Source organism: Copadichromis virginalis, linkage group LG7, assembly GCF_057382275.1.
Source record: "Copadichromis virginalis isolate Kocher_CV1m ecotype Utaka linkage group LG7, C_Virginalis_male_GT1.1, whole genome shotgun sequence".
Lineage (NCBI taxonomy): Eukaryota > Metazoa > Chordata > Actinopteri > Cichliformes > Cichlidae > Copadichromis > Copadichromis virginalis.
Window position 1 is genome coordinate 45037695 of NC_140624.1, and position 246979 is coordinate 45284673.

Consider the following 246979-nt stretch of genomic DNA (forward strand, 5'->3'; position numbering starts at 1 on the left):
AGTATGTGAGCAGCGGGAATAAAATACTGCTTTCGTGTCAGTCCAGGAATCATTTATCACCAAGTTTTAAAATGGAGCTTTTGAATGTACGCCACTGGCATGTGCTGTAGCCCCCTGCTGAATATGATGTACATGTGATAAGGCAACGTGAGAACATAGCTGCAGTTTTATCATCTCAAAGTGTTTGCACATATTTTGGGATAGATTGCACTCCAGGGTTTTCTGAACCAACAGTCCAGTTCATTACTCATTGTTCTGGGTCTTCTCAGGCATGAAATGCATATTAGCAGGTTAGCAAACACACTGCATTACAGCCATGTTTCATGTTGGCAGCAAAGGGAGTTTATTCATTCACTCAACTTTCAAAACAGGGAGTGCTGGATTTTCTCTGGAGCTGAAAGTAACAATAAAACATTTTAAAAGACGTCATAGCTACAGTGTAAAAATCTGTTCGTTTGTGATAAATTATTATTGAGTACAAATAAAAAGTGAAATAAAGTAAAATAAAAAATGATTTTCTTCTATTAATTGCATGAGCTAGAGTATAAGTATAGCACAATTGTATTTCAGTAGATTTGCTCCATTCAAAATATTGTGACTAAAACTGCTTTTTCTGTGTAATAAAAATACAGTACACCAAATACTTGAACATTTGTTTAACTTCTCCTGAGATGTGCATGAACCCAAGCCTTTAGTGAGCAGTGGATTGCTCTTTTCTTGGAAAGCATACATGCTCCATCTAGTGGCGTTTGTTGGCTGCACAGAGCCAGCTCCGGATGTCAGCTGAAAGAAGAGCTTGTTAGTGCAAGCGGTAGTTCAGAGTTTATTCCACTCATCCATGCATTTCTGATCTCACCAGGAGAACAGATGAGAAACTGCGGTAAATGTGTCATTAATAAAGCAAACACACATGGCTTATTTCTTCCCTACCTCAACAAAAAGCGATGGGGGGACCGATCAGTCATTCCCATAGTATGCTTTGTTTCACAATCCTGGAGACTGATAGCTTCTGGACTCTCTCCCAGAGTTTGTAGTCCTTGAGTTTGAACTTGTCATATGGTTCTCATCCAAAGTTAGTTTCTACAGACAAAAGAACACAAACCACCTCCAGAAATGCGGGGGTTCCAAAAGCACTGCTTCGAAAGTGGTCTTTGATTTGGTCTTCCTCATTTGTGGCAGTCAAAGAATACAATTTATTTCTCACGGGAAAGCACCTTGTCCACTAATGTTGATTTCCTATCAGCGACAAGGTCTTCTTTTATAATTTGCATAACTAGCAGCGTAAATCAGTTACTAAATTTGTTCAGATTTGAGTGCAGCTGTGAGAGTAAAAGGCAAATGAGGGGCATGCTAAGAGGAAAAGAAGACAGTGTCCAGTGTGTAAAGATGAAACATTAAGGTGAGAGCTTATTAATCAGTGACAGTCTTAAAAAGTCGGTTAAGGGAAAGCACCAAAGATAATTTGGCTACAGCCTGTGAAATCTGAAGATGTGCTGCTTCTCCTTATTTGGATCTGATAGACCTGAAGATTTATTTCCCTTTCACTCAGAGGTGAGCTTTGCTTTTTGTCACTTTGATATTTTTAAGCTAATTCACTTAAAAAGGATTTTTTAAAACCCGCCATGCAACACTAAACTACTGATATGCATCATCCATGTACCTGAATGACATACAGGAGTGGAAACATGCTAGTTTTTTACTCCTGTGTCCAGTGTGCCATTAAGTTACAAATGGAGTGTGTCCAGATCTGCTGATGTTTATCAAGTACTTAAGATGGGTTGAACAATACACGGCTCAAAAACAATCTCCAAACTTTTCCTCTTCAAGCAGTTTCCCAGACAATCTGAGCACAAAGAGAAGCAGGTAAGTTAAGGTATATGAGCCAGGCTTCACTAAGTGCGGTGATTACAACAATTCCAATCGCTTCCTTAAGAAGAGGAAGTCAACAGCCTCAGGTGCATGATAACCCACAGGTGCAGGGAAGCCAGAAGGCGGGAACACAAAACACCAAAACCAGCACACCCGATGGTTACTGTACTTTACAATGTATCACTTTAATCTAATAATGAATTTGTGTAAAGTTGGAGACTGTAAAGTAATGAAAAGTTATGCCTTGCACAGTCATTGTCCTGGGTCACTTTGACCCAGCGCCCTTGGTTTTCTGAATGCAACTGACACCCTCGTCTCGACGAGAAGCCTGGGTTCGGGAGAGCCCGCTGAAGACATCCACCTTTTTGGTAACAGGGTTCTTGCTGATCGGCGCTGGCTTGTCCCTGGCTTATCGAAGAATAAAGAAAGCGGAAACGGCTGTTCAAATCCCCACAAGGCTGCCCACTATGTTGATTGGAACGATGGAGCGAGCCGTGGCTTCTCAGAATGGGCGCATTAGACGCAGCACGGATGACATCTTGGAGAAGCTTGCAGCTGCGTTGAGTGCTGAGACTCTGACAACGTCTTGGAGAGGCTCACGGCTGTCGTGAACACTCGTGCTCTATGAGCAAACTGGATAACATCTTGGTGTAGCTGGATAACATCGTGGAGAGGCTCACGGCTCTCCAACGGGAATGGTGAGGAACCAGTGATGGACGTTAGATCGACTGTAAAATTGACATGCAGTTTTTCGCATATGCGGCTACCATATCGGCACCAGCTGCGGTCTCAAGGCTGGAGCTGAGCATAACAAACAACTTCTCCCCTGATAACAAACTGTGTTTGGACTCTTCGTTCCAAACGCCCTTGTATGCTTATCTCCAAGGCCGAGTCGGACGGCGGGTCTGGCCCAGCGCTGGATGAATAGTTGCAGGGCAGGATGGCTGTGTCTGGATCGGCTTACTTCTCACCCTTTACCTACCCCTGTTGCTTGTCACGTGCTTCATGATGTTGTGATGTGGACATTTATGTGCTCTTTGTGCAGAGGAGGTTTCTTTTGTTTTCTGTTCTCATGCTGTCCCCCCATTGGAGCCCAGCATGAGTAGAGGTCTCTTTTTTCCCCTCCTGAACTTGCCCATTGTATTGTACATTTCAGTGTTTTTCCATGGTACTACCGGTCTCCTCCCTATGTGATGTCTGTGTTGTGTATGTAAGGTCGGGGGGGGGGGGGGGGGGGGGGGGGTCCCATTTCGCTGCAGGGCAACTTGCATGTGACAAAGGCTTTCTTGACTTGACTTTCTTGTGTTTTTGTATTTTGTTCTTTATTTATCCCATGGTTCCCAGGTTGTTCGGTTAAGTTTATTAGATTTCCCCCATGTCTTTACCCCATGTGCCCCCCCCCCCAATGTATATCTGTGAGTTCCCGTGCCTCGTTTCTCCTCCTTGTGTTTTATTCCATGTTTTCCCCAGCCCGTTATGTCTGTGCTCTTCCCGTGTTCTCTCTCCCTCCAGTCTGCTTCTCTGTGTACTTCCTGTTTTACTTTGATAGTCTCCCGTCAGTATACGTCATGTTGTGTTTGCTCCTGCCCTGTCTCGTTATGATTTGAGCCCTCACACTAGCAGATTTTAGTGCATTACTGTTTTGCATAAAAACATTTAATTTGATGATGTTATCAGGATATCTAGAGAAAACAAGCTGATGCTATGATTTTCAAAGTCATCCTTTATTTCATTTTTAGGTTGTTATAGCAGATAAATCTCACTTAAAGCACAAATTTAGAGAGGTGTCAAAGAGAGAGTCTGTAACTCTAATTGCAGAAGAGCGTAACAGTTGAACAATTACTTTTAACTAATAAAAAAGCAACCACATGAACTGATTTCCACACATCTTCTGTCAGTTACAAGCTAACTGTAACAATGTAAGCCAGGCTCCATCTGTGGTCACCACATCAAAGACTTTATATAAAATCTGTCCTGTTGCACAAGAGTATGCTCTTCCTGTAAAACTCTAGAGTGTACCTCTAGAGTTTTACAGAATAATTTAACAAAAGATTTGTTTAATAGCCAAAAATGAAAGCACACAAAAGGAAACGGGGTCACAAACAATAAAGCAGAACATCACAAAAGGGACCATAAAAAGCAAAGAATTTAACAGCCAGACAAAGATTCGGAAACACATAGGACTACAAATATATAAATATATATCTCAGGGCACTGAGACAGAATGAGGGAGGGGCAAAAAAATCACAAAAGGAAGGAACAGAAAATAAAACTGTGTGACACAACACAGAACAGACATTGGATGTAAAACAGGATATAACTCCCAGAAAAATAACACTGAGACGTGGGAACCGCACTACACTAGAGGACAGAGAGAGGTCAAAGCAATTTAGACATGACCAGATCAGAAGGAGGAAACACAGATGGAAATAAATTAAAACAAGCGATCGTACACAAAGAGAAGAATTCAAACGCTTTAACATCACTGGAACAAAAGAGCCTTTGTTCGTGGTGGCTCTATCAGATCAGAACTTGAACAACTAGAAGCAGCAACCACCAAAAAGTAGTTTAAAGATACGTCGAACATGCTGGATTATATGTCTACCTCTACTTGGTTGCATGTTTTTAAAATGAAAGAAAAAAGTAGAACTCTTCCATCCTGCAGTGCAGCCACACAGTGCAAAAAATATTCAGGTCGAATCTAAAACTCTAAAGTCTGTCACTGCTGGCCTGAAGGGATCCACAAATTTATTTTAACGTGGCTACGTGAAATAAAATCACCATAAGGTCACTGTTTGATGTACTACTGTGGATGACAGTGAATTTAAAGAGAGTCGGCACTGTACTCACTTCACACACAACAATGCGTCTTGTGTAGTTACCTCAGATGCACTTTTTCTCTCCTGCACCACTGCTGCAGCAGCTGCGCGTATTTCAAAGACGCATATTTTCTGTAGGATTTCGTAATATTACACACTAAGAACATCGGGAGCATCCTTCATGCCTGCGGCTTCCTCGTGTCTGAACGATAATAACTCACTGAAGGCTATCTGCTGCCCCCTGCGGGCTTTCAGCAGGTACTGTCTATGTGAAGAAAGAAAACCCCTCTAATCTTCTTACTGCAGACGATATCCTTGTGCGCACACAGACGCACACGCGCGCACACACAGAGAGGGGCTAAATGTGCCTGTAAATAAGACTGTAAACGCATTTAGTTTTGGTACAAACAGACAGAAATAACACAGCGTGTGCTGGTGCGGAAGATAAGCTTAGTTATCACCTCTTCCTGCAGATACGACCCCTTCAAGCTGATGTGTTATATTTTGCGATTTCAAGGAGTTTTCATTGTGAAAGGCACCAAATTTGTGTGAGAGCTGTTCAAGCTGACCACCTTATTATAATGCTTATTGCTGCTAAGTCACCAGAATAAACCAACGCTGAGGAGAGAAAAAATAGCGTGATTCGTCTGGCACGCTCAGATGCGTCCTTACGCACAGGCGTGAACGCCTACTCCGGTGATGTGTCGGGGCGGATTGGCTGCTAAAGATACCAGAGTCCGTGTGCTCTTTGTGATTGGCTGTGGCTGTCTTGGCCATTACGTTATGCTTACTCCATACACACTGGTAGCCGGAGAGAGGGAAGACGTAATGGTTTGATTCCGTGTGCACTTGCAATGGTCGTCGTTCTGACATTACTCGGCAAATTCCTCAGACGAGAGGTGCAATGAAGGTATGTGCCTGTTTCTGCAGCTCGTTTGTGATTTGGATTGTTAACGAGGCTCATGCGGTGCCGTGATGTGCAGGGGGTGCTGCATCGAGAAGCAGGGAATATCCCCATCCTAATGCCAGTTAATTTCATTTGTGTGCAGTTGTATCAACAGGCTTGAACGCTGCAGACACTCTTTAATTTTTTAACTTGCCATCACATTTCATTACTCGCCGCTGTCATTCCAGCGCCTGACAGTCTGGGGTTTGCATTATTTTCCTGTCGAGGGTGCAAGCCTGGAAACGCTTTCCCCACGTCTCCAGCCGTCCTGATAAACACTGGGTACAGTGTGTAGCCTTTTAATGAGCCTGCTTTGACCCCAGAGTGCTAGTTCAGTGGCCAGAGCGACATCCATTCATCGTCAGGCTTTAATCCGCTCTAACGAGATAGAGACACTGCGGCCGGTGAGTGAGAGAGCGTGGGGATGTTCGGGAGACGTCTCGGGATACCGAGAGGGTCACCTCTCAGGTCCAAGCTGTGTCAGGCTGTGCAGGAGTCTCCTTCCTCTCAGTGTGCGCTTGTGTATATGCGTGTGTTTGTTTGTGTGCGCCTGTGCTGTAGCAGCTACAGGCTGCAGCATAGGAAGGAAAGGTGATGAAGCTGTCTGGCAGCTTAGGACAGATAATGATGAAGACTACAACGATGATGTCATTGGTCCTCTGGTGGTGGCAGGTTTCTGGTGGCAGTCGGTGTGAAAGGTGAAGTGAAACAGCAGCAGCATCAAGGAACGTGAGTGTACACAGTACGAAAACTGTGCTGCTGTCGGTGGCAGTTGACACTTAGTCATCTGTTACAGTTAAAGCTGACTGGATGATTTTTTTAAAAGCTCATCGCATGCATCAGTGATTACCTTAAAAGGGAAATGTCCCCCTTTTTATAAATAAAGCCTCTCTTAATTCCAGAGGTGCAAAATAACCAAATACATAGCTTTTTAACTCCTCACTAAAGCACTGCTTTGGATTGGCGTGTCTCTTTTTTTCTGTGAAATCCTTTTCCTACAATTCATAGTGAAATGATATGTTCTTTGTGCCAGGTCAGACTGTTTCTTTAGTCACCCCGAAGTGGCCCAACACACAGCAAACTTATGGAAGCATCATCAGCACTGAAATGCTGCAGGGATTTCAGCAGATGGAACATTTTCTGAAACATGCCACTGAAACATTTAAACAGAAGGGCGTTTTAGCTTCTTGCGTGGTTTGTGTGTATGGTCACATTTTCTCACTTTGCAGCATTTCTTGTAAATGTTGAACATGTGTTGGCCCATCACCCCGTCGTCTGTTTTCCTGCACGTTTTAGGCTGCAGTGTGTTGAGGAGGGTTTTTTTTTTATTTTTAATATTATTTAGGTTTTGCCTGCCAAATTTTTACAGTCAAGTCTCTAAAGATTGCTGGATTGTTATAATATTTGATGTTTATTTGTGTTATGTAGGTTTTCTTTTACTAATCCCCCTTTTTTCTTGTTTTGGAGCTATGCTGCTCTTCTGTTTAGCTTTGGATTCATCAGTGTTATTGTAGCTTCTCATTTGGCTCTTAGTGGGTAAAAAGGGAAATATTTTTTCTATAGTTGCAATTAGTGGTGATGCACCCATCTTGAACTTGTGAGCCAATTCTGATGCTTAAAATAACCATTTGGCTGATTACCAAAGAAGTTGTTTGTTTTTGCAGTTTTCCTCCTGTGTGCTAAGAAAACAAGGGAATAAAACTCCCATCATATCACTATATTCAAACATTAAACAGGCGCAAAATTTATGTGGCACAGCAGAAAAGACATTTTGGCCAGAGTCATCAGTAAATGTCATCCCATTTGCTGGCAGGTTGATGGCAGCGAACAGGGACGATATTGATGTTTGGCTGATATATCGGTGCATTTGTAGCTCTTAATGGTTGCTTTTAACTAACTTGAATTTATGTGCAAGGCCCGTCCTCATAAAATAGAAGCTTTTTTGGAGAATAAGTGAGCTGGGGTTCAGGTTGAAATCACAGAGGACGTGATTTTTGACTGAAAGGCTGTTCTGATAAATTTTTTTTTTTTTTGCTTGCAGATTCAACTAAGACCTTTTTTTCTTTTTTAATGCCTCCCTTCCTCCCCCCCTCCTGTTTATCACAATATTGTGGCAGATAAGAAAACAGACGGCTTAACTCTGTGAAGTTAATTTTCCCGAGGCACATCATCACTCGCTGTGTCCCGGGAAAGCAAAATGGATGTGACGTTTTATTGACTAATCTGGTTTAAATTGAAAAGCAGCTTTTCTGCCCCTGTGGACGGGACGGCGCTGGGTTGTGTAAGCATGCATCTCAAAACGGGAAAGACTGCTGTACAGTCTGTGCTGCCAGTGCCATTTTATTCAGAGTTAAACCTCTGACTTAAGTGGTTGGCTTTTTCTTTTTTTTTCTTTATTTTGCATTTAAAAATTCTCGTTTTCACGGCCATCTTGAAGCCCATACTGGGCATGGTGGGAGTAAATAGTCACAAATCCCCGCTTCCAGTGTATCACACTTTGTTCCAAATGGGACTAAACTGACTGAAGCTATAAAGAATCAAAGGGGTGCACGAGATTCCTGGTGATATTTCATGACAGTTTTTATATTGCAGGACTGCAGGACTCGGCATCTGTTTCCAGGGCTAAATCCAGCCAAGTCGTCCTTTGCCTTCAGAGTAGACTTTGTCAATTTCACATTTTGCACGCACAAATCCAACTTTGCCTGTAGCAGTTTGATTTGCACATGCATATTTCTCCAGACTTTGACATCTGCATCCTCCAGCAGACATCACTGACTGTATTTGTGTCATAATTTAAATGGAAAAATATCACATTTAGCTCCATCATCTTCAGACAAATGTCTAAAGGCGTTAAATCAATTAGTTGTTGTTTTTTTCTGAAACCATTATCTCCGGTATAAACAGGCAGCCAGCTGAATTCACTTTTCACAGTGTGAGTGACATTTGCAGTTGATACAAGAGGGGGGGAAACTGAGAGAGATTCAGGAGAGAGAAAGGAAATGAAAAGGCGGGAGAGAGGTGGTGGATGGTGGAAGATTAGCGTTGAAGGCCCCTTCAATAAAATGTATGACAGTGCACAGTTTTCTCTCAAAAGTCCTCATAATAGACTCTGGTTGGTCCACATGTGCGTGCAGACTTGCAGAAGTCAGCCCCAGGTGTCATTTGTATCATTTAGACAGATGTAGCCAGAGAACTTTGGGTTTTGTTTTTTTTGTTTAGATTTCACTCCTTTAACAGAAGAATAATATCCACTTTTACAGATTTCCCTCTGTTTATCAAAGCCTTATGCTTACATTACCACAAACATCATTCAGAGGTTCACATTGAGTACTGCTACAAGAAGCCAAGACCCAGCCGATGACTTAATTCAACAATGCAACGTGCGTCAGTGCTTTCCGAGTCCTGCAAACACTTAAAATACATCTTAAGTTTTGCAGTTGTGTTTCTTGCAAGGGGGAAAAGGTAAAGGAAGAGGGATGGGGACGTGACATCAACAAAGGTCACCATCGATAATCAAATTATGCTATCGGGGCACTGCAATGCATCAGTAAAGCACTCCCATTTAAAGTATTTAAAGTTTATTTTCCTTCTACGCTGAATTCCATTCTTATTATTCAATTCCTACATTTCCCATAGTGCAACTTGAGTAATTTTATTAGAACCCCATCCTCGTGTTGTTTTTGTAGCTGGCTTGATACATGTTAGTCTATATTCAAAATGTCAGTTATAAGGACAGAAAATAAAAGTAAAAGCAGTGTCAGAGCTCCAAGTAAAACAAAGTCATTTATGTTAATTATATAGTCCAATTCATGTGCACTTATGTAATTTCAGCTCTGCGTGAGAGTCTCTGCTGCCGCTTTGCTGCTCTCCTGTCCTCTCTGTTTCACTGTGGGGTCAGCGTGTTTGCTTACTATTACATATCCACGTCCAGAGAAAGAGAAGATCTTTTGTTTGAGAGACTGTTTCTTCATTTGATGTTTAGTAGTTCAGAAAGTCATGCACAAACGCTATCAAAAGTCACCCAGTACAGTTTGAAGCAAGGTTAAAATCGTCTGTCTCAGTATGTGACTCATTTCTCCAGTTTGCGTCAGTCTGTCAGTGACCCATTTAAGCCTCATCTAGGTTCTCATCCCGGTTACACTTGTGGATGCTTGGGCAGTTTTTAAGTTTTTATCTTCTAGGCTCATTTTATGAGGTCGGCTAGCTGTTTGGCCACACAAGGCTCTCCCCTGTGGGTTTTTCTATTTAAATCCATGCCTCTGTTAGATTTTGCTACTTTCACACTTTAAGCTTGTGTGTAGGGGCTAGTCAGTGTGATGGCTGAACCCCAGCAGCAGTGTGTGAAATGTGACAGGTGACAGGAATGATAAAAATGCACAGTACAGTATCCCCAGAGGTATCATTCAAGTTAAGACTGTTGAGTGAAGATAAAACAAACAAAACAAAGCACAAAAAAATAAATAAATAAAACGCTGCCCTACATGTGATGTTTGCACTTGTCACTTGTTTATTCAGGACTCCCTGCCTACAGAGCTTGCAGTGTGCTAATTGAAGTGACACGGGGAACTCGTGCTGCTGGCTTAAAGCCAAATAAGACTGTTTTCATGGCCAGGCTGCAGTGGCTCCTCATCCTGGAGAATGCAGTAAAATTCCTTTTAGTGGCTTCATTCCCTTATGAGAGAGGTTTTATCTAACCGGAGACTTCTTAGCAGCTAACCACGGGGTCAAGTTTGTGCCACAGGCGAGTAATACAAGATTTAGTGTAACTCTACATAAATATATCTGGATAAAGTGAGCAGCTTGTGGAGGAATGTACCAAGGATAAGCAGCAATCTATAAAAAACAAATAAAACCTATATAATAAAATTAAAAATGTACTTTTATTATATAGCGTTTTTTTTTTTTAATATATATGTTTATAGATATTTATTTCATTAATATAACATAATATACTGGTGGATTGGTAGCCAGGTAGCTACCAATCCACCGATAATGCGTGGTTGTATGGTTTGTTTAAGTATTGAGAAGGAGACAGTGAGTGAGGCATCTGGGGTCATCCTCTACAACAAATTTGACAATCAGAAAAGTTCAAAATCTCTTGTTTATTTTTATTTTACTTTTTTACATTTTTCTACGATATGTAATTCATCCAGTCACCTGACAGCAACTCGGCAGGTTTTGACATGGTCAGGAGGACCTGCTGGAGTTCAAACTGAGCATCAGGATTAGGAAAAAACAGGATTAAAGTGACTGAACGTGGCGTGGTTGTTGGTTCCAGAGTATTGTAGAAACTGCTGATATACAGGGATTTTTCCACACAACTACCTCTCAGGTTTACAGATAAAACTGGTGTGATAAAAGAGAAAATATCCAGTGAGGAAAAAAAACCCAAATAACCTCTTGTTACAATCAAGGTCCACAGAAGACCATCTCTGGACGCACAACAAGTGAAGCGTTGAAGCAGATGGGGTACAGCAGCAGATGACCACGCCGGGTGCCACTGCTGTTAGCTAAGAAAAGGAAAATTGGAGATAATTCGGCATAAACAACTGCGAGCTATGCATTCAAGGATTCGGGCTGGTCCTGGTGTAATGATTAGGGGTGCAACGATACTCGTATCGATATTGAACCGTTCGATACAGTGCTTTCGGTTCGGTACGCATATGTATCGAACAATACAAAATTTGCAATTTATTTTATCAACTTTCCTTCCGACGATGCTGTCTGTGTGGAGCGCTCAGTGAATCTGCGTTCGACTACTCAGCCTAGGCTGCACTGTCAAGCGCAGATCCACTGAGCGCTCAACACAGACAGCATCATCAGAAGGACGAGCGCAGGGCAAGCTAGCGAGACAGAAGTTAAGCTCTCCTTGCAACATGGCAAATTGAACCTCCCCCACCCTCATTCAGATGTGGCGTTTGGAATTATTTTGGTTTTCATGTGACGTATGACTCTGAAGGTAAGCGCGTCATGGACTAAAGTAAAACAGTATGTTGGATGTGCCACGCAATGCTCAATTACATGGGTGGGAACTAGTGTGTTAGCGAGCAGTTAGCTCGTTAACGTGTTAGCCGTCTAGCCCCAAGCAGGGGTAGCTCGTTAACGGAGATTTGCCGCTGACAGCACTAGTGGGAACACAACGAATATGACTGCACATTTACGCCGACATCATCCTAGTGCAAAGACAAGTGGAAGCAGACAAAAACAACAAGCATGCATGCTACAAACTTTACCCGAGTCATTTAGACAGCCGTTAGCACATGATTCTCCTTATGGGGACCTGATATGTTTAATATTGTGGCGAGCTCAGACAAGGAGGAGATGGAGGTGTCGTTTGGTCTTGCTTACCGTGAGCTAGCCAGGGAGCACAGCCGTTTATTGACATCTGCAGAAGAACACTGCCGCTAGCTAACTCCTCAGCGCGGCAACCGCACAGCAACAACAACACACAGGGCGCCCTCTGACCCCGGAAGGACACACCGTCGCAGCGAGAAGGCGTCACCCGTCACTATGGCAACATAAACAAAACATAACTGTACAAACAGAACCCTGAACAGCCCTGACCCGCTACAATATGCTGCTGAGAATATAGCCCAGAAGAAGCGTATAGTATAGCTTTTATTTTGGAAAGAGCCATTTCTCTGTAATAAACTCTTTTCCAAAGATGAGTGATTCCTCAATCAGATATATTTATTTTTTTAATTACTTTTATTTCAGCAATATTAAATTTAAAAACTGTACTTTTGAGTTAAAATATATATTTATAATTTTAATAAATGACAAATTAAAAAGGCATGAACATTTTTTTTGTATCGAAAAAATATCGAACCGTGACACCAAAGTATCGAACCGAACCGTGAATTTTGTGTATCGTTGCACCCCTAGTAATGATGTACTCAAATGGCCTTCCACAGTCATAAGATCTCAATCCAATAGAGCACCTTGGGGATGTGGTGGAACCGAGATTCACATCATGGATGTGCAGCAGCTGCATGATGCTAACATATCATGTCAATAAGGACCATATGGAGCAGAATCTCTGAGGAGCACAGCTCCCTGGAATCTATACCCATGCGGCAATGGGAGGGGGGTGTTTGTATCACTGTAAAAGGAAAACTTCCAGCGTTTTGGAAAGACGAAACGATCTCTTCAAAATATCACCTCGGGCCGAGAGTAATGGAGGAAGACATTTTCCTCCATACTTCATTTTACAGGCTAAACAATTTATCGGTTAACTGAAAAATAATGAACCAGTTGATGCCATGTGAATTAAGTAGTAGCCTCAAAAAATATGAATTGAAATCGGGCAAAATTGTTATTCATTAATTTAATGACAGACAAACAGAAATGCAGGCAGGGAGACAGAAAGATTAATGGTGCCCACCGGAAACAGTCATTCATTCAATTAATGAGATTAGTTAATGATTTGAACTGTGGAGCCGGTGGAAGTGGACTTTTCCCCTCTGTGTCCCGAGTCCACATTTAGTGTGTCTTTTCTAAGATTACATAACGCCATCCTTAAGCAGATGGGTGAAGTCAGATCACAGGGTGTTTGTGACAAGTCGGAGCAGAGGGCCGTCTTAAGAAAAGATGTGGCAGGATCCCGTGAATTCCTTTGTTTTTCCTTTGGAGCCATGAACCAAAGAGGGCTTACATTATGCTCATGTCAGCTATTGATTCAGCAGGCTGGGGAACAACAGAAGACATATTCTCTCCTCGCTGTCCTCCCCCCTCCTTCCTCCCCGCATCAGTATGCTCCAAGGAGCCGTAGCTCCCATCGCACCATCTTTGCTCCCTGTCTCTGGGCCATTTTTGAGATCTGCAGACGCATCCGATTTATTCTTTCTGCGTGGGGCATTTTGCTTTAATTTTACATATACCAACTTAAGTCTGGAAGCTACCTCGGGACGTTTAGAGTATGTATTTACATCCACCTCTTCCCATTTGAGCTACACAAGAATAGCCGTTGGCTTGGACTCTTTTAACGTGGCTCAAAATAAATTAAATTTATAAATTTAAGCCACAGCGCTGTTGGTAAAAATGTCATTAATATATTTTTGAGACGTCTTCTTTCTAATTATCTCTGACCTGCAGGAGCACTCTCAATAATGTGCTTCTCTCTCTTTCCGGTCATTGATCTCCCCTGAGCACAGTATTACTCAAGTGTCGTACTGTAGTTTGATATTTTATATGGGTCTTTATGCAATATTGTACTTTATCTTTATTTGTTTCATAACTTTGTAGGTTCTAATTAACAGTACAGTAATTATAATTAGTAAAGAAATTATGGCGTTATGATGTATTAAGATAAGATCATACTTAATTAATCTTCACAAGCTACCCAGAGGTGTAGTTTTAAAGTAATTAAAGTTGGCTCTACCTTTATCTGCCCCAATGTTAATGATGTTTCTACAACATAGGTTCTATTTTTCAGTCATTTGAAAGTAAGTTAAAAGACCTAAGTGCTGTTCTGCTCTTCCCTAGCTCCATATTTCTGTTTCTATCGGGGGTTTGATTGATTTACAGTTCAAAACAATCCTTATTCACCCTACTGACCTAAGTGCAGCCCCTCATCCAATCCCCAAAACTAACCGTTTTAGCTCCTCTTGTCTTTCATGCGACTCTGCCAACAGAAGGGCACAAACAAAAATGTTTTTATTATTACATCTGCCTGAAAAAGAATTTAAAATGTCATCCTCAAATGTCATTAATTTCATCGATGATAATACTTAAGTACTGCATAAACTTCTGTACTAGATGTCTCTAAAAGTCATATCTAAGTCATGTGGGTGTATTTCTGTCTGTGTTGTTATAGGCAGGAGCATCGTCCATGTGGGCGTCATGCTGCGGGCTGTTGAACGAGGTGATGGGCACGGGCACGGTGCGGGCCCAGCAGCCGGGGTTTGGAGCAGGCGCGGGGCCCTTTCGCTTCGCCCCCAGTGCTGGGTACTCCACCTACCCCCCCACCAGCTCAGGGAGCGCCGGGCAGCTGTGCAAGGCCTGCGGACTGGCCTTCTCGGTCTTCAGACGCAAGGTAAACACGGATGTCAGCGAGTGACATGTGACAAAGCAGTAAGTGGAGCCTATCCCAGCTGTCGTAGGGCGAGAGAGTCACATCATGCCAGTGCTATATAAAAATGAACTCGCAGAGACTGCAAAGGTGCGAAGTAATCCCTCACACTCAACATTTTACACACCTTTTTTCAGCCTTGTAATCATTCTGTGCGGTTGTGAGCAGCGACTTTTCCTTCCTTGTGCATTCAGGAAAACGCACCCTAAAGTTCGGAGTCATCTTTTTTCTTTTCTTTTTTTTCTTTTAAATCTTGCAAAAAATTTAGAAGTTTCTCAACCTTAAAATCCTATTTATTATATTTTAATATAAACCTAATAACTTATAAGATTTATACATACAATATTATATTTAATCCATAATAAATGATGTAATTCTTTACTATTTTTAAAGGGCCTATGTTGCTCTTCTTAATCAGCACAATCATTAATTTGAGATACCTTTTAATTTAAGGAGCAAGGCCAAATTTTCACTCTTCTGTTCTCATTTTCATTTTCTCCTCAGTTCTCATGGCTCTCATTAGTACATGGAGATCTGCCCAGCTCTGAGGTGCCCCCACCAGTCCTCACCGAGGCCTTCCCCAAACCACAGTCGTAGGCATAGATCCATCTTTGTTACAGCAGCCGTTCTCTTACAAGAAACATTGTCAATCTAATTGGTCCCTGTTAGTGAAGAGTAATATTATTCAGACTGGTCTTTGATACTTGTATATATCTATCCCATTTTGGTGCAAGTCAAGAACATTGTTTTGCGCTATTGACAGAAATCCTTTAAAGAAAAGCTCAAGCTGTGCATGATGAGGCAGTTGTATTATTTTCCTACTTTTAAACTTTTCATAATGTGAATATTAGCCTCCACGTAAGCGTAGCCATTGAGAACTCACGGGCTTGTCTCTTTTTGACGTCTCGAAACTCTAAAACTTCAGATTTTTGAACATTTCATAGTATTTATTCCTCTAATGTATATTTATTCGCTGGTTTCTGCAGCAAACGCGCTGTTTTAGAGTAAAACTATTTTTAAGAGGACTCTGCTAAACATCTTACGTGGTTGTGTTAGAATGTGCGCCGTACCTTTCCAGGGTGTCTGCACAGCTCAACATGTTAGCATGGCAGAGTTTTATCTGCCTGGCAGTCAGACGGACTGATTAAAACTCTTCCTCTTTCCACGCAGCTTCACAGATGCCGGGTTGACTTCCATTTCACTGTCAGTGTGGTATTTTTATGGTATCTTTATAAAAAGAAGGGGGGAAAAAAACCTGCTGGGGGATTAACAACAACTGATTGAAGCAAAGTATCTGTTACGGTGCAAATGTGCTTCTTGTGAACCAAGAGCACATTTGTGCACAAGCGATAAGAAAATGTTTACAGCCGTGGCCGACCCGCTTTCCTGCCCATTTGAAGTGTCAATCTACTCAGAGGCTCTGTATCAGGAGACAGTGTTAAGCCTGTTAAATGTCAAACATCACCAGGAGCTACAGATGGTTTACGTCTCTTTTCTGGACTCTCTTTCCTAGAAATGACTGGGCACTGTTTCAGATGGGACTCTGTGTTCGTGGTTATTAAGGTTTCTCTTTGTCAGGGCGATTCAGGCAGAGCCAGGCGACTCCTGCATGCAGTATTTAAATAAGTGGCTATATGGGGACATGGCTGCACTCAGTACTGATTAAAAGGAATGTCTGTCAAAAGCTAAACTTTGCCCATTTTTCAGAGGTCTGATCTGATTAGATTTCTTTCAGAAGGTGTTTCCCTTATTTATTTATTTATTTTTAAAGTGGCATAAATGGTGAAGAGTTTATAAGTTAACAGGCCAAACATCATCACCCTTATGTTGCTGAAAAAGAACAACTTCAAGAACAAGTTTGTTTGCGTCAGTCAGAAGAGAAAGAATAACTGATCACATCACATCTGTCTTTCAATCTCTCCTCCCCCTGCAGCACATCTGCTGTGACTGTAAGAAGAGCTTCTGCGCTCTGTGCTCGGTGCTGCAGGAGAACCTGCGCTGCTGCACGACCTGCCACCTCCTGCGCGGCACGGCCTTCCAGCGGCCTCGGCTCATGCAGCTCAGGGTGAAGGACCTGCGCCAGTACCTGCTGCTGCGCAACATACCGACCGACACATGCAGGGAGAAGGAGGACCTGGTGGACCTGGTGCTCTGTCACCAGGGCGCGAGACAGGGCGCGAGGCAGACCCCGAGACCGGTGATGGAGGAGGATGAGGAGGATGAAGAGGAGGAGGAGGAGGATACACATGAGGAGGAGGAGGAGGAGGAGGAGGAGGAGGAGGAGGAAGATGAAGAGGAGGAAGATGAAGGGGGAGATGACACAGACAGCCTGCACTCGCTCCCGCACTCACGTGCCGCCTCGCCCCCTTCCGCAACGCGCTCCACCTCTGAACAGTCGGTCCTGTCCGCCTCTCAGGGAGACGTGCTCAGCCCAAGTGACAGCTCAGGGACCACCAGCCAGGTCTGTGCTCACAAACACACCGCTTTCATTCAGAGTGTGTCAGCATCCTAACAACGAGCATCCTGGCAGCCGCACGTGCACAAGCATCATTCCCTGATTTACATCCGCCATACTTCCTTCACATCTGTCCTCATTCTGTCCGAGATAATTAATTTCAGAGGTGAAATCAACATATTAAGTTTCAGAGTGGCTGTTTTAACTTCTTCTCTTTTTAACTCGCTAACAAACAAGCACTCTCGTGTGCATAGAGGGCTTAGATGTCTGTTTCATTTGATTTCATGCTTTACTCTTTCCTTTGTGCTGCTTTCTGTGTTTTGTTTTCTGGTCTTGTTGCTTTGTTATGAATGAAAAATCGACTCCATTGAAGGGAAAAAAGGTTAACTCTCCTCCGTGGTACTGGTGCAGTGTTCAGCAAAATATCCACTGTGTTAGCTATGTGGGCTAACTCTGTGTGTAAGTGCAAAACCCTCAGACCAGCCAGCGAGGCAGATTAAGCCCTTTGCCTTTTTTTAGTACTGTTACATGTACTGAGCCTGTTATGTAACAGGAGCACAGGTTGAGAACTCCCCACAGCGTCACAGCTGCAACCAAACAGCAGAAACACCACTGTACACTCCTCCTCTCATCTCTTCATGGGATGGGCACTGTGCAAATTTTAGTTTGTGGCACTTTAAATTTCTTACCACCAAATTTTGACACAAATACTACAAAGACAGTCAGACAAGAAAGCAAAAGTCATCTAAGACATTTGTGCTAACTTCATGAATTATTGAGAAAACAATCTGTCAAAAAATTTGGACGGTCCAACTAGATCACTCCAAACGGCACTCTTAGACTAGACATATGTAGGATATGGGGCTTTTTGGGGGGTGAGATCTGAACTAATCTAACGTATGTACCAGATATATTTGTGCCGTGGTCTTCCTAAAATATACCTCATCATTAAAATTAACTGAGAATTAACAGGCATCATTGCCAGTAAAAGTGTGGTGGCAGACGAAACTTCCACGTATAGTTACAAAAGCTCAGTGAATTAACATAAAGACACAGTCACGTTTTAGGTACATCTGATTTTTGCTGTTTGAATATCAGCAAATCGCATGACAGCAAATCAGTGCATTTAGGCCTTTAGACAAGGTCGGCAGCTCAAGTTCAAACAGAGCATCAGAATGGCGAGCTGAGCATGTCAGAAACTGCTCGGATTTTCCTGCACAATCATTTCTACGGTTTATGGAGAATTGTCTGAAATAAAGAAAATATCCAAGAATCTGCAAACCTCTGGGCAAGAAGATGCCAGAGGTCAGAGTAGAATAGCCTGATACGAAGGCAAATGCAAGTCAAGTAACCACTAGTTAAAACAAAGGTATGCAGAAGAGCATCTCTGAGCATGCAACACATCAAAACTTGAAGCAGATGGGCTACAGTGGAGTCTCTATTTCTGCTCCAGCAGAAGGACCGATGAGTGACAAAGATGCCCGGTGCTGGAGTTGGCACCATTTCAGCAGGACAAGCCACACAGATCCTGCATGTTGCAGATATATATGTTATATGTTGAGATCTGTGGGGTTGTGAAATAATTCCTGATAATGTCCCTAGTGTGGTGTCTGCTTTTGTTTGTTTTGTTTTCTTTTTTTAAATGACAGTGTCCACTTTGCTCAGGGCTCTGCTTTGTGATTGATTAGTGGTTAACATCACTTGTCGTCTATTAGCTTTAGCTTCTGAAACTACACATTGCAGTGAAATACCTTTTTGGGTGATGCAGTTTTTTGTGTGATAATGCAAAGCCACTGCATGAACTGAGTAAGATTTTCATGCTCACTTAGATATTCAAACTCTCGAGTTGATACCACTTCAACCATTTTCACAAAAAAAAGGACCGTACACATCGTTGCTTTTGATGAATAACCCATTTTCTCTGAGGCGATGTTTGGGGGATATTGGTGTCACTTTTCAGACTGGAGCTGGAAAATAGACTGAATATCAAAGAAAGGGGGGGAAATTGGATCAGTTGCTTTGAGATTTAACATTTCAGTGCACAGGATGATTGACAGGATTGTTTTATCACAATATAATGTCAAAACTAGAAGCCTCTTTGTTTGACAAGATGCCGTAATTTCTCTTTTAAATTACCTTGACATTTGTAGCTCTCTGGCATGAGATACGACGATATCGGCATCCGTCCAGGAGGTTATGGCCCTTGAAAATGTCTGGACATTTTTTGCTAACATTTGGTATCAAATCTATGAATCAGTAAGCATGTGATGGAACCTGACACATTTCAAGGAAATCCTTCTGTGCAGAGCCAAAATAAAAACTATCTAGCCCGTGTATGTTTTGTTGTACACAAAAGCCTTCTGAACGTTTTGTTTCTGCTTGTGCTTCTGCAGCCTTGCTGGTTAATTCAAGTGCTTTCTAGTACTTCTATGTCGTTTTGATGGTTGAATAAAATCTAACATCATTCATGTGTTCCACTGAGGTTCGGCTCTCTGTGAGAGTCGAGACTGCAGCTCATGTTTGTGTCTCTGAGGAGTGCTGTCTGAGCAAAAGCACGATGTCTGCACAAAGCGTTAGGCACCTAGCAGCGCTCCTGATGGATTCATTATTAACACGTCTTTATTCAAGAAAGACAATGGTCTGCGGGAATGTGCTGAAGCAGAGAGAGGGAGTTTAGTTTTTATGGTCTAGAAGGAGAGGCGCTGAACTCAGTGGTATCAATTAGAGCTTATTTCAGTGCCTCACGAGTTCGTTTTGTCACACAGATAAAAGAACAAAGAGGGCAATATCAGCAGTGATAGCACAGCTACACAAAACAGAGCCTAAACTCTTCTGTAGCTCCTTTCGTTCTCTTATTAAATACAGCAAATTCCTGACCTCCACCTTCAAAGAGATTAATTAACTGCTGAGCTAAGAGGAGCTGTGACAGTGTTTAAACATCTCTGTTCATTCGTTGGCTTTCTGAGCAGTTAAAGTCACAGATAGCGGTAAAGTAATTTCTTTTATCGTGGCAATGATGAAACCTTGTCACACAGAGCAGGAACAATTTATTTTATTATGCTTTCCATAAAGGTTCCACATTTGTTACTTTGACCAAAAGAGGTCTAAGCCATCAGGTAAAATGGCAAAGTATGTAATGTTTATCTCTGCAGTGTCTTTTTTTTAACTGCAATAACCGAGTGGTTCTTGTATAGAACTTTTTATTGTGATGTAACATTTTATGCATTCATTCAATAGTGTTGTAGCACATGTATTCTGAAAGAATAGGTTGTTCTAACAAAAAGTCGTGTAAATAACTTCAATTCAGGTTTATTTATGTAGCACCAACACAACAGTCGAACTCAAGGCGCTTTATATTGTAAGGTAAAGACCGTACAACAATACTGAGAGAACTCCAGTAATCAGATGGCCCCTTTGAACTAGCTTTTGGCAACAGTGGGAAGGAAAAACTCGCTTATAACAAGAAGAAACCTCCAGTAGAACCAGGCTCAGGGAGGAGCATGAATGTGCATTATATACCTGAGATTTTTAAAGTATTTTTACACAGGGAAAAGAACTAATATGGGATGTGCATTAGATCTTATGAGTTAAACTACGAACTACGAAAATCAGTCATTGTCACACCTGAGAAGTCTTTGGTATTTATCTTAACAAGTTCAAAATCATTGTGACAGTTGGATCTGACTTAAGTTAACCTGACTGTTTGTCTCCACTCACACAGGAGCATGATGATACTCCAACAGCATCCCTCTTGAACCTGGAGCCCACGGAAAGTCTCATAGAGGTGTGAGACCCGCTTTTGTGCACATCTACAGCGTCGAACTGTCCGTATCTTTAAAGTCAAAGGAAATGCTATCCTGTTGCTCTGTAAGTGATTACGGCTCTGCTGCTGTGTGTGGATTGCAGGTCAGTCCGGCGACACAAAGGAGGATCAGAGCCTCGCTGTCGGATCTCGACAACGAAGAGGCGATAGAAAACCTGTCCGTCCGCCAGCTGAAAGAGATTCTCGCCAGGAACTTTGTCAATTACTCTGGCTGCTGCGAGAAGTGGGAGCTGCTGGAGCGAGTGCATCGACTCTACAGAGAAAACGAGCAGAACAGGAAGTCAAGTGAGAGCTTTGAATTTTCATTGTTTCTTACAAATTTCACTATTTTTATTTTTTGCTTGATGAACACTTTTTTTTTCTCCTTGTGCTTTAGTGGAAAATGTCAACATAACTGCAGGTAACTTACATTTAATTATGTCTATTCATCTGTGATTACAACATTGCATTTATGCCGCTGATGTGCTGTAATTATGTGAGGAAGCATTTAATGCAAAACAACCTGCTTATTTGCTGCTTCACTTTTTATATTAATGAGCAAGTTCACGTCCCCCAAACTAATCTTCTTTGTTACTGCCCCTTCTTAACTATATAGTGGTTGCATATCCTCCACCTCTCTGCAACAGTGGAGTTGGAGGTAAGATGTGTTTCTAAAAAAAAAAAGCCACATCACACACTATTTCCATCTCCTCCATGATCGCCATTGTACTGATACTGCATTTGCAACTCATCTGCTAGACCAGTTAAGGCATGCTGCAGCTGCTTTTACTCACCCCGTCCTTTACCATCTTCCTCTTTGTTGTGATCTTGCAAGGGTGCTTTTTATCAAGTCATTATTTCCTGCCTGGTTCGGTGTGTCTGCATTCTGTCACTCGTGCTTCTTCTCCTGTGTACATCATCTCTGTTTATTCTGAAGGACAGCCTCTCATGCCGTCGTTAATGCCCTCTTTAAGGGCTTTTACCTCTTGATGAGCCGTCATGGTGCTTCAGTGGCAGCATGTCTTCAGGTGTAATTGCATTGTCAAGCGTCCTCGTTGACATGAAGGGCTTGCGGATCACATTAGCTCCTCTTATTAGTCAGCTGTGCACAGGCAGCAGACAGGCTGCAGCTGCATTGGTCTTTTCCTGTCACGCTAGATGTGAGCAGCAGGACCCAGATTTAGGCCAGTCAACTGATCAGTCAGAAATCATTTAAGTGTTAGTAAAACCAGAGCACTGATACAATTTGCCACTGTGATTTTAAATGGTTTTGATGGGAGAGGCTGTCTGCCTACCATCAGCATGTGTTGATCATTATGCATGGCTCTGTTCACAAGCTGTCACAGGACGGCTCAGCAGTTTCCTTTTGTTAGTATCGATATTTTATCTCCATCTCAAAAAAATAAAACCCCTTATTTTGCCCTGCACATGGAAACATTTAGCACAGACAGGTTTATGTTGCTCTATTTGGCACTAACACACACATTTCAAAATAGAGCCTAGACTAAAACCAGAGCACAGACCTCTTGACATGTCTGCTAGTTCAGTTAACCATACAGAAGGCCATATTGTTTGCAATATACAGGGCTCCAAAAGGAACCAACACCACAAAGACAGTCAAGCAAGCCTCGTTGGCATCGACATGTCAATCAAAGTTGCCGTACCCCTAATAATGCCTGTCTTTAATCCTTAATCAGATTTAAATGAGATGGCAGCATCTTGTGGCATTTTAGAGCTTCACCCGTTTTTAGTACCTCAGTACTGGCTTCACTGTTTCAGTCCAAGAGGAAGGACCACATGCTTTTAAGTTTTTTAGTTTAGTTTTTTGTTCTTTGTGTTTTTTTACTTTGGCATGGAAAGTGCAGGGATTTAGATTAGTCCGAGAACTAACTTGTCACCAAATAAAATGAATGGTAATATTTTTAATCGCTGGAGATGGAGAGCTTCCACCTCACAAGAAGTGTAGATATAAATATCTGCAATAAAGCTTCAAAGTACTTTATCATTTTAAATAACATCTCAAACCCACAGGGAGTGTAGGGCTGTAGTTTACTGGGCCGAACATTGGTGATGGTGTTTGTGCTTATTATTCTGTCTTGCATCTGCACCTCAACGCTGATCTCCATACACTCTTATGAGCCCACAGCAAAGAAGGATTTCTTATTGAAAATATTTATTTTACATATATATATATATATATTCCCATCCACAGATGGCGTCAAAGCTCAGCTGGCGGCTGATGAAAACCTGTGTCGCATCTGCATGGATGCCATCATTGACTGTGTGTTACTGGAATGTGGTCACATGGTAACTTGCACCAAATGCGGAAAGAGGATGAGCGAGTGCCCCATCTGCAGGCAGTATGTTGTGCGGGCCGTGCATGTCTTCAAGTCTTAAAACTCAGTGTGAGCGTGGGTGAGTGGGTGAATGTCGGCGCGGCTCTCAGGCGTGGCCCGAGCCCTGAATTTATCACTGAGAATGAACTGCTGTGCATGACGTCTCACAGGGCCTAATGCTGCAGCAGGCGTGAGCAACTTCTCGGTCTTGAAAACCAGACTGTTGTATCTGGCCTACCACGGTTTGCCCCCCTGCCCTCCTTACTAACTTATGTTCCAGTCCCCCTTTCTGTACCCTGGTGGACCGGCATCGGCTACATCGGGACTTTCATTTTCTCTGTCTTTGGTCGTAAAACACACAGCAGAAGCCCCTGCCATCACGTTGTACTCGCCAGTGTCTGTATAGATTCGACCCACAAGAGAGGAGTGGGCAGGAGGTGGTCCTGCGGGTACTTGAAGTGGACCGCCTTGTTATTTGTGGGGAAGAGAAGCAGTTAAAATATAAGATCCCAGGGTTTGAGTCAGTATGGTTTACACAGTCATGCCACATGGCATTGTGTCATTCTCCTTCAGTGTTGTTTTGTTTGTTTCTTTGTTTCTTTTTAGGATGTGCAATATCAGAAAAAAGTAAAAAATAAAAAAGAAGTGTTCTTAGAAAATATTTATTATGCACCAGGTCGTCTCACACAGGAGCATGTAGGGTGCCAAAAAAAATCATGCCTTGAGTTGATATTTGGTTAAGTTTCACAGTATATGCATCACATAACCAGCAAGCTTGGTGTGATACCTTATTCTTATTTTTCCATTTACTCAAATGAACTTTGGGGAAACAGAGTGTGTACACGTGAGCCTGTTAACACTTACTGTGTGAAGGATCGTTTCTCCGTTGTCTCATCCAAGACTCCTGCAGTTTGCCGGTTGGTTAAGTCACAGTGTACATTCCTGCTAGATCTACTGTGCGAATGTTTATTAAGACAACGACAACAAAATGAACTCAAGGCCCACTTTCAAGCTTGTTGTAGAGCTTTTTGCTGCATTTTACAGTCTCTGTAATGTGATCGTTCATTGATTTGCCATTGACATGTTCCTTGATGTCGCATGACTTAAGGTGGGAGATCATGTGAAAGGCCTCCTTCTTCTCCTGTGTACATTTTATTTCCCCACGTCCTTTCTCCTACTGGTCCATTTCTCCTCACAGTCATCGTTAAATGTACCTTAGGAGCTAAACTGATTTATAAATCTCACACGTCCACCAGTGATTATAGACAGGATGCACGTGAGACAGTTTTATTCCATCATCTCACAGTAACTCTAACACAGTGGAATATAATTTTACTGCAAAATTGTGTAGCAGTTGTTACCAACTACGTTTCCTGATACAAAAAAGCAGAAGAGATAACATATCACTTATCCATGAAGGACTTAGAAGATGATTAAATCAACAACTGTAACACAGCTATAAATGCACAACTAAGTTAATCAGTTTAAGTCTTCTTGCATTTTACCAGCTTCTAAGGGAATTTTTCTGTGGACAGTAGAACCAGTCGGGCTGACAAATGATCCTGCTGTGCAGCCTATCATAAATAAGTGATGTTGCCTAATAGGTCTGACACAATGGAAGCAAGAGTTTCTCATTTGGCAGCTTCTGTACTCAAATCTCTCTCCCATCTTTGCCGGGAGGAGCTGAGAGGTGAGGACGACACAGGAGCGAATGAAGTGAGCAGCTTCATTTAATGAAAACAAACCCATGACATGCTGCTGGACGTCCCAGTAGGAGGTACTAAGTGGACCTTGAGTTTAGCCCCTATATTTATCTACATTTTAAAGTTGGTTTAGTCTTCTATAGCTTTCACCAAGCAATACCGTTTCATTTCCAAATTGATCACGTGTTTGTGTCATCCTTTTTAATGTCAGATCGTAGGAAGGCAACAGGTGCTACTCTTTTTTTTTTGAGTGAAACTTCCTCACGCAGACGTTTTGCCACGTCGTTTCCAAATATCCATCACACAGTAAGAGGCAGCCTGATTTACTTTAACCTGTTATGCAAATAAAACATTTTGTTCTTGTCACGAGATCCAGTTAACGCGGATGTCACTGAAGTATCTGTGTGTACAGTATGCCTGTGGTAAATAAAATAACTGCAATTTAATCGCTGTTAAGTAAATTGCATAGATAGCTTTTATTGTTGTTTACTGATACTTTATTAAATGTATATTTTTCCATTTACCTTGGAGTTGACAGGATTAAAAATTCTAATCATTACAAAGGTTTAAAAAAAGGAGAATTTACTGTTTTTCAGAATGTATTTCTGCTAGTTATGGTCACATGAGTTTGATCATGTCTCTCACTATTAAAGTTGCATCATAGTCTTGCTTTCTACAACCTTTCTGTTGTCTTCTGCTTCCAATTCACTCGCACCGTGCGATGTAGCAGTCGCTGTTACTCTGTCAGTTTGTTGTTGCTGCTGTCTCTCAAAGATGTCACTCACGGGCAGCTAAGGTATTATCAGAGTGAGAGCACATCATAAGCACTCGTAATCCTGGATCTTTATATTTTTGACTGTTCAACCTTTTTATTTTGGTAATCAAGATATTAAAAAAAGAATTTATTAGATTCAATAAAATGCAGTACTACAAACCAGAATGTAAAACCCTGCTTTTCATTTTATAAAACTGTGATATTCTCACTGATTGATATACTGTTTAAAAGTCTTGAGCCAATCCATGACTGATAGTGTTTTTCTATCCAAGTATGCTTTTACTGCAATGGCGGTGTGTTTGGGATCATTACAATACAAAAAAATTAAGGTAATCAGACACTTTCCAGACAGCATTGCAGCTATAGTGTCAATGGTTTGGGAATCATCCTGTTGAAGTAAAAATACATTTGTATGCCTGTCAAACTGTGTTATATTGGATTTTTTTTTCCAAGAAATGGGAACAAATGATGGATAAAAGAAACTTTTCTGTGAAAATGGTTACAGAGTAGGACTGGACTCAAAATTACTGAAAAAGTAAAATTGTATTTTACAGCACCTTTTAAGAAAAAGATAAGTCCCTCACAAAAAAGGAAATCGTTACCTAAATGCAAATCTAGAAAGTTTTTAATTGCTGGTCCATGTCCATGAAGAGCTGTAAAAGTCAGAACCAGAATCTTGAAATGGACTCTCAATTTAATGGGGAGCCACTGCAGTTGGATCAGCAACATAAACTAGGCATAAATCTCTCAGGGGCTCAAAAAGGGGCTTAATGACGAAAAAATTAAGTTGGACAAGGCTAGGCACTTATTCAGGATATGCAGCTTAGAAACATCTTAGGGCTTAAAAGAGATATACAAGGGAATATATAGCAAATGCCCTCAAAGGTGCTCAAAATGTGCTGAAGAGGGAGCAGATATAATAGAAATATTAAAGGTCCTAGTACAGAACCTTGTGGCACACCATAGCTAAAGGAAGAAGACAAGGACCTGAAGCAGGAAAGCTTCGTTCAGACAGATGATGCGAACCACTCCAGAGCAGATCCAGATATACTCACCCAACATTTTAGCCTATAAAACAAAATGTGGTGGTGAGCAGTATCAAAAGTGGAGATCAGGTCCAATATTAGTAGACCAGAACAGTCTCCAGCCTCAGTCGGCATCAAAATCTCACTGGACACTAAGAAATGCAGTTTCAGTAGAATGAGCTCTAGAAAACCAGATTGAAATTTGCCATGTAAACTGTATTTGTCCAAGTAAGCTGCTTAGCCACAGCCTTTTCTAAAATCTTAGCAATAAATGACATTTTAAAATTGGTCTCTAATTGCTAAGAAGAGAAGGGTCAAGCTTGTTTTTTGTTTTGTAAATGGATGGATGATAGTGTACTTAAAATTAGCAGGGACTTGACCAGAGAACAGCGAGGTGCTGATTATAGTGAGCACAGAGGGGCCAATAGAGTTAAAGACTTTTTTGAAAAAGCAGACAATTTCCAAAATCAAACTTTGAAAGACCTCCAGAAACCCAGGAGAAATATTGTTCAAGACCACTTTTAAAATTCTCAATAAAGTCTGGCTCGTTACAAGTAAAATATAAAGAAATGAGGGGTGGCTCAAGAGTTTTGCACAGTACTGTATAGGAGCCAGCGTGTATTAAACACAGAGGTAAATCTAACATGACCAGCTTTCCAGTATAAGATACAAACCTGTTACTGATTAAACCCAAAGGATGAAACTCACACACTCATCAGTATTTAAAATGAATTTAATATCTCAAAGGTCGACTCTGAAGAGGCTTTGCGTGTACATTATGTACAGATAAATAGATCTGAAGTAATGTACTAAAATATTTCATGGAGACACGGCCTTTTAATAAAAACATAAAATTTTAAATGTAAACCCATCCACTGAACTGTATGGACTGGAGTGCTATTCAAAAATTACGCAAAAGACTTCATTTTAGAAAAATCTGGAGTTTTAAAGAGGAAAACGAAATTCTATTAATCACTAAACTCATGAGTCAGTCAAAACTTCCAACGACTTCTGAATGTCTTAATACAATTATAAAGAGTATAGGTGCACAGTAAGAACATTGCTTATGAATTTGAAACTTTATCACTGAATGACAGGTCACAATGTACTTACATCAGAAGATCAACTCAAAATATCATAAAAAAATAAAAAATAAACCAGTGTTAATGTGTTTTTTGTTTTCAGTGAACTTTCTGGCTAACAAAGAAAAAAAGCCTTTTTTAACTTTTATATTTTACAGAAATCTTTCATACAACCCTCTGCTGACCTTTTCACTTTTCTCCTACACTGGATACAGTGTATTTGGTCTCATGCTGAGTTTCTGGTGAAGGCCTCACATTTTGAGATTGGAATGGCTTCACTGTTATTGGTTTCACTTGTTTTCTCAATGTTGTTGTCAATTTCCTTGGAACATGACACTTTAGGCATATAAAGCCCAAAATAAGAGCGATTTACAAAGTAGAGACACTCAGCTGCATTTTTCATTTGTATGTCTGATCCTCTTTTCTAAATGTAAACCTTATGGGCTTTACAGATTCTTTACTCCTTGCATGATTCAGCACAGTCTCTTCTTTATGGTAACGTGGAGTTCAGCGGGAGTAAACATGGTTATATCGTTTAACTGTTACTAACTCTACTGACAGTGGTGTAAACATGTCTGCATGCAGAGCTAAAACGCTTCCTTCCACAAAGCACCGGGAATACTAAAGAGTAATGGAGATGTTTTTATCTTATAATAGCCCAGTTACCTACAAGCTGTTAGTAAAATTAGCAGAACGTTTTAGTGTTTAAAAAATATGCTTTATACACTGTACACTGTATAGTGTATGTAAGAATGCATTCATGTATTCGTATTGACCACATCAGTGCAAATAACTAGATATTTCATCCAAACGGACATGGAAAACAAAATATACAGTACCTTTATCTAAAAGGAAGCAGAACTCTGGCATATACAATAATAAAATATAAAAACACCCACACAAACAAAAACTACCATCCTACAAGTCTGGCAACAAATCGTTAGACCTTTGTCTCTCGACAATAAAAAGCTTAACAGTAATGCCAACTAATAATCGCTTTCAGTGCTGTGATACTGTACAGTGGTGCATTTAATAAAAGCTACTTTTAGCCACTCCCTTATTGGAAAGGGGTCACCACAGCGGGTAGCTCCGCGTGTTTTAATTTGGCTGTTGTTTTTCTTTTTTTATGTCCGAATGCCCTTCCTGACGCAGTCCTCAAAGGGATTCGTGTCTCCTCCCCGGATACTGGGGGTTCCTTCGCTTATTAGGCGAATTTGAAAACCACTACAGCATGGAGCCACTACAGTGGTCCATTTAATACTGCACATAAATGTATGAAACACTTTCTGATACAAAAATATTCTTCTATAATGCAATAAACTTTGCATTGAAACAAAAAATAGTCTATAAACACCAAAAAGATAACCAGGATACAATACATAAAACAATCAATATAAAGAATAAATAACGTATAAACAGGTGTGACAACAAAAACTTATATATATATATACATATATATATATATATATCTCCATTACAGGACCATTTTTACATTCTTGCTTAGCAGCGCAAACTCCCTTTATATCAGTTTTACAGGAGTCCTTCACGCTCTTTCACACACAAGTAAGCAGTCTTCTGCTGCCTCCATGTGGACGGCACTTTTACTACTTGTGAAAAAAAAAAAAAAAAATCACACCAGAGTTGTCCGTGTGCCTAACTGATCTTCTGCAGCAGTTTATCCTCAATGAGTTCAAACTGCACACTGACGGACATTTCGGCGATGAACTGGTCACATCCTTCCTTGGTCACCTGTTTGCAGTATCGCAGGTCGATATGGCAAATGCTTCCACAGCGCTTGAAATAGGTCAGCGACTGGTCTGTGACCCTGTTACAGACTGCAGGGAGAAATTGGGTTGGGAAAAAAATTAAATGGTGTATAACAGGTCACCTGCGCTGAAACAGACTCTGCACACGCATGGATTAATCAGCCTTTTGGGACAGGAGCTCAAACGGTCTCAGTATGGTGAGGTTTCTAAAATGGCCCTTTGATTTACCGCGTTTACCATTTGATAATATTCTTGGAGGAAAAGTATTGAGTTATTTTTATCAGTTCTGCACAGGCCACTGAACAAGATTTCCTCTCCAAAATTACAGTACTGTGCAAAAGTCTTGACTCACCCCTCATTTCTTTATGCTTTGGATCCAAGGAGCCAGATTTTCTAGGAATTTCTTCATGCGATCTTAAGCAATAGGCTTTGTGAAGGCAATTTTTCTTACACACTGGCTGCTTTTCACTATTTTTCAGTCCAGTCCTTGTACCTGACATTTTCAGAGTAATGTTTTTGTTTGTCTGTTTGTTTGTTAAGCCAAAGCCACTTAAGACTGACCTATGAATCATTTAAGAACCAAAAAGGTACCTAAATCTAGGGATAAACCAGTGTTGTATCAACACATAACAGAAAGCTTAGCAAAAAAGAAATTTAAAAAACATTACTAGTAGCCAGTCAGCTCTGCCTGGTGCGCAATGCAAAACTAAACAAGCACAGGACCAAAGAAGAAGTGGCAGGGCTACAAAAATCTATCTACAACAGATAAACAGTATCTGAAAGCTGGGTCCTGAAGAACTAGAAAAACATCCAAAGACTGAACACAGGACCTGAGACATGCACCTGGCCCCTCAGTTGATCCATCTACTGTTCACTGAAGCCTACTTTGCGGTCTACAAACATCAAGTCAGAATCAGTCTCAGTGGATGGCTGGCTGTCAAGACGCCACTCTTAAGGATTTGAAATCATCAATTATCATCATCGTTCGTTTGTATGGAGATACAACAGTGAGTGTCTACAGCCATCTGGTATTGTGGATCTTGTCAAAATTAATGGAATTATGAACGCAGGAAAGTACCGTCAGATTTTCATTCACCATGTAATACCATCTGGAAAGCATCTGATTGGCAGCGGCTTCATTTTTCAACATGATGCACTGCTAATACAGTAAAAGCATACCTGGATAGACAAACACATGACGAAAACACCATCAGTCATGGATCAGCCTCCTCAGAGCCCAGACCTCAGCATTACTGAAGTAGTGTGGGATCATCTTGACAGAGAGCAGAACAAAAGGCAGCCGACATCCAAAGTAGAGCTTTGAATGTCCTTCAAGAAGCCTAACCCTAAGAGAGTTCAGGCTATGTTAAAGAATAAAGACCGAATATTGACTTTTAATCTCATTAAAACTGCACAAACTGTTTTTGCCGTATATGCTGTACTTCAGTGTATATTTGCACAATTTTTAATAAACTTCTGCACCTAATTTCAATTTTCCCAGCAACATATAAAGGAATGAGGGGTGATGGGAGTTATTTGCACAGTACTATAACTGCATTATTTATTAATATTGGACCCAAGTTTTCTAAAGCACGGTGTTGCTAATGGGGCTAAATATCAAGCTGTTTTATACATTCAATACTCAATACTTGAAATGTGCAATTCACTTGTATTTTTATTTTTTATTCCTATTTATTCTATTTATCCCCTTTGTATATTTTATTTATATTTGTCTCTGTATTTATATATGTGTGTGTGTGTGTGTGTGTATATATATATATATATATATATATATATATATATATATATATATATATATATATATATATATATATATATATATATATATATAACAATTCTGTAACTGTAACTTCGGTCGTTGCTGTGCTTTTTGGAAGTCGAATTTCCCAGAGGAACCCACCCGAGGGATTAATAAAGTTCTATCTTATCTTATCTTATCTTATCTTATCATTCATTGGGATTATCTAAAGGGGACAGAGGTGATAATTCAGTATTCAGGTCTAATACATTTTGATTTCAGCCACAAGTCAGTGCAATGAGTCTAATCCAGGCAGATTTAGAGCCTACAAAGACAGACTCATACCTGACAGATTGATGTCAGTGAGTGAGTCTCTGGTGGTTGTCCCCGCAGCAGTCAGGATGTTAACCGACTGGTCAGTAACGTGGTTGCAGTAGCTGAGGTCCAGCTTAGATAAGAGGGGCATGTAACGAATGATGAGGCGCAGAGACGTGTCAGTGATGTCCAACCCTGCCAGACGCAGGTCCTCTACGTTACGCAGTTTACTCCTGTTGTCCAACTGACCTACAAAATGTGTAAAAACACAGGGGAGGAGATTACCAGAGGGATTAAGTAAAGAGAGATGATTCATGGTATATAGTTAATGAGCATGGAAAAGAAACAAATCCCCCAACAGTGAAGTAATCCTACTAACAACTGCTGTCTCTGGATCTAAAGCCTGACATAACTCATCTCTCTGCCACAAAGCTGCATTGTTGTCTACAAACAACATTAAAGGCACACATCGCACATCTGGGTGACATGTTCCTACAACATGGCTGCTTTAGCCAAGACTCCAATTTTGCATTCATTCATGGCTGATAATTCTGCATTCAACAGAAAATACACCAGTTACAGCAATTTGCTAAATTGGAGAGGCCAGACTTTTTAAATGTATGCAGGTCTTCAACAGGAACCAGTGGGTTGGCTCTCGGTCTGAGTTACAGACCAGGTAAGGAAGTGGCCAATTATTGATAGACTGATTAATTTGATGTTTTATTTTGGTCAGTTATCAGAATTTGTTGACACAGAGCTCTTTTCATTCATTTCTGATACTACTCAAAGGTCTCAATTTAGTTTAGGTCAGGATGCTGCCTGGACAGACCCTGCAGGACCACTTTAAAGTCAAACAATGAATTGCTCTGTCTTCACATGGGTTCAGTAAGAAATCAGACAAACTAAGAACTACTGAGCAGGGAGAGTAAAGTATGTTTAAAATCCTGCCCGAGGCAGTATTTATAGTCTACATATTATTTATGATAAATGCAATTTACACTACTCTTGCTCAATCTCAGTCTTAATTTTTACTCTTCTTTAACTTTGCCTCATTTTTATTTTTATTGGGGGGGGGGGGGGGTTTCAAAGTCACTGTTGTATGCAGATTTTGCACACATCCATCACACAGTAAAGGCCCTTCACTATGCACCTGAAACATTTTAACTTTGTTATTTATCTACAGTACACGGTACTATTGTTATTCTTAATGCTGTAACACAATAATTTCCCTTTTAGGATCAATCAGTTAATCTATGCACCAATCAATCTACTTTTCCTATCTATTATGGCCAAACACCTCCACTTTGGTCTCAAAGTCTTGTGGTTTGCGCAGATGCAAACCTAAGCCTCTTTTTTAGAGAGAAGATACGTTCCCCTGGCAACCCTTTCAAAGAAGTCATACTTGTTCAGTCTTTTTTCCAATTTTGCCGTCACGAGCTTTGACATGCAAAATGCTAACAGAGACTTGTAGTCTCTGAGATGTAGCTCTTGTGTTTTTCTGCACATTGCACAGTCTGACTTTGGGGAGAATTTGCTGGGACATCCATTTTGCCACTGAGGTGCTCACACTTGCTGATGATCACTTAATCAAGTGCTTTTTTTTAGCAGCACCTGGCTGCTACTGACCTTCTTAATCCCTATGAAAGCTGTAACAGTGTATTTGGCTTTCACAGGACTCTATGCATGTGATAGAACTGCCATTTGACTGTGGAGGCTTTTTAAAAACAGTTTTAACAGGTTGAGATAAATTCAGGGGAAGGGCATGTGTGAAAACAGCTCTCAAAGATATTTAGTTTAGTACATAAACTTCATCTGAGCTTGTCTTTAGATGAATTTGTATTCTACCATTGTGAAACGGAGTGACTTGAAGTATAGTGATTCAGAAAAGAAAACACAGACAGAGTCACTATACCAACAATCTCCTTTCCCCTCCTCTGTAATCAAGCTCTCTCACTCAGTCAATAATGTTGTCCTGGTGTTCTGTGACAGAAAAACGGTTGGTACCTGGCCTATTATCTGTGGGAGGCGACAGCAAGTCTCTCATCTGAGCGTCTTTCAGTCCCTCGACCCACTGAACATCCAGAGTTCGCAGGAGAGGACAGCTGGAGGTGCAGAGAGCAGAGACGGCTACCCATGAGCATCCAGAGAGAAGCAGCACACGTAGACCTGCAAGGACACAAAAAACCTTGTTATAGACAGTTCTTAAAGTTTGGTTTGCTGTTTGATTTCATGTGGACAAATGCAACAATGTGGCATCTGCTTCTTCGTTTTCTGTCTCAGATGCAGTATTCTTGGTGTAGCAAAGAAAAAAAAACATCCTCTACAAATGTCAGCACAGAAAAATTACATTTAATCAAATACTCCCCCCGAAAAAATAAATAAATAAATAAAATAAAACGCACATAATGAATGGATTTGAATTAGAAATTCTCTGGAAGATTGAACAGTGACATACCATCCACTCCGATACAGTATTATACATTATAACGTATACAGCTGCTGGCAATGACCACAGGGTGAATCAATGCACCCTCGTGGCTACACAGGTGTAAGTAAAACCTGTTCACACCACTCTTCCAGAAACCTTATGAGATGAGCTGCAGCGACGACTGTGGCTGCGATTTGGGCTGTGTCTGGAAAGGTTTAACACCAACTACATGCACTGGTTGCATTACATTTATGTTGCAGTATTTCTGAACTCTTGGAATGCTAACACATACTAACACGTGAGCTATATAAGGACCACAGATCTAAATAATTTTATTACCACAGAATCAGCCATAAACTCCAAACCATAACCACATTTACCTCCACAACCAGGCAGAGCAGCTGCAGCAGAGCTAACAGGCATTAGCTCCACACTGCGGCCACTCTGCCTGTTGAAACATCCTTTCAATAGACTGCAAATATCCTCTAACAGTACAGCATAAGCCTCAAGAGAAAAGGAAAAATGATTCTGAATGATTCCCAAAAGTAGTTTGAAAATATTTTTTCCCATATGTGACCATTAGGGGGCTCTGTAACATGATGAGCTCACTACATTTGGTTTTGCAGTGAGACAAACGTGCTGACCCCCCCCCAAAAAAAAAAAAAAAATTACATGATATTGCCTTATATCTGGTTTATTTGCCACAATTATGGCCAAAGGGTGGTAAAACTCTCTTGCAGCGAGTCTCTTTCTTTTCATGACTAAGCTGAGAGTGAAGACGTAAGACAATTACAAATTGTCCCAATCCATTTTGAGTCAGTCCTCAATGGACTGACACTACATAATGAGTTAGTCTCAATACATATTGATTGAGATTAACTAGTTTTAAAAATGTCTCTTTCTAAAGCCCGTCAGACCAACTCCCTAAATTGTGTCATGTTTCCGGTGTTAATAAACGGATAAATACACAAAACTGCCACATAAAATCCTTCATCATTACCTGTACATGTCACTAAGGCTGTTTCATACAGACACAAACACACCTGTGTAGATGGGTGGATTTACTTACCTGGAAGTCTGTTGATGAGCCAGCTGAGCTGCTTCTTGGAAATGTTGGTCCAACTGAGGTCTAGGGCTACCGGCTGTCTGCGGATGATCCCGCTCAGCATCAGGGGAGTGATGGACTTGCAGCGGTTCAGATTGATGTGCTTCCAAAGCCTTTTGTCACAGCACCTGATGAGAGAGACAGCGGACGTTTTCGCTGGACTGCTGTGTGATGAAGTGCAGAAGGCACGTTTTTCATCTTCACCATCTTTCTACTCACCATCTGTTCCAGGTCCGGCAGACACGCATGCAGACGCAGAGATCTCTGTGACTGAGGTGACCGAACACCATCATCCAGGTCTCTCGCTGCATCACATGCGCTTCGCCGTCGTTCAGGGGCAGTCTGTCGGGCGGGGGGCTGATGGGAGGGGGCCGGATCACGTGGCGCTCCATTTGGATACACTTCGGTGGCGACCGGCAGGGAAGCGGTCGAGGGCATATTGGTGCGATCGGTGTGTTTCTGTTCCAACTGAGCGGCGAGTAGCCACGCGGCATCCCGTTCATCTCCCGCCCCCGGTGTCGCAGCCAGTCGCCCAAGTCGCTGCTGCCATTATTAAGAGGCCACCTGGGCTTCTGTTCGTCCACTTCACTCTCGGGCTCAGATTTCACTGGCCTTTGATTCTGATTGGTCAAGCTGTCTTCTGTTTTCAGCGGCAGTCTGTTTTGATTGTTTACGCCTTCTTCCATTTTAAGGGCTTTACGACTCGGATTGGCAGGTGGGTCCTCAGTTTTTAGTGGTTTTCGGTTCTGATTGGTCAGGGAGTCTTCGGTCTTAAGTGGTCGACGATTGAGGTTGGCTGGGCTGTCCTCCTCCTTCTTCACTGAGCCCAGCTTCTGGCTGCTCAGACAGTCTTCTATCTTCGGAGTCTCCTGGCAGAACTCTTTGCTCGCCTCCTTGTTGGGGAGCCGCTTACGCTGATGTCGTGCTTTAAGCTGAGCGGAGCTTCTCTCTTGGGCTTCTCCCGACTCACCGCTTGGTCCCGCTCTGGGAGAGTTAGAGGATGTCTGGTCACTTTCTCTGGCTGCAGACGTTCTCAGCAGCGGGCTTAGAAGGACTTTAGCTTTGTCCTCTGCATTATTGTCCCTCTCTTTTTTCACCGTCACCTCTTCCTCAGCGTCCCCATCTTGGTCCTCGTCGTCATACTCATTTTTCTCCCTTAAATGCATCCTCTCCAAGGACAGCCCATCTTCTTCATGATCCTCCTGGTCGTCTTCTTCATCACCGTGATCATTCTCTCTCTTAATATGCTGAAGCAGCTTCGAAGTAAATGAGTCATCCGGTTTTGAAAGCTTCTTCTAAGAAAGAAAAGAGGGAGTGTAATTATGTTTTGAAAGCAGACAGAATTATCAGTTTTTCCACATAAAGATCAGGACTTTCAATTAAGTTCTTGTTTCTTTGACATATTTTAAATATATTCGAGTTTTTAATTAAACATCTGCAGACAAATATTTGAAAACTTTAGTGCCTGTCTGCATTTTATGCAACATCTTAAACCAAAGTTGACAAAAAAATATCGTACTCTGCAAAAGTCTTGAGCCTCATTTATTTAATTTTCACTGGAAAATTACCACCTTAATCTCAAACACAGCCTGAACTCTCTTAGGCAGCTTTCTTGTCATTTCTTCAGGTCTTTAGGAATAGTTCTCCAGGCTTCTTGAAGGACATTCAAAGCTCTTTTTTGGATGTCGGCTGGCCTTCGTTCTCTTCTGAGGAGGCCCATCCATGACTGATAGAGTTGCACTCCGTGTTTTCCATCCTGGTATGCTTTTACTGCGTGCTTTCTACATGAGATTGCATGGTGGATCAAAATCTGACTGTAATTTTCTGCTTTCATAATTCCAACACCACTGGCTGAAATGCAGCCTTAAACCATGACAGAGCCTCCACCATGCTTTACAAACTGCTGTAGACACTCACTGTTGTATCTCTCCTCACCTCCTCCATGTGTATAGTTGTATAGTGTAGTTGTATAGTTAGTAATTATTACCTTTGTATCCCTTAATTTTACCAAAATTTAGCATGTTATTTATTTGTAATTTCTAGTTTTATATCTCTTGGAGATATATCTTTTATATAGTTATAAATGAACCATGGGGGCTTGGGGTGAAACAGAATTTCGGTACACTGTATACTGTGTATACTGCTGTATTGACAATATGAATCTTGAAATATATTGATAACAATTAACTAAAACTAAAAACTTTATCACTGCATAAGGCCCGTTGTCACTGATTTTCAGTCCAGAACTTGTGTAGTTTGTCATACCTCAGTCTGTTTCCCTTCTATAAGAATGGCTTCTTGACAGCCAACCTTCAACTAAGACCCTTTCTGAGGCATCAGTGAAAAGTAGATGGATCAACTGATAGCTCAGATGCTATGCAATGTGTGAAATCTTTGCTAAATGTTTTCCAATTTCTCGAGGACATGACTTTTGTTTTAGGCATGTCACGCCTTCTTTTTGTCCAGCTTCCTCAAATGTTTTAAGGACATATTGCACAGTATGCACTATGCTGTGAATGCATAAGGCATATGGTTTTCAGCTAGTTGCTCTTTGGAAATCACCTTCTGGGTAACGACATAATTACTACTTTATTTTTATCAAACTGTGTTTTCTTTGGCATTTTTCATAGATTCACCAAAATAAATGGGAACAGATTACATGTTTTAGAAACAGCCCGCTAGTAACAAAGTGCCAAAATATAATGGTTTTCGTCTGTATTGTCTATTACATATAGACACGGCATTGGTAGGTGTCTTTTTTTTTAACCTTAAGGATTCATAGATCACCGTTAAGCAGCTTACCTGGCATTGAAAAAACACTGATTTGAAAATGGTCAGATACAAAGACTGCTCTGAAAATGAGTGAAAAAGCAGCCAATGTCCAAAGAAAAACTTTGGAGGGCTGTAACAAAGCCAGGTGAACTATTGCTCAAGATCACTTAAAAAAAAAAAAGACAGTCTGACTTCTTAGAAGCAAAGTATAAAGAAATGAAGGGTGGTTCAAGAATAGTTATATTCTTCCATTTTTGGTTTTCTGCATCTTCATCGTTTGTAACATTTCCGACAACATTAAAAAACTATTTTAAATATATTTTTAAAAAGCCTAAATAAAAAAACTTTACAAAGAGACATGAGTCTTACCTTCTTTTTAACAAAGCTAGGCTCATCATTTGTGTCAAAAAGTTTCCTCTTTTTCCTAAGAGGATTGTCCTCCAATCTCGGCCGGGGCATACCATCTAGAGAAAGCAAGGGGGGGCGTTTTTTAGGAGGCTCCTCGTCATTTTTCTTTGCGATTACATCCCGTTCCACCTTCCTCTTCACAGCAGAAGTGGTAGTCAAGGCAGCAATAGGTGTTGGCGCCACCATGGGTAGGTCTGGCTCTTCCTTTGAATCTCGGTTTAACCTCGGTTCTTTGAGCAGCGAGCCAGGAAGGTTGGATGCATACTTAAACCCTGGGCCTCTTTTTTGCTTTGAGGCCAAAAGGTTAGGAAAAAAGAGAGCACAACTTTATTTTTCTGGTTCTTAGATTCTTAACTAAAACTCGGCTGTTTAACAAATGCATCACACACACACACACACAGAATAAAGTCCATACTGATGCTTACTTTTCCAGTTTTCCCAGCATGGTTACATTTTGGGCACTCCCAGCAGTTTGGCAGCTCATCATTGACTACTCCATTTGAATCTTTAATCTGAATAACAAGAAACACACTGGCTATTAAACAGCGTTTGACATGAAACGAGCAATTATTCAACAGCTGACTGACACTCAGGTCTTCACCTTGAGACAGTTAGGGTGAACGATCTCGTTACAGATGGAACACTCCATGAGCATAAGGTTAAACTTCTCTTCCTCATCCTCCACGGTGTCCTCCTTGCCTGCCTCGCCACAGACGAGACACACTGCTGTGTGGGGTAGGACGGGCTGGAGGAGGGAGAAAAAAAAAACAAAGAAAAGACAGTGCAGAAGATAAAGGCTCTGCATCAGCTCACTCTCGTCTTTTTAAGCAATTCTTTGTCACAACAAAATTTAACCCACACTTTTTCAGAAGGGTGAAACAAAGCAGAGCTGGAACTATTTGCTGCCACGGCTTTCAACAGCCTACTCCTCATATGACTCAACTAAGGACCCAGAAAATTTTAAATCCAATCTGAGTGATGGAAAAATGTAAATTGACTGGCATTTATATAGCTCTTTTCTCGTCTTATCGACCACTCAAAGCACTTTACACTACAAGCAACAGTCGCCCATTTACACACACGTACAGACAGATCGTTTTATTCTATACATCCAATACTTTCTCCATCATAGACACACACAAATCACTCACTGGAGGCAATCTGGAGTTCAGTTCCCAAAGATCACATGGACCAAACGCACAACATCAAGCCATTTGCTTCAGCTCCCAGCTTCCTCTATCTCCTCTGAGCCACAGCAACCTCAAAGTAATAATAATGTAATATTGATGGAAGATTGACTTCACTAATTGCTAAGACAGTAGCTGGTTTATAGAGTTGTATAAGCTACCCTTAATTGTGATCTAAAAGCCTGACAGCTCAAGTTTGCCACCATAGCTTTAAAAAAAATGACCTGATTTATTCATTCATTTATATTCCATATGAATCCAGAGTGTTATAGCCCTAACAGCTAGTTCATCATTTACCGTGAGGTTCCAAACAGATTTACAACAACATTAGCCAACTAATAAATGGGCTAAAGCAACAGAGTGGCTCTTGATGAACTGTGTGTAATCGCTGGCTCTGATGACTGCTCTCTATCTGTGTTAGAGTAAGTTAATATGAAGGGCGAGTTAAGCATGTTTTGCATTATTTAAACACGAGTCACGGTGGCTAAAAAGCCGAAGACCCGACAGCTCTCGCTATCTTTTAACTAGCATGATTAAACATTAAAACACAGTCCTTCTCATCATATAAAAGGCAGAAATAATCAAACTCAGCCTCTCTACAAGTCTCTGTCCTTGGTACTGAAACATTTAGACCAGGCCATTATCACTTTCTCCGTGCGTCTATATAATTGCTACTGTAACAGGTAATATCTGATACTGCTACTTGCATTCTTTTTTATTACACAGCTACAACAAACAGCAACTAAAAAAAAACAAAAAACATTCAGGCAGCTACTCCAGAACCAAACATAATAAATTATAGTTATACTTATATAATAATATAATTACTATTTTCTTATAATAATTATAATAATTATAAGAAAGCCAGGCTTATGAGTTTCTCACTTTCTCAGTCATTGAGGTCATGAGCCATTCGGTCTAGCATTTGAGTCAAAGACAACTGGACTTCTTTCTATAGATTCATGAGGATGTTTCACCTCTTCATCAAGTGGTATCTAATCCTGGGATCTTTATGTTTAAGGTCACATGAATGTGTGAATGACAGCTGAAGCACCTGGAAAAGGACCTCAGGAATTGTCTTAAATGTGGTACCAACATCTGAAACTCTTCAATCAGTTCTGAGAACTCACCACACTCGAGAGGCTTCGTGAAACACCTTCACAAACCTAAAAGGAACTGCAGTTTCCTTCAATGCTTAAGACTACCATGACCTGGATGACTGAGAATCTACACAGAAAATATTGCCTAGGGAGGGAGGAACACCCTTCAATTGGTGCAGGAATATGAAACAGTATCAAGGAAGTTGACTAAAGGAACCACCTCTGCTTTAACCTAATGTGCAGACGCCTTGTGTCCACAGTCGAGGGACATAAAGCTAAGCAGAACCAGATGCTGAGTGAAAGGATAACACTGGTCTATGTCACTACAGATGCACTCAAGGACAATAAAGTGATTGTGACTGAGACTTTTAGTTTAGCTAACAATAGATACAACAAACAGCTATCCTAGCTCTGTAAGTACTTTAAAGCTCACTGAGGCATTAGAAGTTGTTTGTTTAATCTGTAGAGAAACCAAGCTGTCGTTTGATCAGAGGTTAAATACTTGAATTATTTCTTGTCGAGAAGGTTTGACTTCTTCACTGATAGTGACACCAATATGCAAGAGACTTACATTTAAATAACTTCATCATCAAACAAAGAAGATACAGTAAGTTTTAGATAGCTTATGTAGGCGTTTCCATTCATTTTCAGTATTCATCCAAAGTGAATCACCCACTGGGTGTACCTCCTTATTTCACCAAAGGCTTTGAATTTGCCACCAATCAGGGACTTCAGGAAGTTAAAACAGTGAGTACCGTTTATATAAAACAGAAATGGAAATGTGAAACTAACAATTTTGAATATAAGTATATGAAACTCGTGGAGAGTCCTAGTAGATATGTCACCACAGCTGTGCAGACGCCTGCTCAGGCTCTTCAAGGTGCTGGAGGCATGTGGCTCCCAGGAGGCCAATCATTATCACTTGTTGTCGAGCTTCGAGCAGCATCAGTGACTATATCTGATGAGAATTACTTTCAATTGGAAAGAGCTGCTTGTTGGACTCCTATATTTGAAGCAGTGAATACAGCTGCTCTACTGGTATGAGTTTGGTGAACTTTTGTGATGGAAAGGAATCAGCTCTCCCAATTTTATTCTATTTTTTTTACATTAATGTGTGTTATTTATGATGCTTGTTCCCCTGTAGCCAACAAGCATACCACGATTTGTTTGTGCGTTCTCCAATGAGCACAAGAACCAATGTTAATTCGTTAACCAATACTTTTCCTCAAAGATTCTTTTTTTCCTGATGAAATTAAGATAATAACGGAATAAATCAACAACAAATCAAAACAAGTTGAAAGTACTCAGGACAGATGAGATCCAATCAGAAATAATGAAGCTGTGATGAAAGGCAGGACAAGTCGGAAGTGATCCAATGAGAAGTAATCTCCTTGTAATTGTGTAAGGAAGGATTCAGCTAGCATCCATGCTTCCTGTTTCTAATGAAAACGCGACAACATGTCAACGCTTCGGAACAAGAAAAGAGCAGATATGTGGAAGCTCTTCACATTTGATCTCAAAGATGAGAAGCTTTGTAAACCGTGCTGAGCGAACCCTCACAGCCCAACATTTACACTTTATATTTTAATCAACTGAATCAGCTTCAGATTTAGCCTACTATAATGATATTTAGTCTAATAAAACTATAAGAATTTAGATGCCTAACTTATGACTAAAACTAAATGACCTTTTAGTCAACAGACTACAACTACATCGAAATTGCTGTCAAAATTAATGCCCGAACTATACTTCAGCAGGAAATCTACCCTCTTTTAACCCTGCGGCATAACCTTCCACGTACCCTGACATCTATCTTCCGAGAAATTTAACTACATGTCAGGTCACGGCGTAGGGCTAAGATAGGTCATAAGTAAATTTCCTGCAGAAGCCTAAATCAGGCACACTTAGGAGTACATCCATCCATCCTCTTCTGCTTATCCTTTTCAGGATCACAGGGGGCTTGGAGCCTATCCCAGCTACCATACGGCAAGGTACAGCCTGGACAGGTCACCAATCCTACACAGGGCTAAAACAGTAAGAAAGGCAACCATTCACACTCACATTCACACCTACGGGCAATTTAGAATCACCATTTAACCTAACCCCACTAACTGCATGTCTTTGTACTAGGGCTGGGCCATATTATACCGTTCACGGTAATACCGGTATAATGTTAGGCAACGATAGGAAAATGAAATATCGCGATAGAATGGGAGTAAAACGCGCATGCGCAGTGCCTTTGTTTTCATACGCACATGGCCAATTGTTGAGTGAAACAGATGAACCAGAATTGGTTTGTAAAAATGGTGCAACTTCCGTAATGTGGAACTGGTTTGGTGTTTGTCCGTCAGATACACAACAAAGCACATTTTTTTGCAGAACATGCAAGCGGCCGTTGTTATTGTCGTATTTGTCGGACTAAGATGCTCTTAAATCTGGGAGTAATCTGGGTCCTAAACTCCGTATACTTCAGGTCAAACAACACTGCAGCATCACTTAGAGTTAAAAACTGTCTAAATTCTTTCATCTTTAATAAAACGATCAGCATTGCTGCTTTACCAGGTGTAACTATGAAGTTTAACTTCCAGGCATCCATGAAAACAAAAGTTATTACATTTAACGGAGTTAGAAGTTAGCAGGAAGCTAGCGGAAGTTAGCTCGCTAGTTTCGCTAGTTACCTAAGCATGATATTGCATGTTCTGACTGAGAGATTTCTGAAAAAAAATCAAACGTACAGCTCTGCTATCACTTCCAACATAAATGAAGACAGGAAACTAAACAGCAGTAACGTTTGCAGGGTTACTGAAGTTGGGCTAGCTGGTATATAATGATGTGCTACGTGATCGCTAGCGACACAGCTATGTTAGCATAACATAAACAGTGAAGCTGGAGGACGAACACTAACACTTTTCCACTTATAAAAGTTAACGTGAAGGTTCTTCATGGTTAGAAACAAATGCAATCGCATGGCAGGGTGCTGTAAACGGACCAAACTTCAGTCAGGAGAACAACTGAGATAATCCATCCACAATACGAGGTTAGTCATTAATGCAACAACATGGGAATAGAGCAGCTGCCAGAGAATTCAACATTAATGAATCAATGGTACAGAAGTGGAGGAAGCAAGAAGAATGAGTTTAATAAAGTTTGATTTATCTGACTGCTTTGTTTCGCTTAATGTGCCTTATAATCCCGTGCACCTTATGGTCCGAAAAATGCGTACTGCACACTGCAGTTTAATGTTGCAAAGCACCTCTTTTTAACTTCAGTGGATATTATACATGGTTATGCTCAGGATATGTCAGCCCATTTCTACTGGAAATGCCTTTTGGTTAAACTTTCAGCAAGGAATTTGCATTTGCACTGTTACATTTTTATAAAGCTTTAATGTACATAAAAACCAGCTTCTTGTTTAAGTGAAAATAAATGGAAGGTTGTCTTTTTGCGCTAGTAATGTTGTGGAGTTGTATTTTGTCTCGCATCAATTATATCGTCGGTTATATCGTTATCGAAAATTTTCAAATATATATCGTGATAAATATTTGTGGCCATATCGCCCTGCTCTACTTTGTACTATAGGAGGAAGCCAGAGTACCCAGAGAAAACATGCAAACAGAAAGGCCCCGGCCAGATGGTGGAGTCGAACTGAGGACCTTCTTGCTGCGACCCAACACTGCTAACCACCGTGCTGCCCACACTGATGACTACACCACACAAAAGTTCACTCACACACATCATACTTACAGCAATGCACTGCCTCATGATGCAGGACTGCTTCATGCGTCCCGGCCCGCCGAACTTCTTCATGTCTTTGCAGAAGTGACACTCTCCGCACTCCGTCCGCAGACACGCCTCGCATTTCCGACAGCGTGTCCGTCTCCTCCTGGCTCCAGATGTACCCCGGCTGGCCGACAGCTTGACCGCTGATGCGGGAGATGCTGCCATCTTAGGTTTTGGCCGGTTGGGAGGCCGGGGCTAAGGAAAAAAAAAAAGAAAAAGGAAAAAAGAAATGGTAAATGGCCTGTATTTGTATAGCGCTTTACTTAGTCCTTAAGGACCCCAAAGCGCTTTACACTACATTCAGTCATTCACCCATTCACACACACATTCACACACTGGTGATGGTAAGCTACATTGTAGCCACAGCTGCCCTGGGACGCACTGACGGAGGCGAGGCTGCCGGACACTGGCGCCACCAGTAGGCAACGGGTGAAGTGTCTTGCCCAAGGACACAACAACCGAGACTGTCGGAGCCGGAGCTCAAACCGGCAACCTTCCGATTACAAGACGAACTGCCAACTCTTGGGCCACGATCGCCCCAAGAAAGACAAAACAGAGAGGAGGACAAAGTGCGGTGCATCAGTAACGATAAGCCAACAAGTATGCACTTAAAGGTCAGATAGAGTCATGTGTTGGCAAAGAGTGAATGTTCAAAATATTCACCAAGTACATGTTAAGCACGCCGCGGGATGCAGCGCAGCGCAGTTAATTAATATAACAATTAGGATGTCATTGGCAAAGTACTCGCATCATTAGCTTTCACTACCTTTGGTTTGCATTGTTAATAACAAACCGCTGTACATGTTTATCATCATTCTGATGACTGATTATCTCCATTCTAATAATGAAGCTCTGCAGTCGAGCGGCCCTTTTAGAGCACACTTACAATCATGTTACATAAAAAGAAAAAAAAACAAAAAAAACAAAAAAAGAGGCAATTAAATCCAGCTGCGGTTGGTGCTACAGCTGACGTCTAAAGTACTGCCTGGACCCTTCTTTGTTTCCCCCCCATCTCTGGGTCAAGATTTCCAGGCGCAGACGAAAGCAAAAAGGAAAAAAAACACCTGCATTTATATACGCAAAAACAGCACATAACACATATCCACAAACCTGATCGAAACATGCTGCGCATAAACACATTATTCACGCCTGGTATAGCTCAGAGTACGAGAGAAAACAAACACATCAAAAACGTCCCTGGAGGCGTCTTCCAAATTTAGCACCTCAATTGCTTGCGTGTTTCTACTTCAAAGAGGAGCTGCACTTATGGCTACATTTCACACATGGATCACTAGGATCTATTATTCCATGGTTTACAGCCGTGCGCGTTATTAAATGTGCTCTATTTAACAGAAGTGGCCAATTGAAATGAGGGAGTCTTTGATCAGCATCATTATTTTTCTTGTGTCATATATATATATATATTTTGCCCCCACCCCCTCGGGCTCACATCCCCACCACAACAATGTATTTTTAACATGAAAACCACAAGTCAAAACACTGCCAGCCATGCCACATGAAGAAAAAAATCAAAAATAAAAAGAGTGGAGTGTGTGAAATGAAATAAACATGAACGAGGAGTGCAAAACACTGCAGCTCCTGGAAATGAAGATCGGATTTCTTTAGTTACATCGGCAGTGCAGATTTTCCTAGTGTCAGCATAGCAACAGCCACGTCCCATTCCCTAACAGAACAGTCTATGACACACGGACTTGTAACCAATAAGAACTGTAATGAGACCATCTAACACAAAAAAAAAAAGAAAAAAAATTAAGTAGGCTCTGTCTTGCGCACATTGTAATAATTTATTCCAACAATAGCCACAGAATTGACTGACATAGGCAGTCAGATATGTGGTGACCAGACAGGATTAGCGGGAGATATTGGTGTGTGTGTGTGTGTGTGTGTGTGTGTGTGTGTGTGTGTGTGTGTGTGTGTGTGTGTAGGATGGGATGGTTGGGGAGGGGGTGGGATTAAGAAGAGAAGAAACAATGAAATGAGACCAGATTACCCAGCAAAACAACACACATGATGTTCTGCAACTCAGCTTTTGCCATTTTAAGTGTCAGCTGATGGGCTGAAGTTGCAATAGATTCACACAAAACAACAAGTAACCAGGCCGTGCAGGAACACTGCCTCCATTCATGTTTGTTTATGTCTGTGACATGAACCACAAGGAGGCAGGTTTTGGATTGTAGTCTATATTTTCCACCAATTCCCCCTCCAACTCTGCTCCCTCCCTGCAGACAGATAAGTGGGGTGATCTCTAAAGCAGATATCCTTCTGACACACAATTTTCAATCACAGGAAAGGCTGGCAACAGCAACATCACCAAAGGCAACCAACTTCCCTTAAATCTCAGTAAGTACTCCCTGTATCTGCTCATGTTTTTTTGCAATGATATCCAAGAACTCCTGACAAGAAAATATGTCACCGGTGGCAGCTAAGCCTTCATCAGCATGTTTCAGGAAAAGCAGCCAATGAAATCTGTATTATGTAGCGTGTGCCTTTTTACAGCAAGAAGGATGCACATTTGTCCCCTTTGTGCAGTAACAAGGACAGCATGGGTGACCCGCTAGTGATTTCTTAGCACTACAGAGCTCATTCAGCTGGTAAACATTATGAGGAGCAGACCCTTATGTTCAGTGACACAGCCCTGAGCTAGTAGGAAGATACCCATCATTGCAGTGAAGACAGCACACACACGAACACACACTGCACACAATATGGCAAACTTCACAATCAGATAGCTGACAGCAGTAATACATGGAACACTGTGATGATCTAAACTCTGCACTGACATAAACACACCACGTTCACGTTGCTCTGATGCAATAACGGTTCCTGGTATTCACAATTTCTCTTCAAGGGGATATAGATAAGTAAACTTTTCAATGGAGATCAATTACAATGTCAATCAGTTTTAAAATCTCCATATATACAGAGCATGCATCGGAGATATTGAGACCACACAGCACAAGCAGATAATCGGGCAGTGATATTTCACAAGTTGCTCAGGTTGAAGTTGAACTGCTATGCTTTGGAGCAACGCAGTGATTTAACAGTTATACAACCTGCTGTGGACGTAATACATCCCAAAGATGTTTGAATAGTTGAACTTTGGGATAAAACTTGGAGGGGGGAAAAAGCCTTTTTAATATCTGTCAGCAGAGCAGAATTGACTCATTCATCTGCAGTCAGCATTTTTTTAATCTAAATGCAGGCACAGGCTTAATGTAAGGGGGGTGTGGTTCAGAGTAAAGAGTGTAGGGGGGGAAATATTTGAATTAACAATTTCCGTGCAAGTCCCATCATCTAACGTTTTCACAAAAAATTATGTCTTTTCATTAACGCACACTGAAAGAAAAACCTTCCCCTTTTGTTTTGGTTTACCATGACATGTATTCTGATATCAATCGATAGGTTTACAATCAGACCGTTAGAGATTCAGCTCCTGCATCTTCACACAACCAATAGCAACCTCGAGCTACATAAACAGAAGCTCCTATTGCTGGATTTATCTGATAATAAAAATGCAAGCACGCACGCACGCACAAACAACAAATCTACCACAAAAAAAGAAGCAAAAAAAAATAAAAACAAAGGCAAAAAAATAAAATAGAAAATCAAAGCCCAAGCACAGAAGATAAACTGAATCAGTGCTTTTGTCTTCAGGTATCTCCATTACTTCACTGCCCTGTGATGCTGCACACTGCTCTGTCTCACACAAGCATTCCTCTGGCGGCCTGCTTACGCCTGCCTGCAGGGCTTTTAGGGTGCTAACCTGCTCGGAGTCTGAGTCGTAGTCCTCATCATCAGCGCTCAGCGACATGGCCATGGCTGGTTTTCAGATACCGTCCAGCTTACAGCAAACTGACATGGCTGCAGTCTCCTCCTCCTCCTCCTCCTGCTACTGCTGTCAGGCCTATAGCCCTCCCTCCTGCTCCAAAAGCTCCACAATACCACAAGCAGATGTAGGAAACACATACAAGCCTGCCTCATTAATATGGATCGACTCACTGAGGAAGAGGAGGGGGTGCTGGGCAGCGCAGAGCCAATGGGAGGCTGCTGTGAATCAGAATATGCACTCGGGGGGAGTCTGCCTCCATCCAATGTGGAGAGAAAATGCAGTAAAGGTATTATCATATTTATGATGAGTAGCAGAGGGAGAGGAGAGCAGGCTCTGCACAGCCAGAGCCAGATGGCATCTCATTACAAAAGGCAAACACAAAGAGGCCCCACGACCAGCAGCTGGCCTTTGGAGAGCCCGGTGGGGGAGATCCTGAGGGTTTGTAAGACCCATACAAACTTCACTTTCATGCATTCCTGTAAAGCACATCTCATTCTTAAACTTTCAGCTGAGGCTCCGATGTCTTGTGGGTTTGTTTGGATACATTTTTAATCACACATATTCAGCGACTAAAATAGAGCAGCACCGTGGCATATTTAAACACTTCTAATTAAAATTGCAACCATCACACAGATTAAAGCCATTTATTCACATTTTGATTTGTTTTGGGATATCTTATGTTACACCGTGAGTGAGATAAGAATTGTACTGATATTAAGGAGCATGTTTTTTTTGTTGTTGTTGTTATATTTGGATAATAAATGAAAAGCCTCAATTATGACCTCACAGTCTGCTGCTCAGCTCATGGCTAGAGAAACTCAGGTAACATGACATCAAATGCACTTCGAGCCTTCTGACATCAACAACCATTTTCGTCTTACGATATCACAATTTCAAATGAACCGTATCGCGGTGTTTCGAACAAATGCGAAACACCGCATTTGTGGAACTCGACACCACTCAAAACATATGACAGCAAAAAGGCTAGCGAGGGCAATATTTCTGGATCTCTGTAAATATTTAGTCCCCCCAAACGTAAAACGCGAAGGCTGTGACATGGTGAGACATGCCATATAATTTCTGCTCTTAGTAAACAATGTTTTTATGGACACTAAAGGCTTGTTTTGGATTCGGAAGGCACACCAAAAAGCATTAATGACAACAAAACACATGTCAAATTATGCAGAGGAGCAAAAATATCTAATCATTTACTTCATTAGGCAATACTGCAGCCCGTTATGACAAAATTATGCAAACTGTTAAATCTCCTGCTAAAGGGAAGGAGTGCAGTGAGTGGTGGGATGAGTGAGGGAAGACAGGACCTTAGCCATTAATAATTGTCCTGTACCAGATATGTACCTATATAACATAGGTAAAGAAATATATAAAATATGCACACCTGTATTGATAGGTAAATATCTATTTAAAATATACTCAGTGATGTTGCTTGCACCACAAATTTAAGCAAAAGGTGCATAAGCTTTGTACTACACAGGTATGTAGCACATAAAATGATTCTCAAGTGCCTGAAAATTAAGTAAAAACACTATATTTGCTGGAAAACAGATGTATTGCAGGTGACACTTTCTTACCTTTATGGTTTTCTTAGGCCAGTACACCACAGGATATCCAGTGATGGCTGATTTAGGGTCATCATCAGTATGTTCCTTTAACACAACCTAGACGGGCACAGAGAACAAAATCAAAATAGGGCCGAACTATGATTCCTGTCTGTTAAGTAATCTGAAGGCATGCCGCAAACATGTTTGGTTTTTTGGTTTTTTTACCTTTAAGTCATCCAACAGCGCTTGGGGGTTCTCTATTCCCATTGGAATACATTTCCTATTTTCCGGGAGTGACTCGAGCTTTTCAATCAGCGTCCTTAGCCCATTCAGTTCAAACTCTGTTAAATGAATCCATTTATTCTGAGGCTCTGAGTTTGGAGAGTCTGAAGGAGTTTTAAGGAAATCTAAAGAGGCCGAGCTGGGGTTACAGCTGTCCTCAGAGTCGATGGATAAAACAGCTTTGAGATGTTGGCCCTTCCCATTGTCGGGTGTGCAGGGTCCATCCTGAGGAACTCTCTCTAGTTTTTCACCCTGCTCATCTCTGACATGAGTCCCACACGAGTCCTCGTTCATGTCTTGACTCCTGGAGTCAGAGGAGGGGCTTTCTGTCTTTGACTTTGTCTCAAAATCTGCAGGGATGAAAGCAGATTTCCTATAATGGATGTTTTGATAACGGGCATACCAATGAGCAAATAATTTCTCTAGTTTGGGGAGCACCTGTTAGTAATCCTGAAATTATGGGTCAATTTGTAGGTTAGCACATATAACAAAGCAACAACAACACATCCAAACCCCTGAAACATTCAAGTTTGATCTAAAGTGACTTCCTGTGACATACCAGCTGGGTTAGGCTCCAGTCAGTGCCCCTTCCCCTCCCCGGCAACCACATGTCGCTAGGGAAAAATATGTATTACCCAACCAGCCGGCGAGCAGTTGCTGGTGGTTGTTGGTCACAAAGAGGTATAGAGTGCAATTACTTTGGTGCCGTAATTGAGGTTTTTCACTCACCCATAGATTCTTTACGGATCTCCTGAGAAAAGTAGGACCGTTTGGTAAGGCAATGCAGGTATCTCTCCAGGACATACCAGCATATCTCATAATAGAAGGGGAAACGAAACTTGGAATGAACCTGAAGGGATGACAAAACAAAAAAACTTAAAAATGACAGATTCAATTAAAGAACCATTAAAAAGTAAATGAAAATCTCAAATGGATGCTTTCAATGATTGGTCATTTAAGTAAGGTTAAAACAAAGTTGGCCTTCCATTACCACAAAAGCTTTAATGCATATAAAAAACAGCTTAAAGCGTAAGTCAAACTATAAAGGACTATAAGGAACGAGGCGGCTGCTATCTGTAGCAGTATCTTGTGCTCTGACAGTCAGAGGCTATGCAGAATTCTCAGTAATGCAACTGTAATCCCAGCAGACCAGCTCACATTTAACAGGAAGTGGAAAAAGATAGCCACAAAGATGTTAATGCACAACGCAAGTAAAATATAGAAAGAACCCAAGAAAGGGTTACTTTATCCAAAAATTAGTTTTGCAAATGCCCACACCTCTTATTCTCCTGTCTCTCTCAAGGGTAAACTTTTCACCTTCCCCTGGTTCTCAGAGAGATTAATTTCTCCCACGTGGAGTTTACTATATTGCAGTCCAGATCAGAGTTAAGCCACAAAGTGGAGAAAATAGACTCCTACCTTTGTCCTGTTCTCTATCTCATAGATGGTAAGCTGCATAGGAATGTTAAAGCTGTGCAGAATGTTGCCTCCAAACACCAGTGTGTCCACGGGAGTGTAGACAGCGTGGATCCACCCTTAATTACAGAGAGTTAAATGTGTTATAAAATGGTCAAATATTCAAAGCTGAGCATTAACGGAGCCTAATCTATTCCTGCTGGCTACTTTAAGACAACCATGCCAACACACCAGATGGGATGAAGAAGGTGTATCCTTGTTGAAGCTCCACTCTCTGGCATCCATCAGCTCGGTCTCCCAGGAAGACATCACTCTGCTTGCCTGACAGGACCCAGTCCTCATACAGGGCAAGGTTATAGGGAGTTGGAGGCACAAGCCAGAACACCTGAGGAGAAGCAGTCATTTCTACTTAGAGTCTGTAACTGTTAACAACATTCAAAGCTTTGAGGAATATTAGCAGACGTCTTCGTAGGTGTGATCAGTATATCCTAAAGAGGCAACCAAGCTTTACAAAGAAAGAATAAACTTACTTTCTGTCCCTTGAATACGTGATACCAAACTGAAGTTCCCCCAAAATCGATGTGGAAATCTGTGTAGCAGCCCTTCACGCTCATCAAACAATACCTACAAAGGAAATTAGAAAATCATCTAAGAGACAAGAAGTAAATAGGTAAACAGAAAAAAGTGGTAAACACAACATGGCTAATTACAAGGCAGCAATAATCTCAGGATGCTACCGACACAGGTAACTCTCGGGAGCGACACAGCGTAGAAAACACTTCACAATAAGGCAATTCTCCTCTAGGAATTAATTTAGGAATGATTAGAACCCCAAGACACAAATGATTTGCCAATTTAGCTAAAGAGTATAATCTCTAAGAGAATCCCCACTGACTTGGAGACATTTAAAGGAAAGCCCTTCTAAGGACATCTTGCACACGATGATACTGTGAATGCCACTGAGAGAGAATCTAACACCTTCACAAATAAAAAGAAGTTTGAATTTTGCCAGTTGAACCATCCGTCAAACAGCAAAGCCAAAATTAAAAAAAAAATAAAAATCCTGACATCATTATTGACTATTTCACAGCTTTTTAATTTAAAGACTTGTGTGTTATCACCGCATGAAAGAAGACTGAGTTCCTAGTGAATCATAAATGAGAGCATATCCAGGGTAGCTTTCACTGCAACAATAATAAAAAATTTAACGCTCCACAGCTATATCACGAGTTTCACCTCACTAGTTCTCGGCTGGACCCCGTTATGCCTTCAGAGCTGGTTTAATTCTTCATGGCATAGATTCAACAAGGTGCTGGGAACATACCTCAGATGTCGGTTCATATTGTTTTTGGTTTTTTTCCTGTTTTTTTTTTTTCTTTTTCTGAACTTTATTTGAAATTATAAAGCGAACAGTCAGTCATTCCAGTTCAGATGTTGGTTCATATTGATGTGAGGCCATTTGAGTACAGTGACATCAATGTCATGTTTAAAAGAAAATCAGTTTGAGCTATGTGATCTGGCACATTATCCTGCAGGAAGCAGCCATTAGAAGATGGCTGAACCACTGATACAATGCAGGAAGGAAGGAAGGAAGGAAGGAAGGAAGGAAGGAAGGAAGGAAGGATGGATGGATGGATGGATGGATGCTTTCATGTTGGTCTGCCCCCATCTTAAAAATGTCAGTGTGGTCTTCTGCTGCTGTAGTCCAAGATATGCATTCAGAGATGCTCTTCTGCATAACTTGGCTGTAACAAGAAGTTGTTTGAGCTTCTGTTGCCTTCGTATCAACTCAAAGCAACCTGGATGGGTTGGCTGTGCAGTAAATCAACATTTTCATATGACCAGCGAGTCTGGGACCAACAACCATGCCACGTTCAAAGTCACTTATGTCACCTTTCTTCCCCATTCCCCACTCAGTTTGAACATCAGCAGGCTGATTAGATATTTGTGTTAATGAGCAGTTGAACAGGTGTACCTAACAAAAAGCTGGTGTCCAATTAAATAGAACAGGAGGTGAGAAACAACATGGGATGTGTCTTCATGCAACAGTATACTAGATTAACAATTTTAAAGTGAAGCCTCTAGGCAAAGGGGACACCAGTGAGTATGCTGAAGGGAAAAATACAAGAGTACAGATGACTGAAATGTTTTAGTTTTGAAAATGGCTTTATTTTAAGTAATAGATTCTAAACTAGCTTCTGCACAGTGTGCTGAAATTGCAGCAGTAAAATAGTCTTGTTTGATATTCTACTCTGTTACACCCTAAACCACTGCCAGCATCTCCCTAACCTCTATGAACAATACAGGAGATTAGCAGGGTTTAAGTGTAACAGTAGAAAATATGGGCAGCTGACATTAAAAAGACAGGCAGCCCTGGTTTTGATTCATTTTGACTCTTCAACGGCTGATTGGCTGAGTGGTGTGTGTGTGCAGTCAGACCACAGTTGTTAGAAACCTTTCTCTTATGCGAGGAGGGGGAAAAAATCCTGCTGCCTAGCAACAACAAGGAGCACGTACAGGAGGTGACAGTATGCAGTACTCTACCGTGATGGAGCGATGGATGAGAGATGGGAGGAGAAACAGACATTTTCTACAAGTGTTTTCTTTTTATTAGTATTTATTTTCTTGCTCTACACACAATTTTTTTTCACCCCTCGTAGACTGACACACAGCTCCAAAGAGAACTTCATAAAAACAAAAGCACAACAGTGCAATGCATACCTTTGCACTTTGGGGTATTTCATCTCTGAGATGATATTGGTGGCTTCAGTTTGGCTTTGTTTCAAACCAGGAGGCCACATGTTGTCCACCCAGTCCACTTGATCCACCTATAAGAGCAATCAAAGCAGCACCATTCAGCAACCAATCACAGTGTTCTATCATCTTCTATTTTTGTCATTCTTCTTTGAATCTTTCACCAGATTTGTGACCTCTATCAAACCTCTTATAGTATGATACACAGCGAGGGTCGGGGGCAGATTACCACTGTGGGACGCTTGATGAGGTTCTCCAGCTTGGTGTGGCTGAACTCCAAGCTAATGACATTGAACAGTTTGTCCCGCTCTTCCTCTGGCGTCTCATAATAGCGGACAAACTGAGCCATGCTCATTTCAGAACCTTTCTGAGTGCTCACATCCATAACGTCCACAGACCGGCGACTGCCTGCGAAAAACAACCAGGATATGATGAATTTAGCCAATGAGATCATACGCATCAACATCAACACACAATCCAGTGCAGTCTGTCTGTGAGTCGGCGTATGCTTTGTCATATTTATACACAGAGAAGTTGTACTGTTGCAAAATATTCTACTATGAACAAGAGCAGTACTTCTTATTTGTAATTCCCAAATTTAACCACTAGATGGGGCAACTACACCCCAATCATACCCTGGCTCAATTTCTTCCAGGGCACACTTAACATAATTATATTTCACTGCATTAGAAAACAGTCGCAAACAGAAAACAGCATGATGAGACCTTTAACATAACCCCACAATATGAGCAAGAGGCCCTGGGTGAACCTATCGTGATGATCCTACACACATAACACAATAGTACAAGAGGTAGACACAGACAGAGATACAGGCATACAGCAGAGTGACTAACAGATGCATGCTCACTAAATAACTTATTTCCTAAGAAAAATACAAAAAACAACACTGATGTATTAACATGCATGATTAAAATGTGACTTTTTTTGACGTTCTCTTCTATTTTTTATGTCCATTTCTAGCATTTGGCATCGGCAACATCCACTAGATTTGGATGGTTGGTAGGCAGATCAGTAAATAAATCATTTCTACTATATCTTTCAAGTTAGCAATTTCTATAATATCAGATAAAATTAGCAAATTGTTGTGACAAAACTAAAACAGCTACTCATTATCCTGAAACTTCCCACATGCCTAGTCATAGTTAGTGCAGACTGAACATGTTTCATCATAAATTAAATTAAAAGGAAATTTGACCATGAAACATGACTTCATTACATTTTTTTAAGTCAGCATGGAGCCTCACCATATCACAGACTGTTTTGGGGTTTGTTTGTTTGTTTGTTTGTTTTTTTACTTTTTACAACAATGCAAAAGCCCTTATTCTCTGAAGAAGATGCAGATATACTTTGGTCGTGTTTGCACACAGGCTAAGAGTAATAAGTATATGCACGGGTAAAAATATGCATGTGTGTGCATCGGTGTCTACTTACCAACTAGTCCTTTAATTTCACTGACTGTGAATTCTGGATCTGGCATTCTGCATATTTATAGGAAAGGGATGCATGTTGTTTAGTTCCCAAAGACTTAAAACCATAAATATATATATAAATAAAATAGAAAGTAGGTTGAATCTACAGCATGTGCACAGGCATTGCACATTTAAAGGAAAGGTTTCTCACCTGATCCCTAATTGATCTTTCTCTTTAAAAATGAGAGGGATCCTTAGACCCTCCCTTTGCACATACTCATAAGTGAAGTCTGCAAGACAGTAGTTTTACATTTAGGTCCAAAGCAATTATTTGAAAACTACTGCAGTCACATGTAACCTATAAGAAAGCTAATATGCACCGTGCTGCTTTACCTTTACCCTCCATCACCCGGACAAAGTCTGCGCTGTAGCTGTCACTGAGGACCTTTTCCTCCACGCTGAACCCTCTGATGTTTACAATTTCCTCCACGTCAGACAGGTCCTCGTTTTCGTCGTACATCGTCCGGGAGATGGAGCGCTGCCATTGAAAACGAGATGTTTTACAAGACAAAAACAGAGCCACGCGGAAAGAGAGAACTCTTTCTACCCCAAAAGGCCACTTTCTGCCCCCCTTGAACGGTCATTGTGACTCGTGTGAGGGAACCGATCGTTAATTTTACGTGTGACTTTCAAACTGGAGCAGTGGGTTGTGCTAAAGTTTTGATAGTACTATAACAGCAGTCATTTCTTTGAATGTGTGAACTAGTGCAAAAACTACAAAGCCAGCTGTTTGTGATATTTTATGGAAGCGATTGTAAAATGTTTGCTCGACTCCGCTGCTCCAGATATTGATTTATCTCGTTTTAATTACGCTACGCTCGCTCAACTACTGCGATCAGAAAAGAAGTTATAGACTCTAAAATGCGACAGTTAGCCGTTTTTCCTCGTTTTGCTTAAACTTGGACATCTTAAGTGACTTGACAGATATCCCAACGCTCACAGTGGCGAGGGTTAGCTTAGCTAACTAATTAGCTCGCTGCCAGTCTCGCCTCATAAGCTAACATTTAACACGGCAGATGGTACACACCAGCCTGCGTCCGGATTCAGCACACGTCTCTGCGGCCTGAGCCATCGTCTTTTACGATTGTTTTCCGGCCACTCAGTTTCGCGAATGCATCTCCGTGCGTGGCGAAGTTGAGAGAAAACACTTAGCACGCTTTACGGGTTCAAAACAAGGAAACCATGTTTTTGTGTATTACGTCACCGCCAGGAACCAAAACATTGTTGGACAACGTCACGGCATGTCAGTACGCTTTTTAACCTCGCTCACCAACAATAAACATTCCCCACGTCACACGGTTTTATTGTAGTAGTGGGGGAAAAATGATACTAATACTGGTTAAACCCCCTGTTATCGAATAGCGCTGATATCTATTTTAAACATCAAGCAATAAAAAGGAGGTATATTTACTCACGTTTATTAAACTATAAAGAACGGTACATTTAACTTAAAAAGTTTATTTTTTATTTCTTTGTTTATAAGTTTTACACGTGCAATTCTAATAAGCTTGTTTCCACCGCTGAAAAATAAGATAAAATGTAAAAAAAATAGTTATTATCTTAAAATGTTAACTAAATAGCTTGAAATTTCAAGCTATTCAATCAGTTTTTTTCTCCTTTTTCCCTAGTGCGAGGAAAGTACAGAGTTAATTCAAAATTTGGGGTTATTGTTGCAAATTTTTTAATTTCATAACTCGAAACTGTTAAGTCATATTTTTATCTCTTTGAGTTACTCAATTTTTTTGAGATAACTCCAAATATCGACTCACCTCTCCCCGGCATCATTTTATTTTTATTTTCTACTTCTTTTTTTTCCACTGGGAGAAACAAGGGTCCGTAAAACGTAGCTCAGTCGAAATTATAGGTTAACTCAAAATCTTGACTTACCAACTTAAAGCGCTGAGAACATTTTGAGATAATAACTCCGAATTTGAACTTACCTCTGCCTGGCATCATTTTTATTTATTTATTTAAAAAAAAAAATCAATGGCGGAAACAAGCCTCCATTAAGCGTAGCTAAGCTGAATTTTCCGGTTATTTTCTCAAAATTTCAACTTAACATCTCGAATTTCCAAATACTTCCTCAATTTTCGAGTTATTTACTCATACGGTTGAGTAAGTACCGGCAAAATGTGACTTTAGCCATTTTTTCAAAAAATGTATGTATTTATTTATACTGGCAGAAACAAGCTAACATATATAACTCCGTAGTTACACTATTATCGCTGACTAATTAATAATGAGTAGCACCATGTTTTTAAAGCAAATGCTCAGCAGCGGATGTTTCCATGGGAGCGCGCAGACTTATGGGTAATGCAAGGTGCAGGCGGTACAGCGGCACGCTGAAGAACGACAAGAAATTGCTTCCGCAGTTCAGTTAGCGTGCGAGGTTAAATGCTGTGTAAGTGTACGCTGTCCTTTTTTAAGTAACAGAGTGTTTTTGCTAAGTGTCGCAGTATGAGTCTGAACGAGCATTCCCTGCAAGCGCTGTCCTGGAGAAAGCTGTACCTGAGTCGAGCTAAACTGAAGGCTTCCAGTCGGACCTCGGCTCTGCTGTCTGGATTTGCTATGGTAACACGGTCTCCTGGCAAGCACTGGCACTCTTCCGAATCTGTTAGAGGACATTACTGACCTGTGTTGTAACGTTGTGTTTCCCGTTTCCTTCCGTCTTCTCAGGTGGCTATGGTAGAAGTGCAGCTGGACAACAGCTACCCCTACCCACCTGCCCTCCTTATTGCCTTCAGTGCCTGCACCACTGTGCTCGTAGCCGTTCACCTGTTCGCTCTGATGGTCAGCACCTGCATTTTACCCAACATAGAGGCCGTGAGCAACGTCCACAATCTCAACTCGGTGAAGGAGTCCCCACATGAGCGAATGCACCGGCACATTGAGCTGGCGTGGGCGTTTTCCACAGTCATTGGTACTTTGCTCTTCCTGGCAGAGGTGGTTCTACTCTGCTGGGTTAAGTTTTTGCCCATCAAGCCCAACAAATCCAGCAACAGCACAGTTTCCTCCGGAGTGGCTGCTGCCATTACCTCCACCTCCATCATGGTGCCCTTTGGTTTGGTTTTCATAGTCTTCGCTGTGCATTTCTATCGCTCCTTGGTGAGCCACAAGACTGACAGACAGTTTGAGGAGCTGGAGGAGCTCTCCAACCTCACCAGGCTACAGAACGAGCTTGATAACAGAGGAGAATCTTCCATCTTGCAGTCGCCAAGCTCACATTTCCCATAGTCAGGTCCAGCTGATGCACATCTGTGTTGGAACTCGTGACCCCTTTGGGAATTCTCCAAGTCAGAAGCCTCGTTATTGGCTTCTATGGTTTTTACAGGAATGAAGATTAATCTCACTCTTTATTGTGAAACTTATTTTGTGAAGAACAGTTGTATTTTTTAGAAAACACACTTGATTGACTGTGAACTCGTATATCCGCCGTGCTGCATGTAGCTTGAAATCGGAAAGTCTTAACAGTGGTAGCTGCCTCACTGATCTCCAACGGTATGGGAGAGATGTCTGAACAGTAACCTGGAATCCTGTCTGTTGCTGCCTGCTGTATTTATTTAACCGTCTGTCAGTGAATACTTCATTTGTTTATGTATATTACCATGTGCACCACGTGTATTTAACCCTTTATTTACACGGTCTTATTGTTTTTGTTTTTTTAAATGTTCATCATTTGCATTCAGAATGCTCTCCATTTGTGTCGACTAATCAGCTGCACAACTTACAGTACAACTTCAGTATGTTTTGCTGTCTCGTTTTGCACAGGCTGTGGTGTTCAAATAAACACCTTTTCACAAAGTGATGTTAAAAGTTAACGATCATAGCAAAAATCAAAAAATGTGACTGCTTGTGGAGAGTCTGGTTTGGGCTTCGTGAGGATGCTGACTTGCCAATAGATAGATGTTCTGTCCTTATATTACACAGACTTTGCACTATGGAGCTGGCAGGATAAAGAGCCTCTAATGTCAGAGCAAGCCAGACATTTGTGTTATCACACACTAGATTATCTAGAAAATTATGCAGTATATGTATGAAAAAGAGCTTAGTCCTATCTGTTTGCCTTAGACTGCTGACATTTTTATACACACTAACACAGCTTTATAATCTCATTGGGATCTCTGCTGGAAACTTAATGTTAATATTAATTGTTAGTGCTGTATTTTGAAGAGTCTGAGCACTCACATATTCTGAACTGGCATTTTGCCTTTGTGATTCAGTCTTGAAGTACATACGGAGAGCTTTCCAATTGTGTTTTTAACATAAAAAGTTTTGAATTAAGAGTCTATGTGAGGCTGTAGTCCAAATGTGGTCAGAGATGTGTTTACTTAAGCAGCTGGAACATTGATAGATGGCCATAATCCAGTTGCTAGTGAATTCTAAAAAATTAAAATATAATGAAAAAGTTTTTTGTTTTTTTTTTTGTATTTCTAAAGGGGAAACCATATTACACTTAGAGTGACATTTTAAGCTTTTTTTTTGTTTGTTTTAATTTTGATGAGTATGGCTTGTAGCTCATGAAAATCTGAAATCCAGTCTCCTGAGTTGGCTGACCACTTGCACACAGTAACGGCAGAGTCAGCACACCTTGTAGTAGAATGCTTGGCTCTGTGGGAAGGGGCTGAGTCCTGCTGGAAAAGAAAATTGGCATCTCCTTAAAGCTTGTCAGCAGATGGAAGCATGCAGAGCACTGGAAAACCCTGGCAGACATCTGTGTTGATTTTGGAGTTGATGTAAAACACAGGACACACACCAAAACAGCGGCAGATAATACAGCACCTCAAATCACCACAGACTGCAGAAACTTCACACTGGACTTCAGACACTATGGAGTCTGCGCTTCTCAGTTCTTCTTCCAAACCTCTAAGACTGTAATTTGCAAACAAAATGCAACATTTGCTTTCGTCTTAAAAGAGAACTTTGGACCGCTGAGCAAATTCAGTTCTTCATCTTTAGCCGAGGTAAGACATTTGTGATGTCTCTGCTTCAGGAGTGCCTGAATATCACTTCCTGAGTCAGCTGTTTTTGACAATCCTCTCAAAGGTGTGATTATCTTTTTTGCACCCTTTCTTGCCACACTAGCAGTCAACTTTTTAAATCCTGTGATGCAGCACTCTCGAGAACAGCCAGCCTTTTCAGCAATGACTTCCTGTGTTCATTCGCAGTGATGATCATCATCATCTAGTCAACTGTCAAGTCAGCAGTCTTCCACATGATTGTGGTTGGTGGTATTGAACTAAACCGTGAGATACACTGTATTTATACTGTTTGAATAGTAATTTACTCAAACTCTAAATTAAATATTCTAATAATTTTAGATACAGGATTCTTGATTTTCATCTATATTCCATAATCACCAAAATTAAGAAAAAAGAAATGTAGTGAAATATATCACTGCGTGTGCGATGAATATAGAATAATATGAAATTTTATCTTTTTGTATTTCTTTGAGAAGCAGTAGTATTTTTCAAGGTTTAGATGTGGTAAACATAGCAAAATATCATCCTCTTACAGACTGGTTGTTAGGACTAGTGTTTTATTCTTAGGACAACTACACAAACTATAAACAGAACAAAGCGGCTTGTGTGTTAGTTACAAGTTCACAAGGATTTACACACTCAAGGCTAATGTGTGATCAGACACCATATGACAAACAGATGGATGTGTAATACTGAATTTATCATATGACAATCATACACATACATACACATACATACATATAAAAAATCTGATGAGGCATTTTTTTCCTTTATGATCTATTATCTAAACACTTTTAATTGGCATTGGCAACAGATAAATTTGTCACATTAATGGATGATTAAAGGATTTTGCCCCTCTGACAAGGACAAATAATCTGTGACAAAATGGATACATGCTGCGAACCCATTATGCTTTTTTTTTTTTTATTCTTTATCAGCAAGCATGCGGTGAAGTGGAAACTTGCTCTTGATCCTCTTGTTGTTTATCAGAACCGGCCAAGGTAAGCTGATTCGGCTTCCCTTAAAACCAGCTGAGTATTGATCAGGTGTACCTGAAAATAGAAGATAAGTGCATGCTTTCATGCACAGTAGTACAAATGGAACAGGGCTTTGTTGTCAGTGCTCATATGATTATGTCATGTAAGCAGTGTAATGTAATTAGTCGTGTAATTTAATTTTGATCCATGGCTGTAACAGTCAGAAGCAACGCTGTACCTTTGGAATCTGATATTTTGCAGGCATTGGTGCGCCATCTCTCCCAACATCAGACAGGGTCCCACATTTTGGCACTCCATCCACCCAAAGGCCTTCATAAAGCTGGCCTTTGTCACAGTAGTAGAACTTTCCATGACCATCCTTCTTCCCCTCTCGCCAGCTACCTTCATACCTGTTTCCATTTGCTTAAACAAAAATTTGAAAGTCGCATTATAACATCCAAATTATAATCTAGTTTTGATTCACATGCATGTATAGAAAATTTTCTCTTACAAAATATAAAGATTCCTTCTCCATGATTCTTATCCTTCAGCCACTTGCCCTCATAGATGTCTCCATTTGCATAGTATATCCTTCCCCAGCCACTCCGTTGGTCCTCGCTCCACTCCCCCTCGTACACTGATGAGTTTTTGTAAAAGTATGTGCCATACCCCTGAGAAGCCGGACAAGTACATCACTGTCCATACATACCGATATGTCTTGTAGCGTGCATGTGAAACATTATGGCAGATACATACATGCTTCTTTCCATCTGTCCATTCACCACAGTACTTCTTCACATACTTCTTTGATTCTGGGAGTAAAATGCTGTAGGTACCATACCCGTCACGTTTTCCGAATTTCCACTCTCCATTATAAATGGCACCAGACTTCTTCCAAACCTGATTTCCCTTGCCTTATAAAAATAAATAAACAAACAAGCAAACATGACAGCTGCACTATACTTCGAACCTCTCAGGAGTTGAGTGGAAGCTGACGACAAACTATATCTCACCATGCTTCTTATTGTTCTGCCACTCCCCGGTGTATTCGTTTCCACTGGCTGAGAAAACTGTGTGTCGTAGTCCACATTTCTGTGATTTAATGTCCAGCAGTGTTGACAATGGGGGACTAGTTGGAGGTCTTTTGAGAAATGGCATTGCTAGTTGTAGCTTGATGAAACCTGTAAGCATTAGAATGAAATTTAAAAAAACAAATACATGTTTGCTGTCTTTCTGCCACTGAAAATGAAAACAAATATTTTTATTTGTATTTTTTGCCACCCATAAGTCAAAATCTAAAGTTATTGTCTCAAAATATGACTTAATAACTCAAACTTTAAAATTATTTTGTCATGTTTGAGTTAGTAAATTGATATTTTATTTTTTGAGATACCTAACATACATTTTTGACTTGATAGATGTCAAAAAAAAAAAAAAAAAAGTTTTGTTGGTGGCACAAACAAGCTTCCATACCCATTAAGCAGTACGTATCACCAAATTCATACAACAACAACAAAAAACACTGCCCTTCTTTGAGGTTTTAATTAGGAATTGACAGTATTTTAAACACACTTTTCCATGATGTCTAATTGTATATCAAAACTGTATTTTCTAATTCAGAATATGAAAAGTAGCCACAAGGTAATCTAAGGAAACTAGTTAAGCTCTCCAGCTTAGTTAGCATTACAAGTAAAATAGAAACGTGGAAAAGCAAAATAGCAAAGTAGTTGTACCTTCGCGGAGTTTCCAAGCGGATAACTTACTGAAACTGAATCCGCTTGCAAACTTTGCCAAACAAAAGCCATTAATTTACCGAAGAAATCCAGAAAACATGTTACACGACTAGCCGTACACAGCTTCCCTGGTGACCAGCAGCAGCAGGCGAGCAAGTTTGTATGCTGTATCCTAGCAACAGCAATGTGTACAGTTATTGGTGACTTATAAATGTAATTGGGAGACCATTTAAAAATTCGAGTTTAACATGTTTGGGTGTCATTTTTAATCCACAAGTCATGTTTTATTTATCTGCCGTTAGTTTTTTTTATTTACTGTTTGATGGCTTCAACCGTGGTTAAACCACAGTGTTTGGTCATCACGGCGGTTTACGAAGTGCGCATGCTCCGCACAAGAGTTAAAACTCGCCTGAGTGGCCGGAGCAGGAGCAGCCCGTGGGTGAAAAGCCTTGTGAAAGAGTCTTCTTCGCCGAATAAGCTACAACACTGCAATGTCCAAGCCGAGGTTTCAGGCGGAGTGGGAGGAAATTGATGAGGAATATCAACAATTACAGGTGACTGAAAACTCTTAAACGAGTATAGTATAATTTGTGCTAGCGTGCCGTCGAGGACATGCAGGGTTCTGTAGCAGTTTGTCTAGCTCTTTCCTATTCGCCATTCATTCTCAGGTCATCCGTAAACCGAGCATCGAGCCAATAAGTGCGCTGTTGGCAGCAGTATCCGAGGGATGCAATATATTTGCCGTGCGTTTTATAATTTTTCTGACTTTACTGTAACATCGCTGTGTTGTAGTCGCTAACATTAGCAATAGTCTTCTTAGGGCTAATGTGCTTTGCTGCTAATAAGCAGATACAGTAACTTAGCTAACCGCACACTGCATTGTTGTGCTATTGACTAATGTTAAATCATTGCTACCGAAGTTGAGGTAGAGGTTAAAGTGGCTTCACAAATTAGTTTCTGGGTCTTTGGCTTGGGTGATTTATTTAGGAGTCCTTGGGGACATCAGCAGCCATCGTGAAGTTGACACGCTAGCTCACGTTAGCCATAGTTTGCTAACTTTGAACAACATGAAGATAAGAAACTGTATTGTTCGCCTAAAATCTCTGATTCTGAGACACCTCACAGTTTGTGCACACGTGGATCTGAAACTGAGCAGAAACCGCCTCCCGTTCATATTATAGCTTTTATATTTCAGCTTTATTTACATCTTTCAAACAGCTGCAGTTCTTTAGAGAATGTTAATACACATATTTTGACTAAACTTTTACAACTATAAACAAATGTGTAAACAAATTATGAAACGATAAAAGAAAAATGTCGTAAAGCTTTAACACGTACAGAAATATTGAGCCCACTTCAATTAAAAAAACAAAAGTCAAGGGTTTTTTAAATTGCCACTGAGGTGGAGTCATTCACCTTCAGACACTGGGGCCACGATGGCTAAAAGCTGATTCCTCCTGTGTGTATAGATCTTGGGACCAGGAGGCCAGCTGCATAGCATCTGACTTATGTTTATCTGTATATGATGATTATGTGACCTCTGAGAGAGAGAGACTGGTGCCAGACCCATAGAAGAATTTAAAACAGATTTTGCATCGTTTTCGTGTCAGTTTGAATGGACGTGTACTTAGATCGTGTGCTCAGTACTGGCTGACTGGTATAACCCATTCTTTTAACAGGCCATTTGCCTCATCATAACTGATGTCAGGAAATGATCATGTGATAAAACAAAGAATGCTGAAACACAACAAATGAGAGCTGCATGTAGATTGCTTTCTTTTACCTATTAATTGCTGGGGAGTTCTCCCTACTTTTTGTAGTGTCGCTAGCTTTGAATTATTTCATCATAAGGACACTCATAGGACAAGTATTAAACAATTACTGTTCTCTGCTGAAGAGATCAGTCCTGCTTTTGTGATGGTGTGCTGGATGGATGGAGGTACAACAAAGGGGGTTGAACTGGCTCTAAGGGGGATAGGAATCTGACCCCTGATTAGCAAACTTACATGTAGTTTACATGTATGACAATAGGATCCGCTTACGGGGACTGTTTCACTGAAGAACAGAGTATTAAAGGCTCAAAGATTCAGAGGATAGTGAGTCACTCTCAGCATGAATGGATGAATGAACTTTTATTGTCATTATACATAGGCAAACTTTCATTGTACTTTCTCTTAGGATTAAAATGACAATAAATGAACAGAATGAATAAATAAATAGGATTAATAAAAATGGGTATGTAATTAATGATAAAAGAACTTAAACTTAGAAGCATGACTATATATGGGTGTGTCATCAGTTTTCAGTGTTTAGCCAGGACATTTCTATTTACATTTTGAAGTCTACTAATTGTTTGAACTGCAGTTCATATTTCCAAATGATATAATTTACTTTTAATTAATTTATAATTCTTATTGAAGCTGTCAGGTAAAAGACAGGTGTGTGTGTGTGTGTGTGTGTGTGTGTGTGTGTGTCAGATGCTTCATGCTTTTTGATGGGGAGAAAGTGATGACAGTGTAGCTACGAGCGCAAATTTGTGGAATTTGCGGTTTGTCTTCATACAGAAAGGTTGGACAGTTTTTCCACTACTGCTGAAAGAGACTATGAGCCAAAAGTTTCATCTTTTGTTGTTTTGTTTGTTTTTTAAAGCTTGGCAAAGACTTGTGTGGGATAATAATGCATTTTTATTCTATCAAACAAGGTTTTCAAGGGAATATGACAAATTTCAGTTGAAGTTAATCTGTAAACACCCACTGGCTTTTCTTTGTATTTGTATTTTGATTCAGTTGTGGCTGTATTTATCTTTAAGTCCTAGCTGGTTGTGCTTAATCCTTATTTCTGCATTTCAGCAGATGTTTCTAACCAGACATGTATTTAATTTATTCACAGGAAACTCACAAAATATACAGACAAAAACTAGAAGAGCTCACCAGTCTTCAAGCAACTTGCAGCAACGCCATCAGTAAACAGAGGAAATGTCTGAAAGACTTGAGGCACAGTTTAACCAAGTAAGTACACCTGCTATAAAAGTAGTCAAGCAAGTAGTCGACGGTTTCCCACGACTAAAATAAGCACTTAAATGATCTGGTTTTGATTTCGGTGATATCATGGAGAGTGAAAAGTATCCTTCGTCTTTTCTCTTTTTGCCCTTCTGCTTTCCTTACAGGTGCGCACAGACGTGTGACGAGAAAGAGCTGAAACTAATAACTGACATCAAAACACAAATAAAAGATAAAGAAAATGTTTTCTTTGACATGGAAGCATATTTGCCAAAGAAAAATGGGTGAGTACTATTTGTTGTTAGTGAGAGATCTGCTGTAATCACTAAGCTTTATTTCATTAACTTGCATGCTTTTCATTTTCAGACTATACTTGAATTTGGTCCTGGGCAACGTGAATGTAACCCTTCTCAGCAACCAGGCAAAGTATGTGTCACCTTTTAGCCTCAGGAGCAGGTTCCCGCTGTGGGTTCAGATTGTTTTTTTTTTTTTTTATGTCAGTCTCTTATCATCTCTTTCTTCCGTTTATGTACAAAGATTTGCCTACAAAGACGAGTATGAGAAGTTCAAGCTTTACATGACAATAATCCTGATGTTCGGAGCAATAACCTGCCTCTTCTTTCTAAACTGTCGGTGAGATAACCTACCTCCCCCTCAAAGCATGACTGGTGGTGTTATTTTATTAAGGATTGACTTCTTATTTATTTGTTTTCTGCCTTGTTTAGGGTCACTGATGAAATCTTCAACTTTTTGTTGGTGTGGTACTACTGCACATTGACCATAAGGGAAAGCATCCTCATAAACAACGGCTCCAGGTGTGTTGCTACTATCGGAGCATTTATCCTTTAGTGGGTTATTTTTAAATTAAAGCCTTTGTCTATGGAAGATTTTTAGTTGGGAAAATTTTCAAGTTCCTCCTTTTTTCTTTTCAGGATCAAAGGGTGGTGGGTGTCTCACCATTATGTCTCCACCTTCTTGTCAGGTGTTATGCTGACATGGTGAGATATTGTCTTTGTTGATTCAGCATTGTGTTGTTTTTATTTTGGGAAATGTGAATGAGTTGGTCTTTTCTTTCCTCAGGCCAGAAGGAGCTATGTATCAGATGTTCAGGAGCCAGTTTCTTGCCTTCTCCATCTATCAAAGTAAGATGAATCCATGAGATTAATTCATTTACTTAGTGCTAAATTAGCTTATTTTTTTACACTCACTGGCCACTTTATTAGATACAGATGTTAGTACCAAGTTGGGAACCCTTTTGCGTTCAGATCAGAATTCTTCATGACATGTAAGATTCAATATGGTCCTCGAAACATTTGCTCCATATTGACAGTTGCTGCAGATTTGTCAGCTGCACATATGTGATGCAAAACTCCAGTTCCAATAAATCAAAGGTCCTCTATTAGACTGAGATCTGATGACTTTGGAGGTAATCTGAGTAGAGTGAACTCTTTGTGATTTTTAAGAAACCAGTTTGAGGTTATTTGAGCTTTCACATGGGGTGTTGTCTCGTTTTTGGACCATTTTCTGTAAACTCTAGAGATGGTTATGTGGGCAAAATCAGAGCAGCTGAGTAGTTTATGAAATATTCAGACAAGCTCGTCTGGCAGAAACAACCATCCCACAGTCAAAGTCTCTTAAATCTCTCACCTTTCCTCATTCTGCTGCTCAGAACTTCAGCAGGTATTCTTCTGTTTTTCCAACTCCCCTTCCTGCGCTTCTTTAAAAGCAACAGTTCAAGATTTAATAGTTCAAAGTCCAACATAAACAGCTCAGTTACATCATGACAGCAGAGCAATCTGGGCACACCACTGAAAAGTATAGATGAAGTACAGTACTAAAAGTACTTAGGGTTGACTTAAACCTCAGTTTAAAAAAAGGGGTTTTAAGCATGAAAGCCTTTCCTGTTTGTTATAAGGAACCTCATAACAAATAATGCATTTCACATGGTTTTCTGTTGTTTCGTCAAACATTGCCACACTGCATCACATTTGAGGCACCATGCTGTCGCAGTGCCAAATAAATGACTACCAATTGCATCAATAGTTGGCAATACGAGTGTCTTCCTGGAGACGGAGACAAATATATTTTGATTATTTGCGGAAGTAAACAAAAAGAAATATTAAAAAGCAAATTGTCAGATTGGAGGTGCTTCTATCACATTTTATTTGGCTTTTGTGATATTTAAGGGATGAAAATAATAATTTCTGCCCTTCAGCCAATTATTGCATAAAACTGTGCATGGAGAGAGAAGATGCACTTGAGCTTAAGGTCTAAAATCTGGGATTTCAATATTTAAAAAAAAAAAAAAAAAAAAAAAAAAGGGGAGAGACACACACACACACACACACACACACACACACACACACACACACTCTGTAAATCAAAGCTCTAGTTGAGGACCCAGAGGGGGTAAAACAAACTTCAGATGCTTTCATCACTATTTTCCCTTGAATGTTCCCATGTCAGACGCTCACATGCAGTCACACTGTGGTGTGATGCCACACTGTGCCAGAAGAGGGCAAGGTCAGGTCACTTGCAAAACCAAATTTGTTACATAACCCCCCAATAAAACAAAAACTTTGAATGACTTCAGGATGGGGCAGCACTTAAAGGTGATGACTTACAAGTAGGGATGGGTATCGTTTAGGTTTTATCCGATACCGGTGCCAAATCGGTACTTTTGAAACGGTGCCGGTGCTCAAACGGTGCTCAAAGACTGGAGAACACAAAATTGGTCCAAAAACCTCTCATGTTCAGCTGGTTTTTTGTAAAAAGATAACAATGTTAGCCTTTTCTGCAGCTATGAGGCATATATGGTATCACTCTTGGCTGGAAGCAGTGCTTAAACAATGGAAAAAACACAAACTTTGTCCAAAACCTCTCATGTTTAACTGTTTTCCACTTTTTCTTTGGTCATTTTAGCCTTTTTGGCCAGGGTGAAGGGAGTATCTGCCATCAAACAAGAAGACAGCCGCATGTAGCTATGATGATGTTTGCTAGTTCACCTTACATGCATTAATGTAATAACGTGGTTAGCCTACTAAACGTAAATTACACGCGAACAACATTAAGCTACTCACGCAGAGAAGAACGGCTGCTGCTGCCTTCATCATCCATCATCATTTCTGCTACACTGACAGGGCTAGGGGCCAGGACTCTCCTCTTCGTGTTTTTGGGGGATATTGCTAACTCCGGGTCCGATAACAGGCAACCCACGCACAGTAGATGTGCTCGGTGTGAGGTCTCGCAGCAAGCTATCATACGGCGCATTTCTGGGCTTTTAAAAAAACCCGCTATGCGTCGCCAGGTGTTTCATCGGATTTGAGGTGTTACCTCCTTTGACAGTATCACAGTATCGGCTTAAAGCACTTGTTGCAGGTTGCTGAGTTTGCATATTTTGCTATGAAGTACAGCCAGACTTATGACCGCTTCGCCTTGGACATTTTTAATCTGTAGCTCTGCTCTAAAAGAACGCACGTACCTGGACCCGCCTACTATCCTCGGAAACGTAAAATTATTGGCTAGAAGTGTATCACAGCTCAGGAAAAAAAGCACCGAAATGTGCGCTGCTTTTCGGTCTGGTTACTACCGTTTATGTCAGAACCGGTGCCATGATGGCACCGGACACCGGTACCCATCCCTACTTACAAGTTTGTACTACAAAGAAATACAGTAGTTAGAAAGTCATGTCACAGTATCTCATGTTCACAATGATGTTGGAAAAACTGGATTTGAATACTTTTCCTTTCCATTTGTAGGCAGCTAAGATTTATTAGTGTGTCTGCAACTGCTCTTGCAAACCGTGTCTCTTTGTATTATGTGTCTGTATATTTACTCTTAAACTGTACAAGTCATTGGATGGAGCCATACAACTGGATTGAGCTGAGGTACACAAATAAAAAGCTGTCAGTGAAGAGCTTCATTAAATCTTTGTTGTAGTCTGGGATTAGATTTGATCTGTATTTGCAGAACTTGCTGTAAATGTCTGTAAAAAGGTTCCTGGTGAGAACCTTTTTAAATAAGAGCTTTAATAATACAGATGATTTAAAGTTGATAGTTGGATTTAATAAGGTTGTAGAAAGGCCTAAAAACTAACCGGACTATAACAAAGAGCAGTTTATTTAACAGTGATGGAAAATGATGAGATTGTAGCTGCTTCATCAGCCGTTGTTAAGCAGTTTGTGGAAATATGTCTTCTCCTGAGTATAGAAGGGAAGTCATGTGACACACTGGCGGTTGTACTTGTTGCTATGTATATCATGAGGTGTCAACTCTGTGAGGGTGCTCTCTGGTCAGGGTTTTGGATGACAAGTCAAATGTTTGAAAGTGTAATAATTTAAAAAAAAAAAAAAAAAAAAAAGTCTGCCTGACAGATTCAACCGAATGTAGAACTTGTGGTTTTGAGCCAAACTTCACATGGAGAGCTGCAGTTTGTTGATTGTTATTGTTGCCATCAGTGCTCTACAATAAGAACATGGTTACAAAGTGCAGCGATGAATAATTATTTTTAATCTTTTTGTTCCTCCAGGCTTTGTTCAGTTCCTTCAGTACTACTACCAGAGCGGCTGCTTATACAGGCTGCGAGCTTTGGGAGAGAGAAATCAGCTGGACCTCACAGTGGGTAAGCTATTTTTGATGATAACCATTTCAGTTGTTTGAGTCATCTGCAACATCGTGTCTGGGTGGGGGAAATGGGGGATGGGTGAGAGATGGGGGCAGTTGTTAACATCAGCGTGCAGGGTCACAGATGTCCCAACACGCTGGAGCACCGATGACACAGATCTGCTTCCTCAAACATCTCAAACGTCAAGCTGTTGAGCAGTGAAATCGGAGTGAGAGCACTCCAAAAAAACAAAACCTGACAAGTGACTGTTTTTCTGTCTCTGCAGAGGGATTTCAATCTTGGATGTGGAGGGGACTCACGTTTCTTTTGCCTTTTCTATTTTTTGGCCATGTAAGTTTTCATGTTTTTCTACTTGTATCCAATATAAAACTTCTATTGCTCGATTGCACTTTTCAGGAGGACTGCACAAGATCCTCACTGGGCATTAAGAGCATAAAATGGCCTGGCGTTTTTTAAAAGAAACATGTGTCTGTGCAGCAACATCATGAAAGATGATGCCTCCTCTTCTTTCACAGTTTTGGCAGCTGTACAACTCTGTGACCTTGTTCCGCTTGGCAAGCCATGAGGATTGTAAGGAGTGGCAGGTAAGGATCGCATTTGCAGTTCAAGTGCTTAAATGTCAAACCGACATGTTGAAGCAGAGCTCAAAGATAATTTTATGTAAGAGGAAAATGTTTGAGACGCTTCTTTTGGATCTCATTTGTACATTCCTCATGTATATTTGGTAGCAGTATAAGCTAAGGCCACATTTGGGGTCGTATTCAGAGTTATATTTACAAATTCTGACCCTACCATCAGAGTCTCATCCTCCGTCTCATTTCCTCTAATCTCTGACATGAAGGCTTTTTAACCTAGAGAAGTGCCGCTCACTGAATATTCTCTGTTTTCGGACCATTCTCTGTAAACCCCAGAGGTGGTTGTGCGGGAAAGTCCCAGTCTGACACTAATAACTGTGCCATGTTCAGTGTCGCCTACAATCTGTTGAACTTTGCTCGCGCTGTGCCTGCACTTTCCTCATCACAGCAAGAACCGTCTGCGAACACAAGTGTTAGGAAATGATGCGTTTTAGAACAGTCGTCTTCATTTTCGTGTCCTGTTTGAAAGACGCACAGCTGCACATGCCATGACTTGTAACCCTTTTTTCTTCTTTTAGGTATTCATGCTGGCTCTAACATTTCTCGTCCTGTTCCTGGGAAACTTTCTCACCACGGTAAAAGTCGTCCACCAAAAAGTTCAGAAAAACCCGGAGAAGGTCCAAAAAACTGACTGAGAATAACCTCAGCGAGGCATCTTCAATGGCCAGTCATTTTGAAGTAACACGCACAATCGCTTGATGGACTGAACAGAGTGTGATCAGGTCGAGACGACGAGGCTGAAGCCACCGTTTTGTCTCGGGCAGCAGCATCCGGCCAAAGTTTCTGACAAACATGTTTTTACATATGTATGACTGTGTTGATGTTCATATGGGCACATCACAAAGTGACGTTCACCTGATAGGTGTGTGTGTGTGTGTGTGTGGAAAGAGTGTGTTTATTTGGGTGTTTGTGTCTGTGCATGAACCTTAGCGGAGAGCCTCTGTTCAAATCATATGCAAGTAATGAGGGAAGGTAGCATCGTTTAACAGAACAGAAAATAGTTTGCCTTTGAAGACCTAACGTCTGTCACACACATGCTTCATACTTCTGTGAAGTAATGATGATCAAAACGTCTCCCGAAAAAATTGATCACTTTCAGTTTGAGGCTGTACTTCACCACCACCTTTTTGTCTCATCTCCCTGTTGTGTGATATTATTTTTACTGCTAGTCTTTAGGTCCTGAAAATCTCAAATGTAGGTCCAAAGCTTAAAAAAAATATATATATATCAAGCTGATACTTGAGTATTGAGAATTATCTGAAAGGGTGGAAGAAAAAAAGAATCCCTCTGCTGTCTCGAGTGAGAGCAGCTGCTCTGTCTTTACTGTCACTGTTTTGTTTCCAGATGAGTTGGGACTACAAAGGGAGCACTACATTGTTTGTCTTTTTGAAAGCAGCGGTTTCAAAAGCCATAACTTTTTTTTTTTTTTTTTTTAATCCCAAGAAGACGCACATAACATTTAGCGACACAGTTTTTGGGGAAGATGGTTCAAATTACTGTTCTGAGTTCCCGTTTTGTTACATGTTGGAGAAATGTTTTGATTAAATGCTGCTATTGGCACCAGTACTGTGAGACTGATTATGAATTTTTTTTTTAATGTTTTCAATTATTTTTCTAATTCCACAGACCCATATACCCTATAATATTTGAATTAATTTATGGTGAGACCTTTCACTTTGCTTCACATAGTTTTCTCTGATGCCTTACTTTTTATTCATGGGATGGGGGAGGGGACAAAAAAAAACACTTGTTTTGTGAAAATGGTTTCGTTGATTGTGTCATGTCTTGTGCAATCATGCTCCTGGAGAGAATCTCAGTGTCTGTGTACTTTTTTTTTTTTTTTTTTTTAAATTGAGGGAAATTGATCACATCTGATGTGATTAAAACACTTTGTCTTTAACACAAAGAAAAATTGTACGTAGCCATTTTTCAAGAATGCAATTTGCTCCCTGAGTTTTTCATGTGTCCGTTATGGTTAAATCAGCACCTGATTAAGAACAGTAACTCGTTTTTTCTTGTTCTCACAGGTGTTCACTGTATTCATTACATTGTTTCAGTCCAACCTGTGATAAAAGCCTAAATAAACTGTGCAGCCGCTCTAACGCGTTATGGTTTTTCAACTCTAGTGGGCGCTATTGGTAAAGCTAAGAGTCGTGCTTCAGACTGACGGCCACAAAACAACCTAACAGTCATGAGTTGGGTTTTTTGTTTTTTTGTTTTCTTCTCCTTCACTCCTTTAGATTGTAAAAGCTACATCACAATACAAACAATAACTCGGTGCCTCCAATAAATATGTTTTTGGTAAAATAACAGTACAAAAGTAGAGAGAGTACAAAATTCCTCAGGAAGAAGAAAATACATAAAAATACCAGACATAACATATGAAAGTAAAACCCTCCAAAAGAGGGTGTTTCAAGCTCCACGTTGCAACTTGCAAAATTGTCTTTCCTGTTGTGTCATCACTCATTTCCTTGTAACACTGAAGGATCATGTGCAGGCCCCCAACTTTCAATCTCTGCAAGACACTGAGCACAATCTGTCTCACTGAAGAAGAGGGTTCTTGTGGCTTTTTGTCCTTTTTAAAAAAAAAAAAAAAACTTTCACAAAATGATACATTTCTTCTTCCTCTTGTTATTCCTCTGTTTTCGGTTGAAGGCCAAAGCCCTCTTCGTTGCCTCTCTGAAAACGTCTTCCACGTTCTCCTGATACTTCGCCGAGCACTCGAGGTAGAGCTCTGCGTTCATGTGCTGGCGAGTCTCCTCACCCTGGGTGAGGGGAAAAAAATGAACAAAAATCAAAGCAAGTTTTAGAAAAAAGCAAGAATTAGACTGTAAAGCTGCGAAGACAACGATCAGTAAAGGAAGAAGGAAAAAACATGTATCTGAAGGAACTCTGTAGCTTTTAGATGTGGTGATGGGTTCTGGTTAGCGTGCATGCTCTTGTATCCTGTAACATCAGTGAAAACATGTTTACAGAGATCGGTGAACGTCTGCATGGTTCGCTTCTTACTTGCATGTAAGTGACATGAGCCAGATTCATAGCCTTCAGCTTCCTGGCACACTCTTTGTCCTTCCTGAGGTCAGTCTTGCAGCCAATCAGGATGACTGGCGTGTCCCGACAGAAGTGCTTCACCTCTGGGTACCACTAGGCAAACAGAATAGGGAGTTTAACGGTGTGATACAGTACATGTCTGTTATTTCCCCTATTAGATTTTTGAATTATTTGGCATTACTCTGTTTGTTTGCAGCACTGATTGGTCCTGTATTGTAATCCTTGCTCACATGAAGGCTTGCACAACATAAGAGTTAATAATATACGAGACAATGCAAGGCAGCACCAACATACCAGGCGATTAATGATTAATCGTAAACTGGATCTTAAACAAAAAAACAAGAACGTTTGGCGACATTCCTGTGCCTGCATGAGTAACTTGGCTCATTGTTAACACTTATTGTAAAATAGAAAAGGATCACCTTTATCAGGACGTTCTCATAGCTGGTTGGGTTTGTGACATCAAAGCAGACTAGAACCAGATTAGCTTCTTGGTACGAAAGTGGCCTCAGTCGATCATAGTCGTCCTGTCCTGAAAGGAGAAGGGCAAGAAATATGGGTTAGCCGATAAATGTAGAAGTGTGAATACGCCCATACGCTACAAAACTCTGTGTGTGCGTCTAAAGAAACAAAAGAACAAATATTCTGCTTTAAATGCAACAGTCTAAACATAAAAATGCTACAAAGTTTATGGTGGCTATAAGAAACCACATCCTGGCTTCAGTTTCCTCTGCAGCTGATGTAAGGCACCCTACAGCAGATAAGCTGACAGACCAGACTGCCGTGGCTTTTCCTGACAATGAAATGTCTTCTTAAAAAAGCTCTTCAGATAACATGGAAATGTGTTAAAACTGTCACTTTTGAGTCACGCTGACCACTTTACGAATCTAATTTTGGTACTAGCAAGTCGACGCTGTACAGCTGGCCATACGTGCTCTGTTTCAAAACATATAAAATACTGTTATTAATATATATTTAAATGGTTTGACAAAGCAAAAATACATAAAATTAGTCCATAAAATGTTTTGAGGGTCTAATCTGAGACTCCAGTCAAGTTTTTGGATATTTACTTGATTGTAGGTGTTTCGTTTGGTTTATTTACCCTATAAAAAAACCCTCATATTAACAGCTGCTTAGTACACTTATATTTTAGACAGTTCCTGAAATATCATGATGATGATGCTCTGACATGAGCGTCAACCTTTACTACTTCCTTCTACAGTGTTTCTCAGAGCACGAAGATAACAACCGAATTCACAAGATGGGAGTGTGGTTGAACTTTAATATCTTAAAAAGCAAAAAAATAAAAGGGTGTTTCTCTTCCACTCGCTTGATAATCACATTAGATTAGATACAATACTTCTGTTTTATTCCACCCAGAGGACAAATAATGTGGCCTCTGAGCTAAAAAATAAACCCTGATGTCTTCTCATACAATGTGAAATTTAAGTGAAGAAAAGAACCCTGAATCACAGAGATGATCATTGATTTTTTTTTTTTTTTGTCTTACCGGCTGTGTCATACAGGTTGAGCTTTATCTCTTTTCCTCCGAGAGTGATAGTCGTGGTGTATTTTTCGAACACTGAAGGTGCATACTTCTGTTTTTGACACACAAAAAAGAAAGATTTCCAACTTTAAGAGACAGTGTCATGTTTATATATCCCTTCATTTATACCGATTTGAAGTGTTTCAGAGGTGTGCCTCGTTAATCTTTGGAAAGGCAGCTTACAGTGCTGGGTGTGACAGGTTACAGTCACACATCTGAACTGCGTTCATAAATTCAGAAAGCTGTGATGAGTGAAAAGTGACATGGGAGCTCTTCTTACCTCTGGAAAATCACCTTTGGCATAAACCATCAGAAGAGATGTTTTCCCGCAGCCTCCATCTCCCACAATTACAATTTTAAGTTCATCTCCCTTTTTCGTGGTGCCGCTCCCGGCACCGTTTTGTGTCATCTCGCCTCCAAAGTGTCACGCAGGTGCTCCCTCCAGATTTAACTTAAATACATGACACAGCCTAGCGAGTCTATTTTTTGAATGGTTGAGATGGTTTACAGGGAGTGTCAGGCAGAGCGAGGAACAGCCAAGCCTCATGTTTTACCAGGTAGCTCACTCTGCTCACCACTTCCTGTTCCTGTCACACTGTCTGCCTCCAATTGACCCCCCACTTCTCTCCTCTCCTATTATGAGCCTGTTCACTGAAAGCATGCCGCTCTCTCGCCGAATTACACATGTGAAGCGACTGAGTCTGGCTGCTCCTACTTCCTCTACCGCAATGTGTTTGCGTATTTCATTTTCTGGGTGGGTACTCAGTCTGAAGCACTGCCCCCACTGACCGTGTGGCGTGTGTGTGCGAGGGATAACACTGAGAAATGCTCACTTTTCACGCTGATCCTACTGATGCAGGATCAGCAGGTTTTTGTTGACGCTGACAGCTGTCACTACAGAGGTTTCTAGACTCCTGCCTGTGGAGGTGTGAAGCATTGTCTTGGTGAGACTGAGTGGGTCACTGGGTGCACCCATCTAAATGTGAGCTTTTTCCAGGTAAAAAGCCTGTTTTGGTTATCTTTTCCACTGTCAGGCTGGAAAGATATAACAGTTGGAACCTTAAGGAAGCATGCAAGCAGCTTGCAGGTAGAATATTTAATATATCTGAAACAGAAAACAGAGCATCTGAGCACCAGCGCTTCCAGATTATATCAAAATAACTGTATATTACTTTAAAATTAAAGTGTTTTCTGTACCATGTGATCATTTTGAGTCCTCAGCAGGATGTGAGTAATGCTTCTCTGCTGTGACATCACAGATGGTACCATCAGGACAAACTATTTTCTCTCTTCCCAGGGTGCAGTTTATGGATGTGGGGTTTTTTTGGTCTTTTTTTTTATAATGTGATGAATCTTTTCAAGGGCGTGAGGATTTTTTTTAAAGTTTATTTTTGTATTTTCCAGTGTTTTGGGTGTATTTTCTTGTCACAAGGGTGAGTGTTACAAACTAGAGCTAAACACTGACGTGGCTAGATATTAAAAGACAAACACAGCAGAAAGTGTGAGAAAGCAGGTTTGGGAACGTGTTTCATTCGGCAGTGTAGATGATTGGTTATCAGTGACTGTGGGTGTCGGGAGAGAGCAGATCACAGGGAACAACCATATATGATCACAAAACGCCAAACACTTAAACATGCTGACGTGGACTAAAAAGTCAAATTAAACCCAGGGATGTTTAATGATATGTTTAGCTGGATCATGGAAGTGCTGAAAATGTGAACAACCTGTCCCTTTAAGAGAAAAGGCTGACACCCTTCCTCCATTTCAAAAATTCTATTCTTAAAATGTGAATAAATTGGCACAAGATAAACGTGTTTCTACTCAAAATTCCTCCAGTAATCTCACCCCACAGCATGTGAAACATGCCATATATTGTGTCATCACAGCTAAGGCACAGTTTTAAGGATGGGCCCAAAAATTCAACAAAATCTCCTTTTAGTTTCCATAAAAAGAAAACAATAAAATTAATGCATAGTCTATTTATTTCATCATCTCACAAACACACACACACAGCCAAGAGGTAATAAAACTTGCAATGAGAGTATGTTACAGATCATTATGTGGAATAGTACAGCAATACACTACATATGCAAATATTTAAGAGCTAAGAAGAAGAAATCTGGCTTTTTCCCCCCTTTACAGTACCAATCAATCTCTGCACGGGGAAGAGGGGGAAAAAATCCTTGAAAAAGCCAACTGTGCCCATAAATAATGAAAAACACGACTCCGAGGAATGTTTGATTTGATTCAGTCCGTCGGGATTTAAAGCTGAAAGTACAAAAAGCCATAAAAAATAGACACAGCAGTGTACCTGTCAGTTTTGTACAGTATTTAGCGCAATAAATTTTAAAAGAAATATGTTGAATAAGTTACATTTTTTAAAGTGCTTGATTGACTTACAAGGTGTAACTGGCAGTATAACATATGGCTTAAAAGGATATTAAATTGTCCTTACATATCCACACGCATACAGCCCATTTTCATCAGTTAATAAAGAAAGAACAATTGTCAAAATATTATCACTCCGAAGAGAAAGAGACAGCTGTCCTGCAGGGGAAAAAGGCCAGTCTTCTCTGTGTGGAATATTCCAGACTGTCAGCGGCAGCGCTGAACGGGCACAACCCACTCGGGAAGCTTTTTTTTTTTTTAACAACAGAAAAAAGAAAAAGAAAAGGCCTATAAGTAACCAAATGGGTGTCGATTTAATCGCAAATCCATTTCTAAAGTAATGTCACATTTTCACTTTTATGTTGTTTGTTTTAAACATATCCATAAAACCCTCTACATGCCGTAACCGTGGGCTGGCTGTGAGCAAGGACAAGCTTAACATAGAGAGAGGGGGGGAGGGTATTGAAGCCCTGTGACCTGAATGCGCGCGCCCGGCAGCTTAGGGCCGGCAGTTGATAACAAGAAAAACAGGCCTCTGACACGCACACTGACACATAGAGAAAGACTGCACCATTTAACTAAAGAGGTGTATCTAGAGACCCCCCGCGGCCCTTTCCATTTTACGTACGTGAATAAAGACCCTCCCCTTCTGTATATTTAACTCCTTCACCGAAAAAAAGAGGTTCATGTCATGTTTGTCTAATCTGGTAAAGCAGCCGTTGATCCGCTGGACTTTGAAGCGAGAGATCACGCGCACGCTGCGTGCTATTTTCGCCTAGATACCAAACAACAGAGCTGTCGCTGCAGTGGATTCTTCGTGACCTTATATGGCAACGGTGTGTAGGAGGGGGAGGGGGTTCCAACGAATGCGCTCGAGCTCTCGGCGCGAGTCAGCCTAGCAACCGACCGCCTGACTACGCCGGTTTTATGAAAGTTTCCTTCCTCACACGCAGTTGTCGTCTTTTCTTCTCTTTTTATATTCGTGTAAAAGCAGCCACCATTTTGGATTAAATAAATAAAAAATAAATCACCCCCCAGTGGCGCTTATTGTGGTTACTTCCAGTTGAAATTACCCTCGGATTAAAAAAAAAAAAAAAAAAAAAAAAAAAAAAAAAAAAAAAAACGCTCTCCTGTGCCTCACCCAGTTATGGCGCAGCAGCTTTTTCACGGCACAGTGCTCTCCTTTGTCTGTAAAGAAGCCATTTTGAGACAGAGAACAGCAGAGAAAACCACAGAACAAGTGTTGCCTACATACCACTAAAAAGGTCTCTGTTTGGAGAGGGGGAAGAAGCAGTTTAAAAAACACAAGATTTCTTCCCATAAGATTCTTTTTTGGTGGCTCGTTTAAGACTTGGATTACATGTTTTGAATACTGCCTGTAAGTTTGCAATATCATTAAAAATGTGGGTTACAGTTACTCATTTTTCCCTTTTTTAAACAATTACGCTGACGTCGTTTTGTATCAACTGCTTCTTTGATGTCTGCTCTCTTATGAGACTATTTAATGTAGACACATAAAGCTGGCAAATTGAGTGAAATAGCTCAAAAATCCATTACCTGTCCAAAACATTATCCTTGCAGTTTTAAGTGAAGTGTAGATCAGCTAGAAATGTCGAAAAAAAGCAAGAGAGGCTATTATCGACTGCAATCCTGTCTTCAGGGAGAGAGAAGAGATGGTTTTGCATATTGCCCACACAGATGATGCTTGAAGATGCATATTCGCTGGCTGAGAGAGGCAAAGCTACCACTGATCAAAAAAAAAAGTTATCAAAAGAGCTCTATCTTTTCGTGCTAATGGATTCCTTCCTTTTCAGGAGACGCATTCCCACCCCTTATTAATGCCATTATTAGAGGATCCGAAGATGGAGCTGAAAACATTCCTCCTGCCCCTGCGTTTAGGCCTGTTAACTGCTGAGGTAAATATTTTCAGCCTGAAAGTTTTCCCTCCATCTCTTTAATCTGAGGTTGTGTTTTTAAAAGGAAAAAAAATCGCTGTAGAAGCTGGAAAAAAAATTAAATAATTAAAAATGGTGGTGGTGATGGGGGACTTCCTAAGTGGGCTTCTTTCTAAATTTAAATTATGCCCTTGAAGTAAGGTCAAGTCGACAATTGCACATTTGGCTTTCTTAGTTGGACAGCACAAACCTAGTCGATTCAAGCTGTCTCCACAGTTGCAGTACAGGACACAACAGGAGACACCAGGGTGTTTAAAGCGTTGCTGTTGTGAGAGGAAAAGTGGGAGACGTTGTTAATCAGAGCAAATGGATTATCAGTCAACAAACTATTTAACAAGCGGCCATTAGGTCTCCGTGGCCTGCTTTCAGTCATTTGAGGAGCACTGATTTTACAAACCCTGCACCTTTAGCCTTGTATGTTTTAATGTCAGCATGCCAGTGGACATATTTTTTTAAACAATAAAGCTGCAGCATTTTTATGTGATCACATAGCTCAAGTAGACAAAAGTGACAGACATACTTTTAATAACATTAACTGCATGCCTCACATTTTACATTAATTTGTTAAATTTAAAAATAAATTATGATAAAAGACTTGAACTTACTCATTGCAACTCATATCCTACAAGGCCATAAGTGCAATGCCAGCAAGCTGCCATTGCACATTTTGTCACTTTGTGTTTTTCCCCCACCCCAACCTCTATCATTTTAAACATCTCCAAAAGCATAAAGCTGTTTATTCACAACACTTTTGGTTTCTTTTCACTTAAGAAATATAAATACTGTTATATGGGTGTGCCATGACCTAGTTAAGACAAAGATGGATTCCAAGGCAGAGGAAAAAAGGCTCAAAATGTCACGGGGTAATTGCATCCAGCACATTCTCTTCCTTCTTCTCAATCCTTTAAAAGGAGCAATCATAGTTTTATCATAGTCCGTGAGAGATGAGGAAATCAAATGTAAGATCCCTTTGGAACAAAGGAAACCCATATAGGCCATTGAGTCCTGTTTAAGGAAAATGGCTGCCGAGAGCGCTCAGCCCCCTCTCTCTGCTCTCTGTTGAAGGACTCCTGAGCCGTGCCTCTAATAGCAGACGGCTCCTCTGCTGCTGCGCTCTGATTGGCTCGTTGAGCTACCGCTGTTAACCAGCCAATTGCCCGAGCACTGCAAACAGCACCAGGCAATGTCAAACAAAACCCAGTTAGTCCGATAGCAACGCACCTCCACTGAAATAATTTACAAACTAAGAGAAGCACAGTCAGGTTTAGTATTATATAAATAAAAGCGCCACCGTTTAAAAAAAAAATGCTAGCATAACATTAATAATTTTTAAAAAGAGGACAAATGGGGAACATAGGCGACGGATTGGCACTAGTCTGTTGCTGTAACCAAACAAACCGCCGCGTTCCAACGGTTATATAGCCGGGTAGCGAAATCGAGCTGCCAGACATGCGAGTGTTCGTATTAAAATTCCAATTCCCGTGTTTGACATTTTTATATTAGCCGCCATCACCTATTGCCGTGTCGCCGTAATGACTCTTTTACCCTAACATATCAACCGACATGTCCTGAATGTACAAACGCCCGCAAGACCGCACAGAAAAGCTCGCCACCAAAGCAGTTTTATTAGCCCTTTAGTGGCAGTTAAGAAGATATTACCCCCTGTGTCTGTCTTGTGTTTGCCAGTTAGGTAAATACAGCCGGTAGATTCAACACTATGTCGTTTAGAGGATTTGTGAGACACTAAACTATCGCCAGACCTCATTTAGTCGCGGATATAAATGGGAGCGTTTCTGCGTGGCCTGCCTAAAAACACGTTTATTTTATTGTTAGGCTAATGCAGCGTCAAATAAGCTGCGGCCATGGAGGCAAGTTTGTAACGAAAGTGCCGTTGGAGGTGGGCAAGCCTAGCGGTGTATTGTGGGAGAGACAAGCAGCTACAGACCAGAGGCACACAATATGTGTTGGCTCTCGCCGAAAAGGAGGCAGTATTCTTTAAGCTAAATCATGTAATGTAAGCGGCGAAAGGAAAGCGATTTCGTCTTTTCATCAATTACAAAGAGAACAACACCCGATCGGACGAACCATGTCCAAGCCAGGGGAGAGGAACAGATTGAACGAAGACCATGGCAGAAAGCAGAGTTCAAGTAAGCTTGTTCTTTTTTCCTCTTTCTCCAGCCCTCCTAATGCCTGTTTTCCGTAAGTGGGATATACACTAGATCCCATTTTTCGCTCTCGCTTGGGGTTACCCCCGCCACCGAAGTCATGCATCTGTAACGTTTGGCTGTTTTAAAGTGTTGGAAGGGGTGGAAAGGGGGGAGGTTTTGCTGGTAGGAGAACCGTGCTTAGCGCTTGGCTCCCGATAACGTTAGCTCTCCTCTCCTTGTCGCTGCCTGTCGTTTCAGGTTTGGCGAACGGCATGGACAGTCATCCCGTCTGCGGCTCAGCGGAGAAGCGGAGTCACCACTGGAGAAGTTACAAGTTGATAATCGACCCGGCGCTTAAGAAGGGATCTCACAAACTGTATCGCTACGATGGACAGACTTTCAGCATGCCCGTAAGTGCCGCATTTGACGCGGCGGAGCGGCTACAATAGTAACCGAGTAGCCGACCTCCATGATAGGTTACAATGTGGCTGTGCTGGCCGTGGGTTTGTCACGGGCACGTTCAGCATCTTGAACACGGTGCCCGGAGGTGTTCGTGTTGATTCACCGACGCAGGACAACTTTGCAACAAGTTAGTAGCGTGTGGAGCTGTGAATGGATAACGGCATTGTGTGTGTGTCTCCCCCCTCTTCTCCCACAGAACCCCGGGATACCACCGGTGGACATCGTCCGAGACCCCAGGATCGGTCGTCTGTGGACTAAGTACAAAGAGACGGACCTGCCGGTGCCAAAATTTAAGGTATCCACTCTGGCTTGAAGATCGATGCCACACTTTTCCTTGCGGATACGGGGTGCTGTCAAAAGTTGCAGACACACCCCCCTCTCACTCATCTCCGGGATGCGAAGTGAAAATGTGCCTGTCGGTGACCAAAATAATACGCTCTGCTCTGATGCATGTCTGCTTTTACGGACTCGACCGAGTGCATCAACGCGATCTTTGAAACTTCTCCTAGCAGTTGTTATCTCAGCTGTCAGAAATGACCCTCCACACACGCGGTGCAACATTAACTCCTGTCATTCTTCTTCCAGATCGATGAGTGTTACATCGGCCCCGTGCCTCCAAAGGAGGTGACTTTCGCCAGGCTCAACGACAATATCAGGGAAGGATTTCTTACCGACATGTGCAAAAAATTCGGAGAAATCGAGGAGGTCGAGATCCTGTACAATCCGAAGAACAAAAAGCACCTGGGGATAGCCAAAGTTGTTTTCGAGAGCGTGAAAGCCGCCAAAGTGGCCGTGCAGTCGCTTCACAACACGTCTGTTATGGGAAACATCATCCACGTGGAGCTGGACCCGAAAGGTAAACAAGAGCTTAAGTTTGCTTAAAAAAAATCAGAATCATATGTGTTATAAGAGTCGGGAGCACAGAAATATGACAAGCGGAGTGTTACCTTTAGAGTGACAGCGTTCACGTGTGCATATTTACGTGCGTTGCCTGGTTACGTGGATAATTGAATTCATTCATTGAATATAAGCCTGCTCCCACAAGCCCAGAGCTGACGGTGCTGTGCACTCCCACTGTGCATAATTTCAGACCTGCAAACAAACACAAGCCAATCTGTCCGAGTCCTCTGTACTTTAAATTGTTTGCATTTAACTTAAAACTAAGAAAAGAAGTTAGTTTTTCTGTTGTTAACACTGTTTGAATTCCAAGTCCATGCATGTTCTGTCTTGTTATTTTTTTTACTGATGCAAAACTGCAGCTTGAACGCATCGTAACATACCACTTTAGCAGTTTTGCTTATTATTTAATGTTATAAATACTGGCAAATATTTTGATTCACAGCTTGCACTGTTTTCATTGTCCGTAGTAATGTCTTTATGTTAAAGTATTACCCCAAATTGATGGATTTTTTTTCCCTAAGTGTGATTGATGTCTTTTTAAGAAGTGCAGTTAGGGTTTGCTTTTTTGATCAATATGCTAAAGGAATGCATGCTTTTTTAAATTAAAATATGCTGATCAGTGGTATTTATCCCAGAACATAATGATGCTTTTGCAGATACAAATAATAATGCATCATATTAGTTTGCAAACCCCCCTCCATAAGCACAAGTTGTTGCTTTAAAATGTTTAGCTTGGAGTTCAGCTACTGGAGAATAATCACTGTCACTTAAATGATGCCCGATGAAGTCTGTTGGCTTTGTAAACCTGGCATCAGACCCAGACATGTTTACTGTTCTGCAGGTGAGAATCGCCTGAGGTACTTCCAGCTCCTGATGAATGGCAGCTACACTCCACGCACGCTGCCTGTTGGTGGAGAGGAGGCCAGAGAAGTTTCCCCTCGAAGCCTGGCAGAAGCCTTACTGGTAAAAAAACAAAAAGAAATAAAGCTTAGGTTGTGCAGTTAAGAGTAAAATAGTAATTCAGTAGTAGTTTTGTGCTAGTTTGTTGAAGGTCAATTTGGAGGAACTGTTGCACACTCTTGTGTAGATGCTTTATTGTGCTTTGTAGAAATGGTTCAAGATACACCTGAGCAGGAACTTAACTGAAAGTCAGGCAAACCTGTGGCTTTGTATCTTGAGATGTCCTCACACTGCTGTGCCACCAGCTTGCTATTTTGATTTTAAAAAATCTTACTTGCTTTAGTTGTTTGAGAAACTGATTTAAAGAATCTTCTCGAACCTAAAGATGTTCTCAAGAAAATGCCCAAATTAGAATTCGCCTCTAACAATTTCATATTTGTGTCCTCTAAGGCTTGCGAGCCCATCCGCAGGTTATCAGAGAGCAGCGTGTCTGCTGGGGGAGGAACATTGCCGCCCAGCAGTTCCTCCACCCCCCTGACCCTGGAGACCGGCTACTCCAGCCTAAGACAGGATACGCCACAATCCCAGGGAACCCCTCATACCCCGCGTCAGGCTGGTACGCCTTTCTCTCAGGACTCTAGTTATTCCAGTCGGCAGTCCACGCCTGCCTACCAATCTAGCCGTCCTGAGAGCTCCGGAGGTTACAAATCTCGCCGACACGAGAGTAAATTTCAGGATGCGTACAACCGGAGACCGGAGAGGCCTCAGTATCGCAGCAACATGTATCGAAGTACGCCTGAGCAGCCTCCTTTCAAACAGCACCAGCTCACACCACCTGAACCTCCACCTTCCACCACTTCTTTCAACTACACAGCGCCTCCCCCCGCTACACCCAACTTCAAGTCCGCCTTCTCACCCTACCAGCCCCCTTTGCCCCCTGCGTTCCCTCCAACAGAGCCAGCTTTCCATCACCCAGCCCAAAGGGAGGGTGAATACCTCCGACCGCCAGAGCCGCCCCTGACGGCTGCTGTTGACTTTTTGCCCGCCAAGGAGCGACCAGAGACTCCTCCAATCCCGGAGCCTCCGCCACCAGAGCCCGCTCCTCATCCAACCACCCCTCCTCCTCAAACACCAGAGCACTGCCCTTCACCCGGTTCCCCCATTCTGGATCCAGAGAGGAACAGCCTGGATTCTCGCATTGAGATGCTGCTCAAGGAGAAAAGGACAAAACTGCTGCCGTTCCTGGACGAGCGGGACTCGGACAACGAGGTGCGAATGGAGGGAAGTCCGATTTCCTCCTCGTCCTCGCAGCTATCCCCGATCCCTCCTTACACAGGTGGCTCTCAAGGTGGTCAGCAAAATTCCCGTCCCTCCAGCACAGGTTTGGAGGACATCAGCCCCACGCCACTGCCGGACTCGGAAGATGAAGAGCCAATTCCCGGGACTGCCTCACTGATCAAGAGAATCAGCTCTCCTGTCCACGAGAAAGAGAAAGAAGGATCTTTTGGAGGCCACTCTCCCGCTGAGAAAATGGACACGGTAAAGCAAATATTTATTTTCTTAATTCCCTGATATTTGTGTCCAAATAGCGCCATATTTACCTCCATGCTTGTCACATTTGACAAGAAACAGCGCACAGGTGCTGCTTCAATTACCTCTCATTAATGGCACTGATTAAGTTGATGGAAGCGCGGTGCTGATGTTTACGCACAGCTGTGAATGACAGTTACACAGAGGACGCAGGAAGTCGGGTCTAGTTTCAGTGTGCGGCGGTAGTAGTAAACCTTCCCTTTTGTTTCATTCTTTTTCTTCTTCTGCTTTGTAAAGGAAATTCCGGTTTCACAGCAAACCGTGCTTTAAAAAAAAAATAGGGGCCATACCAAAAAGGTGTTTGCTCCTCCAGTTTACCACTGGCATTTTTCTTTCTTTATTTTTCTGCAAATGAAAAATGAAGAATAAAGCACCTGTAACCTTCTGAGGAAGCGTGTTTGTTTGCCTCATGTGCGCACACGCACTCCTTGTCAGGCGCAGATAAAAGAGTTGCAGCAAGTTATGAATGAAAAAGCTTTCGGTGCAGCCTTACAAATGCCTTCGCATTCATGGGAAGACAAACCACCTCTCTTTGTTTTAAAGTCGCAGTAGCACCGTCTGGCCTGTCAGGTTGCGTTTCAACACAGCGTGCTGCGAGGAAGAATAACAGCCTCTCTGCTGTTGGGGAATTGAACACTCTTGTTTCCTCTTTCTAACACACGCTCACATGGACGAAAAGCACGGTTTGGCTGTTGGCCCCTTTCAGCACGCCACATTTCCTGGTTTAGCTGAGCCTGACAGTCAGGATTGGCCGAGGCGTCTCTGTTCTCATATTTCAAGTTATCGCAAAGCAAACAGTACAAACAGGTCATTTGGGTAACAACGCCACTCCCATGCTGAGCTTTCCCTGCTCGGTTTCATTTCTGCAGCAGCTGAGACTTATGAAATAAAACAGAACAGATGAGAGTTCAGTGCTCAGATGTTTTTCAGAGTATTGCATTTGTGTTTTGCACTGCGGCGCTTTAGTTCGGTGCCTAAGCAAACATCTCGGTTTGGTAACACGCTGATCGAAGACTCGGGTCGGCTGTGTTTGACTGTGACTGAACTTTGAACTCAGACCAGGTGTAGAATCATTTAGTGCTCTTATTTTGAAGGTGCTGTGAGTCCAAGATAATATTTGGTACAGTCTGAAGTTTTCCTGTAGCACATCAGTGAGGGCAATAAAAGAGAGTTGGCACTGAATGCCTACTGAGATTTGTAGGGTTTCCTTTTTTAAATGTTGACAAATGTAACATTACAAAACCAGTGTTTTTGTTGTTGTTGTTTGTTCATTTGTTTTGTTTTTTAAAGTGGTGTATCCCAAGAAATCATCCCTTTACTATCATTATGTTTTATTCAAACATCTCAAACATTTCCACACAATGCCCAGCGCTGTTTATATTTAAGGGGCTGCCACATTTCTCAAGTCGAGGTATATTCATTTTGCTTTGGGTTTTTTTGTTTTGTTTTTTTTAGTCTGATAGTTTGACCTCATTTTAAGGTCTTCATAAGAAAATAACATTTACTCAGGTGTCAGGTGAAAAAGGGCAGGTGATTGCACAGATTTGTTCAGTCCTGACAGGCTGTCCTGTCTCCACACAGGGTCAACAGTCATCGGGAGAGGATATGGAAATCTCAGACGATGAGATGCCCGGGACTCCGATCACAAGCGGAGAGTGTGGCAAAGGCATCGTCGTGAACTCTGCCGTGTCCCCGATGCAGACCATGGCCATGCATCCTTCCAGCTACCACCCCCTGTCCCACCAAGCCGGCTTTGCCATCGCGCATCACCCCCTGGCCCCTCACCTGGCCGCCCATACCGGAGTGCCTCACCCCATGCTGCCGCCCATGGGTCCCTACCCTCCGATGCCGGTGGTGCCTATGGATCTGATGAGCTGCTTCCGGTGGGAGCAGTGGAGCACGATTCCGATGTCCTTCCAGATGCAGCAGCAGATGCTGAGTCGCATGGCTCAGACCAGAGGGCCCTATCCCTATCCACATTTTATGGACAATGGCGCTTCCGGACCTTTCGGGGGACCCTATGCACCTCTTTCCATGGGTGCTACACCTGCAGGCAGCACAGGGGCACCTGGACAACAATGGCAGCATCCCAGTTTACCAAAGTTCAACCCCACCGTTCCTCCTCCTGGATATGAGACTAAAAAAGAAGATCCCCACAAGGCCACTGTTGATGGCGTGCTCCTGGTCATTGTCAAAGAGCTGAAGGCCATCATGAAGCGCGACCTGAACCGCAAAATGGTGGAGGTTGTGGCTTTTAGGGCCTTCGATGACTGGTGGGATAAGAAGGAACGTTCTGCTAAGGTAAGCTATCAAGAGCTCCAGCGGGAAAATCTGCATGTACTGACTGCTTATTGTACTAGTTTTGAATTACGATCAGTTAAATAGTGAAATAAAATTAGATCCATAGGATATGAATTAATTCTACGTACCAGAGGCCACAGACTGCAGTGACATTAATGTTGGATCACGTGATGCGTTTCAAGATTATTAAGGAGAGTAATAAAAAGGCACGTTTGCAGCTGATTTTCCTGTTTGTGGTCCGGCGTGCTTACACAACGAGGAGATTTGCATTAATACGAGATATTATTTTGACAAGCGTCATAATGAATTCATCTGATGTGGTAATGAATTGTTATGAATGCAAGAACAGCTGAAGAGGTCACGCGTTTCATCTTGTAAATTAATTATTTTTTTGTTGTTTAAAATCACTTAATTCATTTGCATTTTTGTGCCTGATTGGATAAAACAAACAGAGGATGAAGAAGTAATTTAAAATCCCTTTTCTTTGATCACTGAGGAAATCTGACTGAGCTACTTTTTGCTGTTCGTGGTAATGAGAAACACAGGGTTTCATTTAGTTGACGTCTTTCTTTCCAAGGCATCTTTGACTCCAGTAAAGGGCGCAGAAGGGAAAGAAGAAGAGAGACCTAAACCCAAAGAGACGATTGGGTCAAGTCTCCTTGAGAACTGGAACAAGGGTGAGGGGCTGGGCTACGAGGGTATGGGCCTAGGAATCGGGTTGCGAGGGGCCATCCGCTTACCCTCCTTCAAGGTATCATGATTTCTAAATTTTATTTACTGAACTGTAGAAGGAAGCATCATATGCACCAGGTGTTTAAAATGGTGCATGTCGTGCTCAGGTCAAACGGAAGGACCCTCCTGAGGCCGCAGCTGCAGGCGACAACAAACGAGCCCGACCCTCCACGCCTGTGGACGACGAACTGGAGGACGAAGGTAACCCTCCACCGTTTACACTCTCACTCGGTCCTCCATGCGTGCAGTTCTCTTTCAAAACCCAATTTATCTTTTGGTAATTTTCTGTCAGACCGGGAACGAGACCCAGCTGAGCTCCCCTCAGATGATTCCAAACTGGATGGCGACGGCACGTCGGCAAAGAGACGCCACTCTCGACCGCTTGAGCTGGACAGTGAGGGAGAGGAGGAGGTGGACACCTCAGGGAAGGAAGAGTCGCTGTCTGACAGGGAGGAAGAACCTGTTAAAATGGAGGTTGCGGAGAGGCTGTCGCTTGGCAAAGTAAGTCGCCTCCAAAATGAAAGGGGGGGGAAAAAGCAGCAAGTGTACAGAAATTTTGTGTGTATCATAAACCTTTTCGTTCTGATTTCTTCCAGGAGAGTGGTGATGAGGAGGGCGAAGGTGAAGATGAGGGAGACTTATCCAGTGAAAGCTCCTCTTCAGATTCGTCTGATGATGGTACTTCAGATATTTGACAGAAACAGCTGGTTGGCTTTATTTATTTTAATGCGTTTCCAGTAGTTATTCATTTGTTTTTGCCTCTTTTCTTACAGAAGCTGAGAGTTCGTCTTCTTCCAAGGCCAGCTCAGACTCCTCGTCAGAAAGCTCTGACTCCTCTGGCTACGGGTTAAGCTCGGAAGAGGAAGACGACGATGAGGAAGAAAGGGAGGCAGCAGAAGATGCGGAGGTTGACGGCAAAGATGCCGCGACCTCCTCATCTACTTCATCCTCTACATCTTCATCTTCGGAGGACGAGGAGGAAGAAACAGAAGCTAAGCCTCCGAGCTCTCCTGCAGTACCGCTCCCAGAGGTCAAGGAGGAGCAGATACGCAGACCTCCTAGTCCTGAGGAGCCGTCAGCAGAGGACCTGAAGCCACCGTCACCTCAACACATCCCTGGTAAATGTTTGCTCCCATTTCTGTAGTCTAGCGTGCATCACTTCAACAAAAAGCATTTCTAATTTTTAAAATGATGCTGTCAGAGGTTAAATGAAAATTAGAGAAGGGGGAAAAAAAAACTGTTTCTTGTCTTTCAGTCCAAGAGCGAGACATCAGTGACAGCCACATTCCTGCAGTGAAGTCTGAACATCAGGAGATTGTAGCAAATCTTCGGCCACCCACTCCCACAGGCGTCCTGTTTGACAGTGACCAGGAGACAAAAGCAAAAGGTAAAGCAGAGCCTGAAGATGTAGCCAGCACCCCTGGTCGATTAGCTTCCTCCCAATTAGATTCAAGCATGGGTCTCCCCAAATCGGCCTCCGCATCTGTAATGCACCTCCCTCTCCCTCCTCACCCGGCAATAGAAGGCCGATCCCTTCTCCATCCGCCTCCAGGCCCCCTGCCCGACTTCCCTCAGCGGCCCCGGCTCCCAACAGATGAGGATATCCCCCGCACGCCTGGCAGGGACCTCATGGAGCGTGCCCGAAGTCTGGGTAAATCCCAGAGCACCGACACAGTGCCCAACACACCAGGCAGTGATGCTCCGCTCACGGGCAGCAGTCTGTTGCTTAGTTCCCCTCACATCCCTGGTAGTCCTTTCTCCTACCCTGCTCAGTCCCCTGTCCTTAGCGCTGGAGTGCCCCGTACTCCAGGAAGGGACTTAACATTCGCCCCTGTCTTCCCTGACCCTGCAGCAATTAATAGGAAAGTGTCCTTGGAGAGCTTGGATGATAGACCAGTTTTTAAGGAGCCGCACATCAGCGCTGTGCCAGGCCAGGTCCTGGCAGCCGGCACAGAGCACTCAGTCAGCATCCCTGAAGATCTACCTACTGGTCTCTCTCTAGATGTCCCTGTGCCGTCCGATGTCACGCCGTTGAAGAAGAAACCTGGACGACCCAGAAGCAAAAAGCTGCCAGCGGCTTCTGCGGCTGAGGAGTCTTTGGAGCTCTCATCCGAGTCCATCCATCTGCCTGATGAAGCACATCTCGAAGCTCTCTCTGTACAGACGATCTGTGCACAGTCCCCCAAGCACTCGAGCCTGGACTTCCGGGAAGGAGAAGTGGAGCCTCAGACGGTGTTACCTGATGAAGACAACTTCCTGACCTACAAAGACGAGGCACCCAGTGTGGTCTCAAAGCCGCCACGAAGGGCGCGGCGGCCCTGGGATGAGATCCTGCTGGGAAGCCTGTCTCCTGTCACCACGCCTCCACGGCCATACTTCACCCGACGCTCTGATTTTGAGGAGATGACCATCCTGTATGACATCTGGAACGAAGGCATAGACGAGGAGGACATACGGCTTCTGCAGATCACCTACGACAAGATGCTCCAGCAGGACAACGGTAACGACTGGCTCAACGACACGCTCTGGGTCAACCATCCTCATATCCTTTCATTCTCAAAAGTCGATGCTCAAGTCTCTAATTTATATCACAGAGAGAAACAACATAAAAGTTCTTATTAAAGGTTTTTTTCTTTCTTTTTTTGTAAATGAAATTGTATTGCACTGTATTTTGAACAGCAGCACCCTCTGGTGGTGAAAAAGAGGAAGTTGGCAAATTTTGAGTCAGGGTTCAAGGATTTTTCTGGCTTTCTGGAATAATTTTCAAGGTGTTTTTAGTCCCTTCCTTGACTTCCCTGCACCTACCAGCATCCCTGGAGTGAAGAAAAAGAGGCGAGATGACGGAATGAGGGATCATGCGACGGGCTGCGCGCGAAGCGAGGGATACTACAAGATCGACAAGAAGGACAAGATCAAGTACCTTCAGAGCACGCGGCTGCAGTCGGAGGAGCCGCCGGTTGACACACAGGTGGGCAGGACGTGTGGATTGTGATGGTGTGTGTAACAAAAACTTGCTGTGGGTGAACACGTTTAGCTTCTCTCTGTCTCTGCAGGGCATGAGTATTCCTGCGCAGGTCCACGCCTCAACCAGAGCTGGCTCGGAGCGGCGTTCGGAGCAGCGGCGCTTGCTGTCCTCTTTTGCGTGTGACAGCGACCTGCTCAAGTTCAACCAGCTGAAGGTAAATATTATGCAGGAGAACCTGTGCAGAGGTTGCCTTACTCTACAGTTTTTACCAGCAGACACTTTAAAATGTTATCAAACTTCCTGTGACACCCAAGTGTTTGTCTGTTTCAGTTCCGTAAGAAGAAGATCAGATTCTGCAAATCACACATCCACGATTGGGGTCTGTTCGCCATGGAGCCCATCGCTGCTGATGAAATGGTGATCGAATATGTGGGACAGAACATCAGACAGGTGAGAGGCAGACAGCTGGTTTGTGTAATGTGGGTTTTCTTTCTGCATGTATGTAAACAGTTTTTTGTTTTTAACCTACTTTTATGTGACTCACATGTGTCTGATTAACCTACAGTATAGAAATAGTGCATCATGAGGAATTTCAGTACCACTGAAAGTAACCTTTCCTCAGGTTAGTCCAGGTAACCAACAATTGTGACTTGACAGAAGCCAGAGGGTTAGGTTGTTAAGCTCTTCACCAGTGGTTCTAAGGAGTGAAGCTGTTAATATGTTCACGGGGTGTCAGCAGATATCTGCAGTATTAACATACCATCTAATGATTGACGTTCTTGTCTGGCAGGTGATCGCGGACATGAGGGAGAAACGCTATGAAGAAGAGGGCATCGGCAGCAGCTACATGTTCCGTGTCGACCACGACACCATCATAGACGCCACAAAGTGTGGCAACTTTGCTCGTTTCATCAATCACAGCTGCAATGTAAGGCAACATCTGCATGGGGAATAAGGTTTAGCAGCATGAATATAAAAAAGAAAATTTGTTCTTATGCCCTTCTTTTTTTCCCCCCCTCTCCTCCCTCTTGCAGCCTAACTGTTATGCGAAGGTCATCACTGTGGAGTCTCAAAAGAAGATCGTGATCTACTCCAGGCAGCCAATCAACGTTAACGAGGAGATCACGTACGACTACAAGTTCCCCATCGAGGACGAGAAGATCCCCTGTTTGTGTGGGGCAGAGAACTGTCGGGGAACGCTGAATTAACGTCAAGTCGAGGTCAGAAAGAAAGGTCTCCCCCAGCTTCTCTCTAAGCTCGCCCCAAACTCGGCGCAAACTCCGTGCTTGAAATCTCGGATCAGGAGGAACTGAAGAAGGAACGCTTGTTTGGGAGTGAGGAGAAGAAAACCGGCAAGTCACCCGGACAGAGTTCAGCTACCTGTCTGGCCCTCTTCACATATTTAACTCTAGATTGTTTACGAATTATGGTGCTCTTAACATACAAATTAAAAAAAAAAAAATGAAGAAGAAGAAAACTTCTAGTTTTTTATGTGCAAACACTTGACTTGCGGGTGCAGCGTTTCCTCCCCTCCTCTCAACATCGGACAGTATTTCAGCGTGGCTGCTTCTACGCCTGGCTCGTACAAGTTTTACACCTTTTGTTTTTTTCTTCTTCCTTTTTTCTCATTTGTCTCATAAGCTTTACCCACACCACACGTGGTACATAGAAACAACACAGACTCTCATGTTCAGCTGCTCACTAACACTGTTAAGACGCACAAGCCCACCAGGTAAACGCCACCCTCTTCCCCACTTGTGGGAAGAGAGGCGGATGGCAGACGGTGCCGTTTCCACGCGGGTGGTTTTCCTGGACGTGAATCAAACTAATGAAACAAAAGGAAAAAAAATCAAGCTTACCATTGCAAAATCTGGAATATCCAACCATCTCCTGCTCTCACCAGCCAGCGACGGATCATGCTGCTTCCTCTTAGTTTATGCAAAAAAATGCTAATTAAGATGTTCAAACTTTGTATTGATGATATTCCAGTGTTTTGCGGTTTCGTTTAGGTTCTCTTCTTACTTCAAAGACACTATATTCGTGTGTGAATGTGTTCGTTATCGTGTCCGGATAGAGCGCGAGACTGTGAGTGCACTGACACACACACACACTCCCCCCCCCCCCTTCCGTGGGTCGCAGCATGGAAAAAGCCAACCAATCATGCAGAGCAAGAAAGACTAAAGATTAATCAAGTCCTGTCTACTTCCAGAGCAAGTGAAGGTACAAGTTTTCAGCTGTGGAGAGAGTAGTTAGTTCTCATTTTAAGTGCCATATGAATGCGTTACTGTCTTTGTTTAACCCGAGGAATCCAGTGATGCGTTAACATGGATGTGCACAGAAATGCTTCCTGTTTTTGGCTGATGGAGGATTTTTCTTTTCCTTTTTCTATCTGGGTTCACCGTCTCGTGTTTGTGTGCTCACAGATTTCTGTCCTCGTTATACTACCAGTGTTTAATGTTCCCCGCAAGGCAGAAGAGAGCCGATTCTTTCTTTATAAACTCATCGCAATGAAAAAGACAAACTTGTGAATGCACTCGGGGCTCGCACTTATGCGTCCGCCCCCCCCCCCCCCCCCCCCCCGCCCCCTTTTTCACCCACTCAGTCCTCCCGCTAAGACCAAGTCTAACATTTTGCTTTTCATTCAGTTAAATTGAAAATGGAGATTTTTTTTTTCCACCAGTGATGTTCATATTGTAAATGATGACTTGTACAGAAGATCTAATGCTTTTTTTATATACATCTTCACAACTTTTAAAATGCATCTTTCTCTCTCTCTTTGTTTTTCACAAAAGACTGAGTATTTAAAAAGACAAACAAACGTATTTTCAGGGATCTGTAAAAGAAATCTGATGGTTTAAAAGGTTGTTTATTTAAAGAAAAAAAAAAAAGGTCCACTGTGTACAGGACGAGTCTCCACCTCCCTTTGGAAAGATTGTTTCTTGTAGAAACGTCTTCATTTTTCTGCCCATTTGCTTTGTAATCCTAATATGTGTAAATAGTGTAACTGTGAATACTATATAAATAAATATATATATATATATATAAATATATATATATTTTTGTTCCCTGGGATTTGCTACATAAACACAGCTCAGACATCTATCAGAATTAGATGAGCTGGTAGCAGGAAATTCAGCTTGTGTCAAGCTTTGGGGTTTGTTTTTTTTTTTTTAATTTTCTGTTGTAAATTCTATGAAAAGTTTGCGGTGTGGAGAAAAGAAAGGTGCAGAATCGGCATGAGAAGAGGACTGATGTGTCAGCCTGTTTCTCCTGTCTATTTATTATACAACAAATGTATGAAAAAGGAAGAAAAAATGGAAATAAAGCATTTTTGCATACATCCATAAACGCTGGTGGTTTGTTATTCCTGAGGCTGCACGATGTGAGATAGAAATACGACTGATGGAATGAAGATCGTCCTGCTGATGCAGGCGGCAGCTGATCAATCAGCTGCCGCATCAATCATGCGACTCAGTGCAGGTTTCATAATACTACAGGTGGGGGGATTCTGCTTACGCTCATCATGCGCTCCACTGCTACTGTCGAGCCACTTTCAACTCCCAAATTCTTGAATGCTCCTATGAATGTATTACTGATGATTTGAACAATATTCACATTTTCAAACTCCGATGGACTGATGACCTCCCAGGCTGTACCACATAACCCTGAATTTGCTGGATCATTGGATGGATGGATTGCAGAGAGGAGCCAAATTGTTTATGGGAGAGGTTTGTTAAATTTCACGTGACCATAGGTGATTCAACCTGACTCTAAAACAATTCAAATTAAAACTGTCAACATGCTGACTTTCTCTCTCGCTATATACACAAACATGAACGCAAAGAGACTTTTAGTCCAAACCAGGTCTTGCGTCAGTTCACTGAGGGGTCAGTCACAATTCTCCATGAGCAAATGGCAAGTCAACATACATGCATGGGACTTGTGGCCTGAGGGTTAGAGGTAGAGGGTGCCCTTTCATCCATGACTGCTCCAACAGATCTGACTGTGGCTGACAGCGAGTACAGCACCCTGGCAGAAGAAGCATTGTAGTGAAGCTCATCTAAATAAACCCCAGAAAAGGCATTAGATTTTTTTTCCAAGGCTTTTTTTTTTTTTTAATAAAACATTCACCAAACCAACGAGTTGTCAAAGCAAGACTCCAACTACTTTGATTCAGTGCTCCAACCCTCCTCTCTGTAGTTGGGATTAATAATGTGTTTGATCAGTGAATTTAGAAGCTTTTGTGTTTATCTGCAGTGAAAATCTGCAGAAGCCTGGATTCACATTCACACAGTCCCCAGGGAGACAGAAAAGGCTCACAGTGTGGTCTCCCTGTGTGCGCGCGCCGCCCTAAGGCCGTGACAGGAGGAGGATGGTGTGACCACAAGCAGGGAGGCTGGGCTCAGAGAGCGAGCTTAGACAGCATGGGAGCCCAAGTCGCACTCGTCGCCATCTGCTTAGCGAAATCAAACACAGGATCTGATTGGTTGGTCGTTGTCACTCCAACTGTGCTATCTTGCTTTGCCGGTCATCTTTGCAGCTCAGATCGTCTTAAAATGTTTTCTTTGATTCTTTTGCTAATCCTTATGAAAAGGGCAGTTAGAAAATAAAAGCTGAAAGAAAAACTGATATTTACATTTTACCATTATTGGGGATGATGTGCAGGTGTGCTCAGGAGTTTACACTCACTAATCATGGGCATGAAGCTCAGGGTTATTTTGTTGCTGTTAAAGATTTCGTGGAGTTGTTCTGTTTCCAGGGTGGAATGATTGTACAGCGTACGCCTTTAACAAGAACTGAGCACACAAGGTTTTCACAGTTTCACAGTTTTCATGTGAGACTGGTTCCCTGTATCAAAATTTCAACCATCTAGCTGTTGATTTGACAAGAAGTTGAAGATTTCGCAGGTAGTTTTTCACCACCAGTACCACTGGCAAAAACAGCCCCAGAGCATGATGCGGGCAGGTGCAGATGCAGCTGCAGATTGTAGTTGACTTTGAAGGCGTCAGCAGCCTCTCAGGCTGGTGACAGTAATGCTGTTTCAGCAGTTTCCCGGTCATGGCAGGGAAGAGACCTTTCCAACTTGTGTAAATCTACAATTCAGCTTCTTACACCTTCACTGAGGTTCTTGGACTGTCCTATTGCTCGGAGCATCGGCCTATCCAGTGAGTCAAAACAAATCCTTTCTATGCTGGCAAAGAGAAACTACTAGTTGTAGTCAATCATAATCCCTAATGAGAAGATAACAGGCCATGTACATGCCAAGTTAAAGGACACTGTAGAACCTTTAGCACCTCTTATTAAAAGATTTAAATGAATGTATGTATATAATTTGACTGTGTGGCCTCAAGAAGATCTAAAAAAAATAAAATACAGCCACGTGCACCTAATTCTTGCCATTAAAACCATTAATGACATATGCTGTACAATCATTCCACCCTGACGTCAAATAAATAAAGGTCCAAAATTATCATGACAATCATGTCCACGGTGACTGGATGCAAACGTCTGAGCCCAGCTGCAGGTAGCTGCTTGGTGGAGTATTTGCATTTATTTGCTTGTGTTATAAAAGGCCTGAAATGCTAAATTTAGAGAGATTTACATCCCAGACTTGGTAGATGATTAAGGTCACATGGATGTTGTCACAGTGGTGACCATGATCACCATATATTCTACACCTGTGTGAGTCGGCTGGCATGTTTCCCCATTTATTGCTGACCACAGTTCAGCCACATACTTTAACCTATACTGAAACCTTTTTGCATGAGGAATAACAAAAAAACAACAGCAGCAAATAGGATTTTAAAGAATGATTTTATTGTTAGGATACACAAGTGTTATAAGGGAGCGAGTCACACTTTAAAGAACAGTCACACAGAAAATATTAAGGCTTTTGTTTCCTTGCAGGTTTCTTTTTTTCCTGGCGTAACCCGCAGTCCTCCTTTACACGACGTACGGCCACACTTCAAAATTCAATGCAGACTTGAGCACTGAGTACAAACTAATGTTTGCATGTTTTTGCGTGACGCTGGTAAATCGGCTCATTAGGCAGCCATTACTGTGCTATATTCTAGCACCTTTCCTTAACGCCCTCTTCTTTTCAAAACAGACCTTTCCTCCTGCTACTGTAGGAAAAGCAGGTGAGGCACCATGCAAAGTAATGTAACTTTGGATTTCAAAATGTCTGCAGTGAAAACGTACTGTTGCAGGAATAACCGTAAAGCACTAATGTTCGTCCCAATCAAAGGCTAACAGTGCCCAGGGGGACATTTTGCTTTAGCCCAAGTCATTTGGAAAGGAATGTACAGGCCTGCATGATGTAATAGTATCATAAATCTTTTAAACAGCCAGCTTAAAGTATGGCTAAATCTATTAGAGTTGAAAGGGTTAGAGTTTATCGCTAACCAACACAAGCACACAGTTAAGCAATGAGTAGCTGGCTCGGTGGTTAAAACAGCTAAGCATCCTCTCCATGCTCTCTTGACTACTTTCTGAACTAAAAATTAAACCCTTAGAAAACACACACAGTTAACCTTAATCAGTAATGTTAATATCACAATTAAGGTGCTGAAAGTAGTTTGGAAAATTGTTAAAATAGCTATGAGTAAATTATAAAGAAGTTAAATCCTTAAAAGTATTGCATTACATAAAAAAGCTGAAACTACTGATGTTAATATATAACTTACACTAATGAGTAAATAGGAAATAGCTACAAACGCGGACAGTTTAATGGGTTATAATCTATCAATTTTCATATCATTAAGTGGTATTAAGTGTTAAATAACAATAATTTTGAATGGTGGTGATGCTGACGGAGCAGCGACATGTCTGTGCTTCAGAACAATGTTGCGATTGACTCTGCATCTATTGAGGTTACTGAACAGAGGAGTTACACTTAGAATTAATATTAACCTCCTAGGACCTGGCGTACACATATGTGGACATCACATTTTGGGTTGTCTAGACCAAAATACTTAATTTTTCTCTACAAGGACCTGATATCCACTTACGAGGACGTTATACTGCCACTGTTCTATCAAAGTTTAAAACGAATGTCCTCAACTGTGGATCTCATTTTTCTCAGAAACTAAAATTAGGTTTAAAAAAAAAAGAAAAAAAAAAAGAAATCTGCTAATTCTTTGTTTTTAAATTCATCAAGTCCCAATCAACCCAAATAGCAAAGAAAAATTAAAAATGCATGCCATGAAAGAGTTCAGGTCTTAGGAGGTTAATATTAATTAATATGAATATATTTTATAATTTTGCCTCATTATAACACAACAGTGGATACTTTATATTAAAACAAAATCAAGAAATGATTGAAGGGTAAGACCTTCAGCTTCATATAGTGGCTTTTCACTCTAATTTTAAATGTGAGGCCCATAAAGGTGGAAGTACAAGTAAGGGAGACCTCTGTTAGCCTGAAATACATAAATCTATCAGAGCGATAGCAAAAGCTTTAGCAGTTCAGTTCAACGTTAAAGGGAATAAATACTAGGCAGCTTGGCGACATCAAAAAGGTCTGAAAGACCACAGAAATGGTGAAGTGGATGACCACAGAATTATTTCGATGGTAAAGAAAAAACAGTTTCACATCTAGTCACACTCTTGAGGAAGTAAGAGTGTCAGTTTCAACAATCTTTATGTTTAAATTCATATGGTTTGTTCAATTAATTAAAAGACGGTATATAAATTTTATAAAACGTTTATAAATTAAAACTGAAATTCTCATTTAAATCACATCTCAACTGTTTGAAATCCACTGTAGTGACATACAAGGACATGGAAATTATGTTGTCTAATGAATTATAGATCTAATTGTATTTTTCTTTATATATTTCTTTACTTTTTTCATAAATCTGCATTACTGCGTTATTTGGGCATATTTTAAATCATTATCATCAGCTTAAAATGCCTGACCAATACTTTTAATTTTTCAAATGTTTTATAAACAATCAATCTTGTTAGCATGCTAACATGCTATGCTAACCAACCAAGTTTTGCTTTGACTTAACTTTGCTTTTATTTTTATTTTTTAATTGCTCACTACAGAAAAACAAAGGTATACGCATGTACATTAGGTTGTAGTTTTTAAAAGCACACTTTGAATGCAAAAGGCTTCACATTAAACGGTTAGCAACATGCTAATAAATTCAAATTTCCTGAAAACACACGAGACGTTAAATAACACTTACAGTTAGGGTTGCCAACCGTCCCTTAAAAAACGGAATCGTCCCGTATTTAGAAACAAAAGTACACGTCCCGTATTGAGCTAATAAGGGACGCACTTTGTCCCGTAATACAGTGAGAATCAAAAGTAGTCTATAAATGTTTATGGAATTAACGCTTTGTTTGAAAACATAATTCCCAGCCCCTCTCCTGCTTTGTGACCAATGAGCTGACAGCACACTTATGACAATTCGAGTATGACAATTCAGATTATCTCATTGGTCGAGGAAAGGTCGCTTGCGGAGAAAATACCGGAAGACAACAGATGACCACAACAACAAGCATGGCCAACAGGGAAACAAACGCCGACACTGCGGTGCACGTCTCGGATGACAGTACACCTAAAGCTGGGCAGACACTGCGATTTTTTTCAGTCACGTTATTCAGCTCTTGCTCAAACTGCACGATTGACTCGCAGGGATTAGAAGTTTGCAGGTCACGATGCAGGTCTCACACTATACGGCCCGATGCTCTGATGCGACCTGAGTGCTCACACTGTGCCAACATAACATGAAGGTTATAACAGAAAATCTGTCGCTCGCTCTCTCTGTCTTTCACTCACACAGACACACCACCACCATCAACTTTGCTAAATTGCTAATGAAAAACATGATCAGGCAGCTGTGATTGAGCAGCAGTGTAAATCCAACTATTTTCACGGTTGTTGTGGTCGTGATAATTTTGTGATGCCACATCGAAAAGGCTCGGATGAGCTTTCCAAAGTTCTACAAGTGCCTCCATCACTTGTGTCCAGATCACACGCTGCACAGCCGTGCTGCGCCGTCTTTTTCACCGATGTTTACGTGTTTGCGCATGAGCAGTGTGAGCGGCTGTGGTGACACCCTCACGGCCGATTGATGATCGGGAGCTGGTCGTGAGGTGTTAATCGCTTCTCGTTACCCCACGTATACTACACGATGCACGATGAAGGCCAAAATCGGGCCGATCACCAAATCGGTCGCACGACTCAAAAATCGGCTCAAAATGGGCCAAAAATCGCACAGTGTGAGCCCAGCATTAGAGCAGCAATGTTTGTTCGCTCAGAGAAAGAAAAAAAAGGCTGCAAAAGTACAGGGAGGACTGGGAAAAGGAAAACACCTGGCTGGGAAAGTGCACGATAACACCTATAAAGCGCACTGCACTGTGTGCCGGCGCACTTTTTCCATAGGCATGCTTCTAGTGGTGGGCACAAGAAGAACACGAGGGGCGTGAAAGCTCGGGGAACCCTTAACCAATTTTTTGTCCACCAGGCCACGGCAGAAGCAGATATGGTATGTAAACACTGGTTTGTTTTTTTTAAACCCTCTGGTTAAGGTTAATATGGGCATGTGCGGTGAATATCAGCGCTATGTGGCCAGAAGTGTGATAATATCATTTATTTTGTGTAATAAACAACTGCAAGGATGGATGATTACAACAAATAGATGACTAATACATAAAAGTAATACATAGATGAATAATGATGATGAGTTAAGGTGCGTAATCATGGGAACAAGTGGGTTTACAAACAGGAGCAGCTGATTAGCATTAGAAAAGCTGAAATAATACCTCAACTGAAGCCAATTATACTAAATGCACTATATGTGCACTGTTACAAGAATATTTTTCGTTCTATTGCTTTCTATTAATTTATATAATTTTAAGTTAAGCAGGACAGAGTTCTTTTAAAGAAAGATTTACTTATATTCTCAAAAGTTAAGCATGACAGGCTTCTGTTTAAGAAAGAGACCTGTTTTACTGTGTTAATGTTGTCATTTTGAGCTAAAAATAAATGGCTAAATGATCATTTGTTTCCCATATGGTCATATCACAAAGAATATGCATCTGCTTAAATCAAATTCAAGTCAAATGGTTAAAAAATAATTTCACACACACAAAAAAAGAGCTACCACACTGGGAAGGGTGAAGACAACTGGGTTGCCCGGCCCTGGCCACGAGGTGTCCCTTATTTATTTTTCAGGGAGTTGGCAACCCTACTTACAGTACTCTTCTTCACAGTTTGCTTGTTTTTCCTAGAGTATTTCTAAATGTCTGAAAACTTCTCCTTAAATGAAAAGTTCAACTAACCTGTTCTTTATTTAATTTTAATTTTGGTGTTGTACTATTTCACGCCTTGGATTTACCATGGTGCTAAAGTCCAGATAAGAAGCCTCCCAGTAAAAGGACTGGAAGCAGATGCACTGATGTAGCAGACAAGAGGCTTCGACCTGCCGCTCCTCTGAGGAGTTTGGCATCTATGGAGGCTGAGACAACGCGACTGAAGATGTGATGAATGTGTCTGAAATTGTTCTGGAGAGGGGTCACCTGCTCTGCGTCCTCCTCTGTGGAGAAGATCTGCGAGGTAAACTGAGCCAGCTGAGGAGACAACCAAACCCAAAAATAATATTTTAAAGCAACAAGTAAGTCTTTTAAAAAAATAAATAAAACCTGATCTGAACCTAGGCGACTTACTTGGGACCATGAAATGTAGATGGGGACCTCATACAAAGTCCACACAACCGCTTCAGAACATGGAGGGGTGGTAAGGCTGCCGTAATATCGGTAATACTGACTCATGTTGTGCTTCGGCAGGAGGCTCATTAGAGGAAATGGCTTTACTTTAGTTGCTTGCCCTGGGGGAAGGATGCACAGACATAATGAGAACATTGCTACGACTAACACAAGAAGGCAGGAGTGGATTTTTCTTAAGGCTCCACTCACCTTTGTAAGCAACAGAGGAGAGTTTCTGTGAGATGTGTCCAAAGTGCACATTATCTGCATACACAACCTGAGAAATATGATAATGTCTTAATAGTTTTGCTTTAAAAATCCTTTAAAATGTAGTTCAGGACTAGGCTGAGAAATAAACTGACATCAATGAAGAATCCAAGAACGGCAAGTCCCGTTGGATCGTCGAGGGCTGCAGACAGATTTGGATGGATGGACTTCATGTTGACTATGTGCATCTGGAAGTAAAGAAAGTCCACAGAGACATTAAGGGAAGGCTGCACTGCATCTGTGTGCTTACACAGGTGGCTTGTGACTGTGTAACTCCGTCTACTGACCATACTGTACCTCCATTGGGTATCTGCGTCTGTCCACAGTGTGCTCTGAGCCGTTGGACGCCGGACCTCCCCAGTGGAAGTGCAGCTGGATGGTGTGGTACACATCTGGAAGACCGCCACCACTCACCGCCATGCCGCTGCCGACCTGCAGTATGACTGAGAGCAACAGCGCACGCGTCACCCCCAGCGCCCACGCGACAAAAACGCGCTACAATATGCGGGGTATTCACCTGAGTGCCCGTCGTTTTTGAGCGTCCAGTGGCCTGTTTGCGTCTCCTCGAAGCCCTCTAGATACAGAGCGCCCAGAGAGGCGTTTCTGACCATGTGTTCGTCCAAGTTGATGGGAGAGTGATGGTGATTAAGTAAAGAGTAACAGGAAGGGACCATGTCTCCCCATGAGTAAGGATCTGAGGATGTGAAAGAAGACTCATGAGCTCCAGACAGACAACTAAAAAGTGTAAGAAGAACCTTGCTTGCTTAACCTTAAAATCAGCTCACAGCAATCAGTTTTGGACAACCCATGCTTTCCGAATATCTGATATTTTGGCTTTTATTTTGAAAGGATACTTTAGACCCAGGGTCCCCAATCCCAGTCCACGAGGGCCGGTGTCCCTGTAGGTTTTAGATCTCACCCTGGGTCAAAACACCTGAATCACATGATTAGTTCATTACCAGGCCTCTGGAGAACTGCAAGACATGTTGAGGAGGTCGTTTAACCATTTAAATCAGCTGTGATGGATCAAGGACACCTAAAACCTGCAGGGACACCGGCCCTCGTGGACTGGGATTGGAGATCCCTGCTTTAGACTTTCAACAGTGACTTCAGCTTCAGATCATCTAATATATAAGTCTTTTTGCCTTCAGCATTGCCTTAACTCTTCATGGCAGAGATTGAACAAAGTGCTGGAAAAATTCCCCAGAGTTTGGTCCACACTGACATGCGAGCATCACATCCATGATGTCAGTCAGCTGTTCCAGCACATCCCAAAGGTGCTCTGTTGGGTTGATGTGGTCAGCAACCATCCGGCTGATAGGCTGTTGAGTTTTAATGATGCTCAGTTGGTACTAAGGGCCCCAAAGTGTGCCAAGAAACCCACACCATTACACCACCACCAAGTTGATACAAGGCAGAATAGATCCATCCTTTCATGTTCATTTCTGATCCTCGCAGGCAAATGTTGCAGTAGAAATCGAGACTCATCAGACCAAGCGTCAACATTTCAACTCTCTATTTTCCAGCTTTGGTGGGCTCATGTGAATTGTAGCCTCGGCTTCCTGTTCTTAGCTGACAGGAGTGATACCTAATGTGGTCTCTTCTGCTACTGTAGCACATCTGCTTCAAGATTCACACACTTCTGCACACCTTGGTTGTAGCAACTGGTTATTTACTGTTGCCTTTCATTCAGCTTGAAGCAGTCTGCCGCTTTATTCTCTTCTCTGCTGCCCACTTGACATTTTGTCCTTCATTTATTTATTTTTAGACCCCGTACAGTAAACTCTAGACATGGTTGTGTGGAAAATCCCAGCAAATCAGCAGTTTCTGAAATACTCAGTCAGCTCATCTGGCATCAACAATCAAAGTCACTTAAATACCCGTTTTGAACTTCAATATGCCCCCTTGACCATGTCTACATGCCTAAAGGCATTCAGTTGCTGCCACGTGACTGACTGTTGTCACATTCAGATGGTCAGAATTTGGTGTGAACCATATGAAAGCATGAACTCATCCTGTGTGGTATCAATGGTTCAGGCTGCTGGTGGTGCAATGGCAACTGAGCATTAAAGCACTACCACCAGAGTATTGTTGCCGGTCACGTCCATCCCTTTATGACCACAGTGTGGCCATAATCTGATTCCAGTAGGATAACATGCCATGTCACAAAGCTCAAATCATCTCAATTTCTTGAACATGACAATGAGTTCACTGTACTCAAATGCCCTCCACAGTCATCAGAGCTCAGTCCAATAGAGCACATCTGTGATTTAGTGGAACAGAAGATTTGGATCATGGGCGTTCAGCTGACAAATCACTGAGTAGTATTTCCAGCACCTTGTTGAATCAAGAATCTGGCAGATCTGAAGGCAAAAGGGGTACGAGCAAGGTGTAACCAAAGAAGTGGGCATTTGGTCTGTATTGTGCACTGTAACTGTGTCATTGATGGAATTTGATAAAATCCTTTCTAAAGATTTCATACTATCATCGTGAATCCTTTTCACCGTTCTAATCATAAAGTGAAAATGTGACATCGTGACAGCGCTCGTTTTAAAATGAAAAAACAAATAAGTTACTCACCACAATGTGGCTCATCATAACAGTAGTCATCTGCGAAATGAAAACGGCACAGTGACGACAAACATCACCTTTCTTTCCCTTCCATCCAATTACACGAAATTGCGCGTAAGAGACGTTCGCAATATCTTTTCACTCCGCGAGACCAGAGTCGTGCCCTCACCTGAGTCAGCGTATGAGCCGACGATCACGAGGAGAGCTGCGGTCCAAATCATCCCAGGATCCTGGTGGAGCGCACAGCGAGGTAAGACTGAAACAATCGAGGGCGAACGTCCGGCTTAAATATAGGAAGGAAGGTGAAAGCTGAGATTTACTTTCTCCTGGGCTGATCAGTCAACCGTGTCATTACCAGTCTAGTGGTCTTTTCTGATAAACAGGCTCATTGATACAGGGAGAGCTTCACCCCCCCTACACCCACACACACCCCCACCTCCCCAGCTGCTGCTGCTGTAAGCATAGATGCCCAGTGACTAGTAACAAGACCCATTCATCTCATGGGAAAGTCAGAGGATGTGTTAGGAGGCTGGATTAGAAGTGAACAGAATATATATGACTCGGTATAAAGAGGCTGTAAAAATGACACCGTGTTTAAACTTCAGAGGTTCTCTTTATATTTGCTCATCACTGCCCCACGCTTTACAGTGGGAGGGACCACCCTCTAATCAGTGCCAAGCTCTGGGAATCCAGTTAAAAACCCTCAAATTAACACCTAATTTTACACTTAAACGCATGTTTTTAAGTGATGTTACACTTCCTCTCCTAACAGCTCAGTGTTAAGTGTTACGTGTTTCCCATCCAGGAATAGATTGTGCGACTCCGTCACTACTCAGCCTGCATGAACAAAGCCTCTTTTCTCCGACGGTGCTTCTCGGCTGGGTATCACTCTCTCCTCTCCGCCTGCCCCCTTGTGAGTCACCGCGAGGTGCACTATATCTGCTTTCTTTAAATTATGAGAATCTTTTCATTGCCGTGTATTGGACACTGGTGCGAGGAGGCGGGGGGATTTCCCTGCATCCCACCTTAATCTAAATTGACATTTGGTGACCGCAGACGAAGGAATTTCCTCCTCAAAGCCTCGCAGACCAGCTAAATGTCACGATGTAGCGAGGTTCAACGTAAAGTTCAGCATGTGTTCAGAGCCACTGACGCACAAGCTCGTCCTTCATGGTGCAATTTATTTGGCATTTGATTAGATGTACATCTACCTCAGAAAAAACACAAGCTCCCCTGCAAATTAAGCATTTCTTTTTTAAATGGTAAAGGCTATGAAATAAACATCAATGAAATGTAGCATCTGCTGTATTGTACATAAAACATTTCAAACCCCGCTCCCCCTCCAAATCCAAAAAACAAGCTCTCACGCCACCATCAACACCACCTTCTAGCACAGAAACTACAGTGTAAATGCAGCCGGATGGGTTGTGGTGGGCACGTTTTGGATGCATACGGGGATATTAAACTATATGCAGGAGTCTTTTGAGCCTACTGTACAGGACACATGGTTGAGCATAAAACATTTTTGTCCAAATCAAAAAGAACAAAAACTAAAACTAAAAATCTCTCAGCATGCCAAAAGATTAAAAACATGCACCACAGGTCGAAAACGCAAAAAAAGCAAAAGAAACTTGATTTAAAATAAGAAAAAAAAAACATAAGAAAAATCAAACTGAATACATCATTTCCTAAACACACATGAACACTTTCCCACAATTTCTGTGAACATGATTTTGTTTCTTGGACAATCCACTGTGGATTGTCAAAGTAAAGAAAAAAAAAGGGGGGAGGGTAGTTTAAACAAAAATAAAATAAAATAAAAACAAGCAAACCCCCCCCCCCAAAAAAAACCAACTTCTTTTTACATACAATACATTCAAACATAAGTTATACAGATGTGCACAGTCTGACATGTTTAAGCCGTTTTTCCCTCCTCGAGGCAGATCATGAGCGGCTTGGATGCTGGTGGTTGTGGGGCAGCTCTGATCTGCAGACGATTACTCCTCTGATGATTGACACCGTAATTCTCCCCAAGTATACAGACCCTCATCACTGACACATTAAAAAAAAAAAAAAAATCCCGCCGCTGCAGTTGGTGACATCCCATCACTAACTGAAGACAAACCTCAGTAACGGAGTTGCAACTGCATGAAGAATAGCACAGAAACGCACCTGATCCAACCGAGGGAGGAATTAAATCACAAAGAAAATGCAGAATTATCCTGGAAAGAGTTGGTAATGAAACAGAAGCAACTCTGGGACCATCTGGATGATTATACGACTTAATGATTGGAGCATTTATCTCATATAAATGATTTTTTTTTTTTTGGGTTTTTCAAACTTGATCTTCACATATACGCTCATAAAGCCTTTTGTCGCTTTGTTGATGGACAGGGAAAGAAAATCAGCCTATATCTATCCCACAATTAAACAATCAAGGTAACGACCTGCAGCCATAAATTATTATCAAAAAAAAAGAAAAAGAAAAAAAAGAGCACAACATCCTTTGACACTACGACGCCACATGTCAGCTTCGCCCGATAAAAACCCCACAGCAGGAAATTTAGCCGTATCTCGCGAGGTTGAACCTCTCAACTACAAAACATGTTTTTCTGCAAACTTGCTCTAAAAACTTGGAAGACGGCTTCGTGTGTCAGACTAATAAACACCAGGGGACAGTTTCTGTACGCGCTGCAACAGACTGTGGGGTGGATGAGAAAGTTATCGTAGCCTGAACACTGATTGATACGTATGCGTTTGAAAGTATGCCGCAAACACAAACAAAAGTTGGCTCTTCTGTCCGTATGCGGTTATTTTTCCTCGTGCTGTTACAAATCTGACCAAAGGGTGTATTTGCACTAGGGGCTTTGTTTTTTTATGACCAACAGGCCCGTTTTGAGATGTTTGAAAAGCTTTTCTCAGTCTGGGCTAAAAGCAGAAGTGTGGCCTTCTCAGCCTGGATGTAGAGTTTTTGTCTCTTTGCTCCTTCAGATGTCATCGTCTTTAAAAAAAAACAAACAAAACAAAACAAAAACACTCTGATGAGTCTGTACAAACTGTAACTGTCCTCTCTGCAGTCAGCATTTTGTGCTCCTGGTACGGAAAACATCTACGACCCTCCTCCAACTGTGGGTAACGTGCAGGTGTCTGCCCACAGTCTTATACCACGGTGCTGAGGGAGGAGGCGCAGTCTGCAGGCATGGAGACGGGGGCGTGGCCATCTGTCGGTGTGTCGGGCCCCACCAGGAGGGTGCTGCTGTCTATGGAGTCCTCCCTCTCCTGACAGGACGGCGCGGAGTCTGGCACCGGGCCTGTCGCGTTGGGAATATTGGCCTGGAGCCCGTCACCCATGGCGTTCATCTGGCTCGGCACGATGGAAACCCCACCATGCCCTGAAGATACAGACGCAGACAGAGAAGTGGGAAACGAGCATTTATCACTCCGCACATGACGATGTTTGTAAAGAACAAGAGAAAAGGATGTGCGCCTACCGAGGTCCACGTAGAGGAGGCTGTCTGGGTTTATGGAGGCTTCGTATGGAGGAGGGGGGTCGTCGGGATGCTGGATGTCGGGGTATTTGTAGGCTGCATAAGGCGGAGGAGGCTCTTGGAAATGAAAAGCGCCTCCCTCCCCATCATCGGACAGATGCAGGGGAGTGAGACCAGTGCCGAAGGCGTCTGGTCCGTAGTCAAAGCCTGGGACTCGTCTTCCAAGGTTAAAGTGGTGCACTGAGATTAAAGCAGAGTTTAAAGTTTAAGGTGCATTTAAAGTGAGCTTTTTGGATTATTCAGACCATCTAAAAATAATAATAATAATAATAATAATAATAATAATAATGATGGATTGCATTATCATCTCTGTCTTATTGCTGTTTTATCGCACTTAAGATGCTTTGAAGATGGCAACTGACTGAGTGGTCGCAGATCTGGTCTCCGTTTCCAAAGCAACCACTTCAAAAACAACAAGATTGTAAGTTGTCACAAAAACTTTGTGCTGCCATCTCCAATAACCTATTTCCCCAATGTGACTGCAGCAACAGCCAAGACTGTTGTTACTCTCATTTGTATGAAGATGCAGAAAAATAGAAATAAATGTAAAATAGAAAAAAAACAAACAAATACATTTTAGCTGTATAAAGCATAAAACAAGAGGGGAAATTAAACGAATTAATAAAAATAAGTAGCTTAAAACATAAATATCAATATTTAGAATTAATTTCAACAATTATTTTATTTATTTATTTACTGTTGTTTGTGGCCGTTTTTGCCATCCTTATTGAGTTTTCATTTTTAGAAAGGAAGATTTTTATCTCAGCTTTTTAAATCGTTCCTCATACAGACAAAGATTAAAAAGTGACCACAGGTGTAAACTTTGGATCTCAGTGCTGCAACACTTTACTCACAGTTTCCTCCAATCAGCGTTTCGATGCGTTCACGTCTTCTCTGACGGAGTCTGTGTACCATGAAGAGCAGCAGAGAGAGGATAAGGAAGGACGAGATGCAGCTGACGATCAGCCTCATCCCGCTGGCCATCGAGTCAAACAGACTATTCCCATCTGACGGAGAAGACGGGAAAAATCTAATCAAATCAGGATATGTCCTTGCAAACGTACTTTGTTAAAAACGTTCTTTTGCTGAGCTTCGAAGGAAATTCTGCACCGTTTATGTGTGAATGTGACACAATTTGCACATTAAACAACACTTTCACATCTTTTCCTTGCAGCACTATTTAGAAGAGGAGCAGGAGCTAATTGTTTATATAAATTAGGCAATTTGAATCCTCCTGACTCATTTAACGTAATATACTGAATATCAAACAGTGTAAAAATGTGTAGGTGACGAATCGTGATGCAGAATAACATCTTATAGGACTACGAGCACTGGAAGGCTTCTAATCACTGATAATCATTACACACTGGTGGTGGTGGTTTGTAACCAGTGGGATGTGTTTGGATGCGGTGGTAGTACCTGGATCGAGGCAGGTGAACTTGCAGCACTCTTTGGGATCCTTGCGGAAGTGCTGGCAGCCTTGTGGCCGCTCACACAGCGCGGCGACGCACATCTCAGGCTCGCCGTCATGACACGTGCAGCTGAGACACGGGTCGTCTCCTTTGGGGGTGAAGTAGTAGCCCTCGTTTACGACATTGTCTTTTATATCCACGCACGTTTGCCCTGTGGCACAGAGAATATCAAAATAAACACATGGCCCCAGCGGAGCAAATAACTGACACATTTTTGATAACAAACAGAAAATTAACCCGTACTCCTCTTGCACAGAAACGGAAACTTCTTGTAGCAGTTCTCAGCGTGCCAGCTGTGCAGGCCTCGCTCGTTCATGCTTTTGTACTGAAAGCGCTGCAGCTGTGCACAGAAGACATTGTCTTGGGTGGCGGAGGCCTCCCCCAAGTCTTTCAGACCCTCAGGAGGCAAAAACACCTGCATAGAGCCTGAACACAAACAATTCACACATTAAAGCATTCAAATAAATTACAGAAGACAAACAGCACATGTAGGTACTTCACAAAGCTGAATCTTTTATACCTTTGTATGCTACTTCCCAGCGGCCATCCAAGGAGTGGCTCTGATTGGTGATCACATACTGGTAACCCACCCAAAATCTGAAACAAACAACACCACTTACACCATGTCTAGTGATGACGCATTAGCTACTACCAGCCACTAGATGGCCTGCAACCAGCTACAGAGCAGTATAACATCTAAAACAACAAGCACACGCACTTCTGCAATATCTTCCTTATTAAAAAAAACAAAAACAAACCAGAATTAAAGCAGAAGTTTAAAGACTGAAATGAGATCTCTGTTCAGGAACTGAAACCTGGCAGCTTATTTCTGTGGCAATAAAGAAAACTTACTTGCACTGATCTCTGCACACTTTATCGTCAAAGTCCACCTCGATCTTCAGTATGAACTGCAGCTCCTCGTTGGTCACAAACGTGGCCAACGAGCCGTTGACTTTCTGACACGTATCCACGGCCTGCCAGTAGTTCTCGTTCTTCAGGTACACTTTGTAGCAGCTCGCTGTTTTCTCGTAGTGATGCCACCCGCTGGGACATTTCTCTGCAGACAGAGAAGACAAGAGTGAGCACATGATCGCCATGCAGATTCGATTCAAATAAACCTGCTGAGAGCAAAGTGAGACACTTACTGTTGAAGCGCACCGGCTGAGCCACACCGATGACGTCTTCCACCTGGTCGTACCCGCTGCCATAACGAAACCTCTCCTCTTTTATAACAGCACAAATCAAGACAAAAAGGTTAAAAAAGTGGACTTGTTTGTACGTTCTGCCATAACAAATGTAACTGAGAACAACAGATGGTGTTTTCAGTGTGTAGGATAATTGTTAACAGCCCGCGATAATATTTAGAAGTCAAAACCACCACACATCAGTGAAAATAAGATATATACTGAGGCTGATTCTAATCTGAGGAATATGAAAGCAGAAGCAATGCTTTGCTGACCGTGCAGATAGCATCCTCTACTATGTTTTATCAGGAGTTCACAGAGACTAAAGTCTAGACTGAGGGAAGCACCCCAGTACCGTCTATGTGCAACACAATATAATATACACTTTTTAATGACAAAGTTGTTAATGCGATGGATCTCTTGCTACTCTTTGACTAGCTAGTAAGAAAATAAAGTACGTAGGTATGTTACAAACTATAAAGAAAACACACTGTCTCAATTGTGGCATCTTTACTACTTTTTCTTAGTATAAACTAGAAGAAAAAGATCAGATTTAAAAACGGGGAATATGCTTGATCTCTTAGAGCACATATGATATATCAGCAGATAATAGGTGTTTACTGATATTGGCATTTATAACAGCTGATAAATGAGCATTTAAAATGTAAAAAGACAAGAGAAACAGCCTTCAAATGCTTTTCTGTGTTGATGCTGCATAATCTGTCCACCAGAGGGCCCTCTGTAACTTCCCTGTTAGCAAAACACCTCTGGCACAACAACCAGAGGTGTGTTGCTTTTTTTGATGGTGGCTATATTGGACAACGGATGCTGGATTTGGAGCAGGCAGGAAGGAAGAGAGGACGACCTCAGAGGAGGTTCATGGATGTGGTGATGTAGAAAAGAGGACAGGCTGGTGTGAGACAATGGTGACCCCTGAAGGGAGTAATGGGTAGCAGATAAAAAAAGACTATTTCTCTGTTACATGACTCAATGAGATTTTGTTCTTGACTGATGCTTCAAAAAGGAAGGAACTGCAGGCTATAAAAACAGCAAATACTGAAGAACTTAACTGAAAAAAACCCACCAAATTTGAGGAGCATACACTTTGTTTACATTTATAACAGCATTTATTTTGATTTTGCACTGAGATTCATGACAACTAGAGATGGCACGATACCACTTTTTTAATGTCCGATATAGATATCATAAATTTGGATATCTGAAGATACCGATATGAATCCGATAGTGTAATTTTTAATCAATAAAACTTCTTTAAAAAAAAAATAAAAAAAATATCTTGCTGCATTTTGTATAAGTTCATATTCAAGTCTAAAAACAAAACAAAACACTAAAGCTATTCTGCTATATTTGTATGCAAAAAATACACTGCACCCAAAATATTTCATAGTTCAGCAATACTGATCAATCTAATAAACTTAAACCTGCTCCATCCTTCCTATTCTGGTGTTTTAAAGAGTACTTAGCAGAAATATTAAACAACCTAACTAATAGGGATGTCAACTACCAGCAGAAAAAAAATAGGGAACAGCTAGACATTTTAAATGTGCCCCCGTTTCCCTGTTAATGCCCTATCGGCCCCCTGCATAACTTTGCTAGATCCGCTCCTGCACAGTTGCCAGCCATCAGCTACGTAGAAAAAGATTCTGGTGTAGAAATTAATATTAAATAAATTCTAACAACAGCTTATCACGGTTAAACTTGCTGCTGTTGTTTAGCCGCTGGTTTCCTTTTTCTGGTGCAAAGTGGGCCAAAAACTAACAAGAGAGACGGACTCGCGACAGAAAAGCTGATCAGCCGATCATTGATCAGTTTCATGATTGAAGTAGCAACAGGAGAGGGAGGGAGAGAATGAGAGGCAGTCGCTCCATATATTGGTTGTTAAGCTTAACGTGGGAATGCTTTACAAACATTCACAGATGAACTTACACACTTGCTTTACTTCTCTCTGGGTTAACTTTCTCTGAGATGAAATGCCGGTTTGGTAGCGAGGCTCCAAATGCTCAACCAGACCGCCAAGAGGTCTCGCACGCTACAGCCGCTCTATCATGTGACACATATTGGACTGATGTGCTAAGGTTATGAGCTGAGTTACGCCATGTTGCAAGTTTTGTGAGGTGCTTTCGTGATATTTAATGGATTGGATTACATTTTTTATTTCTCTCCGACATCCGATCCAGTAATTTAGGTCAGTATTGGACTAATACGGATACATAATATCGGATCGGTCCATCTCTAATGACAACAATCTGTAGCCACAGTTTTCACTGCATACAGTGACAGGCCTTCAGCTGGGTATTTTCAACTTTTCAAGTTTCTCAACTGTAAAGTTGAGACGTTTCTTCTTGCATCGGCCACTCTGCTGTTATTATAAGATTGAAGGATTGCTTCACCTTTTAGTGTTATTAAAAAAAGTTAAGATAAGATAAGATAAGATAAGATAACCTTTATTAGTCCCACACGTGGGAAATTTGTTTTGTCACAGCAGGAAGTGGACAGTGCAAAAGTTATGAGGCAAAAATTAGAATACAATAAGAATAAATACAGTACACAACTGTACAGAATAGAATAAAATAAAATACTATATACAGTAGAATAAAATAAAATAAATATACAATAAGATAAAAATAGAATACAAATACAAATACTATATACAACTGAGTAAAAATACAACGATGAGTGCCCTAACAAGAACAAAGACTCTCCAGCAAGCCGCTGATTAACGTGACAATAAGCCCTTGACTTGAGTAAGGCTTGCATTTCTCAGTAAGCTCACACTTAAAAAAAACAAAAGGTCAGTAGTTGTCCCTCTAAACATGCAGACTATCAGATATATGAATTTGTCCAGTTTTACTGCTGAATAAACAGAAAGAAAAAGAAGCAGAAGGAAATTACTTCTCAACTTCTTAAGCTGTTCTGTTAAAAATGGGGTTTTACTGCAGAATGAATAGACTTCAGTGTGAACCCTTAATCGTTTAACAGCAGTGCCGGCATGGAGCGTTAACTCGGAGCGTGGACGGCTGCTGTATGGAGGTCACATGCTGCACTCAATCCTTTCACTAACTCCTGTTATGCTGTTAGAGATCTCGGGATAAGGTCTTTCTAGATTTAAGCGGAGAACAATAGGATTTTGTGGTTAGCACTGTTGCCGCACAGCAAGAAGGTCCTGAGTTCAATTCCACCATCAGGCCGGGGTCTTTCTGTGTGGAGTTTGCATGTTCTCCCCATGTTTGCGTGGGTTCCCTCCGGGTACTCCGGCTTCCTCCCACCGTCCAAAGACATGCAGCTTGTGGGGATAGGTTAATTGATTAATCCAAATTGTCACTAGGTGTGAATGTGCGAGTGAATGTGAGTGTGAATGGTTGTCTGTCCCTATGTGTTAGCCCTGCGACAGACTGGCGACTTGTCCAGGGTGTACCCCGCCTTTCGCCCTATGACAGCTGGGATAGGCTCCAGCGCCCCCCGCGACCCTGAAAAGGATAAGCGGAAGCGAATGGATGGATGGACAATAGGATTTTGGTCAAAGGCTTAGTGACATCTATGCAGTGTAGGACAGATGAACCAGCAGTAAACAAAAACAGAGACACATGTGCAGCCACTCAGCCTTTAACCCTTCTTCCCCCTGCCATCTGACGCTGTCAATAGAGCGGACTCACTGTGAAGGGACTATGAGGACTACAAAACCACATCTGAGCAGCTGAGCAAAAGCAAATTAGTAAGACAGGACTGTTTATGTGGGTGGTTATTGTATTAAATGCAACTATGCCATGCTGCAGTTCAAACAGGGACGCAAGGGCCAAGATTTACTATTTTTACGTTTGGTAGGAAGAACCTCTGTGATAAAAACAAAGCTATTGTCAGTATCTGTTGAAGAGGTGCACTGAAAGGAGTGGACGCAGGTATTTAAAAGTCATAAAACCTGATCTACTAATGCTAAAGGCAGGTGATTTTACTGCCAACTGTGCTCAATTTAACTCAGTTCTCCAACTTCTCTGGAATGAGAAGGAGAGATGGCATGTGTTCAAAGTAGAAAAACTTAAGGCTGAGCGCCGCATATTTCTGGCCCTCAATACTACCGATATTCACCCAAGTGACATGTAATTCCTAATTTTCCACTTCCGAACTTGCTCAGTAACATACATACACACTGAACACCAAACGTGTGAATGCTCAGTGTCAAAAATAGCACTGTGAAAAAAATAAAAAACACTGACATGGGGCCAGCTGATTTTTCTGAACAAGAAAAGAAAGAAACAGATATTCTGGCTTCATCCAGTTCAGACCCAGTTAGTATTCCAACCGTCTCCTGTAGTGCAAAAGCATGTTTATGGATGGTGTGCGACTTGCTTTGTAGCCGTGTTCCTGTGGGATTACGCTTTAGCAGGAAATCTACAACCTAACTAGGGCTGCTCAATTAATCGAATTTTAATCACGATTACGATCTGGGCTTTCAACGATCATTAAAAATGACTGAGCCGATTATTAGCCCCTCCCTCATTTATCCGCGACACCTTAAAGGCCGTCTGTGAAAATATTGTCGGGCATAAACCGGTCCGTGGCGCAAAAAAGGGTGGAGACCGCTGATTAAGAGGACCCGAGGGAAGCTCGGAAAGCTAAGCAGAAGTTATTTGGAGAGTGACTGCCGTTGGTTGAAAAGAGTTAAAAAAATAAATAAAAAAAACTTCAGTGGTGTTGCACACTATTTTATATTATTTTTTTTAAAGTCATTGTTAACCCTTTAAAGCCGGTCAGAGCAGCACGCTCCGTTTTGCGTAACTATTTTTAAATCCCTGTAGAATCTGAACCGTGTAAGCTAGCGCAATAATTTGTTTTGCATATGAAACCGGAGGAGTTGTACTTACATCTGATGCCATCAGCTTGTCCTAGGTCACGGTTTCGTTCCACATATAGCTTTGCAAAAATTGCATAAAAAGCGCTTGCAGGAACAAAAACATAATATTCCAGAAACACGCTTTGCCGTTCCTATCAGCTGTTCGTAACACTTCCCACAGTAAAATGATGCACATGCTGTTTTCTTTGCAAATTTGCATCATAGGATTGTTTTTTGTTTTTCCTGCAGTATATAAAAATTGCTGTATCTCCAAAATAAAACTATGAAGACACTCAAAATAAATTTCCTGTGGTGGGAAACTATTTTTTTGCAACTTTATTGTATTTAAAGTTTTGAGGGATAAGCCTCTTAAATTTCTCCAAGTAGAAATATATGTAAACAAAACAAAAGCGATTTTCAATTTTTTTTGTAGTTTATTGCACTTTTTTGCAATTTATGTAATTACTATGGACTTAATGCATACATATTATTAAAATATGGGCTATAACAGTTGTATTGATGTATAGCAACTTGAAATGCTCCCACAAATGGCACTACAGCATGTAAAAAAAAAAAATATAAGCTCTGGTGGACTTGGTTCTATGGTAGGTCTTAAAGGGTTAAATAAATATCGTCAAATAATCGTGATCTCAATTTCAGTGAAAATAATCGTGATTATCATTTTTGCCATAATCGAGCAGCCCTAAACCTAACTATGTCGAAACTCAACGCATTAGCCTTACATGCACCTCCCTAGAAATGTAACCACACATTGGGTTAATGCAGCCCACAACTACTCTGATTGGTCAATTATTCCTGTGTATGTCTGGCTACTTTTTGGTTCAGTTTTTCAAATTTATCAGTGAGAGCATAAAATCATCGCCTCAATGTAAGGAATAATAATCAATATTAGAATTCACAAATATCAGCAAATTCCTGAAGGGAGATTGTTGAAACTATTAGAATGAAGACGAGGGAGTGTACAAAGAAATGGAAAAAGTCCCCTCAAGCCCCCGAAGAACACTGACCACAACAAAGCATTGACATTGCCTGGCATCGCATGGAAAACACCAGGACACGACCACACTGTAATTAACATGTAATGCACCAGCACAAGAGTAAGTGCAAGCTGTGGGCTCCACAAAGCTTCCCTGCACAGGTCTGGCGCACTGGCGACCTGTCCAGGGTGTAGCCAGGTGGGATAGGTGGGATAACTCCAGCCTCCATACAACCATGAGCTGGATAACCGGTTTAGATGGAAGGAGATTACCCAGAAAACAAAAACATATTGATTTTCCTTCAGCTGCCTCTCATTGATCTGAGCTGCCATGCTCTTTCAAAGAGAAAGCACATGTCCTGTTCATCCTGCTCTTTTACTCCATCATATTCCTTAATACACACTCACTCAATCAACTCTTCTGTATGTAGATGTCACTGCTCATTAATGACATGGACTAACAGCGTCTTTGTTTACAAACTGAGGCACTGATGGCTGATCACCTGCAGATAACTTCCATTTACCCTGTATACTAAATCTGTGCATATATTCACCTGAACATCTCTCAGTTTGGCTTGATTAGATTGCGCTACATCCTCCACACCTGTATTCAGAGCTGCTCATCTATGGTCTGATCATCCAAGCGTGAAAAGGTTCTAAAAGGTTCTGGGTGTTGCTAGACTTTCCAAAAATCAATCATGTTATGGGTGTTAGGTAACAGACTGAGTGTGAAAGGGCTTAAGTGAGCTGCACTCACGGGGACAGTCCATCTCGTCACTCTTGTCCTCACACGCTGTCCAGCCGTCACACTGCCAGGACATCGGGATACACTGCATCTTCCCACTGCGGCAGGCAAACTGCCCGGGGCTGCAGCGCTGCTCTGAAATACACACAAAAAAAGAGGGTTTATGTGGTTAAACCTGCACATAACCAAGGCCTTTTTCCTAAGAAGAGAAAAACCATTTAAACTCAGAGTGCAGCAGTCTGAATGGCGCCGTGTGAGCTTTCAAGGCAGTTAATAAAATAAGATGTCTGAGATGGCGAATGGGTAAATGTACAATTAGAGCTGCTTGATCACGGCAAAAATCATCATCACCATTACTTCGTGAGTATTGACATTGGGATGATTTAACACAACTGCTTACACGCTCAAAACAAAAACAACAACAACAAAAAAACCACAACAGGCCAAATGCAAAGGAAAGGGATGCACTTTTTGGCCAAACAAGAGCATTATTGGAAAACACACAACGTTATTATGTTAATAAATGAGTGGAAGACAAAATTGTAACTGAATAAAAATTCAATCAACTGTGCTTCCTGTGATTGTGACTGTCCTAATTATTACTCTTAGGGTACTCTTAGGGCAGAGCTACTGTCCTAAGAGTAGCTCTGCCACTTTAACAGAATTTGTCTGGTATTTCCTTTGACGTAGTGGTGTCATTTCTGTGCCTAGGAAGTAATAGTGACCCTTAAGCCCCTTGCTTAAGGGCCTTTTTCCGCCCCTTGCTTAAGGGGCGGAAAAAAGCCACAGCCGCTAGCGATCACGTATGTTTGGATTTCTTAAACTTTATCAGAGATGTCGATCAACTGCAAGGAGGAAGATAATCTGCAGAGCCATTTCATCATGTCTGCAAGCCACTGCGTTATGTTTATAGCCTGACATTAATAGAATCTGCTGCTAAGAGTATTTCATGATATTCAGTAACATTAGAGCGCTGAGTACTCCTGCAAGCAGTTCAGTGATGACAGCAACTCAAGAAGAAGCCTAAGGCACACAGCAGACAATACTGAACTTCTATGTTCTGTCTGTTTAGCGGCCTATGAAATAAACTGAGCTTTCCCGATGCAGTTAAACGGCTCAGTGGGCAGTGTCAACATTACTGATCATCAGATCAATAACTTATCACTATTTGCTTGTTTTTAGATTGTTACAGAAAAGGGTAAGTTCAACATACTCGGGATATCGCTTGCCTTTACTTAAGCTGTCATATGAAAGTACATATACTTCTGTTAAGTGTTTCCAGCTGGGCATCGTGTACCTGGAGTTAGGGCTGCTCAATTAATCAAATTTTAATCACGATTACGATCTGGGCTTTCAACGATCATTAAAAATGACTGAGCCGATTATTAGCCCCTCCCTCATTTATCCGCGACACCTTAAAGGCCGGTCCGTGAAAATATTGTCAGGCATAAACCGGCCCTTGGCGCAAAAAAGGTTGGAGACCGCTGATTAAGAGGACCCGAGGGAAGCTCGGAAAGCTAAGCAGAAGTTATTTGGAGAGGAGAGTGACTGCCGTTGGTTGAAAAGAGAGGTAAAAAAAAAAAAAACTTCAGTGGTGTTGTACACTATTTTATATTATTTTTTAAAGTCATTATTCAATACATTGTTATTGTTAACCCTTTAAAGCCGGTCAGAGCACCATGCTCCGTTTTGTGTAACATTTTTAAATCCCTGTAGAACCTGAACCGTGTAAGCGAGGAGTTTTACTTACATCTTATGCCATCAGCTTGTCCTCGGTCACGGTTTCCTTCCACATATAGCTTTGCAAAAGTTGCATAAAAAGCGCTTGCAGGAACAAAAACATAATATTCCAGAAACACGCTTTGCCGATCCGATCAGCTGTTCGTAACACTTCCCACAGTGAAATAGACGTCAGCGCAAACTATCGCATGTCCGCCATTTCCTGCCCGAAACCGGAAGTGACATAATTTTCGCGGAAAATGTAGTTTTTTACTTGTAGGCTTTAAAAGCCTATACTGGTGTTTTTATAAGTCATGTTTGACTTTTCTGAATAGTTTCTGGGATGCTTGCAACTCGAATTGCACTGCTGGAAATAGTTTATTTTGATGCACCTGCTGTTTTTAGATTTCCTGTTGTTGTAAACTATTTTTTGCAACTTTTTTGTATTTAAAAGTTTTGAGGGATAAACCTCTTAAATTTCTCCAAGTAGAAATATATGTAAAAAAAAAAACAAAAACGATTTTCAATTTTTTTCTAGTTTATTGCACTTTTTTGCAATTAATGTAGTTACTATGGACTTAATGCATACATATTATTAAAATATGGGCTATAACAGTTGTATAGCAACTTGAAATGCTCCCACAAATGGCACTACAACATATAAAAAAATAATATAAGCTCTGGCGGACTTGGTTCTATAGTAGGTCGTAAGGGTTAAATAAATATTGTCAAATAATCGAGATCTCAATTTCAGTGAAAATAATCGTGATTATCATTTTTGCCATAATCGAGCAGCCCTACCTGGAGTCAAATGTTTTAACCGATGCATGAAACAATACATTTTTAGACATAAGTGGTAATGGCTGCCGTTTTATTTGTGAATATTTATTACACGGCGTGCTGCGGGGAAAAGCCTGTTCTAACGTTTGAGTCTAAGGTTTATTTTTTAGCACCTGGCGGCTCTTTTTTGCTTCTCATCCGTAAATAATCTGCTCTTTCACGTGATTCAGTTTATTTTGAAAAGTCTCAACAGGCTCTTGATCTTTATTCTGAAAGGTTTATGTGGAAAATAAACAAGCGGACACCAATGGTTTTATCGTTGTTGTTGCTAACGACAACTCATAAAAACAGGCGCTTGTCCGACCGTACTGTGGTTATATTAAATATAAGAGAAAGAGAGAACTTTAAGAAATTAATATAGCCACTACAGTGACCATCAAAACGATGAAAAAATATTGCCGTAAACAGTTTATTTTGCGACACCACGAAACAAACGATAGCGTAAAATGAAACGATAGACGTTTTTATATCGTCATCCGATATATATCATTATATCGAACAGCCCTAGGACAGAGTGAATGAAAATAAAAACTGAAATTTAAGTTCCTTTCCTTAATACAGGGTATTATTTTCAACAATAGATTTAACAGTCCTGCCCATTAGAGATCAGACTGTGCTACATGAAGCCCATTAACTAAAATCTGTTTTAGCCCACCTGGTTTATATTAAAATATAAATTTGACTGCTTTAAAAGGACTTTTAGTTTAATACAGGGTGACTCTTATATTGAAAATCTGCTTGAAAACCCCAAAAACATACTGTGCTTACCTGACAATAATCTTGCCAGAGCTACCCGTGGACCTGAAACAAATAGAAAAAAAAGAGTGACTAGCCTGTATATCAGTGTGTCGTCTTTCAAAAAAAAGTAAAAATATATTTCATTTAATCCAGTCCGATTTAAAAAAAAAAAAAAAAAAAAAAAAGTTATATTTTTTTAATCCTTTTTATGCTGCTCGTGATTTTTTTCTTTATTTCTTACTGTCACCTGTTCTCTCCACCCTCTTGTTTGTGAGGACACAGGTAGTCATGTAAACCTGCAGAGGAGCTGCATCACCCACTTGCCTGACAAATATAGCAACACTATTTTTTTCTTAGAAGAGAGAGAAAGGGAGAAAAAAAAAGCTTATTTAATTTAAAACCAGACCTCCAGCTTTGAAAATCAACACAGCTGCGACCACAACCTAAACTGGACTTCAGTGTTAAATATTATTTATTTGTACTACAGGTGGTGCAAAATAAATAAGCAATTACAAGAAAAAAAAAAAACAGATTTCCCAAATAAAAGCTGTCAGTTAGTTGTAAGAGTTAGTTTTGATGTCAGATTTTCTAAATAAAAGTTATTTCCCAGATGTCTGACTTCATTACCATCATACTTCAACTTTTATAGCCAAACTATTTAGCTACCGTTCTTTTGCAACAAGCATTAAAGCCCAACAACACCACCGGATTTCCAGAAAGCCTAGTTCTGATTGCTGCAACCTTACTGCACAAGGATTCCTTAGACACTAACAACCCTGTGGGAACTTCTCACTGGGCTTTACACCATGATTTAAGCATTAAAAAGCTTTTTCTAGTACTGGACTGTACATCCCTATTTTATAGAGAAGCAGGATGAAGAAAAAACCCCACATTGTGGCTGGGATGAATTCATTGCAATTTGTTCTTGGAAGCATTACAACGCTACCAGTTCATCTATATTTCAGTGTAATGCTTGTCCGAGGGTTAAACAGCGCTAGAGTTGTTAATTTAAGCTTCGGAAAGCTAATGTTAGATCGAAGCAGTGCTACTGAACCTGTAACCCTTAAGGTTAACAAGATCACACAGTCCACGGGTGTTTTAATAGCCATCTCACACAGAAATGTCACCTCTTGGTTAATGCTAAGTGGACTGAGGTGCATTACAGACACATCTCAGTCTCCAGGGAGTGAGTGCATCATCAAACTTGAATGTGTGTCAAAATGACAGATAACTTTAAAGACATTAACAATTAAACACATTAGAGGGAGCTAATAATAATAATTCATCCTTAAGTTTATGATAAATAATTGTTGGCGGATGGGTTAAAAAGCTTTGTTTACGGTAATCAAACAGGGGCAGAAGGTGATGGCCCTTAGTTGGAAGCAGGCTTGTTTTAGAGTCCGATTTTTTTTAAATCTAATGCCCCAGTTCAATCAGTGCATTGAATGAAGCTTCGCTCAGATTCCCTCATATTTGCCCTCTTAAAGTCATGACATTATGACTGCAGGCAATCATATTTCAAAAGTGAGGGGATTTCCCCTTTAAATGCTTCCACAGGGGGGATTTATACACTTTGGGAGGGATCAGGGTCAGTTTGAGGATCAAACTGTTGGGGGGATAAGCCGAGTGAGCTCAAGACTGGAGGTCCGAATAACCGATAAGTAACGTGCAGGTCACTGGTTTGAGTCCCTGTTCAGATGAAGGCACTTCCTTTTTCTCCAGAGTGTGATCCTAGGTGTCTTAAGTAGATTTAGATGTCTGCACTCTGTCAATTTCACATCTTTTAAGTCTCATAGAAACATGGAAGGAAAGCACATCAGACGTTGTCCACATTGGATGTCAATTCATCTTTGGAGCAATTTGGACCAGTCCGGTGCAATGCTTTTAATTGTTTTGGGTATTTTCCTACATTATAAATGCTAATTTGAGGCCCTAGTTTCTGATATATAGTATTTTCCATGTGCAGGAAGCAAACAAGACTTTTATTAGCAGTTCTGGTTTCTATTTTGAGTCTTACTGACTAGCACAGACTTGGAAAATAGGAATACATTGGCTGAAATGAATCTCAAACACATCAACACTTTGTCCAATCACAATTCAGCTATTTATTGAGTTTAAATAAAAAGCTCCTTACTCATAGTCAGACTGCAAACAGTGACTGAAACACAAAAAAGGACATCCAGACTTATGTGTGATTTTTCTTTTATGTGGATACCCACCGGCTATGGTAGTAGCTAAGGATTTTGGGAAGTGGCGACCCTGAAAATTGATCATGAGGACAGGTTGACTTTCCATGCTTTTTATTTACAGAAAGATAAATAAAACACAGCCCAATAAAACCTCTGATAAAACCTCTGATATGCCACAATAAAAGCTGCTTCAAATCAAAATCCCTAGTGTTTCAGTGGACACTAGCAATACAGTTTATTGAAACGCGCATGCTTTTATTGTGAAACATTTTCTTGTGTATTAAATATATTACAAACGAATTAACCAATTACCTTATAATGTACATGTTTGTAGACTTGCTAAAGAAAACAAGCCTCTTGCTGTGTGTAGCTGAATAAACACTTTCATCAGAGAAGGATGTGAGCTTTTTCCTCTTCCCTACAAGGCTGCCAGATAATTGTAACAAATCCTCCGACAGGGAACAATATTTTAATTTAAAAAATTTTCCCCATACATTTCCCACTAATGAATATTGCAATAAGACTTGTTGCTAAGGCTAAGAAGCAAACAAAGCCAAATCCAGCTTGTTACTGGCTGACTCTTTATATAGTTACATGTGCTCCTTCAGAACTATAAAATACAAGCATATGTGCTCCATTTGAATGATGACTGTCTGTGCACATCAGTATTCATGCTTTCAGTGCATAGCTGGTATCTGTACTGCTCGAAAACCCACAAATGCTACTGGAATCAGAATAAGATGCCAGCAGCTGCCTGCTTTAGGTTATCAGACATTACAAGCTGAAATCAGGACTTGTGCATATCCAACCTGTTCATATATCAGAATAACAATGATTAGGCAGTTATTGTTTTGTTACTGCTGCGGGAAAACACAAGGTCAGAAAATCAGAGATCTCAGTTTAGTTAAAGGCAACAGGGGCAAAAAAAAAAAAAAAAAAAAAAACAACAACTAAAAAACCCCATCCCTTGCCGAGGCTTTTTTTCAGGATTTTATGATCTGTACATGTTGACAAAAGAATCAGCAAACACTGGTTACCCTGAGCGAAGTGAGCCTCTGCATCTCTTATATAACCGACAGGAAAGCACAATAAAGACTATGAGACTGCCCCAGCTCGGTCCCGCTCAAGTGTAACGGCACAGTGAACCGGCCTTGTGCACACGCTGCATCATCTCCAGCTGCTGATGATTCATATCAGCACTGAGCTTTGCTGTTAAAAGCACTGTGTGGGTATGGACATTCATTTATTTCTTTTTCATTGCACCATCTCACATTAACAAGCCATATTTTTATCTGCACCTTGTGCATGAAAGCACTGCTGGTCAGCTTCCTGTGATAATTAACCAAAGTAAAGCGCCTTTCCTGTGCTAACACTGTCAGTTCAGCTGTGAGACACACTTAATATTTAAAATTGTAAACAAAGCTGTGTGACTGGAAGCTACAATGTTATTAGAAAAAGTTAACACTGTTTCCAAAGTAAGTAGTGTCAAAGGGGCAATACGGATTATCTCTATAGACCAATTCACCATGTTAGCTATAAGACGCCTTATGAAATCAGTCCTTGAGTCACTTCTATATTATTTTAAATTCCTCTACAAAAGCAGTCCCCAGCAAACCAGGACGAGAAGTGTCAAAGTGAAAAAGTTTTGCTCTACAGCCAGAAATGTGAAAGGGGATGAGGGCTGTCTTACAGCAATCCTGCAGAAGGAAGTAATTCACCCGTATAGACACTATTTACCCCATAAAACAACCAAATGGAAACCATAACTTAGCCTCATGTCTGGACAATGTTGACATCAAATTTCACGAGTTCTCTCAAGCGCCATATTATCTCATTTACTGCTTTTCGCTAGCTGCCAGAATACACGTACACAGGGTTATTTTGCCCACATGTCATGTTTCAAACATTTGCCTCAGTGACCTTTCAATAAACTGCATCACTGTATTATTGCGTGGCTGTACTTCAAGTCTACCTGTTAAAATCCTCAAACGATAAATGGCACAGGTTGAAACACCGCCAATTTTTTTGTGAAAAACAGACTACTGAACAGCCGACAGTGCAACACAAATCGGCTGCTCAGACCCACAGACAAGACCCAAAGATTAGCTGACTGCAGCTCAAGTTTAAGCTGATGGTTGTGTCAGTCACACTACACAAAAACAACCAAGCTCTGTTCACTTTTATACGCTGTTGGCTGTGCTTAACCTCTTGACTCTTTTTTTAGAGCGCACACTGAAGTTTTTCACTCTCAGACAGCTCGGTTCACCTCTAGTCTCTGTAACCCACAGGACACATGCTAACCACTGGGCCTATCATGTGCATTTCTGCTTTTATCTTAACCATACATACTGCTTCTAGCGTGTATTGTTATGCATCATGCAAATGCAGGAAACCTGCTGATTTGCCTTATTTGCACGTGAAACTCAGCTGGCCAATTGAGATGATCCCGATCACATAGATTTGCCTTAAAATGTGTGACACTTTCAGTGTTGCCTGCCTCATTGGAAAATGCATAATCTGAACCTTTGAGAGTTTGCTGGAGTCAGCTGTGAAACAAATGTAGAAAGCAGGTATGCCCTTTATAAGTGTTAAAAATGTATGAGGATGATGTGGTTTAGCGGGTTACATCAATACCAAGTTAATGTCTCCACAACACGAAGTCTTAAGCAATTATTTACATGTACGTTCAGATTTGGAGTTATACTCCCGCAGTCTTGATCTCAAGTCAAATGACCAAGTCATGGTTGAAATAGTGACAAAAAAAAGCCAGCCCAACTTATAAAAACACAAGATGATGCATTCACTCCTGAGCATTTAAGAAAATCATGACTGTACTATTTGGAAACTCCTAATATAAATAAACATTTGCCCAGGGAACAAACCTCGACACGACCGATAAAAAGCACGCCCTGTTTGGTGTGCCAATTGTTTTCTAGGTGGGAGGTTTCTCCTTTGGATCGAGGCAGACAATAAAGTGTTTATTCATGAGGCTGAACTGATAGTCTGAACTGAATATCAGGATCACAAGACCGGGATTAAAGCAAACCACAAGACGCATTTGGCCTTTCCCTGCTCAAATGGACATCTAAACAGCACCTTAGAAGCTCTGCATTTGAAACAAAAGTAGAACACACTTACAGCAGAGACAAATAATATTTTTTTTTTTACCTGTTTGGATTTCTATGACCTTCCAGGTGTATTTTATAATTATTCACTGTCACCGGGGGGCAGCATTTTACCAGTGGATGTGCTCAGGTACTTTCAAACAAGAGCTGCTGTTTAACTGTTGGCATTTCTTTTTAGGTACTGCTGTTTCCTTTGTGCCAGGCTGCAATTATAAAAAGCCTCATTGAAGGTTACACTGACTCACTAAACCATCTTCGAGTTTAAAATGGTATTACACAAAAGTATAGCACAGCACTAGTTCTTATTAAGTGGGCATCTCTTCAACACAATACACACAAGTCAAAGTGATTGTTCCTAAACATCAGTTGATAAGCTCTTACTTTGGGTGGTTTTTACAGATATGAAACAATATTGTGTTAAAATGGAGAGTAGTTTTAAACAAAAAAATGCATTTCTTTGTTTAGGGATTTGATTGTTTCTTTTTCCCTTTTCAAATGTTACAGTGTGTCCTGTGCAGGGGTGCCATGATATTTAAAACAAATACTGCCATGATGTTAATAATAGACATAAATCAGGGTTCCTTTTGCTCAAAATGAGCTTTTGGCAGTGACTTTTGATATTGATCAGGGCGCATGTAGTTAAGGCAAAAAGCCTGTGTTACCTGATTTAACAAACCTTTTCCTTTTATTGTATTTAACCTTAAATCAACTAAACTCAGCTTTAGAAAACTGATTTGCAACACACAATCCCCGTCTTTTGTGGACTCTAAAATATATATAATCATCTAAGAAAGGTGTTTTTCTGGCTACACTCCCTTACCCTACCTCCCTGCTAGGGCTGGGCCATATTATACCGTTCACGGTAATACCGGTATAATGTTAGGCAACGATAGGAAAATGAAATATCGCGATAGAATGGGAGTAAAACGCGCATGCGCAGTGCCTTTGTTTTCATACGCACATGGCCGATTGTTGAGTGAAACAGATGAACCAGAATTGGTTTGTAAAAATGGTGCAACTTCCGTGATGTGGAACTGGTTTGGTGTTTGTCCGTCAGATACACAACAAAGCACATTTTTTTGCAGAACATGCAAGCGGCCGTTGTTATTGTCATATTTGTCGGACTAAGATGCTCTTAAATCTGGGAGTAATCTGGGTCCTAAACTCCATATGCTTCAGGTCAAACAACACTGCAGCATCACTTAGAGTTAAAAACTGTCTAAATTATTTCATCTTTAATAAAACGATCAGCATTGCTGCTTTACCAGGTGTAACTATAAAGTTTAACTTCCAGGCATCCATGAAAACAAAAGTTATTACATTTAACGGAGTTAGAAGTTAGCAGGAAGCTAGCGGAAGTTAGCTCGCTAGTTTCGCTAGTTACCTAAGCATGATATTGCATGTTCTGACTGAGAGATTTCTGAAAAAAATCAAACGTACAGCTCTGCTATCACTTCCAACATAAATGAAGACAGGAAACTAAACAGCAGTGACGTTTGTAGGGTTACTGAAGTTGGGCTAGCTGGTATATAATGATGTGCTACGTGATCGCTAGCGACACAGCTATGTTAGCATAACATAAACAGTGAAGCTGGAGGACGAACACTAACACTTTTCCACTTATAAAAGTTAACGTGAAGGTTCTTCATGGTTAGAAACAAATGCAATCGCATGGCAGGATGCTGTAAACGGACCAAACTTCAGTCAGGAGAACAACTGAGATAATCCATCCACAATACGAGGTTAGTCATTAATATACTGCAACAACATGGGAATAGAGCAGCTGCCAGAGAATTCAACATTAATGAATCAATGGTACAGAAGTGGAGGAAGCAAGAAGAATGAGTTTAATAAAGTTTGATTTATCTGACTGCTTTGTTTCGCTTAATGTGCCTTATAATCCCGTGCACCTTATGGTCCGAAAAATGCGTACTGCACCTCTTTTTAACTTCAGTGGATATTATACATGGTTATGCTCAGGATATGTCAGCCCATTTCTACTGGAAATGCCTTTTGGTTAAACTTTCAGCAAGGAATTTGCATTTGCACTGTTACATTTTTATAAAGCTTTAATGTACATAAAAACCAGCTTCTTGTTTAAGTGAAAATAAATGGAAGGTTGTCTTTTTGCGCTAGTAATGTTGTGGAGTTGTATTTTGTCTCGCATCAATTATATCGTCGGTTATATCGTTATCGCAAATTTTCAAATATATATCGTGATAAATATTTTTGGCCATATCGCCCTGCTCTACTCCCTGCACTAATGTGCTGCAGATTTTTAGTACAAGCAATTTGTCAAAATAAGACAAAACATCCAATAAATGAAGTTAAACTGAATTTTTCTATACAGATGTTTTTTTGACCACTATATTCATATAGTGGCACCACTAGCCCTGAGTATTAGCTTACGAGCTTATGTTGCCACAGAGACATGACGCATTACCCTTTAATCTCTATTCATCAACTAAGAAGTTTCCTTCAGACAGCTTTATCGTTTTAGCCATCACACTGGTGTGTAGTGCGATGTGCCTGGGCTTGCAGCTCTATGATGTGAGACAGGTTTAGTGATGCAGGAGCATGAATCTCTGACATGCATTTCAAATTGAGGCTTCACGGCGGAAGCGGAGACCAACCCTGGAATGTAGTGAAGCCTAAATACACCTACATTGTTTACAAAGCTTTGGATTGAGCCAAGATATCGTTTCCACCTTGCGTAAGCACAATTAAGCGAATAAATGATTATGAGCTGTATCAAAAGGTCAAAACTAGACGGTTGACTCGAAGCGACCTTGTTTATTTTGACAACAACAACACACAGCCTTACTTGATTTTCAGGTGAAATAAATTATAATTTCGTTTAGAGATTTCAAGCTGGTGGGCATTACTTTAAAAGATTAAACATAACAAGAGTGCCAGCAGCAGCAGTAAAGGGGTCCTCCCCGCTGTCCAGCAGCAGCAGGAACACGGGTTAAAAAGTACCGGAGTCCCCGGCTTGTGGAGCAGGCCTCCCCGGTGAACCTGCCGCCCCCTGCCTCCAGCTCTAATCCGTTTCTCCCACTTTCTAGCAGAGCCCGGGGGGAATACATGCACAAGAAAAACAACTCGGAGAGGCTATTTACCTGCCCGTGGTGGGTCCGTTAAGGTGAGGACGAAGAGAAGAGAGAAGAGGACGAAACTGCTGCTGTCAGCTTTCGGCAACATTTATCCTCCATTCATAGTAACTCCTCTATCCAGAAATGTAAGATATATTCCGAGGATCTGCACCGCGCCGCCCTTTCCGAAACTACACCGCGAAAAGCTGAACGCAATTTGTGCCCATTTTCACGCAGTCGGAGCGGCAGCTGAGGGAAGAAAACAGCGTGTGCACAAGCATAGTCGTACCGCTCAGCGACCAGGGTCGTGCTTCCGAGGGGCTAACGTTAGCTAGCTGAGCCGCTCTGCCGTTAACGTCCCGTCCCGCTGCTCGGTGCCGAGCGACTCTCATCCAAGATGGCCGCGGCCTCCCATCACAACAATCCCAAACATGCAGCGCGCACACACAGGCCATCAGCTGGAGCCAGGGGCGGGGCTTACTGCGCGCGTGCGTGTGTGTTTGTGTGTGTGCTGAGGCCATTCAACTCTAAATATCGCTAGTTAAATAATTTCTTTGACTCAAGATAAAACTAAAAAGGCACAAGATGTACATCATACTATTATTATTATTATTATTATCATCTCTGGGAAATAATAATAATATTTAACGTGAGAAAAGGGTTTTAAGACTAATGTATCGAATAAAACGTTCTAAATATAACTGTTATTCTTGTAAATTTAACTGATTGTATTTAGTATTGTCTTTTCTATTTTGTTGTAAATGTATTTAAAACAGTCAGTTCAGTTTAAAGCTGAAAATATTTACTTTCAGATAATTTGCACATATTTCAAGCTGTGTGCACATTTTATGTTTTCTTTTTAGAACTTTTTTTTTTTTAAGAAAATTAAACTTTAGATAATTTATCCTGCAAAGTTATACAAACCTATGTCAATTCTGAAAGACTTTAAACCAAATAGTCTTTTTCAATAAAAAATTAAGGAAAAAAGCAGCTGAGAAAGAGTATAGTTTAACCCAACAACACTAAATCGTGCCAGACATTTGGAACATGTCTAGATGAAGTTTGTGGAATGTGGATGACAAACCTTGTCCTAAAGCTATTATGAATCTTACTTAAGTTTCCATTCAACCCCTCCAGCCGGTTGGGGCAGATGGCTACCTCTCCCTGAGCCTGATCCAAACAGAGGTCACTTCCTGGTAAACTGGAGTTTTCCCACAATCATCTAGTGCTTGCTCACAGGGGATCATCTGACTGTTGAGGTTTTCTCCAAAACTACTGCAGAGTTTTTACCGTAAAGCACCTTGAGGCAACTGTTGTTGTGTTTTGGCGCTGTATAAATAAACTTGAATTGAACTGAAGAAGCTTACATTTAAAATAAATCACATTGTTTGTGCACTAGAAGACCTAATGATCAGTGGAATTATTCTTTCAGACAACACAGACAGTGAATGCAATCTCTTCCCACTTTACTACAACATCATTTAGAGTCAGTAGCTTATTAAAAAGGAGTAAATTCAGCTGAAACAATAATGATGTTTTATTATTCACCCTTACCTCTATCAAAAAATGATGGAGGTAAGAGGAAACAGGTGAGACCTTTGTACGAAAATAGCTGTATTGTCAGATGACACCTACTTATGGAAGCTCCTTTCCACCACTGAACAAAAAACCCAAAACTTTTTTTGCCATCTGTAATCAAAACTTTGAGATAGCAACTTAAAACGTTGACAAGCTTTCATAACTACTTGACTGAAGTTTCGTATTGGCTTTATTTATTTTAAATGTAAATATTGTCTCTGCCATGTCTTAGTGCTGTCCTGCACAAGAAAGGAATCTCTAACATTGGAAAAATATATATTTTTTTAGTCAGGCCAATCATTCTTTAAATGGACATATGGACATGAAAAGTGTGTGGCAACTCTACACAAGCACCTTTTTCTTTGAGATAAAACATACTTAGATCAAATAAAATGTTAACTTTAACTAGGATGCACACAACTGACAGGGTGACACTTTAAATCTGTGGCAAGTTAAAAAAAAAAAAAAAAAAAAAAAAAAAAAAAGGGGCCTCTTTACCATCAGTTCTGACAGCAAACCAGACTGAAGGCAAACTGGAGCATTTGAAAACATAAAAGCATGACAGGTCTTTTTATTTGGACCCTGACCCAACTCCTTTAGCACCAACAGATGGGAGAACAAAACTATACGGCTGACAATTCATTATCTGATTGCAAACACAGATTTTAGCCCCAAAAGGTATATTTTACATTTAGAAAGTTTAGGAAAGGGTTCTACATCTTTATGATGGTGAGAGCAGGCTCAAGCTTTAATAAAACACATTTTCTTCTCCCATTTGGAAACACGGCAGCCGGAGATTCCTGTTCCTGTCCTGATTAATTCCTGTGAAGCAGAGAAACTCTGAAATGTCATCTCATTTATCTGTGAATTTTTTGGGAAAAACGTTCAATGACAATACAAATGATTTAAAATATGCAAATATTGTCTGTTGAGAATGTCAGTCTGTTAGAGTAGCAGGAGCTGTTTAAAAAACCCCCAAAAAAAACAACAAACAAAAACCCTTGTATGCGAGATAAAGACAATAAAATCAAAATAGAATTCAGACATTCAAATTATTTCTCTTGGACCTACAATGACCTTTGTTGCATTTTAGTGCATAAAGTTTTTATAGTCTCTACTCCACCATTTATTTCTTTTTCCAGTCCTCCAGCAAAATGATGTGCTCTTTAATGTATATGTTAAGTCTTTTTTTTGTACAATCCAAGCAGAGAGGTGCTGCTCTTAGAAAAAGTCCGATGCTTTCCGTCTTTTGGGAAGCTGCAGCAGATTGTCTGTGAGCGACGTGACGTCCTGAGAATTTGGAGTCTTTGCTTTGTTTGGCGTTGGCGTTCCCGAAGGAGTCGCCGGGCCCCCGAAGGGAGACTTGCATGCAGCGAGTCTGTGTGAGGGTGATGGGGTGTAACTTGCTCGCAGTGCTTTGTCTGTGTATTTGCTGGAAGTCCGATTTACGAGCCGTTGCAGGGCAGGCGAAAGGGCCGGGCTCAAACCTTTAGGCGTCAGGCTGCAAGACAAAGAATATAATGTTAGTTTCATTTCTTCAAGACTTCACAACTTTAATTCTGGTAGAAATGAAATGACAGACGCAGTGAGCATCAATACCTTGCAAGGTTCTCTGTGACTTTTCGTAACGCTTCCTGTTTCTTTGCACGGTTCTTAGCGGCAGCCTCGTTGGCCATCTTTAAACCAAGCCTTTCTCGTCTCCCTGGTTCTGGGATCTTTAACAAAAGGTAATTAAAGTCAACTATTTTACTTAAACAATTACAAATTAACCATCAATCCACCTGTAAATTCTCAGCACCTTAAAAGAAGGTCCATGATTCCTCTCAACATACGGGGTGTCTGATCCATCCAGACGAAATGGTGTGCTCTCGATCTCACCCCAGGTCATCAGAGGTGACTCAGCTACACCTGAAAGGACAAATGCATTAAGAGATCTAGTGCCAAAGCAGCTCCAAGCTGATTGTGGAAACAGATACTTTGGTATTCATGTTTTATCTGCTGTCTATCAAATACCACAATCGCTAACAATGAGAGGGGGGGGGCTTGATTTTTGGCAGCAGGCGAAGCGAACAGACGAAACGTAGTCACATCACGTCTTTGATAAGGAAACAGTTCAATGTGGTAAACTTTTAATTCTTTAGCTGCCCCAGTCAGATAATGGAACAGGTCTGTTCTATGCAAAGCACAATAATAAGATTACTCACCAGGTGCAGGTGAAGGAGTTTTTACGTAACCATATCCATTCATTGATGGGGATTCATGTGGGATAAGCTCTTTCCCATCAGGACCTACTTTACCCTGTTTGAACTACAGAAACAACACAACATATGTTCTGCATCATCAAGAAATCCACTTTTTTGCCTCCCCTACCTCCATTTGAACAGACTGGCAGGCAGTGCAAGCACTTCATTCAGAAATAAGTGGCACATAAAGGCAACGACAGTCATTGTTTTAAATACAGTATCACATTAACAACACCTACCTGTGCATTGAGAGCTGCTGCCTGCTGAATCTGGCTCTTGTTGAGAGCTTTGCTGAATGGGTCTCCAACAAAGCGAGTGTTCTTGTGAACCACCTCCCTTGGTTTCTTGAAGATGGCATCATCATCTTTAACACCTGATTTTAAAAAAGGAAGAAAATAATAATAATTGTAGAACAAAATAAAAACCTCACTCACTGACACACACAAGTGAATTTAGCCAATTTTGCAAATTCACACAACTATCGACGCTCGAGCCTCCTACCCTCTGGATAATACATCAAGGCATTCTTGGCTTTGTACTCCCAGGTCTCCAGTCCAGCTTTGGTGCATTCGAGTGCTGCCTTCTCTACTGATGGTAAGGCAAGGTTCTGCTCATGACGCTGGAAAACAATCACAAGCTTTTATAAATGATTTGAATGCAGCCAAGAGGTAGGATCTATTAACACTCACCTAAGTCTATTTGGTGACTCAGTTTAGCATGTTTTAGGTGAGTGGTTTACTACTCAGGGGCAGGGATAGCTCAGTAGGTAGAGTGGTGGCCCCATGATCGGAAGGTCGGGGGTTCGACTCCACTGAACGGCTACCCTGAGGTACCCCTGAGCAAGGTACCGTCCCTACACACTGCTCCCCGGGCGCTGCACTGGTGGCTGCCCACTGCTTCACTGGGTGAATGGGTTAAATGCAGAGGAACTATTTCCCTATGGGGACTAACACGCACACTTTACACTTTTACTTTACTCGACAAGCCTGTTGCTCTTATTTTGAAAGACTGTGAAACAAAGACTCCTGTTAGGAGTCTATCTTTAGAATAAGGGACTCATACTCATCCTCTTCAACTCCAAACTCTTCTCAGAAGTTACACTACGTCACACTAGCTTTACCTGGTGGAGTGACTAAAGTTTATTTACATTTATTTTGTCTTTTGTTTTTTTTTTTTAAGGAGTTCTGCACAAGACTGTCTTGGTAAAAATCTTTATAAAAGCAATCTTCTGTTTGTACAGTAGCATCTGGGAAATAGCTTCGTGTTCTTGTTTATTGGCAGCTGACAAAGCTTCTGGGTGCACTAATGTCACCTTCTGGTGGCACAAGTCTATTACGTCATACCAGACATGAGTTTCTTTTTTCTTGTTTTAAAAAGAATGGAAAATGCTGTTTATCCTTTAAGACAAGAAACAGCTGCACAAAGTATTTTTTTAAGCAATGTAACTGCTATTAAAGGGGGGAATAAATCCTGAGTATAATTTAATTAGTTAGTATATAATTAGTTAGTATATATACTAAGTGAATATATAATGCACCTCTACCAGAAGGAAGTGGTATTAATGGTCCTACAAACTGTTCGCTGACCACCATGCGATGAGCAAATAGAAGAAGCAACACATTAGCTTCCATTTGCTGGCAGATAAAAGGCGTGTGGCACATTCAGATGCGATGCTACTATATAAAACAGGGGAAACATGCAGAGCCAAAGAGGACTACAGCCTGAAAAACAAAACAAAAAAATCTGGTTCACCGCAAACTCCACCAGGTAAAGCTAGAGTGAGCAATCTCAAAAAAACTGTTTCTAGTTTTTGGTGAATAACAATTCTAGTTTAAATGGTCATCCCTAACATACGTGCTCCACATCGCCACAAATTATGAGTTTAAGTCTGTGGGAAACTAATGCAATGATTTAAATACTTTTACAAGTTTTTGCGATAAATTGACACTCGTGAACATATGAAAGCCCCAGAAAACAGATCAGCACACCTGCATTTACACAGCTGACCATCCATACCTGTTTGAATTCAGCTTCAGCCTCATACAACCAGGCATGCTTCAGTTTCTCCTTGTCTTTTGCCAGATCCATTATCTGTTCAAAGGATGCATTATCCTCACTGGTATTCTTAGCGAGGAAGCGGTCCAGGCTGGGCAGATTTTGTTCTTCTGTGTCGTCAGCCCTCTTCTCTAGAAAAAAAGAAAAAATACCAATAATTTCTCATAGTCGATCAATTTAGTGCCAAACATGTTAACCACTAATGAGAAACAGAATGGTATACAATATGGGAAAGCATGTAAATGTCAAAAGAAGGATTAACAGCGAGACGTGGATGTGAAGCTTTAACAAATTACACATTTACTGCATGTCGTTATGTGTTCATCACCCTGCTTACTTACCTCCATCTACAGCTTTAGCAGAATAAGTGGAAGCAGGGGATCCCAACTGGCCCACTGGTGTTTCAAAGCTAGCAGGCGTCACATCTTACACAAACAGAAGAGAAAGAAAAAATTTGAATGAGAAAAAAAAAACACCTGTTGAATTCAAGTATTTTATCATTAACAAGTATTTTACTTGGAGAACACATAATGTCTTATTTAATTCCACTTCACTCACATGGTGCAGAAGACTGCGGTGTAGATTTTGTCAACGAAGATCCGTATCGGATGGAAATTTCTCTCATCCTCTCCAGGTCTCCATTTTCCTCTGCTTCAAGATATTCCTTCTGTGCCTGCAGCTTTGTCACATCTGGGAAAAAGTCCCTCTGGATAATTTTCTCTAAGCTCTGTCAACAAAAACAAAACACAAGCAGAAGGTTAATACAGAGGACATATTACCAGGAAATATGGGCTTATGGCACATAGAGATGTGTTCAGATGTTTACATACACTCATCATGGGCATGGATGTCATGGTAATTTTAGTCTTAATTTTTTTTTTGAATAGTTTGTTTCCATGGTGCAATTACTGCACAGTACACGACTTTAATCAATTAAAAAATTAACAACAACAAAAAAACAAGAGTGTACACATTTGAATTCACTTTGGATTTTCTCTAATTCAAACAGGGTTAGATATATGTAAACAGGTTCAATATATACACACACTAAAATCTTTTGAGTGTTGCTAAAGGTTTAACAAAGCCAAAACAAGGGCAAGGACACAACAAGGACAAAACTTTGTGTAACTGATCACGACTGACTACAACTGGTATTTTCTCTTCACCAGCATAGAAAGGATTTGTTTGACTGTAGTCACTGGATTGACCAATACTCAGAACAATGGGAAGGTCCAGTGAACACAATGAAGATCTAAGAATGAGAAGTTTAGATTTACACAAGTTGCAAAGATCTCTTGAATCCATTTCTAAACAACTGCAGATTACAAGATCATCATTTCAAATAACTGTACGTAAAAGATTAACAGATGTGTCACCACTTTGCAGAGGTCTTAAAGAAAATCCAAACTGTCAACCTCAGATGACAGGAAATTGGTTAGGCTGTTCAGGAACAACCCTGTAACCACCAAGGCATAAAACCTGCCATGAACTGAAAACTGCTGAAGAAAAAAAAAAGTTTTTCCACTCACTGTGGACCAACTGGGAGCTGACCAAGAAAGAAGCCTCTGCTCTAAAATCGATACCTTTAAAAACTCGACTTAAACTTGTTGCTGCCCACATGGAGAAGCCAAATGCCTTCTGGAGAAAGGTTTTATGGTCAGAAGTGACAAAGTTTGAGCTCATTGGCCACAATGTCAAGAGTTACATTTGGAGGACTAAAGGTGAGGTTTCCAAACAGAAGTTACGAAGGTAATTATGGTTCTGTGAATTCCCAGAAGACTGCCAGTGACAATAAACAATGCAGCTATGTCTTCTTGTGCTCAGTGCAGGTTGAGATTTCATATAAACAAAGTCAACTGTGTGACCTGTAGGCTACCTACGCGTGTACACCATAAAAACCCCCCGGTACCCTACATCCGATCTCTATAAATGTTCTTGCACTGAGATGCTCCAAGTGAACTGCATGACTGGCAGTTATCTGGGAGTTCACAGAACCGTGGTAACTTTTGTAACTTTAATTAGGTTTCTTTCCCTCCTGCCTACAGAAGTTGCAGTAAACAATGAAGATGACTTATACTAGCAGTGTCGTGAGGAAAAACTTACTGGTCAGCCAATGGCAGAATAGTTGAAGCTTGAGTGGGTCCTGAGACCAGATTAAGTCAGGTGACCCTAGCAACCGTGTAAGGCACTGCCAAGGATTCTGCTGCACAGATTTCCCCTCATGGAACACCTCGAATTACTGCCCAGGCAATGTTCCTGGTAGTGTGGCAACTAATATCTGAAGAGACTTTTTGTACATCTGTTTTACTGTGTCAACAATCTGGTGGGAAAGCTGTTTTGGCAGAGCTTTTCCCTTTTTCTTACAAATATAACATATAGCCCTGCTCTGAGCTTAAACTCTGAGTTGCCACAGTATACAGACACACAGGACCCCACTCACCAGACTGAGGAGTGTGGAGAACCAGATCCTTGATGGCCATCTAGGTCCTATCAAGAGACCCTGTGGTCTGACTGCCCCACTGTGTGAAACAGTAGCATTATTAAAAGACCCTCTGGATGGCATTGTGGCAATGGGCTGTGTGCTCCAACACAAGAAAATTTGTAAAACTTGTGGACTGCGGTTAAAGCCACGTCTGTGCCAGGAACCAAATCAGTTTAAATGAACTCTAACAATTCTTCTAAGAAGAGTGATCCAATATCCAGCTAGATTTATTTAGGGCTTTTTGATAGCTACTTAAGTGTCTCGTCGTGGTGCAACTGGTTAAACAATTTTTAACCAAATATTTTCGGGGTATAAGCATGCCATTACCATGCTATTCATGTAAATTTAGTAACTTAATCCTTACTTGAGCAATTTGCTATTGCACTTTCATATCGTGAAGTACTGTCATAACAAGCACCTTACTTTAAACCTATACGTAGATTTGATAAGTAAACACGTTTTCCACACTGACTGCATAATATTTGGAGCTGTTATACACTTCTATGTCTGTCCAGACTAGTACAATAAAGTATTTAGTCTAAAGAAATGTAGCTGTGTTGTACATTACCTGCCTGCTAACTTACAGTTGTTAGCTAACACAGTCGCGCCTGTCTATGTCTGCTATTATTTACCTCAATGTATTCCTCCTCATCCAGGACGTTTCTCTTCAGCGTTCCCTTCTCCTCATCCTCTGGTTGCTGTTGAAGAGCCACTGTTGAGACCGCCAAAGGGACGAGAGTCCCGGACAGTGCTTTCCTCACGCTGGCGCTGGCCTCCATTGTGGTCCCTGTTAGCCTCCTAGCCAGATGGCTAAATAATCTTCTACTACAAATAGCGACGAAAATTAAGCTATTAGAGGGTGTTTCTTTCAGTGGGTTAACACCGTTTAAATAGTTAACCAACAACGTAAAAACCCGATACTTAAAAATGCCCAACGCCACCAACTCTAACACATTAGCTGACTTTTAGCCACCAGCGTACAAACAACGCACAGCCGAACAACTACGTCACCGGAAATTTACGGCTTCGCTAGAATTTTCCAAAATAAACCCTGAAAGCCAACAGCGGTTTGATAGTTCGCAGACCTTAACTTAAATTAAAAAAAATAATAATAATAAAAATATTTATATATATAATTTTTAAAAAGGCTTTATATAGTTTTTGTTTCATGAAATACACTTACACTCCATTTACAGTACAGAAGACAAACTCTAGTGTCATGTCTCACAGTGGCTTTACAAAAGCACAAGACCTTCACATGTGGAGTTTTTAGTGCCTAACAATTTAATAATTTTTTTATATATTTATTTACAGTGTAAACAATTAGTCAGAAGTGATTTAAACTTTTGAAACATTTTCATGCCTGTCATCACCAGAAACGAACAACATTTTGTGGGAAAATTTATATTAGACATACTAAACATATTAATGACTTCATTGTAATTTTCAGATATAGCAAACCATCCACTGAGCCATGTTGGACTCTTTGGCGGGCTAGTTCTGACCCCCTGGTCGTTTGTTTGACAAAGAAATGCTAAAGAAATCGATAAAGTAAGGCGTTAAAATTCTATTAAAAAAAATAAAAAATAATAATAATAATACCGTAATAATAATAAGTTAGCTGCGTTTTCTATTGGTGGCACAAAAAAGGCATTTCTTCTTTTCTTAAAAAAATCCCCAGACAACTGTATTTTTTCTCAAGGACACGTTTTTTTTTAACAGTCTGTGCAAACTACAACAACCCATTTACAAATTCAAGGTTTTACTTACAGTAATAGTATCAATACATGCCAGGATTTTACATATATGGTTACATATAAGAATTATATGTTACATATAGGTATATGCAAACTATTTTGATTGGATCACACAGAGCCATGCAAACTTCTTTTTTTTTCACTTTTTTTCTGTGTTTCCCACAACAAATGAAAGTCTTTTCTGACGTCTCCACTTGGCTCTTCTGTTTTTAAACCAAACCTGATTGACAGAAAAGAGGCAACATTGTTGAGCTGTCATTTTATTAAATTCAGTATCTACAGTAGTCTTTATTCACATTTACATTATTAGCAGACCATCATATTTAATAAAAACAATTATGTGATGCTGCAGTGTTACCTCCACTCTCTCTTCTCTTAAGTGAGTGCGCTGTGCGAGTTTCTCTCTTGTGTTCACATCTGGGTACTGGTTCTGCAGGAACAGCTCCTCCAGTGCGTCCAGCTGTTCCTCAGTGAAAATGGTCCGGTGACGCCGGGTTCGCCTCTGTTGACTGGGTGACTGCTCCTCCCTGTGAGTGTCTCCCAGCCTGCACGAATCTGAGAGGATTGCTGGGTTCCAGCCATACTGACAAGCTGCAGGGAGGAGGTCTGATTTAAGGTTGGGGGAGCAGAATCAAGCTCAACCACAGACAAAAGCGGAAGGTATGGTCCTACCTTCGTGGATGAAGTCAGGCTGGAGTATGTCAGCACAGTGGGAGCAGTAGCAGCAGCACAGGCAGGCATGATGAACCGCCTCTGTTTGGCCTCCAGCAGGACTCACTGTCTTCTCTTTTAAGCCAAGACCACTCGCTCCGTAGGACCGTTTATCTCCACTCCTGCTCGGATACTTCAGGATGTTCTCAATAGTAAAGGGGAACTTCTGCCTCTCCATCCTGATCAGTCCACCTCCAAAGAGGTTTCAGTGAAAGCTCAAAAGCAGTGGTGATCACAGGTTATTGTGACACACACACAGAGGACTTTTCGAGCCTCAGTTGCTCTTCTCCTTCTCCTTCTTCTCTTTACAGCAGCGTGTCAAGCCCTTATAGTGAAATTGGGAGGCCAAAAAAAAAGAAGTAAAACCATAATCCCCCCCTATGGACCAGACACATAAAAACGGTTGAAACTTAATTCCTTGCTAATCTGGGCAGTTTTGTGAAGAGGTTAGGGAGGATGGCAGATTCAGTTAATCTCGCCTCATTCCTTTCTTCAAAAGAAATCAGATTTCGCTGCATAAAATGAGAAGTGGAGAGCTCCTAAGATCCTTATTGTTAAGGTTTTAGAGGAAAGGGGATTTCTTGGTATTAGAAACCTGGATTTAAAGATGAGCGTTCTTGGTGTGGCCACAGACTTGTGTATGCTGAGTCTGAGGATTAGTTCTTCAAATTCACTTCATAATGTCGCTTCCACGTATAGCTCTGTCAACAAACGATCCTGCATAAATTGGTATATTTATTTACACAAGCTGGGGCTACACTGTCAACAACAATGCAGACTTAAAGTGATTACAAAGTGATTAGGGCGCTGCAGATGATGGGGTGACTCATTTGGCCCGTGTATGTTTGCACACAGAGAGAGAAAATTCAGAGATATGGATCCATCCCAGTCGTTTGTATTCACGATCGTGCATCATGTGTCTTATCTTTGTGCTGCAGTCTTTTCAGTCTGACTTTTCTGACAATGTGCGCAGCTGAGGTAAAGCTATTACAGGTTAAATTCAGCCCCCCCACCACCACCACCACCTCCAACCCCGACAAATCCTGTGATTTCATACAAGGCAATACACCTTTTTTTTCCCCCTCCCAGAGAATTAATGGATTTCCACAATCTGTCCTAAGCTCCCTTTATAAGCGCTTTTTGAAAACAGATAACAATAAACACCATCTCATCCTTTTCACTCGGGTTTAATAGCATCCAGATTGTTGATGTATAGTTTGCGCAGAAAGTGAGATCCTTATCTGCAGTTATTGTGGTTCTCAATAGAAGGAATTGTACTATATCCATGTTGGTTCAAACAGTTCAAAATTCATTACTGGGGATTACAACAATAAAGATCCATTTTATTGTTGTAAGCAATATTTGGTACAAGGAGTAAAAGAGAAAAGAACCACAGCCGATGGGTGGCAGATGAATTCTTTTCCGCATTTTTAGGAGATTCAAAAATAGTATAAAACTCTTTGTCTTAAGGAAAAATCTTGCTTGATATGCTGGAATTTATTACACTGAATATCACATGAATTGTACAATGTATTTTTAAAAGTGCTTTATAAATAAAGTATGTTGGTATGGTATTATAAGGTAGTTGTGAATGAATAACTGTTCAAAATAATAATTTCATAATCATAATCATTAAAATGGACCTTGGCTCAGCACCTCTGTCAACATTCTTCTGATTGGCTGCCTCTACAATACACAGGTGGACAGGTTGACTATCTCCAGTGCAGAAGGTCTGCAGAAGTCTGGGGAGGATGTATCTACACAGCATCAGATAGTAGTCTGTAGGATGGAAATCAACAAGAGGAAGCGCGTGAAGGCAGAGGCAAGGATTAAATAGTGGAGGTTGAAAAAAGTAGAATGTTGTGCAGATAACAGATAACTGTTAAAGTGCTGAAGGAAACTGGCAAGAAGGCTTTTGCTGTATCCTCTGGGCAGAAAAGCAAGAGACTTGGTTGTGAAAATACAGGAAAGTATTTAAAGGAAGGAGTTGGCAAAGAAAAAGTGGGATAATCGAAGAGATGAAGAGAGGAGGCAGGGGTACCAGGAGGCTAGGCGTATAGCAGCAAAGAGACAAGAAAAAGGCTTTCAAAGAGTTATATTTGAGGCTGGACGCTAAGGAAGAAGAAAAGGACTCATGAGAGATTGAACTGATGGTCAGGGTGATTAAGGACAGAGATGGAAATACACAAAAAAGTGAAGAGAGTGAAGGTGAAGAAGCAAAACATAATATGTGTGTCAGTGAGAGGAAGATGGGTGTAACAGTGAAGATGCAAGGAAGAGAGGTAGTGAAGGTGAAATATCAGGCTGTACCTGGGCTCAGTCATCCAAACCAGTGGACAGAGCACAACAGAGGTGAAGATAAGAGCGCAGGAGGGTGGACCGAGAGGACACGAGTGTTAGGGGTGATTTGTGACGGAAGGATAACAGCAATAATGAAAGGATGATTAGACGACAGTGAGACCTGCTGTGATGTATGGTTCGGAGACGATGGCACTAACAATAAGACGGGAGGTGGATCTGAAGGTGGAAGAGCTGGATGCTAAGATTGTCAGTGGGAGTTATAGAGGCAAGGTTGAGATGGTTTGGAGATTTGGAGAGGAGAGATAGAGGAAAAGAGGAAAACCATAGAGCAGATTCATGGATGTAGTGAAGCAGGACATGCAGGGGGTTGGTGTGACAGAGGAGGAGGCTGGGGAGACGATGAGATGAAGGCAGATGAACCCTAAAGGGAGCAGCTGAAAGAAGAGAAGAAGACGACACTGTCTGTGTTTTATGAGAAGACTGAATAAATAAACTAAATGAGGCGGAGGGTGAATGAGACACTGTAATCATTATAATAACTTCTTTTTTGTTGTGTGACACTGCATTTGAAAGACAGAGCCTGGAAAATATTAGTTGCCACACAGAATGTTGATTTGCTTGGATGCTTCTGAGCGTGTGCGCTCTTTAGGGTTACGTGTCACAGTCTTATATTTTAAATGGCTATTCAGACAGAAAGCGCGTGGGTGGAAAAAATGAGAAGATTAAAGGACACAAATCAAATCAGTGCACATCAGACAGGAGACACTGGATTATAAATACACCCACACACGGACTGTTGATAAACGAGCAGGGAGCTGTGCAAGGCAGCAGAACGCTGACGTGTGAAAATGCTCAGCTTCTCTGCTTGGTGCTTGGACCCAGGCCCAATACCTCCTGCAGAAACAGAGATTGAATCAGGGCGACCGGGGGATCACACCCTCCTACTCTTTCTGTTTCCTCCTGAACTTGTGCAGAAAAAAAAAAACTGTAGACATAATGCACCAACAGGGAGGAGGAATCTGGAGTACCACTCCATTGTTGCATAAAGTATTTTTTAATTGCATTGCACAATGTTTTTCTTTATTGTGTTTTTAAAATATATATATTATATCCCCTCAAGGACCTGAAGTGGGATCGGGTGTTTAGTTTGTTTTGCTTCAAAATCATGGCGCAAGACTGAGCTTGCAAGAAAAAGATGGAATCAAAAAGGGAGTAACAGGGAAAAATTGCGCAATTTCTTTTTTTGGTCTGCTTTTTTCATTCTGCAGCTCAGGTTATAGAGACTCGCTTCCTCTTCACACTCATATTTACAATTTTATTCATTTCCCAAAAAATAAATAACAGCTAAACAGACAAAAAACACATTAAACAAATTAAAGATTCGATTTGTATCATTTTCATTTCATTTCACTGACAGCTCAAATGCACACATAAACAAAGACTTCAAGAGGTTTGTGCAGATGTTCTGCTCTTTATCACCTTTTTAATTTTTTTTTTAAAGGAGTGCACACTTCACTGTGGATTGATCGACACAGGCCCTTAAAAGGCCTTTTCAAGCTTTTTCCAGTCACCTCTGAGGACCTGTGAAAGCTGTTGTGTTAGATGTGCACTTTGAATTTAATCATACTCTGTGTGCGTTCATGTAGGGGGAGGGACGCCCCTCCAGCCCATGCTTCCAGTTTCACCTCTTACATTTGGGACACTTGACTTCAGCAGTTGGAGAAATCTGTAGCACAGGGGTTTTGGTTCACTTAATATTTTTTTTATCCCTGCACCTTAATTGATTACTCGTGTACTCAATAAAGACATGAGAATAAAAGCACTGAGTACCTTATTGATTGTGTTTGTCTATAACTGTGACTTAGATGAAGATCTGACAACGTTCAGTAATAAATGCAGAAATCCTGTAGGTTATATGCCAGGGTTTCCTTACCTTTTTGACTTTTGACTCCTTAAAATGAAATAAAGTCTACTTGAGACCCCCAATCACAGGTTAACCTATAGAGATGCCTCAGTATGGTGATGACATTAAGGAAAGCCTAGGGTGCCAAAATAACTTAAGTAAGTACATCATTAAATAATGAATGAAATGTGTCTTTAATTAATAAAATATTAGGTGATTAGCTCCCAACAAACTAAACAAAGAGCACTTCTAATCTCCCACGCTAATCTGAAATCCGTGTATGTATGACTTAAAACATAAATACACATAAATCCTACATGTACAGTTTTACAGTATATTTGAATGCAACTTTTCCAGCTAGGTAAATATTGTAAGCCAGAAATTAAGCTAACAAAAGCTCCGAGGACTTCCTTCCCACAGAGTCAGCCGGCATCTTTCCTGCCTTTATTGTAGCTGCATTTTCTTTTCTTTGTGGAAGTAGCTTGTTGCTTTGTACTGTGTCAACATTTCCTCTCTTGGGAGCTGTTTAGGTGCAGGAAAAGTGGCGAATGTTAACATGCACTTGACCCACAATGGCAGTCTTTTGTGCTTTCTTCATAACCACTTTAGAAAAGTGTGTGCCCTGCAGTGTTGACTTCTGAATACTAGAGGTAGTCTTCATGTGGTAAACTGTCTTAACTAGATTGTTGATTTGTGTATCTGTGGTTTTGCATATTTTTCTCTTCCAGGTGTTGTGCTTTTCTAATTATGTTCTATCATTTTATTATATTCTCTTCCCTTTTCTTTTTTCTTCCAGACTTTCCCCCAATGTGCCAGCTTTGATATTGTTATAATACACATTAACCAAGTAATAATAATAATAATAATAATAACGACAATTTTATATATATATATATATATATATATATATATATATATATATATATATATATATATATATATATATATATATATATATATATGGGGTGCAACGATACACAAGATTCACGGTTCGATATTTTTTCGATACAAAAAAAAATGTTCATGCCTTTTTAATTTGTCATTTATTAAAATTATAAATATATATTTTAACTCAAAAGTACAGTTTTTAAATTTAATGTTGCTGAAACAACAAAGTAATAAAAAAAATAAATCTATCTGATTGAGGAATCACTCATCTTTGGAAAAGAGAGTTTATTACAGAGAAATGGTTCTTTCCAAAATAAAAGCTATACTATACGCTTCTTCTGGGCTATATTCTCAGCAGCATATTAAACATATCAGGTCCCCATAAGGAGAATCGTGTGCTAACGGCTGTCTAAATGACTCGGGTAAAGTTTGTAGCATGCTTGTTGTTTTTGTCTTTGCACTAGGATGATGTCAGAGTAAATGTGCAGTCACATTCGTTTTGTTCCCACTAGTGCTGTCAGCGTTAATCTGAAATGATTTTAACGCCACAACACGGCAAATCTCCATTAACGAGCTACTGCGGATCGCCCAGTGCGTGGGGCTGGACGGCCAACACGTTAACGAGCTAACTGCGCTAACGCACTAGCTCCCACCAATGTAATTGAGCATTGCATGGCACATCCAACATACTGTTTTACTTTTGTCCATGACGTGCTTACCTTCAGGGTAATACGCCACATGAAAACCAAAATAGTTCCAACGCCACATCTCTCCTGTCTGGCTAGCTTGCCCTGCGCTCAGTGAATCTGCGTTTGATTACTCCACCTAGGCTGCAATGTCTAGCGCAGATCCACTGAGCGCTCAACACAGACAGCATCGTCAGAAGGAAAGTTGATAAAATAAATAAAAAATTTTGTATTGTTCGATACATATGCGTACCGAACCGAAAGCACTGTATCGAACGGTTCAATATCGATACGAATATCGTTGCACCCCTAATATATATATGTATATATATTTATTAGGGGTGCAACGACAAACTTTACCCGAGTCATTTAGACAGCCGTTAGCACATGATTCTCCTTATGGGGACCTGATATGTTTAATATGCTGCTGAGAATATAGCCCAGAAGAAGCGTATAGTATAGCTTTTATTTTGGAAATAACCATTTCTCTGTAATAAACTCTCTTTTCCAAAGATGAGTGATTCCTCAATCAGATAGATTTATTTTTTTTATTACTTTGTTGTTTCAGCAACATTAAATTTAAAAACTGTACTTTTGAGTTAAAATATATATTTATAATTTTAATAAATGACAAATTAAAAAGGCATGAACGTTTTTTTTTTGTATCGAAAAAATATCGAACCGTGACACCAAAGTATCGAACCGAACCGAACCGTGAATTTTGTGTATCGTTGCACCCCTAATATATATATATATATATATATATATATATATATGAAAATAAAGAAATGTGACAAAGATGACACTGGTAAACTGCAACAGCTACTATTCTGTAACATCTCTAACAGGAAGAAAACTCAATGGCTCCCTTCAAAGCATCCTATGTCACAAGACATTAAAGCTGTACAATGTTCCCACCACTAACACATGACCCTACGCTGTGTTCACTGCATCATTCCATGTTTGGCACTGATCACCACCTGCACTCATGTATATATCATGTATATATCTATCTGTCTACTTAGCACTTTTAATTCTTATTCTCATTTTTATTTTCATGTCTATTTAAGCTTAATTTATAACAGTATTTATAACAGTATGTTTGCACTGAAGCACCGCAGCAATTTCCTAATGTTGTAAACCCACTCAACATTTGGCAATAAAACCCCTTTCTGATTCTGATTCAATAATCATAAAAAAATTCAAATAACAGACTTTCTGATAAAAGTTTATATTTAAAAAGAGGTTTCAAAAAGAAAGACACATTTTTTGAAATTTATTATTGTTATTATTAAGCATACATATTAAAGCTTCCCCGCTCAATAGTTCAGGGCTGACAGGTGACGTGCGCCCCCGTGTGGCGGAAGCCTGCAGTGTTGACAGCAGAGCGGCACGGCACGGCGCGGCAGGCGGCCCGCCACTCGCGATAACACGCGCTAGCAGCAGCTGCTGGGCGGAAAAGGCGGGAGAAGACTGCCGCTTCCGCGTCCGCGCAGCACAGACGACGCTGGGGCAAAATGGACGATAAGTTAATATTGGCTGTATTTAATTACCCGGAGCTTTACAACGTTACACTGCCGAATTACCGCTGCACAGAAAGTCGGACAAATTCCTGGAGAAGCATCAGCATGGAGCTGGGACTTCCGAGTGAGTGTGCCGCTTGTTTTTTCTGTTCGCTACAACTTTAATGGCAGTTATTATTTGTTCAGCTGTTTTCGGCGCGGAGGGCTGAAAGGACGCGAAATGTTAACTGCGCTTTTCTGAGAGCTGCGGCTGTTTCTCACACTGACCTGGGGGCATCTGTAATGGTTTTTGTGTTTCTCTGCACGGCTGACCTGCGGTGTGGATGCAGTCGCGCGCACCGTGCTAGCGGTAGCGGCTCGCTCGCACGCCGCCGTCGTGGGCCCGAGGTGCGCAGGCCGCGCTGCACCGAACCGCACGGTCCCGCTCCTCCGCGCTCCCCGCCGCGTGCTCAGCACCGCGCGGCGGAGGAAAGAAGATATTTGCGCTCCGGTACGGAGTCGTAGAGCCGCGTGCCTCTTTCGAAAGCTCGTGGGCAGGGAGAGCCCCCAGCCTCAAATACAAGCAGGTGCACTGCTTCGCGGCCAAGGGGTGAACTCATGACCTCCAGACTTTGCAAGGAAAAAGGAGCACAAATAAAAATTGTACAAAGAGATGAAAGTATCGTCAAAGCGCGTCACTTTTCTTTATAAAGAAAAATTCTAAAAAAAGAAAAGAAACGTCCTTTATTCTCCCTCATTGGGCAAATTCAGGTGTTCCAGTAGCAAAGTGACAGACATGGAAAGTCACTCAAAAGTAAAGAATACAAAATTTAAAAAGGAAGAAGAAAGAAATAAGAGGCAAAGAGTTAACCTGGAGTGCCTGGTGAGAAATTTGGCCCTCCCCTAGACTAAACCGCATGAGATAAATATAATTCCTTTTGTTTATTAAATGGCTGTAAATATGTTACTTCAGGTTCACTGTCTTAAATAAAAGCACAACTAAGCATGGGTATAAAAACAAACAAACAAACAAAAACAACAACAAACCACCTAAAAAGGCCATTTCTGGGCCAGGTAAAACTCTGGTCTAGTATAAAAACACACACTCACCAGTGTTGTTAGGTACAGACATGAAAGTATGGATCCATGCCACCTTGTACCAACACTTCAGGCTGATGGTGCTGTAATGAGGTGGGAGATGTTTTCTTGGCGCACTTTGAGCCCCTTGGTATCACCTGAGCAATGTTACATGGTAAATGGCCTGTATTTATATAGCGCTTTACTAGTCCCTAAGGACCCCAAAGCGCTTTACATATCCAGTCATCCACCCATTCACACACACATTCACACACTGGTGATGGTAAGCTACATTGTAGCCACAGCCACCCTGGGGCGCACTGACAGAGGCGAGGCTGCCGGACACTGGCGCCACCGGGCCCTCTGACCACCACCAGTAGGCTACGGGTGAAGTGTCTTGCCCAAGGACACAACGACCGAGACTGTCCAAGCCGGGGCTCGAACTGGCAACCTTCCGATTACAAGGCAAACTGCCAACAGCCATTCATGCTACATTAAAGCAGATAATGAATTATATATGACAGAAAAGGTCCTGTTTTTTACTGTCTACTATAAAAATGTTGGTTAAAACAAAATTTTCATCAATTGCGAAAAACTGCCAAAACTTTTTTTTTTTATATATACACATTTATCATGTTGAAAAACTGAAATGTGGTGTTGAAATGACACTTCTTTATTTCATAGTAAGATATCTTAAGGATTAAATGTGCAATTAAATGTCTTTACACTGACAAAAAATAGTTTTACTGGGCCACTTAAGATCAAAGTGGGCTGTATGTGCCCCTCGATGCAAAATGACTTGACTGATCAAGTCAGCAGTGGTAGGCTTTACTCTAGAGATGAGGGGAAAAAAATCAGTTCAATACAGTAGGTCTGCATCATTTCAGATAATTTAATTATAAAAAAAATTCTCGACAGATATTAAGGCACGGCTTTGTAGCACGCAGATGGGCTAAACGATGTAAACGCGAGCATTTCACCCACATTTGCAGCTAAGAATAGACCTGCAATGCAAACAGATTTAGGAGCATGTGAATAAAAAGTTTGACAACATTAAGCCCACACAGCCCCCAGTTTTAAACAGAAACACTGTATTACACGTCAATACAATTAAAGGTTTTAGTTGTTGTTTTGACAGATGTTGTATTCAGTTTTTAAATATTTCTAAAATGGACAGCAATGAGCAGTTCATTTCAAAAGACCATTGTTTTACTCTTCTGAATATTTATTATTGCTCATTAAGAAATGATCCTGTGGCTTCTTGCTTCTTACGTTCTGATGTTCTACTTTTCAAGCCGAGGATTGCAAAAGAAGATGGAAGAACATGAGAGACAGGTACCTGAAGGAGGTCCGAATGGAGCTTAAAAGCAAGAAGCAGGGAGAAAACGTTCAAAGCAAATGGAAATACAGACAACTTATGAACTTCATTGCGCCGTTCACTGGGTCAAGAAGTGGACTGCAGGAAATCTCTGCCAACAATGATGAGGACCACGACAACCCTGAAGACTCTAGCAACGTGGATGGAGAAACCGCTTTGTCAGAGGCAATCAAAACACCACAGAGTGCTGTAAAGGTCCCCGCGAGTCTGCCCGACCTCAAACCACAGGTGACATTTGTAACGCAGCTTCCTCCAGCGACTCAGGACACACAGGTGGCTCAGCTGGCTGTTCTGGCCAAGATACCATCACCCCCACAGGTCTCGCCTGTCACTGGCGTTACTGGACAGAAACGGAAACCGGCCCAAGAGCCACCGTCTGCACCTTCCTCCCAAAGTACGCCCATGCCGACAAAATGGTTGGTCAAAGACAATGTCCCCTCTTTTCCCACTAAGCCGCGGGACGAGGATGAACTGTTCCTGCTGAGCTTTGTTCCCGCTATGAAGAGACTCGCTCCACAGAAGAGGTGCGAGACGAAAATAAAGATCCAGCAGATTATGTACGAGGCAGAGTTCAACGTTACACATTCAGCGTCTCAAGAAAAGAAGGTGGAGACAGAAACACAGCACTGATTACATTTAAACTTTTAAAAAAATACTTTATTGTATTTCTTTTATATAAACTTCTGCCACAGAATTAGTAAAAGTGGTAGATATTGAAGAAATTTTTTATGTGAAGTAGTTTGTTTCCCCCTGATTAGTGTATTTATTAGGCAATAAAGACTTAGAGGCAATGAGGTCATTAGATTTACACCATAAACAGACAGTTAATCTTTATTTACATAACTTTATCAATAGATTTCAAACATATTTCGAAAAAGCTGTTTCTTAGTCAGTCTTAATTTTTACTCTAATAATTACAGTATTTTACATGTAATTACAATTGCATACAGTAAACTGATGAGAATAAATGCGTAGGTGAACACTGTTTAATGAATGACTCTTTCTGCTTACATGCTTCTTTTTAAATCTAAAATAAAGATTCTTGTATTCTGAAAAAGTGTCCGTTTGAAGTCACCCTCAGCTATTTAGTGGGATTTATGCTCTGATCGGGTAATTTCATTTCGAGCAGTTCCTGGACAGATTTGTTTTTTTTAAGGTCACTACCATCTGTAAAGGTCGACACACAGTTCAACAGCTTCAGATTACATTTAAGTAATTTTGTTATGTTGCAAAACTCAGTTAAAATAATCACTGGATCCCCAAAGTATGTCCCAAAGGACATGCTCATTGTTACTGTAGCCAAATAACTTTAACTGCAAAGTGCATCAAGCCAAAAGTCCTGTTTGGCAAACTGTTTTTTCTTGTCTTTTCCCAGCATGCCTTCCATGCAGAATAAAGTTCTGTTTTCTCTTTCTGGCTGTAGACCCATACACTATGTCGCCATCACTAGCAAGACTAAACCACTAATTGTGTGATGAAACTTTGGGGTTTCTGAAAACTTTTTTTGCAACAAATGATCAGCACTGAGGTTGACCTTGTTTCAGTGACCAGACCCAGGAAAAAAAATTAAATACAATTCCAAATAATCTGGAGATCTTTAGATTTAGATGGCAACAATAACAACATACACTTCAATAAATTTAAACACTGTACATTTCACTCATCAGTCCCTAAAGAATGTTTGTATAAAACTTTGAACTGCTTTTATAAGTAGGATCATTTTGCTTTTTATTATTTATAGCATGAAAATGACAAAAGTTCAGTTATGTGTCATTTGTTTATGTATAATCACATTTATTGCAAGAGGGGGGGGGAGAAGTATGAAAGCAGAATCACAGATGTGTCAGATCTCTTGAGTTTTATGCAATTAGCAGCCAAAACATGATCACGAGAGCCACAAAGAGGAAGAGTCGAGACAGAAACTGCTCGTCCGTGTGCTGCGGTGTCCCCGGAGCCGCTGCTTGGGAAATTGTTTTACAGGAGGTTATTTGACATGCTAAATGCTTGGAGCGGTCATAGTGATGTGTGACAAACAAATACCTGGAGGAGGTCTTCCATCATTGATGTTAAAAGCTGTTGCAAAAATACCAAACGGAAAGGCACCGATCCCAAACGACATTTGGAAGCCTCCATCTCCAAAGCCAAATCCCTGAAAACCCTGTAATACGTATCATCAAAAGTTACGAAAGTCTGAGTTGCCTTAATGAGCAGACGTGTCTTTGCAATATCTGAGGTACAGTTTAATGTACAGCAAGTGAGACGTGACGCAACAGCAAGTGCCAAATGATATCATTCTCTGGAGATGCACTGGCTCTCCACACTTATTATCCAACAGATCCCGGTGGGGAATGTCAGTCTGTTAATGGATACAGCAAACCTACATCACTGTATGCAATGGTTTCATCATGAATTCATAATATTGCTGGGCAGCTTACAGGGCTATAAAACACTACACTATGTCTAAATTCTTTTTTAAAAAGAGCTTAAAATTTGGCATACTTCAGGATGATAATAAAAATATACCAGGGCTCTAGACTAACTTTTTGCCACGGTTGCACTGGTGCACCTAACTTTTTTTCTTAGGCACACCCAAATTTTTCAACTGCATCGCTTAACACTAAAGTTTTACCTGTTTTCTCCTGCCTGCTGCTGAAAGGCAGAGGGGGGGAGAGGGGACACTTGGGCAGTGCATTTATCGCAGCATATGTGTTTCCTGGGTACACTGTGCTTTTTCAGAGTTCAGAGATTGATGGCTCCGTGTCAGAGCACTGGCTATGAATTTCAGACGGATCAGGCCTTAACTTAACAAAAAGGTTATCAATCGTTCTTTTGATCTTTTCTGTGTGGTGTGTAAGCATCACTGCAGATGCCTTTGTGTCAAAGTAACTGAGAATAAAACACAGAAAAACATGAAGATTTTCCTGGCCTGGCTTTTTATAGCAGATAACCTTAAAAATATTCTGCAATTTTGCACAATTTTAAAAAGTCTAAACTTCTTCAGTATTGAACAGCAGAAATTAGGCTTTCTTGACAGACAGCAGCCGACAGCGCTGTAAACAACAGTAGACTGGCGGGTAATAATAAGCGAATGAATAATGCAGAAAACAGAGATTTGAGATGGGAAACTGTTCTTGAAGTACACTTTGGTCGCACTCTAGAGCCCTGTATACTGATCTATAGTACTTACCCCACGGTTTTCTGGCTCGGGCCTTTGTCCTTGTGGTCGTGGGGGTGTTTTTTCTCTGTAAAACATAACCAGAATTACCCAAAATGACTCCAAATCACTAATATTTAATACTATCTAATTATCACAGTCACCAATTTTACCCACCTTGGATCCTGTTGACCTGTACTTCCGCGCCCATATATGGGGATTACTTTATCTCGGCTGATACCAGCTTTGCATACTGGACACACTTGTCTGTTGGGTCGAGTCTCCAGCCACTACAAAATTTTAAAAAAAAAAAAAAAAAAGTGAAGAAGCTAATCGCTTCCTTTATCTGTAACGATGTGCTGCTTCTGGTGGAGTGCAAAAACAAGAGGAAACAACGGTTTCAGCTTACCTGATGCAAACAAGGCCAGCTAATCAGGAGGAGATGCAAATGAAGATGGGAGAAGCTTGATTAGTTAGATATTAAATGTCCTTGAGCACCTATGAGTCACAAAGCAGGAACTTAAATTTGAAAATTTAACTTAATTTTGCCCAGAAGGGGTGTACTACAAAGCATGTTCTACAGGGTCAGGCTTTCTTTGCTTTAGGCCGGGATTATGCTTTCTGTGTCTGTAAGTCTGCTGGGGTTTGCTTGGATCCTAGTAATGTAAAGTTCATCTTGCATGCTTGGGTATTTTTTGTGAACACAAAAGACTCATCCAGTGAGAATTTACACCCCAGTGCACCAACTACACAGGCATTCCAGGTGGCTTCAAAGTAGTATAACAGGAACGACTACTCAACCAGCAGGTCTCCAGCTGTCTGTGTACACAACAGGTACACTGTGTATACTACAGGAATAAAGATATATCAAACATAATAAAACTGCAGAAAGGACCGCTGGAGCTGCAAAAGTGTCAGATGACAGAGTTGTTGTGAATTCACAAGTTGATTTATTTCTTTTAGCACTCCTGGAGCTGCTGCTTATTTGTGACAGGACAGCTGCACATTGCTTTCAGAGCCCTTGGTGTTGTCAGGTCAGGTCAGTGTCACAAAGCCTCATGAAGAAGATCTGGTAATCACTCAGTTTGTGGCCTAATCAAAGGGAAGTATATTTGACTGATTTAATATTCTCTGTGATAAAGAGCTTACAAATAAAATGTCCTTCTGACTGTTCTTGTTTTTCAGGAGTTCACCATGCATATTTGATTTTGCACAGATTTCATAACAACGGCCAACCCTGGCTCAACCGTCCTAATATTCGTGGGAGTGCACGAGCTTGTGAACCCCCAGGGCTCGGTTTGTGCCTCCTCCCCGTCTCATATCAGAGAGAAACTTCACACACTGTAAAGCCACTTAATAGCCCACAAATACACTGATGAATTTTCTAAAACAGGCTTGGCAACTAATCAGAACTAAGAATCAAAGCACGTTTCACCAACTGAATGCATGATGCATGGTTTTCTTCATTTGACAGTGTTAGTAAGGTGAAGGACCACAATTAGGGCAAATGTGATACTTATTTAAAGCAAAACTCTGAATATAACCTGTTATGAACCAGGTTGTGTGTTCAGCGTAAGTTACCAAAGTGATCGAGCCACATCTGAGACACTTCACTTTATAGCACACCCCTTGGCTATTCTGTGTGGACCGAGGTTGGCCTGTATTACATTTGCAGAGGCTCAGAAGTGGAGGTGAACTCAAACCATCCCTGTTTACATGTTGGATGTCACACTGCACATCTGAAATTTTGTAGGACCTGCCTCACAATTTACTAATAAACAGGCAACATTAACTACTACTATTAACTTCTACCAAAACTTAGCATTTCCGTTCAGTGTTTGCCAAGTATGATGTGATAAGTTATGCATGCTTGGAAACGATCTCGTCATGTCTGCCAGTTACAAACCGATATTGGTCTTTAGGAGCTATGCTGATGTGTCCCCGACTCACCTGTGGCTCACAATTAAAAATATAAACATGTGTCACAGACAGCAGCACGCTTCTTACCAGAAGAGGTGTCCACATAAACTAATCACGGCGTCCTTGGCGGTGTCCAGGCATATGTTACATTCAAAGGTGCTGTCCTGGTTGCCACTGTCAGCGGCAGCCGAGCTACTAGATCCGTGACTTGCGTTTTCAACGCCCGGAGTCGGAGGAGCAGCGTTGGCCATTTGTCACACAGCTTAAATCCTCTAAACAAGTAGCTGGGGTGACTACAATGGCACCCGGGGTCTCAATACATACACATAAAGAGGTCCAGTGGCCAGGAAGTGGGGCTAACGAGAGGAGAAAGGAGTGAAAACAAACAAAAATACCCTGCTGGAAGAAACGTCCATGTCGAACATTTACGCTAAGGTTAGCAAACAAGGAAAACTAAGCACAAAACGACAGTTTCACAGAGATTAACCAACAGCTGAGCGACAGATGTTAAACGGTGTCACTCAGAAAATGATTGGATGGTGAGTGACACTCATAATTTGTTGTGAGGAGTCTAGAAAATAGCCTTACAGACCTTTGCATCACACTTTCAGCAACGCCACTTAACCGGTAGTAGATCCCTGGAGGGGGCGTGGCTAAGACTGAATCCGTGGGATTTTGTGGCCCTCAGTTAGGCCTTTCAGGTGAACCTGACAAAAGGTTCCACCACTTTTAAGCAGAGCTTTAAAGATGAAGGACATTTTGTGAAAGTTTGGTCTCATTTAACTGTGAAGAAGAGGTCAGAGGTCTAAAGTAACGTGATATTTAAAATCCCCATATACACAATTCAGTGGGCTGAATATATTATTTGAATGTCTGAATATAGTCTATTGTTAATCAGTTAGCAAACCTAACAGCCAAGACGACCAATAACACTTTATTTTTATAATTAGTTAATGTCAAAGTGACTGCATGAGTGGAGCAGCGATTGCACAGGCATGTTTCTTTTTTGATGAACCTTAGAGGACAGAAATAAACTAAAGTATGAATCCTGTGGCACTCCATATTTGGCTTAATCTACCCACCTCTACTAAATGCTTGATAAAGACTCGTAAAGAGAGATAATTTGATCAATTAAAATACAAAGAGAAAAAAAATAAACAAATGAAAGTCTAATTGTATTGTATTATCAAAAGAGCGTTTTTTGTAAATTGCATAAACCAGACATGCGCAGATGTGATTATTGTAGCTCCTCCTCCTGTCAGTGACGTGTAGTTCCATTCTCTTGAGCTGCGAGCTTTCTTAACTGCGACATTGGATCAACATGGCGAGCACCGTGGCGAACAAGTGTCTCAGTCCTCTGGCTTTCCTCACTAGGAGGCTCTCCGCTCCCGAGTTCATCACTCAGTGTTGCTATCACAAGAAGGTAAGTGGTCCAGTCTGTAGCTTCTCTTTAACGGGGAGCTCGGCTTACAGCGTCGCAGCTGCTTGTTGGTTCATGTTTACTCCTACTGAAAGCATCCTGGAGTATATCAGCTAACTGATCTACTAAACACGGGCAACCACGACTCTGTAAGATCTTTCTGCTCGGGCATTTTGTTGACAACCATAGGACGGTGGCTTATATTTAGCTGGCTGCACAAATGTTTCAAGTTACATCAGACTGCCTTTACGCTGGTTATCTCAAACCCTTCACCTCCATGATGCTAGCCCGTTAAAATGAACAAATGTATTGTTTCATTGTAGCTATTTAGCTTACTGAAGGCTGGAATAACGTCACTAATCTGCAACCAGCTGTCCACTGCCACAGTTTTAACCATATCCGATTGATGCGCTTTAAAGGGTGGCAGTATGTTGTGCTAGAGTCAGGTAAATGTTATGTGATACCTGTGAAGGTGTACTGATGCAACAGCAGGTTAACCGGGTCATGGCAGCCATAACTGTGATGTATTTATGTTTAGCTGGATGTTTTTGGGTGATTGTGGAGGTTTAGACATTATATGCCTTTTATTAAAATTATTTCTTGGATAAGAGGTCATGTTTTAGCCATCAGCTGAGGAATCTGGCTTTAAACCTTTAATTTCTGATGAAAAATGCAAAAGGTTTTGCGATGCTCGGCCACTTCACACTGTCTTGGTCAGAGTGACTCAGCAAGAAATAGAGTAGGAGGGCTGAAGGACAGAGTTTGCACTGTGTAGACCATGAAATCCAGTCCTAATCTGCTCATGCCAGTGTCAGTTATGCAAGTGAGTCAAGTTGTAGTTGTGTAACAAGGATGCCAAGACTTGTACACATTCTTTTTACCATTGTATCTGAATATAGATGGCATTTCCTTCCTGCAAATATGTGATTGTTGAATTCTGACAGCAACAGGAAGAGTGCATTTGGCCTGATGCTCCTTTTCCCCTCTCTGTTGTCTGAAGGTGGTGGATCATTATGAGAACCCCAGAAATGTGGGCTCGCTGGACAAAAACTCCAAGAATGTTGGAACTGGTTTGGTGGGTGCCCCGGCCTGTGGGGATGTAATGAAGCTTCAGGTATGTTTGTTACGAAGTGTGTGTGACTTAAAGGCGTTTATTTTTGTTAGTTTAGTAGGGATACATTTTAAAGAATGGGAGAGATCAGGATTGTTTGGGGGTTTTTTTTTTTTTTGGTTTGTTTTTTTTTCTTGCTCATTTTTTTTGGTCACATGAGTAACAGTCAAAACTTTTCTCAGATTGAGGTGGATGACCTGGGGAAGATTGTGAATGCCAGGTTCAAAACTTTTGGCTGTGGTTCTGCCATCGCCTCAAGCTCTCTGGCCACCGAGTGGGTGAAAGGCAAATCTGTGAGTGAACACATTACAGACCTGCATCTCAGCTCCTTTGAATGTTTAATCTATTAAATATTTAGCGTGTTCTGCTCCGCTCATGGCTGTGTGTGGGCTTTTATTTTCAGGTGGACGAAGCTTTGAAGATAAAGAACACAGACATCGCCAAGGAGCTCAGTCTTCCTCCTGTTAAGCTTCACTGCTCCAGTAAGTTTTCTTTTAATACGCCAAGGCTCTTCTTTTTCTTTTTTCCAAACTTCTCTGCACATGTGCACATTTAACCTCCAATTATTTCCTGTTCAGTGCTTGCCGAAGATGCCATCAAGGCAGCCCTTGCTGACTATCGTCTCAAGCAACAAGATGACCAGCAGGAGGCAGTCAGAGCCAGCAATTAAATGGAGCGCTCACGCTTTGTGCTGGGCCCGGTTTGGCTCCCTGCTGCCAAGAAGAGAAATAGTCCAGCGTCAACACCTCACTTTCCTGCGGCAATGATGACGAGCCCACCACCTTTCAACCCTCTGTAGCAGTGTTACACCAGGCTGTTTTTATTAGTCTGCGATCCTCTAACCGTGTATACTGTATCTTTTAGCCTGTCACGTAAACGCACAATATAAGCACTGTTTTGGGTTGTTGGTACAGAGATGAGCCTTATTTTGGAAATTGCTTTGTACAGGTGGAGTGTTTTTTATTTTGAAAGGTGTGATGGAGGTATGGATGAAAGCTAAAAGCTGTTTATACCCTCTGCACTCTAAACGCACTGACCTGTTGATTAAGCAAAGTGGCTTGAACCAAAGAAAGGGGGTCCAGTAGTTTCAAATGCGACTTATATTTACAAATGCTTCTTTAAAAGTCTGTAATAAAATGATCCCTAATTGTACTTTTTGAATCCTGTTTATTATTTAAACATTTGACCCTCCAGCTACAGAAAAATACAGGCATAACTAATGAGGTTATTCTTAATTCTCTTTAAATAAGTCATCCTTGTGATCCATTTGAGTAAGCTGCACATAGACACAGAGCCTGCAAATACGCCCATGCACTTCCTGCTACAATAACGCACCTAAAAAAGCTCTGCAGCTGAGATCCGCTGCAGCCAAAACACACCAGATTGTGGTTTTATACACTTGACAAATCCTGACTGCTTCGCTTTATCTCAGTGTCTCAGCTTCTCTCTCCCTCACACCCGCTTTCTATTTCTCTGACTTACGTGCACACAATTTTGAAAAGCGCCTTTGCAGAACACAGCGACGTTCAACATCATCTGCACTCACTAGCTTTATTGGGCTGTTACATGAAGACCCGACATGCCGTCCGATTGCCGTTTTGATTAATTTGGAGGCTTTTCACAGAGGCGGCTGCGTTGGGAGTCCCACTGAGATGTGTACGAGCCCACATGTTTAAGCGGTCCAGCGTGTGATGTGCAGTGATAAAACCAGTCAGACGGGCTCCGTAAAAGTATGGAATCCTAAGCGTGCACCCTAAAAAGAGAAAAATTTAAAACTCCACAGTTTTACTCTTGGAGTCTGCTGGAGTAGCTTTACATGACTCGCAGGTCAAAAATCATCATGCTGTTTTTTTGTTTTTTTTTTGTTTTTTAAAGAGCATTGCCTCAATGCATCTACTTCCTGAAACAAGCCATTATCAGGAATGTGTACCCTGGTGATGTCACAGAGAACTTTTTATTTGAAACTCCGGACATGTTTAATATAAAAGTCCACCCTACTGTAGCAGTGTATATATGACAGAAAATGGGGAAAAGCATAACAGGTTCATATTAAAAATTCAAAAACGGAACTGAGTCCTAGTTGTTCAATTTTGTTTTTGTTTTTTTTGCATAGAAGCAGAGGTGGGACCAAGTCATTGTTTTGCAAGTCTCAAGTAAGTCTCAAGTCTTTATCCTCAAGTCTCAAGTCAAGTCTCAAGTAATGTCAGGCAAGTCAGAGTCGAGTCTCAAGTCACTGGTGTAAAAGTCCAAGTAAAGTCACAAGTCTGAAACTTTGAATTTCAAGTCCTTTCGAATCTTTAAAAAAAATATGAAAAAAGCATGTTGCAGTTAATGTAAATATTAGACCATGTAATTTTAAAATCTGTGTTTTTCTCAACACATGACAAAATAGTGAACTTAGAAAATATACACAAATTGTGAAATTGCACCTCTTTAAAATGCAGCTCAATTAAACCTAGCTCCAAGAATAATTTTCACCGACAGTTCTGAGATAAGCTGCATGTTATTCTTGGATGCGGTTGTAGGACCGGCTTTAAAATCGCATGACAAAAATATCATACACATTAAAAAAAACTGTATCACCAACGTAGCCTGGAAAACATTTGCTAGTTAGATGAAGTCAGCTATCTCATCTTAGCATATTTATATGCATATTTATAAGCATACGGTTCTTGGAGTGAGTGCATACACTCATGAAGTTTAGTAACTTCCGGTCACTGCAACAAGCCCAGGTACAGTTTACCGACAGATGGGTGCAGGACCTTGAAATGTACCGTGTAGAACGAAAGACCATCGTACGTATCATAAGTTTACCAGTCTCACAAATTGTCTTCATAAATACACATTCGTTAACCGTTTATTAATAGGACCTTTGAGCTCAACGGTAATTAATTAGCAGTGGAAATAATTTCTGGTTCATCACAGAAATGTAGCAGTGACAATAATACTGTATGCTGTAATCGTACTGGGCAATTAGTGATACAAAAAACCTGTTTTATCCTGTGAATAAAAGTATATGTTTTTGTCAATGTACCATAATAACAGAGGCGAAACGCAATATTGTGTCAGGACAATTCACTATTTATGCACAATAAATAAAGGAGCATAGCGCGACAATTTCTGTTCAGCGCCAGACTTGCTTGTAACCTATATCACCAATTATGTTAAGAAAATGACGTATTAACTACTACAAAACACTGACCTTCGTGTAAATGCTTGGAGCAGACTAACCTGTGAGCTGGAGTGTTCTGGGACGTTATATTTGGTCTTTGAATGGCTGCAATCCAGTCGCCTCTTTGTTACTTCGGAAACATGGTTCGAACAATTTCTCTTCAACGAGGTAATCCGATAACAATCAATCTCTTTACCCGTCGGCTTCCCGTGGCTGTCATGCGACCGGCTATTGCAGTTAATAATACAACGGCTTCTTGACATTTTTGTGTTTCTTTTTATCGCTGTATAACTGATTTTAATTGAAAGCCTGCGTGCGCTAGTACCGCTTGCCACGAGTTCCCAGAATCCTTTGCGGTTCTACCCGTGAATGACGTCACATTTTCAATCTCTATATAATATGCATGTTAAATTTTATATTTGGGGTAAAATATCAAGTCTTTTCAAGTAAACCGGTTCAAGTCCAATTCAAGTCCCAAGTCATTGGTGTAAAAGTCCAAGTCAAGTCACAAGTCTTACAACATTTTTTCAAGTCAAGTCTAAAGTCATAAAATTAATGACTCGAGTCTGACTCGAGTCCAAGTCATGTGACTCGAGTCCACACCTCTGCATAGAAGCGCAGAGTAATTGGGACCACACCACCTACTGTTACCAGCAGAGATGTTTAAATTCAAACACAGGAACACAAAAAATACTAACACTATTTGTGTACTGTGAAACTTGTACAAAGGTGCATAAAGAGAGTATCATGTATCATCTTCAACTCTGCCTGCTGTATCTTTAGTAACTTCTCTGCATTTCCTCAAATAAAATCCTGCAGAAATCTTTGGTTTTCTGCAAAAATGTGATTTCTTAGAAGGCAGTTTTCTCTCCTGCGATGAGCTGAAGTGTAGCAGAGTCATTGTGAATGTGCAGAGAGGAGGGCCGCGGACTCCTGCCCGTCAAAGGCTCTTGTGAATCAACTTCCTCTGACCGAGGCAGCTCAGGAGGATTCGGCTCTGAGCTGCCCTCTGTGGTGGTGGCCTCACTGTCGGAAAGCTCGCTCGGCTCATTTTCCTCTGGGAGACTTGGGAGCTGATGGTCTAGGATGCTGTCATCTGCTTTTGAGCTGTCCTCGGGACTGTGGTCTGCTACTTTCTGACTGGGATCGCTTCTCTCTGCAGCATCAACAGATTTATTTGGAGCGCGCAGGCTCTTGGCAGCCCTCATAATGTCAGCCTGGAGCTGCTTGTGAGAGTCCACTGGCTCGCTTTCCTGCCCCGGGGAAGCTTTTTCTTGAACTTCGTTAAAGGGTTTAGCACCTCCACTTTTGTCCCTGTCATCCACATACATCTTTGAGGGGAAGGAGGAAGGATAGTAAGCGTTGACTTTGCGTCTGTGGCTCATGAAAACTGCCCCGCAGATGATAAGGAAGACGAGAAGGATGAGACTGGCTGCAACGAGGATGAGGACATTTTGTGAAAGTTTGGTCTCATTTAACTGTGAAGAAGAGGTCAGAGGTCTAAAGTAACGTGATATTTAAAATCCCCATATATCATTTGCTGCATGCCTATGTTGTCAATCAACATACAATGGCAGTAAAAAAAAACAGCAAATAGCTCCATATGGCATTATTATCACTTTGACCTTCAAATCAGTCTATAGACCTTGAAGGAGAAGTCAGAGTTCAAATGTGACCTGATATTTAAAATCTTCATGCAGTACTCTCTATATACACCACACATGTAAGAATCATAGTTTGTAAGTTAAAAGGCATTTTATCAATTTTTGACCAATAAATCATTTGCTTGACCTTGAAGACCCTAGTGGATGAAAGTCAAATTTTAATGGATAGTTAACATGACCTCACTCTGGACCCCTACAAAGTTTGATCAGAATAATTAAAAAAAATTCGAGCTCTTGAATGAACTGAATGACACGCACGCACACAACCGCTACCAAAGACATAACCTTCTTGGCAGAGGTAAAAACTATCTACAAAGAAAAATAATCTGCAGGAACTTCAAAGTCAGGTGATAGTTTGATTTTTACTGGAAAAATGAATACAGGTACACTTAATATTTATTAATTAAAAGTACAAATATAAGTAATACAGTAATTTAGAGCAGACTTCCTTGACTGTACTTTGAAATGTAAGTCTAAGTAGCTTGGAAAGAAAAGCGTCTGGACTAATCACACGAGCTAAGGTGTGAAAATGGGTGCAGGTCGGGTGTAAGTTTGAAATGTAAGAACTTTGACAGAAGAAAGTGACAATAAAATACTACTATTTGTCAAGTTCCCTTTAAGGGAGACTGAGTGTGTATCTTTTTTTCAGTATTTTATTACATTCATTAGTGAGTCCACAGTTTTTGGCACTCATATTAATATTTACATGCATCACTTTGCTCCTCACAGTTCATCCATCTTCCCATTTTCTTGTGCTTATCCATTTCAGGCCTGAAGCCTTTCCAAGCTGCCAGGGAGCGAGAGGCGCAGGTACACCCAGGCCAGGTCACCCATCTATCGCAGAGCTAACAATGCAGTACAATAAGTAAACTTAAAATATAAAATTCAAAGGAAACATGACAATAATCAATAAGACAAGACAGTCATTCACACACACAAAAATACCTGAGCAAAGATATGCTTTGTTTAACCTGAATGGATTAAGAATTAATAGCAATTTCCCAGATTTCTGCTTGTCTGAATAACCGATTGTGATCACTTTGCCTTGAAATGTGATATTGTGCAAAAATCTATTAAAGTTACCATAATAACCTGTTAGTTCAACATTCAATATTATCAGTGTCATTGAGAACGGTAATCATATTTATGCACTGTGATGTACTCCTTAGTAAAAACTCTAATTTAGGCCAGTTTCCATTGTTTTGGACCTTGAGTGATTGAGACCACCTGTACGAATATCCTCTGCCAGAGCATCCTCAATCCTTGATGATAAAGACCGCCTTAGGGTTTTCTTAAAGTCATTGCCGATGAACACATAGAGAACTGGAGATAGGAAGCTGTTTGCTGCAGCCAAGGTGGCCCCAACTTTTAGTCCAGTTTTAATGACCTCCAGGTTGTGTTTCTTAAAGTCTATCTCCAGCAGGACAAAGGTGTGGTAGGGGACCCAGCAGGCGAAGAAAGACAAAATGAGCACAGCCATGATTTTGTACGGCTTTGTTGACTTGTGGGTCAGACTTCTGAGCTTTATGGCAAGCACAGAGCAACAGAAGACAATCATTAGGATAGGAATCAGGAACCCACAAATGAAACGGGTCAGTACCACCGCTTTATGTCTGACCCCATAGTCCGTGTGGCACTGAATGACCGAGCCGTGGACCGTGGTTTTCCTGTACATAAGTGAGGGCACTGTTAAGAATGCAGAAAGAACCCACATGAGGATGACGGCTCCAAAGGCTTTTCCTACTTTGCGGTGGTTGTGCGACCACACAGGAAATAAGACCATGATACAGCGGTCAGTGCTGATGAGAACCAACAGGAACACACTGCTGTGCATGTTGAGAAACAGGGCAGATGAGGCGAGCTTGCACAAGCCTTCTCCAAAGGGCCAGTGTGAAGTTATCATGTACACAACTTCGAAAGGCAACAAGGCACAGAACAAAAAGTTTGAAATGGCCAGGCTGATGTACCAGATGGTGATGACTGTGGTTTTCATTTTCCATCCACAAATCCAAATCACCAGGGAATTTCCTGCAAGCCCCAAAACGCATATGATGATGTTGACTGCCACCAGAGCATAAGTTGAAGAGGACGAGGCGCTATATAAATTTAGGGTTCCTTCAGTGGTGAGGTTGCTATCGATGTCTGCGGTGTAGTTATCATAATCAAAATACTCCACGTCCATGATTGTTCCTGAAATATATGGAACCACGACTTTTAAAAATACAAACATTTACACATATAAGCTTTAAAATTATAGGTTATAAATAACACAAAGTTTTTTTATAGAGAAAAAGATACTTACATAGGGATTTTATGTCTCGTGTGAAAATAGAGAGTTTAAAGTTGCTTGTGCCGTTGGGTGGACTTTCTCACTTCTGTTTCTTGGGCAGTAGTACTCAGTAAGTACTGACGTAGGTATTTTGCAACAGGAAACTAGAAGAGAAAGGGAAAAAACTGCTGTAATATCCAAAAAGAGATATCCTCCAAAACTTAGGCAAAAAATATCACATTTCTTGACCAGGATTGTGCCTACAGATCATTTTAGTGGAATGGAAGTTATTGTGTAAAACTGTAATCTGTGGTTGAGCTCGCATTAGACCTCATAAGAAATAATTAAACTGGTTTACTGCAGATGGGAGACATACAATACCACAAATATTACACATGGCATCTAAAAAAATTGAATTCCCACATTGTAAAAACCAGTTTACACAACATTATTAGGTAGAATCAGTTATGGCTCAATTAGCTCACGTGTACAGGACATTCTGAGTTCTGTGCTAATGTTCCTTTTGCAGTTCCCCAAAATCAAATACCAAGCTGTTATGCAACAAACCAAGTGGGGAAAAAAGATTAATAAACAACTTTCATTTCAGGAATCACAAGACAAGGAAGCAGTAAATAAATCTCACTCACGACACATTTTAGATTATTATTGGTACATTTATACAGCTCCTCTCTGTTTCTTATTAGTAAAGCTCAAGGGTGTGGCTTTAACCTAGCAGCAAAAATACACAAGCCTGTGACAAAGTGGCTAGGACAGAATTCATTTGCCATTTGTCACTTGCATATATTGTTATTTTGTGTTCTGTTATCCTGTATAGTCTATCATAATGCTTTAATGTAAACACAACACATGTAACCTTGGCTCTACATACTATCCTGGGTCTGTTTGTGGTAGCATTGGTTATATTCATTTCATCTGTGCAAATGTACTTAAAGCTAAATGTCACTTCATCATTAATTGATTTGGATCTTTCATTTGTTTATGTAGTTTGGTTATACTTACCATTGTGTGTTCCTTTGAGCAGGTCCTATGTGTAAAACAGGTATGTGGGAAGGGCCGCCCCAGTACTTCCTGATCATGTCAATTGGGTGTAACCAAATGAAGGGGTGTTTCTTTTGTGTAAAATTGTTTATTTCATTTAAAATAACCTCATGAGTCAGATTACGTGAAGAGATTGACTTTTCAAACTGTTTCGTTGGGTGAATGAGTTTGTTAAGTGGAAAAATGATTTTATTCCTGTTTCTTTGTCTAGACTGTGTTATTTAGTCTACCCTGTTTTCCCAATTGTAGAGGTTAATGAGATCCAGGTGTGAGTGGAATTCTATATAAAGCAGGAGAGCTTTTGACTGACAGGTACACAGGAGGGTGATGTGGGGTGAACTGAGTGGTGGAAGGGAACTTACATTTGGACAAGTGCTTGATAAGTTAAGTCATGGTGAAGGGAAAGTGGTGGTTTTTCGTTTTTGAGAAGTACTGGTCTCATCAAGAGGATCTGAGGATTCAGGAGTGACGGACGGTTAACAGCCAGGAGATGGCAGTAATGCAACAGTTTTGGATGCAAGCTGCCGTTAAACTTGACTGAAGAAGAAGAAGACTGACAGGTTCAATGATTAATGATGTGTTTAATGACATAGAGGGTGGGGTGTTCACTTTTTGCTGATGATGGAGGAGAGGGAGGAATGTTGGTTTTGTTGTAAAGAAGTTACAGGAAGCGGTTGGTAAAGTGGAAGAATGGTCGTGGGGATTCAAGTTTTCAGTTGATAAGACTAAGACAATGTTTTTTACAAGTAAGAGGGTTAATGAGGAAATTAAGCTGAAGCTATATGGCATAGGATTAGAAAGAGTGAGGAAATTTAAGTTTCTGGGGTTGTGGTTTGATGAGAGGTTAACTTGGGGTGCACACGTTCAGGAATTGGTGGATAAGTGTAAAAAAGTTTTGAACATTTTGAGGTGTTTGGGAAGGATTGGGGAGCAGATAGGGAGTCCCTGAGGGCTATATACACTGGATTGGTGAGGTCAACGTTAGATTATGGTTGTGTGGCATATAATTCGGCAGCAGACACTTCTCTTAGAAAGCTAGATTTGATTCAGTATCAGGTGTTGAGACTTTGTACAGGGGCGACTCCCACTGTAGCCTTGCAGGTGGAGATGGGGGAAATGCCACTAGGGTTGAGGAGGGAACAGCTTACATTGACATAATGGGCAAACCTACAGGGTCAGGGGACAGATCACCCTGCATTAGATGTACTTAGACCTTGCTGGGAGAAGGGCAGGAGGGAGTTAAAGAGCTTTGGATGGGTGGTGGGGGGAAGAGCTAGGAGTACGTACTTACAGTACCAGATTGTCTTGGACCCGGACATGCCAATTCTTGGAGAGTTATTAGCAAAGACAGAGAAGAGAAGAATCTGCATGTTGCATGTGAAGGTCTGCTAGTCGTCACTAGGTCTGGTAATAGAGTGTCTCAGTCAGAGCTAGGTTTGAGTGAGTTGCCCTTTTCAGTCAGTGAAATTCCGGATGTTGATGGACCAAATAGGCCACATTTAAAGAAAAGTAGAATGCAGAGAAGACAGGAAAAAGTGAGGGGGACAGAAATTGCTGAGTCACTCCCTGAACCAGAGATTGAGGAGCTCCTGGTTGTCCCGAGCAATATTGTCCAACTCCAAAGGGAGGACCCCTCTTTAGCACCCTTGTTTACTAAGAGCATCCAAGAATCAACACAGATTACAGACAGAGTACGGGAAGTATTCATTGTAAAGAACGAACGACTGTATCGTCGTAGCAAAGTTGGTGAGCAGTTGGTTGTTCCCAAAAGCTGAAGGCCTGTAGTTTTGCAGTTGGCTCATTCACTCCCTAAAGTTAAAGACATTACAATAATACAACGAAAGCATGTATGGAGGAGTTCAGGAGAGAGGTACAACAGTAAGTGTCTATCTGTCAAACACGGTGGAGGCTCTGTCGCGGTGGAGACAGTCCAGTTGGGCATCTTGTCAAATGAAATGATAAAACTGTGAACACTGAAAAGTACCCTCAGATTTTAATCCACCAAGCAGTAACATCTCAAAAACTACTGATTAGAAATAGCTTCATATTTCATCATAACAGTGATACACAAACAAACTGGCAATGCAGTAAAAGCATGGATATCACTCAGCCTCTCCAGAGCCCAGACCTCAACATCACTGAAGCAGTGTGAGATCTATCTGACAGAGAACAGAAGAAAAGGCAGCAAACATCCAAAGAAGAGCTCTGAATATCTCAAAAAAAATAAATAAAAAAGTTTCGTCTCACTCCCATTTCTTCTTGTTGCACGTTGAAGCTTGACTTGGAACCTTGTTAAGGTCCAACCATGCACAATATGATTTTTTTTGCCATTTTTCAAGTGGACTTAAATTTTTGATCGGGACTCTATGAATATGGAGCTGCCAGGCAGGAGCAAAAGAGGAAGACCACAGAGGAAATTCAGGGCTGTAGTGAAGGAAGACATGCAGAGGGCTGTACGACAGAGGTGGATGCTAGAGATAGGGTGAAATGCAGGAAGATCTGTTGCGCCAACCCCTCAAGGGAACAGCAGCAAGAAGAAAAACCCACATATAAGTTGAATGTAATCTTTTGACTCTGGAGAACATAAAGGTTTTCTTTAAATACTAGTGCGATGCAAATATCAGTATCGATCTGATACCAAGTAAATACAGGGCCAGTATTGCTGATGCAGCTTATGTAGTGGAGAGCAGTGTGTCTTGATTTATGACATGAATCATCATCAATTAGCAAATTCTGAACACATTTTACTCCCTACTAAATCATTGTCATTTTCTTTCAACTTCACAGATTAATTAGTTAACAGAACAAAACCCACCTTTCAGCTTTTTCGTGTATTTTGAAACTTGTTTTTTGTTTTTTAACGTGACTGTCTCCTATTTTGGGTCAACGCCTGCCATTTAAATGCTTCTTAGGCTATAAATAAAATGGACCTAACAGTCAACACAAAAGGGCTCAGGAATTTTTCAGAATTCATGTCTGAGGTGTAGTTTTTCATTTCCAATAAAATAAAGTATTTAACACAATTCAGTGGGCTGAATATATTATTTGAATGTCTGAATATAGTCTATTGTTAATCAGTTAGCAAACCTAACAGCCAAGACGACCAATAACACTTTATTTTTATAATTAGTTAATGTCAAAGTGACTGCATGAGTGGAGCAGCGATTGCACAGGCATGTTTCTTTTTTGATGAACCTTAGAGGACAGAAATAAACTAAAGTATGAATCCTGTGGCACTCCATATTTGGCTTAATCTACCCACCTCTACTAAATGCTTGATAAAGACTCGTAAAGAGAGATAATTTGATCAATTAAAATACAAAGAGAAAAAAAAATAAACAAATGAAAGTCTAATTGTATTGTATTATCAAAAGAGCGTTTTTTGTAAATTGCATAAACCAGACATGCGCAGATGTGATTATTGTAGCTCCTCCTCCTGTCAGTGACGTGTAGTTCCATTCTCTTGAGCTGCGAGCTTTCTTAACTGCGACATTGGATCAACATGGCGAGCACCGTGGCGAACAAGTGTCTCAGTCCTCTGGCTTTCCTCACTAGGAGGCTCTCCGCTCCCGAGTTCATCACTCACTGTTGCTATCACAAGAAGGTAAGTGGTCCAGTCTGTAGCTTCTCTTTAACGGGGAGCTCGGCTTACAGCGTCGCAGCTGCTTGTTGGTTCATGTTTACTCCTACTGAAAGCATCCTGGAGTATATCAGCTAACTGATCTACTAAACACGGGCAACCACGACTCTGTAAGATCTTTCTGCTCGGGCATTTTGTTGACAACCATAGGACGGTGGCTTATATTTAGCTGGCTGCACAAATGTTTCAAGTTACATCAGACTGCCTTTACGCTGGTTATCTCAAACCCTTCACCTCCATGATGTTAGCCCGTTAAAATGAACAAATGTATTGTTTCATTGTAGCTATTTAGCTTACTGAAGGCTGGAATAACGTCACTAATCTGCAACCAGCTGTCCACTGCCACAGTTTTAACCATATCCGATTGATGCGCTTTAAAGGGTGGCAGTATGTTGTGCTAGAGTCAGGTAAATGTTATGTGATACCTGTGAAGGTGTACTGATGCAACAGCAGGTTAACCGGGTCATGGCAGCCATAACTGTGATGTATTTATGTTTAGCTGGATGTTTTTGGGTGATTGTGGAGGTTTAGACATTATATGCCTTTTATTAAAATTATTTCTTGGATAAGAGGTCATGTTTTAGCCATCAGCTGAGGAATCTGGCTTTAAACCTTTAATTTCTGATGAAAAATGCAAAAGGTTTTGCGATGCTCGGCCACTTCACACTGTCTTGGTCAGAGTGACTCAGCAAGAAATAGAGTAGGAGGGCTGAAGGACAGAGTTTGCACTGTGTAGACCATGAAATCCAGTCCTAATCTGCTCATGCCAGTGTCAGTTATGCAAGTGAGTCAAGTTGTAGTTGTGTAACAAGGATGCCAAGACTTGTACACATTCTTTTTACCATTGTATCTGAATATAGATGGCATTTCCTTCCTGCAAATATGTGATTGTTGAATTCTGACAGCAACAGGAAGAGTGCATTTGGCCTGATGCTCCTTTTCCCCTCTCTGTTGTCTGAAGGTGGTGGATCATTATGAGAACCCCAGAAATGTGGGCTCGCTGGACAAAAACTCCAAGAATGTTGGAACTGGTTTGGTGGGTGCCCCGGCCTGTGGGGATGTAATGAAGCTTCAGGTATGTTTGTTACGAAGTGTGTGTGACTTAAAGGCGTTTATTTTTGTTAGTTTAGTAGGGATACATTTTAAAGAATGGGAGAGATCAGGATTGTTTGGGGTTTTTTTTTTTTTTTGGTTTGTTTTTTTTTCTTGCTCATTTTTTTTGGTCACATGAGTAACAGTCAAAACTTTTCTCAGATTGAGGTGGATGACCTGGGGAAGATTGTGAATGCCAGGTTCAAAACTTTTGGCTGTGGTTCTGCCATCGCCTCAAGCTCTCTGGCCACCGAGTGGGTGAAAGGCAAATCTGTGAGTGAACACATTACAGACCTGCATCTCAGCTCCTTTGAATGTTTAATCTATTAAATATTTAGCGTGTTCTGCTCCGCTCATGGCTGTGTGTGGGCTTTTATTTTCAGGTGGACGAAGCTTTGAAGATAAAGAACACAGACATCGCCAAGGAGCTCAGTCTTCCTCCTGTTAAGCTTCACTGCTCCAGTAAGTTTTCTTTTAATACGTCAAGGCTCTTCTTTTTCTTTTTTCCAAACTTCTCTGCACATGTGCACATTTAACCTCCAATTATTTCCTGTTCAGTGCTTGCCGAAGATGCCATCAAGGCAGCCCTTGCTGACTATCGTCTCAAGCAACAAGATGACCAGCAGGAGGCAGTCAGAGCCAGCAATTAAATGGAGCGCTCACGCTTTGTGCTGGGCCCGGTTTGGCTCCCTGCTGCCAAGAAGAGAAATAGTCCAGCGTCAACACCTCACTTTCCTGCGGCAATGATGACGAGCCCACCACCTTTCAACTAGGGCTGGGTATCGTCACTGATTTCTAGAATCGATTCAATTCCGATTCACAAGGCCCCGAATCGATTCGATCCACGATTCGATTTAATTCGATTCGATTTAAATCTGGGAAATTTTGACAGTCAGAAATATTATAATTCAGATCAGTACATTTACATATTTTTGTATCAATAAAAAGGAAGCTGACACACGCAAGACTTTATCACAGGTGTGAGCATCACAGCAGAGGCCTTTGTGTCAAAGTAGCTGAGGATAAAACACAGAAAAACATGAAGGTGATTTTCCTGGCCTGGGATTTTATAAAAATATTCTGCAGTACATCAAAAACGAAAGAAAACCATTAATCAACATGTGAACATCACCTCTGAAGTTACAGCGGTTTTATTACAGACACAGCGTTTTGCATTTTGAATAATTATCGAATAATTATCGAATTTCCCAGAGGAACCCACCCGAGGGATTAATAAAGTTCTATCTAATCTAATTTTAAAAAGTTTAAATTTGTTCAGTATTGAACAGCAGAAATGAGGTTTTCTTTTCGGAAGAATGTAAAAGGGAAAAAACAGCGGCCGACAGCGCTGTAAACAACAGTAGACTTGTGCGTAACAAGCAAGCGAATAATGAAGAAAGGGAAACTGTTCTTGAAGTACAGAGAGAGAGCTGTGCATCGCAGTGGAAGCAAAACAGTAAAAGTCTGAGTGAATTCATGACGATGTTTATGTGAAGCGTTTGGATCTTCTTTTGCTGCTGGTTCGGTCAATATTGTTTGGAGAGAGATCAAACTAACAGCTTTAGAATCGGCGCATAAAGGGCGTGCACACAAAGCGCAGACCCGCCGACAGATCAGAGTCAGCGAGCTGTCGGCTTTCAGCCCCGACTGTGAGAAAAGCGACATCTAACTGATTCTGATCCGCGGGTCCCGCTGTGTGTTTAAGTCTTTGTGCAGAATCCGTGTTCCTGCTCTCATTTACTGTCTTAACTGTTTGGTGGTTCTTGAAATTTTGTGAGATTTCACCTGAGATTCTGGCATTTTGGGCAAAATAAATTTATATTAAAAAATCGATTCAGGATTTTAATGAATCGATTTTACGTTATCCAAGCCAGAATCGATTTTAATCGATGAATCGATTATAAGAACCCACCCCTACTTTCAACCCTCTGTAGCAGTGTTACACCAGGCTGTTTTTATTAGTCTGCGATCCTCTAACCGTGTATACTGTATCTTTTAGCCTGTCACGTAAACGCACAATATAAGCACTGTTTTGGGTTGTTGGTACAGAGATGAGCCTTATTTTGGAAATTGCTTTGTACAGGTGGAGTTTTTTTTATTTTGAAAGGTGTGATGGAGGTATGGATGAAAGCTAAAAGCTGTTTATACCCTCTGCACTCTAAACGCACTGACCTGTTGATTAAGCAAAGTGGCTTGAACCAAAGAAAGGGGGTCCAGTAGTTTCAAATGCAACTTATATTTACAAATGCTTCTTTAAAAGTCTGTAATAAAATTATCCCTAATTGTACTTTTTGAATCCTGTTTATTATTTAAACATTTGACCCTCCAGCTACAGAAAAATACAGGCATAACTAATGAGGTTATTCTTAATTCTCTTTAAATAAGTCATCCTTGTGATCCATTTGAGTAAGCTGCACATAGACACAGAGCCTGCAAATACGCCCATGCACTTCCTGCTACAATAACGCACCAACTTAAATTGGACCACTTAGACATATGTCGGCGAGTGCCTAGGCCTGCAATCCCTCCATGGATACTTCCTGAAGCAGCTGTAGATTTTTCTTTGTTGCGCCAGAAGAGTAAGGACGGGGCAGGCGGTCTAGACTCTAATATAGTTCAGGGTTTCAGAGATCAGTATTATGGGTATGTGCAGGTATATACGGACGCTTCGAAGAATCCAGCTAGTCAAGTGGGGGTGGCAGTGGTAATTCTGGACTTTATGGTAAAAATTGGGATGAGGATTAATAATGGTTTGTCTGTGTTTACAGGAGAAATGATAGCGATTCTATTAGCAGTGCAGTGGGTGGAAGATTTGAGGTCATTGAACACAATTATTTGTTCAGATTCCAGTGCAGCCTTGGTTAGTCTACAGAATGGTCATTCGAAAGGTAGGTCAGATATTTTATTAGAGGTTCAACAAACCCTTTACAGGATACATATGATGGGTCTATCGGTAGTGTTAGTATGGGTCCCTGCTCACTATGGGGTAAGGGGGAATGAAGCAGCGGACAGGTTAGCAAAAGCAGCCACTAATCATGAGATAGTTGATCTGGTGGTGAATTTTGGTCAGGAGGAAGTAAAGAGTATTATTAAGCTAGAAATCAGGGGAAGATGGCAGAAACAGTGGGACGAAGACAGGAGGGGAAGGTGGTTATATAAAATTCAAAGGGGGGTGGGAGTGAGGCGATCCACAAGAAGGAGTAGGCGAGAGGAGGCGGTGGTGTCAAGACTGAGATTTGGGCATACGGGTTTGAATTCCACACTGTTCTTGATAGGGAAGCATGCCTCAGGGAAATGTGATTATTGTTGAGCGGATGAAACTTTGGAGCATGTTATTTTGCAGTGTCGGAAATATATGGTAGAGAGGAGACGGTTGGTCCGAAATCTCAGTAGCATTGATATGAACCTTGATCTTGTAGGGTTACTACAGAAGGAGTCGGGGGATAAATGTTATCAGGCATTGTTTCAGTTTTTGAGAGAAGGAAAGTTGTTTGGGAGGATATGAAGTGTTTTGTTTTTGTTTTTTGTTTGTTTTTTTTTTAGCGTGATTTCTGTCCATACTCCATACCAGTGGTGGCGGTAATGCACCATGCAGTTGTTTGCCAACCGCCAATAATACGTAAAAGGAAAAAGAAGAAGACTGAAAGGTTCTTATGTTTTTGTGAAACAATTGTTGAAAGGCTACGCCAGAAAATAAAGAACACTTAAAAGAAACTTGAACAGTCTGCAGATGCTGTCTTCCTATCACTTTCCATGCTGCTTATGTTACGCTACTTCACAAATGGTGGCAGCAGTGGCTCCAGGCCAATAGGTGATAGCAATGCAGAAATCAACCAAGTCAAGGAAACCTCAAGGGCCAACAGATTTTCCCCCAGAGGAGGCCCCAGATGATGGCAACCTGCCAGAAACTACGGGTGAGCACAGCACCAAAGCACAAAGTCTCTCTGAGCTCTCAACTTTATTGAAAGGCCTGATGCAACAGCATGCTGACCGTGAGGCAAAATGGGAGCAGGACAGACAACGCCAGGATTAACGGTGGCGTAGAATGCAACACCAGTTCAGCCAACTGCAGCAGGAGGTCCAGTCGGAGCGCCGGGAGCATCAGGTGCTGTGGGAAGGTGCAGTAGCTGATTCCGGAGTGCCACTGAGACCCTCAGTTCGGCAAAAGGTGCAACAGCCTGTTCAACAGCGAGGAAACCCCCCTGAATCTTTCGCAGCACCACATTCATCCAATCTGGGCAGAGTAAGCGGTTGGAAAGGCCCGAAGATGCAGCCCTATGGTGAGGATGAAGATATTGAACATTACTTAACCACTTTTGAGAGGATTGCAACAGGATGTCCACAAGAAGAATGGGCACTGCATCTGGCTCCACTTCTTAGTGTTAAAGCACGTGCGGCATATGTTGCTATGGACACTGATGGACTATGATAAAGTAAAAACCGCCGTTCTTGAAAAATTTGAAATAAGTGCTGAGACTTACCGAATCAGATTCCACGACATGACGGTGAAGGACGATGAGACACCCAAAGAGCTGCGAACCCGCCTTAAAGACCTATATGAAAAGTGGATGCTTCCAAAGGAGAAGACAAAGGACCAAATAGGAGATGTCATAGTGATGGAGCAGTTTCTCAGAGTTCTTAACCCAGAGCTGAGGACCTGGGTGAAAGAGTGCAACTCCACCACTTCAAAAGAAGCTGCAGAGATGGCAGAGGCTTTTCTTGCAGCCGGATGCCCACAAAAAGGGTACATGGTAGGAAAACCCAGTTCAGCCCTTGTATTTGTGGGTAAGTCAGGGGGTAGGAATGGGTCCAGAGCTAAAGGCCCTAAACAAAGTTCTCCAATCACTAGCAGTAGCCACGCTAGAGAAGTAAAGCAGAGAGGCCCATTGGTATGTCATGCTTGTGGTCAAGCAGGTCACTTTAAGGCAGATTGCCCAGGTCAGCAAGTCAGTAAGACTTACATGTGTCTTTCACCACAGTGTTTTGACTTGCTAGAGGAGGAAACTGAGTCTCTCGTACCCTCCAGTGATCAGGAGCACACCATCTGTGTTTTCATTGAGGGAAAGCCGTGTGTTGCCCTCTTGGATTCAGGCAGTAGCCGCACACTTGTCAGGCAAGATTGTCTCCCTAGCGACACCGCATTTTGTTAAAGTCTGGTGTGTTCATGGTGATAATGTTGATTATCCTATTGCCAATGTTTGCCTTCAAGTTAATGAAAAGGAGTACGTACTTACAGTACCAGATTGTCTTGGACCCGGACATGCCAATTCTTGGAGAGTTATTAGCAAAGACAGAGAAGAGAAGAATCTGCATGTTGCATGTGAAGGTCTGCTAGTCGTCACTAGGTCTGGTAATAGAGTGTCTCAGTCAGAGCTAGGTTTGAGTGAGTTGCCCTTTTCAGTCAGTGAAATTCCGGATGTTGATGGACCAAATAGGCCACATTTAAAGAAAAGTAGAATGCAGAGAAGACAGGAAAAAGTGAGGGGGACAGAAATTGCTGAGTCACTCCCTGAACCAGAGATTGAGGAGCTCCTGGTTGTCCCGAGCAATATTGTCCAACTCCAAAGGGAGGACCCCTCTTTAGCACCCTTGTTTACTAAGAGCATCCAAGAATCAACACAGATTACAGACAGAGTACGGGAAGTATTCATTGTAAAGAACGAACGACTGTATCGTCGTAGCAAAGTTGGTGAGCAGTTGGTTGTTCCCAAAAGCTGAAGGCCTGTAGTTTTGCAGTTGGCTCATTCACTCCCTAAAGTTAAAGACATTACAATAATACAACGAAAGCATGTATGGAGGAGTTCAGGAGAGAGGTACAACAGTAAGTGTCTATCTGTCAAACACGGTGGAGGCTCTGTCGCGGTGGAGACAGTCCAGTTGGGCATCTTGTCAAATGAAATGATAAAACTGTGAACACTGAAAAGTACCCTCAGATTTTAATCCACCAAGCAGTAACATCTCAAAAACTACTGATTAGAAATAGCTTCATATTTCATCATAACAGTGATACACAAACAAACTGGCAATGCAGTAAAAGCATGGATATCACTCAGCCTCTCCAGAGCCCAGACCTCAACATCACTGAAGCAGTGTGAGATCTATCTGACAGAGAACAGAAGAAAAGGCAGCAAACATCCAAAGAAGAGCTCTGAATATCTCAAAAAAAATAAATAAAAAAGTTTCGTCTCACTCCCATTTCTTCTTGTTGCACGTTGAAGCTTGACTTGGAACCTTGTTAAGGTCCAACCATGCACAATATGATTTTTTTTGCCATTTTTCAAGTGGACTTAAATTTTTGATCGGGACTCTATGAATATGGAGCTGCCAGGCAGGAGCAAAAGAGGAAGACCACAGAGGAAATTCAGGGCTGTAGTGAAGGAAGACATGCAGAGGGCTGTACGACAGAGGTGGATGCTAGAGATAGGGTGAAATGCAGGAAGATCTGTTGCGCCAACCCCTCAAGGGAACAGCAGCAAGAAGAAAAACCCACATATAAGTTGAATGTAATCTTTTGACTCTGGAGAACATAAAGGTTTTCTTTAAATACTAGTGCGATGCAAATATCAGTATCGATCTGATACCAAGTAAATACAGGGCCAGTATTGCTGATGCAGCTTATGTAGTGGAGAGCAGTGTGTCTTGATTTATGACATGAATCATCATCAATTAGCAAATTCTGAACACATTTTACTCCCTACTAAATCATTGTCATTTTCTTTCAACTTCACAGATTAATTAGTTAACAGAACAAAACCCACCTTTCAGCTTTTTCGTGTATTTTGAAACTTGTTTTTTGTTTTTTAACGTGACTGTCTCCTATTTTGGGTCAACGCCTGCCATTTAAATGCTTCTTAGGCTATAAATAAAATGGACCTAACAGTCAACACAAAAGGGCTCAGGAATTTTTCAGAATTCATGTCTGAGGTGTAGTTTTTCATTTCCAATAAAATAAAGTATTTAACACAATTCAGTGGGCTGAATATATTATTTGAATGTCTGAATATAGTCTATTGTTAATCAGTTAGCAAACCTAACAGCCAAGACGACCAATAACACTTTATTTTTATAATTAGTTAATGTCAAAGTGACTGCATGAGTGGAGCAGCGATTGCACAGGCATGTTTCTTTTTTGATGAACCTTAGAGAACAGAAATAAACTAAAGTATGAATCCTGTGGCACTCCATATTTGGCTTAATCTACCCACCTCTACTAAATGCTTGATAAAGACTCGTAAAGAGAGATAATTTGATCAATTAAAATACAAAGAGAAAAAAAACAAAACAAATGAAAGTCTAATTGTATTGTATTATCAAAAGAGCGTTTTTTGTAAATTGCATAAACCAGACATGCGCAGATGTGATTATTGTAGCTCCTCCTCCTGTCAGTGACGTGTAGTTCCATTCTCTTAAGCTGCGAGCTTTCTTAACTGCGACATTGGATCAACATGGCGAGCACCGTGGCGAACAAGTGTCTCAGTCCTCTGGCTTTCCTCACTAGGAGGCTCTCCGCTCCCGAGTTCATCACTCAGTGTTGCTATCACAAGAAGGTAAGTGGTCCAGTCTGTAGCTTCTCTTTAACGGGGAGCTCGGCTTACAGCGTCGCAGCTGCTTGTTGGTTCATGTTTACTCCTACTGAAAGCATCCTGGAGTATATCAGCTAACTGATCTACTAAACACGGGCAACCACGACTCTGTAAGATCTTTCTGCTCGGGCATTTTGTTGACGACCATAGGACGGTGGCTTATATTTAGCTGGCTGCACAAATGTTTCAAGTTACATCAGACTGCCTTTACGCTGGTTATCTCAAACCCTTCACCTCCATGATGCTAGCCCGTTAAAATGAACAAATGTATTGTTTCATTGTAGCTATTTAGCTTACTGAAGGCTGGAATAACGTCACTAATCTGCAACCAGCTGTCCACTGCCACAGTTTTAACCATATCCGATTGATGCGCTTTAAAGGGTGGCAGTATGTTGTGCTAGAGTCAGGTAAATGTTATGTGATACCTGTGAAGGTGTACTGACGCAACAGCAGGTTAACCGGGTCATGGCAGCCATAACTGTGATGTATTTATGTTTAGCTGGATGTTTTTGGGTGATTGTGGAGGTTTAGACATTATATGCCTTTTATTAAAATTATTTCTTGGATAAGAGGTCATGTTTTAGCCATCAGCTGAGGAATCTGGCTTTAAACCTTTAATTTCTGATGAAAAATGCAAAAGGTTTTCCGATGCTCGGCCACTTCACACTGTCTTGGTCAGAGTGACTCAGCAAGAAATAGAGTAGGAGGGCTGAAGGACAGAGTTTGCACTGTGTAGACCATGAAATCCAGTCCTAATCTGCTCATGCCAGTGTCAGTTATGCAAGTGAGTCAAGTTGTAGTTGTGTAACAAGGATGCCAAGACTTGTACACATTCTTTTTACCATTGTATCTGAATATAGATGGCATTTCCTTCCTGCAAATATGTGATTGTTGAATTCTGACAGCAACAGGAAGAGTGCATTTGGCCTGATGCTCCTTTTCCCCTCTCTGTTGTCTGAAGGTGGTGGATCATTATGAGAACCCCAGAAATGTGGGCTCGCTGGACAAAAACTCCAAGAATGTTGGAACTGGTTTGGTGGGTGCCCCGGCCTGTGGGGATGTAATGAAGCTTCAGGTATGTTTGTTACAAAGTGTGTGTGACTTAAAGGCGTTTATTTTTGTTAGTTTAGTAGGGATACATTTTAAAGAATGGGAGAGATCAGGATTGTTTGGGGTTTTTTTTTTTTTTGGTTTGTTTTTTTTTCTTGCTCATTTTTTTTGGTCACATGAGTAACAGTCAAAACTTTTCTCAGATTGAGGTGGATGACCTGGGGAAGATTGTGAATGCCAGGTTCAAAACTTTTGGCTGTGGTTCTGCCATCGCCTCAAGCTCTCTGGCCACCGAGTGGGTGAAAGGCAAATCTGTGAGTGAACACATTACAGACCTGCATCTCAGCTCCTTTGAATGTTTAATCTATTAAATATTTAGCGTGTTCTGCTCCGCTCATGGCTGTGTGTGGGCTTTTATTTTCAGGTGGACGAAGCTTTGAAGATAAAGAACACAGACATCGCCAAGGAGCTCAGTCTTCCTCCTGTTAAGCTTCACTGCTCCAGTAAGTTTTCTTTTAATACGCCAAGGCTCTTCTTTTTCTTTTTTCCAAACTTCTCTGCACATGTGCACATTTAACCTCCAATTATTTCCTGTTCAGTGCTTGCCGAAGATGCCATCAAGGCAGCCCTTGCTGACTATCGTCTCAAGCAACAAGATGACCAGCAGGAGGCAGTCGGAGCCAGCAATTAAATGGAGCGCTCACGCTTTGTGCTGGGCCCGGTTTGGCTCCCTGCTGCCAAGAAGAGAAATAGTCCAGCGTCAACACCTCACTTTCCTGCGGCAATGATGACGAGCCCACCACCTTTCAACCCTGTGTAGCAGTGTTACACCAGGCTGTTTTTATTAGTCTGCGATCCTCTAACCGTGTATACTGTATCTTTTAGCCTGTCACGTAAACGCACAATATAAGCACTGTTTTGGGTTGTTGGTACAGAGATGAGCCTTATTTTGGAAATTGCTTTGTACAGGTGGAGTGTTTTTTATTTTGAAAGGTGTGATGGAGGTATGGATGAAAGCTAAAAGCTGTTTATACCCTCTGCACTCTAAACGCACTGACCTGTTGATTAAGCAAAGTGGCTTGAACCAAAGAAAGGGGGTCCAGTAGTTTCAAATGCGACTTATATTTACAAATGCTTCTTTAAAAGTCTGTAATAAAATTATCCCTAATTGTACTTTTTGAATCCTGTTTATTATTTAAACATTTGACCCTCCAGCTACAGAAAAATACAGGCATAACTAATGAGGTTATTCTTAATTCTCTTTAAATAAGTCATCCTTGTGATCCATTTGAGTAAGCTGCACATAGACACAGAGCCTGCAAATACGCCCATGCACTTCCTGCTACAATAACGCACCTAAAAAAGCTCTGCAGCTGAGATCCGCTGCAGCCAAAACACACCAGATTGTGGTTTTATACACTTGACAAATCCTGACTGCTTCGCTTTATCTCAGTGTCTCAGCTTCTCTCTCCCTCACACCCGCTTTCTATTTCTCTGACTTACGTGCACACAATTTTGAAAAGCGCCTTTGCAGAACACAGCGACGTTCAACATCATCTGCACTCACTAGCTTTATTGGGCTGTTACATGAAGACCCGACATGCCGTCCGATTGCCGTTTTGATTAATTTGGAGGCTTTTCACAGAGGCGGCTGCGTTGGAGTCCCACTGAGATGTGTACGAGCCCACATGTTTAAGCGGTCCAGCGTGTGATGTGCAGTGATAAAACCAGTCAGACGGGCTCCGTAAAAGTATGGAATCCTAAGCGTGCACCCTAAAAAGAGAAAAATTTAAAACTCCACAGTTTTACTCTTGGAGTCTGCTGGAGTAGCTTTACATGACTCGCAGGTCAAAAAGCATCATGCTGTTTTTTTTTTTTGGTTTTTTTTTTTAAAGAGCATTGCCTCAATGCATCTACTTCCTGAAACAAGCCATTATCAGGAATGTGTACCCTGGTGATGTCACAGAGAACTTTTTATTTGAAACTCCGGACATGTTTAATATAAAAGTCCACCCTACTGTAGCAGTGTATATATGACAGAAAATGGGGAAAAGCATAACAGGTTCATATTAAAAATTCAAAAACGGAACTGAGTCCTAGTTGTTCAATTTTGTTTTTGTTTTTTTTGCATAGAAGCGCAGAGTAATTGGGACCACACCACCTACTGTTACCAGCAGAGATGTTTAAATTCAAACACAGGAACACAAAAAATACTAACACTATTTGTGTACTGTGAAACTTGTACAAAGGTGCATAAAGAGAGTATCATGTATCATCTTCAACTCTGCCTGCTGTATCTTTAGTAACTTCTCTGCATTTCCTCAAATAAAATCCTGCAGAAATCTTTGGTTTTCTGCAAAAATGTGATTTCTTAGAAGGCAGTTTTCTCTCCTGCGATGAGCTGAAGTGTAGCAGAGTCATTGTGAATGTGCAGAGAGGAGGGCCGCGGACTCCTGCCCGTCAAAGGCTCTTGTGAATCAACTTCCTCTGACCGAGGCAGCTCAGGAGGATTCGGCTCTGAGCTGCCCTCTGTGGTGGTGGCCTCACTGTCGGAAAGCTCGCTCGGCTCATTTTCCTCTGGGAGACTTGGGAGCTGATGGTCTAGGATGCTGTCATCTGCTTTTGAGCTGTCCTCGGGACTGTGGTCTGCTACTTTCTGACTGGGATCGCTTCTCTCTGCAGCATCAACAGATTTATTTGGAGCGCGCAGGCTCTTGGCAGCCCTCATAATGTCAGCCTGGAGCTGCTTGTGAGAGTCCACTGGCTCGCTTTCCTGCCCCGGGGAAGCTTTTTCTTGAACTTCGTTAAAGGGTTTAGCACCTCCACTTTTGTCCCTGTCATCCACATACATCTTTGAGGGGAAGGAGGAAGGATAGTAAGTGTTGACTTTGCGTCTGTGGCTCATGAAAACTGCCCCGCAGATGATAAGGAAGACGAGAAGGATGAGACTGGCTGCAACGAGGATGAGGAGCATGTTCTCATTAAGAAAGTTCACAAGCTGATTCAGAAAGTCAGTTTCCTCCTGGGCTGTGTTGGCAGGTGCGGTCTGGTACTCTGTGGAGACATTGGTAATAGGCAGATAGAAAGTGAAGTAGTTGTTGTCTTCCTCATCTATGCTTCCCTCCAGAGTATCTGAGTAAGGCAGAGGTGTGGAGAGGCTGCTACTGATGCAAAGCACCACGCACAGACCAATGTGATGAAGGGCCATCAGGAGCGGCATTTCCCCTCGGAATCTGTAAATAACACTTAACATCAGTGACACACGTCAAGAGAATATGTGCTTTGTGTGTATTTGCTTAACATCTTTTTTTCAGAAAAGTAAAATTAGTAGTGCTGCTCTTGAGACATTCAGTCTGCTTTACAACAAAAACAAAGATGGATGACTGAAATTCCACAGTTTACAAAGTACGAGAAGATCATGTTTTATTAGTTATATTTGTCTATCTTAATGTTCACTTGGTTGCACTGTTTTAAATGTCATGAGTAAAAGTTAGAGTAGAAAAGGCTCCCAGCTCTGGGTTAGTTGAAATTGCACTTTGAAAGAAATACATGTAAACTTATACTTATGCCTTATACGCTTATTGCCACTGTATTAGGCATACACTTTCAACTGCTTATCAATGCAAATTTCTAATCAGTCACATGGCAGCAACTTAGTGCATTGATCTGTTACAGTTCAAACCGAGCATCAGAATAAAAAAGAAAAGTGATTTAAGAGACTTTGTTGCTTGTGTCAGACAGGCTGGTCTTGATCTTCTCTAGGGTTTACAGAGAGTGGTCCAATAAAGCAAAGCTATCCAGTGAGCAGTTCTCTGGGTGAAAATGCCTCGTTAATCCCAGAAGTCAAAGGAGAATGGCCAGACTGCTTCAAACAGATAAGACGGCAACAATAAACTAAAATCACCACAACCGAGGTATGCAGAAGAGCATCTCTCTTGAAGCAGACTGACTACAGCAGCAGAGGACGACACCAGACAAGAAGACAAGCGTGGAAAACATTGTTTAGTCTGATGAAATCCAGGTGTTAAGGTCAGAATTTATCATAAACTACATGAAAGCATGGATCCATCCTGCCTTGCATCAATGGCTTAGGCTGACGGCTTCTTGGCACACATTGGACCTAATAGTTCCAACTGAGAATCGTTTAAATGCAACAGCCTACCTGACTTTTGTTGCTGATTATCTCCATCCCTTTTATGCCCACATGCTCCCAGGAGGATAACGCACAGCTCAGATCATCTCAAATTGGTTTCTTAAACATGAGATTGAGTTCCCTGCACTCAAATACCCTCCACAGTCACCAGATCTTGATCTCGATGGGATGTGGTGGAATGGAAGATTCACATCACGGATGAGACACAGCTGCAGCAACTGTGTGCTGTCATGGTAATATGGACTAAAATCTCTGAGGAATGTTCCCAGCACCTTTTTGAATCTCTGCCATGAAAACCCTGAAGTGCATCCAACCCAGTACTAGCAATGTGTATCTAAAGAAGTGACCATAGAATTATATCTCAAGCAAATTAACCAAATCTCTACAAATTACAATTTTTACTACACCTTTTTACATATTAGAATAAATTATATTGAGCGTATCATTAACCCGAGAGGTGTTGATTTAGCAGGAAAACTTCCTGCTCAGATATAACCAAAAGTATCTTACATGGCTTTCTACAACAAGAAGTATAAATAGTATGTGTGTTTGCAACTTGATTAATTTAACCGAACAACCAGAATTCAACCAGAACTTTGATCACACTAAGCTACGTGCTCAGTCTGTCTCCCAAATCTTTCTGCGCCATCTGTGTGCAAGCTGCGAGACATGAAAGTCTGGGAAACGGGTTCTGATGTTGTTGTTTCTTTCTTTTTTCCCAAATCAATCACCCTGCTCACCCTGGACCTAATATACACTGACACAGTAACACGCACAGAAGGAGGTCACAAGCACACACAAATCTTCACTCAGCAGATTTAACAAGTGCGACTATTTTATTTGCAAACGTAATGTCGAAAACTTTTAATGTCTAAATCTGAACCTTGTCTCTACTTTTTTTATTATCATGTTCCTAATTCCTGAGTTTGAATCCTTCTATCATGATGCTGTCAAACAAGGTGTCAAGATGCTGTTATTGAATTTTAAGGACAAAACCTTATGAAATGACACATTTGACTCACCATCCACTGCAGAAGAAGAGCTGTCTGCTGAAAAGCCCTCAGAATGAGGAGGATGAGACTGGAAAAAAGTGAACTTAGCACAGCAAAGAGCGGCGAATGCTCGGTGAAGCACGCCCCCTCCCCGAGTTTCAGGTTTCAGTGTGGAGGTTTGTCTGGGTATTTAAAAAAAAAAAAAGCAGTTTACCATGAGGAGAAATCCCTCCTTCTGCCTATCCACTGTTCTCCTCCCCCTCCAGTTTCCCCCGAGAGTGTCTGAGCTCTCCGGCCTGCACACAGATTGTTCTTGTTATGTGGGAGTTTATAATGTGCTGTGGGGGCAGGGACCTCTTCTCCACTCTGATATCTGGCTCAGTGGATGTGGAAAGCCAATTCCACAAAACAAAATTAATTCTTAAGAGCTATAAAAGCATCACAAATAAATAAACCCTCTAAAAATAAAACAGAGCCTCTGACTGACAGCCTTTCCTTCGTTTTACCCCCTTAGTCCCTCACACTGATGAATAACAGCAAACCTCTGGGGCTAAAAAAAGAGTCAGAGAGCAGCTTGTATGAGTGATCTGCCAATGCAGGAAAAGGTTAATGGTTCCTGTGTGGACAGCAAAGAGAAGGGGGAAGGTAAAGGCCACACGCTGGAGACTGTTAGAAACAATGTGGAGCATTTTATCCAGAGACGAGCAATTAAAGCGTGTGTGTGTATGTATGTGTGTGAGACCACTTAAGGGAGAGAGTGTGACTTTGTTTGAGTGATTGCATTTTTCTTGCATGTCTGTTTTGCTTTTGATCGCTCACGACAAACGTAGCTTTATATGGTCATGAGGAGCGTGCGATGGGTTCCTGCATCCTCCAGGTTTACATTTGCCTCAGCTCTGTTGATAGTCACCGACGTCTGTAAATGTCGGGGGGAAATTTAAAAAGAGAGAGAAAAAAATGTGGTCTCATGGCCCTAATATGTATTCAGGGAATTGTTTTCTTTTCTCAGGAAAGGAAGTGAAATTGAGATCCAGTCAGGAGCAGGAAAAAAGCTTTTTTTGTGAGGGCTTTCATAAACGAGGGCACTGACGGAGATCACAGAAAGTTTATTTCTATTTTGACTGTTTAGAAATTTACAGACAGTTTTTTTTTTTTTATTAAAAAGGCTACTTTTAATGTTGAAAATATTCATAACACTAAGCACAATATGGATTGCAAGGCATAATCGTTTTGAGGAAATCTTTCAGATAAGTTCCTCAAACTTTTGTTGTCATGAGAGAACCACAGAATATGTTTAACTTCTACACTGAGAAGTGATCAGTTCTAAGTTTGCAGAAATGTTTTATTCTTTTTTTCATTATGACTCTTAACCTGAAGAGTTACTAAAATGTTAAAGTTAACAAAGACATTTATTTAATAAATTATCAGAAAGTAGATCTCTTCACACACACACTTAAACAACATGAAATTAGTTTTGTGCATTGTGACGACCCCCATGTTGGTTTGTTTTTATAGGTCATGTGATACTCAGGTGGACCGAAGGTGGCCTAGTCGGGTGATCCTATTTTCTTACAGGCTTGCAGGGAGTCCATACAGAAGAGGAGAGGACAGGACACAAAGAGTCACCAGGACTGCTCCTTATATGCCACAATCAGCCCCTGATGAATGAAAACCCTACAACTAAGCCATGTTAGCTCCATGCCAGGGTCACATGACCTACCAAGACAAACTGACAAGAGGGTCATTACATCATCAAGCGTTCAACCATCTATGTATCTGCTCATCTTTTGGTGTGAATTGCACAAAATTGGTGATATCCATCCATCCATCTCTTGTTTTTTCTCTTATCTCACTTTTTTTATTTAATATAATGGTGTTAGATATTAAAATTATGGTGCTCACAGCTTCAAAAACTGTCTTTGAAACCTCCCTGGCTCTTATCAATCATAACAACCCACTTATGGAAAATAAATCCACCATAACGAGCAGTTTTGTGTGGTTACATTTTCTTTTTTCTAAAGTGCACCAGCCAATTGCATCACTTTGCAGAAGGAAGTGTGCCACTGCACAACGACGTTGTGACAGGATGTAAACACCGATTGTTTCCCCCCTTAGCTGAGGTGTGATATTAGCTTTTGACTGGCTGATGCAGTTAGGTCGAAAAGACATAGTTCCTGCATAAAACTGCTCACAACACCATTTGAGGATGATTTCTTGAAAAAGGAAATTTGCAATGAGTAGCAGAAGTCAGTTGTAACCTGGTTCTGGTATATTCAAGACAAGGAAGGCAACTCTACAGTAAATATCTGCAAACACCGGCACATCAGGTGGACAAATAGCACTACAGGCCAGCAGAACAACATGTAAATTTGACTTGAGGCTGAACTGTCCCTTTAAGCGTTCAGCCACCTGGATAGTTCTTGTAAACTGAACAGTGTCTGAACAGAGCAATAATATCCCTTTGCACAGCAAGTCTTCCTGTCCCCTGTCGTAAAGTGAAATACCAGCAGGGCTCAACTCCGGATGAAAAAAAACAAAAAACAAACTTTGATCACTCTTCATCCTGTGGAGGCTAAAGTCATGCAAAAAGCACAGACCTTGTCAAATACCACATGCAGTTACAGGCACTTGCACATGAAACCGTGAATGTTTGTCTGTTTGTGGTTTCTCTCTTCCTCCACTGAAATACGGCAGGTACTGAAGCAAAACCAGTAATATCAAAGGGGAAGCAGGAGTTTATTAAAAAAGCAGCTATTTCCATGCTGACTGATAGCAAACAGATGAAAGCATAGTAAAATCCATCTACACGTAGCGATCATTCTCTGGAAGGAAGCTGCTGAGAGTCAGATTATCTCCCACCTCGTCATCGCTGTCTTCAGCCCTTGGCATCACCAGGACACCATTGGGCACCGGATTGTGCTGTCTCGTATAGTTGTAGCTCCTCTCGGGCAGCAGAGCAGAAATGCACATCATTTCCGTTTCCTTTTGAGGTTTGCGCTTGCGCTTCCTCGATGACAGTTTGGCGCAGAGGACAATGGTAGTAAAGATAAAGATTGTGCACACCAAAGCCAGGCAGGCGATGACAATGAGGCACTGCTTCACCACGTTCTGGGTCAAGCAGGGTTGAACCTCGGTGCTGGGGGTTGATTTTGAGATTTCACCGTGTGGCGATTTAGTAGCTGGGGCTGGCTTAGTTATTGGATGTGGTAACACCGTGGGCCTACGGGGGAACGGGATTATTGCAATGGTGGAGTTGGGAGATTCAGTTGACGTAGAGGTAGCATTTGACTGTGTGGAGATAGAAGAACTCGAGGCAGAAACGGACTGAGTTGCAGATGAAATCTCAGGGCTGGTTTTCAGTGTCTTGGCTGTTGTGGGGGGCAAAGAGGTGGACACCTGTGGCACACGTGTTGTCTCTGAGATCGACTCTGCCGTCAATGGGCGTGCAGTAGAAACTGAAAGGCTGCTGAGGTTCTGAGTGCCTGGAGCTGCAGTAGATTTCTCAGAAGAGAAAGTGGATGATAACACTGATGTCATTGCAGACTCAGTGATGGATGTGGGCTGTGGAGAAGACACAGCTGCTGTTGATGAGAATGTTGCAGGAGCAGTGGTGTCTGGCGCTGTGGTTGACTGTGGATGGGACCCGTCCTCTGCAGGTGTTGTTGTTTCTTTCATGGTCACTTGGTGGGTGGGTTGAGTTTCAATCAAAGCTGTGGAGGTATGAAGTAACTGCGGAGCGGAGCTGCTTGGGACTGCTGCTGCAGGGCTTGTAGGAATCAAAGTGACTACACTGTCAATGGAGCTTTTAGTTTTGTTACTGATAGCTGCCGCGCTAGTTTCCACTGTGGTTACCACTGTGCTCTGTGCCGCTGCAGAAACGGTAGTAGCTGCAGGTCTGTGAGTTGTTCCCCACACTGCAGGGTGTGAATCTGTTTTATTGTGAAACGCAAGTGCAGTTGTCAGCTGGGCGCTTGTCTTGTTGGGCTCAACAGTGTAGGTAGAACCACTGGTTTCTGGGGTGGAAGCAGCCACGATGAATATTCCCCATAAAAAGGCTGGAAATGTCTTCATGGCGAGGAGTGTCATAGCTGCGTTAAACCAAATCTGAAATTGCAGAATAAGTTAAAAGTTAAAAAAAAAAGATACATGGAAAAAAGATACATGGGAGGAAAAATCATTGTGTCAAGTGTACCAGTTACATCGTGTGATGAGGCAATCATGTGTCTGTCACCACACCCTTTGCTTTACGTTCACACCAAAACTCAAAAGTATAGCACTGAATATTAAATGTGAAAACTTTTAAGCAGACTGACAGAGGATTCACATTTTGTATTTTCAGTCAGAGAAAATTCTAATCTTTAAAAAACAAAAACAAAAAAACAAACCAAAATGTAAAATATGTAGAGAGAAATAAAATCTGATAAATCGGACTCCTGTGCCAGAACTTATCTGGCACCATTAAACATAACGAGATAAGCGGTAGATCCTTAAGTCAGAAAAGTTTAACCACAGCAGTGGACGTGTCTTACCTGTCTGCAGGTGGAACAGAGCACGGGTGAGGACGAAAAGTGATAAAAGTTCAGCTCATTTCAGCCACTCTCAGAGGACAGTCTCGCAGTACTGACTGTAGGTGCTTGACAGAAAGAAGAGAATAAAAGAAAACAGGAAATGTTCACACTTTTTTTTTTTTTTTGAAAAACCCAACACGGCACTATGTAATGTTTTCAGATACAGACAGTTCCTTTTGAAGCACACAGCTTAAGCTTGCATCAGCCAGGAGGCAAACCGTTTCACAACCTTGTTTCGTTTTTATCATTTTTATAAAAAATAACATTTGAAGACATAACCAAGTCCTGTCAGCTATAATCGGGTATGTAGCAGAAGATCTGTCTTACCTTTCTGATGGAAAGCTCAGAATGGATCAGTTGTTGCTCTTTGGCCAGTCTGATTACTACTTCATCTAACGTAACAGGAAGTACTCAGTTCTGCAAACTGCTCAGATGCTTCCCGCATGTCACCCTATGGTCACATTTCTGTCTAAGATTTAAAGCTACATGTCATGCGCATATCATGGTTAACCACAGCGACAGGACACAAAGTTACATATAAACGTATATACGATGGATGGATCGTGTGTAATAGACGGATACCTGATTTGGTGTCTTATGATTTGAAAGCCTGTCACCTTGTAACAGTCACCTCACAAGAAGCTTGGACACCCACATTTGCACGCTGGGGAAACAGAAATGCTCATCTTCTGTGGAAATGATAACTGTCACTTCCTGTACTGGTGAGTCACACTGAGATGTGGCTACAAAAAAAGCAAAACGCAAGCTTTAAAAGACAGTGACACAAAAATGAGATTTTTTTTTGTTCCGTTGCCAAGAAGTGAACAAAACAAACACACACACACACACACACACACACACACACACACACACACACACACACACACACACACACACACACACAACTACCAAATTGAAAAACTGACAACATAGATCTATACAGATCATGCAACGAAGCTCTTTATCTAAAACATTGAGCAGTTAGATGATTACATGTGGCTTAAAATAATCCATCAATATTGGCTAAATCTCACTGTCAATATCTACAGTTTGTCTTCTATTATTGTATAGTGGATATTTATAGCTAGGTGCCAGTGCTGTCAGATATTGTTAACCTGCTTTAGATGAGAAAATTCACTGAGTAAAACTGTAACTGCATACAGACTGTTTTCTTGTTGGATTTTTTGGAAGAAATATTAAGACTAAAGCTGTGCAGCTGTATCTTCTAGATCAGACTCAAAATTGTCCAATCATGGCCATACACTGTACTTGTGTAGTGCCTTTTCGACTTAATACAAACACGTCTAATTGCTGAGGAAACTTCGACATGCACACTGTGGGAGCCTTCTGATCAGCTGCTCCAACGCCTGAGCAGCAGCTGTCTGAAGTGTAGCACCATGCTTTTAACCAGTGCTTTATTTTATTTATAAATTTTTTTCTGGAGCCAACAGTGATCATACCAGGTGTGTTTAAAGAAAAAAAAAGAAAATCCTGGAAATCAGTCCAAAAAAACTAAAAAAAAACCCTAGTTTTTTATCTGGCTGATACCTCCTTAATAGTCACCTCTGGACCATTTTAAGTGTTCGTACTGTTTTTGCCACTATGCATACGTTATGGGCCTCTTGTACCCGTGCCTCTTCATAATGGTAAGCCTCCAGCTTTACTAACAAGAAGTGGCCAAAGCCGCAGAGAGGCAGATTTGGAAAGTAGGTTTAAGGTGGTTTTGTTGTGGATGAAAAAAGCTCACTTCCTGGGCACAATGGTGGGCTGGTCTGCACAACAACTAAGGTTGTTTCCTTCTGAATGCCCTGCCCTCCACTCAGGGCGCACTGACAGCCAGTGTTGAAATTCACAGTGCATGACCCTGTTAATTGTATTAAAAGATGATGCGTACGCTCTTGACCTTACTCCTTGTTCCTGGAAATGCTGGACTCTTCAAAGTTACAGTTGGAGAAACTGGGGTCAGTTTGAAATAAACAAGTTTGTTGCCGTCTAGAGAAATGACCTTCAAATTGAAATCAGTTAAGGTTTCTGATTTGTATGAGAATTATTCTCATTTCCAGAACTTTTTAATCACACCGCATATTTAGACATAGGGTGGATGCTAAATAAAGCAAGCACCATCCAAAAGCTCAATTAATTAACAATTAATTAACTCAAAGTAATAGACTGATTAACCACAAGAATTTCACTCACTCACTCACAGTCTAAACCACACAGCAGGCCATAATATTACAACTATAACTCCAGTAATGGCACCACCAGCACAGTCAGAGGTTCAGTGACTCACAGACAGCGGTTTTACGTGCAAATATGTGAGGAATGACTCGCTTTTGAAGTGAGCCACAAATGGCCATTAAAGAAACTGCGGATCACCTCCAAAGTCGCAATTCAAGCTTGTCTATGTGCATAGATATTTGGCCATGCAGAGTGAAGGACTCCAGGTATACAACATCCGCAGATGTGCAAAAACCCAACATTAAGTAGCTCACAATGGCTCTTTGTGGATGATGTTGTGCACAGAGCTAATGCTGATTGGTTGAAAATTGGGCCTGAACAGTTAAGGGAGAACCACTGGAATTAACCACTGAGGAGAGGCACAAAAACCATTTAAAAAAAGACGAAGAAAAGACCATACAGGGCCTGCAGTGGACACATTTAGTTATCTTTAACACTCAGTTTCACTTGAGCTCTTTGCAAGTTTGAACTTCAGTCGTCTGAGTGATGGACCAACAACAGCACAAACACAAATAGCTCACAGTCCAGTTGGTCCACCTCACTTTTTTTGCCCCCTGCTGACAGTAAACATGTTGACAACGGTCCACAGAGCTGCGTGTTGGCTCTGCACAGAACTAACCCATAACTGTCCCTGCCCCTTTATACTAAAACAGTTGATCGCAAACATTTTTTCTGACATTCCCCATCTTTACAAGGGTCAAGGTATTTAAAGTCAACACTACAGCAAAACCAAATTCTTGTTAATTTTCCCTTTAAAAAAATCATTTTAGCTCAGCTTAGCATAGGTTAGTCCTCCACTTCTCCCCTGTGTAGGCTCTGTGCTCTGCCCTCATAGTTTGAGAACCTCTGTTCTGAAAGCAGAGCCCAAAGTTGGAGCAGGAATCTAGTCCCTCCTCAGACCACTTCACAGGTTACTTTAGATTTAGAAAAAACATAGCCTGACCTTTTCTTTAAAGCATCACAGTGCCAAGGGGCCTCCTGGATTATCATTATTGGTCTATTTACACATTAGAGAATTGTAATAAAGGTGCTGGTCAGCTCAGAGTACAGGTTAAATGATCTTGATGATCACGGGGGCCCACAGGCCATTGTAGTGCTAGCACTGGTACCAAGCCTGGATAAATAGGAAGGGCATCCTCCATTAGACTTCCATTGACTATCAGCTGAGGCCTACAATAACAATGACCACCAATGATACTGCTGTGCTAGTGGAAGCTGTGCTACTGTTGACTAAAAACAAAGGAGGAGAGGAAGAAGGTATGCATGGAGGCAGCGAGAGAGGAGGGAAGACAGGAGTGTGGAGGCGAGAGTGATTTGAAATGTAGGGACTACAAACGACACAGAATATAGATCCGCCAGGCAGGAGGAGAGGAAGACCACAGAAAAGATTCATGTACATGGTGAAGGACGACATGTAGAGGACTGGAGCGAGGGGGAACAGATGGAAGCAGCCAAAGGAAGATGATTTCAGCCAAGTAACAACACATTTGAATGCTAAATGTTGTGAAATAACTACAGCTGTCATAAGCAAAATGGAATCTGGCAACCTTGTGAGATTACCTTGATCTTGTAAACCTGAGATGTAAGAAAGTGGTAGAAATGCTAAATAGTATCACACTTACAGCAGTCATCAAATGTCCTTCTTGCCAACAGTGACTGATGCGCAGTGCGTCTCCAGATGAGGCCTGTAAAACTAGCCTGAAATGCTACGCTTAATTTTTCAGTGTGAGAACTTGAATGAGACAGCATGATGGGTTTGGATTGACGCACCAAAAGGATCAGAATAAACGGAGGCAGGTGGAGGGTTCCCATGTGTAAAATCTTTATTATGTGCACAGAACTGTTCGTCAGGGGGAGGGGTTTGAGTGAAACACGAGCTGGGTGAGTGGTCCCTTCCCAACACCAATATACACTGGAGAGGGCAACCTTTGACCCTTGACAGTGACGAGAGGCACCACTACATTTGCACAACATTTACACCAGAGAGATGCACCCCTCCCACCCCTCTCCCTCGATTAAAACCCCAGTTAAATTTAAAGCCCAGAAGATCAGGAATAAAATGTTTTTTTAAGAAGGGATTCTTTCACATTCATAAATCTGATGGATTATCATTGAGCAAACTGATGGGAGGAAGAAGCATATACTGTTTAAAAAAAACAAAAAACAATCCAGGTTGTTTGTCATTCTACCAGGCTGTGACTGGAATGTACAACAGGAGAAAGAAAACAAAATGTAAAAGCAGTGCATGAAATGGCACACAATCCATATTTGGCAACACAAAAATGAACAATGGAAATACTGATGCTACATACAGTTGTAGAGTACAAACGTTACATAAGAACCACAATTTGAAAAAAACAAAACAAACAAAAAAACAAAGAAAATAAAAGAAATTAAGACTGTTCCTTCAACAAAAATGTCTTTGCTTCAGATGTGAACACGGGCTGCGAGAGTTTTTCCTTTTCCCGCCGTGCTGTCGGGGCGAAATGTGAGACAGAAGGCTTTGATGAGGAAAGATAAAAAGTTCATCTTGGAATGTGGGCTTGGAATCGTCACGGGGACGATGCCAAGCTCGATGAAGCCGAATCTGTTGAATTTGGCCGTGGCTGACCCCATCTGGTCGGTTCTCTCCCTAAAAACGACGAGTGGTCCTGGGAAGGGGCCGCGTCTTACATGGCGACCTTTGCGACCTGCTCTTCCAGTCTGGCGATGCGACGGTCCTGAAGGATGACGCGGTCCCTGAGCGACTTGAACTCTCGGAGCACCTCTTCCAGCTTGTCTTCCATTTTCTGGTCAAAAAACACAGAGTGAGTTAGCTCCATGAAGCCATTTAAAAACGTCGTTTATCATTTTAAACATTTAAACAACTTTTTGGAAACAGTGATTTTTTTATTTATTTCTTGACTTAGAGACCCTGCAAGCAGTTAACATTTTCCTTTGCTGTCACACTCAATTGTGACTCCAACACCCGAGTATGTGCTGATCCATAATTTTAGTGAATTGTTCCAACCATAATAATTACTGGGATCGGAGAATTGAAAAGTCAGCTAAAAGAGGGAGCAGTAATGAGACGACGTTACACAACACAGATTCGGCTTTTCAGTCCCGACACTCACTACTGAGGATTGTGGAGAAGCGTGCTTCTGGACAGTCGGGACATTTTCCACTTTTGTGGCCGGCTTGCTCTCCAGAACATTCGTCTTGACCACTTTCAGGTCCCGGTTCTTTGTGGAGACGTAGCCATCTTTCAGTGAGATCAGGATGGGCCCACCGTTCTTGCCCGCAAACCACTCCTCCGCCTCCAGGGAGGGATCAGGGCCGGCCGTGTCTGGGTACAGGTCGTCCTGGAACAGATCCGACTGGGCAGGTGCAGATGATACAGGGAGAGAAAAAAAACAAAAACAAATGTTGAGGTGTAAAAGTTAGAGGACCTGGTCTTTAGAGCAGCAAAGGAAGCACAGCAGGCAGGTAAAGCTATATAAACAGACTTACCTTACGTGGGACTGTCATGATGATTGGTTCGCATTTTCTCTCGTGTAATTTGTAAAACCTACAGAGAAAGTTAATATTAGACAAGAATACGAGCTGTCAGAGGAGCAAAAATATCAAAAGAAGTCCTACTTCTAGTTTCTAAAGCAGGGCCAGGGACTAAAATTGGCCTGACAAAGACTCCAATCCGGACAATTGGACAGCTTTAGAAAATATAAAGGGGGACATAAGCTTGGGACTTTTAACTGCATTTTCATAAGTTTTACAGCTTTTCCAACTGATAAAAGCCTTCGCACATTGATGTAATATGAATGAATGCCAAAGCAATAGACATTTAAACATTTGAATAAAAAGATGTCACTATTATAGAAGTTTTTTCCCCCCTTATGGCTTTACAGTAAAAACAAAACAAAAACTTTCCATTATGTTAAATGAGTTTTACATGAAGTCTAAAGTGTGAATATTTTGATACTGAACATCTGTGGATTGTTGGTCACATAAAATATTATCTGAAACACAGATTTTGCTGCTTTGGGCTTAGAGTGAAGTTTGGATTAAGCTAAAAATAGAGTTATGAACTTAACACACTTGTTTTGCTGGCATAAATAACCACCACATCTACATACACACACACACATTTTCTATGGTATACCACAACTACATTATTTATAAAAAAAATATTCTGTGATTCCCTCAACTGTGAGTCACATCTCCTTGGGGACTTTCCACTTTGAGAATTACTGGTAAATCTAATTTGGGGAGGCTGCGGCTCTGGAGGTAGAGCAGGTCGCCTACCAATCAGAAGGTCGGCGATTCGATCACATGTCTACATGTCGAGGAACCCCAAGCTGCCCCTGATACACGCATTGGAGCGCAAGTGCGTAAATGTTGGGTGAAACGGGATTAGCCTTAGAAGAAAAAAAAAGCCCTTCTATGCATATGGGTGAATATGTAGAAAGAAGGTCCTTTGAGTGCTCAGTCGACTCACAGACTTCCTCGTCTCAATAAACACGTCCATCAAAGACTCATCAGGCAAGCTGTAGTAAATTTTTGACAGAAAATAAAACTAATGATATTTCCTTTATATTTTTATTTTAGTTCATTTTTCCAATTTCAAAAAAAGAATTTAATTTAGCTTACTTTTTTAACATGTCTCATATTCCTTTTAATGAACTAAAATGGGTTTTCACATTGAATCGTAGTTTTTAGTTTATTTCTAGTTAACCTTGGACATCGAGTAGAAATATTATTACTGTACCTTGCTATTTCACATTTGTTGACATCCAGACCTCTTTTCGGCATGTACCCCATGCCCCTCTGGGGCTCCTTGGTGGAAAAGGTGTTGAGGTAGTGAACGAATGGTGCCTCATCAGTTATCTCAAAGTACCGAATGCTGCTGTCACCCTGAGGACACATTCACAGCTTAAAGTTAAGTTTGTGAAAAGAGTGATAAAGGGTAATTCAAATAAAAAGAAAAGCATTTGTAAATAAGAGGTTGATGTACCTTTCCACACAGGTAAACTATGTTGGTGTCGGGGTCATAGAAGGGCAGCAGGACTCCATTACTGGTGTCCATCTCTTGAACACATATTGGTTCATCCATGCTATCCTGGAAACATAAAATTCCTCCCATGTAGTGACAGCATAGTGTCGGATAACATTTACAGATCTAATAGATCTGCCCCTGTTAGACTTTGATTTGACTGCCCCCAGCTGGAGATGAGGTGTCATAGCCTCAGAGTACAGATAAATGCTCCTCCTGTACCAATCAGGACAGGAGAAACTGACGATGCCCCTGATATTTTGACTTGTATTATTGGACAGAAAGCAAAATTCCCTAACCTTAACATTACTTTAAAAGACAGGAGTGTCGTGAGGATAACAGTGTAATGTGATGTATCAGTGTGTTCAGTATTAAATGACTTCAGTGACATACAGTTTTCCAGAGGGCTAGCTGGCGCTCGCTCATGCGGCTGAATCCAGTGGTGAAAATGTTTCCATCTGCTAAAAAGATTGCTCTCATTGGCCGAGCTCCCTCGTGAGCTTTGTCCTTCTCCTTAAAACAGAAACACACTGGTCAGGTTTGGCGATCAATGCTTTGAAGTGAAGCGCTACGGCCCCCGAATCCCTCAGGGCTTTCACTTACCGCCACAATCTTTTTTTTACGAGGGTCAATGACGCGGACCTTCTTGTCCTTGCAGGCGGTGCAGAGCAGGCTGCCGTTGCGGCTCCAGCTGACACTAAAGATAACATCAGGGTGCATGTCCTCCAGGTTTATCATAGCCTCTCCTGTGCCCACATTCCAGATGATGATCTGATTGTCACACCCTAAAATGGACACGCACAGTGTGAGTGCACACGCCTCTTTGTCCGAGTTTATTTTCAGCACTTTACACCACACGGAGCAATGCAACGACGGTAGGGGGTCGAGATAATCGGTCAGATCTGGAGTTCAGCTGTGTGCAGAGGATGAGTTACCCATGCAGGCAGCATTACTGCACTTGGAGGGAATGGATTGTTCCAAAGCTTCAGGTAAAGGTTACCTGCGCTGAGAAGAACATTGCGTGCGGTGGGGTGCCAAGACACAATGCCAACCCTTTTAGAATGGCCCTCTAACACAACCACAGGCTCTGAAAGGGGAGATTCCAGTCCGTTCTCAGGTATCTGCCAGACCTACACCGGACAAAGAAAGTTAGAGAAAATCTGCTGAATAAAGATCTTTTTAAATAAATATTACACAGAAAGTAGTGCAAGTTTTACAGCGGTACATTAACTCCATTCTAGTTTATAACAACATCCTATTTTCTCTTATATTATACAGCACATAGTTCACAATACATAAACTGTAAAGGGCAACTGCACTTAAAGTACTGCTCTGTTAAATACTAAAGCATAAACCATAAAAACCCCAAGAAAAATCAAATGTCATGTTCTTACCATGACTGTGCAGTCCTCCGAGCTGCTAGCAATGACATGGTCATTATGAGGACACCACTCGATGTCCAACACTGGGCCTGTGTGACCACATACTGTCGGGTAGGCCTTGTCTATACGGCCAGTCTACAACACACAGCACAAGCTTATTATAAAGAGGTCAAAAAGTGTAAGCTAAGGCAGCGCAGTCAAGTCTAGCTAGCTGATAGGAGTTAAAAATAGGCAAAAATTGCCAACAGAAGCGATTCAGTCCTGTTGAATTTTAGTAGAAAACACATGTTCATTCACAAAAGTCTGTTTAATCACATTTAGTCCATTACAACCCGTAAAAAGAGCACCTAACATTTCACGATGTTTTCCAAAGACTGAATTCATTTGTGGCCGAAGTGGAGGTGGTGAACTTTGATATTCAGCTGCAAAACAACTTGCTGCAGACGGGAGATCAGTTTAATGCTTTTTGGGTATTTACTTAAAATCTGATATCCAAGTATCATTTCTGTCTTTTCCACATGACTCAAAGTAAAAGCACTTTACTCCAGATGTAGGACACTGAGCAGCAACTATAACCTAATCATCCAAGCAGCCTAAAATAATGTCAGAGCAGCTGTCCTCTGTGTGGATTATGTGTTGACTGATACAGCTGTAACATGACACAAACTGAATGCCTTTAGAATCGTGCGAATTTAAACATTGATTATCTATGGGCTAACAGCAGGGGCGCACTGAAGAGCCGGTATTCATGGTTAATTCACCATGTTCTGAATGACAGAGTGTGCTGCAACACCCCCTGTGCCTCTGGGTAAGCTTTACACTATCAGTGTCCAATTTTTGAACCAGGAACAGTTTTCTAAAAGATTTTTTTTCCAACCTGACATTTAAAGCCACAATTTTTGCCTTTGATATTAAGATCAAAAACATTTGCAATGTCATTATGAAACACCCCAATCACATCATATCCATAAGTTCAAATGGGCCTTCAGCCGAGTTCCCAGCTGCGCTGGTCTGAGTATTTAAGAAACTGCTGGTCTACTAGGATTTTCCCTGTACAACTATCTCTTGGGTTTGCAGACAATGGGAAACTATCCAGTGAGCAGAATTTCTTTGGGTGGAAATATTTTGGTGATGTCAGCAGTTAAAAAATCAATTTAAAAATAATCTGTTAATATATAACAGATCAAACCTTGAAGCAGATGTGCTACACCAGCAGAAGACCAAACCAGGTGTCACTCCTGTCAGCTCAAAACTAAACTAAAACAAAATGAACCCAATTTACACAGCTTCCACAAAGTTGGACAACAGAGTGGAAAAACACTTCTTGCTCTGATGAGTCTCAGTTCAGGTGATAGAGTTAAAATTCAATCTAAACAACATGGTGGCCATCACGCCTACTGGTGTTGGCCAGAGGGGCCGATGGCGCGATATGGCAGCCTCGCTTCTGTCAGTCTGTCCCAGGGCAGCTGTGGCTACAACTGTAGCTGCCTCCACCAGTGTGTGAATGTGAGAGTGAATGAATAGTGGAATTGTAAAACACTTTGGGGGTCTCGAAAAGCGCTATATAAATGCAATGCATTATTATTATTACTAGTACCTAATAAAGAGGCCGGTGAGCATATCTAGTTATAGAACTTAGAATTTCTTTGATGTTGCGCCCAGACAGGTGCTGCTTATATGCAAACATTCTCTCAGTAGATCAACTAATTGGTGGTCACTGAGATCCCCCCCAATCTTGTTTTTCTTGCAATTATTATTGGTGAACTCCGAAATGTAACAATTACATATATTCTTATTCATGAGGTGCGTAAAGTATAACAGCTTTCACGCTGTTGTTCAGTAGCTGTTTCTATCTATTCAGTGTTGTCGTGGTGTTAGCTTGTTTGGCCAGTTCTGAATATGAATTACCACTTGGATACTGTGAGCTGCATTTAAAGTGAAAAAACGCTGCACTATCATATCACATGAACATCATTTGAGGGACATTTTGTAACAAAATGATTTCCCACCACAGCGGAAGAAAGAACATCACAGATCACATCACACGACTGCACACTTCTATTCTCTCTTATATCATTTAAATGGATCTGCCATCACAACTCTTTGACACCGATGGAAGCAAGGCATCTCACCTTTTGGAGAGGAAGTACAAGAAAAGCACCTCCCCCGCTGGCCTCTATGATGATGGCGACAAACTTGGGGTTGACGGCACAGAAGGAGCTATCCCACGTGACCCTGGACACGCGGATGTCATCGTAGCACTGGTCGTTCCTCACGGCCTGGCCGAACACGTGACGGAACTTGCTCTGTCGCACAACTCGCCGCATCATATCTGCAGAGAGGATGTCAGGGTTTTGTGCATTTTGCAGGCAAATGTTCTAATTAAATGACGACAGTTTGCTACACAAGTGAAAACCAAGTGGCCTCTTGGTCTGCACAAATCTGACAATTACCTCAGATTTGTGCAGACTGGTAAACGCACTAAACCAAAGTTACCTCGGGGTAACTTTGGTTTAGTGCCAGCACAGACTCTCATCTCACATTATGCTCATTAACAGTGACTAAATTTGGTCCTGTGCATGCAGAGGAAACAAGTCGGCTCTACCTACTGGCAAATGCTATGAAGTTAAACCATAGAAGAAGACGCATCTTGCATGCCGAGTGTGACACGTACACATTAGATGGGTATATTAAAAACAACCCAAGGCGGTTCATTTCAAGTCTTAAACATGTACATACAAAATGTATTTTGGGTCTATTGATTCAGATGCAGCAACGAAAGTTCAGCCCCGTCATCGCGGATGTTATATTTTTAAAGTGCTGCATCAGTTCCTGTGAGCACACCACAGATGGCCTGTTGTTGCTCCAAGATTCTGGCTATGATCTGAATTGTTGATGCACGCTGGAGCTCTGTGTGTCTTTAAGCACATTACCCCCGTGTCTTATTGAATTCAGCCCAAGTCATCAGGTAGTAAGTGCAGACATCTCATGAAGTTAACCCTGGCTTGTCTTAGGCACAGTCTATTGTAATTCCTAAACTCTCGGTATTCAGGACTTTTATTCCGTTTTAGTGACAGGCTTTATTGTATAATTATGTGGGAAACATCCTGTCTCAGGACAGTAATTAAGGTGCCAGTCTGAACCGACTGAGCGTTACACAAGCTGCAGGCTTTCTTTTTTCCCTCTTGACATCCACAGGTCTGTCAACACACCAAACCCACCTGCTTTCACACGTCGAGCCACAGATTCTGAAAATGGAAAGCTGAATCACGCATTATTTTTGACTACCATCATTTTTTGGCAGTTTAGTTAAAAAAAACAAAAAACAAAACAGCTTTGCAAATAAGTTTTCCAGAATTTTACTGATTTTAAAGACATTTAAAGCAGAATGAGCTGCTCCAGTCTCACCAATCTCAATGTGTCAAGATAAGATTGATGCTGTAAAGCCCATTATACACCCACACTGAATAGATGTCTTTGATTATTCAGGCTGGTTAGACTTCAGGACTGTGTACAGATCAGGACTGACTGACACTCTTCTGTAGTTTTGCTGCATCACGTATAATAATGTGGCTGCTTTTTAATTCATATTTAGTGTGTAAATAACTACCTCACCAGCCACAGTTTATACTGCCCATATGGAGAGCACTGATAATGCCTTAAAAGCACTTCTATCTGCAAATATTATCACACCTTTGTGCAATATAAGGAAGTGGTGAATTGCTCTTCCTAGAAATACAATGCTTGCTCTGGAAATTCCCATGGCAATTCCCAAAGCTGCAAACACTGACCACATTGCTGCAGGGCTGCATAATGCTTGAACAGCAAAGCGCTGCTGTTTACAGCCCATCGGAACAGCATGTTCCCTCAGTCAATATTAGATCTCCATTCAGCAGCAGTCACCTTCACTCCACATATTCACCTGACGAGATGAGATGCCTCACAACCCCGCAGGCTTTAGTTGATGCTACTTATTTAAAATGATGCTCTCTGCCCTCCACCCCAGCACACACATCACTGAGCGTCATGATGGTGGCCTTACAGACAGCAGAGCACACAGTATTTAGCCTTGACGCTGCAGGTAAAGACTAGTGCTAACATTTTGTGGTCCGAGAGTCAGAAGGGGGACAGTTTGGTGTGTGATGCTAAAAAGACTCAGTCAGCAGCCCCCCAAGGTGTGTGGCCTCCCTGGCTGCTATACTCACAGTCTGGGCAACTGTGATTAAATGGGTGTGTGCGATACTGCCACTTTAAATCCAATTCAGCTTTTGTTTATAATAATGGCCACATACATGGGATATATATTTTAAAATTAAAGGCTGAGTATTTCATGTACGTCGTATTCATTGGAGGCTCTGTGCTAGCGTTAAACAAAGGTTGCTGGCTAACGTTAGCCGACACAACCACAAAGCTCCGCATGTCCCCTCCGCCCCCCGCTCTCCTCTTTAAATCAGTTATATTAATAATTTTATTTAGCAGTCAATGTTCACTTGTGATTTTAGATGACCTCTTCAGACTCTTAAAAGTAGATAGTTACCGTTATTTAAAAGCTTTACGTGCCATTAGCAAACCGGCTTTAAAGAAGAAGAAAAAGAGGATGGGGGGTGGACATGTGTGTTTTGGTCAGTATAGGGTTTTGGGGGAGCATTCCCCAGAGATATCCAAGAAACACAGCACTAAGCGAAGTTTAATCTAAGCTTTAACCAAATACGATGTAACAGACTAAAAATTATACGGTTCAGGGGAAGGTGATAACCGCAGACACTGTTCCGCCGCACTGCCGGGGAGGGGGGGGAGCTCGGCAGCTGTGCCGGTGGGCCGGGGCTGGGTCACCAGCAGCGGCGGGCACGCAAGCGTTTCACCGCCAGCGAGTAGGAGGCGACGGGCGGGGAGTGTTTTTCCTCACACATGCGGGGTTTGTGTGTGGTTCACTCAGCGTTTACCGGGGACGAACTACCGCTGCTCTAGCTGGGCAGCGCGTTTTGCATCCTAACGGCTAGCTGCTAACAGTTAGCTGCGGTGGAGCTCTGCCAGCTGACGCAAGTGCAGATATTTCCACCCAAAGGTTTTTTTCCCCCCTTCTTTTTTGGCTGCTCCCATTCTCAAACCCATCCAACGAGCTACACAGATGCTGCACAACAAACCACTGATATATAACACGCAAAATGCACAATGTCACTCTTTCTTACCTCCTAAATCTATGCAAGATTTTTCGTACGCACGGGGAAGGGGAGGGGGGGCAAATCAATCACAACTCATGAATGTGGTAGTTTAGGCGGGCCCTTATCCTGCAGGACGTTGCTAGTATCCCTTGACTTCACCACCAAAAAAAAGAAAAAAAAAGAAGCCCAGCCGCAATGCTCTTATTCCCCTTTCTTCACTGCAGATGGGTAGCCAGAGGCAATTTAAAAAAATCTAGTGGTATTTCAGGATGCCAGATGGCAAACAGAGCATCTCCAGCTCGGTCCTCACCTGCGGAAGTCTAGTATTCGTCTATTCTCATCTCGTTATTGAATTCAATAGAATACGCTGACGACTGGCTACGGCACATGCGCAAATGAAAAGTCGGATTTTTTTCTTTGCTTCTGATTAAATGGGATGGGGTTTGCTGGAAAACTGGGTGTCTTCACTGTATCCGCGTGTTTCTGTTTAAGGAGACATTCTGAAAATATTCGTTTAGCGCAAAAAAATGTGGAAAAACAGGAGCATCTTTTGTGTGAGGGTCCCTCCCCTCCCCCTCCGTCCCATTCCTCCCACCTACCAGCTTGTCCTGTCCAAAAACATGAAAAAGAAAGGACGAGCGCTCATTTGTACTGTTCTGTACTTTTGGTATTGATCCACTATCAAGTAAATACAGGGCCAGTATTACCGATACCAATACTTTAAACCTATGCGGACACCTTATGTTTAATAATCATTAAATCACTGTGATTTTTTACTTTCCACAATGCCTTTCAATTTTTTATGTAGTTTGAAAGGGGATTTTTGATTTTTTTTTTTGATTTTTTTTTTTTTTGGAGACCAGGAATGTAAATATGCCTTTCTTTAAAGCACTTTCGGACAACCTTCGTTGTTTCTGTTATGCTATAGGTACTATAGGCCATAAATAAAATAGACGTGACAGTCGGCACAAAAGGTTCGGACATTTTTCACAGTGGATGTTTAAGGTGTATTGGTTTCATCCTATCGCGTTAGTATCCATCCCATACCAGTGTTGGTATGGATACTATCGATATTTGGATTGATCCGCCGACCTCTCGCACCCAGTCTAACAAGGGGAATCAGCCATTAAATGCTGCCTTTGTTGAATTAAGTGACTATATTTTCACTGAACATATTTAACCTCCTAAGACCTGAACTCTTCCACGACATGCATTTTTAATTTCTCTTTGATATTTGGGCATATTGGGGCCTGATGAATGTAGAAACAAAGAATTTTTGTTTTTAAGAAAAATGAGAGCCACATATGAGGATATTCATTTAAAATTTTGATAGAACAGTAGCAGTATAATGTCCTTGTAAGTGGATATCAGGCCCATGTAGAGCAAAATTTAGTATTTTGGTCTAAATAACCCAAAATGTGATGTCCACATATGTGGACGGCAGGTCCTAGGAGGTTAAAGCAAAGTACAGATGAGCTAAGTACAGATGAGGACACAAGTATCATCTCCTCCCCCATGAGATTGAAAGTTTTTGTCAAAATTTTCTAAACAAAAACTGACCTTTTTATTGAGCCACAGCACAAACCACTGGTATGCAATGATGTGCTTTAATGTTATAGGTTGTAAAATCAAGTTAAAACTGAGGGTTATCTTCCAGTTTACACACAGTATAAAAACACCGGCAAGGGTTTGACCTGTCACTTGAGAAAACATTGTGCCAAAAACAAAAGAAATCAGTTTGGGCTTGAGAAAAAAAAAAGATTCTCTCAAAGCAGGAGATGGATATACAAAGTTATCACAGTGTTGCCAAGCTGGAATGGGAGCTAAGGTGGGAAGCACAATATGTCAAAGACTCTGGAAAGAAAATTAGAAAAAGACACGAATAAAGACCCCAGAACAACTGCCAGGACATCAGTGAATGACTTAGCAAGGTTGAAAATTGTAGTCTCAAAGAAGACAACCACTTGAACCCTGCACAGGTAGGGACCGTGAGGTTGCAGAGCAAGAAAAATTCCACTTCTGCAGAAGAGACTCCTTCAAACCAGAGTTAAGTATGCCAAGGACAACCTGGAGAAAGATTATGAATAATGTAAATGTGTTCTTTGGTGAGATGAGACCAAACCAAACTTTGGCCACAGAGAAGGGAGAATCATACAACCCAAAGAACACCGTCCCTATAGTGGATCATGGTGGTAGAAGTGGGCATTCTTCAGTGTGTCTGGAACTGGACAGCTCATTAAGGTGGGAGCACTCATGAAGAAAAAGTATGTGTGAAGATTTTCAAAGAAAAACTCAAGCAGTCAGCAGCAAAACTGGATCTAAGTTGTCGCTTTGTCTTCCAACACGACAACGACCCAAAACATACGCCGCTTCACGTGAAGAACTACCTCCACATTACTGATGTATTGCACAAATGAGAAAAATCTGTGGCATGAACTAAAGAGCGAGGTTCATGCCACAAGACGATCAAATCTGGACGAGCTTGAGTGATTTGCCAAAGAAGAATGGGCTGGATTTGCTGAGGAGATGTGTGTTTGACTTGTCCTCATCTGTAGATGTTTGTGATAGAACCAGTTTCCCTTATTGCTAGTTGATGCCTAAAATAAAGGGTTCAGTTGTTTTTATGCAGTCTAGTAATTACATGTCTGATTCAAATTTTTTTTTAAAGTTGTTATTGACCTTTGGGACAGATAAGAAAGTAACAGGCCTATTTCAGGCCTTTCATTCCCATCATCATGTCTTCATAAAGGTCAACACTGACTTCTCATTAATTTCTAATGCTGCATTTCCAATTTCTTTTCCCGCTTGTTACATAAGGACAAGGGCTTTGGAGCCTATCCCAGTATGTGTCAACAGAAGTTGGGGGAAAATCATGGACAGTTTCCAAGACTGCCACTGGGATTATAAGGTGGTCTATTATATTAATATTCACATTAACACCTCAGGGTTAAAACTAGAGTATGCGGTTTGTGACTGCTGTTCATTACCTAGACCTTATTGTAGACTTCTGTTTCACTCAGCATGAGTAAAAGGCTTGCTGTAAATAGAGCTGTAAATAGAAATGGAGCTGTTTTTGGTTATTGCTTTTACCTCTTCAAAGAAATATCTAGCTCCACTACTCATCAGCCTCCTGCTAACTCTATCTGTCAACTGTTTACTCCTGTCCACAAGAGTTATGACGTTAAAGGTCAGACTTAAAACCAAAACAAACTACTTAAAGAGGCCAAAAGGACACTTCTTAGAGCTGCAGGAAACTGCAGCGAATTCTTCTCTGGGTTATCAAATGAAAATATATTATGGAAACACTTTCCCTCCAAATAACTGGCACTCAAGCACATCAGTCTTAATCAGCCCATCGTTATGTAGACAACCATGACCTTACTTTGAACATAAATGTTTGAATTGATCAAACGACACTTCTAGTAGATTTCATATACCACGAGATAACTATTTTAAGTGAAAGTCAACATTATTGCTTGCATAAATGGTTTGATAGAATATATGTAAGAACTTACCTTTCTTTGGAGACTGTTGCACTTCTGCTGGCCTTTCTTTGGATTTCTTTGGGACATCAAAGGCGTTCTTCATTTGGGATACTTTGATGCTCGGACTCTGCTCTGACACACGAACTGGAGCTTTGGACCCTTCAGGTCCCCGTCCGGCTTGATGTCTCTGCATTTGGTTTGCTTCTCTGATAATTTTTGCCACAGGCTTGTAGGAACCAATCTCACTGCCATTCCCTGCATCTCTCTCAGTGCTGCGATCACTTATATCTCTATGGTAAGCATAGTTAACGTGGTTATGGTCGCTGACCTGTGTGTGGACTGTTTCAGGTTGGACCTCTGGGTCTATTTCTTTTTTCCCTGAAGACGCAGGGTTTGGTCTTTCACCTTCATTCTCAGCTGTGACCTCCGGTTTGGGAAGTGTCTCAAATGGATTCGAGGGCTTTTGTGCGTAGGGTGGAGGTGACCATTTACTTCTGGTCCGTCTCTCTGGGAATACTCTTTTCTGCCACATGTCCAAGTTTTGTGTCTCTTCCTCTGGAGACAGATTTGCCATTCGCACACAGTACTCGAAGTCAATCATATCTCCATACCGGTCATCCATGTGCCTCAGTGAAAGATGGTCCCAAGGGCTAAGGTCAGCAGAGAGTCGACGAATGTTAGCTGGCACAGTGTAAGTGCCCTTTTCATCCCACAGTAAGCACATGTCCTGATTAGCTAGAGTGCTGCACGGAAGGTCTCTGTTAAAATGAAAAGTGTGCCTCCTCTTGACCCTCTCCTCTGAACGCAGGTGTTCCTTTCCTCGTCTTTGCACATCTGTAGACATTAACTGTGCAGTTTTCAGCTTTATAAATGGATTTTTAGGCTTTTTGGGAACCGGTGGCGGTGGACCTTTGATTTTGGGCTTTTCTTTTGTCACCGATTCACCTTTGTTAGACGTGGCTTCTGGTGCCATTGTTGAACTGACCGCATTTGTGTCAAGCTGCTTCATCATTGTTGTGTCTCTATTGGGCATCACATGAGTTAAAGGTGGAGGGGTGATGACAGCAGAGAAGCAAACAAGCTCGCTCTCCTTCTTTAGGCTTGCGACCTGTATCTTTCCATCACAGCCTCCATTCTCTGGCAGAGGAGGACTAGGGATCAAATCACATTCTTCCACTGTAAATGGGGGATTGTCTTGCAGTAGCAGTGTTATAGAGTTGGCTGCTTTGCCAACATCTTGGCTGTCATCTTTCTTGGTGCATGCTGAAACAATGCCCGTGACCCCTGCTTTAGCCCTCTTATACACAGCCCCAGCAAATCTGTTCTGGTACGACTGATCCACTTGTTGTCTTTGTGCAAGAAACCCCGAACTGTGGCTTTCCTTATCCTGACTTTTGGATTTGTTTAGCGTTGACAGGTGCTCCTGCTGGATGTCAGTAGAAACTTTCTCCTTGGTGTGGTCTCTCAAGTTTTGCTCCCCCTCTGCTATTCCGCTACCAGTTGTCTCACTCTGGGCTCCAGCTCCAACACAACCAGCTCCTTTTAGCTGACACCTGCTGCCTGTCACTTCAGCCAAACGTTGACCCATTTCCCTCTTAAAACAGACCGTGGGTGAAGTCCTAGCATGTGTGTCAGCTCCCATTAAAAGCGTGTCAGAGTTTCCTCTGCTTTTCTTTTCATTACCCTTTTCCCGAGGGGTATTCTTGGAAGGATGTACAAAGTTATCGTCATTGCAGATATCTGGTGTGTCTTCCTTACTTCCTCTTTTATTTAGTGATTCAGGCTTTTCTGTGTTTATCCTGTGCCTCAAAACAATATCGTTTTCCCTTTCCGGTGACGTCCACGTCTCATCCTTCTCAAGAACCACAAAGTCTTCCTCAGTAGTTGGATTGCATGTGGCTGATTTCTCCATGGCTGTAGTCCCAGCACAGGCCACAGCCTTATTCTCAGAGCCTTGCTTTTTGCCAAACGTTTGTCTAGTCTCCTTAGCCCTCGGGACAGTTTTTGACTTCTCTGTATTTCTACTTACTCCACCCACCCACTCTGTCCTAGTGTTCAGAGGGTGCTCCTTCTGACCTAGAGGCCTGATTGGCTGCCCACTTTGAGGGTCTGTCCATGGAGATGTGACTGTGTGCTCCCATGCTTTCCCAGTGGCTAGGCTGCTGCCACTGATCCCACTAATCTCACCAATACCCCGCGGGGTGACAAAGCTGCCATCATCCTGCTGTTTGCCCTCGTCTTGTTCTGCTACCTCTGTCTGCTGTGTATCTCCGGTTTGCTCTGAACAGTCAGAGTTATCAAGTGAGTCTTCGTCTTTTTCCGACAGCCTCTCCAGCTTCTGGCCCATGGCTGTTGCTCTGTCTTAGCATTAGGAAAAGAGCGTTAGGGACACTTCAAGATTCAGCATGGCATAATGAAGTCACGCGGATAGCTTGCCTGCCCATCCCAGTGAGATGAAATCACACAACAGACGCTACCATTATCAACTATCTTGAGTCTTTCTCTATTTTTGCATAATCTTCTGCACTGTTCACACCTGCCCTCCTGAGGCCTCTCTCTCTCTATCTCTTCCTATTCTGTCAAAGAGGAATGCTGTGGCGGCTATAATTAAAGTGGGTCTGGCTGCTGCCAATGAGTCAGGAGGCCAAAAAGGAAACACGACGAGTTATATAGGAGGTCAGCTGCCAGGTGCCAAGGTCAGACAAGGCAGTCTGAACAAATCTAATATCACTGAATAAACACATAACACCTAAATCACTACATTAATAAGCATTCAGTAGCATCTAATCCATGTTTTGTATAATTTGTGAGTGCAAGAAAATACATTTTAGTCAAGCTTGTGCCTTTGTGAGGCGTCATGCGCTGTCAATTACTGCTTCTGAGACAAGGCGTGTTTGTGCTGTGCGTGCCTGCCTTCAGACTGTCTGTAAATGTTTGTGATTGTTTTGGTGACGGGGTTTAGAGAAAGGTCAGCTGGAATCGTTTGTCCAGGGTCTGATGAGAACAGAGTTTAACCACAGACATGATGATGGATGGTGTAAGGTCCATTATTACGAAGGGGAAAACAGCTTAACGGGCTTCAGTGTTATGTGGAATTGGTATTCTTAGCTTTCAGGCAAACCAAGTGCAAAGCAAGGAGAGTGTATTGTTGCATGAGGTAGTTTTGTGCACACACAGACTTCATTTCAAACACCAAATCATGAGCTGCCGCATGAGAAGTTTTCTCACTGAGTAATCGCCATAGTAATACGGATTTTGCTGGCTGAAAAAGGAGTGAGGAAACTGACCAAACCTCTTCAGGATTTGGAATGAATGTACTTCTGCTTCAGCCATTTCACGCCTGAGGAGCACCAAGTGGCTCATCACTTCTTTTAAGCTTGTCTACCTACCTAATAAGATAAAAACAGAACTGTTATCTTTGAACCTTGACCCCTGTTTTAGCTCCCTTCACATAAGATAAAGATTGTGTCGAATCTTTACCAATTAAAAAAAAAATTCTGTTTGTTTGAATGTAAAAATATATTATTCTATTAAATAAAGTGATGCTAAAGTGATAGCCAATGGGAAGGTGGTTCATCCAAAAATATGTTTAAATACGTATCTAAAATTAAATAAATAATGCTCTTAATAATACTGTGAGTGTCTGATGGGAAGGTAGGATGTAATTCATCATTCATTGTTATTTCTCCAGCTCTGGTTATCTGTTATGCGGCTAAAAACAGCTCGACTTGCAGCTTTACTGTATCTAAAGTGTTAAAGTGTTATTTTGGGATGGCTGTGTTACAAGGGCAGCCGGCGGAGGCATCTGTGACACTGACTTTTAAACCCCCACCCCCTCTTCATTTCCCATTCATGTGTCTGTCATGCTTTCAATAGTAGGCACACGGTTTATAAGAGACTTGTGACTTGGAGTACCCAAACTATTAGCCTGGTCTCTGCATAGGCTTTGTTTTTCCAGTTAAAACTACATTACTGTTCCTTTAGAGTGTTAACTCACAAAGTAACAAGCTCAAATTCAAATTCAGACTGTCAGTACAACGGGATGATATTCAGATGCATTATCTAGTCTGACAGTAAAATTTCCATAGCTTTCTGTACGGCTGGTCATAAAAAGGTAAATGGCCTTCAATTTTAAAGGTGGCATGATGGATTTAAATAAACTAAACGCTCCAATAAGGTGTTTCTTAAACTTGAAAAACATTTTCATTAAACATCTACCATACATATGTAATTATATAATTACATATCCATATTAAACATCTAATGATAGTAGATGGTGATACAGCAATGGAGCTTTTCAAAGCTTGAATGAAAATTCTTATGTTGTTAAATGTCATGAGGCAGTTACATACATTTTTCTACTAGCTTTCTATTGTAGTCTTTACTGTTAATGAATACTTTCTGAAACTATTCTGAATTCCCCTCGAGCAATTAACTGTCCATAGTTTTGAATGTTATCTAAGCACCACTGACATGAAAACACTAAAAATGTTTACAGAAAGCAGATGGAAAGAGGAAGCTACTTACTGAGGGTGATGTTTCAAACAGATGCTTCGCATGCCCGTAGGACTTTGGACTTTTTGCTCCTCCAGCAGTCACCTGCCCTGTGATGTCACACCGTCTTCATTTGACTAATTCAATAAGGGTGCTTTCTGCTCTGTCCATTTGACTAAAAGAGAAAGACAAGACCAGAAGATTTGCTGGTCAGATTTGCTTCATTTCCCTTACATTCTCTTTAGTAGTAACGTACCAACATAACTAGACTGCATCTAAAGAAATTTTTTTTTATTTTTAACTATAGGTACACCTTACTAGTACCAGGTTGAACTCCCATCAAAACAGACTTATTTTTTCATTGCAAAGAATCAACAAGATGTTGGAAACATTCCTCAGAGATTTTGGTCCATGTTGACATGATAGCACAGATGCTGCAGATCATAGATGAGACCTCCTGTTCCACCACACCCAAAGGTGTGGAAGCCATTTGTACAAGAAACCAGTATGAGATTATTTAAGCTCTGCGACAGGGTGTGCTATCCTGTTAGAAGCAGCCATCAGAAGATGTCATAAAAGGATGGAAATGGTCAGGAACAATACTCAGGTAGTCTATGGTGCTTAAATGATACTCAATTGATAGTAAGGAGTACAAATAGTGCCAAGAAATGATCCCCTACACCATTACACCACCAACAGCCACCTGAATCATTAATACAAGGCAGGATGGATCCATGCTTTCATCTTGTTTACGCCTAATTCTCACCCTGTCACTCAAATGTTACAGCAGAAATCAAGACTCCATTTTCCCAGAGAACTGCTGCTCACTGGATATTTTCTTTTTTCCCCCCAGACCATTCTCTGTAAGCACTGGAGATGATTATGTGGGAAAATCCCAGTAGATCAGCAGTTTCTGAAACATTCAGACGAGCCTGTCTGGCACTAACTAGCATGCCACATCCAAAGTCACTTAAATCACCTTTTTTCCACTATTCTCATACTTGGTTTGAGCTGCAACAGGTAATCGTAAGCATGTCTTCACACCTAAATATGCAGAGTTGCTGCCATGTGACTGGCTGATTATATTTGTGTTAACAAGCAGCTGAAAGGATGTAACTAACAAAGTGGCTGTTGAGTCTATATGTTTACACAAATGATGACACGCATTGCTAAAATTTTAAACTGAGTTGTTCTTTAGTCTAGTGTGTGTTGTCTACACTGGATGCATGCAAAATCCAACTGATTACACAGATAATGCAGAGGAAATAGTTTATTTCCATGATAAACATTAGACTGGACAACATATTAACAAAATGTAAAAAAAGTGCATACACATGAACATTGGCAATGTACAGTACACAAAAGTTAACAAAAAGCATCAAACGTAACAAAATCTTACTCTCAGGGAGGTTTTTACTTATTTACATCTTCCACTCAAGCTCACGTGCTTTGGGGCTGACTTGTGCTCTATAAATACACTCAAATACCTCAAATAACCCCCCCCTCCCTACATTACAATGTGTTTTTAACGTCCTCAGTGCTTGGCTCTTCAGTAGGATTGTCATTTTGAGGCCTGATGCCTGGGACTAATGCAATAAAACAAACACAGCCATTTTCCATAGAGCCTGAAAACTGCCTAAATTAGAGATTATATAAAATATTTTGCGTGGTACAAACACGAGAACTTAATTATGAGTACTTATCAATACACAGTAGCATTTTTAATACTTTCTTCTTAAATATTGACCATGTCTGCAAGCTAATATACTCAAATAGCAAATTGTAGAGAAAAATATGTACAGACTGGTAAATTTCAAAGATAAATTCATCCTATCTAACAGTTTAATGTAAATGATAGTTCTCATTCCAGCAAATAAGGTTCTTCAGCTATTGAACCAATACAATGTACCACAAGTCTCAACAATATCAAACAATTACATCATTATTAGAGGCTATTAATAAATGGAAGTCCACCAAGTGCGTTGAGGGAGAAGATGCTGCTGTAAATGAGCTCGAGTGTGTTTGCATACATTATAATATGTGCTAAGTTATACATTGCAAAGGGTAATGGTTATTATTGGGAGTGAGGTTAAGTAATGTACAAAAAGCCAGACCATCAACACACTCACAGAAAATTTGCAAAGCCTGTGATGCTTTATGTTAGAGCTAAGGCTGAGGTTAAGGCACTTAAATAGAAAAAAAGGGACAAAACCAGCCAAACATAGTGCTGTGGTGCAGGGATGCAGGAATTTTGTCAACCTTAATCAGGTCCATGTGCCAAGAGCTTTAAAATGCTAAAAACTGGCTTAACGTGGAATCCCACCTTTAATACATTAAAGAAATAGTTTGAAATTTGATAAAGTATGCTTACTTCGACAAAAATCAACACCACCTTGGCATTTGATTGGTATAGTCAGAAGCTAGTTAGCGTAGCATGAAAACTAAAAACAACAAAAACAAACAAAAAAAGAAGATTTTTCACATTTTTTAAGTAAGATAATATGTCAAGTAGTGAAATAAATTGGTGGATTACACAGAGACCCATAAACTTAGTTTCTGCTTCCAGTCATCACACTAACCTAAGCTAACTGGATAATGGCTATAGCTTCATACTTACATTAAAGCATACCAGTTTTTTAGCTCCATATAATATTTCCTTAATCTGTCTTTCACAAACCTTTGCAAGTTCATCACTTGTTACAATTTCTGAATTCAAACTCTTTTCAGTTTGAAGTTGTTCAGTTGCAAGCTCTTTCAATCATCTTGTGTTACGTAACACTCAAATGGCCATGTGAAGGAAAAGACCAGCTTAAATTGAGCACCAAAATATTTTAATCTAATTAGTGGAGCAAACCTGCAGCTCCCTCTGATTCAGTTAGTCCGGGGAGAAAAAGGAACAGAGGTTGCACTGTTGTTCATACTTATCGAATTAAAAACAAACCAAATTTCCACAAAAATAAAGAATAAATGCACAGTTGAAGATAACCAAATGATTTGCATTCGTTCTTTGCACAGTTTTCATTTTTCTTAAGTGCTAAACACAGTAATACATCGTGCACACGCTTTCTCTGCAGACAAACAGGCATCCTTTAGCAGCACACCCAGCGCGCCAGTAAGGGAATCGACACAAGAGCAACCAAACAGAGAATTTTACAGAGAATAAACCTTGTGGCACAGCAACTTTGGATTTGTGGCACACCACTTAGGAAACAGCTTTAAAAACAAACAAACCAGAAGAAGCCTTAGGCTATGCGACACTGTGTAAAAAAAAAACAAAAAAACAAAAAAAGAAAGAAAGTATAAATAAAAAATTAGAAAAAGCTCTGAAATAACTGCCTGGGACACATGTGTGTAAACCTGCATGTGCTAAGCTTTGCAATCATCTTGATGTCATAGATTACCTTCTCTGCATTTAAAATAAAGGAAATCCAGTACAATAAGTTATAAATATCATCTGATTTTCATATAGGAGTGACTGGAGTTACTTTTTTCAATTTCACAGTATATTATGAACAAATTTTTACAGCATAACCAGTTGACACGTGGATCAAATGTTATCATTAGAGCAAATAAGTTATACATTACACAGGGATGGGCTCCACTTGACACGGCAAACAAACGCAACTAATCCCTTAAACTTTCAAGAGATTAAAAAATATATTTTTTTGATTTCCTGGTCTGTTTTCGTATGACTGTGCATGGTGTGAATGGATACTAGAGTTGTGCTCAACTGCATAATCTACTGTATATGTGATTTGTGTGAATTTAAAAATATCTGTGGATGCAATCCGAGTGTCCGTGCATGTTACAGCTTTGGTTACATCAGAAATGATCTGGTTGTTGCTCGGGGTCTAAATGCCTTTCAATCTTCTGTCATTCTCTTATGCATAAGATGATTGATCAGGTTAGGCTGAATCAATTCAACATCCACTTGAAAAACGAATGCACCTTTTTTTGTTGTTACTTACAATGTAACCAATTATTAGAAAATCAAATGCTAAAAAACTCAAGTAGAAGTTTGTTGTTGTTCGATACATTTGTGTGTAAATGTGTTGGAGATATGTTATGTAATACTGCAAAGTCATGCGTGGACTAAACTAAGCGCTTTCAGTACATGATTAGATTAACTTTATTGGAGGAGGTCAGGGTGAAGTAGCCGCTGAGCAGAAAGAACAAAACAGTCTTTGACCAAAAACAGTCTGAGACGCTCCTGGCCCGAGGTACGGTGCTTCACAAAGAGGCATTAAAAAGGCTACGGTCACATCCACTTTTTTCTTTCATATAAACTAGTATGCTTTCACATGAAATGTTCTCTCACGATGCAAAAGCAGCTGCAGCAGGTAAAATATAAGTTAAGCTCAGTGATGGTTCAGTTATCTGTAGTAATATGAGGAAACAGTGGCTCAGCTATAATTACTTATTGAGCTCCTCCATGAATACTGGAAACAGAGTACACTGACAGAAGCGTGCTACTTCTGTATTTTTCTTTTCATCGACATTTAAATAAAGCACTCTGAGGAGTCATAAAGGAACCACAACTAGATGTTACGAACTGCCACTGCTGCACTGAAACTTGTCTTCTGATGGCAACATGGCGGCGTAATGCTCGTCTCGGCTGGGGAGTGGGAAAAGGGGATGATCCTGCACGTGTGGTGAGAAAGGCAGTTCGAATAGCCCACGGCGGCCTCAAACACACGGGAAAGTCTTCCACCCTGGCTCGATCTGAAGCATCCAGGCCTTAAGCACATAGTGAAAGCAATCGGCCTCATCTGGATCTCAATGCCGGAAGTCTACGACGGAGCTCTCTCTGTCAATGCACTGAGCTTCTGCAGCTTGTTTAAATGGAGCCGAGACATTAGAGTGGAGATCAGCACAGTGCTTTGTTCATGGTACCACAGCAGCAGGTTTTAACTTCTCAAAGCCATTAAAGAGACTGAGACAGTGGCAAGCCACTTCTCATCCCCCCCATCTCATCTTTGCTTGAGCCACCGTGTTAAGGCAGGTGTCCTACTGAGAGCTGGCCTCCATGGCCATGCTTGGCAGCTTCTCAAGCTGCTCTGCCCTCTGTCGCATCAGTTCCAGACCAAATTCTATCCCCAGTCCTGGCATTTGCAGCTGCGGGAGCTCTACTGCTCCACCAGGTTGTAATTTTAAATCTTCAGCGTCACTGATGGCGTCAGTACACTCCCTTAACACTTGTTCACCCTGCGGTTCATCCATGTCCTCCGTTTCCACTGAGCTGCGGTCAGGAGGCGCCTCCTCACAGTTCATGGGTGAGGCCAGTTTCTGGTGGTTGGTTAGGGGAACAGCTGTGACGTCAGGGGCACAGGTGGAACAGCGGTACAGTTGAGTAGAGGGCTGGATCAAGTTAGGTGGTACAACTGCAGGGCTGGAAAGAGACTGCAGACTCGATGTGGAAGCAAAATTCGTTCCAGGCGGATCTATGCATATGGAAGGGACAGTGCAGTGGCGGGAAGGGTTAAGGCGGTGGGGACGGCCTCCTGTTGGACGGTCACAGCGCCGCCCTTGCGGTAGACGCATGCAGTCCTTACAGGACTGATAGGAGGGCTTCACTTTTAAAGGGTTTCCTGTGCTACCACTGTCCTAAATGGAGAAAAATTGAACAAAATGCAGCATATGGTCAGTCACATGAAAACTAAATATGTTCACTTTACAACATTTACCTCTACGACAAATAGATGTTTAAAATTGCAACTTAAAGACTTTATCTTTCAACTAAAAATGTTTTGTTTTTTTTAAACTCACATCAAAAGCTGCAGGACAGCTGCGCTTGGCTGCTAGGCGGTTACTGTTGTTGGTGTTCAGGTTGGCTAACCCTAACCGGCTTTCCTCGCTCCTCTCATCCTCCTCCCCCATTTTCTTCCCCTCTGAATTTCCAGGCATTTGAGCCAAAGCTGCCATCTCAGCTTCCTCTTTCTTAGCTTCTTCTTCATCCTCTTCTTCCAAAGTACTGAACTCGAGCCTCAGCCTCATGTCCTCGAGGGGATCAAGGCGTCCACAGGTCTGGGCTGCGGTGCCCTCACCAGGCAGGGCTAAATGGGCCATGGGGAAACCCTCGTCCTCCAGCAGGGCATCTCTCTCTACATCTTCAATCTCAATAAAAACTCTTTCCATACCGAGCAGAGGGGGTCCCCGAACTGGAGTGGAAGGCTCACTGTCAAGTGCGGAGTCTGACAAACGTCTAAAGTAATAATTATAGTTAAGAGAGTCTAGAGGTTCCATCTCCAGACCCATACCCCTACAGGGAGATGCCCCGCAGCCTCCCCAGGCTTCCTCTTCTCTGAGTGTTTCCCCTCCACCGGCACAATGGCCTGAGGCTTGCAAATCATCCGATCCCTCCTCATCTGCTCCAGGCCTCCATAGCTTGTTGTGACGCTGTTTGCTGCAAAGGTGAATTAGGCTTTAAATGTGACTAGAATAACTAAAACCACACAGAGTTATAATCTCTTAATTAGCTTCATGAAACACAGTGGTTCCATCTGTTGGCTCTGCAAAGTGCAAACCTTAGTGAAAGCATAGACCTGCTTACCTGGCATCTAGAATTCCCTCATACTCTGCCAGCTGTCTCATGAAGCCGGCGTTTGGCTGAGCTATACTCCGTTTCTGCTTGACAAAGTTGTAGGCTTTCTCCAGAGACCAGCCATACTCCTTCATTGCATAGGCAATAACAGTAGAGGCAGACCGGCTCACCCCCATCTTACAGTGCACCAGGCACTTGGAATTATTCTTCCTATTGGATCAAGAGAAAAGAAAAAATCACTCTCACCCCATTTTATGAATCTAGACAACAGTAGCAAGCCCCCTCCCACCCCCAAGATGACTGGTTTGTTTTGCTCTCACTTGGCTTTGACGATAAAGTTGTAAGTGTCATTCCAGTGGGCCAGCAGGTCAGTGGCATCCTCGTCGTACACTCGGACATTGTGGTAAGAAAACAAGCCTGGGAAAAAGTTGTCGATCTCTCTGGTAACGTTCAGAATAAAACCCACTCTGCAAAAAAACCCATCATGTTAATATTTACTCCTCTGCCCACAGACCTTTATCATAGTAGGAAAAAACAAAACAAAAAAGATCAGTGAGTCCTGAAAGAGCTCACCCACAACCAGGTCTTGATTTGCTGTGACAAATAGCAAAGATTAGATTTGACAAAAAGGCTCCATTCTACTTAGAAAAAGTCTTTCGTGTGTCCAAAGTCTCTTCTCTCTTTCTTCTTCTTGCACTTTCTTCTTTGAGCAGTTATTTTTCTATGTGGTGTTTGAGCATGAACCATATTGTTCATATAGACTGGATATAAAAACTGGATGTAGCCTTCAGGTCAGATACAAATGCTATAAACCTGCATTACTTGCTAATGGCCAGCAGGAGGTGCCTCCTCTGGTTGCAAAAAGTAGTCATGCTGTATTTTCTATGGGCTACAAGGGAGGTCTTTTACTCTGTTAATGTATGATATCAGTAAACACTTTCCTGATGGGTCTAAATTCTTACTACTGAATACAACATGTTAATTGTGTAAATTGTGGTGCAATGTAGAGAAATAACAGTAAGGTGTAGGGTATAGCACCCTTGTGACTGACAGATCTCTACCACAAGAGAACTCTCCTTCAGTTTCTCAGCCAGATCCTGGCCTCACTTGTGATGTTTGGTCTTTAAACACCAAGACAGCCATGGCCACAAAGCTCAAATCCAAACTACATTAAGTAATGCATGACGCCAATATTCATAATCTATATGCAATCTATGGTTATTACTAAAGCTCTGCATATTTTCATACTTAACTTCAAGCACAAAGTTAAGTCAAGCACTTAAATTTGGTCTGATTTTAACAGACTTTGCAATTATATGTCTATAGGAATAACAAGAGACACATAAATGAGAATTAGACAAGTGGGATTAAACCAAGAAAAATAGGTTAGATTCTTTGGTTAGTGTTAAGCTCTCAGCTCACCCACACTCACGTAGCTCTTCCAGGTTGGAAGCGTTCCACTCAGAGCCCTAGAGAGGAAGAAAGGCCGAAACTTACACAGAATAACTGTATTTAAACCAACTATATACCACAGTGAAAGAGTATTTGGCTATCAGTATGGAGGGCGGGTATACAGAATTCTAAATTATACTACAAGATGCAAACAACTCACCAAATAGACATGGTCAAAGATAAGTGTAGCCTTGTCCATCTGACCGAGGATCAAAAGCATCTCATTGTCTATAAACTCCTTGTATTCTTTGAGGTTACAGTTCATATGCTGCTCCAGCTCGTTACGGATCTGAGGATGAGGAATTAACATGAACCCCCACTTTCTTAAAAACATGGTTTCCAAATGCATTACCAACCACAGGTTAAGCATTGGTACCTTTATTTAATATTGTAAAGGTTCTACAAACAAAAGGTCCCTGGTTCATCCCAGGAGGCAAATCCCTTAGTGTAAAAAGTGTAAAAGTGTAAAAATCTGACAAATAAAACACGTAGTGCTGCCTGCTCTGGGAAAATAGTTTTTTAATTTTTATTTAGCAAAAATGCAAAAAAACAAACAAAAAACTTGTTTTGTGCTGAAGAGATTAAAATAAGGCCTTTTGCCTGAATGCATAAAAACAAAGATCGGCAGTGACTAGTTATTGAGGAAAACACACTTAAACTTTTATAGACAGCTAATTTGAATCTTTAATTAGTGTATTCTTTCCTAAAACGTGAAAATAAAAGAAAATTTAGACCATTCCTTGCCCGTTGAATGACAAATACTGATTCGGCACGTACCTCCTTTGAGGTGATGTTTTCCAAGTCTTGAAACATCATGATGTTGCGTAGTTTGGCTTTAATGGCACATTCAGTTCTCTCTCGCTCAGTTGGCCTGCACATAATGAGTCAATGCATCAGTGCTGTGGTCTGAATGAAAATTTGCATAACAGTGTTTCCCACTGATGAAGACAAAGGCCAGAAACAGAAGAACAGCAGCTCGTGTCCAAAGCATATAAATTTACGACTAAAGACACACGGCGCAGGCACGTTTGATCTATGATCTGTTTGGCTGCATGAGATCTGTTTAAATCTTCTTTGAAAAATACAGGATAATTAATTAGTACTGCATGACTTAAAAGATGTGCCCGTTTTTCCTTCATTACATGAGGTGAGTTGCTATGCTGGGTACTCACTGGTCGACGAACATGGTGGGAGAATCAGACCGGGTGCTCTCCAGGTCGGTCATAGCATTCCACTCATTGATGCAGCTTTGCTCGGAGGTGATGCAGCTCTCGTAGAAGGCCATCCATGTGAGAGCAATGCCCCCTGGGAAGTAGTTGAACCGGCGGGACACCTCGCATGCCTTATGGAGGACCTGCAGGGCGGACCTGCAGGAACATGACGCAAACTTTTAACTGCTAAAGATCCCCATTGAACAGAAGGGAAACCTGCACATTATTGGTAATTTTGTCAGCTGACCAGAAGGTGGCATGTGAACGCTCACATACACAGAGTGTGGTAGGAGTGTCATCAGTGGAAAACAGACTCAAATATATAAAAGGTAAAGTATCTAAACAAGATGTATCCAGAAGATTTTGGTAGCCATCAAAAAGCTTCTGACATAATTCTGAGTGAATATTTGACCATCAAGACGTACAAGAATTGGTTCATTTAAATTGGTCGGTTTTAAGCGTAATCCGCTGCTTTCTTCATTCCAAAACCAGTTTTGAGCTGTGTTTTGAATCATTATCCTGTTATAACACCTAGTTAACTGTGTCTAAGTTTCAAATGTCTAGCTGCTGATTCAAGATTGAAGTTGATTAAACCTTGAATGAAGTTGAGGAATTGGGAGGTAGTCCTCCTCCTTCATTATTTCATCCACACTGTGCAACATAACAGTAGCACTGGCAGACCAGAACACGATGCTGCCACCACCATGGTTGACAGCTGCAGTGTTCATGGCAAGATTGAGGTTTGATGGTTCCTGGGTTGTTCCTGAACATCCTAATCAATTTCCTCTCATCTGAGGGTGACAGTTTGGGTCTTCTTCTACACTGCGGCAAAGCAATGCCACATCTGAATAACTTGTACTTATGTACAGTTGTTTGAACTAATGATCCTAAAATCTGCAGATGTTTAACAATGGCTTCAACAGACTTGTGTAAATTCACAATTTTCCTTCTTAGATCTTCACAGAGTTCTTTGAAGTTCTTCATTGCTTATATTTGATATTTGTTGATATGTGTGCACCTAATTTCCAAGAAATCCTTAAAAGTCCCAAAATTCCCATGACATCCATGCCTGTGATGAGTGTATGTAAATGTCTGAGCACAACTGTAACAGACCTTCACAACTTGCACAAAGACACGAACCGTATCCTCCAAGTTAACACAAACAAATGTACACATTTTTAACTGATTTTAAATTCAATTCCCAATCACTTTGGCAAAAATGTTGGGTAACGGCGTATTAACACAACCACACTTCTAGACAGACATGAAGAACTCACCACATGGCCTGCACAGACACAGGCTTGAAGACATGTGACCGCCCTGCTGTGCTCACACTGAAGCCTCTAGTGAAGAAGAAGAAAAGCCGGAGAAGGAGATTAGTTTGGACTGAGGTGAAGAGTAATGAGGGGGATGTAAACACAGACTGGACAGGGCTCGTCCATGGGGTCTATTCAGGACACCAAACAGTGGAACATTCCTCCAGCTTACAGAGGCAGGGACAATGTTAACAGGTCAGCAAGAACTGTTATCACACAGAGGAAAAAAAAAAAATCTGTGTAACTCCCTCCACTGCCACTGGTGGGCACTAAAGCCTAAAGAATAGGCTCGAAATGAGCCTCGCTAGAAAACCCTTGTCTCACATTTTGAAGTGATCAGAATGAAAACATCCATTAGTGTTTTTGTTCTCTGCATGTGGCAAAGTGAAACTTACCCATCTCCATCTAAATGTATGTTGGTATCGCTCCACAGCGGCAGCACCATCCCAATAGAGCAATTCTTACTGTAGATCACAACAACATGAGGTTAACAAATCTCATTAAAACAGGTAAAATGTGCACGTGCAGAGAGACTAATTACCTGTCCTTATCTGTAAAGTCCATACCCAGGACGACGTTTTCCTCTGTATCTTGGTGGCCAGTGGTGTAGATAACCACCATATAGCGCACTCGATCTGTCCAGCTGCTTTCTAACCGCACAGCCTGCACGACAAAAGGAGAGACTGCAAAACACTGCGTCTGGACTCTACAGCAGTACTGCTGGATAACAATAAAATGTGGCCACATTCTGGATTTATTCTGCAGATTTGATTGGGTAAAAACCCCAGCTCTTTTCAAAAACGAAACTTTTTTGCAAGCTCAGGAACAACATCTGTGTTTTTACATATGTTTGCAATCCCAGGTGTTTGGCCTATTCCTGCTCTTCTATTATTTTTTGTTTCATGGATGGATGGATCTGCCATCACAACAATGATCTACACGCCAGTTCTTTACCGTTTCTCTTCCTTAAGAATAGCTTCTTGACAGCCACCACTGAGACCATTTGTAATGAGGCGGTAGTGAACAGTACATGACACTACAAGTTTTTGGCTAATAGCTCTGTGGGAATCACCTTGTTAACACAAACATACAAATTTAAGCCTGTCAAACTGTGTTATCCATGACATTTTTCATAGATGCATAGATTCTAAACAAATTGGAACATATTATGTACTTTCTATAAAAGATTTCTCTGAAAATGATCAGGTGTAATGACTGGACTAAAAGTGAATGGAAAAGCAGCCAGTGTCCAAAGATAACCCTTGAAAGACCTTCAGAAAGCCTGGAGAACTTTTGAAGCTAAATATAAAGACAGGTTATTGGGCTCAAGACTTTTGCACATTACTATAAAAACACTCAGTTAACTAGTGGAGCAGGTCTTTACTTTTAAGTCTCTGATTTCATCTTTGCTGAATCAAATAAATGAAATGAACGCTTCCAGCAACAAAAACAAAGCAACACATGGCAACATGTTTGTACTGACCAGCTTAATGCGATCTTCAGACCGGAGAATCTTAAACATGACCTGCAGATGTTGAGGCAAATCACCTGAAAGTGAAACGCAGACTGTGAAATGATTCAACAACAATGCCTTTAACATAATTCACATTTTTCCTCACGTGGGAACTGATTAAACTGCGTTTTGCATGCCAGACTGGCTGAAGGTCAGCGTCACAGTGTTGTCGTCTGATATGGACAGGATTTTGCTTGGTTACCATGGCAAAGAAGTGGATTTCATGCTTCTGTATGTTTATTTGCATAAAATATAACAACTGAAACTAACAATAATCAGCTGACAGACATACTGAAGATCGCACTAACAATATAGATAATATACACTTTAATCAGACATGAGCTTTAGAGACGTGATTTCTGGACTTTCCGAAGGTCAACTACAAACTGACCATTCAGCTTTTTCTATTGTTTTCTTCAGTGGGAGGAAAATTTTGCACATTTCTCACAATGAAGATAAATCCAAATCGTTTAACCTCCCAGCTGTGCTGAAGTAAATATTTAGCAGAGGTTTTTACAAACTGACTTGACCTTTCCTGCCCTTGCCCACAATTTTATAGACACACACAAAAAAAACCCAAAGAGTGTTAGTGAAAGAGACTGGCAGAGAGACAAGCACGAATGGCAGTCACTGATAGAGCTGAATGGCAACCTCACAGTTTCAGTCTGTTAGGTTCATATTTCAACAGTTTTTAAACACATTTCCAAAGATTTTAAACATAAATTACATAAAGGATTGTTTTGAACTATGGAGCATGCAGACATTATTAGGTGAGTCTAATAATTAAACGGTGAAGCTGGAAATGAGCACAAGCACACAGTTTGAGACTTGATCGTTCTTCCCCCAAAGGGACGGAGTTTGTAATCGACTGTTTGCTTGTCTGTCTGTCGGTCTGTTTGTTAGCAGTCTAGCATCCACAGTTTTCAAGATATCATTTTCTAATTCTGTGTGATGGCAGATGCCAACAACAGCTGATTTAACTTTGGTTAAAGCAGGTAAAGGTCACCCCAAATGTGAAAATCAGTAAAAACTTTATGCCACTCACGATTGTTTTTATGGATCGTCTTCAAATTTCACAACAATATTCTACAGCTTGGGGGACATGAGTACCTAGGCAGCTAAGCATTTCCCCTCAACCTTATTGTTAGTGCCCAGTCAAATTTTATCATCCTTAAAGGCTATTTTTTTTTGCCTCTTTTAGATAGTATAGCAATGTGAAGACAGAAAACTGGGGAGAAAGAGAGGGAGAAAACACTCTGGTCATGCCGCATGTGGACACGCTCACCCACTGAGCTAAAGTGGCGCCCACCCAAAAACTATCAAAGGAACTGTATTGAGTAATATATCTCATGAAAGAGCATGCAGAGAGCTGTACAATGCCGCTTTTATATTTTCAATACCACACCCTACAACATTACAACAACGCCATAAAGTTTAGCAACTGGTTCAGTCACAACCGCATTATTATAGCTTAAAGTCTGAAGTTTTTACAGTTTATAAAGGCCAAACGTTTCAGCCTATTCTGCTCCAATCAAAGATAATAAAAATAATACATTTTTAGGGCCTTTGACCAAGAAAAATGTCAAAGGCCCTGACCTTTGACCTTGCAGCAGGTCATAGGTCAAAGGTCAGGGCCACACGAATTGGGAAAAAGCTTCATTTTCCATTGAACCAAACTTTCATTTTTTATTGGGGGACATCAGCACTTACTTTGTTTTTTCTTTAAAACAATATAAGGTTGTTTTTCCATACATTATATGACACAAAAAGATTAATATACTGCACTAGATTTCCATAGTAACAATGCTGGCGTCATCATAAAAACATCAAAGTTTTAGCATAACGCTTGGCCTTATGGGGGAGTTGTGCCCTCTGAGTGCTCTTGTATGAAACAGTCTATGTAAGCCTGGCGTTGAACTGCAGGGCTCTTCGGGTCAGACCGAATTATGTGATGCTTCAGACTAAACACAAACAAAACCCACAAACACGGAGAAAAGACTCGGCAAATACACATTTGCTTTTGTCTGGGGTCTTGTTTGTGCAGTGAACATAGGTAAAAGAGAAAAAACACAAAGCTTTGTGTGTTTTTGCGTGACTCTGTTCCCACCTGCATGTTTGTGGTGGGTCGGGGTCTTTGGTCCTTGCGTGCTGCCACCTTGCTGGAGGAAGAGGGCGGCTCCTTTGACCATGAAGAAGCTCTCGCTGAGGCTGAAAAGTAGATGTGCAAAAGGAATTCAGTGATGCTGATGCCTGGACACAACTACACTTTGGCCATAAGCAGCCAAATTTGTCATTCTATACCCTAAAATCCAACCACAAGAAATACTGAACTTTCATCAAATGGCAGCAAGTTGGGCTGCATGGTAGCGCTCACAGCTAACCAGCTCACGTATGCCAAGCTAAAAGTCACAAAGAACGGACTGCCTCGTGGAAAATCTGTTGAGCTGCAATAAGTTTAAATAATCTCACTTCCTTGAAAAACATCACATCTGTTGTACTTTAACTCCATTCTCAGTCTTTATTATTATTATTATTATTATTATTATTATTATTATTATTATTATTATTATTATTATTATTATTATTATTATGGACTGAAATAGAAAAAGAAAATGGCATCTCCTCCAGTATTTTATCATGAAGGATTTAATCACGAAGTGAAGAAAGTGAATTCAAACAGCAAAATAAGAGCAGAAGAAGAGAATTCCCTCCACAGCGTGCATAAATTCCCACCCTGGATCCAGAAGGACGTCACGATTTGGATAACTCAGTTATTTTCTGGAGAACTACAAAATGATATCTGACAGTTTCTCATATTTTACTCTGATATGCATTTGTGAAGATGTATTATATAAACAAATCTTCAGGCGAACCATGCAGTCTGCCTTTACAAACATTTGTAAAAGAAAAGGTTGTTCTAAAGAGGTCACTGAATTCCAGCGTGTTACTGTAACACGATGCCGCTGTTGCAACAAGTCAGTTTGTGGATTTTTTTTAATCCACTACTGACTGTAAGTTGAGCAACTCAGCCAATGAAGTGGCAGACCACAAACCCTTGAAGAGCAGGGTCACTGAGTCCTGATGCATGAAAGTCTGCTGACTCAACATCTGCAGAGAAACCTCCTCGGGCATTAACATCAGCACAGAAACGTGCTGCGCCAGGAGCTTCATCGCATGGGCTACGGTGTTCGAGCAGCTGGACCAGTACCTTTGTCCAAAATGGCGTAAATTAAGTTTTTTTTTTTGGCTTTGTCTACAATGGTAAAAGAATCCTTTCAAAATTTCCTGAATTCACAGCAGCAAACACACCAACCCCAAAAGTTAATTCCCCCTCACACCGGGCCAAACTCCACCTCTGTTTCAATCTTGCTAACAACAGACTGACAACCTCAAACAATCACATAGCCTCACTGGCAGATGTAACTAAACTAAACCAACAGCCTTTAGAATCAAATGAAAACAAACAAACAAGAAAACATTTTCTAAAATTCAGCTCTGACATTACTTCGGCGCCATCAGCTGATTTAAACCGATGCAGTTCAGCTTGAAAACACACTTTAAACTTTGTCTTAGTAAGAATAACAAATAGCAGTTATAAATCAGAAAAGACAATGTCAAAAATTGTCAGCGTACTTTCAAAATATAAACATAAATGTAAACATTTGGTGATAAGGTTGTTAAACTAAAATTGTTAAAGCTGAAAAATAAAACTTCATAAAATTCAACCCTAACTGTGCACACAATGAGCCATTATTCTGAAAAGACTTCTTTTTTTGCTCTATACAATATCCTGTACTCTGAAATGACGTCCTTACGGTCCTCATTTCATTACAAAATCCTGAAGTCCAAAGTGATTCTGTTTACTAAAAAAAAAACAATGATTTGGCTTTAACTGACTGACCTGCTGTACCTCCTGTAAACAGGTGAGTGCAGATACTCCATTGTGTTGCACATTTGGCCAAATTTAAGCTGAAGTCACACACCAGTAACGTATGAAAGGCCTGTCGGGACACAGCACACAGCGTGAGCAGGTACTTCTCTTATTTAGTCCTGTTTGGATCACTGAGCAGGACGGATGGCTCATCTGGGACTGAAAGTCAGCAGAGTCCTGATCCAGCACATTTAACAGCCCTTAGTTTTAACAGTAATGGTGACCAGACTCCACTTGATTGGGTTTGTTGACCTTTATGCACCTCACACATACACACACACACTCAGCTATCTACATGCACTCAAACGTTCAGACTTCCTCTGCTCGGCCCACCTGTGCTGAATGAAGCACTCCTGGGTCATGACTTTGTTATGAAGGCTGCACTAAGCAGGAGGAGAGCTTCAGCGTATTTTCTCACACAGAACAGTGTGTAGCTTTGTTCGACCACGGTCTCATTCCTCTCTTGACCAAAAACACACAAAGCCTGGTATGACTGAGTGGGGCCATCACAAGGCCTTTTGTTTCAGCTCCACTGCAACGTGCTATCATTAATCCTCTTCAACTGTATGTAGAAGACGAATGAGACGAAGTCACGGAGGATTTAGCTTTAAAAAAAAAAAAACAGAATCCCTGAACAAATTCACACCGTGACCGGGTAAAGGACTGAGCACGAAGAAAAACCCAATTCTCAACCATCAGAATAAGACTTAGGATGTAGATTTTAAAGCCGCTTGCTTCTCCTACAAATGTTTTCATGACTTTAAAGTAAAAGAGCTCACATATTCTATACTGCCACTGTTTGCAGATTGTTGCTAATACGGATCTAGTATACAGAATGATCTTGTTTGTGCTGCTGTGAAGACTTACATGCGGCAGATCTCCGTCCGAGTCCAAGTAGCTTTCTCCACAAAGTGAGGCAGCACGGTGAGCATGTCTTTATTTGAGGATTTTATGACCAGAAGCATCTTCTCTCAGTCAAAACGCCCCACTCCCCCTCCCTCTTATTAACATCTACCTCTGCACAGCGTGTTTGGGTTGAACCTGCCTGTCCTTCCTCTCTTCCCCTTTCAGCTTTCTTTCCATCCCAAACCCTGAAACCTCCGGATCTGTGCCGCCGGGTTCCGTTCAGATTTGGCTCCCCCGTCTCCTCTTTCACAGTTCGTGATTCAGCAATCGGCTCTCCGTATGCAACGCCCGGCCACAATACCATCATTCATTCCAGGGAGGGGAGGGCGCACGGGGGTGGGGGGGGGGGGTTGTTACTTGGCGTCAGTCTCAAGTTTGACATGCAGAATTCTAAATTAAGACTACACGCTGATGAATCTGCGAACCGCGGAGAAGCTCAAAGCATGATACGACCGTTTCAACTCTGACAAACCCACACGCACAAACACGAGCACAAAGGCAGTCTGTGCCAAAGCTTTGCTGACACAAGTCATGATTTTTGTGACGTCAAGTTGATTAAAGAAAAGCCTCGTGACTGAGCGGGGACAGCGGTTTATGCGCTCTGTTATGCAACGGAGTGCGAGAAACATTTTTTAAAGCCTTGTCAAGTTAAATCAACTGTTCGTCCAGCAGATTTTTCTCCTTGACAGCTCTGAGAAACCGGGGCCAAAAATCAAACATAAGTATGTGACTCATTATGACTCACAGGCCACCAGGGAAAAAAAAAATCAAATAAAGACATTAATGTATAAAATTTAATAGCATTAATTTTCCTGGTTCAGCTTATTTACTTTTATTTAAATCGTTTCCATTAAAGACACACACAAAAAAAACTATTAGATGCATTCATTTTGCCACTAATGTATTCATGCATTACTGCATCATCTTGCCGCTGCAGTGATACTTTTTTGTGTTTAAATAGTTCGCCATGATGGATGGAAAATCTGTGATATACAATTGAAATACGTAGAAAAAAGGATTTTCAGCTTGTTAACAAATTATTCAGTAAGGTCATAAGTCACACGCTGAGTATGCATGGCATGTGGGAATTCTTTCCTCCCCCTTTTTATTAATTCATCTTCAGGAACGCTTTTGCATTGCGCTTACTGCAGATATTCCCACTGCAGGCCTGATGAAAATACTATTAAATACAATAATTATCATTCATCTTTTAAAACCTTCCTTTTTCACTCTCTTTTTTGAAAGTATACATTTTTTTTTAATGTTTACTATCCATACCGACAAACCCTTCCTGACATCTAGTATATTATCTATTGCACAGAAGCATTTGGCAGAAATAGTCAAATTCAGCAGGCACCTATTAAAAAAAACTAAAGATACACTAAACATACCCAAATTCCGATCAGACCTGTTTACTTCCTGCGTTTCTGTGCAGTCCAATTTTGATCTCTAAAATATTTTTCAAAACAGGCATACAAAGTATTTCACATGTGACTAAAGTGCACCTATAATGCTTCTCCTTACATCTTTTACAGTAATATAATTGCCATGGTGGAGGCTGCTCATGTCACCAAAGGTCAGCGTATATGCAAGTAAACACTCCTGGCTCTTTATGATGTCAAACGGGACTTCCTTATATGGCCATATCAGACAAATAGCCTGGCTTGTACACAGAAACCCCATCCACCCACTTCATACCTTCTGTTTGTGAGAGGGAGCCAATAGGAAAAAAGCTGGCTTAAGGACAAGGTGACCTTAAAGGGAGAGGTGCTAGAGCAGCTTGTTTCAGGCAGTGGAGGTGAATGTACGAATGCAAGTACATAATGAAGCTGAACGTTAGCCACTCTTTATCCTGTCAGCTTCCTGGGACAAAGCTGAGATGCTGACTTCCATCATTACAGCTGTTAAGTCAGTGTCAGGTTTGCTGCCTTGTATGTACTCTATTTCACGTAGTGCAAATGCATCTGAAGTGAACTATCCTGAGCCCGATTCTCCTTTAATTGGTCCAAAAACAAAGAAAATTATGTGCTGTATTACAATTTCAGATCTCATTATAACAACAGTATGATATGGGGATGATCGTGGCTCAAGAGTTGGGAGTTCGCCTTGTAATCGGAAGGTTGCCGGTTCGAGCCCCGGCTTGGACAGTCTCGGTCGTTGTGTCCTTGGGCAAGACACTTCACCCGTTGCCTACTGGTGGTGGTCAGAGGGCCCGGTGGCGCCAGTGTCCGGCAGCCTCGCCTCTGTCAGTGCGCCCCAGGGCAGCTGTGGCTACAATGTAGCTTGCCATCACCTGTGTGTGAATGGGTGGATGACTGGATATGTAAAGCGCTTTGGGGTCCTTAGGGACTAGAAAAGCGCTATATGAATACAGGCCATTTACCATTTACCATATGCATTGTTGTTCAGAAAACAAGACCACTATAAGAAACGCAATACTTTTGTATTCTGCTATAAATGTCGTCTCTAGAGAGCTTCAAATATGTTAAAAAAACCTAAAAAAAGTGTCTTACCTCTGATTATTTTTCCTCTCATCATCGCTTCCGAAATCCTGAAAGACAAGTAAAAAGAGCGAATCTGAAACAGCATACAATATATTTATACTAAAAAAAATAAAAACTGTGATGATCATGAACAGTGGAACAGTGGGAAAGGAACAGAACTATTTCATAACAAGGATAAAGTTAAGAGTGCTTCGCATTAATAGAAATGCAGGCACCAAACACACATGGACCACACGCTTGAGTATCCTGCTAAACATATCACACAACTACAACTGAGAGGATTTTACATTTTTTGTTCGAAATTTCTGAATTTTTGGCTGCAGTTGCTCTTAAATAAGTTGAACGTCTCAAGGACCATGCAGAGATGGACGAAAGAATGCCTGCGCCACCTGCTGGCCAACTCTCTGCAGCTTGGTGAACTAATCTGTTATGAAGTTGCAAAGAGCTGACAGCTCAATCCTTAGGACACCTTCAAATTTCAGGAATAAAAAACGAAAAACTAATTCAGACATCGCGCACACACACACACACACACACACACACACACACACACACACACACACACACACACACACACACACACACACACACACCCTTCCTGCCGGCTGACTCTAGCAGAATAGTGATGGTGAGATGAAGCACCCACCTATCTTCAAAGCAAGGCTTGTCACTGCTTATTTTTGTGCCTCAGCCTACTTCTGAGCGCATAATCCACTTTCCTGAAAACCCAGAAAGTGGCGCACGAGCACAGATGTTAGGATTTCACGTGGATAAAAACGTCCAACAGTGCTCCATCTCTAACCGACGCCCCTGCTTTCACAGGTGGAGGTTTAATGCCTCCAACTCCACTAAGTCAGCATCACTTCTCCACGCAACCCGACTAGAACCAACAACCCTTCTTCCTGCTATGTAACTTGGAAACAAGGAGCACGGAGCTTATCGGTTTGTCTGCGTGGTGCTGCGCGGGATTTGACGTCTCGGTGAGGGCCAAGCGCATTTTCACGGTGCAGTTATGGATCTGAGCTATTCTGAAATTTCTAGAAGTTCGCAAAAACACTTGGCTCGCTCTCCCCACATTTAAGGACCTCCTTCCCAAATTGGTGACCGCACTACTCGCAAATAAAAACCTCGGCAACACCGAGACCTGCGAATGTTTGTGCAGCAGCAAAACGAGCACTTTGTGTCTTGACAGCTAAATCCGACAGCCCCCCTCCGTTTCCCCCTCCGTCCCCTCCCCCTCTGCAGGATTTTTGTTTACAAATCCCCTGCCACAGTAGCCACAAACAACTCCCTGTTGTAACAATATATCAAGTTTGCAGCACACAAGCGCACACATTTGGACACACGCACTATGACGGAAACCAGGTTAACCCTTTCCTGCAGGATATCAAACGCAAACGCCACCCAACCTGTTTTACACACTCCCGTGGGCGCATTCTTGGCGTCTTCCCCCTCACACACACAAAGACCCAGCCCCCCGGCATTTCCACTCACCTCCCCCGCACTGCTGTTGGTCGTGCTAGCCGACGATGCAGCACTGGGGGTGGGAGAGCGCTGCAGTGTCACCAGAGCCATGGTCAGTGAGCTGCAGGAGAGGAGAGGAGAAGGGAAGGGAGGGGAGGGGAGGAGGAGCGCCTATCCGGGAAGATGCGCCGCTGAGATTGTCGCTGTCACCGGGGAGAAAATGCCTAGTCAGACTCTCATCCAGCAGCAGCACCTGACTCCACTGCCCCGGCCGTGCTCCCTTTCGGTCCTGCTCCGTGCGTCCTCTGCGGTTACCGGAGTCCTCATGGGCGGAAAGTGAGAGAAGAGAGAGTTCCTGGGTTTTCGTTCCGCGCCAGCAGCAGCAGACTCTGTGATTTCTTCGCTGGTGTGCAGACAGACAAACAAAAACACAGCGCAGGTTGCAAGCGGGGCAGAAATGACATGCAGCTTTGCCGGATGCCTGTGATTGGCTGGCCTAGTTCGCGTGTGCGCTGTCATTGGGCCAATGTTGTCAAGGTGACAGGCCAGACTAGGAACTCCCAAAAACAAATATTCACGATATTTAATGATAATTATAAAAATGTGCTCACGTTATGAAACATAGTGTTTGTGAGAGGACGTTTTTAAGACAACAAAAACCGATTAATTTTATATTTATTATATAATATTTATAGATGAAAATATTACAGAAAACCTTTCTGCATTCATTGGTAAGAAAATGTACCAAAATAATACATAAAAATGAATATTAATTTTATAAAATGTCAAGTAAATTAATGCTTAATTTTTCATAATTTTTGTCAAAAAAAATGCACATGTTTACCATTTATTTTTTAAAAACTACAAATATGTATACATTTTTATTCCCCCCCATTTCTCACTGCAAATAATGAAGTGTATTTCCCTCATTTGCATACTGATGCAACAAAAGTATAAAAAAAATCTATAAGAAAAAAAATGTAGATGCTAGGTTTTAGAAAGCGGGAAGTAAAGGATAAAGTATGTCTAAATAAATACATTTAAATATGAATCAATTAAATATAAACTTGAAACAGATACTAGGTACAAATGAAATGTATGGCTTTTTATACATACAATGTCATATTACCCATTTATGGAGTTGTTTATGTAGATTTATTTTTAGCTGTTTTTGTCCTCCACATCACCCCAGACTACAACTAAAAATGGGCTCAAAAGAATTTTACTTTTTAGAATAATTGTTAACTAATTAGAGTTGCAACACGATTATTTTCACTGCCGATTTAATTATTATTATTTTTTAAAGACAATCCTATATCTAAGACTGCTGACATACACGTTTTTAAATTTGCTCAATGTGCCTCCTTTAAATAATTAATCTTTTATAAAGATCACAACTGTGAGCAACTAGAACTTGTGAGGAAGAAAGCATCCTTTTACATTCTACTTTACACACAAATAAATACAAAGAGCAAATCTGAACCCACACTGAGTAAAGCCATAGACCTCCTGTATCGGCAGCATGGGGACAAGCCATTAATATTTCCAGAATGTCCCTCTGTTGCCTCTTATGGCCTGAGTGGAAGACTGAGTAAACAAACCAGTCCAACAAGTGTTCTTCCGCTCTCATTAGGCCAAGCCTCAATTGTCACTCCCCGTCTGTAACGAGAGTCCCCCCTGCTGTTCTTCACCCATCGTTGCGCAGATGAGTCTACCCATAAACTGACAACCAACGTAACTGCAGGAGACCGGAAGGTGGGAGAACAGGTTTTACACTTTCTTTTTTATTATATTCCTGCCTCATCCGTCACTGGTCCGCTGAGCCCGTTGTATTATCTGACTCTCTGGTGGTGGAGGTCGTCTGCCCTGCAGTCTCCTGGTCGAGACTGGACTCCTGCAGATTCCTTCCCAATGTCTCGATGGGCAGGAGCCAAGATGCAACGCCAGCCAGCAGAGAGCAGCTGCAATACACCGACAGAGTCAAATACACAGACGTCCTGAGCAACACCTAGAACCAAAACACAAAAAGTGAGAGGCCAAACAGAGAAAAACACACCTCTTAAATAATAAAGAGCCTGACTGGACTAATTTAAATCTACCACAAGTCACAATATTGTCAAACTATCATATAGTTTATGACATTCTTTAAATAATCATTGACAACAATGTTGGTTTTTGAACTCTAGTAAAACCATGGAGAAAATTCCAAAACTTGGGTGTGTCGAAATGACACAGATGCAGATTCACAAACATGTAAGCAATGCATTACGTAATCCCACCTCACACAGTTTCACTGATTATTTTTCTTGGATACTTGTTTTTAGCCCTCAGTGATATAGATACTGTCTTTTGGTGAGTAACAGTAAGAGCAGACATTTCAATTCACAGTTTAATTTAAGAGGCCTATTGTAATGCTTTTAATATCCAATATGAGGTATGGAAATTATCGCTGCCACGCTGGATGCCAAATAATATTATTCAGCCGAGTTGAAAACGGGTCACACTGATTCAAAATTTAGAATAACCGGACATACACTTGCTTGTACTGGGTTTGACCTTCTTTTGCTTTAACATTCTTCAGAGATTTTGGCACGTGCATGACGCAGTTGCTGCAGATTTGGCAGCATCTACATCCATAATGTGAATCTCACATCCAAAAAGGTGCTGAGGTCATTTGAGTACATTGCACTCAATGTCATGTTTAAGGAGCCAGTTTGAGATGATGAGCTTTGTAACATGGTGGTGACATTACCCAGCTGGAAGGAGCTATCAGAAGACGGCAGTGTGGTCATAAAGGGATGGAAATGGTCAGTTGTAACAAATGGTTTGTTCTGTTTGTTAAACAAGAACACCCATTTGCATCAACCTCGTCCATAGCTATTACACACTTAATCAAACAAACCACAACACAAGAAGATAAAACAAGTAGGTTCCTCTTATACAGACAGCACCAACAACTATGCCACGGTCAAGTCACTTAAATCATGTTTCTTCTCCATTGTGAAGCTTGGTTTGAACTTTAACAGGCCATCTGGACCATGTCTACATGCCTACATGTCACATGATTAGCTGATTAGACATTTATGCCAATAAATAGTTGAATAGGTTTACTTAACAACATGGCCATTGTATGTATGCATTGTACTATTGCTGTTACATGTAATAGAGAACCTAACATCTTAGACCTTAAAAAAAAAAAAGAATTTCATTTAGGAGATAGATTTGGACAAAATTTACCGAAAACATTTTATTAGCTTGTTCAAAAACACAAAAACAGGAGACTGCTTCATACCTGTGCCACAAAGGGTGTAATCAGGGCACCCAACCTGGCCATGGCACTTGACGTTCCCATTGCTAAAGCTCTGTTTTCTGTAGGGAACACCTAAACAAAAGAAAGAAAAGTCAGTGAGTACAGTTTGTCCAATTTGACCTGTCTGAAAAAAGAAACAAACAAACAAAATCTGCTAAATTGAAAAGTGATACGTACTTCTGGTGTGTAAACAAAAACAACTTGGTATCCACCAGAGATGAAGGCTCTGGCAATGAAGATGAAGATGGTAAGGGCTATCCTGGATTAATTTAAAAAAAAAAAAAAGAAAAAAAAAAAAAAAAAGAGTTACAAATCAGCCTGGGTGTTTTAATGTCAAGCATGTTTGGGTTAGCTGCTGTCGTACTATGATATTAAAAAACAAATGTACCTCCCAATGCAAGCGTATAACGGTAGAATACACAAGGAAAACATGAGGAAACACAGTGCCATGCTTTTCTTCCTGCCGATATAGTCCACTAGTAGAAGGACGACTAAAAAACCTAAAAGCAACATCAAAAAAAAAAAAAAAAATCAACGACTGCACTCAACACTGAAAGATGGAGTCATTCTCTTAAAGAGCACTTTTTTTGTATCTCGTTCTCTTTATTCTGAGAATGTACATGTTTGTATGCTATACTCTGCCCACCTTCAAATCACTGAAAAACGTCAAAGCATTGTCTTTAGTAGGCTTTATCAGTATGTAGACTGCGTATTGAAGATTGTCTTTGAGGTCTGAAAAGTGATATTGAATTGTTTAAGCATGCATTCTGTATAATGGCCAGCAGGGGATGCCTCCTGTAGTTGCAAACAGACTTATAGTTGCATGGAAATCTAGAGGGAATCAGGGCAAGGGACTCTTACTGTATCCACAGTCAACACTTTCCTGATGACTTTGTGGGCTCAAACGCTAGCTTCACGTCTTTTAATCATACAGGATACTTTTTTTATGTGGGCGGTGCCTAACAGCGACGTTGCCGTTGAAGACTACAGGGTACGGTCGAGACGGCTTTTACCGCCATTTTTATGATATATCAGTCCAGGATCTCAGAGATTCACAGATTATACAGAGGGAGATGTTGCAGCCGTTTGAAAAGATTGCCCAGTGTTCAGTGTTCCTCAGTTTCTCACTCCTCTCTTCACATTCAGTTTCAAAACACCAATACGGGGACAGAGAAAATGCCCATCTTGAAGCTTCACAATGGGACTTCCCTAAGAAATGAGTGATGTCATAGTAGGTTCATCTATCTTTAATACATACTCTTGTGGATTTAGAAAAAGTAGAATAAGGATGAACCACTCCCATGTGGTGTCTGGAAGCGAGAATAATCGCTGTCTCTGTCTAAGTCCTCACAATGAACATAACAGTGCAACAGTCTTTTTCAAAAAGACAAAATTATTATTTTGTGTGGCCGAACTAGACTTCACAACCTGCCTAAACTGATGTTATGCCCAGTAAATATAGTGAAGCGCGTATGCATGCCCATCCCCATCACTCTTGAGGGTGTCGTGTTGTGTCTCATTTCTAACTATAATTATTTATGAAGCCACACAATTCAGCTGCTCCTAAATTTCAGCTGTCTTTTTTTTATTTTTTTAATTTGTACCTGAAGTCTAAAATCACTTCTGTAATAAATGCTCATGCTTCCAGCTGATTAACTGTTAAGCTCTTGCAGCTCAGAGCCACTAATCAATACACTGCATGTTGATCTGGACATGAACAAAAGGAAAGGTGCACGCCCACAATTAAACACGGATTAAAAAACATACATTTCTTTATCAAAGTTTAAAAGAAAAGAGTATTACAGGGACATTTTGAAAACCAGTAATAGTTTTCAAATTCACTGTTTGTTTGCCACTTTTTCACAGTATAACTACTATTAAGTTGATGGGAAATTACCAAAAACAAATTGGACATTTTCTCTATGTCAGCTGTCAGACTTTCAACTTAACTGCACACCACGCCTCTGACAGACTGCAAGCAGCGAGTATTTTACCTGGGAACTCAGCCAAGGTCGTCCATAAAAGGTCTTTGTAGTCGGCTGACGTTAAATATCTACATTCAAGACTGCAGTCTGGCTCAATCTTGGCTCCTTGGGTCACTATAAGGAAGCATTTGGGATTTGTTGTAATTCAACAATTGAAAACATTAAAAGCAGCTCTGCACAAAGGAAGCTGTAAACATACTCGCGCACAAATCTCCAGCTTGGAACAGCTCAGTTGTCAGCAGGATAATCCCGTAATAGGAGAAGGCATTGGAAAACCTATTGACAAAAGTAAAAAGATCATTTTTTTTAGAACATTAGTTCTGTGAGAAGTTGAAAATAAAGCATTTAATATGTCAATCAGGTACTACTGTTACTCCCCCTTGCATTAGGAATCACATCACAGTCCATCACAGGATTTTAAGTATCGTTCCTGGTTACCTGTATACAAGTCACTGTGGTAATGGTAAAGCTATAACTGCCACAACAACAACAAAAATCGAAAACTTGATAAAATAAGGCCACGATGCCGAGCTGGTAACCACTGATTTAAAAATGACTCCCTTTAAATAGAGAAGGCTTATCTTAGAGAGTGTGTCACTTAAGCTAACCATATAAACCACAGGAGCAGCGTGGTCTTCCAGTACTGAGGAGCAAAGAGATCTTTGAACCGTCCACGTTCATTCTGAGTAATTAAAGACAAAAATAGAAAGTAGACATTTTATTTTGAACATTTAAGCAGTGTATATATTTAGATTCATATCCAGAAAAAATAAAATCTCATCCCCACCTGATTATAAGCGCTCAGCCTGCCTTGAGGCAGGGTCTTCCCATTCTCTTTAGCAATGCGCGTTAAGGTTGCCATGGCTTTTTCTCGTCTTCCCGACAGCACATCAAAACGAGGACTCTCCGGCAACCACTTTGCAACACAGAAAACTGAGCTGAGTTACTTTCAACTTTTTTTCTATTTTGGCGGACCTCTACCCATCGCAGCCATACTTACAAAGCAGAAGCAAACAAAGATTGCCAATGGTACTATGGATAAGCCGAGCAGCCACCTCCAACCCAGATCAGGCATTACCATCAAGGCCAGGAGGACCTCAAACACAGCACCGATTGCCCAGAATGCCTGATGCAGACAAACAGTTAGGATGATATAGTGCAGTGCAGCTAATATTGTCAAAAGAGAGTTTATAAGACAATGACCGCAGTACCGCAATCAGCATAATGCAGATGCCTCTCGCCTTCATGGGAAGGAATTCTGAGTACAGCGTGACCCTAAAACAAGATTAAATCTTTATTTATGTTCATATTGTTTTCTTGGATATTGCTCATTGAGGAACTACTGATGTATCTTGTTATGCATGAAGGAAGAATCAAACTTACGACTGAGGAGCTCCTCCAATACCAAAGCCCACAAGGCTGCGCAGGAACAAGAGCCAGCCATACGCTGGAGCAAAGGCACTCAGCAGGCCGTAGTACAAAGTCCAGCACATACAAACTTTCAGACCCTGTTTAGCACAGACACATATACAGGAAATACATGAGATCATTTACAAACCTCATGAAATCATGTATGAGAATCATAGATGTGAGACTCACTACTTTTCTGCCGTACTTGTCGGCGACATTTCCCCAAATCGGTGAACTGATCCCCATCCCGATAAAAACCACCTGTTCCAACAAAAATAAATAAATAAATAAATAAATAAAATAGGTCATTGACTATGTTATATAATCAAAAATCTCTAGTGAAGCAATAAAAGGTAAACAGACTTTACCGATGTTATGAGTGCCACTTTATAGCTGGGGAGCCTCCACTCACAGTGCAGCTGGGGCCCCAAGATGCTGAGGATCATCATCTCCATGGCATCTGCTACCTGAGGGACAGCATCCAGTTAGAGATGTGCAGTATCTGCACGTTGATGAAGCTGTTTGGACTTATTTTAAGATTTATTACCCATGACAGTCCAGTGAGGAAAGAGATTTTCCACTGAAACTTTCCAAATCCGATTGCCTCCAATGCATCATCCACTGTAAAGGTTTCTGTTAATAAAACACATCGGTCACTGCATGATCAGTCTCAGAAACAAAACCTGGCATTAGCATGTTATTCAGTATAACACACTCAAAGGTCATTTTACATCTTGGACAGTGTGCTAAATTCACAAGGTTTTTTCAGCACCGTTAACACTTCATTGCTTTGTGAAAATATATAATAAAGAAATCAAATTTGATGCATAACAGATTAAAACAAAGCAGTTCTTCTGTTTTTATGTTTTAGGCCAGTTATAAACAGGACATGGCCAATATAAGATGAGTCTACTTTCATGTGTAATTAACCCATATCCACATTTACATTTATCAAAATCCAATCCAGCTGATCAACACTGCCACATAGGGTCTTTCTATGTTAATACTTTCTAATGCCCTTCTTACTTTACCGCCGCCACAGTTCCACACACAACAATTAAAACAAAATAACAATTATATTGTACACACCTTCGGGTTTATTAGACCCAGAGGCGGATGAAGACTGCGTAGCCTCTGCGTCAAAATTTGAAGCTATGGTGCAAATCTCAGCGTCTGTGCCCTGGTCCTCATCAGTTTGACCCACAAAATCTGCATCACCCCTAAGTGCCATCACACAAGAAGAAGACATGAAAAAAAAGTTTGTCTTTCAGACATACCAAAGTTTGTCGTTAAATACATTTGCACTTAGCCCTGTGGCTCACACTCCGGTATGTAAACATAGCAGGTCCTTCCTTGAAACAGCCAAGACAACTTTGATGAGGTTACAAAAGCAAGAAAGCTCATATTTTTCGTGTTTTTCTCTTTACCACTGTTCAGAGTTTCTCCAGCGCTTGTAAGAGATCTTAGCTGTTTTGGGCCAGCTGTCCATTTTGTCGTCACGGAGAGCTGTGAGTTCCAGCTCATAGCGCACAGGTGATTTGCGGACAAACCTGCTGGAGCAGTCACTTCAAGTTTTCAAGGAGACACCCAATCAGAGAACAACACCCGCAGGGCGGAGAGGGGAGGGGTTAGAGCAGGAAGCAGAAGTGCCGTGTTGTCAAACTGGCTTCGGGTCAAAGAAGCGACCCCATTGGATTAAAATGAAGTACTATCACATAATTGATCAATATCTTTAAATAGATTGTCAAAGGAACCGGAAGAAATATTCCAAGACTTTAATGTCACCACGAAGTCTTATTTGTTGTTCTAAGCAGAATTTATTTAAAAAAAAAAAAAGAAAAGGTATCGACCAGAACATATCTAGGAAATGAAAGTATCTTTTTGCATTTCAAGTTGATGCTATATCATCATTATGTGGTTGTTTGTTTGTTTTGTTTTTTTTAAAGTTTCTATTTGTTTTGTTTTATTTGTTTTTTACTCTAGTGTAAACTGATCCCCTAGGAGCTTGACTCCAAGTTTCCTGATTGGTCTAAACTGAGCTGGTTAACCTGAGAGCAGGTTAGTTTGATGCTAATCTCACTCGGTGGTACAGACCGTTTATGGACAGATAGCAAAAAGAGCACTTAGTTCTTTATGACATTATATATTAATGATAGGTTTTCTTTAAATAAATAACAAGTGATTATATGCAATACAATTTGTAATGTTGAAAGAAATGCTGATGTTATTGTATTGTGAGGTAAAATAAACACATTTTGGGAAACACTTAAGACAAAGCAACGATTTCCTGCTTGGATTAGATCCAGCTAATCTCAGATTTATACCAGAGAAATTAAAAAGTGCATCCCAGACAAGAGCTCGGTTCTCAGGAGTTCGTTCAAACGGCAAATTTTCTTATAAGTAATAATATAAAGAAAAATAAAACCACCGAGCCAGGCTTTTTCCTGTTACTGCAAATAATTACAGTGCACTACAATCAATCAAACACATAAACTTGAAAAATAAAGCTCATATAGCCTACTTATAGATTTTAATGTGGTCATCAAAATTTAAATTTGTGGTATTTAAGTATTAATATTATTATTATTATTATTATGAAAGAATAGGAGCTAAAAGCCAGGCAAAGACTTTCTTTGATTCAGCAAGAGGAAGGTGACATCATATAGCCTACAACAGTAACTTTATTTATACCAGCACTGCGCTTCAGTCATTAGCAGCTGAGTATCTGTCATAACCTGTGGCCGACAGTAGGTTGTGCTGTCCACCCTCTACCCAAAAACCAGTCATGCTATAGAAAGGATGCTGCTGTCTGTTCACTCACATTGTCATCATGTCAAATAATGCTGCTTATTTTCAGAAGCTCACTGAGAAGAAACCCAATTATGACTTCTTCTTCATCTTCTTGTGGGGCTTGCTAAGGGCTTTTGAAGCTTTGACTACTTCTCAGGCCCCCTGCTCCTCTGACTCTGGGCTCAGGGTTGCATTTTGAGTACAGGTTTAAGTAGACTATTCATCACCTTTGATTGAAATAACAGTGCTGAAATGTAAATGCATACATAGAAAACATTACACTAGTTGTGAAACTTGAACAGCTGCTGGGTTAAAAAGTAAAAGAGTACCTTCTTGAATAGTTCGGACTGTTGGGAGTAGCTGACTCCTTCAGTTCTCAGTACCCTTGTAAGTTAATAAGGCCAACCTGAAAATAAAAGCTGTTGAAAAGTAGGACGCTGTGAGGACATGCTGAGGCTGCTGCATTATGGGACGGCCGTAAATACAGTGTATAGGTAGAATATACAGTGTGCCACACTGTCCCCTCGTCAGCTGGGTGCTCGGGCTCACGCAGAGCAGTACAAAATCTCATCTGAGATTCTCTGACTTGCACAGCGAACTGCAGCATGGAGCAAAAGGTAAGCTTTGAAATCTACGAAAAAGACAAAACATTTCAGATCTATGAGCGCTTAGTTTAGCAGAGTCAGTCGTGTTTAAATACCTTAAACAGTTTGCTGCTGCTCACTTATTGTGTCACTGAAGGCAACTCTTCTAAAACTGATAACCTCACAGCTGGTTTTGGCCTTCAGAGTCCTGCCCTGGTCACAGCAATCTGTTTACACGAATAAGGAATTATCTGAATGTTTAATAGTGTGTGAGCATTTATTTGAACAAACAGTGTTTTGAGGATACCTGAGGTCACTCATCCTTCAAATCTTTAGAAACCAGATCTGAGTCATTCTGAATTATCACCTTGGTTCAGTTGCTGAAGAGATGCAATGAATCTTATCAACAAGGCTTGCTTTATAACTCAGCTATGACACTGGCAATAACAGTAAGCAACTTTAAATAACAAGAACTGCTCCTGCTTGTACAACATATGATAGATAGTGTAAAATCTCTGTTTTCTTGTTGTAAGGTGTAAAACTGCTCTTTAAATGTCAGGCATCCAATTTAAAACAAACACATATTCTCACTTCTTTATTGATTTAATGCTAAAAAAAAAAGTATTTGAAAGAAATATTTTCAACCATAATTGTGTGTGAGACAAAATTAATCACTTCAGGAATAAAATGGCAAAGGAGTTGTCATTTTTCCATAAGACATGGCCTCTGTGGCATAGTGTATAAGGAATCCTCTTCAAAGAAATCTCTCAGTTGTTGCATAATGGATTACATTATGTTAATGGCCATTTTACCAGAATGCTCTCTTATGTCACCGTGCGATTCTTCCGATCTTCAGGTAGTAATGCAAGATGCCTTTGTTGATGGTTGGAGGAAGCAATGTTAAATTTTAAAGAGAATGAATGAGAGGGCAACGTTACACGTGTCACAACCGAGCCAGCTGACCCAAAGGAAAAAGAAGATGCCGAAGCAGCAGATGTGATCTATTATGATAAAACTGCTCAGTGTATCGGAAAGTTTGGGGATGTTCACTGGTGCAAGTTCCAGCATCATCTCTCTCCAGTCAGCCTGGTGCTGCACAAATTAAATTAAATTAAATACACATACACCTCCTTCCTGCCGGCTTGTTTAGGGTGGAGCGGTGTGTTAGCCACATGCGGTGAATGTCAATTTAATCATAAACAAAAAGTGGTCAAACACATTAAAATATTTGTTTTAGATTTAACTACAGATATGTTTTGCAGCTCTCGGCTCCTTATTTTTTCAACAGCTAACAAAAAGTAATTGGAACTTTATTAAATCAGTGCCGTTGCTTTACATAATCACGTGAAATCAGTTTAGAATTTTTAAGTGTAACTTAAAAACTTTTTTCCAAACTGGTGTGATCATCCGCTCTCTATAGAGCACCAAGTAATTAGTTTGAAATGCATCTGCCTAATCAAAGATCAGTAATCGAATACCTGCACTGTAATTTTGTGGGGAGGAGGGTGAGAAGGGGTCTTTGGGTGGATAAAGTTACTGCATCCTTGTATTACATAGCTGCACACGCACACACAGTCATGCACACACAGTCATGCACACACGCATCTACATGCATGCGCTATCTTCCTTAAACACACAGCATAGCTGTTCAACACTCAGGTGAAGCGCTGAATGAGTGTTTGCTGCCTGCTCCATGAAAGTTTAAGTAGACCAGTCCTTCCATAGCCAGGCAGCTCATTACGGCCTCATTACCAACAATGCAGGGACTCCAGCCCTGCAGGAAGCAGCAGTGCCACCCTCCTCCACCTCCACCTCCTCCTCCTCTTAAGCCAGTCTGTCCCTAGTTGTGTTAACAGGACAGCTCCAAGCCAGTATGTGGATTAGAGACCAATGAGCATCAAAGCAGAGAATCTATTACTGGTTACGTACCTGTGCTGACTTGAAGAAACTGCACTATGGAAGAAATCTTCAATTACTAAAACTGCTGTCCTGGGCTGTGTCTGCCCGACTTACATACATGTGGACTGAAGTTCAGTGACATTTGGATTTATCAAGTTCATCACAAAAGACTGACCCAACAATGACGCACAAGCCTTTGGAAGTAAAGGAGGTAACTAAACTTGGATGCAGTTGTGTCAAAGCCACAGTCATGCAGTGTTTGTATGACTGGAGCAGTAAAATTAGACAAAATGAGAAAAAAATGGTCTCTCTCTAAGGGTTAAAGATGTGTTATGATTATTATGATCACTCCAGCATAATAAAAGACGACTGTGTAATATCAAATATTTTATTGGCACAGAATATGGTGGTGTAATAGCTATCCCTGTTTTTTTGTTCCCCCCCCTCACACAGCCTGTATTAATCTTCTTTTCAGCTGATGGAGCAGTTCACAGTTTTTTTTCTAATATTTTTTTGTTTTTTGGCAAAAAAGCTCTAAACACGCCTCATAAGACTTCCTCAGCAAAGTGGCACATTTAGTGCCTTGAGAGGCCGATACTTCCCCCAGGAGTGTAGAAAAAGACTAAAATAGGTTTCAAGTAAGATGTGGTGGATGTGTGTGTGTGTGTTTGTGTTCATGCATTTGCATTTCTCATGGTGTCGAGACATAAATCATCTAAGGGTAAAGACATGTTTTAAAGTTAAAGTTACAGGATGAAAAGAAAACTTAATGCAGTTTTGAACAGAATCCAGAAATTATTACTAAATATGATGCTGTGCAACTGTAACCATATGCTGTATATGTTGTATAATATCAGAGGCATCAAAGCTACGCAGTACTTGCTTGCTCTTCTCTCTACCAATACGGGCAGTAAATACTGGACACTATATGCTAATCCGTATCAATATAACAGAGTATCTCCTCTGTTAGAGGACAAGGTGAACAGTTGGCTAAAAGGCTGTGAATTGTGTATTCACTTGTTCCGCCATAAACAAAAGGTTTGCTTACTGTCCCCATGAGTAATGCATTTTTAGTAAAATCTTTATTTGCCAGAAATGCAAGAACGTTTCCAAAGATAGCGCTGTGGCTTTGTGGCTTGTTACGGCTGCTTGTGTGAAACAGTACCAACAGAGGAGGTACAGTACTTGACCGGTGTGGTGGAGGCCTGTTCAAGGTCAGGTTTCTTTAGACACCTGGAGCCCCTTAAATGTGTGTTGCCCTGGGTGATGCACGGTGTCAGTCAATGGCCCACGAGGAGTGCTATCTCTTTCAGGACCCTAACTGCCACTTTGTGGCTGGGTAACAGGATCCTGCACCATACTGGATAAATAGGGACAATGGAGCGCCCTCTCGGGTGATGGTCAACCAGTCAGATAAACTTTCCTGTTCAAATGTGATGTTTACAATAGGTGCTCATTTCATATTTCATACAAGCTTGCTGTGTTTTGTTTGTTTACACATTTTTTGTTTTGTTTTTTTAGTGTCCAGTTTGAATCAGATGACAGTGTGCCAAGAAAGCCAACCTGTTATCTATCGCCTCTTTGCTTTTTCTCCATCCTCTCGCAGCATAGTTCGGTTTTCCTGCCTGATTTGTGTTCAGCAAAGGTCAGATTTCCTTTGAGTGGCAGAAAATCCCTGCCCTGCACTCGCTGCCCAGTGAAACATCCAATAACAGATGCCTACAGAGTGCCAACAACAGGAGACTGCCCTTGCAGTTTCTGGTTTTACTACTACTGCTGTTATATTTCAGTCTACTGTCTTAAATCAGAGTCTGATAGAAACTAAACAGAAGCATATTTACAAATGTTTCTGATAAAAAAAAAAAATATATTTTTAAAACTGGAAACTGTTTTGCAGACATTTTTTCAGCTATCTTAATTTTGTCAATCTCTATTTAAAAAAACCTCTTCTACATGCTTTGCAGTCATTAAACCATATAGCTGACTTTGGTTAAGTTTAAATTCATTATTTTGCTTAAGGTGGATTCTCTCTGGTTACTCATTCTTCTTCTTACTGTCCAGTGAAATGCATGCTAGATTGATTGGTGATTCTAATAGTCACTCTGAGTTAGGCCTGTGTTATTGTGATGACTCAGCCTTTCACCCTATGACGTCAAGAATAGGCTCT

At 41.3% G+C, this 246979-nt stretch overlaps 23 protein-coding genes across 40 annotated transcripts; 8 read left to right on the forward strand and 15 right to left on the reverse strand.

Moving 5' to 3' along the window:
* The first annotated feature begins 5476 nt into the window (after positions 1-5476).
* rnf34b (ring finger protein 34b) lies at positions 5477-25679 on the forward strand. 2 transcript variants are annotated; one of them, XM_085463635.1, is made up of 8 exons: positions 5477-5598; positions 14450-14668; positions 16638-17165; positions 20881-20943; positions 21066-21267; positions 21359-21382; positions 21578-21619; positions 23174-25679. In XM_085463635.1, the coding sequence occupies exons 1-8, from the start codon at positions 5593-5595 to the stop codon at positions 23356-23358; spliced, it is 1269 nt and encodes a 422-aa protein (XP_085319761.1). In that variant the 5' UTR covers positions 5477-5592; the 3' UTR covers positions 23359-25679. The 2 variants fall into 2 exon arrangements, with proteins under 2 accessions (XP_085319761.1, XP_085319762.1); XM_085463636.1 differs by lacking the exon at positions 21578-21619.
* A 1838-nt stretch (positions 25680-27517) lies between these two features.
* Positions 27518-57787, reverse strand: kdm2bb (lysine (K)-specific demethylase 2Bb). Of its 2 annotated transcripts, XM_085463633.1 has the most exons (21): positions 56884-57787; positions 56190-56334; positions 56008-56086; positions 55819-55865; positions 54596-54774; positions 54334-54440; positions 52143-52236; positions 51844-51997; positions 51616-51731; positions 50926-51046; positions 50140-50546; positions 49945-50031; positions 44467-44697; positions 39037-39180; positions 38861-38947; positions 38397-38723; positions 35475-36550; positions 35220-35383; positions 33727-33888; positions 31753-31971; positions 27518-29717 (listed from the first exon to the last, which is right to left on the reverse strand). In XM_085463633.1, the coding sequence occupies exons 1-21, from the start codon at positions 56926-56928 to the stop codon at positions 29536-29538; spliced, it is 4173 nt and encodes a 1390-aa protein (XP_085319759.1). In that variant the 5' UTR covers positions 56929-57787; the 3' UTR covers positions 27518-29535. The 2 variants fall into 2 exon arrangements, with proteins under 2 accessions (XP_085319759.1, XP_085319760.1); XM_085463634.1 differs by lacking the exons at positions 55819-55865; positions 56008-56086; positions 56190-56334; positions 56884-57787 and having other exon boundaries at positions 54554-54617.
* A 295-nt stretch (positions 57788-58082) lies between these two features.
* On the forward strand, positions 58083-59658 carry orai1b (ORAI calcium release-activated calcium modulator 1b). Its single transcript, XM_085463637.1, has 2 exons — positions 58083-58427; positions 58533-59658. Exons 1-2 carry the CDS (start codon positions 58314-58316, stop codon positions 59088-59090), a joined length of 672 nt encoding a protein of 223 aa, XP_085319763.1. The 5' UTR covers positions 58083-58313; the 3' UTR covers positions 59091-59658.
* A 1717-nt stretch (positions 59659-61375) lies between these two features.
* Positions 61376-63732, reverse strand: morn3 (MORN repeat containing 3). Of its 5 annotated transcripts, none has more exons than XM_085463646.1 (6): positions 63626-63732; positions 62826-62993; positions 62569-62726; positions 62324-62483; positions 62051-62235; positions 61376-61887 (listed from the first exon to the last, which is right to left on the reverse strand). In XM_085463646.1, the coding sequence occupies exons 2-6, from the start codon at positions 62968-62970 to the stop codon at positions 61822-61824; spliced, it is 714 nt and encodes a 237-aa protein (XP_085319772.1). In that variant the 5' UTR covers positions 62971-62993; positions 63626-63732; the 3' UTR covers positions 61376-61821. The 5 variants fall into 5 exon arrangements, with proteins under 5 accessions (XP_085319772.1, XP_085319769.1, XP_085319771.1 ...); XM_085463643.1 differs by having other exon boundaries at positions 61376-61911; positions 63576-63693; XM_085463645.1 differs by having other exon boundaries at positions 63546-63693.
* tmem120b (transmembrane protein 120B) lies at positions 63720-73901 on the forward strand. The gene is made up of 12 exons (XM_085463640.1): positions 63720-64099; positions 66435-66553; positions 66712-66828; positions 66911-66970; positions 67082-67177; positions 67270-67359; positions 67477-67542; positions 67625-67686; positions 71073-71165; positions 71434-71498; positions 71684-71752; positions 72322-73901. The coding sequence occupies exons 1-12, from the start codon at positions 64037-64039 to the stop codon at positions 72436-72438; spliced, it is 1017 nt and encodes a 338-aa protein (XP_085319766.1). The 5' UTR covers positions 63720-64036; the 3' UTR covers positions 72439-73901.
* Positions 73902-74388: 487 nt separating this feature from the next.
* On the reverse strand, positions 74389-81807 carry rhof (ras homolog family member F). 3 transcript variants are annotated; one of them, XM_085463649.1, is made up of 7 exons: positions 80346-81807; positions 79930-79976; positions 76681-79034; positions 76365-76452; positions 75277-75386; positions 74813-74947; positions 74389-74568 (listed from the first exon to the last, which is right to left on the reverse strand). In XM_085463649.1, exons 3-7 carry the CDS (start codon positions 76807-76809, stop codon positions 74404-74406), a joined length of 627 nt encoding a protein of 208 aa, XP_085319775.1. In that variant the 5' UTR covers positions 76810-79034; positions 79930-79976; positions 80346-81807; the 3' UTR covers positions 74389-74403. The 3 variants fall into 3 exon arrangements, with proteins under 3 accessions (XP_085319775.1, XP_085319774.1, XP_085319773.1); XM_085463648.1 differs by having other exon boundaries at positions 76681-79976; XM_085463647.1 differs by having other exon boundaries at positions 79930-81807.
* Positions 81808-82103: 296 nt separating this feature from the next.
* setd1ba (SET domain containing 1B, histone lysine methyltransferase a) lies at positions 82104-96080 on the forward strand. Of its 2 annotated transcripts, XM_085463639.1 has the most exons (19): positions 82104-82890; positions 83149-83300; positions 83549-83647; positions 83938-84208; positions 85094-85215; positions 85603-86691; positions 88324-89043; positions 89621-89794; positions 89883-89976; positions 90068-90276; positions 90372-90453; positions 90549-90893; positions 91031-91162; positions 91778-92316; positions 92576-92743; positions 92829-92954; positions 93071-93190; positions 93531-93668; positions 93775-96080. In XM_085463639.1, exons 1-19 carry the CDS (start codon positions 82830-82832, stop codon positions 93946-93948), a joined length of 4815 nt encoding a protein of 1604 aa, XP_085319765.1. In that variant the 5' UTR covers positions 82104-82829; the 3' UTR covers positions 93949-96080. The 2 variants fall into 2 exon arrangements, with proteins under 2 accessions (XP_085319765.1, XP_085319764.1); XM_085463638.1 differs by having other exon boundaries at positions 91031-92316.
* A 5893-nt stretch (positions 96081-101973) lies between these two features.
* Positions 101974-106679, reverse strand: car15 (carbonic anhydrase 15). The gene is made up of 8 exons (XM_085463652.1): positions 106467-106679; positions 106307-106336; positions 104244-104420; positions 104024-104169; positions 103822-103914; positions 103670-103736; positions 103421-103581; positions 101974-103324 (listed from the first exon to the last, which is right to left on the reverse strand). The coding sequence occupies exons 1-8, from the start codon at positions 106516-106518 to the stop codon at positions 103100-103102; spliced, it is 951 nt and encodes a 316-aa protein (XP_085319778.1). The 5' UTR covers positions 106519-106679; the 3' UTR covers positions 101974-103099.
* A 779-nt stretch (positions 106680-107458) lies between these two features.
* dgcr2 (DiGeorge syndrome critical region gene 2) lies at positions 107459-131223 on the reverse strand. 2 transcript variants are annotated; one of them, XM_085463650.1, is made up of 11 exons: positions 130823-131223; positions 122420-122452; positions 119105-119227; positions 112463-112540; positions 112170-112374; positions 111838-111914; positions 111555-111743; positions 111265-111468; positions 110700-110852; positions 109789-110025; positions 107459-109689 (listed from the first exon to the last, which is right to left on the reverse strand). In XM_085463650.1, exons 1-11 carry the CDS (start codon positions 130902-130904, stop codon positions 109457-109459), a joined length of 1614 nt encoding a protein of 537 aa, XP_085319776.1. In that variant the 5' UTR covers positions 130905-131223; the 3' UTR covers positions 107459-109456. The 2 variants fall into 2 exon arrangements, with proteins under 2 accessions (XP_085319776.1, XP_085319777.1); XM_085463651.1 differs by having other exon boundaries at positions 111561-111743; positions 130823-131222.
* Positions 131224-132314: 1091 nt separating this feature from the next.
* ess2 (ess-2 spliceosome associated protein) lies at positions 132315-140183 on the reverse strand. Its single transcript, XM_085463653.1, has 10 exons — positions 139786-140183; positions 137230-137398; positions 137013-137096; positions 136633-136802; positions 135118-135235; positions 134856-134989; positions 134578-134680; positions 134172-134281; positions 133973-134088; positions 132315-133874 (listed from the first exon to the last, which is right to left on the reverse strand). Exons 1-10 carry the CDS (start codon positions 139930-139932, stop codon positions 133595-133597), a joined length of 1431 nt encoding a protein of 476 aa, XP_085319779.1. The 5' UTR covers positions 139933-140183; the 3' UTR covers positions 132315-133594.
* Positions 140184-140842: 659 nt separating this feature from the next.
* LOC146705820 (visual system homeobox 1) lies at positions 140843-141931 on the reverse strand. The gene is made up of 3 exons (XM_085465221.1): positions 141583-141931; positions 141269-141501; positions 140843-141130 (listed from the first exon to the last, which is right to left on the reverse strand). Exons 1-3 carry the CDS (start codon positions 141797-141799, stop codon positions 141050-141052), a joined length of 531 nt encoding a protein of 176 aa, XP_085321347.1. The 5' UTR covers positions 141800-141931; the 3' UTR covers positions 140843-141049.
* A 6882-nt stretch (positions 141932-148813) lies between these two features.
* Positions 148814-152590, forward strand: LOC146705821 (uncharacterized). The gene is made up of 2 exons (XM_085463657.1): positions 148814-149046; positions 151274-152590. Exons 1-2 carry the CDS (start codon positions 148917-148919, stop codon positions 151984-151986), a joined length of 843 nt encoding a protein of 280 aa, XP_085319783.1. The 5' UTR covers positions 148814-148916; the 3' UTR covers positions 151987-152590.
* Positions 152591-153181: 591 nt separating this feature from the next.
* Positions 153182-157118, reverse strand: rnf185 (ring finger protein 185). 3 transcript variants are annotated; one of them, XM_085463658.1, is made up of 7 exons: positions 157023-157118; positions 156518-156786; positions 154920-154938; positions 154688-154800; positions 154544-154598; positions 153397-153514; positions 153182-153316 (listed from the first exon to the last, which is right to left on the reverse strand). In XM_085463658.1, exons 2-7 carry the CDS (start codon positions 156679-156681, stop codon positions 153216-153218), a joined length of 570 nt encoding a protein of 189 aa, XP_085319784.1. In that variant the 5' UTR covers positions 156682-156786; positions 157023-157118; the 3' UTR covers positions 153182-153215. The 3 variants fall into 3 exon arrangements, with proteins under 3 accessions (XP_085319784.1, XP_085319786.1, XP_085319785.1); XM_085463660.1 differs by having other exon boundaries at positions 153182-153313; positions 157023-157104; XM_085463659.1 differs by lacking the exon at positions 157023-157118 and having other exon boundaries at positions 156518-157016.
* Positions 157119-157699: 581 nt separating this feature from the next.
* Positions 157700-160113, forward strand: LOC146705823 (uncharacterized). Its single transcript, XM_085463661.1, has 5 exons — positions 157700-157853; positions 158851-158964; positions 159144-159254; positions 159365-159443; positions 159540-160113. Exons 1-5 carry the CDS (start codon positions 157752-157754, stop codon positions 159629-159631), a joined length of 498 nt encoding a protein of 165 aa, XP_085319787.1. The 5' UTR covers positions 157700-157751; the 3' UTR covers positions 159632-160113.
* Positions 160114-162675: 2562 nt separating this feature from the next.
* On the reverse strand, positions 162676-164535 carry LOC146705824 (uncharacterized). Its single transcript, XM_085461018.1, has 2 exons — positions 164525-164535; positions 162676-163633 (listed from the first exon to the last, which is right to left on the reverse strand). Exons 1-2 carry the CDS (start codon positions 164533-164535, stop codon positions 162985-162987), a joined length of 660 nt encoding a protein of 219 aa, XP_085317144.1. The 3' UTR covers positions 162676-162984.
* On the reverse strand, positions 164172-166401 carry LOC146705825 (chemerin-like receptor 1). The gene is made up of 2 exons (XM_085463654.1): positions 166100-166401; positions 164172-165987 (listed from the first exon to the last, which is right to left on the reverse strand). The coding sequence occupies exon 2, from the start codon at positions 165977-165979 to the stop codon at positions 164975-164977; it is 1005 nt and encodes a 334-aa protein (XP_085319780.1). The 5' UTR covers positions 165980-165987; positions 166100-166401; the 3' UTR covers positions 164172-164974.
* A 4176-nt stretch (positions 166402-170577) lies between these two features.
* Positions 170578-174144, forward strand: LOC146705826 (uncharacterized). 2 transcript variants are annotated; one of them, XM_085463662.1, is made up of 5 exons: positions 170578-170729; positions 171727-171840; positions 172020-172130; positions 172241-172319; positions 172416-174144. In XM_085463662.1, exons 1-5 carry the CDS (start codon positions 170628-170630, stop codon positions 172505-172507), a joined length of 498 nt encoding a protein of 165 aa, XP_085319788.1. In that variant the 5' UTR covers positions 170578-170627; the 3' UTR covers positions 172508-174144. The 2 variants fall into 2 exon arrangements, with proteins under 2 accessions (XP_085319788.1, XP_085319789.1); XM_085463663.1 differs by lacking the exon at positions 170578-170729 and adding an exon at positions 171490-171549.
* A 5115-nt stretch (positions 174145-179259) lies between these two features.
* Positions 179260-181663, forward strand: LOC146705827 (uncharacterized). The gene is made up of 5 exons (XM_085463665.1): positions 179260-179404; positions 180402-180515; positions 180694-180804; positions 180915-180993; positions 181090-181663. Exons 1-5 carry the CDS (start codon positions 179303-179305, stop codon positions 181179-181181), a joined length of 498 nt encoding a protein of 165 aa, XP_085319791.1. The 5' UTR covers positions 179260-179302; the 3' UTR covers positions 181182-181663.
* An 18-nt stretch (positions 181664-181681) lies between these two features.
* LOC146705828 (transmembrane protein 119-like) lies at positions 181682-185774 on the reverse strand. Its single transcript, XM_085463664.1, has 2 exons — positions 185666-185774; positions 181682-183723 (listed from the first exon to the last, which is right to left on the reverse strand). Exon 2 carries the CDS (start codon positions 183708-183710, stop codon positions 182862-182864), a length of 849 nt encoding a protein of 282 aa, XP_085319790.1. The 5' UTR covers positions 183711-183723; positions 185666-185774; the 3' UTR covers positions 181682-182861.
* A 1031-nt stretch (positions 185775-186805) lies between these two features.
* LOC146705829 (uncharacterized) lies at positions 186806-190643 on the reverse strand. The gene is made up of 3 exons (XM_085463666.1): positions 190531-190643; positions 190165-190268; positions 186806-189739 (listed from the first exon to the last, which is right to left on the reverse strand). Exon 3 carries the CDS (start codon positions 189719-189721, stop codon positions 188438-188440), a length of 1284 nt encoding a protein of 427 aa, XP_085319792.1. The 5' UTR covers positions 189722-189739; positions 190165-190268; positions 190531-190643; the 3' UTR covers positions 186806-188437.
* A 3598-nt stretch (positions 190644-194241) lies between these two features.
* Positions 194242-209502, reverse strand: coro1cb (coronin, actin binding protein, 1Cb). 3 transcript variants are annotated; one of them, XM_085463667.1, is made up of 11 exons: positions 207533-209502; positions 200988-201187; positions 198868-198990; positions 198474-198603; positions 198077-198258; positions 197867-197986; positions 197435-197539; positions 197189-197334; positions 195934-195991; positions 195558-195800; positions 194242-195230 (listed from the first exon to the last, which is right to left on the reverse strand). In XM_085463667.1, exons 1-11 carry the CDS (start codon positions 209412-209414, stop codon positions 195111-195113), a joined length of 3309 nt encoding a protein of 1102 aa, XP_085319793.1. In that variant the 5' UTR covers positions 209415-209502; the 3' UTR covers positions 194242-195110. The 3 variants fall into 3 exon arrangements, with proteins under 3 accessions (XP_085319793.1, XP_085319796.1, XP_085319794.1); XM_085463670.1 differs by lacking the exon at positions 207533-209502 and adding an exon at positions 204328-204386; XM_085463668.1 differs by lacking the exon at positions 207533-209502 and adding an exon at positions 204045-204377.
* A 3749-nt stretch (positions 209503-213251) lies between these two features.
* On the reverse strand, positions 213252-233303 carry ssh1b (slingshot protein phosphatase 1b). Of its 2 annotated transcripts, XM_085463671.1 has the most exons (15): positions 232865-233303; positions 231380-231417; positions 226137-226237; positions 224000-224064; positions 223058-223179; positions 222912-222980; positions 222478-222543; positions 221162-221356; positions 220767-220860; positions 220150-220278; positions 219960-220006; positions 218858-219004; positions 218547-218747; positions 217763-218399; positions 213252-217600 (listed from the first exon to the last, which is right to left on the reverse strand). In XM_085463671.1, the coding sequence occupies exons 1-15, from the start codon at positions 232943-232945 to the stop codon at positions 217004-217006; spliced, it is 2589 nt and encodes an 862-aa protein (XP_085319797.1). In that variant the 5' UTR covers positions 232946-233303; the 3' UTR covers positions 213252-217003. The 2 variants fall into 2 exon arrangements, with proteins under 2 accessions (XP_085319797.1, XP_085319798.1); XM_085463672.1 differs by lacking the exons at positions 231380-231417; positions 232865-233303 and adding an exon at positions 228828-229123.
* A 195-nt stretch (positions 233304-233498) lies between these two features.
* Positions 233499-241125, reverse strand: svopb (SV2 related protein b). Of its 2 annotated transcripts, none has more exons than XM_085463677.1 (16): positions 240967-241125; positions 240629-240759; positions 240087-240172; positions 239908-240006; positions 239729-239800; positions 239513-239637; positions 239341-239404; positions 239130-239255; positions 238917-239045; positions 238738-238811; positions 238329-238405; positions 238139-238243; positions 236533-236644; positions 236322-236403; positions 236127-236216; positions 233499-234795 (listed from the first exon to the last, which is right to left on the reverse strand). In XM_085463677.1, the coding sequence occupies exons 1-16, from the start codon at positions 241026-241028 to the stop codon at positions 234667-234669; spliced, it is 1563 nt and encodes a 520-aa protein (XP_085319803.1). In that variant the 5' UTR covers positions 241029-241125; the 3' UTR covers positions 233499-234666. The 2 variants fall into 2 exon arrangements, with proteins under 2 accessions (XP_085319803.1, XP_085319802.1); XM_085463676.1 differs by having other exon boundaries at positions 233499-234842; positions 240967-241124.
* Positions 241126-246979: the final 5854 nt, after the last annotated feature.

Excerpts from the sequence above, each read along its gene's own strand:
- rnf34b (XM_085463635.1), top strand. Across the intron at positions 17,166-20,880 it reads GCTCAGGGACCACCAGCCAG|GAGCATGATGATACTCCAAC; the intron begins GTCTGTGCTCAC and ends CCACTCACACAG. Across the intron at positions 21,268-21,358 it reads CGAGCAGAACAGGAAGTCAA|TGGAAAATGTCAACATAACT; the intron begins GTGAGAGCTTTG and ends CTTGTGCTTTAG.
- kdm2bb (XM_085463633.1), bottom strand. The coding sequence starts at position 56,928 with ATGGCTCAGGCCGCAGAGACGTGTGCTGAATCCGGACGCAGGCTG. Across the intron at positions 51,047-51,615 it reads AGATAGAGAACAGGACAAAG|GTTCATTCCAAGTTTCGTTT; the intron begins GTAGGAGTCTAT and ends TCATCCCTTCAG. Across the intron at positions 35,384-35,474 it reads TGCCGGACCTGGAACAGATG|GTGCTGTGACAAAAGGCTTT; the intron begins GTGAGTAGAAAG and ends CTCTCTCATCAG.
- orai1b (XM_085463637.1), top strand. The coding sequence starts at position 58,314 with ATGAGTCTGAACGAGCATTCCCTGCAAGCGCTGTCCTGGAGAAAGCTG. Across the intron at positions 58,428-58,532 it reads TGCTGTCTGGATTTGCTATG|GTGGCTATGGTAGAAGTGCA; the intron begins GTAACACGGTCT and ends CCGTCTTCTCAG.
- morn3 (XM_085463643.1), bottom strand. The coding sequence starts at position 62,970 with ATGCCATTTCTCAAAAGACCTCCAACTAGTCCCCCATTGTCAACACTG. Across the intron at positions 62,727-62,825 it reads GCAGAACAATAAGAAGCATG|GCAAGGGAAATCAGGTTTGG; the intron begins GTGAGATATAGT and ends TATTTTTATAAG. Across the intron at positions 62,236-62,323 it reads AGAAGGAATCTTTATATTTT|CAAATGGAAACAGGTATGAA; the intron begins GTAAGAGAAAAT and ends TTTTTGTTTAAG.
- tmem120b (XM_085463640.1), top strand. The coding sequence starts at position 64,037 with ATGTCCAAGCCGAGGTTTCAGGCGGAGTGGGAGGAAATTGATGAGGAA. Across the intron at positions 66,829-66,910 it reads TATTTGCCAAAGAAAAATGG|ACTATACTTGAATTTGGTCC; the intron begins GTGAGTACTATT and ends TTTCATTTTCAG. Across the intron at positions 66,971-67,081 it reads CTTCTCAGCAACCAGGCAAA|ATTTGCCTACAAAGACGAGT; the intron begins GTATGTGTCACC and ends TTATGTACAAAG.
- rhof (XM_085463649.1), bottom strand. The coding sequence starts at position 76,809 with ATGACACAAAACGGTGCCGGGAGCGGCACCACGAAAAAGGGAGATGAA. Across the intron at positions 76,453-76,680 it reads CCAAAGGTGATTTTCCAGAG|AAGTATGCACCTTCAGTGTT; the intron begins GTAAGAAGAGCT and ends TGTCAAAAACAG. Across the intron at positions 75,387-76,364 it reads CAACCTGTATGACACAGCCG|GACAGGACGACTATGATCGA; the intron begins GTAAGACAAAAA and ends TTCTCCTTTCAG.
- setd1ba (XM_085463638.1), top strand. The coding sequence starts at position 82,830 with ATGTCCAAGCCAGGGGAGAGGAACAGATTGAACGAAGACCATGGCAGA. Across the intron at positions 89,044-89,620 it reads AGAAGGAACGTTCTGCTAAG|GCATCTTTGACTCCAGTAAA; the intron begins GTAAGCTATCAA and ends TTTCTTTCCAAG. Across the intron at positions 90,454-90,548 it reads TTCAGATTCGTCTGATGATG|AAGCTGAGAGTTCGTCTTCT; the intron begins GTACTTCAGATA and ends CTTTTCTTACAG.
- car15 (XM_085463652.1), bottom strand. The coding sequence starts at position 106,518 with ATGATTTGGACCGCAGCTCTCCTCGTGATCGTCGGCTCATACGCTGAC. Across the intron at positions 104,170-104,243 it reads CAAAAACGACGGGCACTCAG|TCATACTGCAGGTCGGCAGC; the intron begins GTGAATACCCCG and ends TGTTGCTCTCAG. Across the intron at positions 103,582-103,669 it reads CTCCTCTGTTGCTTACAAAG|GGCAAGCAACTAAAGTAAAG; the intron begins GTGAGTGGAGCC and ends TCCTTCCCCCAG.
- dgcr2 (XM_085463650.1), bottom strand. The coding sequence starts at position 130,904 with ATGTTGCCGAAAGCTGACAGCAGCAGTTTCGTCCTCTTCTCTCTTCTC. Across the intron at positions 110,853-111,264 it reads GTTCACCTGCCTCGATCCAG|ATGGGAATAGTCTGTTTGAC; the intron begins GTACTACCACCG and ends CTTCTCCGTCAG. Across the intron at positions 110,026-110,699 it reads AACGCTGATTGGAGGAAACT|TGCACCACTTTAACCTTGGA; the intron begins GTGAGTAAAGTG and ends CTTTAATCTCAG.
- ess2 (XM_085463653.1), bottom strand. The coding sequence starts at position 139,932 with ATGGAGGCCAGCGCCAGCGTGAGGAAAGCACTGTCCGGGACTCTCGTC. Across the intron at positions 136,803-137,012 it reads TGCTAAAGCTGTAGATGGAG|AGAAGAGGGCTGACGACACA; the intron begins GTAAGTAAGCAG and ends CTTTTTTTCTAG. Across the intron at positions 134,089-134,171 it reads ATCATGGACCTTCTTTTAAG|ATCCCAGAACCAGGGAGACG; the intron begins GTGCTGAGAATT and ends CTTTTGTTAAAG.
- LOC146705820 (XM_085465221.1), bottom strand. The coding sequence starts at position 141,799 with ATGGAGAGGCAGAAGTTCCCCTTTACTATTGAGAACATCCTGAAGTAT. Across the intron at positions 141,502-141,582 it reads GCCTGACTTCATCCACGAAG|CTTGTCAGTATGGCTGGAAC; the intron begins GTAGGACCATAC and ends TCCTCCCTGCAG. Across the intron at positions 141,131-141,268 it reads TAAGAGAAGAGAGAGTGGAG|GTTTGGTTTAAAAACAGAAG; the intron begins GTAACACTGCAG and ends TCTGTCAATCAG.
- LOC146705821 (XM_085463657.1), top strand. The coding sequence starts at position 148,917 with ATGGACGATAAGTTAATATTGGCTGTATTTAATTACCCGGAGCTTTAC. Across the intron at positions 149,047-151,273 it reads CATGGAGCTGGGACTTCCGA|CCGAGGATTGCAAAAGAAGA; the intron begins GTGAGTGTGCCG and ends CTACTTTTCAAG.
- rnf185 (XM_085463658.1), bottom strand. The coding sequence starts at position 156,681 with ATGGCCAACGCTGCTCCTCCGACTCCGGGCGTTGAAAACGCAAGTCAC. Across the intron at positions 154,599-154,687 it reads ACAGGTCAACAGGATCCAAG|AGAAAAAACACCCCCACGAC; the intron begins GTGGGTAAAATT and ends TATGTTTTACAG. Across the intron at positions 153,515-154,543 it reads CCGAGCCAGAAAACCGTGGG|GGTTTTCAGGGATTTGGCTT; the intron begins GTAAGTACTATA and ends TACGTATTACAG.
- LOC146705823 (XM_085463661.1), top strand. The coding sequence starts at position 157,752 with ATGGCGAGCACCGTGGCGAACAAGTGTCTCAGTCCTCTGGCTTTCCTC. Across the intron at positions 158,965-159,143 it reads GGGATGTAATGAAGCTTCAG|ATTGAGGTGGATGACCTGGG; the intron begins GTATGTTTGTTA and ends AACTTTTCTCAG. Across the intron at positions 159,444-159,539 it reads TGTTAAGCTTCACTGCTCCA|TGCTTGCCGAAGATGCCATC; the intron begins GTAAGTTTTCTT and ends TTTCCTGTTCAG.
- LOC146705825 (XM_085463654.1), bottom strand. The coding sequence starts at position 165,979 with ATGGACGTGGAGTATTTTGATTATGATAACTACACCGCAGACATCGAT.
- LOC146705826 (XM_085463662.1), top strand. The coding sequence starts at position 170,628 with ATGGCGAGCACCGTGGCGAACAAGTGTCTCAGTCCTCTGGCTTTCCTC. Across the intron at positions 171,841-172,019 it reads GGGATGTAATGAAGCTTCAG|ATTGAGGTGGATGACCTGGG; the intron begins GTATGTTTGTTA and ends AACTTTTCTCAG. Across the intron at positions 172,131-172,240 it reads AGTGGGTGAAAGGCAAATCT|GTGGACGAAGCTTTGAAGAT; the intron begins GTGAGTGAACAC and ends TTTTATTTTCAG.
- LOC146705827 (XM_085463665.1), top strand. The coding sequence starts at position 179,303 with ATGGCGAGCACCGTGGCGAACAAGTGTCTCAGTCCTCTGGCTTTCCTC. Across the intron at positions 180,516-180,693 it reads GGGATGTAATGAAGCTTCAG|ATTGAGGTGGATGACCTGGG; the intron begins GTATGTTTGTTA and ends AACTTTTCTCAG. Across the intron at positions 180,994-181,089 it reads TGTTAAGCTTCACTGCTCCA|TGCTTGCCGAAGATGCCATC; the intron begins GTAAGTTTTCTT and ends TTTCCTGTTCAG.
- LOC146705828 (XM_085463664.1), bottom strand. The coding sequence starts at position 183,710 with ATGCCGCTCCTGATGGCCCTTCATCACATTGGTCTGTGCGTGGTGCTT.
- LOC146705829 (XM_085463666.1), bottom strand. The coding sequence starts at position 189,721 with ATGACACTCCTCGCCATGAAGACATTTCCAGCCTTTTTATGGGGAATA.
- coro1cb (XM_085463667.1), bottom strand. The coding sequence starts at position 209,414 with ATGGAGAAATCAGCCACATGCAATCCAACTACTGAGGAAGACTTTGTG. Across the intron at positions 197,987-198,076 it reads GTAAAAAAAAGATTGTGGCG|GAGAAGGACAAAGCTCACGA; the intron begins GTAAGTGAAAGC and ends TTCTGTTTTAAG. Across the intron at positions 197,540-197,866 it reads AGCTAGCCCTCTGGAAAACT|GATAGCATGGATGAACCAAT; the intron begins GTATGTCACTGA and ends TTATGTTTCCAG.
- ssh1b (XM_085463671.1), bottom strand. The coding sequence starts at position 232,945 with ATGGCTCTGGTGACACTGCAGCGCTCTCCCACCCCCAGTGCTGCATCG. Across the intron at positions 220,279-220,766 it reads AAAACATCACCTCAAAGGAG|ATCCGTAACGAGCTGGAGCA; the intron begins GTACGTGCCGAA and ends CCTCATCCTCAG. Across the intron at positions 217,601-217,762 it reads GCTGTCCTGCAGCTTTTGAT|GACAGTGGTAGCACAGGAAA; the intron begins GTGAGTTTAAAA and ends TTCTCCATTTAG.
- svopb (XM_085463676.1), bottom strand. The coding sequence starts at position 241,028 with ATGGACAGCTGGCCCAAAACAGCTAAGATCTCTTACAAGCGCTGGAGA. Across the intron at positions 239,046-239,129 it reads TCTTTGTTTGCTTCTGCTTT|TGGTTGCCGGAGAGTCCTCG; the intron begins GTAAGTATGGCT and ends TGTGTTGCAAAG. Across the intron at positions 234,843-236,126 it reads TTACACCCTTTGTGGCACAG|GTGTTGCTCAGGACGTCTGT; the intron begins GTATGAAGCAGT and ends TTTTGGTTCTAG.